The sequence below is a fragment of the Aotus nancymaae genome, unplaced genomic scaffold (genome assembly GCF_030222135.1).
Source record: "Aotus nancymaae isolate 86718 unplaced genomic scaffold, 86718_ANA_hifiasm-v0.15.2.pri h1tg000049l, whole genome shotgun sequence".
NCBI lineage: Eukaryota > Metazoa > Chordata > Mammalia > Primates > Aotidae > Aotus > Aotus nancymaae.
Window position 1 is genome coordinate 25,147,573 of NW_026988463.1, and position 288,358 is coordinate 25,435,930.

At 47.7% G+C, this 288,358-nt stretch overlaps 3 protein-coding genes, 1 long non-coding RNA gene and 1 pseudogene across 11 annotated transcripts; 3 read left to right on the plus strand and 2 right to left on the minus strand.

Annotated features, from left to right (window-relative positions):
* Positions 1 to 25,802: 25,802 nt before the first annotated feature.
* LOC105725535 (putative elongation factor 1-alpha-like 3) lies at positions 25,803 to 79,691 on the minus strand (annotated as a pseudogene).
* Positions 79,692 to 90,305: 10,614 nt separating this feature from the next.
* On the plus strand, positions 90,306 to 109,903 carry KDM8 (lysine demethylase 8). 4 transcript variants are annotated; one of them, XM_064362589.1, is made up of 8 exons: positions 90,306 to 90,436; positions 97,551 to 98,079; positions 101,666 to 101,832; positions 102,946 to 103,078; positions 103,898 to 103,942; positions 107,004 to 107,153; positions 108,408 to 108,500; positions 108,581 to 109,903. In XM_064362589.1, the coding sequence occupies exons 2-8, from the start codon at positions 97,582 to 97,584 to the stop codon at positions 108,743 to 108,745; spliced, it is 1,251 nt and encodes a 416-aa protein (XP_064218659.1). In that variant the 5' UTR covers positions 90,306 to 90,436; positions 97,551 to 97,581; the 3' UTR covers positions 108,746 to 109,903. The 4 variants fall into 4 exon arrangements, with proteins under 4 accessions (XP_064218659.1, XP_064218662.1, XP_064218661.1 ...); XM_064362591.1 differs by lacking the exon at positions 90,306 to 90,436 and adding an exon at positions 91,759 to 91,877; XM_064362590.1 differs by lacking the exon at positions 90,306 to 90,436 and adding an exon at positions 95,793 to 95,830.
* Positions 109,904 to 113,899: 3,996 nt separating this feature from the next.
* NSMCE1 (NSE1 homolog, SMC5-SMC6 complex component) lies at positions 113,900 to 155,779 on the minus strand. Its single transcript, XM_012464621.2, has 8 exons — positions 155,706 to 155,779; positions 144,993 to 145,139; positions 122,409 to 122,530; positions 121,310 to 121,387; positions 120,123 to 120,269; positions 115,627 to 115,743; positions 114,609 to 114,729; positions 113,900 to 114,135 (listed from the first exon to the last, which is right to left on the minus strand). The coding sequence occupies exons 2-8, from the start codon at positions 145,126 to 145,128 to the stop codon at positions 114,056 to 114,058; spliced, it is 801 nt and encodes a 266-aa protein (XP_012320044.2). The 5' UTR covers positions 145,129 to 145,139; positions 155,706 to 155,779; the 3' UTR covers positions 113,900 to 114,055.
* Positions 155,780 to 169,075: 13,296 nt separating this feature from the next.
* LOC135269044 (uncharacterized) lies at positions 169,076 to 176,696 on the plus strand. The gene is made up of 3 exons (XR_010337379.1): positions 169,076 to 170,070; positions 175,556 to 175,658; positions 176,673 to 176,696. It is a non-coding gene; the product is annotated as an uncharacterized LOC135269044 (long non-coding RNA).
* A 30,749-nt stretch (positions 176,697 to 207,445) lies between these two features.
* Positions 207,446 to 257,969, plus strand: IL4R (interleukin 4 receptor). Of its 5 annotated transcripts, none has more exons than XM_064362594.1 (10): positions 207,446 to 207,518; positions 232,451 to 232,538; positions 234,392 to 234,530; positions 236,808 to 236,959; positions 239,837 to 239,988; positions 246,320 to 246,476; positions 249,715 to 249,814; positions 252,396 to 252,474; positions 253,884 to 253,933; positions 255,411 to 257,969. In XM_064362594.1, exons 2-10 carry the CDS (start codon positions 232,451 to 232,453, stop codon positions 256,984 to 256,986), a joined length of 2,493 nt encoding a protein of 830 aa, XP_064218664.1. In that variant the 5' UTR covers positions 207,446 to 207,518; the 3' UTR covers positions 256,987 to 257,969. The 5 variants fall into 5 exon arrangements, with proteins under 5 accessions (XP_064218664.1, XP_012320041.2, XP_064218663.1 ...); XM_012464618.3 differs by lacking the exon at positions 207,446 to 207,518 and adding an exon at positions 214,330 to 214,348; XM_064362593.1 differs by lacking the exon at positions 207,446 to 207,518 and adding an exon at positions 229,680 to 229,700.
* The last annotated feature ends 30,389 nt before the right edge of the window (positions 257,970 to 288,358 follow it).

Here is a 288,358-nt window from a genome sequence, read left to right on the forward strand (position 1 = left end):
TGTAACTTAAAACCTTCCAAAAAAGAAGTTTCCAGGCCCAGATGGTTTCACTGAGGAATTCTATCAAATGTTTAAAGAAAATACATTTGAAATTACAATGAATTATATATAATCTCTTGTAGAAAATAGAAGAGAAAGGTACTTCTCAATTCATTTTCTAAGCTAATATTCCACTGATACCAATATCAGACAAAGACAGTACAACAAAAGGAAACTACAGATCAATACCCCTCATAGATATGAGGGCAAACATCTTATTTAATAAAATATTAGCAAATAGAATTTAGCAATATATTTTTAAAAATACACTTTGAGCTAGTATAGTTTATTCCAAGTATGCAAGGCTGACTCAGCATTGGCAAATCAATCAATGAAATCTACCATATTAACAGGCTAACAATGAAAAATCACACAGGCATATCAACTGATAGAGAAAAAGCATCTTGCAAAATCCAACATTCATTCATGTTTTTTAAAAAAATCTCATAGAACTAGAAGTAGAGAGGAATTTCTTCAATTTGATAAAGAGCATGTACAAAAAACCTACAATTGCTGTTATACTTAATGGTACAAGACCAAATACTGTCTCCCTATGATTGGGTAAAAAGTCAAGGATGTCTGCTCTCACCTCTCTTATTCAACAGAGTACTGAAATGTATGGTAAGTGCAATTAAGCAAGAAAAGAAAAGAAAAGGTGTACAGATCAGAAAGAAAGAAATAAAACAGTCCCTATTGCAGGTGACATTATTTTGATTACATATAGAAAATCCCAAGGAATCTCCAAAAGCAAAGAAAGTCCTAGAATAAGTAAGTTCAGCAAGTTTGCAGGATACAAGATAAATATACAAAAACTCTTTCACATTTCTGCATTTAATGAACACGTGGACATTGAAATTAAAAATATGATATCATTTACAATTGCCTTTCTTTCAAAAAATGAAATACTTAGGGATAAATCTAACAAAACACGTATAGGACTTTTATACTGAAAACCATAAATCCCCTACCTCACTCTAGTGCTGGCTCTTGCATGAACTGCCCAAGGATCTGTTTAAGATCTCATTATTTGGGCAAACTGACCATTAGACAGATGAGTGATTTTTGATGAATTGCTCTTGATAATTTGGCTGTGGATGAGTTGACCTTAACTCCCAGTTGCTCAGAGGTAGGAGGGAAGAGGCTGGGGTGTAAGTTAGAGCTAAACATGACCCAGGCCTCAAAAGTCATTTTAAGGAATCTGGTCACTCTCCTCAGGGCAATGGGCATACATCATTTTGCTAGGGCTGCCACAACCAAGTACTGCAGGCTGGGAAGTTTCAGCAACAAACATTTATTTTCTCATAGTCTGGAGGCTGAAGTCCAAGATCAAGGTGCCAGCAGGGTTAGTTTCTCTTGAGGCCTCTCTCCCTGGCTTGTAGATGGCTGCCTTCTCCCTGTGCCCTCACGTGGTCTTCCCTCTGCTTATGTCTGTCCTAAATCTCTTCTTCTTGTAAGGACACAAGTCATAGTGGATGAGGGCCCACCACTAATGACCTCATTTAACTTTAATCACCTCCATAAAGGTCATTCCTCCAAATACAGTCACATTCCAAGGTACTGGACGTTAGGACTTCAATATATGAATTGGAGGCAGGGGTAGAGGCGGTTCAAGTTTGTGTTGTTTGCTGTCCTCTGGCTTTGCTATGGAAACTGGTGGAAGGTAAAAGAGGAGGCAGGGAGACCAGTTAGGAGGCTGCCACTATCTCCCAGATAAGAAGGCAGGGGTCCACATTGAGGCAGAGGCATCGCAGGTGGAGAAAAATCTATAAATTCAGGGGTGTCCTAGCCAGGGCTCCCCTAAAAGCAAGCCACAGACAAGGACTTGGATGCATATAGCTCATTTGGGAGGTGACCTCAGGAAGCACAAGTGGAGATGTAGGGAAAGTGTGTCAGGGAAGGGAGATGAACCAATAAAGGGCGTGCCATGGAGCACGTTATTTCTGTGGGTCCCTGGAGCTCAGTCCCACTGAGGATCATCTAAGCAACCAAACAGAACTGCCCACTGGAGGACAGGGAGCCTGAGGAATTTGCCACCAACTCCCATCCCCCACTGGCTGAAGGGAGTCCCCAGGGGTGTGAGACCCTACACACATCTGAGTTGGTTGTGCACACAGCTAAATGACCTTGGAGATTTAAAAGCAGCACTGTCTAATGGAACTTTCTGTGATGATAAAAATGTTTTGTGTTGTTCCATATGATCGCCACTAGCCACATGCTGCTACTCAGCACTTGGAATGTGGCCACTGCCACTGGGGAACTGAATTTTTCATTTCCTTCTCATTTTAATTTGTTCTAATTTACATAGTCATATGTGGTAGTGGCCACCATATTGCAAAACACAGCTTTGGAGGAAGCAAAGCAGAGACCTCTCTGTGCACGTTTGAAATAGAGTGCTAGCAGGGATGGGGAATTGTTCACCATAGCCGTGCTAACTCTGGAGGGCCAAGGGGCTGGGGGGGTGGTAGACTGGCATGAAGAGAGGGAGAGTCAACATGACTTGGTGTTTCACTGGATATAGGGGTGAAAGTCTGCAGGTGAGGTGTCTTAGTCTGTTTTGTGCTGCTATAACAAAAATAACTGGGACTGGGCAATTTATAAAGGACAGGAAGTTTTCTTCTCACAGTTCCGGAGGCTGGAAAGTCCAAGATCACAGCACCAGCAGATCTGGTGTCTGGTGAGGGCCGCTCTCTGCTTCCAAGATGGCGCCTTGATACTGCATCCTCCAGAAGAGAGGAATGCTGTGTCCTTAGATGGTAAAAGATGAGAGTGTAAAAGACACAAGCTCCCTCCACCAAGCCCTTTTATAAGGGCACCTAAGCCCATTCAAGTGGGCTCCACCCTCATGATTCCATCACCTCCTAAAGGCCCCACTTCTTAACACTGTTACATTCACAATTTAACATGAGTTTCAACATGAGTTTTGGAGGAGAATAAACATTCAAACCATACCGTGGGGTGTGCTAGGAATGAGATGGCCACAGGTTATGCAGGCAAAATCTCCAGGGCTGGGCTAGCCAGCACCAGGGAGCACACTTTGGGCCCTGATGCCTGCTGTGAGAGACGGTCCAGAGAAGCGACAAATGGACCCCTAACTGATCTTCCTGCAAGACCGAGCCTCCCTTCCAAACGGCAGAACAGCCGACTGTGTAGGAGGAGAGCTTAAGGGCAGAAATATTAGTACATTTGAGGTCTCTCATTGGTATTTCATAGTGCTTTAAAACCAAACATAATTAAAAGCAGCATTCTTTTAGAAAAGCAAAACAAGGTCCCCACCTAAAGAAAGCAATTCAGATAGAACCATGTTGACGACAGACTTGGCAGCACCCTGGAAGTGCCTACGTGCTGACACATTGCAATTTTTTCGATCGTTAGACATATTCTGTTGTTATTCAATCTGACTCCTTTGAAACTGTTGCCAATAACCCAATAAAACAGTTAGCTAAATATATTAATGGCACATTGCTGTGTATTTGGCTCAAATTAGGTTTACAGGAAATGTATTTCCCAGACCACAAGGCCTCCAAATGTAGAAACTGCTGTGGCTTGGCTATCCTTGCTGTAGCCATTGACCCCAGCCATCCCTAAAAAAAGAAACCTCCAGCTAAACCGAGATCCAGAGCTACAGCAAGGAGTTGGGGATCTTCCTCAGTTTTCCCAAGAGAAATAATGGGTGTTAGTGTCTGCTAAGGCTGCCCTAACAAAATTTATTTTCTTTTTTTTATTCCAAGACAGGGTCTCACTCTGTCACCCAAGCTGGAGTGCAATGGTGCAATCTCGGCTCACTGCCACCTCCGCCTCCCAGGTTCAAGTGATTGTTCTGCCTCAGCCTCCTGAGTAGCTGGGATTACAGGCATTTGCCACCATGCCCAGCTAATTTTTGTATTTTTACTAGAGGCAGGGTTTCACCGTGTTGCCCAGGTCGGTCTTGAACTTCTGACCTGAAGTGATCCACCCACCTCGGCCTCCCAAAATGCTGGGATTATAGGTACCACTGTGCCCGAACAACAGAAATCTATTTTCTTACAGTTGTGGAGACTGGAAGTCCCAGGTCAAAGTGCCAGAACATTAGGTTTCCGGTGAGGGCTCGCTCCCTGACTTGCAGACAGCCACCTTCTTGCTCTGTCCTCACTTGGCCTTTCCTCTGTGTGTGTGAGGAGAGAGAGAGAGCTCTTTAGTGTCCCCTCCTCTTCTTACATGAGCACCAGTCCTATCAGATTAAGAACCCACCCTTATGAACTCATTTAAGTTTAATTATCTCCTTAAAGACCCTGTCTCCGGCTGGGCACGGTGGCTCCCATCTGGATAAGGACTCTCACTTGTTCACTTTAGAGAGTCCCTGAGCACCTACTAGGACCTCACTTGCAGGTGCTAAGTTCTCTGCTAAGAAGAGTCTTGGCCAGGCCTGCTGGCTCACACCTGTAATCCCAGCACTTTGGGAGGCTGAGGCGGGCCAATCACGAGGTAAAGAGATCGAGACCATCCTGGCCAACATGGTGAAACCCCCTGTCTACTAAAAACACAACTATTAGCTGGTGTAGTGGCACGTGCCTGTAGTCTCAGCTACTCAGGAGGTTCAGGCAGGAGAATCACTTGAACCCAGGAGGCGGAGGTTGCAGTGAGCCGGGATCACGCTATTGCACTCCAGCCTGATGACAGAGAGACACACACGAAAAAAGAAAGAAAGAAAAGCCCTATCTCCAAAGACCTTGACATGGGGAGTTAGGACTTCAGCGTATGAACTGGGAGTGGAGGAAGACAATTCAGTCCATAACAGGATGATTGAAGACAAATGGTTTAGAGACGCCGCTGACTGGAACAATCAAGTGACCAAAAGGGGCCTTGGTCACCTCTGCTGAGAAGGATACACCCCTCCGGGACTGGATAGTATGGTGGCCAGGAGCATCTCATGCTCATACAACGAATGCTTACCAAGCACCTAGTCTATACCTGACTTTGAGCCAGGTGCCACAGCTACCATGGTGAACAAGAGGTGCTGCCTGCTCCTGGAGTCTGGCGCATCTAGGAGAAGGTGCAGGACACCATGAGGATGTATCAGAGCATGCCCAGTCCTGACTTGGAGAGCCCTAGAAGACTTCTCCAAGGAAGCAACATTTAAGCTGATGATGGATTTTCCAGGTGAAGGAAGTAGAAATGGGAGTGAAGGAGCGTTCCGGCAGTGAGGACAAAAATTTCTGCAAAGCCCTTGAATTAAAGAGAGTGTGGCCCAGAAAGTTCAATGTGTCTGAGAAAAGCCCCCTGCAACCCCGGAGCTCCCACCCCCATAGACCAGCTGCTACACGTTGCTAAGATTGCCATGGCCCAAAGGGTTGGGCTTCATTTTCTAAAATTCTCTCTGGGCCTGGAAGGCTAAGACAACTTAATGAACAGTGTCCTCTCATATCAGGGAGGCATAGGGAATCTCACCAGGCAAAACCTTGCTAGTCTGAACCTGAAGAAGTGGCTTCTTTTATTTATTTTATTCTATTGTTTTGGGGGGCGGACAGGGTCTCTCTCTGTTGCTCAGACTGGAGTGCAGTAGTGTAATTATGGCTCACTGCAGTCCCAAATTCATGGGCTCAAGCCCTCTGCATAGCTGGGACTACAGGCGCTCACCACCATGCTCAGTTAACTTTTTTGGTAGAGATGGAGGTCTTGCTATGTTGCCCAGGTTGGTCTGAAACTCCTTGCTTCAGGTGATCCTCCTGCCTTGGCCTCCCAAAGCACTGGGATCACAGGCGTGAGCCACGCACCTGGCTAGGGAGTCGGCTTCTTAAACCCCATAGAGACTCCTGAATTACCCGCCGCGAGACACCAAATATGGTCAGGTGATTGATTTTTACAAAGCCAGTTAAGAGGCAGCACTTTTGACCTAACCACAGCTTCAGGCAGCATCCCAGATGTCCAAGACACATTGGCAAGGCAGGAAGTCCCCGTAGGGTAGTGAGAAAAGACTGGACACTGGAGCAAGAAGGAGTGAGACGGGCCTCAGTTCTTCCTCTTCTGGCAGTGGGCCCCTGGAAGAGTTGCCTGCCTCTCTGAGCCTCAGTTTTCCCTCTACAAAATGGAAATTCATTCCACAGATATGTATGGGCTGCCTACTGTGTGCTGGGCCGGGTGTAGGTCGGCAGGTGGTAAACCCAATACACGTGGCCATTGCCCTCGGATTACTTTCAGTCTAGCAAGGGAAACAGACAACCCTCAACAGATAATAATGAATGTGACCTGGACCATAAAGGAAGTGCTGCCAGGGACGGTGGCTCACGCCTGTAATCTCAGCACTTTGGGAGGCCGAAGCGGGTGGATCATTTGAGGTCAGGAGTTAGAGACCAGCCTGGCCAATATGGTGAAACCTCATCTCTACTAAAAATAAAAAAAAAATTAGCCGGATGTGGTGGCACGCACCTATAATCCCAGCTACTCGGGAGACTGAGGCACAAGAATCACTTGAACCTGGGAGGTAGAGGTTGCAGTGAGCTAAGATTGCACCACTGCACTCCAGACTGGGTGATAGGGTGAGACGGACTCAAAAAAGAAAGAAAAGAAAAGAAGGGAAGGGGAGGGGAGGGGAGAGAAGGGAAGGGGGAGGGAGGGAAAGAGAGGAAGGAAGGAAGGAAGAAAGGGAGGGAGGAAGGAAGGAAGGAAGGAAAGGAGGGAGGGAGGAAGAAAGAAAAAGGAGTAATCAAAGTAATACTTGTTAGTAGTATTAGTCATTGGAGTAACAATATTAGCAGCAGTGGTCACAGGAGTAGGAGTATCAGGAACTTCTGTTACTACGGACCGTCTTGGCAGGACAGGGGTGCCATGTTGCAGTGAAGGGAGGAGTGTGGGATTTGGAATCAAATAGAGTCACTCTTCAATCCTGGCCCAGCTGCCTACATTGTTCTGCAAAACAATAAAAACACATTTTCCTCAGCCTCAGTTTCCTCTTTTATATGACAGGGGAAGTGACATGTATCTCACACGGCTGCTGTGAGGATTGGGGAGGCGTCTGTATGGGCACTCTGACAGAGTGACACCACAGTACACGGTGGTTGTTGAGATCACAAGCATGCCACCTCAGCTAACTGAGCTCCAAGCACTGGACCCTTAACCACCTCCTTTGGGGAAAGGCTAAGGAGGCCATATGCACACGTGGGGCCAGGGCTTGGCTTCTGCTCACCAGGCAGTCAGTACTTCCCTGGGTTAACATACCCCAATTTGCTGCTCACTCTGACATCTCCAGCCCAGGAAATAGTATTCCTAGCAAGCGACTGAATTGAATTAAACTGGGCAAAAGTTCTCCATTGAAATTCCAGTGGGCAGAGAAAACATTTTCAACACATGTAACTGTCAAAAAAAATCATACCAATCAACAAGAAAAAGCAAAACAACCCAATGGGGAAATAGACCAAGTGTATAACCAGGCAACCCACACCCAACAAAGACCAAGGGTCAGCTAACATACCAAAAAAAACATGGGAATAGACATTAAAACAGTGACAAGACTTTTCAGACCTATCAACTGGACAAACAGCACAGATTGAAAATATCTGGGGTTGGCGAGTGCCTGAGGAAATGGGGACTTCCATGTACTGGTGTCTTTTTATTTGTTTAAGGTTTTACTCTGTTAGCCAGGCTGGCGTGCGGTGGAGTGCAGCTTCGACCTCCAGGACTCAAGTGATCCACCCACCTCATCCTCCCAAGTAACTGGGACAAGCCGGGGAGGGGGGGGTGTCTCACTATGTTGCCCAGGCTGCTCTTGAACTCCTGGACTCAAGCAATGCTCCTGCAAAGTGCTAAGATTGCAGGCGTAAGCCACTGCACCCAGCCTTACTTTCATGTACCGTTAACATAAAAATGGTAGATGTGGGAGGGCAGTTTGACAGTGTCTGTTAAAATCTGAAATGCAGCCAGGTGTGGTGAGGACTAGGGAGGTGACTGTATGGCGACTCAGACAGAGTGAGACCACAGTGCATGATGGTTATTGAGATGACAGGCGTGCCACCCCAGCCAGCTGAGCTCCAAGCACCTGACACTTAACTTCTTTTTTTTTTTTTGAGAGGGAGTCTCGCTCTATCGCCAGTCTGGAGTGCAGTGGCGCAATCTCGGCTCACTGCAACCTCCGCCTCCCGGGTTCAAGCAATTCTCCTGCCTCAGCCTCCCAAGTAGCTAGAATTACAGGCACACACCACCATGCCCAGCTAATTTTTGTATTTTTAGTAGAGATGGGGTTTCACCATTTTGGCCAGGCTGGTCTCGAACTACTGACCTTGTGATCTGCCCACCTCAGCCTCCCAAAGAGATGAGATTACAGACGTGAGCCACCACGTCTTCCTTAGAAAGGCTAAGGAAGGTGTATGCACACGTGTGGCCAGGGCTTGCAGCTTCCACAAGCTTCCACTCATGGCATTAAGCCTGGCCATTTCTGACAATGCCAGTCACTGGGTGAAGACTGGCGTTCAAGTTCAGGCCATCTAGAATCCCCAGGGTGATGAGTACGTGGTTCTTCCACAGGTTCATTTTATCATTCATTTCGTTACCTGTTCATCTTTCAGGTGCGCACCTCCTCTACCTGGCTCTGTCCTGAACACAGAATGAATGAGCGCCATCCTGTCACAGCCCAGCGGGGCAAGCAGCTGTGAACATACCCAGAACCATATGACATGGGAAGTGCTAGGGAGAATAGATACAGGTGGACATTTTCAGAAGCAAGTACCGGGACTCAGTCGCACAAGCACTGCCTCATATGGAAACATGATCGAGAATGAAGGGGCTCCGAGGGAAGGGGTGTGGCCAGGGATGTGGCAATTACAGACAAGGGCAGGGCTAGAAAACCGGATATGGCCAGGGAAGGGAATGCAATCAACAGGAACACCATCAGGGCATTAGGTTCAGGAATATTCAGTCTCCCCTCCTCTGGTCACATACCAGGATTGCATTTCCTTTTACGTTAGATGTGGCCATGTGATGTGTTCTAGCCATGATGTGTAAGTGGAAATGATATACGTCGCTTCTCATGGAAACTTATGATGTCTCCAGATGACAGAGGCTCTGTCCACCAGGATCCCTGAGTGAGGAAGAATTGAACCAAGCCCCCAACAGACCCAGGAGAGACATGAGGCACACCTGAGAATGAAAACTTGGTGATGATCAGCCACCAAGACTAAGATGAGGGGCTGTTTGTTACTGCGGCATCACGTGGTCTGGCCTGACCAATACGGTCAGGGATGGGGATGAGATTGGGGTGGCACTTGAGCAGGAAGAGGAAGTACTGAGACTCAACAGCTCCTTCCCCTCCTTTTTTCTTTTGAGACCGAGTCTTGCTCTGTCATCAGGCTGGAGTGCAGTGGTGCAATCTTGGCTCACTGCAACCTCCGCCTCCCAGGTTCAAGCAATTCTCCTGCCTCAGCCTCTCAAGTAGCTGGGACTACAGGCACATGCCACCACGCCTGGCTAAGTTTTTGAATTTTAGTAGAAATGGGGTTTCACCATGTTGGCCAGGATGCTCTCGATCTCCTGACCTCACGATCCGCCACCTTGGCCTCCCAAAGTGCTGGGAGTACAGGCATGAGCTGCCGCGCCCCGCCTCCCCTCTCCTTTCCACCCCTCCACCCCAAGCCTCACTCCTCAGATAGAGCTGCCGTCTCAGCCAGAGCCACATCCAGGCCCTTGACACTAAGGAAGACAGACAGGAAAAGACGCCAGCTGTCTTCATCTTCATTCCAGAAATTTCACTTGATTTCCCTGGAAGGGACCTGGGGAGCTCTCCCTCTCTTTCTCTTTATTACATTCTGAGGATTCCTCATTCCCTCTGTGGAGCCTGCGTTTACCCTGAACTCTATCAGCTCCACTGAGCAGCCATAAACCAGGAGCTGTCGGAAACAGAATCTGCACGGAAGAAAGTCAAAGCCAGGTTCTTGGGCACAGAAGGAGCCTCTGAGAATGGAGCCCCCACAATGATGCCAGTTCCCACCAGCAGGCTCTCCAGGGAGTCCAGACCCCCTGAGGCAGCTTGTGGCAGCAAACTCTGCCTCCCAGGATCTACACGGACTGTATTTCAGCAAATCTAAGATGCCATATTGATTGTAGGGTGCATCTTTATTACCACTAAGAAAGAAAAAACACTGCCAATTAAACCAAGACATGATGTTTTATTATTACTTAGAATTTTTATTTTATATGTATTGAAAGAACTCTCTTGGGCTTGTTTAGACATAGATTTTTTATCATATAGCCCTATTGTGCATATATGAAATGGGAAGTATCAGCAAAATAAATTGGTCGCTGTATCCTAAAACATCTTCGCATTCAGAGTTCAACTCTTGTGAGTCTCTTTTCAACTCAGAGGCATTGATGTTTGTGTTTTTCATACAATAGCATCTTCCAGGACAGCAAGAATATGAGCAATGCAACATTTCTTAAAAGACTGTTCTAACACCGTCCCCAAGGTTTTATTCCAAGCAGACATTCATTCATTCTTCAAGTTTCGATATTGGCCCTTTTTTTTTTTTGAGACAGAGTTTCGCTCTTGTTACCCAGGCTGGAGTGCAATGGCGCGATCTTGGCTCACCGCAACCTCCGCCTCCTGGGTTCAGGCAATTCTCCTGCCTCAGCCTCCTGAGTAGCTGGGATTACAGGCACGCGCCACCATGCCCAGCTAATTTTTTGTATTTTTAGTAGAGACGGGGTTTCACCATGTTGACCAGGATGGTCTCGATCTGTTGACCTCGTGATCCACCTGCCTGGCCCTTTTTTTTAAAAAAAAAAGAAAGAAAATCTTGCCAAAAGGTATGAGCGCAGAGACAACAATCACAATCAACAGGCCAACAACTGCTGTGAGGTGCCATTGATGATCAGATGAAAACGCAGCGGAAGAAAAAATGTGTGTCCTTGAATCTACGACCGCCTTCCTTGATTCTGTTTCCAGTCTGTGGTCAGAGAGATCTGAGTTCAAATCCCAGCCACACCACTTCCCAGCTGCAGGATGTATTAATCGAGGTAGGCTGGGATTTGCTGCAGTCTCTCAATCGCAGTGACTAAACAGGAGAAAAGTTCCTTTGACTTCACGCAAATCTGCTGCAGATGTGGCCACGTAGCAATGCGCGTGGAACCACGTGGAACTCATGATTCCAGGACCTCAACACAGCCAAAACCACCAGGGCAAGAGAGAGAGAGACTGGATAATTACAGAAAGGCTCTTCCTGCTTCAGCCCGGAAGTGGCACCCATCACTTCCACCTGCATTTCACTGGCTGGGCTAGCCACATGGCCCAGGGGGGCTGCAGGGGCTGGAAAAGGCTTAACTGCAGGGGGCTGGAAAATGTACTTTCCTGGATTCTCGGGAAGGAGGAAAGACCAAAATATTCATGCCAATGGTTAAATATACCATGGTAACCTTCAGCCTTCCCTGAGCCTTTGTTTCTTGCAAAAAGGAGAGTTATAAATTTATCTATTTCTGCTGGCCACAGTGGCTCATGCTGTAATCCCAGAGCTTTGGGAGGCTGAAGCAGAAGGATCACTTCAGGACAGAAGCTTGAGAACAGCCGGGGCAAATAGCAAGACCCCATCTCTACAAAAAAAAAATTTATAAAGGAGCCAGCTGTGGTGGTGCTCAACAGTAATCCCAGCTACTCTGGAGGCTGAGGCAAGAGGATGACTTGAGTCCAGGAGTTCGAGGCTGCAGTGAGCTATGATCGCACCACTGCATTCCGGCCTAGGCGACACAGCAAAGACCCTGTCTAAATAAATAAATAAAATGTTTAATGCCTATTTTATTAGCTGCCGTAAAGGCCAGCTTATGAGTTCATTCAACATGCTTTGCACTGTGCCTGGCCCAGGGTGCTACAGAGGGGTGCCTTCCAGGCATCTGTCTAGCACACCAGGCAGTCAGGCAGGGGACCAACATGTAGAGGAAGACCTGGGGTGTCAGTCTGCTTAGTGCATTGAGGCAGGAGCACCGCAGTTACCCTGGAGTCCCCAAGACTCCTAGAGGAGGGGCGGGGGGGTTGTGCCAGTGGACAAAGGGCACCGTCAAGTCCCCACTACCTCTGTTCACCCCCATGCCCCCATTCACCTGGCTCTAGTTGGCCTGAATCAAAAACAACCTTCCCAGCATCAGTTCTCCACTCTGGCTGCCTATTAAAATTTAAAAAAAGCCAGGCGCTGTGGCTCACACCTGTAATCCCAGCACTTTAGGTCAAGATGGGCGGATCACTTGAAGTCAGGAGTTGGAGACCAGCTTGGCCAACATGGTGAAACTCCATCTCTACAAAACTACAGAAATTAGCTGGGCATGGTAGCAGTCACCTGTAATCCCAGCTACTCAGGAGGCTGAGGTGGGAGAATCACTTGAACCTGGGAGGCAGAGGTTGCAGTGAGCTGAGATAGTGCCACTGCACTCCAGCATGGGTGACACAGAGAAACTCCGTCTCAAAAATAAAATAAAATAGGCCGGGTGTGGTGGCTTATGCCTGTAATCCCAGCACTTTGGGAAGCAGAGACGAGTGGATCATGAGGTCAGGAGATCGAGACCATCCTGGCTAACATGGTAAAAACCCGTCTCTACTAAAAATAATAGCCAGGTGTGGTGGCGGGCGCCTGTAGTCCCAGCTACTCGGGAGGCTGAGGCAGGAGAACCCGGGAGGCGGAGATTGCAGTGAGCCAAGATTGTGCCACTGCACTCCAGCCTGGGCAACAGAGCAAGACTCTGTCTCAAAACAAATAAATGATAAAAGTGTCTGGGACCCACCAGAATTTCTGAAGAGGCTCAGGTTACAGGTAGGTCTTAAAGGCTCCCTGGTGATTCTAAGTGGTGGCCAGATTAGAGAAGCAGGGGGTTGGATGTGCCCCTCCTGGCACAGCCCTGGGCTCTCACTGGTGCCAGGCCTGTGCAAGGCTCTTCTGTGGCTGTGGGGTTCAATGCTGCCTGCAGCATGTCCCGTCTGTGAGGCTGGCCAGGCGTCCTCCCCTCCCAGGGGCAGAAAAGCCCTGCAGGACAGGTAGCCACCTGCCCAGAGACACTGAAGTTAGTCTGATTGCAGAATCCAGAAGAAAGGAAGAGATGGAGGAAAGAGGGATGGAGGGAGGAGGGGAGGAAGAAGGGAGAGAGGAAAAGAAGAGGGAAAGAAGGGAGAGAGGGAGGGAGGAAAGGGGAAAAAGGAGAGTAAAACAGGGAAGGAGGGAGGAAGGAAGGGAGAGATGGCGGGAAGGAGGGAAAGAGGGAAGGAAGAAAGGAGGGAAGGGCAGAGGAAGGGAAGGAGGAAAAGGGAGGGAGGGTGAAAGGGAAGAAGGGAAGAAAGGAGGGCTGGAGGGAGGAAGGAAAGAGAGGAAGGAAGGGAAAGAGGGAACAGGAAGGAAGGAAGGAGAGGAAGTTGGAGGGATAGATGGATGACGGGTGGATGTCAGGAAGAATGGATGCTTGCTGGGTGGGCGGGTGAAAGAATAGGAGGGAGGAATGAATGAATGAAGAGCAGGGAGGGAAGAAAAGGAAGGAAAAGTAGAGGGGAGAGAAAGTGGTGCGTGGAGGTTGAAGAAATGAAGGCGGAAAGGATGCATGAATTAATGAATTAGGGATAGATGAAAGAGGTGAGGAGCAAAGAGCGCGGGCTGAAGCCTCCCGAGCTCTGGTCCCGGGGTCCCGCGAGCAGCCAAAAGGCGGGTCTGGGGCCAGAGGTCGGGATCGGCGCCGCCTCGGACCGGACGTGGCCTCCCCGGGGCCCTGCTGCCCCCCAGCGGCGATGCGCGGCACTGCAGAGGCGGCGGCGGGACGGGGCGCGGCCGCTCCCCCCCATCCCCCTCCGTCCCGTCCCCGCGTTCCCCGAGGAGCCGCCCCACCCGCCGCTCCCCGCTCCCGCCCCGCCGCGCCCGCTGCCAACTTTGTCCTCTGCAGCCCTGGAATCCGCTGGCGGGAAGAGAGAGAGAAGCGCCTCCCGGAGCTTTCTCCCAAAAAGGTTTTCTCTTCCCTCGTCCGTGAAAAAGGATAACGAGGTGGGGGAGGGGAAGGAAATGGTTTAAGTTAATTTAAATTATGTCTGCCGCGGGCAACTCTCCAAGAAAGGGCTTTCCTTTTTTTTTTTTTTTTTTTTTTTTTTAAGAGGCACGTTCGAAACACTCAGAGAAGCTCTTTGCTGCAGCCCAGCGGCCACGGAGAGGGCGTGGGAAGTGGAGAAGGAGCTGCTCCGAGAGGGTCCCAGGGAGCAGGGGGACCCAGGCATGGTGCTGGCCGTTGGGATCTCTGGGACCAGGCCTGGACCTTCGAAAGGGCGCGGGGGGCTGGCTCTTGGCTGCAGCTTTTCCTAGGCGGACTCCTCTAATCCACCTGGAGCCACGAGGTTGTACTATTTATCCCCACTTCGCAGATAGGAGCTGGGCCCAGAGAAATCAAGGGCGCACCGCTAGGAAGTGGCAATGCCCTGGTTTTAAGGCATCAAGACCCATCCTGAGTCCGCAGGCCTCGGGCTCCACCAGCCAGCTCAAAGTGGATGCTAGGATCTCTCTATCCTACAGGAAACGATGCTGGGAGCCCCCGAAGCTTGCTCAAAGCCACCTGCCTACCGTCTCCAGCCCACGCTTACATCCGGAAACTCCCACGTGCTCCAGGAGCTGACCTCAAACAGCTGCCAGAGCCGGGGGTGTGTGGGGAGCCAACCCTCAAAGTGGCCGGAGGCTGCAGTCCCTATCAGCATCCCTGATGACCTCAGCGGTGGGCAGGGAGCTCAGGGAGGGGGTCAGGGAGGCTCAGAGGCAGAGCCCACACAATCCCTGCCACCTGTCTCCTGCCCCTCCTCCATGTCAGAAGGGACAGTGCTGACTCGTGGGGCTTCATTTCACCCACTGCTACATTCAGTTAGTATTTATGGAGTATCTGCTCGATGTCAGGCGCTAGGTTAGACAGTGAGGAGATAGTGGTTTGTATGGTACTTAGTGCTGAAGACTGGCAATACGAAAGACAGCCAACAAATGCACAAGATGATTTGATATTAATAAGTACTGAGAAAGAAATAAAACAAGGTGATGCACTAAAAAGTGATGGGTTGGGGACCGGGCGCGGCGACTCACGCCTGGAATCCCAGCACTTTGGGAGGCCGAGGCAGGTGGATCTCTTGAGGTCAGGAGTTCGAGACGAGCCTGGCAGACATGGTGAAACCCCGTCTCTACTAAAAATACAAAAATTAGCCAGGTGTGGTGGCGCATGCCTGTAATCCCAGCTACTTGGGAGGCTGAGGCAGAAGAATCGCTTGAATCCGGGAGGCAGAGGTTGCAGTGAGCTGAGATCGTGCTACTGCACTTCAGCCTGCGTGATAGACGGAGACTCTGTCTCAAAAAAAAAAACAAGTGACGGGTTGGAGTACTTGAACCCATCTTTACAATTGCACGTATTACATGGTGGTGTATGTGCAGCGTGCCCTCATTTGTCTCCTGCACCAGATATGAAGCTTGAAGGCAGAGTCTGTCTTCCCACGCCTGCGCACCTCCTCCAGGACCTGGCCCTGCAGCAGCCCAGGGAAGGCAGCAGAGTTGATCTGGTGCTCCTGAGTTAACAGAGCCTGGAGATGGCTGAGAAGCCTCCCTCAAAGCATTTGAACTTGACACTGATTTCGGGAAGGGAGATCACAGTGATAGTCAAAGTACTCTAAGCCTTTGCTCTGCTCAGGCGTTTAGATCCCTTATCTCCATCAATCTCTGCAGCAGGCCTTTGATGTGGATACCATTGCTAACCCATCCTACAGATGTGGAAACCAAGGTCACAGCTCTATTAAAGGGGAACCAAGATCTGAACAGACAGCCTGGTTTCAGCACCCCCTGCCCTCTACAGTCTGCCGCCCAGTGGATGCCACACTCAGGGGAAAATGTTTTAGGGGAGAGAGAAGGACGGGGTCTGTTACCTTGAGCCTGTCACTTCCCCTCGCAGAGCCTCCATTTCCTCAGTCCTGCAAAACGATGGTGAAGCAGGGTGCCGACCTTGGCTGGATTGTTCATTTGGGGGATTGAATGAGACAATACAAGTAACTTGCCTGCCCAGCAAGAAACCTGGATCACCGAACCAAAGGATGAATAAATGAATGAATGAGTGAATGAATGAATGAATTTTATAAATGTTAGTCCCCTTCCTTATCCCTCAATTCTTTAATAGTGAGAAAAAGAAAAGTCTGCTAGGCTCCTGCTCTGCTCACATTCTTGGATGCCACAAGCGGCCATGTATTTCCTCCAGCTAGTCCCAAATCACATGTACATGTTAGTGATGAGCTTACATCCTGTCTCTAGAGCAGAGCTCATGGGGCAGTAAAGCTCCAGCTTCGGGCTGATGTCTAACGCCAGAGATCTCACCTGAGTCCTTCTGCACAGGGTTTCCTTTAATCAGACAGACCCAGGTCCAAATCCTCAACTGCCACCTACTTGCTGTGTGACGTCAGGCAGATGGCTTAACTCGTCTGATGCCTGAATCCTTCAGCTGTAAGGAGAACATCTGCCATAGAGGGTTCTCGTAAGGATTTCATCTAAGCCCCCTTTGCCTGTGAAGCGGTGAGGGTAAGCAAGTCCAGAGGGTAAAGGTTTCACACGCACTTGGCTGTGAGCTTCCTGAGCTTCAAGAGGGGCTGAGATTAAGCCATTCATGATTTTTCTTCCTTGTGCTTTTTTTTTTTTCTGAGTCAGAGTTTCATTCTTGTCACCCCAGTTGGAGTATAGTGGCACAATCTTAGCTCACTGCAACCTCCACCTCCAGGGGTTCAAGTGATTCTTCTCCCTCAGCCTCCCAAGTAGCTGGGATTACAGGCACTCACCACCACACCCAGCTAATTTTTGTATTTTTGGTAGAGACAGTTTCACCATGTTGGCCACACTGGTCTCGAACTCCTGACCTTAGGTGATCCACCTGCCTCAGCCTCCCAAAGTGCTGGAATTGCAGGAGTGATCCACCACACCCGGTACCTCATGCTTCTTTATCACGTAACCTGACTCCCCGGCACCCAATCCACACCACCTGCCAGTTTCACCTCAGATATCAAGACAAGGCCCTTCTTTCTTCTCCAGCCTCACTGCTTCCTCCAGGCCCGAGCTGCCATCACCACCGACCTGAACAGCTCAAGCAGCCTCCACGGCCATGCACCTCCCCATCCTCCAGACAGCAGCTTGAGAGGTCAACAAAATCCAGATCAGATCCCACCCCAACTTCGACCCAGCCACGGCTTCTCACCGACCTCAGAATAAAATGCACACCGCCCACTCTGTGCTGGAGTTTCCATTTGTCCTTGGGCTTCCTCTCCAGACTTCTGCACCTGGCCCGGTGCTCAGACCTGACCTGTGTCTGGAGGCTGAGTTGCAGAGGCCGCATCAACCTTTGCTCTCTGACCTCTGGCTTCTGATTGACTTTGACTAATAGGTGAAGCAGGAGATCAGCGGGTCCCCAGCTTCCTCTCTGCTTGGCCTTGGGTGACAGCAGCTGGGACCCTTGGGTGAGAGCTGCAGGCTGCCTCCTCCAGCCACAGCTCAGGCTGGATTCCCCCAACGGCGCCTTCCTGGCCCATCGGGACTGAAGGTGGTAACAAGTGCCCCGATGCTGCTGGTCCCAAAGTCCTTCGTCACCTCTTCAGTTTCTCTCAACCTGATCCACACCTCCATAAAGAGGGAGGCAGAGGCAAGAGGATCACCTGAGCCTGGGAGGTCGAGGCTGCAGTGAGCTGTGATCACACCACTGCACTCCAGCCTGGGCAACAGAGTAAGACCCTGTCTCAAAAAAACAGAAAGAGTCCTTTCATTCTTTCATTAAACTTTTACCAGTTTCCCCTACCCCTTGAGTATGCTGTCTGTATCCGGCCTGTACAGCAAATGAAAATAAGACCCTCATGCTCTCGCCCCTGCCTAGCTCCCAACCTCCTCTCACAACTCTCCCAGCTCTTGCTGTGCTCTGGCCATACCTGGCTCCTTTCTGTCCCTCAGATGCACCAAGCCTGTGGCCCCGTTGGTGCCACGTATTTTCTGTTCCATCTACCTTGGGACACCGTTCCCAGATCTTTATGCAGCTGGTCTCAGCCCAAACGTCACTCTTCATAGAAGCTTTCCCTGACCACCTGTCATACACACTCAGCCAGATCCTTCACTTGACGGATGCAAATCCAGAATTAACCTCTTCAGTTCTTCGTGGATGTGTTTTCTGTTTATACCTATAGCAACATTGGTTCTGGCCAAGCGTGGTGGCTCACAGCTGTAAACCCAGTGCTTTGGGAGGCTGAGGCAGGAGGATTGCTTCAGCCCAGGAGTCTGAAACCAGCCTGGGAAATACAGCAGGACCCCATCTCTACAAAAATTTAAAAGAAAAAAAAAATTTAGCCAGGCATGGTGATGTGTGCCTGTAGTCCCAGCTACTTGAGAGGTTGAGGTGGGAGGCTTGCTTGAGCCCGGGAGTTCGAGGCTGCAGTGAGCTATGATCTCACCATTGTATTCCCAGCCAGGCTAACAGATTGAGATCTTCTCTTAAAAAAAAAAAAAAGGAGTTAGTTCCACAAGGGCAGTCTTTTTTTTTCCACTGGTCTTTTTGTTCACTGCTGTAGTCCTGGCAGTAGTGAACATAAGGGGTCTTGGTAAATATTTGTGTAATTAATATGGGTGTTGTGTTCACTCTGGAGGGAACAAGGACGCTCACCCTGGAACCATTGAAGGCAGAGGGTCCCCTGGGGTGTCTTTTCCAGGTTATGATCAGCTCTTTCGTGCCTCACATCTCTCCACATCCCCTCTCAGAGTCCCCAGATCCTCTTACTTCAGTAACATTCCTAGCTGTGCTTCCTGAGAAGTAGCTGGGTGCTGATGAAAGCGCTTTGGCACAGGACTTAGACACACCTGGGTTTCAGTCCTGGCTCTGCTATGCCCATCGCCTCTCTGGGCCTTAGTTCCGCCCTCTATTAAAAAGGAAACCCAAATGGTACCTAGCATACAGGGGCATGGAAAGGAGCAATGAGACCCAGGCATGGAAGCCAGCCAGCACTGCCCTGCCCTGTGCCAGGGATTTGAAGAGCATCGAAGAGAATGGGATGCTGAGGGGTCCCTGAGAAAAGGGCCCTGGATCTTCCCCACCCAGGCTAAAGCCCCGTTAGGGGAGGTGGGTGGACCTGTGAAGGTGGAGGCAGTGCCTAGGCTGACACAGCTGGGAGGGGCTTCCAGAGCTCTCCGTGCACAAGCAGGTGTGGAGCAGTGTGGGAGTCCCAGGCATGTGAGAGCAGTATGGACGTGGCGAAGGATGCAGGTGGGTTCAGAAAAGCTCAGTAACAGGCCAGGCGCAGTGGCTCATGCCTGTAATCCCTGCAGTTTGGGAATCCAAGAAAGGTGGATCACCAGAGGTCAGGAGTTCATCATTTCCAAAGAATGTTTCATTGGTCTATGTGTCTGTTTTTATGCTAGAACCATACTGCTTTGATTACTACGGCTTTGTAATAGTTTGAAATCAGGGGATGTGATGTCTCCAGCTTTCTTCCATATTTTTGGCCAACAGATATACAAAAAGATGCTCAACGTCACTAATCATCAGAGAAATGCAAACAAAACTACAATGATATATCACCTCACACCTGTTAGGATGACTATTATATAAAAAAAGATAAGCGTTGGCAAGTGCTGGTCAGGGTGTAGAGAAAAAGAAATGCTTGTACACTGTTGGTGGAAATGTAAATTAGAATAGCCAAATACCATAAGATCCAGCCATCTAACTTCTGGGTACATATCTAAAGGCTGTGAAATCAGCATGTCGAAGGGATATCTGCACCTCATATTTGCTGCAGCTCTATTCACAGTAGCCAAGATATGGAAACGACCTAAGCGTCCGTAAGTAAATGAATGGAGAACGTTATTCAGCCGTAAAAAGGACGGAAATCCTGCCTTTTGCGACAACATGGAGGAACTTAGAGGAAATGATGGGAAGTGAAATACACTAGACACAGAAAGACAAATAATGTATGATCTCATTCATATGTGGAATATTAAAAAGTTGAATTCATAGAAGTAGACAGTAGAACAGTAGTTACCGGGGACAGGGGGAAAGTCGGTCAAAGGGCACAAACATTCGGTTATAACATGAACGAACTCTGGAGATCTGGTGTACAACATGGGTGATGATGGATGTGTTCACTAATCTGATTGTGGTCATCGTTGGACAATGTATATGTCTATCAAATCATCAGTCATGTATCTTAAATATATACAGTCTTTTGTTTTGTCAATTAGATACTAAACAAACAAACAAAAAAACTCCAATATATGCAACTGCCGAATTGGAGTTGGAATCGAATTTCACAGACTTCAGTAATTCACACTCCATCATCAATGTTTTTGTGCCATATTCTGGTACCACCTATACTACTATTCACTTAATAGTCTTCTTTAAAAAGAGTCAATCTTAAAAAATAAATTTATTTAAAAGGAAACTTTACTTTGCCACCCTACATGGAAAATTGGAATCATTTTCCATAAATAGGAGGTAATCATAAAAATGAATATGATGGGAACACACTGGTGTTTCGTAAGTTTAGTAGGATATTCTCTTTTCTCTTGAAGGCTCTGAATCTGAGGCCAGTGCTTTAGTTATTGATAAAAATTAGCAGCGTTAGGGTTTTAGGGATGTGTTAAAGACATATTATCACCAACTTCAGACTTTCTCATAATTATAAGGCTTTTGAGATAATTGATCTGGGAAGAATTTTCTCATTATGCAACTCAATGTTATCTAACACTCTATTTATTTTCACCAAAAATTATCTCATTTACCGTCTAAAATCGTGTGTCATTGTGGGCCTTCCTTCAGAGGCCCAGGAAGAAGTCTCAAGCCTTCTCGGGCTTGTTCAAGTCACAAGGAACACACACACCCAATGGAGGATTCCGGCAATGTGCCATGTGGTAGAAATGTCAGCCCACAACTCAGGTGCATGGGAAATATCAATAAACTTGTTTTTACTTTATGGAGTCGCCCTGAATTCTTTCCTGCTTGAGATCCAAGAACCCCCTCTTGGGTGTGGATCTGGATCCCTTTCCCGTAATGGTAGGATGTTTTGTTCCAGGAGGGACTGATGCAGAGCCTAGGCAGTTTCTCCTTCCCCCAGGATGTTGTATTTCCAGAATATTCTGCAGTTACTCTTGAAAACTACAAGCAAGAAAGCACGGAGAACTGGGTCTGTCTAAGACTACCCAGAGAACTGTCCTGCAGATAGTCCTGGACCTCAGAGCTTCCAAGGCAGCAGCCGTCTCGGCCCATCCGGGAGTTTGTCTTTGCTTCCTCTGTGCCCATCTTCAAGGAGCTGCATACCCCAACAGCTGGAATACCCCAACAGCTTTTCTGGAATGGTGAATGAGACTCCCATGAAAGGGAAGAAGGCTCCAGCGGGCAGTTAGTTATACCACGGAAAGAGAAAGCGTGTTGGAGCCAGACAGGCTGAATGTGCAATCCTGGCTCTGCCACTTCCTAGCTTTGTGGCCTCAGGTAATTTCAGTTCTTCTGTCTATAAAGTTGGGAGACTAAGGCCTTCCTGACAAGTGCAATTAGTACATAAAATAAGAACGGTTCATGGAATACTATGCAGCCATAAAAGGAATGAGATCATGTCCTTTGCAGAGATATGGATGAAGCTGGAAGCCATCATCCTCAGCAAACTAACACAGGAACAGAAACCCAAACACCGCATGTTCTCACTCATAAGTGGGAGTTGAACAACGCGAACACATGGACGCAGAGAGGGGAACATCACACACCAGGGCCTATCAGGGGGTTGGGGGCAAGGGGAGGGACAGCATTAGGACAAATATCTAATGCATGCAGGACTTAAAACCTAGATGACAGATTGATAGGTGCAGCAAACCACCATGGCACATGTATACCTGTGTAACAAACCTGCACATTCTGCACACGTACCCCAGAACTTAAAGTAAATTTTTCAAAATTTGTTTTTAATGAGAATGGCTCAAGATGTAACTGAAGCTTAATTCCTGTGTTCATCATGCCTTTAAACTTCATTCAGTAAGACGTATCTTCTGCCTTGGTTGGAAACTTCCCACAACCCCCGAGACTCTTCTGCCCTTGACTGCCCAATGACACCAGCACTAGAAACGTCAGTCCCATAAAAGCAGACATCTGTGTTTTGTTTGACAACGTAACCCAGCATCTAGAGGAGTGGTACGCAGTAAACATTTATTGAAAGATTAAAATAGAGTCTCAATTCAATAAATAGTGTGTCCAGACTAAAGTATGAATCCAACGCTGAACTCAACTTAGCCATCAATCTTGCAGTTTCCCCAGATCCACTCTGTGTCTGACTGGTAGCTAGCACTGGGAAGGTGGGTGTGACTGGCTTCTCTCTCTCCCTTCAATCTGTCTGCCGCAATTGGGAAACTAAGACCTCTCCCTTCTGGGGCTGGTACATGGGGAGAAAGGAGAGCAAAGTGATAGGAATTTCACTGACATGAACTCATGCTGTGCACTCTGGCTTTGTCTCCCTAGACCTGGCAGATGATGCATACTGATCCTCTCATGGAGGACGTGTTAGCACTTCGGAGTTTCCTGCTGGAGCCGTTCCATCTGAAATCTGGGTGCATCTCTATTACAAGTGGTCTTTCCTTGGCCCTATGCATTCACCTCCACATTCCAGAAGGCCCTACTGGATGGATCCCACAAGGATCCCACGTCAGCTCCCCCTCCCCTAGCTAGTCTACGGGAAAGAGCCATACATGCCTTGCCTTGACAATCTCTACGAGTGCAAACTGAACCCAACAGAGTTTTCCTGGTACCACTGGCTGCTTTGCGCTTTGCAAGGAGGGAAGTGACTCAAGCACCGGTGTTCCATGTCTCCCAACTGCATGTGCAGGAAACACATTTCAAGCTCATCTGGGAGAAAAGCCTCTAAGAGTTGATAGTGCTCACTGAATACCTATGTGCTCCTCTGTGTCTCAGTCTCTGTTGCATTTGGATAGAGGCCATGAAACAAGTTCTGGCCAGTGAAGTCAATGGTATGGTCGTGTGTCTCTTCTGGACAGAGGCGCTTAAGAGCCAGATGTTTCCATCCTCCATCTCTTCTCCCTTAAAGTCATTGAGTTCCAGACAGCAGCACTGTAAGAGGAGGAGGACAAGCTGAACTGCACCAGACTTCAACCTGAGCTTGAAATAAATTGCTATTGGATTAAGCTACTGAGATTTCTTGGTTTATTTGTTACTGCAGCAAAGCCTGCCCTATCCTGACTAATACATCGCATATCTTAAGGTTGTGCTTTGCACACCCATCCCCAGATTTGAGATAAAGAGAGCAAGTATCCTTTATTCCCTAAAGTATGGAGAGGTTAAGGCTTGCAAGTGTGCTTTCTGTACAAATCCCTTCTTTACAAATTATTATCCTCCTCTTCATTCTCAATTCTTTTATATTTCTGAAGCAAGTAAAAGGGTATTGAGAATGTGGAACATAAGTCTAACTATTTCATTTGAAAATCTGCATAGCCAGGTGCAGTGGCTCATGTCTGTAATCTCAGCACTTTGAGAGGCTGAGGAGGACAGACCACTTGAAGTCAGGAGTTCAAGACCAGCCTGGCCAACATGGTGAAACCTCATCTCTACTAAAAATACAAAAATTAGCCAGGTGTGGGGATGGGCGCCTGTAATCCCAGCTACTCAGGAGGCTGAGGCACGAGAATCGCTTGAGCCCAGGAGATGGAGGCTTCAGTGAGCTGAGATCATGCCACTGCACTCCAGCTTGGGTGACAGAAAAAGACTCCATCTCAAAAAAAAAAAAAAAAAAAAAAAAAACTGCATACAGTGATTTGGCACCTCACTCGAAATTTGCCTTCTATCTTATCTTCATGCCTAAGTGAAACTTCAGTTTTAACATCCTATTACATAAGACCCTTGTGCAAATAACAAGATTGAATAGGATTAATTACGATTCCATGCATTTAGTTGTGCTGGGCAAATATCATTCATTATTATATTTAATTCTCACAGCAACTCTCAGAGACAAGTCACTTTCGTTATGGTCCCCATTTCACAGATGAAGAAACTGAGGGTCAGAGAGGTAAATGACTTGCCCAAAGGTACATACTAGGAACCAGAAGAACAAGGGCTTCAACCCAAGTCAGGCTGATGCCAATACCCCTGCTGGTAAACATATGAACCTCCCTGCCATGAGCTTCTTCAGTAACAAAGTCAGGAGACTGAAGTTCCTTGTCATCACCTGTCTGCCTGCTGGTCAGCAGTGGTAGTGACAACACCAGTATTTGTACCCAGGTCCCTGTCACCAAAGCCGGTGACTATATGACCTCCATGTTTGTCAGGCATCCAGTAGGTACTAGGTACATAATAACACCAGCTCCTCCTTCCATCTGCAGGGAGTAACATAGTTAATTAACCTAATGACTTTCCTTTCAAGAGTCCTAATCTCTTTGGCAGATCCAGCAGATATATCCAAGGTTTCTTAAGAGTTACACCTCTCCGCACCCCACCTCATTCCCATGGCCATCCCTTAAGAAGTCCCCTCTGTTTCACCCCCCACTTCCCTTTGAAAGATCTATTCCTGTTCTCTCTCCTCCCAGACACTGTCCAACACCACTGTCCTCCCTGGGCAATCGCTCTAGATGTCTTATTTACGGCAAACTCATTTGTCCCTAACACAGATGTAAGATGTAATTCCCCAAGAATTCAAATGTAATTTAAAGCTATTTTCAAATATCTAATTCGCCTTTTATTTATTTAGGGGCAATATTTCAGCAGGAGCCTCCCACCAGTGCCAGCGTTTGTTTACAGCATCAGGCCCAGCATCGGCGGGAAACCACACGCCCCAGACGCAGACGCTACCGATTAAAAAAGTAATTACAACATTGAACACAGCCTTAAATAAAAGCAAAAATGCAGGAGACAAGAGGGGAAGCAAAAACATAAATTGGAAACAATGCCGTTTTTCCCAGACGTTTTGTAATATTTGCAGCCTGCCTGGTACTGGTGCCCTGCCCTGGCTGTGCCAGACACAAGCAAAGCATCCAGTGAGGAGGGGTGGGGTGGCTCTGCTCTGAAAAGAGGTGGAAAAAGTGCCTCATCATCAGAGATCATCTGTTTGCCTGTCTGTCTTTTGTTTAACATCTTGCTCTGCTGAGAACCCACTTATACTGATCCTCAGGTGATGAATTGTATACTGTATTATGGCAAATGACCAAAACCCAACACAACTCACACTGACTTAACTAGAAAATGAATATGTTCTGGTTCACAAAAGATCATCTGTAGTTCTAGCTTCAGGCACAGTTGGATCCAGGGGCACAACATTATGTAGAATTTCTCAGTCTCTATCACTTGGCTCTTCTTTTCACAAAGTTGACTTCATTTTCAATCAGGTTTTCTCTACCTGGTGGCTAAGATAGAATCCTAGCAGCTTTAAGCTTACATCCCATAAGCTTAGTGCTCCCCCAAAGAAAGGGAATGCTTCTTTTCCCACCATTCTAGCAAAAATATCAAGTCAGCCTTTCATTGGCCCACTTTGGGTCATGTGCTGATCTGTGAACCAATGGTTGTTGCCAGGGAGTTTCAGTCCTTTGATTGGTCAGGCCTGGGTTAGATTCCCACCTCTTAAGAACAGAGGTAGGTCCAGTCCCACCCAAACCGAGACTGAGAGTGAGGGAGAGATGATTCATGAAAAAAAAATTGAGGTTTCCATGAAAGCTGAAGGAGCAATGAGACACTAGGTGAGTAAACATAACTGTTAAATGTACTCAGTTCCTAATTGGTATCCATCTCTGTACTAAACATCACAAAAATAAGGTCCAGACTCTCAAGCATGTAAATAAACAATTATAAAATGATAAATTATCAGTTCCCTGATGCAGAGGACCCAGATTCCCCCTGAGGCATCAGATAAGCCTTTACTGAGCTGTAGGTCAGATGCCAAGAGTGGGGAACAATTTTCCACTGAAGAAGGAGAGTCAAAGCTTTGCAGACAAAGGAAACAGCAAATGCAAAGACTCCTGGATGTCAGAGAGTGTGTATAGTCCAGGAAGGACAAGAAGATACATTAGTCTTTGATATAGTTTGGCTGTGCCCCCACCCAAATCTCATCTTGAACTGTAGCTTCCATCATCCCATGTGTAGTGGGAGGGACTCAGTGCGAGGATATTGAATTGTGGGGGCTGGTTTTCCCGTGCTGTTCTCATGGTAGTGAATAAGTCTCACAAGATCCGGTGGTTTTATAAAGGGCAGTTCCCCTGCACATGCCCTCTTGCCTGCTGCCATGTAAGACATGCCTTTGCTCCTCCTTGTCTTCCGCCATGATTGTGAGGCTTCATCAGCCTTGTGGAAAGCCATGTGAGTCCATTAAACCACTTTTTCTTTATAAATTATACAGTCGCAGGTATTTCTTCATCACAGTATGAAAATGGATTGACACAGGCTGATGCAAGGAATAGGAAAGGGCCAGAGAAAAGGCAGAGCTGGAACATGCTAGAAAACAAATCTTGCCCTGAAGACTGGAGTCCAAAACTGTCATTAAAGTCTCCCTGAAAGCTTGCAGATTTACATTTAGGGATTTATAAGTGCTCAGCAAGAACTTATTAAAATTTTAGTGTGTTCACAAATACTAGCACATTCTGGATCATCACCCTGACAACCAGCATGGAATCCATCCAATGATTTGATTTGTGATCATTTTCGGGTCTAGTAATAATGTGTGGGGTTTTTTTCCTCATTAAACTTTGTTTTAACGAGTCTCAAAAGTCTGTGACAGATTTTTGGTCAAGTTGTTTCCATTTAAAAGTACTGATTTAAAAAACTAATAACTTAAAGCTGCCACATGAAAAAAAAATGTCCACAAAACATTCTCCTTTCCTTCTGAAGGTTTTACCACACATTGTTATCATTAACAAGTCTTTTACTATTACACTTAAATGGTCAATTGAAACAAACAGTTCTGAGACTGTTCTTCCGCCAATTAAGACCAGGGTAGCATGTATTAGGGATAATATTCATTTAGCCTTCTGAGCTTTCTGGGCAGATTGGGTGACCTTGCCAGCTCCAGCAGCCTTCTTGTCCACTGCCTTGATGACACCCATGGCACCTGTCTGTCTCATATCATGAACAACAAAGCGACCCAGAGGTGAACAGTCTGAGAAGCTCTTAATACACATGGGCTTTTCAGGAACCATATCAATGATGGCAGTATCACCAGACTTTAAGAATTTCGGGCCATCATCCAGCTTTTGACCAGAACAGCAATCAATCTTTTCATTCAGCTTAGCAAACTTGCATGCTGTGTCAGCCATGTGGCAATCCAGTATAGGGGTGTAGCCAGCACTGATTTGGCCTGGATGGTTTAGGATAATCACCTGAGCAGTGAAGCCAGTTGCTTTCATTGGTGGGTCGTTTTTGCTGTCACCAGCAATGTTGCTATGACAAACATCCTCCACAGACACATTCTTGACATTGAAGCCCACATTGTCCCCAGGAATAGCTTCACTCAAAGCTTCATGGTGCATTTAAACAGACCTTACTTCAGTTGTAACACTGACTGGAGCAAAGGTGACCACCATAACAGATTTGAGAACACCAATCTCCACTCGGCCAATGGAAATGGTACTAATACCACCAATTTTGTAGACATCCTGGAGAGGTAAACACACGGGCTTGTCAGTTGGACAAGTTGGTGATAGGATGCAGTCCAGAGCCTCAAGCAGTGGGTTCCACTGGCATTGCCATCCTTACGGGTGACTTTCCATCCCTTGAACCAAGGCACGTTAGTACCTTCTAGCATGTTGTCACCATTCCAACCAGAAATTGGCACAAATGCTACTGTGTGGGCTTGTAGCCTATTTATGTATTTATTTATTTATATATGTATTTGAGACAGGGTTTCACTCTTGTTCCCCAGGCTAGAGTGCAATGGCACAATCCCAGCTCACAGCAACCTCCACCTCCTGAGTTCAAGCAATTCACTTGCCTCAGCCTCCTGAGTAGCTGGGACTACAGGCGTGCACCACCACACCTAGCTAATATTTGTATTAGTAGAGATGGAGTTTCACCATGTTGACCAGACTGGTCTTGAACTCCTGACCTCAGAAAATCCACCTGCCTCAGCCTCCCAAAGTGCTGGGATTACAGGCATGAGCCACAGCCCCCAGCCCAATTTTCTTAATGCAAGCTCTGACTTCTTTAACGATTTCCTTGCATCTCTTCTGGCTGTTGGGTGGCTCAGTGGAATCCATTTTGTTAACAGCAACAATTAGTTGCTTCACACCCAGTGTGTAAGCCAGAGGGCATGCTCACGGGTCTGCCCATTCTTGGAGATACCAGCTTGAAATTCACTGACACCAGCAGCAACAATCAGGACAGCCCAGTCAGCCTGAGATTTCCCTGTAATCATGTTTTTGATGAAGTCTCTGTGTCCAGGGCCATAAATGATAGTCACGTAGCACTTGCTGGTCTCAAATTTCCACAGGGAGATATCAATGGTGATACCATATTCACACTCAGCTTTCAGTTTTTCCAAGACCCGGGCATACTTGAAGGAGCCCTTTCCCATCTCGGCAGCCTCCTTCTCAAATTTTTCAATGGTTCTTTCGTCAATGCCACTGCATTTGTAGATCAGATGGCCAGTAGAGATGGACTTGCCTGAATCTACGAGTCCAATGCTGACAATGTGGATATGAGTTTTTTCCTTTACCGTTTTAGCTTTTAGAAGTAGTTTTGACAATACCTGTGTTCTGTTGGCAGACCCACTGGAAAAAAAATGAAAAGAAGTAATGTTTTAATTGTCCTAGGATAAAGGGGAAAATGTGGGGGTAGACTTGACATATAAATGATGTGTTTGTGTCAGATAAAGACCAACTGAATGGCCTGCAATGCCAGTTATGTTCTAGAACCAAACTGAGGTTTACTCACCCAGAGCAGCAAATCCAGATACCCACCCAGAGGTGTCTGTAGTGCCAGAAAGAAAGGCATTTATTGTAGGGTGCCCAGCAAGGAGAATCAGGGTAGGTCATGCTTAAGACCCAAACTCCCTACAAGCCAAGGACCTGCAAGGTAAGGTTTTTTTTGTTGGTGGTGATGGTGGTTTTCTTTATAGACAGGGTCTTGCTCTGTCCTCTGTTGCTCAGCCTAAAGTGCAGTGGCATGATCATAGTTCACTGCAGCCTTGATTTCCTGGGCTCAAGTGATCCTCTAGCCTTAGCCTCCCAAGTAACTGGAACTAAAGGTGCCTGCCACCACACAGGGTAATTTTTTATTTTTAGTAGAGATGAAGTCTGCTATGTTGCCCAAGCTAGTTTTGAACTCCTGGGCTCAAGCAGTCCTCCCACCTTGGCCTCCCAAAGCTCTGGGATTAAAGGTATGAGCCACTAGACCTGGGGCAGGTAAGGGATTTTAAAGGCAGGGGTAAACTTCAGGAAAGCAGAAACTACAGGCAAAATCATAAATCAATGCACGGAGGTTACATGTTGGTTTAAGGTTAAAAGGGTGGGATATCTTGAAGTGGAGGCTTACAGGTCATAGGTAGTGTATTATAGCAACTGACACTGCTATAAAGATACTATATGAGATTGCGTAATTTATAAATAAAAGAGGTTTAATTGACTCACAGTTCTGAATGCCTGGGGAGGCCTCAGGAAACTTACAATCATGGCAGAAAGTCAAGGGGAAGTAGGCACCTTCTTCACAAGGCAGCAGGAGAGAGAGAGCAAGCAAAGGGGAGTGCCACGCTTTAAAATGACCAGTTCTCTTGAGAACTCACTCACTGTTATGAGAACAGCAGGGGGAAACTGCCCTCGTAAGCCAATCACCTCCCACCAGGTCCCTCCCTTAACACGTGGGGATTACAATTCAAGATGAGATTTGGATACAGAAGCAAACCATATCAGGTAGATTCAAAGATCTGATTTGCAATTGGTTAAGGACAAGAAGCTTTGTTTAAAATTTGAGGTCAGTAGAAAACTGGTAACTGGCTAGGGGGAGTGACTTCCGCCAAGCCCCGGCGGGAAGAAACTTAGAACAAAGGGCAACAGTTAGTTTAGTCTTCCATTTCCCCTTATCTGTGGTCTACATGTCAGCGGTTCTGGCCATTTGGTGGAGGGTCACCTGTAGGGATCTGAGCATCTGAAAGACAATTCAGGAAGCTGTGTTAAGATGTTATCTCTAGTTTCTATAAGGAAAACAGACATCTCTGGGAGTCTAACTTCCTTAGCTATTGTTTTAGGCTACTAGTACCTTCTCATTTAACAAGTTACTTATTTAGTTCTCGGGGCTAGCTAGGTGCCTGGAATATCCTTCTAAAGATAAAGAGTCTCAGAGACAAAAACAGTGGAACAATTGAGTTTTCATGCCACTCAAAGTAATAAAGGAATCAAAGCTCAAAATCACCTGGGCTAGAACAGCAGTTCGTTTTGAGTAAGTGGCAGTTCAGTTTCGGCAAAACAACATCATCTATCATATTAAATAAATCATGTTAATTTGAATTTTATCACTTTTAGTGTTTAGTTTCTAATTCGTTTAGCCTTGTTTATAAACTTCTTTTGTCACTGATACTAAAACATAATTTTCTTCCCATTTTGACTCTGAAATTGGGATGCATCTTAAAATCTACAGCCTCTTGCAATTCCAACTGACAGCACTTTTTCCCTTTTTAATGCTACATAAAATAATAATGCATCTTACAATGGATGGTGTTTCGGACTCAATGAAGCACAGTATGTGCAAAATGAGTTAATACCTAGCTTTGTTTGTAAGTCACATGAAAAATTCAAATGTTGAAGTCTGTATGGGGTCTATAGAATATTTTTCCTTGAAACACTTTACATACTACTGCAGTTGGAGTATCGCTGATGACAATGAGGCAATGAGATGAAGTTTTCATCACAGGAGTGAGATGGTCAGATTTCCATACGGGAAAGCTACTCTAGCACCACCCTGGAGAGAAAAAGAGAGACAAGGTTTGCGGTAGAGCAAGTGAAGGACTAAACTCAGGAAATATAAGGAAAGATGAGGACGTAACTTGAGGATCTATGCAGGAGGCAGCCTCAACAGGATTTAATGATTGATTAGATGTGTGAACGTAAGGCTGTGTGGAGAGGAGAAGGAAGGAGAAGGAGGATGCAGGGATGATGCTGGGTTTCTGGATGGAAAGGAGTAGCATCCTCAAGGTACAGAAAGGTAGTGAAGGTTGAGATGGTATGATTATGACCATAATAATGGTGATAGCGATACTGGTGATGAAGGCTGTGATGGGTGCTGATAATAATGTTGGTGATGATGGGCAGTCATGGTGGTGATGACAGTGATGGTGTCAGTGGTTACAGAGGTGATAATGGTGGCAGTGATGTGTGATGATGGTGGCGATAAAAATGGTGGTGATGTTGGGTGGTGATGGTGGTAATGATGATGGAGGTGACGAGAATGGTAATGAAAATTGCAGTGATAGTGGTGGTGATGGCAGTGGGTGGTGATGACAGTAATGATAAGGGAGGGAATGAGGGTCATGATAAAAATGGTGGTGATAGCGATGGTGATGGTAATGGGTGGTGATGATAGTGACGGTGGTAATAAAAATGGTGGTGGGTGGTGATGGTGGTGATGTTAGTGGTGGAGATGATGGAAATGGTGATGGTGGAGGTGACAGTGGTAGTGTTGATGATGTGGTGGTAATAAAACTGGCTTGCATTTTAATAAACGTAGTGGTGATGGTGACGGTGGTGGTGGTGGTGGTGGTGGTGATAAGGATGGTAATGATTGGTGGTAGTGGGAGTGGTCATGATGATTAATATAGCAGAATAATCATCATGGTATTTTAACCAGGAGGCCTAGAAGTAAAAGTACTCATACTGGAGACTGGTCTCTTCAGCTGCCCCACCTTGACCCCAAGCACCTACTGGAGAAATCCAACCTTCTTCGGGCCTCGTCCAAGAAACGACGATCACGCTTTTTCTTCCTATCACAACTGTAGGTATCACTCTCATTCCCTAATCACTCAATGGAAAATAAATTATAAGTGAATGCTGGAACCAACGAATTCCCCCCACAGCAGAGAATATCCATTATTTACCCATAAAAATATTTCAAGGATTAATAGCAAATAAACTGTGATTAATTAAATTTGCAAAAATTGTTTCCAATGCATGCAAATGAGGTGGTTCCTGCTGGGCGAGACTAAGGCGTTGCTCTCTCTCCTGCTGCTCGAGGAGACAGTTGCAAGGAAGTTACTCAACACATCTTCTGCTCCAGAGGCTTTGGAAAAGAGAACTACAGAGTCCATCTCAAACGTGGTTATGCTCTGAGCTTTTCCAGCTTCATCCTTCCACATCAGGTCTACCCAATTAAGGGAATAAGTGTGGAGGATGATCTTCCTATTTGGGGATTGATTCCCATGCAGGAGCAGTGAAGAGGCCAAAAGGTCGTGGAGCTTGAAGGAACTAGAAAGGAGGAAATCAGCTTTTAGTCCATTCTGACCACTGAGCCCAGGAAGGGGGTGAGACTAGCTCAAGGTTGCAACGCTTTCTCTATGCCCCTCTAAATTCTTACAGTGTTTTCATGACATCAGCAAGAACCAGGATCGCATACCCAGTGGAAGCTGGCCCAGAACTTGCAGCCAGAAGAAAAAGCCTTAGCCTAAGGAAGGTGGTGGGACCAAACTGGGTTCTAGCGACTTCCAGAATCTGAAGGATTTGTTCGTGGTCTCTGTCTTGTAAGTCTCCAAAGACACACCTGGCTGAATCTCTAGGCATTTGGTGCCAACAAAGGGTTCCTAAGGGTTTCCGTTGTCCAAGGACATATCCAGGTGCCCAGGGGCCACCCTGGTACAGACTCAGTGCTCAAAGAGGGCTGTTCTTCCTGCAGCCTCTCCAGGCTCAATCAGAGGAGGTTCCTTCTGTCACTTGCTCCAATGATACCTCTAGCCTTTCCTCTCTCCTGAACTCCATATACAACTGCCCACTGGGCTTTTCCACCTGGAGGTCCCCTGGGTACCTTGGGTTCAACTAACCTCAAAATCTGTCCATCCCCTTCTCCACTTCTCCTCTTGTGTTCCTACTTTGGCACCTCTATCCATATGTTACCCAAGGATCAGCCAGGAATATTCTGTTAAAACAATTTTTTTGGAGACAGGATCTTGCTCTATCGCCCAGGTTGGAGGACTGTTGCACATAATAGCTCACTGCAGCCTTGAACTCCTGGGCTCAGGCCATCCTCCTGCCTCAGCCTCCCAAGGAACTGGAACTACAGGCACATAGCACCATGTCCAGCTAATTTTTTGTTTTTTTAAAGACAGAGTCTCACTATGTTGTCCAGGCTGATTTTAAACTCCTGGCCTCAAGCAATCCTCCTGGCTTAGCCTCCCAAGGAACTGGGATAACAGGTATGAAGCACTGTGCCTGGTCAGTCAGGCCCTGACTGACTCACCCCTCTGCTTCTTTCCCCACATCTAGTCACCAGGTCCTATTGATTAGACCTCTTTTGCATCTCGAAACTCTGACCGCACCTTCCCTTTCCCACTGCTACCTGAGTTGAGCCAACATCCTCTCCAGAATGGATACCACAGTAGCTTCCTAACTGGTCTCTCTGCCTCCACCTTTGCCTTCCTCTTATTTATCCTTTATTTTATTTTTTTTAGACAGGGTCTCACTATGTTGCCCAGTCTAGTCTCAAACTCCTGGGCTCGAGTGATCTTCCCACCTCAGCTTCCCAAATGGTTGGGATCACAGGCATGAGCCACTGCACCCAGCTGTTATTTATCCTAGCCACCTCCAGGGTCATCTCATGTGATGGCTAATTTTATGTGCCAACATGAGTGGGGTAACAGATGCCTAGATAGCTGGTAAAACATGATTTCTGACTGTGTCTGTGAGGGTGTTTCTGGAAGAGAATAGCATTTGAATCAGTGGATGGAGTGAAGAAGACCCATCCTCCCTGAAGGGGGTGGGTATCACCCAATCCCTTGAAGACCCAGAGAAAACGAAAAGGAAAAGGAAGGGAATTTTCTCTCTCCCTCTCATTCCCTCTCTCTCTCCCCCTCTCTCACTCTCCCTCTCTCTCTCCCTCTCACTCCCTCTCTCTCACTTCTCTCTCTCTCTCTCAAGCCAGAGAAGGGTTGAAAAACCCAGCCTTCTCTTGCCTTTGACATCAGAGCTCCCACTTCCCCCAGGCATTTGGACTCTGGGACTCTTGGCTCTCAAGCCTTTGGCTTTGGATTGAATTACACCACTGGCTTTCCTGGTTCTCCAGCATGCAGACAGCAAACGATGGAGGACTTCTTAACCTCCACAATCATGAGTCAGTTCCCAAACTAAATCTCTTCTATCCCTAGGGATGTGCCATTGATTCTATTTGACTGAGGCAGCTCCCAAACACAGACTACGATCATTGCTTACGAGCTCTCCTGCTTTAAAGCCCCTGTTAAGTAAAGAAAACCTCAACTCCTCAGCCTGAGATCTGAGGGAATCTTGAGAGGCTGCCTGCCTCTCATCTTGTTCCACTCCCTCACTGTCTACACCCCATCCCTTATCCCAGCAGCCTCGCTCCATTTGCTGCATATGCTGCCCCCTTCCGAACTCCTCGGTGCACCAACCCTCCCTGACCCATCCAGCCACGCACTCCTGCTTCATAACCCATCCTTTTCCAGCTCTCCAGGCAGAGCCGCTTCCTGCTGTGCGTTCCCACAGCACTTACTGCCCCCTTCTTTGGCAGCCTCACCACGCCCACCATCCTCATGGTGAATGTGGCTTTCTTGCCCCTCTGGGCCGGGAGCAGGGCGATGTAGCTTGTGGAGTGGTGAGACTGCAGCCTGGGAGTTGCACTGATTGGGTTTTCCAGCCCTTCTCTGACTCTAATCAGAGGGCTGCTGGTTGGCTATTTTTATAGTTATTTGTGATCATATACTAAAGAGGGGTGGATTATTCATGAGTTTTTCCAGGAAAAGAATGAGCAATTCTCGAACGAAGGGTTCCTCCCCTTTTTAGACTATATAGGGTAACTTCTGGACATTGACACGGCATTTGTACACTGTCATGGCGCTGGAGGAAGTGTATTTTAGAAGTTAATTCGTTGTAATTAACCTACAATGAGCAGTGAGGATGACCAGAGGTCATTTTCATCACCATCTTGGTTTTGGTGCATTTTGGTGGGCTTCTTTACTGCGACCAATATTACTAGCAGGGCTTTTATGACCTGTATCTTGTGATACCAGTTCTGCGGACCCCCCATCTCATCCTGTGACTAAGAATCCCTAGCCCCCTGGGAACGCAGCCCAGAAGGTCTCAGCCTTAATTTACCCAGCCCCTACTCAATGGAGTTGCTCTGGTTCAAATGCCTTTGAGCCCTAAGCCCATGGGATTCCTCAACAAGGCCACTGGGACTTCAAGCAACATATCAGGCACTAAAGATCATGGCACCCAAAACCAGGACCCTCCGGAAACCAAGAAACCCATCTGGGATGGCATCCAGACAGCTACAAGGGTCTGTTCTTGGGGGTAATCTTTGATTAAGTTAAGATTGCAGAGACCTGACAATAACCACAGGGAGGCCTAGTAGTTAACAGCATTGGCAGAGACAAGGCACAGCCATGGCAAGAGAGCATTCAAATCTACTTTGTGTCTAAACATCTCACTCCCTGACTCCTCCACACAGAATGAGCCTGAAGAGTCCTAGACATGCACTGGCAGGTTCCTTTCGTCTTTCTGATGTGTAACCAGTCTCTTTGATTTCTTTCTTTTTTTTTTTTTTTTTTTTTTTTAGATGGAGTCCCACTCTGTCCCGCAGGCTGGAGTGCAATGGTGCGATCTTGGCTTACTGACTGCAACCTCCACCTCCAAGGTTCAAGCGATTCACCTGCCTCAGCCTCCTGAGTAGCTGGGATTACAGGTAAGTGCCACCACGCCTGGCTAATTTTTGTATTTTAGTAGAGACAGGGTTTCACCATGTTGGTCAAGTTGGTCTCGAACTCCTGACCTCATGATCCGCCTGCCTCGGCCTCCAAAATTGCTGGGATTTATAGGCATGAGCCACCACACCCAGTCCACCTGTTCCCATTTCTAGTCCCTGCTGTAACAAAGCGTATGTGAATATACCCCCAAACTCCCCTCCTCAAAGGAGATACACCATGAGAATTTGCACCATCTTGCTTTATCCCTTAATATTTATTGGACATTGTGCCATAACAGTAGGTGTAAATCTGTCTCATAATTGTCAACAGTTATGGATGCATCATAATTTAATGGGTCCCCTCCTGACAGGCTTTTAATAAGTTATTAAACGCCATGCCTCATCCTCACAGCAGCCTCTTGAGACACACATCTTATGCCTGTGGTACCATCTAAAATGATTAGAATAGAAATCCTGAATCCCGGCTGCAGGGTACAATCACCGAGGGGGCTGGTCTGCCCCGCAGAGGCCAAGGTTCAGTGACTGACTCTCCCCCCAGTCTCTGGCCCCAGCTGCCGTGTGTGCTGCTCAGACCTGTGTGAGGCACCACCAGGTCTGGCAGCGATTCATCCACCCGTTTTTATTTTGTATTAAAGTTGTTATTCCTGCCTGCTGCCGCTACCTCCAGGCTATTTCTCAGGACATTAACCTTTACAGCCCTCCTCTGCCACTGTTCCTTGGGGCTGAATTTTATTCCACTCAGGAGACCAGGGGACAGAGCCATGGCAGCCACAAAACTGGGCAGTTAACAGAAGAGCTGCCCATTCCAGCTGAGACTGGTGGCCTTCGGCTCAGTCCTCTGGATTGTGATTTGGACCCAGACACAAATGCAGAGAAAGACACAGAGAAGGGTGGAGAGAATGTAGACAGAGAAGAGAAAGAGACAAAGAGCTGTGCCCTCATGCCTAACTGTACAAAGATGGCTTGTAGGAATTTTCCATCAGGTAAACAAGTCAATATGAGTCATGTACTAAGACACTACTATCAGTGAAAACAGCTGAGATTATTAGTGCTCACTGAATGCCAAAGAAAACATAGACATCACCTCTGGTTCTCTCTGAAACCCTACAAAGAGGTACTATTATGAAGAAACTATGACCTAGTGAATCAAGTGCCTTTGCTTAAGTGTATCAGTCAGTATAGGTTAGGTTATGCTGCCGTAACAAACAATCCCAAAAATCTCATTAGAGTGAAATAACAGAGAGCCTAAGATTAGCTCTCACTCAAGCTAAATGTCCATCAGGGGTTGACAGTGACTCTGCTCCAGGCTACCTCCTCTAGTGGACATGATCGTCCACTTCTGAGATAACCCCTTACGGACAGAAGCACCAACACGGTCCCCAGTGATGAGCTGGTAAATGAATATTCTGTGAGAGTAGATAATGTATATGTGTGTGTGTATATACATAACTTGATTACAAATTTTACTGATAAAAGATATATAGCACACAGTTTACAAATAGTTATAAAATATACAACACTCTTTATTGGAAATTCCCCATAGCCAAATGATTCTCAGAGAAAGCTTTTGTTGATTTTTATTATACAACTCTTATATCCATAGCCCACCTAGAGTTGCAATTCAGCTATGACTCCATAATGTTTTTTTGCTATTCACAATGTAACAGCTACCAATATGACACTTTTCAGTTTAATTTGCTTTTGTTTCCATTGCTTTCTCAGGTCTATACAAGAACCCAAACAATTAATAGAGCCCTGATTTGTAGTGTTTGCCCATTTTGGTGGTATAAATGCTCCTGTGATGGCCAATGTCAAGCTTGAACAGTGAGGTCACTGCATGAAGAACTGGGAAAGAAGTGTGTGTTTGCACACTGTTATGTAATATTTCCATCTTACAATGCACATAAATACATTCAAGAACTTAGCTAGTAAAATGCAATAAAACAGGAAGTGGTGGGTTTGGGGTATTTCTTTCCTTTGTTTTTAACAGAATGCGTTTAGCTACAAATTTACATAATTTAATTTTTAATGACGGTCGAATTTAATAGCCAGCTTAGAAAATTCCTGCATGCCTCTGTTACTACATTTCCCCGGCTGCTGGAGTTCCCCCATGGCCCTCAGCTGTCAGCCCTCTGTAGGAATTACCCTCAGCTGAAGAGCTCCATCTCACCCAAGATCACTTCCCTTTCTTTCTTTCTTTCCTTCCTTCCTTTTTCTTTTTTTGAGATAGGGTCTTGCTCTATTGAGCTCCATCTCGCCCAAGATCACTTCCCTCCCTTCCTTCCCTCCCTCCCTTCTCTTCCTTTCTTTCTTTCTTTCTTTCTTTCTTTCAGATGGGGTCTTGCTCTGTTGCTTAGGCTGGAGCGCAGTGCCAAGATCGCAGCTCACTGCAGCCTCAACCTCCCAGGCTCAAGTGATCCTCCCACCTCAGCCTCTCCAGTAACTGGGACTACAGGTTTGCACCACCATGCCCAGCTAATTTTTTTATATTTTTTGTAGAGACGGGGTTTTGCCATGTTGCCCAGGCTGGTCTCAAACTCCTGGGCTCAAGCAATTCACCCATCTCAGCCTCCCAAAGTGTTGGAATGACTCCTCCCCTTCCACAGGGGTAGCTCACATCCAGCGAGCCACTGACATGGGGGTATAAAAGCCCAGATGATTGCTGCAACTTGGGACATCACTGAAGGACCACAAGCCTCAGGGCTTTGTGTGGAGCCCACTCCTGTCTTCCCAATGGTCCTTTCTTCCTCCCACACGAGTGCAGGTACTAAGAACATGGCCTGGTAAAGTTCACAAGTTAGTCTCCATCTACAGTGTGCTTCCTAAGGGGCCCCCCACGACCCCGCCAATCCGGGCTCCAGACTGATCAAGCAGCTCTGTCTGGAGCAGTTATCTGGTCATTACCAGAGAAGGAAAGAGATCCCTGAAGGGCCTCACTTCTGCTCCACCCTCGCTGGTCAGAGCTAGTCACATGATCCTACCCAACCATCCTTCCTAATTTTCTAGAAGTGAGAGAGCCAGTGATTTGTCCCTGTCCAAAACTCATGTTGAATTGTACTTCCCAGTGCTGGAGGTGGAGCCTGGTGGGAGGCATTTGAATCATGGGGGCAGATTGCTCATGGCTTGGTGCTGTATTCGTGATAGTGAGTTCTTATGACACCTGCTCATTTAAAAGTGTGTAGCACCCCTGCTTTTTGCTTCTGCTCTCATTGTGTGAAGCACCTGCTGCCCCTTTACCTCCTGCCATGAGTAAAAGCTCCCTGAGGCCTCCCTAGAAGCCAAGCAGATGTCAGCATTATGCCTCCTGTACTGCCACAGAACCATGCCTCCTGTACTGCCACAGAACCATAAGCCAAATAAACCTCTTCTTTATAAATTACCCAGCCTCAGGTATGTCTTTGTAGCAATATGAGCATGGACTAATACAGCCAGAATACTCAGCAGACAGCACTCACTCATGCTCACTGCTGCACAGTCACACAGCTGGCCAACAACAGCTCTGGGGTGAAATTCCAGGTCTCTCTAGCCACAAATCTATGCTCCTCTCCTTCCAGACCATTTAAGAATTGAGACTCTCACTTGGGCTGGGCACAGTGGCACGCACCTGTAATACCAGCTACTTGGGAGGCTGAGGCAGGAGGATAGCCTGAGCCAAGGGTTGGAGACTCCTCACCAGGTCTCGAGAATATGAAGATGAACAATGTTCATCTTCCAACAACACTAAAGCTAATATATAGACTTGTAAGTTCAGAAATCCACAAACTGATTGAATCTTAGTATCCTCAGGAGACCCCTGAAAGACCACTCATTAGTGTCAAAAAATACACTTCATTCTCCTGTCTCACACACACTGCAGACATCATTAATCAACTACAACACTTTCTCCTGATGAGCCTGGATGGGGCAAGCATCAGGAGTCACAGCTCCTGACAGACATTACCAATCGATCAGAGAAAGTGCATAATTTGAAAACTATTTGTCATTCAGAAACCTCCATTTTATATATGGGAAAATGGAGGCCATAAACCACATGGTAAGTCAGTTTGGCCACATAGCTGATGCTGGAGCAAAGATATACGTGCATGTAGGGCAAAAGGCAGTCTGCCTTAAACCCCCAGAGTGCTCACTGCTAGGAGGTGAAAAGCCAGCCTCAGCCCAGGAGTTCTCCCAAGTAATCCACCTTGATTAGTTGATAATCATATTCACAGCAAGAAACAACATCTGCCACATATAGGGCAACTTCCAGTGTTAAGTGCCTTAAAGGCACTTCTCATTTCTCCTCCTTAAACCATCCCACTGGGAGGCTGAGGCAGGAGGATCACTTGACCCCAGGAGTTTCAGACCAGCCTGGGCAACATGGCAAAGCTCCGTCTCTACAAAAAATACAAAAATTAGCCAGGTGTCGTGGTACATGCCTGTAGTTCCAGCTATTCGAGAGGCTGAGGCAGGAGGATCCCTAGAGCCCGGGAGGCAGAGGTTGCAGTTAGCCACGATCATGCCATTGCTTTCCAGCCTGGATGGCGGAGTGAGACCCCGTCTCAATGTCTCAAAAAAAAAAAAAAACCCCAAGGTGGTCAGTGCTATGTTATATGATGTCTGTCCATTTGAAAGACAGAAAACCAAGACTCAGGTAAAATAATTTGCCCAAAATCACACAGCCAGCGGTGATGATACTAGGTTTCATTGAATGAATGTTTATTATGTGCCAGATCCTGAACTAAGGGATGCTCTATCTCTTTTAATCCTCACAGCAGTCCTATGAATGGGGTGGTATCACTCTCATGCTACAGACAAGAAACTTAAGACCAGGGACAGTGGCTCATGCCTGTAATCCCAGCACTTTGAAAGGCCAAGGGGGAGGATAACTTGAGGCCAGGAGTTCCAGACCAGCCTGGGCAACACAGCAAGGTGCCTACCTCTACCAAAAATAAAAAATTAGCTGGGCATGGTGGCATATGCCTGTAGTCTCAGCTACTCAAGAGGCTGAGGTTAGAGATCACTTGAGCACAGGAGTTCAAGGCTGCAGTGAGCTATTATCACACCACTGCACTACAGCCTGGGTGATGGATGAGGTCCTATCTCAATAAAAAGAAAAAAGAAAGTTGAGACTCAGTGAGGATATATCCATCGGCCTAAGCTCAGTAAAGTGGGATTGGAATTCAGACAGCCCGACTCTACCATTGTTTTAGTGCAGGCTGCAATAACAAACACCATCGACTGGGCGATTCAACATTTAGTTCTCACACTTCTGAAGACTGAAAAGTTTCAGATCAAGGTTAGTGTCAGCTGTGTGGCCAAATCCAAAGCCATGTGCCTGCAGATTTGGTATCTGGTGAGGCCTCTCGTCCTGGTTTGCAGATGGCCACCTTCTTACTGACTCCTCACATGGCAGAGACACATCATCTTTCTTATGACTCTTCTTTTTTTTTTTTTTTTTTGAGATGCAGAGTCTCACTCTGTCACCCAGGCTGGAGTGCAGTGGCCCAATCTCGGCTCACTGCAAGCTCCACCTCCCAGATTCAAGCGATTCTCCTGCCTCAGCCTCCTGAGTAGCTGGGACTACAGGCACGCGTCACCATGCCTGGCTAATTTTTGTATTTCTAGTAGAGACAGGGTTTCACCATGCTGGCCTGGCTGGTCTCAAACTCCTGACCTTGTGGTCTGCCCACCTCAGTCTCCCAAAGTGCTGGGATGACAGGCATAGCCACCTCACACAGCCGTATGACTCTTTTTATAAGGTCACTAACCTCATTAATGAGGGCTCCATCTTCATGACCTAACTACCTCCCAAAGGCCCCACCTGCTAATCCCATCACTTTGGGGGTTAGGGCTTCAACATGTGAATGCGGGCAAGGGAGAACTAACATTCGACCCATAGCAACCATTCATGCTCACGACAGTGTCAGCCTGAAATAATCAAAAGAACCAAAAACCAGTTTAAAAGCGTTTATTCAAGCACAAAGCTGAGAATGGTCATTTGGGTAACACAGACTCCAAAGAACTAGGGTCAGTGATTCAAGATGAAAGGTTTAGGTCTTGCTTATACGGGCAGAAAACAAAGACATTTAGTAGGATTACAGCGTTTTCTATACCAGGCGGGTTTATGAGCTACAACCATTGTATTAGTTATAGTTTGTTTTCTTTTCTATCCAGCTTGTTTTCTTTTCCTTTCCAATTTAAGAGACTGTATTCGACAGTCCATCCTAGACAATGATAGTCGAAAGGTCTTTGTGTGATTCCAATCCCACTTTTGTGCACTTAGGTCAATGGACGCATCCTCACTAAGTTGCAAGTTTCTTTTTTCTTCTTACTGAGACAGGGTCCAACCCCATCACCCAGGCTGGAGTGCAGTGGTGCGATCATAGCTCACTGCAGCCTCAAACTCCCGTGCTCGAGCGATCCTCCCACCTCAACCTTTTGAGTAGCTAAGACTAGAGAAAGGGAAGCTTATCTATAGTGAAGATCAACAGTTAAGAGAGAAGGAGTCTTCTCTGGCGCCCTTTAGTCCTGTACAATACAATACAATACAACACTTACAATACAACACTTACAATTACTTCACGTCATCAAGCTGAAATCTAAGATGTAGGCAAGGGGAAAGACTAATCTAGTGCTCGCTTCGGCGGCACATATACTAAAATTGGAACGATACAGAGAAGATTAGCGAGATATTTTAATAATTTAAATAAATAAATAATAATAAAAGACTAATCTAACCAGAGAAACAAAGGTAACAGGTGCCCAGGTTACAGCTGCCTCTCATGTGGTTCAGGTCCTATAATCACATTCCCCTAAGGCTCAAAATGCTTTAAAGGTCCAACGGCTTACATTTGAATTACTTATTTTCACAACAGTAAATGGTAATAAACAGAGAAGTTGGGATTTGAACTCCCCGTTAGCCTGAAATCATCAATTACTAATCTCTACTACCCCTTCTGGCAAGTCCTGCTGCCCATCTCAGGGTGATGATAAGGAGAGACTTGGAACTGAACCCGGGACCCAGAGACCATGCAGATTTGCAGAGCAGGGCAAGGCAAGAGAGCATGGATTGCCCACCCCAAGCAAAAGGCAGACGAGGCAGCAGGAGGTTGCGGTCAGGGGATGGAGTGCTCTCACGGACCGGCCAGGATCTCATGCCTACCACAAGGATACACAGCCCCAAGGCCAAGTTCAATGCTTGGCACAGATCAGGCACTCACTGAACACTTGGCGATTGTTTCAGTTTATTCTTACCGCACAGTGAACCACCCAAAGCATAGTGGCTTAAAACAATCATCACTTTATTTAGCTCATGATTCAACAGGTTTGCTGGGCTAGCTCACTGGAGCTGATGTCTAAGGTGGCTCACTCACAATTCAGCAGGCTGGTTCCAGGGGGACACACCAGCTGGGCCAGCTCAACTGTGCTTCACAAGGCCTCTCGTCATCCAGCAGGCTATCCTGGGTTTCTTCACACGGAGGTCTCAGGGCAGCAAAAGAGGACCAGCCTCAATGTGCAGGCGCTTCTCCAGCCTCTGCCGGCGTTGCATTTACTAAGATCCCAGTGACTAAAGGTCATCACGTAATCAAGCTGAAATTTAAGATTTGGAGAACCGGACTTCACGTCTCAATGGGAAAAGTGCATTGCACACACAGGCATAGAAAGCATTTGTGCCATCTCCATTGCAAATTGTGGGAAGTAGGAAAAGTTCGTTTTTAAAGTTTTCTTTCTTCTTAACTTTGTTAAGCCCTATCCTACATAACTGTCAAACATGCCATGCTTACAGGCACGTAGTACATTCTATGTCCTTGTACTTTAACCAAAATATCTGTGCTGGACGTGCTCATGGGCATGTCTCAGCTCTCCATTACTTTTACCTGTTTAGAAAAGTTTTAAGTTGTTAGCCAATCGAGTTTTAGTTTAGATTGTGAGGTCTGGCTCCAGCCAATGGAGATCAGACACAGCAGTAAGGAAGACCCCAAATGTGTAAGGATTAAAGCTGTTTGTTTTCCTTTGTTCGCTGTACTCTCGTAGCATGATGGCTAACGAGGGTACCCTTCCTGCAGTCCAGGAAGTAAAAACTGCTTTGCTGAAAGATCCTTTGTCTTAGTGTTAATTTTTCTTTGCGGCATCGAGCACTATTTCCAACACAGTCTACCAAAGTGATGGAATAAATGAGTCGATGAATGAATACAAAGGCAGAAAGGGACTCACGAAAAGGGTCTGTGCAAGTTGAGCCCCTGAATTCCATCCAATCCAGAACCTCTTAGATTCATCTGTCTATGGCAGGAGGGGAGAATAGAGCAAAGCCTTGATGAGATTCAGTGGCCGGAAGGAGGACTGCAGGAGCTAGGAGCTAAGCAATGGTTCCACGTGCTCAGCTAAGCCTGGTTCTCTTGCAAACTCTCTCCCCCAGGGCCTGGCCCCAGCTAGGCGGGAGAGGTAACGTGTGTGGTCAGCTGGTCCCTCTGCCCCGGATCCATGCTGCCTGCCTCTTGTCCTAGCCCAACTGGGAGCATTACTTCAAATCCCCACTACACCTCATGTGACGCACAATGCTGAGAAGTGTAATTGCCGTAGTGATTACTTACAGCCATTACATTAAGTTTTAAAACGTTCTCTTCAAATTGAACAATGTTTTTTCAAAGTCAACAGCTGGTTCACAGCTTGAATGCAACCGTTAGGATAAATTAAATAAAAAGGGTAATAAAATCACTGTCTAAATTTAATTTCTGAAGAGTGCAGAGGCTCAAAAAAAAATAAGCATTTAAAAATGCCTTTAAAATAGAGCCAGAAAAGCAGAAGTTAATTCACTCCCTGATTGTGTCAGCTAATGGACACAATGGCACAATTAACCGCGTAATTGCAGTGGTATAGACAAAGCCCTGAGCTCATGGCCAGGTTCTGCTGTACAGGCCTCGGAGCATGGGAAGGACTTACCAGACAGGTGGCTCATATATGCAGATGTCCCTACAAACAGGCTCGGAAAAGAGCTTCCATCTCTAGAAGCAAAATAACAACAAAGACGACATCCACAGCCTCCATCTCAGCACATCCTCCCGAAGCCTGGAGCTACCTGGAGCCATCTCCCAGGCAGGAAGGCAGGACAGCAAGGGCTTCTTTGCACTTGCTTATACGCAGTTTGCAAATTTCAGCTACTGAATCCTTTTCACTTAAAGGCAACTTACTTTAGTGATCATCAGAAAAGATCCATCCAGCATTTCTCCCAGGCAACCCTACCTTCCAAGCTTAGAAGGACTAGAATCCCACGGCTGTCATTTATTTGCCATGTCACTCTGGACAAGTGATGGGCTCCTTTCTCTGCGCCTCAATTTCCTCTTCTGTAGAAAGGGAACTCGTTTGTTCTTTCATACATTCAGGATATATTCAATATATATGCACTGAGCATCTAACAAGGCCCTGGCACAGACAGCAGGGAGATAGCGGTGAAGACAGATCCCTGCTGGAAGGGGAGAAGGGGTGCAGATCCAAGTGAAAAAGACAAACAGTGACCAAGACCAGGAAGTACTGTGTGTAGAACAGGAAAAGATAACTAGCGCTTCGGGAAAATTAAGTAGGGAAAGAGAATAAGGAGGGAGGGAAGGAGTGTTGTAATTTTAAACAAGGTGTTTGGGGAAGCCTCACTGAGAAGGGGAGGCTGGAATAACGGCCTGAAGTAAGGAAGGGAGCCAGCCACGTGGCTATCTGGGTGAAGAGTTCAGGCAAAGGAAACTTGCAAAGGTCTTGAGCCAGGAGTGCCCCTAGAGTGGTCTAGGAATAGCAAGGAAGCCGGGGTGCCAGGAGCACAGAGACTAGGCCAGATGTGGTGGCTCACACCTGTAATCCCAGCACTTTAAGAGGTCAAGGCAGGCAGATTACTTGAAGTCAGGAGTTTGAGACATAGTGAAACTGGCCAACATAGTGAAACTCTGTCTCTACTAAAAATCCAAAAATTAGCCAGGCGTGGTGGCAAAGTGCCTGTAATCCCAGCTACTTGGGAGGCTGAGGCAGGAGAGTCGCTTGAACCCAGGAGGCAGTTGCAGTGAGCCAAGATTGTGCCACTGCACTCCGGCCTGGGAGACAAGAGCGAGACTCTATCAAAAAAAAAAAAAAAAAAGAAAGAAAAAAAATCCTCTGAAATCTGGGTGGAAGAGAAAGAAAAAGAAAAAGGAAAAAAAAAGAGGTCAGGGAGCTAACAGGAGAATAAGAAAATCTAATTAGAAAAGTTAATCATGCATCCACTCAACTAGTATTTACTGAGTGCTTAATCCATGTCAGAGAGTTGCCGTAAGGATCAAATCAGATAAAGCAGAAGCACAGGCATGTCCCAGCACACAGTAAGCGCTCAATAAATGCCACTATTAGAAGAGGACGCCCCTGCACTCTGGGCAGGTGGCAGCATAGACATTGCTCAGGAGAACCTGGATCCTGACTTTGCTTTCTTTCCCGGCGTGAGGATGCAGCCTCGTTGCTAGGGAACCTGGTTCCGAAACCATTAGGGGTCAGAGTGCTAGGGAAGTTCTTTGGCTGTCAGCTTCAAGCATGTAAGGTCTAGGCCACAGCAAGAGCTCTGCTGCTCTCTCAGCTCTGGAAGGGCCGTAGCTACAAGGAAAGGGACACAGAAAGCTGACAACCAGAGAGGGAGTCACAGGAGAGGTCATCGCAAATAAACAGACTTTGCTCCTGCTCTGGGGAACCAGCCTCGTGCAGCCTTGGCTAAAGAATGGGTAACTTCTAGCAGGGTGTGCATGCATGTGTGTATGTGTGCAGGCGTGTGTGCATGTGCGTATGTGTGTGTGCACGCTCGTGCCTGTGGGTACATGGTTTCCTTTATCCAAATCTGTACCCTACCTGCAATGCTACAATTAATTTACTCTGACGATCCTTGTTCCCACCCAGCCGGGGCACACGCACTACCCAGGTCGGCCACAAGGGGGCTCTCAGCGCTCCCCTTCCCCCTCCCTCCACGGGGAAGCGGGGCACACAAAGGGTTAAAAGCTCCACCTTAGAGGCAGGAGGATCGCCTGAGGCCAGGACTTTCAGAACAGCCTGTGTAACACAGCACGTTCCTATCTCTACCAAAAATTTTGAAAGTTAGCTGAGCAAACCGTTCAAACCACCTCTGATGGGCCAAAATTCGGTGACTGGCACAAGAGCCGGTTACAGTCTGTTTACACCTCCGCTTAGGTTACAGTGTGCGATATACAGAGAACCCTTTAGGCTAAATTTAATATATGTAAGGAGGCAGCTTTAGGCTAAACTTGATTTAACACACATGTATGCATGCACAGAAAAAGATCTGAAATGGGTGCTCAAAGGGGTTAACAGTGATCAACTCTGCACGGAAGGAAAGGAAGTTATGATTTTCTTAGTTATGCGTTATCCGTATTTTCTAATTGTTCTAAACATGTAAAGATAAAATTGTATTCTTAAAAATAAATAAGAACTCAAAACAACAAAAAGGAATTTAATAGAATATAATCAATACGCTGGGCGCAGTGGCTCACTCCTGTAATCCCAGCACTTTGGGAGGCCGAAGAGTGGATCACTTGAGACCAAGAGTTTGAGACTTGCCTGGGCAACATGGCGAAATCCCATCACTACAAAGAAAAAGAATAGAATCAATCACACACACACACACACACACACACACACACACACACACAGATTGTCAGGGAAGTGCTTCTCAATCTTTGTAGTGAACATTAACCCCTTGGTCGGATTCAGCAGTTCTGGCATGGGGCCTGGGAGTCTGCATTTCTGACAAGCTCCTGCATCTTGACACAGCTGCTCCAAGAACCCCACTCCTTATAGGGCTGGGGGCTTACTGTAATCTCTATCCTAGTGGATGTCACAATCCCCTTTCTCTTCCCTCTCACCGTCAGATATCAGTCACGCACTGAAGCATCATTTGTAACAAAAACAATATTTTGTTGTTGTTGTTTCGTTTTTTGTTTTTTGGGGGTTTTTTTGCTTTTTTTTTTTTGAGACTGAGTCTCACTGTAACCCAGGCTGGAGTGCAATGGCATGATCTTGGCTCACTGCAACCTCCACTTTCCAGGTTCAAGTGGTTCTTCTGCCTCAGCCTCCTGAGTAGCTGGGATTACAGGCATCCACTACCACCACCAGCTAGGTTTTTTTTTAGTTTTGGTTTTTGGGGTGTGTGTATGTGTGTGTGTTTAGTAGAGATGGGGTTTCACTGTGTTGGTCAGGTTGGTTTCAAACTCCTAACCTCAAGTATCTGCCCACCTTAGCCTCCCAAAGTGCTGGGATTATATGTGTAAGCCACCATGCCCAGTCATAAAATACAATATTTAAAGCAATTCAGGTATCCATGTATGGGAGACTGGTTACCTGAACCCTGGTATATCCACACAGTGGGTGGTGTGCAATAGATGTTTAACAACCAGCTGTCTGAGCAGGAGCCTGGGGTAGAGAATTTGCCCATTTCTGTTGTGCAAATGCTACCACCGTGGCCTATTTCAAGCCACCTATGTGAAATCAATTGGTTCACAAACTTGCTGAAGGTTTAACAACCAGTTCTTTGGAGCCAGCACACCCTCAGCCAGCTGGAGCCAGCACACCCCACTCTGCAGCCATAACAAATATAAATAATGATGAGGAAGCTGTCTCTGCACTGATATGGAAATATCTTCACAATACAGTGTGCTGTTCAGTGGGGGAAAAAAAGCAGATGTAAACCAAAATTAAATTCTAAGCCCCTCCGCCCAATCATCTGAATGGACCCCTTCTCTAGGCCATAGCATTCCAAAGCTAACCTGAAAAACTAGTTCACGCCATGACGGGAAGAGGGCACCAGACATCCCTCATCATATCCTCCTCCCTTTTGGAATTGCGGATAGACAGGCTCTTTAAGTCTGATAAAAAACATCTGTAATCTCTTCTCTCTGAAACCTGCTACCTGGAGGCTTCATCTGCATCACAAAGCACTGGTGTCCACGACCCCTTATCGTAACCCAGACATTCTTTCTATTGATAATAACTCTTCAACCAATTGCCAATCAGAAAGTCTTTGAATCTGTCTATGACCTGGAAGCTCCCACTTCCAGCTGTCTTATCTTTCTGGATCCAAGCAATGTACATCTTATGTGTATTGATTGATGTCTTACATCTCCTGAAAATGTACAAAACCAAGTTGTGGCCCAACACCTTAGGCATATGTTCTCAGGATCTCCTGAGGGCTGTGTCATGGCCCACTGGTCACTCATGTTTGGCTCAAAATCAATCTCTTTAAGTATTTTACACTTTGACTCTTTTTCTCAACACAGCCTATAGAAGAGTATGTAGCATTTGCTACCTGTTGTATAATTCACACACACACACACACACACACACACAGTTGCTTGTATTTGCACTAAAAAACACACTGGCCCAGCACTTTGGGAGGCCAAGGTGGGTGGATCACTTGAGGTCAGGAGTTCGAGACCAGCCTGGCCAACATGGTGAAACACCATCTCTACTAAACTACAAAATTAGCTGGGTGTAGTGGTGCATGCCTGTAATCCCAGCTACCTGAGAGGCTGAGGCAGGAAAATCACTTGAACCCGGGAGGCAGAGGTTGCAGTGAGCCAATGTGCCATTGCACTCCAGCCTGGGTGACAGAGCAAAACACTATCTCTAATAATAATAATAATAATAATAAACCACTGGAAGGCCAGGTGCAGTGGCTCATGCCTGAATCCTAGCACTTTGAGAGGCCAAAGTGGGTGGATCACCTGAGGTCAAGAGTTCAAGACAGACTGGCCAACATGGTGAAACTTCGTCTCTACTAAAAATACAAAAATTAGCCAGGCGTGGTGGCAGGCACCTGTAATCCCAGCTACTCGGAAAGCTGAGGCAGGAGAATCACTTGAACCCAGGAGGCAGAGGTTGCAGTGAGCACCATTACACTCAGGCCTGGACAACAGAGCAAAAACGCTCTCAAAAAAAAAAAAAAAACACTGGAAGAAGATTCAAAAAGTATTAAATGTGACCATCTATGAGCAGAAGGAGAACACAATGGACAGAGAGATGAAAGACATTAGTGCTTTTTGGAAATATCTTTTTCCGTTGTTTTGATTTTTGAGCTATGTAAATGTAGCATAGCATCTATTCCAAAAATTAAATTAGGAAAGAAAATATGAAAAATGCAATCCAGTGACCTTGACATTCTTATTGGAGCCACAGGCATGAACTGCTCTAGAATGCCTGAGGTGCAAGCCGTCCCATTTCTGGATCAATTCAGTCCTCCGTTAGTTAGTGTATTAGTCTGTTCTCATGCTATTGATAAAGACATACCCAAGACTGGGCAATTTATAAAGAAAAAGAGGTTTAATGGAATCAGTTTCACATGGCTAGGGAGGCCTTACAATCATGGCAGAAGGGAAAAGGCACTTTTTACATGGCGGCAGACAAGAGAGAATGAGAGCCAAGCAAAAAGGTTTTCCCCTTATAAAACCATCATATCTCATGAGACTTACTCACTACCACAAGAGCGGTATGGGGGAACCACCTCCATGATTCAATTATCTCCCACCGGTCCCTCCCACGACACATGGGAATTATGGGGGCTACAACTGAAGATGAGATTTGGGTGGGGACCCAGCCAAACTATATCAGTTTGTAGACAATAAGCTCAACAGTGGTCAATTCCCAGAGTCCTCTTCTCTCTGTGGATCTCACAAGCATCTCAGGATTTGGTTCAAATTAAAAAGGATTCAGTCTTCAGTTTGTGTGGTCAGCATCCTCACAGTCCCTCTTGAGGCCAAAGGGCACAGGGCCAAGAATAGCCATTATAACTTACTGCCTAAATTCAAGCCCTGGCTCTGCCATTCACTGGCTGAGTGACCTTGGGCAAGTCACTGAACTTCTCTGTGCTTCAGTTTCCTCATCTGTAAAATGGGGGTAATCACATAACAAGACCTATAAGTTAGTGTACTTAATACAGCGAGACTAGGGCCTGACACTTAGTGAGTAACTGAAAAATATTTGCTATGGATATTGTCACCATGATGCACAATGCCTCTCCCAAAAATCACCCTTTGGGATGGGTGACATATGCCCATCAAAGGTCCTCTCCACTGATGGCAAGCCTGTTTCAGACACCATGAACAATATTCCCAAGGCTTCAGGACCGAAAGTCCAGCTTGCACAGACTTTGCAGAGCCACTCCCACCTGAGACCTGACACCTTGAAGGGCTCTTTGCAAAAAAGCCCATCAATATCCCCACCACCTTTGCCTCTGCTTCCCAGACAAGCCAGCTAATTCCCCTGCACCTTGTAGCCTCAAACACCCAGTGTTCTTATCACCCACACTAAAGTCTCCTGAAGTGTTCATTAAACATGCAGAGTCCTGCCAGACACAGTGGCTCACACCTGTAATCCCAGCACTTTGGGAGGCTGAGGCGGGTGGATTACAAGATCAGGAGTTCGAGACCAGCCTGGCCAATATGGCGAAACCCTGTCTCTACTAAAAATACGAAAATTAGCTGAGTATGGTGGTGGGTGCCTGTAGTCCCAGCTGCTCAGGAGGCTGAGACAGGAGAATCACTTGAACCGGGAGGCAGAGGTTGCAGTGAGCTGAGATAGTGCCACTGCACTCCAGCCTGGGTGACAGAGCAAGACTCTGTCTAAAAAAAAAAAAAAAATCACAGTCCTGGGTCCGCCTCAAAATCTAGGGCCAGGACCCAGGAGTCTGTATTTCTAGCCAGTTCCTTGGGTTATTATTAAGCATGCTGGGATTTTAAAACCTCTGAGATTGGAGCAAGGTCCTAAGGAAATGAAAGGAAAGATTTCTTTCATTTCTTTCTGATAAACCAAAAGCAGTAAGGAAAAAAGTTGAGGTGGGGGAGACCAATTAATTTTCAATAACTCAGTTTCCTGGAATAACTTTGAATTAGTTTTTTAAATTGTTCCTGAACACGTATTAAGCTACTTTTAATATCAAATGATGACGATCAACCTCACCACTAATTGCAGCCCCCTCCAATAATCTGGGAGGCCAGTACTGGAGTTTGAACTTTTTAACCTTCAGAAACTTTCTTGTCCACTCAACCTTGTTGAGAACCCTGAAACGGTGCATCTCATTTTATGCAAATTTGCATTGTGTGACTTACATATCAGGCAATTTAAAAATATTAATAAAGACATGCCGTATGCTCCAATTTTGAAATAATGCATGTCTTGCTTTATACATTTATCCCTCTGGGAAATTTAGTCTTGAATAATGCATAGCTTCAGGAATGAATCCCTTGCATAAATCTGATAAAAGCTGATCTATTCAATGGAGAGAGCTGGAGGGACACCAGCTAACTGTGTCTTCCCCTCCCTCTGCTGCCCTAGAATCTCCTGCAGGAATCTCCGGCCTCAGTAAGACTCAGGCATTTTGTTTGTTTCTTTGTTTTAGAGACAGGGTTTCACTCTTGCCCAGGCTCTGGAGTACAGTGGTGGGATCATAGCTCACCGCATCCCTGAACTCCTGGACTCAAGTGATCCTCCTGCCTCAGCTTCCTGAGTAAATGGGACTATGGGCACACGTCATCACACCCAGCTAATTTTTTGTAGAGACGGTGTGTCGCTATATTGCCCAGGCTTGTCTTGAACTCCTGACCTCAAACAATCCTCCTGCCTCAGCCTCCCAAAGTGGTGAGATTATAGGTGTGAGCCACCATACCTGGCATTCATTTAGATTTTTTTTTTTTTTTTTTTTTTTTTTTGAGATGGAGTCTCACTCTGCTGCTCAGGCTGGAGTGCAGTGGCACGATCTGCCTCCCGGGTTCAAGTGATTCTCCAGCTAATTTCTCCAGCTAATTTTTGTATTTTTTGTAGAGACGGGGTTTTACTATGTTGACCAGGATGGTCTCGCTCTCTTGACCTCGTGATCCACCCACCTTGGTCTCCCAAAGTGCTGGGATTACAGGCGTGAGCCACCGCGCCCAGCAAAACCTAAAACTTTTCGAGTGCTGATGTGATGCTACACGTGGAAAATTCCAGACCTGACCTCATGTGACGGGTCACAGTCAAAACACAGTCTGAGCTTTGTTTCATGCAAAAATTAATTTAAAATACTGTATAAAATTACCTTCGGGCTATGTGTACAAGGTGTGTATGAAACATATATGAATTTCCTGTGTAGGCTTGGGTCCCAGCCCCGAGATATCTCATTATATATTTGCAAATATTCCAAAATCTGAAAAAATCTGAAATACTTTTGGCTCTAAGCATGTCAGATAAAGGCTATTCAACTTGTATATGGTTGTGTTGTTTGTCTGTTTGTTGCAGAGTTGGGGAGGAGAGTCAACTGGGTACTCAGCAAGTACCTTCCCAAGCTCCCTTGCAGGGAGGGGTGGTCATGTGACACAGACCTGGCCAATGAGATGCGAGCATTGCTCTCCTCTTCCAGTGTATTACCAGAAATGGCTTGCAGGGAGGGGTAGTCATGTGACACAGACCTGGCCAATGAGATGTGAGCATTGCTCTCTTCTTCCAGTGCATTACCAGAAATGGGATCACATTCACAGAGCTGTCCAGAGGGATGCTTTAAGGAGAGGAGATGGTATTCACTTAAGATCTGGGATTCCCAAACACCCTTCTGCTCAGCCAGTATATGGAGCAGTTGTTTAGCTTTGGAATCAGACTTCCTGGGTTCATCTCTGGCTGCTGCACAACTTACTGGTTGTGTAATCTCAACCTGAGTCTCAGTTTCCTCATCTTGAAATAGGAACAGTAATCATACTGGCTTCTCAGGTTGTTGGGGCGACTAGATCAGCATGTAAGCCCCATGAGGGCAGGAATCTGTTCATCTTACCATGACATACTCGCATTTTAGTGTGAGTAAACAGTAGATATCTAACAGATTTGTATAGAGAAAATGAATGTACAGGTCTCAGCAGTGACCAGTTCAAGAAATCTTATCTAACAAACTAAATGGGCTGGGCACAGTGGCTCACGCCTGTAATCTCAGCACTTTGGAAGGCCAGGGTGCACTGATCACCTGAGGTCAGGAGTTCAAGACCAGCCTGGCTAATATGGTGAAACCCTGTCTCTACCAAAAATACAAAAAAATTAGCTGGATGCAGTGGTGTGTGCATGTCCCAGCTACTCGGGAGGCTAAAGCAGGAGAATCCCTTGAACCCTGGAGGCGGGTGGAGGTTGCAGTGAGCCGAGATCACGTCACTCCATTCTAGCCTGGCAACAGAGTGAGACTCCATCTCAAAAAAAAAAAAGTTTTAGGTTCTGCAGCATTTTGGATCTCAACTTTTTGGATTAGGGGTGCTCACCCTGTGAGCTGGAAATATAATAAGGGGTTGGGCACAGTGGTTCACACCACTGTGAGTAATTCCAGCACTTTGGGAAGCCAAAGCAGGGGAATCACTTGAGCCCAGGAATTCAAGACCAGTGTGGGCAACAGAGAGACCTTATCTCTACAAAAAATAAAAAATTAGTTGAGTGCTGTGGCTAATGCCCATAATCACAGTATTTGGAGAGGCTAAAGCTAGAGGATCACTGAAACCCAGGAGATCGAGGCTGCAGTGAACCATGATCATGCCAGTGTACTCCAGCCTGGGCAACAGAACAAGACCCTGTCTCAAAAAATTGAAAGTAAATTAAAATTTAAAAATCAAAAATTACAAAAATAATATTGGAAGGGAGAAATGAATATTGGGTAGATAACTTCAAGTGTCTGCCACAGAAAGAACGCTGGAGGAGGAGTCTTGAAGAATGAATGGGAAGAAGTTGAACAAGGGTGTAGGAAAAGCCAAAGGGTTGGTACAGTTATAATTCCAGAAGTAGAAGGTGTGTGTTGACTCTGGAGACTCAGAGAAGAAAGTGGAGTGACTGAGAGCTGCAGGCAGACATCAGGACAGAAACCAAGGTTCCTGGGCACCTGCCAGGAGGAAACATCACCAGCCCCTCCCATTCCCAGCAGGCAGGGCCCCAGATAGGTAGGGTAAAACAGCCAGTGCTTCTCACTGCACATGCATGGAGTTTGCATATGTGAAACCGGCCCAATTTTACAACAAGCCAGATGCCCACAGAACTGAAGCTTAAGAAACTGACATTTGCATAATAACGTGTCTGGGCCAGGTGCGGTGGCTCATCCCTGTAATCCAGCACTTTGGGAGGCCAATGCAGATGGATCATCTGAAGTCAAGAGTTCGAGACCAGCCTGGCCAACATGGTGAAACCCTGTCTCTACCAAAAATACAAAATTTAGCCAGGCATGGTGGTGGGTGCCCGTAATCCCAGGTACTCGGGAAGCTGAGGCAGGAGAATCATTTGAACCTGGGAAACAGAGGTTGCAGTGAGCCAAGATTGTGCCATTGTACTCTAGCCTGGGCAACAAGACGGAAACACCATCTCAAAAAAAATTTTTTTAAAAAGAAAAAAAGATGTGCCTGCTGCCTGTTGACCAGCTTCTCTTCCTTCTCCCACCTGTTTTTCTTCCCCACTACATAAACCCCTAACTTTATTTGGGGGGAGGGATGGATTTGAGGTTTACTCCCTCTCTCCAGCTGACACTGCCTGTAATATGTAATATAACAAATATAAATATGATAAATGTAATAGTATAAACATTTAATATAATAAAGCCTTCTTCCATGGCAATACTTGTTGTCTCAGCGATTGGCTTTCTGTGCAGCGGACAATGGGACCTAGACTGAAACCCTAGTGTTGGGTAACATATGGACAAGCCACCACCACATTGATGTGTTGAACTCCCCATGGGTTAAGCCTCTTACTCAAAAGGACATGGATTTCTTCCTCAGAGTAGCATTATGTTTCACTTTGTTTCTACAAAACTGACCCAAAGGTTTTCTTGTTCTCACTTTGAATTCTGCATCTATTTAGAGTTCTGTACACTACTGTGGATAAAGCAAAATGCCAAGGTGCACTGGGATCCTGGTGTTTGAGGAGAGTGGAGCATCCCTGCTGCATGCCTGGGAAACGGCAGATGCTGAGTAAACGATCATCTCCCCTGGGGTGGGCTCCTGGGCCTACTTGCCTTGTTATCAGTAGTGACTCAGATTTACCTGCTTTTAAAAGAATATTTGGCATCAAGAGTCCTATTTTTCCATCAGGAGTATCAAAGCATACCTGCATGTACTCACAAATACATCTGAGCCCCCTAGGAGCAGCTGCTATCTCACCAGGTACCCCCCATCACCCCATACCTCCCAACATCACTGCTGTGTGATACTCTGCAGCAGGGAAGGGAAGTAGGGGAGGAAACCCTTTTTCTTTCTTTCTTTTTTAGAGACAGGGTCTTCCCACTGCAATTAAGGAATTCAATCAAGGAATCCTCCTGCCTCAGCCTCCCCAAGTAGTAAGGACTACAAGTGTGTGATGCCACATCTGACCAATTTTTTTTGTTTTTGGAGATAGGGTCTCACTGTGTTGCCTGGGCTGATCTTGAACTCCTGACCTTACATGATCCTCCCACCTCAGCCTCCTGAATAGCTGGGATTTGAGGTGTGAGCCACTGTGCCTGGTCAGATTCTTTTTTAATGTACTATGTCACATTGGCCTCATAACAAAGCCACTTGGGCCCCATGTGTTCCAGTATTGATGAAATAGCTCTGTGTTTACTTTCAACTCTCTCTGACCCTGGAATGAGACAGCATCCCACAGGGTGGAGCCACCAAAAACAGCTGAGTGGCCTCTTTGGCTTTAACAATAGAAATTTTCTTGATTATGGTAGACCTTTGGGGATATCTGCCCAGCTCAGGGCCAATTCTCCTTCCCTGGAAACTGCCAAAGGGAGGGACTTTATCAGGAATATTTGCACCATGTAATTCTACTCCCTGGACACAGTAATTAGACCAGGCATGGCCAACTGATCCAACCTGGGCCAACCAGATTTATTTCTCATAAGAATTTAGTGCTGGGGCCAAAATAAATGGGGCTAATTTCCATGATGGCTGAAACTTGTAGCCTTGGGTGCTGTGTAATATGGCCTCCATATGAACAGAAAATCAGAGAAAGTATATCTGTGTGGATGGACAGAGAGAAACAAAGATGAGATGTAGAAAAATCCAAAAAAAAAAAAAAAAGCTGGGCATGGTGGCACACACCTATAATCTCAGCTACTTAGGAGGCTGAGGCAGGAAAATTGCTTGAACCCAGGAGGCAGAGGTTGCAGTGAGCCGAGATCATGCCACTGCACTTCAGCCTGGCAACAGAGTGAGACTCCGTCTCAAAAAAAAAAAAAACGGGGCAAGTAACTTAGGGGAGGAGAACTCTGCAAAGGACCATGAGTTTGGGCTAAAAGCTGCCTAAGCCACAAAGCTAGGTGCCGTGCTGATTTCTCCCTGTCCCTCACCTAATACAGCTCCTAGATCCAGGAAGAAGGGGCTCCACACCTTGGAGGATGCTTCCCGGCTCCCCCGTGACCCCCATTCTAGCACAGAACCCAGAGGAGTCAGAGAAGTCCTAATGCAAACCTGGCCTTCCAGGTCACCGTGAAGAGGTACTTCTCAGGGCAGGAGAACAGAGTAGATTTCATGTAATAGTGTTGTTAGCTTGACATATAACTTGTTAATATTGCACACAGGGTATGTGAGCCTCCATTTACATACTGAGCCTCATCCTGCCAAGAGTGGGGTTGAGGTTGGCTCTTGGTCCCCCCAGGCACAAGGCAGCGACCCTGAAGCCAGACCACCTGGATCTGAATCTCAGCTCTGCCATCCCCTAGCTGTGGGCTCTCAAGTCATTTACTTAGCCCTTTTGTCTCAGTTTCCCCACGTTAAAATGAAGATAATAATAGTTCAGCAGAAACCCTACAAGCCAGAAAAGAGTGGGGACCAATATTTAACATCCTTAAAGAAAAGAACTTTCAACCCAGAATTTCCTATCCAGCCAAACTAAGCTTTATGAGCGAAGGAAAAATTAAATCCTTTGCGAACAAACAAGCACTTAGAGAGTTCACCACCACCAGGCCTGCTTTACAAGAGCTTCTGAAAGAAGCACTATACATATAAAGGAACAACCAATATCAGCCTTTCCAAAAATATATCAAAAAGCAAAGAACATTAATACAGTGAAAAATTTACATCAACTAATGGGCAAAACAGCCAGCTAGCATCAAACGCCAGTATTAAAGTTATATATATTTTAATTGAATAAAAAGCCAAAACCCATCGGTATGCTGCATCCAGACCCATCTTACATGCAGCGATACACAAAGACTCAAAGAGAAGGAGGAAGATTTACCAACCAGAGAGTAAAAATAAACAAATAAACAAAAAGCAGGAGATGCAATTCTCGCCTCTGATAAAGTAGACTTTAAAGCAACAAAGATCAAAAGAGGCAAAGAAGGACATTGCATAATGGTAAAAGGATCAATGTAACAAGAATAGCTAAAGATTCTATAGATCAACGAGATAGAAAATTAACAAGGATATTCAGGATTTGAACTCAGACCCGGAACAAGTAAACTTAATAAACATTTATAGAACTCTCCACTTCAAATACACAAAACATACATTACCACCTCACACCTATTCCAAAAGTGACTATATAATTGGAAGTAAATCACTCCTCAGTAATCGCATAGCATTTCATAGGTTTAAATGAAATATTGGTTGGCTGTTTGTTTGTTATCTTCTTCCCTTATTCCTTCCTGACTACATCATTAAGTATAATTATCAGTATAAAAGAGGTTTTCAATACCCATTATTAAATTGCATTCCAGCCTGGGCAAGAAAGCAATACTCCCATTCTCTCTCCCTCTTTCTTTTCCTTTTTCCTCCTCCCCATTCTCCCTCTTTCTTTCTCTTCCTTTTTCCTCCTCCCCATTCTCTCTCTTTCTTTCTCTTCCTTTTTCCTCCTCCCCATTCTCTCTCTTTCTTTCTCTTCCTTTTTCCTCCTCCCCATTCTCTCTCTTTCTTTCTCTTCCTTTTTCCTCCTCCCCATTCTCTCTCTCTAAAAAAAAAAAAAAAAAAAAAAAGAGTAGTCTTTTCCTCCTTCTCATTAGTACATAAATTGTGGTGTAAAGGTCTTGGCCAAAATGGATCCCCACAGTGTTACACTCTACACCTCCCCCTTCCAAGAGCATTAGTAATCAGTGCTTACTGTTGTCAATCTGATTTTCAACAGTTTGCATTTGTCATGAGGGTTGGCAGTAATGGCCGTGGATTTGGCTTTACTGGAGGGGGATTAGTTGTGGAGTCCTGATAAGATAAGTAAGCAACGATGAGGAAGGGGCCCCAGCTGGGGAAGAACAATGAACAATTGCTCTGAGAAACAGCTAATGACAACTCATGGGTACAATGACCTCATTCCATGGGCACAACGACAGGTAGCCCCCTCCAGCACGACCCTATAGAACTTCCCTCCAGCCTCTGCCTCTTTGCAGACAGCCCCTTCTCTGCTGGGCTGCCTGATGCTTTCCTGCAACACATTGAAAAAAAAAAAAAAAAAAAAAAAAAAAATAATAGTTCTAACCTCATAGGGTTGTGGTGGGGATTTAACTGAGTTAAAATCTGGAAAGCCACCTCGCACAGTGGCTCGTGCCTGTAATCGCAGCACTTTGGAGGCCAAGGCCAGCGAATCATTTGAGCTTAGGAGTTAGAGACCAGCCTGGGCAACATGGCGAGACCCCTGTCTCTATAAAATACTTAAAAATTAGCCAGGTGGTGGCGCACCCTGTAGTCCCAGCTACTCAGGAGGCTGAGGATGGAGGATTGCTTGAGCCCAGGAGTTTCTTCAATCTGGCAGACAAAGCAAGATCCTGTCCTCAAAAGATAACAATAACAATTTGAAAAGCACTTAGAATTGTGCCTGTCATGCAGTAAATGTCGTGTTAAATAAATAAATCGCCCCCTGCCCATCCCACTGGGAGACCCCAGCCTCTCCTGTGATCTGGAGGGCAACACCTAGGGAGTCACCAACGTCATCAGCTTGTGGCGTTTCTTCTCTAAAAGTTACAGCCCCGAGGTGTCAGTTACTGTCTCTTGCTGGTCCTGCAAAGCCACCTGTTCAAATGCCAACTGCCACATGTCACCTTAACTGGCAGGAAGCTGATCCACCTGGTAATAGCCCAGAAATTATGATGCTTTGCTGTTCTACATGAAAGTACAGGCTGGGGCTATTTGTAAGCTTTGGCACTTGCCACTCTCAGCAGAGCAGATGGTAGAGATAAAAATCCAGGGCCAGGCAGGCTGATAAAGAGCTGGCCTTCACGACACAGGATGCGGTTGAAATACATGAGATCTTTCCTGCTGCAGATGGATCCACCTGCCTGACCGCGCCCGGCTGAGGAGGGGCGTGATGGATGGAGCGGATTATCTCTTTCTGTCTCACTCAGCTTCTAGTGAATGGAAAGGGAGGGGCAGGAGGTGACCCAGGAAGGGGCTCAAGGTCAACCTCAGCCTCAGTCCAACCCTAAAATCCTCCCCCAGATTCCAGACCCTGGACCCCTTCACTCCTCAAGTAAGGAGGAGATAGTAATTCGTCCATTCTGGTTGAATGTCAATATCATAGATCAGGTGGTTCTCAAGCCAGGCTACCTGTTAAAATGACCTGGGAGATTGTGATGAAATGCATGTGTTCTGACCTTTCTTCATGAAAGTGAATCAGACCCTCTTAGGTGGGGACCTGACGTTGGTCATTTTTTAAATCTCACCAGGTGATTCAAATGCTCAGTCATGGGTGAAAACCTTGGACGCAGATTTTAATTCTGATTAAACTTTCACTATCACATGCCTGCTGTGGCCAGGCTGTGGTGTTTTATTTCATCCTCATAGACAACCTGACTAGATGGGTCTTATCATCTTGGTATTACTATAAACCAAGGCTCAGAGAGAAGCGATTCACCCAAGTGCATGGCAGATGCACCTGACAGCCATAACTTAGATTGGGCAATACCCTGAGAATCCTCTCTGGTCTAAGAAGAATGTGTGTTCAGAGTTCCACGCTAAGGATTCCAGGAGTGGGAGTGCTTAGAATTGTGCCTGTCATGTAGTAAATGTTCTGTTCCTTATCTATGAGGAACATCTGAATCCCAGCCTGTACCAGGAAAACACATGCCATTTGGGGGATGGAGGCTCTTTGTTTTGGGTTAAAGGAAGGTCGTCAAGAGGAGGTGGTTAGGGGTGCTAGCGTGCTAAGTGAAATGCTAAATTGCTAAGTGGAAACTCTATATAATCTGCAGGCTTTTTACAAATGGCAGTGATTCTCCTGTCCAGCCCGCCACCACCAGACTGCCCTCTATGTAAGTCCCTTCAATAAACCCTGCATCTTGTTCATTGGCTCTGGGTCTGTTCTTTGGCCTCTTTTTACTATTTATTTATTTATTTATTTATTTTGAGGCGGAGTCTCACTCTGTCACCCAGACTGGAGTGCAGTGGCGTGATCTCAGCTCACTGCAACCTCTGCCTCCCGGGTTCAAGCGATTTTCCTGCCTCAGCCTTCTGAGGAGCTGCGATGACAGTCGTCTGCCACCACACCTGGCTACTTTTTGTATTTTTAGTAGAGACAGGGTTTCACCATGTTGGCCAGGCTGGTCTTGAACTCCCGACCTCAAGTAACCTGCCTGCCTCAGCCTCCCAGCAAGCTAGGATAGCAGGTGGAAGCCATCACACCCAGCCCCTTGGCCTCTTAAACATGGTCCCATCCCTACAGAAATCAATAAAAGTCTGGCACGACACCAAGGTCACACAGCCAAAAGTGGCAGCAACAGTCTTAAAACTCTACCCTCGACATCCACTGTCACCTCTAACATAGCTTCCCATGCCTGGGTCATGGGAGCCTGATTGACAATGTTCACCTTACTGTTCTCAGGTTTTTCCATTCTGCTTCTCCCCCTTCTTCTATGGAAGTCCAGGAAACACTGTGCTGAGGAGTTAGGAAGCCTGGGATTGAATGCCAGTTCCACAGCTTAGCAACTATGTTAACAACATCTCCTTCTGGGGTTTAAATGGCATCAATGCATGCAAAGAGCCTAGGCGGAGGCCACCAGGTGGTCAGCAAATCTCATTCCCAGTTTCCCCCAGGGACCTAGATACACTACACATCTCCCAGCCTTCCTTGCAGTTAGGCGTGATCATGTGACCGAGTTATGGCCAGTGGAAGTGAGCAGAAGTGACGCCATCACTTCCAGACCCCGCCCATTAGAGCTTCCCATGTGAGCTCCCTCCCTTCCAGACCCTGCTGGTTGGATGGAGTAGATCCACTTTCCTCTTCTGTAAAATGGCATGATGAGGATCATGCACACAGTGAGGAGAGGACAAGTGAATCACATGAAGCACTGCGCTGCACTGTGAACAAGGTAAAAGGGAAAGCTACTATTATTCTCTCCACCTGAGAGGAGGCAAGGCTGGACATGCTCTCCTCCCATCCCCCCACCATCCCTCCTCCTCAGATACAGGACCTCTGCAGGCCAGGGATGTGCTTGTGAATGGGCTTGGCTTCAGGGGAAAGACAGATGGCCGAGGGCAGTGGTTGGGAGCTCAGGCAGCCAGACCCACATCCAAACCCCAGCTCTGCCCCTCAGGGCTGGTTGATCCTGGGCAAATTAACCTGTTTGGCCTTTTCTTTTTCTTCTTAAAAAGAGAGGGATGGGTTCGGTGGCTCACACCTGTAATTCCAATACTTTAGAAAGCTGAGGTGGGCAGACCATGCAGTCAGGAGATCAAGACCATCCTGGCCAACAGGGAGAAACTCCATCTCTACTAAAAATACAAAAATTAGCTGGGCATGGCAGCACGTGCCTGTAATCCCAGCTACTCGGGAGACTGAAGAGGAGAATTCCTTGAACCCGGAAGGCAGAGGTTGCAGTGAGCCAAGATCGCACCACTGCACTCCAGCCTGGTGACAAAGCTAGACTCCTCAAAAAAAAAGAGAGAGAGAGAGATGATAGACCAGATGTGGTGGCTCATACCTGTAATCCCAGTGCTTTGGGAGGCCAAGGTGGGAGGATCACTTGAGGCCAGGAATTTGAAGCCAGCCATAGCGAGACTCCATCTGTACAAAAAAAATTAAAACTTAGCTGGGCATGGTGGCACATGTAATCACAGCTGCCCAGGAGGCTAAGGCAAGAGGATTCCTTGAGCCCTGGAGGTTGAGGCTGCAGCTGCAGTAGACTGGCTGGCCAGGTGAGGTGGCTCACGCCTATAATTCCAGGACTTTAGAAGGTGGAGGCCGGCAGATCACTGAGGCCAGGAGATCGAGACCAGCCTGGCCAACATGGTGAAACCCTGTCTCTACTAAAAATACAAAAATTAGCAGGGCGTCATGGCGCATGCCTGTAGTCCCAGCTACTCGGAAGGCTGAGGCAGGAGAATGAACCCAGGAGACGGAGATCGTGCCACTGCACTCCAGCCTGGACAACAGAGTGAGATCCTTTCCTTAAAAAGAAAGAAAGAGAGAGATGCTAGACTCTACATAATAAGACTGTGACAACTGATGAAGGTAATTCTCTAAATCGGTGTTTCTCAAAGCGTGGTCTCCTGACATGCAGTATCAGCCTCACCTGGTAACTTGCTAGAAATGCAAACTCTTGGGCCCCACTCCAGACCTGCTGAATCAGAAACTCTGGGGCTGGGCCCAGCAATCTGTGTGTTAACAGGCCTTTCAGATAATGCTGACGCACACTTAAGTCTGAGAATATAAAGGGCTGACATGAAGGGCTTACCACTGTGCTTGTGCTGTGCATGTGACAAGCCCTCCTAAAAATTGTGTCTTTTGTCTTTGGAAGGGATAAGCTCGACCCCAAAGACTAAGTAAAATATGACAGCATCTTTGCATTTCATCCACAAATTTGAGTTGTTCAGAAATAAATCACTTCTTAAAAATCTTCAGTGACTCACTGAATCTCCAACTCATATCCTCCACGTGGCTGCACTGGCATAAAAGTAAACTTCAGTCCTTCTTGAATTTGCCACGCCTTTCTGAGGCTGGGCCTTGGTTCCTAGGTTTCACACCGTGCTGAGATGGAGAGGGGTCTGGGTCCTCCATCCACTTGGGTGACCACTAAGCTCTCCATCCTTGCTGTCCACATGACCCCTTCCAAAGCAGAAGCCTCGGCTGCTCTCAGAGCTCGCTAGGGCCCCAGGTTCTTCACTGAAGCTGCCTTGGGCACCATCTTCCAGAGCCAGAGACTCAGATGCCCAAAGGGACCAGGTTCATCAAGGAAACAAAGTGGACTGGCTGGCAGGGCGCAGTGGTTCACACCTGTAACCCCAGCACTTTGGAAGGCCAAGGCAGGCAGATCATGTGAGGCCAGGAGTTCAAGACAAGCCTGACCAATATGGTGAAACCCTGTCTCTACTAAAAATACAAAAATTATCTGGGCATGGTGGTGTGAGCCTGTAGTCCCAGCTACTCTGGAGACTGAGGCAGGAGAATGAACCTGGGAGGTGGAGGCTGCAGTGAGCTGAGATCATGCCACTGAACTCCAGCCTGGGCAACAGAGTGAGACCCTGTCTTAAAAACAAACAAACAAAGTGGACTGGCTGTGACCCAGCAGCAAGAGGTGGGGTGGGGATACGGCATATTTGTGCCAGGCTCCCAGGCACGCCTCTTTAAACACAGGCCTAGCACTACCAGATCTCTTTATTCAGACAAACTGCAAATCTAAATCTGAACTTTCAAGAGAAATTTTAAATAGGCAATCTTTTATTTTTGATATTGTTGTTTTGGTTTTCTGAGACAGGGTCTTTCTCTGTTGCCCAGGCTGGAGTGCATGCAGCGGCATAATCATAGCTCACTGGGCCCAAGTGATTCTCCTGCCTCAGCCTCCTAAGTAGCTGGGACTACAGATGAGCGCCACCACACCTGGCTAATTTTTTTTTATTTTTGTAGAGACGGGGTCTTGCTATGCTGTCCTGGCTGGTCTCAAACTCCGGACCTCAAGTGATCCTCCCACCTCAGCCTCCCAAAGTGGTGGGATTACAGGTGTGAGCCACCACGCCCAGCCTCAATCTTTTAAATTTTGGAAATCCATCAGAAAAAAATAAAACACTGCATGGGCCAAACCAAACAGCTGTGAACAGGATTCAGTTCAAGAGGGGATGACTTATGGTTTCTGGGCTTGGAGGCAGCCTCTCCTCCAGGGTCCTGCTTCCTCCCCAGGGAGGCACCAGGAAGTACAGCCCCAAGACCCACAGCCCAGGATGCCACTACTCCCCCTCCCTCCTCTCTCTCCCCCAGCCACAGGAAGTCTCTCTGCAGCTGGGGAGAGGAATTCTGCTCTCCCCACTGTGGCTCCAAGACCCTTGGTGGTATCTCTAATCCCCTGCAACCCCTTAGTTCTAATGAGAACTCTCCTAAGTTCTAAAAGAGAAGAAAAGCCAGAAAGATGTATAGGCTATTTGTTGTTCCCCTTCTGCGATATCCTTCCCCTGAGGCAACAGCTGCCTGCTTTGATGAGAAGGAAAAAGGAGAACGAGAGGAAAGAGAAACAACAGAAAAAAAATGAAGTAATATATCAAAGCATCATGATGCTTTGTGCACAGAAGCAGATGGGAGGAGGGAAGGGAGGGGGACAGAGCAGAGGGGAGTTAGGTCACGGGACACAAATGGGATTCAGGCCATTCCTCCAAGTCCTGGGGTTCTCTGTAGAGGTGGGAAGATGGAGGGAGGACTGGGTTAGATGGGGTGGTCAGGAAGCGACATTTGAGTTGGAACCTGAAGGATAAAGGAGCCAGTCATGCAACCAACAGGGAGAAGGCCTGTTCCTCTGCTTCCTTCCCAAGCAGATGCTCTCTGCCGCTCTCAGAGCTCACCTGGGATCCCAGACTCTGTTCCAGGAACAGAAAGTGCAAAGACCCCAAGGCATTTTCAAAGACAGCAAGGAGGCCGAGGACAAGACAAGAGAGACGGCAGAGGAGGCAGGGCGGGCAGCCAGTCATGGTAGGGGGTTTGGGTTTTGATGTAAGTGCCATTTGGAGGGTGGTGAGCCTGCAAATGGCATGAACTGATTATTTCATAGTTTCATGAGATCACGCTGGCTGCAGTGTGGAGAGCAACCTGTAGGGGGCGCGAGAGTGGCAGCTGGGACCCAGTTAGGCGCTGTGGGAGTTGTCTGGGCGGGAGGTGGCATGGGGTTCAGACCCTGTTACTAAAGCAGGAACTGGACCCTAGTGCTCAGTTGCAAGGCGTATTTTGGAGATGCTGCTGGTTGGACCCGCTGATGTGGGGGATGGGGGAAAAAAAGGATTCAGCAACGAGTCCTTGTTTCTTGCCTTGAATGTTGTTCAGTATCAATTTGTGTCATTCAGTCATCTCTTTATTCAGCAAATATTTATTGAATGCCCACTGCGTGCAAGGCATTGGGCTGGATCCTGGGGAGCTACAGAGATCAGGAATATAGGGTTGATGGCCCCAGAGAGCAACCCCTCAGTGACCTTGGCTTTCTCTCTGTGACCCCTGAGTTGCAAATAGGGAAAGTCAAAAGGGGCGATGTGTTCCCCCAAATGAAAAATCCTGCATTGATTCAGCAAACATTTACTGAGCATCTACTATGTGCCCAGGACAGTTCAGGAATAAACAAGACAGACAAGGCCCCTGCCATCATGAAGCTCCTATGGAACAGACAGAAAATAAACATCTCAAACATGTATGTGTTTTGTTAGAAGGGTGGTAAGTGTTAGAGAGAAAAAGAAAACAAGAGAGGCAGTGTTAGGGTTTGAAGGTATGTGCTCCTCCAAACTTCCTATGTGGACACCTAATCCCCACGGGAATGGCATTGGAAGGTAGGGTCTGGGGGAGGGGATGACATCAGGAGGCCTCCACTCTTGTGCATGGGATCACAGTAGTGAGTGCCCCCTATCTACGGTTTCAGCTCTCTGTGGTCAACCACCATCCTAAAATATTAAATGGAAAATTCCAGAAATAAATACTCACAGAATTACAGTATATTATTGTAACTTTTCTATTTTATTCTTGTTAATCTTTTACTATGCCTAATTTATAAATTAAACATCATAGGTATGTATGTATAGGGAAAAAATGTAGTGTTTATAGGGTTCAGTGCTATCCGTGGTTTTAGGTATCCACTGGGGGTCTTGGAACGTAGCCCCCTAGGATAAGGGGGGGGCTACTGTAATACCCTCATAAAAGAGCCTTCAGAGAGTTACCTGGCTCTCCCATCTCTCCTCCTATGTGAGGACAGGGCATTCGTCCCCTTTTATCTCCTTCCACCAAGTGAAGACATAGTAAGGAGGCACCATCTAGAATCAGAGTGAGCTTTCACCAGGCACTGAATCTGCCAGCGCCTTGATCTTGGACTTCCCAGCCCCCAGAACTATGAGATATAAACTTCTATTATTTATAAATTGCCCAGCCAGGGGTATGTTGCTACAGCAGCACAAACGGACTGAGACCAGAGGGAAGAGGGTTGGAGAGGGAGTTTATAAGAAATAGTTCTAAGAAGTGACATTTGAACACGGATTTGAAAGAGGTGAGAAAGTGAGCCCCATGGAGATGGAGGATGGATGAGGAGAGCAGAGCCTGAGGGACCCCCAGGAGGGGGAGCATCTGGCATGTTACAGGAGTAGCTGGAGGTAGAGCTGCTGGTGCACATGTGGAGAGGCAGCAGAGAGCAGGGATAGAGGGTAGAGGAATAACAGAGTCCACATTGGTAGGGCCACCATGGTAAACCATGGTGAGCACTCTGGATTTCAACCTGAGTGACACGAAGACTCATCAGAGGGTCCAGCTCACCGAGATCCACTACTCTGCGCTACTCCACTGCCCTCCACCCCATCTACCAAGCCCCTCGAGTCCCAGGGAGGGCCAGACACAGCCCCTGACTCTCATGAGCTTCTCCGGCTCACTCAGCTCATCTGGTGTCTCTCTGGGGCTGCAGCTGGCAGCGCATGTGATTTATCGGTCCCTCCCCGAGCTTGTGTATTTGGGGGCATCTGTTCCATTTTTACTGCTTTTGGCCGGGGCTTTGGTGCTCCTTCACAGATCAAATCACTGCCTCCCTTCCCTGCTAATCCCAACAGCTGGTTACCGCTCACCGATTCCCCCGCTCTAATTGTCAGGGGAAGAATTATAAATAAATGTGTACAAGCAAACAGATGCTGTCATTTAAAAAAATCGATCCATCTAGCAAAAATGTCCCACTTAGGACTGAAGTGGCATACTGCAGAGCATGTGTCTTGGTGGCATTTTAATGCAATCAGAAAAAACAATGGCGGAGCTCACTAATAATAGATTCCAAAAGAGAAAATGGACAAGGACAGAGGGAGAGAAGAAGAAGGGCAGATACACTGTGTGGCTCCGATGGCCAGGACTCCAGGACATAGAAGACAGGCAAGGCTCCCTCTGTGTCCCCCACCTGCTTCTCACTTTTCTCCCTTATTCAGCCTTCCCTGCCTCTGCAACCCATTTATGACATCAAATCAGACTCATTTGTTATCTTTTTTGTGAGTCTCAGAGGCAGGTGGCCAAGTTTTTGCCCGCCTTGTGGTTTCTAGAAACCTAAATCCAGAGTGAAGTCCTTCCTGTCCTCCTCGCTGTCCTAGGCACCCAGCTCCCAGCCTCGCTTGTGGTCAGAAACGTACCGAGAGAAAAATGGAATGGGAACAGAACTGATCATTGCCTGGCCTGTCACATAATAACCTCCCTCATGAGATCTGCCATTAGCTTTCCTCAATCATGGGCTGAAGGAAAAGGACTTGGAGACCTCTGCAGGGATTGAACCCTCAGATGGAAAAAGTGTGGGGCCCTGAATGACTGCATGGAGCAGAGACTCCTTTTCATCATGTCAGGATACGATGGGAGGGAGAAATCAATGTAATATGTCAGGCCACTGAAATTTGGGGATAGCATGTTACTGTAGGGGCTCTACTCTAACTAATACACAATGAGTTCCAAAATTTGTTCATTCATTCTTTATTCATTCACTGAGCACCTAATACAAATAGCAGACACCACAACAATCTGGGGAAAGGAATAATGTGAGCCCATTTTTCGGATGGAGAAACTAAGGCTCAGAAAGGTTAGGTAACCTGCTGAGATTCACGCTGCTGATACTAATAACAACAACTGCCACGTACTGAGCACTTACTATATGCCAAATACTGTGCTAAATGCTTCATATACACTATCTTCATTAATCCTCATAAAAATGTATTGTTATCCCTATTTTACAGGTGAGGAAACTGAGGCTTAGAGAGATTAATCCAGTTGCTCAAGAGACTGGGTTAGGGAGGGAGAAGGAGAGGAAAGGCAAGAGAAGAAGGGCAGAAAGAGGGCAGAAAGAAAAGGGGAACACAGGAGAGAAGGAAGGAATAAATAAAAGGCAGTAGAAGTCAAAAGAGAAAGCTAATACCGCCTGTTCTTCCAATCCCAAGAAGGGGTCTCTAATAATAATCTAATCAAATTGCATCTTAAAAATGCCAGTGTGTTTCAAATCAGGCCAGCCTTAGAAAACTGGGGAACTACATAGAGATACACACACACACATACACACACATACACACACACACACACACACTCCATAAAGGTTAAAACCATTACATCAAAATAAAACATATGGCCACCAAATCTGCATTTATTACATCTAATTGGAAGAGACACAGTCAAGTACATGAATATTTTAGCAGTTTCCCACATGCAAATCACCATGCCAGGATCCAATTACTCGGTAATCGGCACATGCCCAGCTTTTGGTGAGCTGGACTAGAATGACACTCTATGCTTTCCTTGCTGGCTGCAGCGTCGGGGTGGCCTCTCATTCTGAGTCACTTATCATCTGCTTCTGCCTTTAAATAGCACCCTATGAACAGAAAGACCTGAAAAACCTCCTTCTCACCGGGTCATACCTGGATTAGTGTTTGGGGAATATATGGACAAAGGCAAGCTATTTGGTTCTAAAATCAAACACAAAATTCAGATCTTTTTGTTGTTGTTTTGAGATAGAGTCTCACTCTGTGGCCCAGGCTGGAGTGCAGTGGCACAATCACAGACCACTGCAACCTCCATCTCCCAGGTTCAAGCAATTCTCCTGCCTCAGCCGCCTGAAAAGCTGAAAATACAGGTGCACGCCACCACACCCAGCTAATTTTTGTATTTTTAGTCGAGACGGGGTTTCACCATATTGGCCAGGATGGTCTCCATCTCTTGACCTCATGATCCACCTACCTCAGCCTCCCAAAGTGCTGGGATTACAGGCGTGAGCCACCTCGGCCAGTCTCAGATCTTTCAATGTAATCTCTGACCTAATCAACGTTAATGTAAAGATTTTAATGACTGTTGTTTAAGCCACAAAATATACAGTGAACAAATGGGAATTAATAAAGATTTGTTTTCTGGCCAATTTCCATAAAGGCCAGAGTTCCCATGCAGAGAGCAAGATGAGAATACAGGAGCAGTGTTTTCCAAAAACATTGGTCACCTGGTCCTCGGTTGATCATTTGAGTTTTTGCCCCCAGGATTCTTACCATGTCTGAGTATCACCACGCAAATTATGCACCTGATATTTTTCTTTGAACCAATTTCCTTTATATTTATTTTTGGTAAATTTTGCATTATTACGTAACTACGAATTCAGTATCACTTGCCCTGTTTAGAAGGCATATTAGTAGCCAGGCACGGTGGTTCATACTTGTAATCCCAACACTTTGGGAGGCCGAGGCGGGCAGATTGCTTGAGGTCAGGAGTTTGAGACCAGCCTTGCCAACATGGCAAACCACCATCTCTACAAAAAGTACAAAAATTAGCCAGGTGTGGTGGCTCATGCCTATAGTCCCAGAAACATAGAGGCTAAGATGGGAGGATCGCTTGAGCCCAGGAGGCAGAGGTTGCAGTGAGCTGAAATCTCACCACTGCACTCCAGCCTGGATGACAGAGTGAGGTGGCTCATAACTAAAATCCCAATATCTGGGAAGGCCACAGTGAGAAGGCTGCTTGAAGCCAGGAGTTCGAGCATGCAGCAAGCTACAGATCACCACTTCGCTCCACCCTGGGCAACAGAGCAAGATCCTGACTCTACAGAAAAAATTAAAAATTAGCAGGGCATGGGGGTGCATGGCTATAGTCCCACCTACTTGTGAATCTGAGGCAGGAGGATTGCTTGAGTCCAGGAGTTCAAGGCTGCAGCAAGCTGTAATCAAGCCATGCATTCCAGCCTGGACAACAGAGTGAGACCCCAACTCTAAAAAATGAAATAAAGAATGATCCTGAGAGTTCAAAGGTTTAACATACCAAATGTTGTGCATCCAACATGGGCTGACAGAAGGCTCTGCTTCACTCAGAGACTTGGGTAGAGGGAGACATATTAGTCCACTCTCACACCGCTATAAAGAAACCCCAGAGACTGGGTAATTTATATGAAAAGAGGTTTGTTGGCTCATGGTTCCACAGGCTATACAGGAAGCATGACAGCTTCTGGGGAGGCCCCAGGAAACTTTCAATCATGGTGGAAAGTGAAGGGGAAACAGGCATGTCATTTTTTTCTTTTTTTATTTTATGACAGTTTCACTCTGTCCCAGGCTGGAGTACAATGGCCCAATCTTGGCTCACTGCAACCTCTGCCTCCTGAGTTCAAGCAATTCTCTCACCTCAGCCTCCTGAGCAGCTGGGATTACAGGCGTGCACTACCAGCCTGGCTAATTTTTGTAGTAGAGATGGGGTTTCACCATGTTGGCCAGGCTAGTCTCAAACTCCTGACATCAAGTGATTCACCCGCCTCAGCCTCTCAAAGTACTGGGATTACAAGCATGAGCCACCATGCCCAGACTGGAAACAGGCATGTCTTACATAGCCAGAGCAGGAGGAAGAGGCAGGGGGAGGTGCTGCACCCTTTAAACAATCAGATCTCATGAGAACTTTATCATAAGAACAGCACAGAGTGGGGAAATCCACCCCCATGATCCAATCACCTCCCACCAGGCCCCACCTCCAGCACTGCGGATTACAACTCGACATGAGATTTGGGCAGGGACACATATCCAAGCCATCAGGAGGCAATGCCCTCTTGGAACACCTGGCCTCCTTGGTCACTGAACAGGAGATGACAAAGCTGGAGGGCCACTCACTGGCGTTTAAATCTTCTACCCAGAGCCCGTGAGCCAAGAATAGTTGTCACATGGTCCTGCCTAACTCCCAGGGGACTGGGAGATGTGAGGGTACACATGCATCCTGGGAAGTGGCAAACATCTCTGCCGCAGAGTGTAACTGCAAAAGCACATAAAGCCACAGGATTAAATTCCACCTAGGATGCTGTGCTGTAAGACTGCTCTGAGCCAAATGATTAAAAAAGAAATTAGCAAGAGTTATAAACATTCGTAGCACCAAGCTGAGACCTTCTCCTTCACTCCAGCAAAGGGATTAGGAGAGAACTGAAAAAGAAATTACTTTCACCATGTGACTCAATGTTATTTAATGTATGTCCCTGTATCAACTAAAATCACCTGCGGGAAAAACTAAGCCATGGAACGAAAGTCTCTGAGACAAAACAGGAACCAGACAGGGATGAAAGATGTGTTACATAAAGCGAGAATTCTTGGGTGAACAACACCATCACTGGTGTGACACGGTATTATCCAAAGATGACGACACCAAACTATCCCATCTCACAAACTCTTAACAATGTCACAATGACAGGCCTCCTTCAAGAGGCAAGGAGCGGTCTGCGTCCTCTCCCCTTGATTCTGAGTGGGCCTGAGATATGGCAGAAGAGAACCCCATGACTTCCAAGGTAGTGTTTTAAAAGGTCATACACCCCAGGAGTAATGAACACACCTCACACCCAGATCTTGGCTTCTAATACCATTCTCCAATAAATAAACGAGGCTTCTTGAAAAAAATGGCTGATTCGAGCACTGGGGCAGGAAATATACATGATGAGCCTGGAGCACATTGTAGCATCAGGAAGGAAGCAAACACACACACGCACACACACATACCACAGGTGCCAGCATCAAGGAGCTTCCAATGGCCAAAGCTAGAACAATTCAAACAACAAAATTAAAAGTCTTGGCTGGGCATGGTGGCCCACACCTGTAATCCCAGCACTTTGGGAGGCCAAGGCAAGCAGATCACTTGAGGTCAGGAGTTCGAGACCAGCCCGGCCAACATGGTGAAACCCCATCTCTACTAAAAAACATCAAAATTAGCCAGGCATGATGGTGCATGCCTGTAATCCCAGCTACTTGGGAGGCTGACACAAGAATCACTTGAACTTAGGAGGCAGAGGTGACAATGAGCTGAGATCACCTCGCTACACACCAGCCTGGGCAACAGAGTGACACACTATCTGAAAACAAAAAAAGTAGTCTTGGATTATAACCCAGCGTGTAAAATAAATAACAATGAGTCAATACTGGCATTAATAAATGATTACATAAATAAATACATGGAAAAGAGAATAGAGAAATCTTCCATGCTGAATAATTCCAAATAATTTTTTAGATACCCATCCTCCACCCCGAGGACACTGAAATTAACATCAGTCAGATGCAGTGGCACACACCTGTAACCTCAGCACATGGGGAGGCTGAGGCAGGAGGAACACTGGAGCCCAGGAGTTGGGAGATCAGCCTGGACAACATAGTGAGATCCTGTCTCTACTAAAAAAAATAAAAAAATTATGGTAGCTAAATGATGAGAACACATGGATACACTGAGGGAAATAACACACACTGGAGCTTGTGGGAGGGTGGAAAGGGTAGGAGGGAGAGGATCAGAAAAAATAACTAGTAAGTACTAAGCTTAATACCTGGGTGATGAAATAATCTATACGACAAATCCCCATGACACATGTTTACCTATACAGCAAACCTGCATATGCTGTATGTACATGTACTCCTGAACTTAAGAGTTAAAAAGAATTTAATTCAAAATAAAATAATTTTTAAGAGACTACCATAACAGGGGTAAGTCATGTTGATAGGCTGATAGTATGTACCCTTCTTTTTTTTTGAGATGGAGTCTTGCTCTGTTGCCCAGGCCGGAGTGCAGTGGTGTGTTCTTGGCTCACTGCAACCTTTGCCTCCCAACTTCAAGTGATTCTCCTGCCTCAGCCTCCTGAGTAGCTGGGATTACAGGTGTAAGCCACCATGTCTGGCTAATTTTTTGTATTTTTAGTAAAGACGGGGTTTTGCCATGTTGGCCAGGCTGGTCTTGAACTCCTGACCTCAACTGATCCACTCTCCTTGGCCTCTCAAAGTGCTGGGATTACAGGCAAGAGCCAGTGTACCCAGCCAGATAGTATGTACCCTTGATATAATGTGATGAGAAGGGTACTTCACTCCAAAACCCACAACCCCAGCCTAACCATTAGGAGAACATCAGAAAAACCCAGCTGAGGGACATGCTACAAAATACCTGCCTAGTGCTCAAGACTGTCAAGGTCATGAAAACCAAGGAAAGTCTGAGAAACTATCACCACCAAGAGAAGCCTGAGACATGACCACCGAGGTAACGTGGTGTTCTAGATGGGATTCCGGAGGAGAAAAAGGACATGAGATAAAAACTAAGGAAGTCTGAAGAAAGTATGAGCTTTAGGGCCGGGCGGAGTGGCTCATGCCTGTAATCCCAGCACTTTGGGAGGCCGAGGCGGGCGGATCACGAGGTCAAGAGATCGAGATCATCCTGGCCAACACGGTGAAATCCCGTCTCTGCTAAAAATACAAAAAAATTAGCTGGGCGTGGTGGCACGCGCCTGTGGTCCCAGCTACTCAGGAGGCTGAGGTAGAAGAATCGCTTGAACCCAGGAGGCAGAGGTTGCAGTGAGCCGAGATTGTGCCACTGCACTCCAGCCTGGTGACAGAGCAAGACTCTGTCTCAAAAAAAAAAAAAAAAAAAGGATCAGTATGGGTTCATTAATGGTGCAAGATGCCCTATACTATGTAAGACAGTAATCATAAGGAAAACTGGGTGCAGGACCATATGGAAAATTTCTCTACTAGCTTTGCAATTTTTCCATCAATCTAAATGTATTCTAAAATTAATTTTTTAATTTAAAAAATGTCATACAGCCTCTACCTGGTACCCTCGTTCTTGGGGCACGCACCTTGGGCACCCTGAACTGACCTGTGGAAGTCCAGCTCCCCGAAGCCGTCCTGTGGAACAGACCATGCAGAGAGAACATATTAGAAACAGAGCTACCCAGCTGGGCGTGGTGGCTCACATCGGTAATCTCAACACTTTGGGAGGCTGAGGTGGGAGGATCGCTTGAGCTCAGGAGGTCACGGCTGCAGTAAGCCTTGTTCACACCACTGCACGCCATCCTGGGCAACAGAGTGAGACCCTGTTTCAAAAAGAAAAGAAACAAACACACAAGGGCCCCCTTCTGTTCCAGCCCCCAGATGTTTGAGTCTTCCCAGCCCAGGTGTCAGACACGCATGTGAGGGGCCTTTCAGATAACTTCAGCCCCTGGGCTTCCAGCTCCCCAGCTGACACCAAGTGGAACACAGTCAAGCCATCTCCACCAATCCCTGCTCACATTATAGATTATTGCTCAAAATAAATGTTGTTTTAAGCCACCAAATTTTGTGGTGGTTTGTGACTCAGCATTAGATAAATGGGCGACTGGTCTGCAAAACCAACTTTGGTGGCTGATGTGTCTTCCGTACTGACTTTCACTAGGCGCTGGGCACTGGACACACAGAGATTCATAGGACAGGGTCCCTACCCCTGAAGAACGCACATTCAAGTAGAAGAAATCAAGTGCCATGAGAGTGATGGCAAACAATGACAATACTGGATTAAAAGGATCAATACAGTACTTCAGAGGCAGAAATGAGTGGATGGCTCTAGGGGATCCTGGGGATACTGATGGTAGTGGCGGCCCGTTTGGAGCAGCCGCTGTGAAGACGCTGGCTGCAGTAGGGGAGATGCAGCCAGGACTGCATGCACCACGGAGCTAGTGGGAGCCAGGAACAGGGAGGAGCTTTGTCCCATTCTGAGCTGCTGGGTTGGGAGCCCCGTGCTCTTCCGGCACAGCTACAGCCACCCAGCCATGGCTCCAGACAAGGGCACATCCCTGAGCTCTCAGGGGCCGGGAAAGACCACCGCCCCTGCAATGACAGGCTCAGAAGTGCCTGCTCCCACTGTCTGGCTTCTCCCTGCTCCCAGCACTCCAATTTCAGAGCAAAGTTGTGGCCGAGCCTGGGCACTGTCACAACCCAGCCAGGTGTGCAAACACTCGAGGACATGCTAGCTTCTTGCCATCTCGGCCCCCTCCAGACTTTGGTCACTGACAAACATGGGAGGGAGGCCAAGTGGGAGCTGAGGGCAGCCCGTCACAGGCCTGCAGGCACCCCTTGTTATAAACAGCCTGGGCACCATGGATGACATGTATTAAACAGAGAGCAGCAGGAGGCAGACAGGCTCCTAGGTGGAAAGGGGTAGGCCCCCAGGAAGCCCCACCTTCAAGCCGTGGACAAGCCAGCCTGAAGCCTGGGGGCTGGGCTGTCAGTTCCAGGTGGAGTCTGTGGCCCAGAGTGAGAACCTACGGTGTTTTTTCTGGGCCCATCCATGGCCACCCATGGACCAGTCAGCACACACTTCCTCCCTTCTGAAGCACATAAAAATCCCGGTCTCAGTCAGACTTGCAGAGATGTCAGGACAACTCGCCTGCAGATAGGAGCTACCCACTTCAGGTCTCCTGAGAGCTGTACTGTTGCTCAATAGAGCACCTCGTCACCTTGCTAATCCTCCAGTTGTCCACGTACCTCATTCTTCCTGGACATAGGACAAGAACTCAGGACCCACCAAATGGCAGGACTGAAAGAGCTGTAACACAAACAGGGCTGAAACATGCCCCCATGCTCACCATATTGTGGGAGACAAGAAGGAGAGAAGAGCTGTGGCCCTTCAGGGAGCCCAGACCCAGGAGCTCCCCAAGCCAGGGCTATCACACCCTCTTTGGGGCTCTGTGGTTTCTGATATCTCCAACGTCTTGGGCACTACTGAGTTTCCCCTTGTCTAGATGCAGGTGCCCATAGTGGAAACCACTTGCAATGCATCAGATCCAGCTGTAGGCTTGCACAGAGCCAGTGCCTGTGCCAGCTCCTGGAGCTGCCCAACCTGCCCCAGCAGCTGGTGTGCCTAGCTGTGCCCAGTGGCTGGACCCCATACTCACTTGTTCACGCTCTGAACAAGTGGCCAGTGGCCGCTCTGTGTCTGGCTCACCCTTGGCAGATGTGGGGTCTGGGCAAGGAGCACTAGCCCAGTGCAGCCTGCCAGGCTGAGTCAGCAGAACAAGCCCAGTGGGCCTGAGCAAAACTTGGGCAAAGGTGCTGCCAGCCACAGAGGTTTCTGGCTAGAAAAGCAATACCCAAAGAATCTTGTGACAATATGAGAATAGAGGAGAGAGAATAAGCACTTACTGAGCACCTCCTATGTTACACTGTTCTTTGTTTTTTTTCCCAGACAGGATCTCATTTTGTCACCCAAGCTGGAGTGTGGTAGCACCATCATAGCTCACTGCAGCCTCACACTAATGGGCTCAAGTGATCACTTCCATCTCAACCTCCTGAGTGGCTGGAACTACAGGTGCAAACCACTGTGCTTGGCTAATTTTTAAAATTTTTGTAGAGATGGAGTCTCACTATTTTGTCAAGGCTGGTCTCAAATTCCTGAGCTCAGGCATTCCTGCCTTGCCCTCCCAAAGTGCTGGAGCTATAGGCATAACCCACTATGCCCGGCCCATGCTGTTCTAAATGTGTTCAAACATTTATGTGAATTAATCCTTCCAATTAACCCCATGATGTCATTATTATAACTTATTACAGAGATGAGGAAACTGAGGCACAGAGAAGTAAAGAGATTACTCAGGGCCTGCCAAGTGGCAGAGATGGGATTTGAAAGGTGTGCTCTAAGCAGAACACACCTTTCCCATCTATAAAGTGAGAGTATCAGACAAGATGTACTCTGCGGCCCTTCCTGCCTTCAAGGCTTGTGTTCAGGACATCTGTGGGTTTTGCCCACTTCACATCTGTTCTCCTGCTCCTGGTAACACCACCTCAATTTTTGTGAGTGATACTGCCCAACTTCCACTCTTACTTAAGGAAGGACACGTACTTGGCCTCGGCCAGTCACAGCGTCACAACCACCATGCACAGGGATTGGCTTGGGTACCTGCATGTGACATGCCAAGCAGTGGCAGTCTTCTCAGGGACTTTTGCTAGAACTCTTGGGAAAGAGCCACTCTGTTTCCTCTGGAGTTGCTAAGCAAACATAAGGCTGCCAGGGGCCACCATAAAAAAAGAGTCTTCCTGGGAATAAAGTCAGTTCAGAGGAAAGGAGAGGCCACGAGATGAAGCAAGAGTGGCCAAGATGTGACAACAACCTTGGCACCTAGATTCAGCCGTGCTCGAAGCCAGAACAATCCTGAGATTTTCTGTCATTTGATCCAATCTATGTCTACTTTCTTGCTTAGAATAACGTGAGCTGGATTTCTGTAACTTAAAACCCAATGATGTCTAACACAATTCAATGATGATGGTATGTACCAGGGTTTATGTTTTTGTTTGTATACTCCCTAGTCATGGTCATCTCCCAGAAGGCCTAAAGAGCTCCTGTTGATCTTTGTGGCTTCACTCCACCCGCAGCAGTCTCTACCAGTGCCTGGCACACAGGAGGGATTGGGAAAATATTTGTGGAATTGCACTGATAGGTATCACTGATCCCTTTAACCCCAGCTTCTCTGGTTCCATTGCTAGACGTAAGCCCTCTGAAGACCTGAGGAGACTTAGCATTGATCTGATTCCTACAGAACATGAGGCCCTAAGTAATCAGCAGTCTAAGAAATCTACAGTGTTATCAACCAGCCAGGCCCAGTCACAGGGCATGGACATGACATCATGGCAATGCAATGGTTAAGAGCACAGTCCTTTTTTTTTTTTGAGACAGAATCTCACTCTGTCACCCAGGCTGGGGTGCAATGGCACAATCTTGGCTCGCTGCAACCTCTGTCTCCTGGCTTCAGGCAATTCTGCTGCCTCACCCTCCCAAGTAGCTAGAATTGCAGGTGCGCAACCAGCTAATTTTTGTATTTTTAGTAGAGATGGGGTTTCGCCATGTTGGCCAGGGTGGTCTCGAACTCCTGACCTCAGGTGATCCACCCACCTTGGTCTCCCAAAGTGTGAGCACAGGCTTTTAAATCAGACATATTGGCCGGATGTGATGGCTCACGCCAGTAATCCCAACAGTTCAGGAGGCCAAGGCAGGAGGATCACTTGAGCCCAGGAGTTTAAGATGAGTTGGGCAACATAGTGAGACCCCTATCTCTACTAAAAACAAAAAGTGAGCCAGGCAGGCTGGCATGTGCACGTGGTCCCAGCTACTCTGGAGGTTGTGGCAGGAGGATTACTTGAGCCCGGGAGTTCAAGGCTGCAATGAGCCTTGATCATTCATGCCACTGCATTCCAGCTTCAAGTGAAAAAGTGAGATCCTGTCTCAAAAAAAAAAAAAAAAAAATCCAGGTGCAGTGGCTCACATCTGTAATTCCAGCACTCTGGGAGACCAAGGTGGGTGGATCACTTGAGGCCAGGAGTGATCCACTGACTGACTAACCCAGTGAAACCTCATCTCTACTAAAAATTCTCTACTAAGACCAGCCTGACTAACATGGTGAAATCCCATCTCTACTGAAAATATAAAAATTAGCCAGGTATGGTGGTGGGTGCCTGTCATCCCAGCTACTTAGGAGGCTGAGGCAGGAGAATCGCTTGAACCCCCCAGGCAAGAAGTGGCCAAGATCATGCCATGGCACTCCAGCCTGGGTGACAGAGCAAGACTCCGTCTAAAAAATAAAGCGGGGCGGGGAGAGAAGAAAAGAAATCAGACATAGCTGGGGCCATATCTTTTCCCACATCTTATCAACAGTGTGACCTTGGGCAGGTTACTTACTGCCTGGGCTTCAGTGTCCTCCTCTTTGAAATGGAGCTATTATTACCAGTGTCTCCAGTGCCCTGCAAAGATAAAATGAGACGTTGCATTAATACATAAAGCACCCAACTCATGGTAAACACTCAAGAAATGGTGACTCTTTCTAGTGTTAAGAACAATCAGAGTCAATCATAATGATGATGATAATTATCAAGGTCCCTTCACTCCTTGTGGAAAATCAGCCAAGTTATCTGTCCCATGATCAGGACCTCTCCTTGTGGACACGGGCTAGGACAGGACGTATCACTCCACTCTTCCCTCTGCTGCAGCCTCCACGGGATGAACACAACAGGTGGGATGCAGCTCCCAGAAACCTCCTGCATGGGGTCAGCAGGACAAAGAGGCAGCTGGGTGGCACCCAATGTCTTTCCAGTAGTGTCCAACGTGGAGGGCACGAGAATGCTCTAGAATGCTGAGGACCAGGCACAGTGGCTCATACCTACAATCCAAGCACCTGGGAGGCCAAGGTGGGAGGATCACCTGAACCAAGGGGTTAGAAACTGCAGTGAGCTACGATTGCACCACTGCACTCCAGTCTGGGTGACAGAGAAAGACCCTATCTCTAAAAAGATTTAAAAATACAATATTGAGGAGCAGAGGCCAGACTGTTCCCTCTTGCTTTACGTTGCTACAGAAGAATACCTAAGACTGGGTGTGGAGGCCAAAGCAACTCCATCTTGGATGCTAATCTACCAGGAAGGTCTCTAAGATTTCCAGTTTATCTATTGTTCCTCATGTAAGAGCAGGTACTTACTGTAAATCCTGCCCTTGGGTCATATAACCCTGATGTTCATCATACTTCAGTTGTCCTGCACATCCCTTCTGAACCACCTCTTCCCTAAGGTAATAAGCCCTGGGTCTAGGGGGTAGCCACGTGGGGATCCACCATCTTGACCTGCTACTGCCCAAGATACAGACATGGCTTCTGTTTGTAAGTCCCTATTAAATGTTTCTTTCTAAGAAACTGGATTTGTCAGCCTATTCTTTAGGCCTCTCAGTTTCCTCACACTTTAGGGTAGGTTTGCATAGATCTATCTACTACCAACATCGGGTAATTCATAAGGAAAAGAGGTTTCATTAGCTCATGGTTCTGCAGGCTGGGAAGTTCAAGGGCATGGCCCTGGATTCTGGTGGGGGCTTTCAGGCTGCATCACAACACAGAAGAGAAGGTCAAAGGGGAAGGAGATACATGGAAAAGGGAGAAAACATGAAGAGTATTTTTGCTTTAAAACAATCCACTCTTGCAAGAACTAATCCATTCCCAAGAGAACTAATCTAGTCTTGCCAGAGCAAGAACTCACCACCATGAGAACAGTACCAAGCCATTCATGAGGGATCTGCCCCATAATCCAAATACCTCGCATTAGGCCCCCTCCCAACACGGCCACACTGGGGATCAAATTTCATGACGAGCTCTGGAGACAAACAACATCCAAACAGTAGCACTCCTCAAGACAGCCCAGAGCTTTAAGCTTCCTCCCTATATTAGTCTGTTCTCATGCTGCTAATAAAGATATACCCAAGACTGGGTAATTTACAAAGGAAAGAGGTTTAATTGTCTCACATGGCTAGGGAGGCCTCAGGATCACGGCTGAAGTCCCGCATGGCTGGGGAGGCCCCACAATCCTGGCTGAAGGCGAATGAGGAGCAAAGTTCCATCTTACATGGCGGCAGGCAAAAGAGCTTGTGCGGGAGAATTCCCATTAATAAAACCATCAGATCTCGTGAGACTTCTTTACCACCATGAGAACAGTATGGGGAAAAGCACTGCCATGATTCAATGATCTCCACCTGGCCGCACCCTTGATGTGGAAATTATTACTGAGATTTGGAGATGGGGACCCAGCCAAACCATATCACTCCCCTAACCTCATCCTTTCCTGCTCCAGTCATTTCCAAGTTTTTAGAAGAATGCTGGTGGGCAACAGAGAGACAAAAAGCTATGGAATAGGCCTGGAGGCTGCCAGACCTGGGTCTGCTGCTTACTGACTACGGGGCAGTTTGCAGGGGTGTCCAGCAAGCCTATCTGCATCCAGCAATTTCCCTGGCCTCCTGCCATGTGCCTGCTCTCAAGCCATCTTCCCCTTTGCAACACTTGCCATATTCTGCCAACCCCTAATATTATTTCTTACTCCTCCTTATCCATTCTCAGGGGCATTTTTTCACATTTTGACATCTGAAATTGGAATGCACCTTGCAGACAATGTTGTCATGTCATCCCTATAGACTAGGTGGCCATGGTAACACAGTTGTCATGACCTGAACACAGGCAAACTCAGTTGAAATTCCTCACGGAATGACTGGACAACAGCTACCCCTCAACACCCCCTTGGTATGGAAGAAAGTGCTTCCCAGTCACCCCTTGTACCACCAGCAGGAGCACCCAGACTTTGGGGAGTTTGCTCTAAATCACTGCCACAGTTTACCCTGCCTCCGCCCCAGCAGACCAGCTATTTTCTCTGCCTGAAGCAACCTCCTCTCCACAGCGAGGTATCTGAATTACCCCCTTTCCAGTTATTTGTTGCTGTGCTGTCTTAAAACTTAACAGGATACAATAACTGTTACACCATGCTTGCAGACTTATGAGAGCTGGAAAATGGCACAGAGGAGACAGCTTGTCTCTGCTCTATGATGTCTAGGGCTCAGCTGGGAAGACGCACATGGCTCAGGGCTGGAACCTTCCAAAGGTTCATTCATGCAAGTGCCGGCTCCTGGGCTGGGAAGACTCCTTACGTGGGAGCGCCAGGCACCTGAGTGCTCCAGCAAACAAAACAGAAGCCACACTGCTGTCTATGACCCAGCCTCAGAAGTCCCATAATGTCACCTCTGCCGTACACCACTCCAGCCTGCCACTCAAAGGGAGGAGTGTCAAAGCATCTGTGGTCATTTTTTTAAACTGCCACACCCTTCACCTTTGATCTGAACCTGTGACATGTGCCTGTGGTTCTCCATATGTCATCTAACATGACACACTCCTCATAATTATTGCTATTTATTATTTCTGTTTGTTTTTTTTTTTAGAGTCAGGGTCTTGCTCTGTTGCCCCAGCTGGAGTGCAGTGGCAGGATCATAGCTCACTGCTCACTGTAGCCTCCCTTGAATTCCTGAGCTCAAGCAATCCTCCCACCTCAGACTCCCAAGTAGCTAGGACTACAGGCATGTGCCACCATGTCCAGCTAATTTTTTTACTGTTTGGTTTTTGTTTGTTTGTTTGAGAAGGAGTCTCACTTACTCTGTTTCCCAGGCTGAAGTGCAGTGGCACAATCTCAGCTCACTGCAACCTCTGCCTCCCAGGTTCAAGCAATTCTCTCATCTCAGCCTCCTGAGTAGCTTGGATTGTAAGTACCTGCCACCACGCCTGGGTAATTTTTTTTTTTTTTAGACAGAATTTCGCTCTTGCTGCCCAGGCTGGAGTGCAATGGCACGATCTTGGCTCACCACAACCTCTTCCTCCTGTGTTCAAGAGATTCTCCTGCCTCGGCCTCCCAAGTAGCTGAGATTACAGACATGCACCCCTATGCCCAGCTAATTTTGTATTTTTAGTAGAGACAAGGTTTCTCCATGTTGGCCAGGCTGGTCTAGAACTCCCGACCTCAGGTGATCCGCCCACTTCAGCCTCCCAAAGTGCTGGTATTACAGGAGTGAGCCACCACACCTGGCCCTCTATGCTCTTTCTTTAAATGCCCAGCACACCTGCTCTTCCCTGTGCCTGGAACTCTCTTCCCACACATGGCCCCACATGACTTACTCCCTCACCTCCTTCAGGTTGCAGCTCAGGTGTCATCTTATCAGAGAGTGTCTGGGCATTCCATGGAAACCAGTAGCCCCCACTCCACATGCATATGGCACCACTGTCCTCCCTCCCCTGATTGAGTCATAATATATATAACAATGCATATAATTTTCTAATTTCCTGTTTCCCACCACTAGAATGCAGACAGGGATTTGCCTGTGTGTTCACTGCAAAAATCGCACCAAAACTTGACATCATCCTTCACCCATACCCAAGCCTTTTGAAATGTGACTTAAAGCCTCTCCTATCAAGTAATAGATTCTCGGTCAGTGCAGTGACTCATTCCTGTAATCCCAGCACTTTGGGAGGCTGAGGCAGGAGGACCACTTGAAGCCAGGAGTTCGAGACCAGACAGTGAGACACCCCCACCCCCACCGGACTTCTATCAAAAATTAAAGTTAAAAACTAGCCAGGCATGGTGGTGTACATCTGTAGTCTCTGCTACTCAGAAGACTGGGCTGGGAGGATCACTTGAGCCCAGGACATTGAGGCTGCAGTGAGCTATGATCACACCAATCACACAACTATCCTCCAGCCTGGGCGACAGAATGAGACCGTGACTCTAAAAAAAAAAGAAAAGAAAAAAGATAGTGAATTCTCATTCCTTACCTTTGGAATCTGACTAGTTTTGTGACTTTGGTCAATGGAATGCCACTGGATTCAGCCCACTGAAGTGATTTCTGCTGTTTATGGGTTAAGAGGCTTGCAGCTCCTTGTCCCCCTCTTGGAATCCACTTCCTGTTAACAAGCCCAGGCTAGCCTGCTGGCTGGTAGCTGACTACTAGTCTAGCGGTCTCATTGTCCTAGCCAACAACTAGCTGATGCCGGACATTGGAATGAGGCTACCCTCACATGAGCAAGCCCCACCAAGATCAGCAGAGCCTGACCCAGATAAGCAAACTTCCCAGCAGATCCACAGACTTTTGTTTTAAACTGTTGAATTCTGGAATGGTTTTCTACATAGCATTATTTGTGGTAACAGACAACAGATACAAGCACTCAGCCCAATGCCTGGTATGAAATATATGCTCAATAAATATTTACAGCACAAATGATTCAATAAATGAGAAAAAGAAACATGCACCTTATAGGTCATTTTTTTTGGTCATTTTTTTTTTTTTTTTTTTGAGACAAGGTCTGACACTTGCCCAGGCTGGAATGCAGTATAGTGGTGTGATCATGGCTCCCTATGGCTGCAACCTCCCAGGCTCAAGCAATTCTCCCACCTCAGCCACCTAAGAAGCTGGAACTAAAGGCATGCACTGCCACACCTGGCTACTTTCTGTGATTTTTAGTAGAGACAAGGTCTCGCTATGTTGCCCAGGCTGGTCTAGAACTCCTGAGCTCAAATGATCCTCTGCCTCAGCCTCCCAAAATGCTGGGATTGCAAGCATGAGCCACCACTCCTAGCATTTCAAGCACATCAAGCACCATGCTTGACAAATATTTGTTGAATTAATGAGTAGAGAGTGAGTGACAGGTCCTATTTTGGGGGTGGGGGTGGGCAAGCAAGATCTTTTGTCAATTTAAGGACCTAAAAGAATGTCTCCTGGGGTGCTCTGGGGGAAGGCAGTAGTTTTGTAGTGTTTAGTCTATAAAGGAGCTAATGTTTGAGGCTGTCTTGACCAGGAGCTTTGGCCTGGCTGTGGCCTGGATCGTGGCTCCACGTGAGGACACAGAAAAGTGCTGATGGAAAAGGGTCTTACAACAGTAGCCAGAGGACCCAGCCCCAGCCATGAAGCTCTGGGCCTGACCTTTAGGTCAGCTTTATGCAGTTTCTAGAACCCTCTTTCATTCTTAGCTTTACTTCTCCAGGCATCGGCTACATTTCCAAAAATGTGAGTGCCATCTCCCTCTGAGTTTTCTGGAAAGCCAGTGAAAATGCAAAACCCTCGCCAGCCTGCTGGCTGGTAGCTGGACCTGACTTAAGAACTATTGAATCAAAAGAATTCAGAAGCAGTACCCAAGAACGTGTATTTTAAGAATTTCCACACCACCCACAGGGGTCCTTGGACACAGAACCAGAAGGGTGACCTGTGTCATTGCCAGCTGGTGAGTAGGGGGTTGGAATAAATTAATTCTGGGACAGACAAGAGAACAGAGTGTGTAGCTTGAGACATTTAACCACCTTATCTAACCATCACTACCTCCTTGGGAGGTCGGTTATCATACTGTGAAAGGAATAAATCTCAAGAATCCCAAATCACTAAGCCAAAGGGGAAAAGTCAAGCTGGGAACTACTTAGGGCCAACCTGCCTCCTATTCTACTCCTTGAAAAGATGACTAGTAAGATAAAAAAGCTACATACCTCCCTCACAATTTGTCCACAAGAGATTTCCTTGTGGACTAAGGACAGACAGAACTCAAAGTCACCCTTCTGCTCACTGAGATAAATGCGTATCTGGTCCTTTAAAATGGCTAATCAGAAACTCAAAAGAATGAACCATTTTTCGCTTATCCATCATCCATGACCTGGAAGCCCCCTCCTGCTTCAAGTTATCCCACCTTTCCAGACCAAACCAATGTACATCTCACACATATTGATTAATGTCTCATGTCTCCCTAAAATGCATAAAACTAAGCTGTGCCCCAATCACCTTAGGCACATGGCATTAGGACCTCCTGATGCTGTGTCACAGGTGCATCAAGTTTAGCAAAATAAACTTCCTAAATTGACTGAGACCTGTCTCAGATATTTAGGGTTCACCATACCTATTTCATGGACGTGATACAGAAGTTAAGAAATCACTTAGGCAAATAGCCTTTTACCCTTGTAAAAGGCTTTTCTTTTTAATGAAAAGCAGCCCCAAATCATTTTCTAACGAAAAGTAGTCTGTAAAGTTAAGCTGCAAACAGACAAGCAAGCTGGGAGATTACATGAATGCTGGCAGGAACTAAAGACTAGACATTTTCAAGATGGCAGCTCCATCTTCCCTTCTCTGCCAGCCACGTATAAGGAGCAAACAAGATGGCGCTGATCAACTGGAAAGTCCATTTGCATAATAAGATTAAGGCAAGGTGACAAGCCTTCTGTGTGCACTATGTAAACGTCATACCTGATCAAACCAATCTATGAGCCCTATGTAAATCAGACACTGCCTCCTCAAATTGGACTATAAAATTCACGCATTTGCTGCCAGCCAGTCTTTTCCACTCGGAGACCCCTTCCTCTAAAGAGGAAGCTGTTTCTCTTTCTCTCCTCTTCTACCTATTAAACCTCCGCTCCTAAATTCCTCATGTGTGTCCATGTCCTAAATCTTCTTGGCTACAACAGTGAACCACAGGGCATGTATCCCAGACAACATAACCACTTCAGAGGTGGACATTGAGGCTCAGACAGAAAGTATCCTGGTCTGCCTGACTTTATGTCGGGAGCTTTTTGCTTGTACCCCAGGGAAACCCACTCAACAAAACACCTCGTATTTTTTTTTTTATTTTGTAAGTTTGCATATATTTATTATCCTTCATTGAGCACTTAGATAACAATTAAGTTTTTTAATGTTTTATGTTTAATAACTGATCCCTCTTCAACTCTTGAAAAAAAAAACTTCACATGTGAATAAAAGGATACACATCAAACACATTAGAATGATTACCTATTGGAGAAGGACATGGAAGATAAAAAGGTCTAGAGAATTAAAACCAGAAATGACCTTGCATAGATCAATGATTATGATGTACCCTGATCAAAGGATGATTCCTTTAACTCTCTACAAAGGTTTTTGAAAGTTGTCAGCAATTGTCATTTGGGGAAGAGACTAGGATATCCAAATCTCTCAACACCTCATATTTTGTTCTCAGTCTTCACACAAGGTCATTTTAGGCTAGCTAGCTCCCTGCTGAAGGTCACATGCTGAAATGAAATTGAAAGCAAAGAATCACTAAATGAGCAGCCCTCCACCTGGAAAATCCAGGTGGCATCAGTGGAAGAGCCAAGACGTGGGAGGTTTTCATGTCTATTTTTAAGCAATTGAACTAAATTAAATGTCTCTTTCACAGCCAGGCTAAATGTTGTTTGCAAGTCTGGAGCTTTGTTTGTATGTATATATTTTAAATAAATTTGATAATTAAGTCACAAATGTTCTCAGCACACTTGGATATATTTAAATCACAGGCTTCTGATCAAATGGAGAAAAGTCACAAATATGGGCCTAAATGATGCCTTTTTTGTTCAGTGCCTTTTGCAGCATTCAAATGGGTCTGTCAGTTTAATGGCCAATTCTAAGGCTGCTGGGAATGACAGGAGGTGGGGGGATAAAACCCCGTGGTGAAAACTGCAGTTCTTTTAAGAAAACATTTCATCTGCGCCTGTAATTCATTTCAACAAGCCAGTTTTGAAAACACAAACAAGCTGGTAAAAGGGGTGTTTGTCTCTGCCTGACTGGCAGCACTCTATACCCACCATTAACAGCCAGAACCCAGTTCCTGATCATTGTAGCTTCTGGAAGCAAGGGGTACCAGGGTCAAATCTCCTTTGGCCCTTGCTGTGGTGCTTGTGTGGGTAACTTGGAGATTCTAGTGCCTGCCCTACTATAGTCTCTGTAGAGTAACTGCCCATCCACTGTCAAAACAGCTTCAGACCTAGTAAAGAGTGGCTTTTGTTTGAAAGGATTAATGCAAGGGGCAGGAGGGTCTATTATAATAGGGGGAGGGAGACCATTGTAAAAGAGAGCACACTATGACCACAAGGGCTAGGCCAAAAAGAGCTTTTCTTTTATAGGAAGGAGAAAACAAGGCTAGAAAGAACACGGAAGTGGGGTGAAAGGGTGAAATGATGGGTTAGTAGATCAGAGAATATATGAACCCGAGGCCAGCCTATTCTGAGGAGGGGCTGTCTGCTGGCTCAGGTCCAGGGTGAGCCAAAGTTCAGGTGCCTGGAGGAAGGAGAGCATCTTAACCAAAGTGGTTAACAAGCATTTCATAACGATTGATTAGTGGGACAAGCAGTTCAGGTAATCACTTATAAGACAAAGAATGAGAACTTGGAGGGTCTGTGTCTTGTTTACCTGCTCTCACAGGTAAACAACAGGGGGGTGTCCTGGAGTCTTATTTAAGTTTTACAGGGGAGGGCCGATTCTTTGCAGTTAACTTTTTTCCAGAACACAAAAGGGTGACAGCAATTCCTGTTATCTTTACTCTTTCCCAGGGGTACAAGACTCAGGGAAAATTCAACATTATCACTACTCAAGGTGAGGAAGGAGACCCAAGCATCTAAGATCACCTCCCCCTTGACTTCCACACTACATTCCAATAGAAGAAAAGGCTGACCAACTGGTGCCTCCTAAATCCCCTTCCTATAGATAGCAGGCATAGCATGGGGGAATCTCTCCGGAAGGCACTGTTTTTACTTAAACAAGATCAAACCCCCACTCCACTCCTCCTCCATCAACCAAGACCCTTTCACACGTAATTTCTAAAACTGTAAACCCAAGACCCTTTCATATGTAATTTCTAAAACTGTAAACCCAAGACCCTTTCACATGTAATTTCTAAGGCTGTAAACCCAAGACCCTTTCACGTATATCTAGAGTTGTAAGCCTATATAAAGGCAGAGCTTCCCTTTGTTAGAGGAGCTTGGCTGTTAGACAAATGTGTCGCCTTGCTCCCAGCTGAAATAAATCACCTCTTCCCTCCTAGTTCGGTGTCCGAAAGGTCTGTTTCTCGTGGCCGGTCCTGCTTCAAAGGGAAGTAACCTAGTGTAGCATATAACCATGAGGATTCTGGACCTGTGGCTGCTGGGTTCAAACACCAGCATCGCAGTGAGCTTGGTGGGTTAGGAGAGCTTTCTGTGCCCTGATATGGTTTGGCTATGTTGCCACCCAAATCTCATCTTGAATTGTAGCTCCCATAATCCCTACGTGTTGTGGAAGGGCCCAGTGGGAGATAATTGAATGATGGAGGAGGTTTCCCCCATACTGTTCTCTTGGTAGTGAGTAAGATTCATGAGATCTGATGGTTTTGTAAGGGGTTTCCCTTTTCACTTGGTTCTCATTCTCTCGTCTGCTGCCATGTAAGATGTGCCTTTTGCCTTCCAGCATGATTGATTGTGAGGCCTCCCCAGCCATGTGGAACTGTGAATCCATTAAACCTCTTCTTCTTTGTAAATTATTCATTCTTGGGTATGTCTTTATCAGCAGTGTGAAAGCAGACTAATACACTCCCTAAAATGGGGACGGGGATGATCATGATCAATACAACAGCTACAATTTTGATATTTTTAAAGCACTTTAGCACAGTACCTAGAATCCGCTAATCTATGAACTTATCTTGAGCAAGCCTGTTTCCTACTCAGACCCCAAGCCCAGTATGAGCATAACTTTCCACACCTCTGTGCAATGCTGCAAAAGCCCTGCACACTTGGAGCCCATAGGAGAGTGTGCTCAAAAGATAAAAGTCTCAGTGTCCTCACACCACTCAGCATCAAAGCAAAGGTGGCAGAAGTGTGTGCCCTGGCCACTTCCTTCTTACTCGAACCGACTGTGCATGCAGCACTAGCTCGTGGGTCAACTGTGGATCTGACTTTCCAAAAGTACAAGTATGTGGCCACTTTAATCACTGAACCTCACTTTACCTCTCTGTAAAACAGGGAGAACTAATAATCCTAGCTGCAGGAATTAAATGGTGAATGAGAAACAGCCTTGTACGAAGTTGGTATCTGCGCAGAGGAAAAAGCGGGTGTCACTGGGGGAAGGACCCGGAGGGAACACCCCAGCCTTTCTCTGGCTTCACCCGCTGACCTTCTAAACGGGATGGGGCGGGGCCACAGCATCGATTACTCGGCGCTCCTCCAGGCTCTCCGTCGGATCAGACGAGCAGCGAGCGATCAATACTCCTGTGCTAGCCTCTGACTCCTCCGAGGAGACAGACGAGTGATCGGACCAAACGCAACGCGTCGTCGCCAGCCCAAAGACGACTCAACACCGTCGCAGCTGAAGAGAGGTTAGTTTGAGCAACTCGAGAGTGCAGTCAGCTCCGGCTCCTCACAAGTGGAGAGGCCGGGTTCGGAGACATGGACCGCATGGGCGTCTTGTGAAGCGCCAAACCCGGCCTCGCGCATGCGCCTTGGAAGGCCCTGAGGCTGGCGGAGTCGGCGCATGCGCTCTGAGAATGCAGTTTAGCTCTTAGCTCGCCTGCCCTGTCAGAGGGAAAGGCTCCGCGCCTGCGTAGTGCTCATCTTATGGTGGATTTGCGCATGCGTGAGGGCAGGCCCATGCGGCAGGCTGCTGTGCGCTTGCGCGGTTCTTGGCGTCTCGTCAGTGCAGCCCTACTGCGCTTGCGCAGGTGTTTCTGCCGTGCTGAGTGTGTCTTGGGCGGCAAGGTCGGCTGGAAATGATTGAGCCGTCAGGTACCGAATATGAGCCACGAGAAATGTAGCCCCGGGGAAGGCGCTGAGGAGGGAATGGGGTCTGAGGCCTCGGGGCGCAAGGCTACTGCGAGATACCTGGGACCCTCTGGGGCCTGGGCGTGTGGCTGCTGGAAGAAGGAAAGGTGCTTATAGCTCGGAAAGACTTAACGCTGGGCATCGGTGCGTTTCCCAGTCACTGAGAATCGCGGTGCTCGGGAGGACTCGGGAGCAAGCCCCGGATCGGGAGGTGCTCAGGTGTTGGGACCACATGGACGACCCAAACACAAGACTGTGAGCCCCCTAGAGAGCCAAAGGGACCCTTGTGCCATGAATAAAGCTTTCTGGAAAATGTTCCAAACTTCTCTGGGAAGTTTTACGAAGCTCTTGTTTTTGAATAAGTTTTGTAGAATACTGCCATAATAACATTTAAGAGAGAACTGGACTGCCTGTTCCCAGAAAGCCAGTTGTAGGCCTATCTGTCCTGGAAGCCCCCTTTGGAGGCTTTCTCATGACCAGCATGGTGCTTGCAGAGTGCCCACTCTGAGACCCTCTGCAAATCACAGTGAGGTTCTCGGAGAGGCCATTCCACCCAGCCACCTTAAATACTCTGGGAGGTGCTTTAGAGGAGCTGATGTTTAAAAATAATTTAAGGCGGGCCGGGCGCGGTGGCTCACGCCTGTAATCCCAGCACTTTGGGAGGCCAAAGCGAGTGGATCACAAGATCAAGAGATCGAGACCATTCTGGTCAACATGGTGAAACCCCGTCTCTACTAAAAATACAAAAAATTAGCTGGGCATGGTGGCGCATGTCTGTAATCCCAGCTACTCAGGAGGCTGAGGCAGGAGAATTGCCTGAACCCAGGAGGCGGAGGTTGCAGTGAGCCGAGATCCGCCATTGCACTCCAGCCTGGGTAACAAGAGTGAAACTCCGTCTCAAAAAAAAGAAAAAAGAAAAAAATCATTTAAGGCTGGGCACGGTGGCTCACACCTGTAATCCCAGCACTTTGGGAGACCAAAGCAGGCGGATCACTTCAGGTCAGTAGTTCACAGGACCAGCCTGGCAACGTGGGACAACCCCGTCTCCACTAAAAATACAAGTATTAGCCGAGTGTGGTGGTGGGTGCCTGTAACCCCAGTTACTCGGGCGGCTGGGGCAGGAGAATTGCTTGAACCTGGAAAGCGGAGGTTGCAGTGAGCCAGGGCAGGGCGACTGTACTCCAGCCTGGGCAACAGAGTGAGACTCCGTCTCAAAAATAATAATAAAAATAATTTGAGAGAATCCTGGGATGACAGGGCAGTAGCTTCCAAGAGGGATTATCCCATAACCTAGCAGGAACCGACCCACTTTGCCAGTTTGTATAGTGAATTCTATCTGGATGGTGAATTTATAAAGTCCAAGCCTGAGTGTATTCAGGCTATTTTATATAGGCTATACTTTTTGTTTATACAGGCTCCTTTTTGTTTAATACGACCAACAAGAAGCCTTTTATAAGATTCATCTTAGGCTTATTTGTAAATCCAGAAGAAAAACCACTCTGAGAGGTTAGCTCATAATAGCCTATTTTCTGACCTTCTTTGCAAGATCATTTCATACACCAACAGACAAGACTTTATGTAAGGAGCATTTAGGGGCTGAATCAAGTTCACTCAAAAGCTGTTTTATGCAGCCTGTATTTGATCTTCCCCCTGAAAGCTGTTCCAGCTTATGACGCCAGTTCACAAAGCCAGGACATAAGACTCAGGCTGTTTCTATACCTGACAACCCCCTTCCCACCCCCTGCAAAAAAGCCTTCTCTGGGCCAGACACGGTGGCTCACGCCTGTAATCTGAGCACTTTGGGAGACCGAGGCAGGTGGATCACCTGAGGTCAGGAGTTCAAGACCAGCCTGGCCAACATGGTGAAACCCCATCTCTCCTAAAAATAGAAAAATTAGCCAGGCATGGTGGCAGGCACCTGTAATCCCAGCTACTCGGGAGGCTGAGGCAGGAGAATTGCTTGAGCTCAGGAGGCAGAGGTTGCAGTGAGCTGGGATCACGCCATTGCACTCCAGCCTGGGTGACAGAGCGAGACTCTGTCTCAAAAAAAATAACCTTCTCTGACCAACAAGAGGTTTTTTAAGGCCAATACTTGTTGAGCTCTGGGAAACTGACTTGTAAAGTGAAGATAAGAGGCCACTCAGGCTTTTTTGTATGGCCCACACTTGGGCTATGGTAGATGTCAGTTTGCCTGGAATAACACCAGGTTTACTGGTGCAGGCATAAATATTAATAGCGTCTGGGTTTGGATGACCTACGTATACCTGACCACTAGAAGGCTATCCATACAACTCCCAATAAACCCTCTTATGTGGCACTCGAAGGCCAGTATGTGGTACCACTCTCAAAGACTGCTTCACACATCTTTTTTTTTCTTGCAAGGAACTGGCAAGTCAGACATTTTATTCCTGACTCCCATTTGTTTAATATAAGCCTTTTTGTGCATGTGCTTTTCTTTCAAGGGGGACAGAGTGTTGCTCTGTCACCCACGCTGGAGTGCAGTGACACGATCTCAGCTCACTGCAACCTCTGCCTCCCTGGTTCAAGTGATTCTACTGCCTCAGCCTCCCGAGTAGCTAGGATTACAGGCATGCACCACCATGCCTGGCTAATTTTTGTATTTTTAGTAGAGATTGAGTTTCACCATGTTGGCCAGGCTGAACTTGAACTTCTGACCTCAGGTGATCCAACCCTCCTCGACCTCCCAAAGTGCTGGGATTACAGGCCTGAGCCATTGCACCTGGCCTTAATATAAGCCTTTATAAACAGCAATTTGGTGAGGAGTTCTGAGAAGTCAATCAATAAAGTCAGGCCATAAGGCTACTCCAGCTGATCCTTTACTCTGGAAAACTGCTTGATACAACCATCAGGAAGCCTTTTTCTCACACCAATATGTGGGAAATGCCAGAAGGCTGATGAGCCTGGACCTGAGGCCATTCAAAAAGCCAGTGTCTTGTGGTCTGCACTTGACCTTCCCAGGAGGGCCATCTCAAATGGTTGGTGGTGCGAAGGCTGCTTCTCACAGCCCATGAGGCCAGCGACCGTGGAAGATTGTTTCATATAGCCAACAAGAGAGTGAGTGTTTCCCCAGCCAGATGAAGATTCCTTCTCCTATAATGCCATTTTGCGTGGCTAACAGGAGCCAATGTGAGACTGCTCCCTGGGGGATAGATGGACACAGCAAATAACACTTTCCTGGCACTACGAAGAAACCACAGTTTGATTTGTAAAACTAAGACAAAATCTGACTTCACCTGGTCCTCAGACAAGCCCCCATCTAGAGGGAGGCCAGTTTTTAAAAAACAAGTCACAAGGGCCGGATACAGTGGCTCACACCTGTAATCCCAGCACTTTGGGAGGCCAAGGTGGGTGGATCACTTGAGGTCAGGAGTTCAAGACCAGCCTGGCAAACCTGGCAAAACCCTATCTCTACTACAATTAGAAAAAATTAGCCAGGCATGGTGGCACATGTGCCTGTAGTCCCAGCTACTCAGAGGCTGACACAGGAGAATCGCTTGAACCTGGGAGGCAGAGATTGCAGTAAGCCAAGATCGCATCACTGCACCCTGGCCTCGGTGACAGAGCAAGACTCCGTCTCAAAAAACCACTTTGGAAGACTGTTTCCTGTACCAGGATGTGGCTTTTGATATGGCAACTACATAAAAGCCCAAATCATGAGAGGTTTGGGGAAGCCTGTGCAACCAGGCCAGAAGACTGATACGGCCAGAATGCCACTTCACCATGCTGCCAACATAAGGCCTTGTAGGAGGCTATAGTTTTATTTTATTTTTTGAAACAGGGTCTCACTCTGTCACCCAGACAGGCGTACAGAGGCACAAACATGGCTCACTTGCAGCCTTAAACTCCTGAGCTCAAGCAAGCCTACTGCTTCAGCCTCTGGAGTAGCTGGGGCTACAGGTGTGTGCCATCACAGCCAGCTAGTTATTTTTTTAATTTTTTTAGAGACAGGGTCTTAACATGTCGCCCAGGCTGGTCTCACACTCTTGGGCTCAAGCAGTCCTCCTGTTTCAGACTCCTGAGTAGCTGGGATTGTAGGTGCCCAGCTAGAGAACAGTGTATAACATCAATTGAGGCCTTTGGGGAGGCCATTTCAAGTGGCTTGAGAATTGCCATTTCAAGGCAATCTGAAAAGCCATTTTGAAAACAAACTTACACAGCCATCCTGAAGCCTCCATCTCTGGAATACCATATATTGTCAACATAAGTATCTCTGAAGACCTTTTTATAACACCATTCATTGAAGAACTCTGCATTAAAGAATAATAATAAGGCTATTTCATGTGGCCAAGAAGAGATTGTTTTGTACAGCCAACTCGCAGTATTAGGAGGCCATCTTTCCCAGAAGGCTGTGTCCATCAGCCTTCAACCTGAGGTCTCCAAGGCCAATTTGCAAAGTAGCAGGTAGGCTGCCTTAGGAGGCAGTTTATGAAGACCAAACGTGAGGCCACCCTGGGAGGCCAGGTGACAAAGCAGCACACGGGGCCACTGGGGGAACCTGGCTACAAAGCCCCACACGTGAGGCCACCTTGAGAAGCTGGCTTTGTAAGGCTGATGGGCCAGGGCTGTTTTCTGAGGTCACCCTGGAGCACCAATTTACAAAGCCCGTAATCTGCATTTCAGGGAACGAGTTTAGAACCCATTTGAAACCCTCTGGGAGGCCGCGTTCTAAGGCCATCAAGAGACAAGTTCACAAAGCTGCTGCATAGGGCCCCAGTCTCCATGTACCAAGAGCACATCACTGCACTCCAGCCTGGGTGATAGAGCAAGACTCCATCTCAAAAAAGCACTTTGGAAGACTGTTTCATAGTAAGGCAATAAATGTCTCCTGGGAGGCCTTTTAACTGGCCTTTATGAGAAGCCAGGATATGAGGCTCCTGAAGTCTGTGGGATGCTCAAGATGAGACTTCTCCATGTTGCTCTATAAGATTCATGTAAGACATGCAGCGGATGAGCCAGGAGGTCACCCAGGGAGGCCAGGGATGGTTCCATGTGGTGTCTTGTGCTGGCCTAGTGGAGAAGTCCATGCTGGAACTTGGACTGTGAAACTCTCTAAGAAGGTTGTGAATGAGGCCAGCACAAGCGACCTGTGAGCCTTCTAGGAGGCTAGAGAGAGAACCCATCCGGGCAGGCTGGGGCGCTCTAGTCCTACCACACCCTGAGCTTACTGGAAAGCATGCTCATTGTGAACCAAGGACTGAGCTCAGCCCTGTGGTTACAAAGTCCAGAGAGCTCACCCTTGAGAGCAGTGAGTGTTCTGGGTAGACCTGCTACTTACTGTGTAGTTTGGACAAATTGCTTAACCTCTGAAATCTCAGTTTATTCATCTGTAAAACTCCCATTATAGGACTGCAAGGGACGTGTTCATATATGTCAAGCTTGCAGGGTTGCCATGCCACATAGGAGAGGGTGCTGAGATCAGCCGGAATTTAAGCCCTGCTTCTGTACAAATCATTGACCTTGCTTAGGGCAAGTCACTTTTTTTTTTTTTTTTTTTGAGATGGAGTCTGGCTCTGTCTCCCAGGATGGAGTGCAATGGCACAATCTTGGCTCACTGCAGCCTCCACCTCCTGGGTTCACACAATTCTCCTGACTCAGCCTCTCAAGTAGCTGGGATTACAGATATGTACCACCACGCCCAGCTCATTTTTGTATGTTTAGTAGAGACAGGGTTTCACCATGTTAATCAGGCTGGTCTCGAACTCCTGACCTCAAGTGATGCACCACCTCAGCCTCCCAAAATGCTGGGATTACTGGTGGCATAAGCCACCACACCTGGCCTTTTTTTTTTCTTCTTCTTTCTTTTCTCAATTTAAGACAGGATCTTGCTCTGTCACCCAAGCTGGTGGCATGATCTCGGCTTATTGCAACCTTTGCCTCCAGGCTTAAGTGATTCCCCCCACCTTCAGCTTCTCAAGTAGCTGGGACTACAGGCATGTACCGCCATGCCCAGCTAATTTTTTGTATTTTTTGTAGAAACGGGGTCTTGCCTTGTTGGCCAGGCTGGTCTTGAACACCTGAGCTCAAGCGATCCACCTGCCTTGGCCTCCCAAAGTGCTGGGATTACAGGTGTGAGCCACCATGCCGGCCTCCTCGAATACTTTTCGAAGTCCTGCACTCCTGAGTGCCTGCCATGAGGCAGACTCTGCGTTTAGGCTCTGGGGAAGCATAGGGGAATGTCTGTGTTCTTGCCCTGGAGGAGCCGGCAGTGCAGTGCTGGATAGACAACATGTAAGCAGGTGTATTTCATACATTGTCACAGGTGCTATAAAGAGAAGCTCAAGGGCTGCAGGAACACAGAACACTGTTAGAGAATCTTGGCAGGCCTCGCAGAGGGATATTTAAGATGGGCCTTAAAGGTTGGGTAGGAGTTTGCCAGGCAGTGGAGGGGTATGGGAGGCAGTGCAGACAAGGACAATATACACGTTCCTTTCTGAACACACGTTTGTCCAGTGCTCGCTGAGTACCAGGCGTTGTAACAGGCCCTGAAGATACAGCGGTGACCCCAGACAGAAGGGGTCACCCTTCCAGAGGTGCCCAGCAGAGAAGACCGCTGTTGAAAAATCCTCCCAGATGAGATGCAGGAAGCTGCAGGAATGCACCGGGGACAGGTCTGTCCTGGTGTCTAACTCTTGTTTCTTTCCGCCTCCCCAGGCACGGGACTGACTGAGCTGGCAGTGGCCCAATGGCTGGAGACACCCACTGCCCCGCAGAGCCCCTGGCCGGAGAAGGCACTCTTTGGGAGGCCCTCAGGGCACTCCTGCCACACACTAAAGAAGACCTGAAGCTGGACCTCGGGGAGAAAGTGGAGAGGAGCGTGGTGACACTGCTGCAGCGAGCCACTGAGCTCTTCTACAAGGGCAGGAGGGCCGAGTGTCTGCAGACCAGCGAGGTGATCCTGGACTACTCCTGGGAGAAGCTCAACACGGGCACGTGGCGGGACGTAGACAAAGACTGGCGCCAGGTGTACGCCATGGGCTGCCTCCTGAAAGTCCTGTGTCTGTGCCAGGCACCTGGGGACGCCACCACTGTGGCCGCAGCCCTGCGGGTCTGTGACATGGGCCTGTTGATGGGGGCGGCCATCCTGGGGGACATCCTCCTTAAAGTCGCTGCCATCCTCCAGGCACACCTCCCTGGAAAAAGGCCTGCCCAGGGCTCCACCCCGGAGCAGCCCTGCACAAAGGTATGTGGGGGAGATTGTCCCCAAGCACACCAGCCATCCAGCAACCCTGCTGTTCTAGAAATTCCGAGTCATCTCTCCCCTGGGGTGGGGCCTCATGGCTTGCAACCTCTCTGACAGAAAATAGCATCTCCATTGATTTTGAATTCCTGTGTGTTTTTTGAGGTATGCTCCCGCTCTATCGCCCCAGCTGGAGTGCAGTAGTGCAATCTTGGCTCACTGCAGCGTCCACTTCCTGGGGTCAAGCAATCCTTCTGCCTCAGCCCCCTTAGTAGCTGGAACTATGGATGTGTGGCAACACACCCAGCTATTTTTTTTAGTTTTATTTTTTATTTCTATTCATTCTTTTTTTGAGACAGAGTCTCGCTCTGTCGCCCAGGCGGGAGTGCAATGACACGGTGTTGGTCACTGTAACCTCTGTCCCCCAGGTTCATCATGATTCTCCTGCCTCAGAATCTGCGTACCTGGGATTACAGACGCCTGCCACCATGCCTGGCCAATTTTTGCTTTGTCAATAGAGACAGAGTTTCACCATGTTGGCTAGGCTGGTCTCAAACTCCTGACCTTGTGATCTACCCGCCTCAGTCCCCCAAAGTGCTGGGATTACAGGCGTGAGCCACCACACCCAGCCTAGTTTTTATTTTTTGTAAAGATGGGGTCTCATTATGTTTCCCAGGCTAATCTGGAACTCCTGGCCTAAAGGGATCCTCCTGCCGTGGCCTCCCACAGCAGTGCGATTACAGGTGTGAGCCACCATGCTCAGCCCCCATTGATTTTGAAAATGGGACAGCTCCATTCATTTTCTCAAAATAAAGAAAACTTCTTTTTCCTTTTTTTTGCAAAAGCAGTGCCCTTTCAGCAGAGAGGCAGCAGGGAGGCTGCATGGTTCCTGAGAGAAACAGCTTAAATAGATTGTGTGGGTGAGAGCTGCAGCCAGCAGCGGCCCATTTCTTTCAGCTTTTTCCTGATGGTCTTGCTGAAGCACCCAGGCAAGGTGATACCTCTGGCCGCTCCCATCTCTCTGCTCCCAGGTTTGAATGAGATACTACAACTAGCTGACATCTGTTTTGGGGATCGATCTCACCTACCCCTTGAGTCTATGCCTGTTCCAAAGACCACCCCCAGGAACAGAACATGGTTTACTCTTCAGGTCCTGGTGCCGACATACAAGTCTCACTTACAGCAACCCCAAGCAAGTCACTTAACCTCCTTCGAGCCTCGGTTTCCTTGTCTGTAGAGTGGCAGAGTACCGACCCACAGAAAGAAATGACTAAGACTGTACTAGACACTCGGTAGTGGAATTATGGGATGTTTTTGACATTTCTCTAAATGCTTTGCTATGTTTTCAGAATTTCCTACAATGCACATTCTTATTCTTATTATTGAGATGAGAGTCTCACTGTGTCACCCAGGCTGGAGTGCAATGGCACAATCTGAGCTCACTGCAACCTCTGCCTCCCAGGTTCAAGTGATTCTCCTGCCTCAGTCTCCCGAGTAGCTGGGATTATAGGTGCCTACCACTACACCCGGATGATTTTTGTGTTTTTAATAGAGACGGAGTTTTCACCATTTGGCCAGGCTGGTCTCGAGCTCCTGACCTCAGGTGATCTGCCCGCCTCAGCCTTTCAAAGTGCTGGGATTACAGTTGTGGGCCACCACGCCCAGCCACGTATTATTTTTATCTAAGAAAAATGCAAATGATTGTCACTAAACACACGTGCATGTAACCAAAATAAAACAAAATCCAATAAAGGGAGAAGAAAAACTTTCAACAAATATGTCAGACAATGAATATCTCTGTTATGTAAGGAACCGTACAAATCAATAAGGAAAAAATCTGGAGCCCCAGGAGGTAGAAGTCCAGAAGCCTGAACAGACTGTTCACAAAATGGAAATAGATCTGTTAAACAAATGTGCAGGAAAATATTCAACCTCACCTATGGTTAAAAAAATAAAAGAGAGATATGCAAATAGCAAAACAGCATGTCCTCTTTGGGTATTAAGTTAGCAAACAAGGCTTCATATGACACCCAGTGTTGCCAAGGGCACCATGGGGCCAAGGGCATGGTGTGTGGATTACCCTTTTATTTTATTTCATGTTTTACCTACATGGTCTTGCTCAGTCACCCAAGCTAGAGTGCAGTGGCATAATCATAGCTCACTGCAGGCCGGGCATGGTGGCTCACGCCTATAATCCCTGCACTTTGGGAGGCCGAGGCCGGCAGATCACCTGAGGTCAGGAGTTCAAGACCAGTCTGGCCAATATGGTGAAATCCCATGTCTACTAAATGTACAAAAACTAGCCAGACATTCTGGCACACACCTGTAATCCCAGCTACTCTGGAGGCTGAGTCGGAAGAATTGCTTGAACCCAGGAGGCGGAGGTTGTAGTAAGCCGAGATCGCACCACTGCACTCCAGCCTGGGCGACACAGCAAGACTCTGTCTCAAAAAAAAAAAAAAAAATAGCTTACTGCAGCCTCGACCTCCCAGGCTCAGGTGATTTCTCCCACCTCAGCTTCCCGAGTGGCTGAGACTACAGGTTTGCACCACCAAGCCCAGCTTTTTAAATTTTTTCTGGAGATGGAGGTTTCTCTATGTTGGCCAGGCTGGTCTCAAACTCCCGGGCTCAAGCAGTCCTCCCACCTTGGCCTCCCAAAGTGCTGGGATGACAGGCATGAGCCACCGTGCCCAGCCATTTCCCAGCAGTTTCACAGCTGTGGACACTAGACACTGAGGCCTCAAACAGCAAGTAATGCCTCAGGTCACCCAGTTGGGAGATAGTTAAGTAATGATGGTGCAGCCACTCCTAAAAAATTGCAAGGACTGGGTGGCCATGTGGAAACTGCTTTTGATAAATGATTGGACAGGAGAGGCAGGGCTGCTGCTTCATTGTGGCTGTTACTCCCAGCGGGTCAGAAATTGTGTGTGTGTGTGTGTGTGTGTATGTGCATGTGTGCGTGTGTATGTGCATGTGTGCGTGTGTATGTGTGTGCATGTGTATGTGTCTATGTGCATGTGTGTATGTGTATATGTGTATGTGTATATGTGCGTGTGTGTGCATGTGTGTGTAATGTGCATGTGTGTGTATGTGTGTGTGCATGTGTGTGATGTGCATGTGTGTGCATGTATGTGTGTGTGCATGTATGTGCATGTGTATGCATATGTGCGTGTATCTGTGTGCATGTGTGTATGTGTGTGGTGTATGTGTGTGCATGTGTGTGTATGTGTGTGTGTGTGTGTATGTGCATGTGTGTAAGATGGGAAAAGAATATGCAGGAATGAAAAGACCTTAAGTTGATGAAGTTGGGGGATGGTAAGTTTTCCTTTATTGCAGAATTTCTGTGAAAGCAGTGTATTATATTACTTTTATAATGAAACAAACATTTTTAATGAAACAGGTAAAAAAACCACCTTGATCTCATGAGAAGCAAATAGCAGTAGTAGCAGTAATAACATACTTTGTCTATTGTTGTTATTGGGACTCGACAGCTAAGCTCTCCTACCCCTGACACAGGTTCCTGGTGGAATGCCTCAAATGTTGACTTCCTGAGGCAGCTGTTATTTTGTTCTGTTTTGATTTTAAACAGAAAGCAAGGACGGACCGTGGTTCGATTCCAGATGTGAAGTTAGAAAAAACAGTCCCCCGGCTGCACTGCCCATCCCTCCAGCATTTCAGGGAGCAGTTTTTGGTTCCAGAGAGGCCCGTGATCCTGAGAGGCGTGGCTGACCACTGGCCGTGCATGAAGAAGTGGAGGTGGGTGCCGCTGAGGGACGTGAGGTCCCTCTTCCCATTTTCATGTCCCCCACGGCTCCCTGAATTCCTCCCCCAACCATCCCCAGGGAAATGCCGCCTTGCAGATGCTTCACTAGCAGCCCTTGACTGATTGCCAAGGGGTTAAAAAAGAATGAAAAGTAAGGTGCTCTGAATTTATGCCACAGGGTACGGGATTCTTATCTTCTACCACTTGCTCGCCCTAAGCGGGTTTTTAATAATTCCCTAAGTGGCAGTGTCTGTTATGCAATTTTGCAGGATCCTAGCAATTTCAGACCATCTCAGGGCCCTGAAGCTAAGCGTAGAAATAGCCCAAGAGACAGCCTCTCTGTCTCTGAGGGGTTCCATGGTCTCCTGTGTTGATTTCTAGTCCTTTCTCTGATTCACGAAGGGGCGATCAGATCAGGCAGCTGGAGCATGGCTGTCATGCCGTGGCTCTGCATGAGTTTGGAAATAGGGAGGCATCTCTCAAGGAAGGTAGATGGAGTCAGCCTGTTTTGTGGTTTAGCGGAGGGAATGCTACCCGCTGAGACACGTGGAGGAATTCTCACTGCAGGAGCCCTCCTCACAGCAAGCCTTCGTGAAGCATTTTGCTGTGTATACCTGGTGCTAGGACAGCTGCTGTCATCACCCCCATTCTGTAAATGGAGATCAAGGACTCACAGAGGTTCAGTAACCTGCTGCAGATCCCCTGGTCTAACTGATGAGGCCTGGAATTAGTCAGGCTAGAGTGCAGAGCTCAATGGACGTCACTTCACCACTCCCCGCGCTGCCACTATTTGTTCAAAGGTTTCTCAGCTTAGTGACAAAATGAGCAAAGAAAGAAGGGAGGAGGCCGTTGGCAAGCAGGGAACTAGAGCAGCCCAGCCAGCCAGACTTACCGGCCCTATCTGCAACTGTGTATGAGCTGTATAGCTTGAGTCGGGAACCCCGCCTCTCCATGCCCGTTTCCTCGTCAGTGAAGAAGGGGATGACAGTCCCCGTCTTTGCACGTGAGGTTTTCAAAGGATGGAAGGGAACCATATATAAAGCACACTTAGTACTATACCCAACAGATATTAGCAGTGATGACGCCAAAGCGTATCTTTCTGCTAGTTTGGAGTATATCCAGGAGATCGCTGGCTGCCGAACCGTCCCGGTGGAAGTTGGTTCCAGGTACACAGACGAGGAATGGTCCCAGACACTCATGACGGTCAATGAGTTCATCAGCAAGTACATCGTGAATGAGGTACGTCATGGGGACTGCTTTCCCCTAATACTTGCAAGGGAGAGAGCGTAGTACATTTAGGCAAATAGCCCTTCATGCATCGCAGTGGGAGGTTTTAGAGGAGTCAGTCTGTGAGTCTGTGGTCACGGGATGACTGCGTCTAGCAGACATGAGGAATTTGTTTCAGGCCTTTTTTAGGATAGGGGAGTATAATTCAGTGGGTTTTAGTCTGTTCCAAAAGTTGGACCTCAAAGTCAAGAGTATGTATTTAAAGTTTTAATAGTGGCCAAGCATGGTGGCTCACACCTGTAATCCTAGCACTTTGGGAGGCTGAGGCAAGCAGATCACTTGAGGCCAGGAGTTCAAGACCAGCCTGGCCAACATGGTGAAACCCTGTCTCTACTAAAAATACAAAAATTAGCCGGGCGTGGTCACGTGTGTCTGTAATCCCAGCTACTAGGGAAGCTGAGGCAGGAGAATCGTGGAGATGGGAGGGGAGGGAAAGGGGCAGAAGGGGAAGGGAGGAAAGGTTCTCCCGAAAGTTAAATCACTTATACTTTCATGAGCAATTAACACAAGCGTCCACTCGGTGTTGCCATTTTATGAAAATGTTTGCCAATCAGATGGATGAGATCAGTGCTTTACGAAGGGCGTTCCCAGTGCTGGAGAGGTTTTTTGAAGCTGCTCCAGGGCCTCTGAGGGTTGGAGAGGACCACTCAGGATGGAGTGGAAGGGTGGCGGGGGCTGGGGCCAGCTGGACAGCAGCAGCAGCAGCAGGAAGGCATCTGTGATGACTAACTGGGCTTTCTGTGTCGCCTCTGGTTTTCCCCGGTGGATTAGCTGAGGGACGTCGGGTACCTTGCTCAGCACCAGCTCTTTGACCAGGTAAGTCCAAGACCATGCTCCTCTGTCCTTCACCATCTCCCCTTTCCTCCCCTCCTGGGCTCAGTGCGGCCAGAACAGTGGACGTGAGGAGGAGGGAGGCAGCAGGTGAGGCTGGGAAGTTGGCAGGACCTGGCTGACGAGGAGCCATTTTCTTAAAGTGATGGGAAACACTGGGGGGTCGCCAGTGCTCCGAGGATCACAGGGGCCACTGTTCGGAGATGAAGGGAGCAGCTGTCAGAGCAGGAGGCTGGCTGGGCTGTTGCTGTGGTCCAAGGAGAGGTGATGCCAGCAGGCGGAGCAGTTCAAGATAGGTGTGAACCACCAGGCCCTGGACGTGGGCAGATGTGTGGGGGTAGGAGGGAAGATCAGGGGAGACACCCAGATTCAGGACCCCAAAACACTAAATAGATGGGGCTGGAGTGCCCAGGAGGGACCTGGCTGGTGTGGTGTCTGCCAGGAGTGCCCAGGGAGGCAGCACTTGGCAGGATTCAAGAACAGGACCAGGCGCGTTCCCTGAACGTGGAAAACTCGAGTCAGTCGGAGTCAGGGCCACAGTCAAGGCTGCCTCTGCAGCCATTGCAGGGTGCCCTGGGTTGCTACCCAGCTGCTGCATCTACTGCCGAGGCCAGGGCTGCCTGACTCTCTGTCTTGATGGGGGAGGCAGGGCCAATAGGGGCTGTGCCAGGACCTTTCATGCCAACATTAAAGGAGGCTGGCAGTTTCTCTTCCCCAGGCCTCTCTCTTAGGACTTATGCATCCTGCCTCCTGTCCATGTCACTTGCTAAGTGAAGGAAAGGGGGATTGATCAGGTCCCTACTGTGTGATCACAAGACACGCCTTTCCCCTGACCCCAGTCATCCTGGGGTGTGGCCTCACTGTGGGCCAGGGACCCTGGAAGCCACAGTTAACCTTGGCTCCCTGTCCCGGAGCAGCTGAAATGGCCTTAGAGTGAGTGTGTTTTCAGTCTGAGATCCTGGCTTTGTCTAAAGGGGCCAAGGCCGTGTGCAGTGGTTCACACCTGTAGTCCCAGCGCTTTGGGAGGCCAAGCAGGACCTCCTGTTTCATATTTCCTAGGACGGGAGGAGGTATATTTAGGAATAGAAGGCCAACTTCACAGTGACTTTCGAGATGAAGCAGGATTTTAAAGATGCTTCAGGCAATGGAGCGCCGCCTGGGTGTTTAGTTTGAGTCCTGGAGGTGAATGTCCACCGTGCTGTGGAGAGGACCTTGGAGAAGTCCCAGCATTCCGTGCCCAGGTGCTGTCATGCAACGTGGCAAGGACGGTGTTCTAGGACCTTCTCTACCTCCAGGACGCTCAGGGACTCCTAGATTCTTGTCCAAGAACCTGTTATTGACTTTTCTCCCAGAGACCCCATGTTGTAGAAGATTCTGGCCATCAGTTTAAGCCCACCTCAATTATCAGTCACATCCCAGTGGCACGGATTCCCTTGGGGGCCTCTGCATCCTTGGCCAGTGATTCTGATGACATGATCTGGTCAGCCAGTCACCTTTCAGAAATCCTGATGATGTCATCAGGGACCAATCAGAGTTTCTGCTTAGATTCCACAGGGCCAGGTCTGGTCGCAGCAGTGGCGGGTATTACCTTCGGGAGGAGCCCCCCACATCCCTGGGAGGGACCTCAGCTTGTGAACTTGTACTTCATCCCTAAGCAGCAGGTACAGCTGTGTTTCTGCACAGCTGATTTGAGACAGTTTCTTAAAGGACTGAACAGCAGTGTCTGGGACCAAGCTCCCTGCGGGAAGGACATTCCAGCTTTTCCTGGTACACACGGGTTTCTGAGCCAGCCGCCTGAAGTTACCGTCACTGCTCCCAAAGGAATGGTAGTGTCCACCTGCAGATGCCTGCAGGCTGGAAGCAGTGACTCTAAAAAGACCTGTGTCCCCTTGGCAACCCTGTTTTCATGCCTTTCAAGCTTGAAAAACGCTGCTGGGTCCAACCAGGGTCCTGTGAAGAACCCTGAGGTTCTTGGTGGCCTGGGGGGTGTGGGCTGGTGGCCTGCTCTGGTGGGTTCAACCCCAGAGGTAACTGAGGTGCCTACTAAGGGTCTGGACAGGAAGTGGCCTTACAGTGAGTGTGTTTTCACTCTGAGACCCTGGCTTTGTCTAAAGGAGGCCAGGGCCATGTGCAGTGACTCATACCTGCAGTCCCAGCACTTTGGGAGGCCAAGCAGGACCAGCCTAGACAACATAGCAAGACCCCATCTCTACAAAAATAAAATTAGCTAGGCACGGTGGCATGCTCCTGTGGTCCCAGCTACTCAGGAGGCTGAGGCAGGAGGATCACTTAAGCCCTGCAGTTCGAGGCTGCAGTGAGCCGTGATTGCATCACTGCACTCCAGACTGGGTGACAGAGCAAGACTGTGAAAAAATAATTATAATACATAAATAAAGGAGGCCTGGCCACCGCAGCCCTCCCCCACCATGAATATCCAGATCGCCTGATGTGTGGCATACAGCTCTGTTGGAGGCCGTGGGAAGCCACCTCTTCCTTACTGCTTCATACAAATCTCAGAGCACAGACCACATGCTGCCTTTCTGCACAGCCCATGCCTGCCTTTCTCATCAGTTGGTTTCTCTGCCTAGCCGGTTTCTGCCAGGTAGGGCAACAAATCCTCTGTGCCTACGCTGGCTTTGAAAACTAGCAAGGCAAGGGCCGGGTGTGGAGACTCATGCCTGTCATTCCAGCACTTTGAGAAGGCGAGGCAGGTGGATCACTCAAATCTAGTTCAAGACCAGCCTGGGCAACCTGGCGAAACCTTGTCTCTACAAAAATTAAAAACAAATTATCCAAGCGTGGTACATGCCTATAGTCCCAGTTACTGGGGAGGCTGAGGTGGGAGGATCACTTGAGCCCAGGAGGCAGAGGCTACAGTGAGCTGAGATCACACCACTGCAGTCCAACCTGAGAAACAGAGCCAGACCCTGTCTCAAACACACACACACGATGGATATAGTTGTGTGTCTCTGACTCTTAGTTGGCTTCTGGGCTACTGTGTCCCTGGGCTGATCCCCGCCTCTCACGTCTGCTTTGCTACCCACAGATCCCAGAGCTCAAGCAGGACATCAGCATCCCCGACTACTGCAGCCTGGGCAATGGGGAGGAAGAGGAGATCACCATTAATGCCTGGTTTGGTCCCCAGGGAACCGTCTCCCCGCTCCATCAGGATCCCCAGCATAACTTCCTAGTCCAGGTGGGAGCTGCCGCAGGAACAGTAGCCCTCCTGTCTCCTGGCTCAGTCACCAGGCCGGCCACATTCCCTGCCTTTAAACACCATGCTCTTAAAAAGAAACAAGAAGCACTGAAGGGGACGAGAACAAAAATATAAAACAAACCCAGAAACGGTCCCAGGCCTGGGGAGGCCTCTGCAGTCAGCTGCTTCCAGAAGCGGCTGCTCCTGCCTGTGCTCACCCCAAGATCCCTCGCAGGGAGCCCTTGGGAGAGGGGGCGGGTGAGCGCTGGCACAGCTGCCCAGGTGCCCCTCCCTCGCCCTCCCCCGCCTGCCACCCATCTGATCCAGACCAGCTTCCAAATAGGAGAGAGCAGGTTAGGGGAGGAGTTTTCCTGAGACCCAGGCAGAGGAGCAGATGGGTTTGCTGAAAAGGGAGGCGCCTCTGTCTACTGCTGTAAGACCACCTTGGTTTTCACAGGCAGAGAGAGGTTTAGTAAAGGAGAACATTGTTCTAGCCCAGCAGACCAGTCCAGTGAGGCGGTCCAGGAAGGGGCTAAGAGCTGAGCTTCAGGAGCCAGCCTGCCAGGCGCAGACTCCAGCCCTGCCACCCCTTAGCTGTGTAAGCTTGGGCAGCTCATTTAACCCCTCTGTGCCTCAGTTTACAAAATGGGAGTGAAGATAAAGCACCTCAGAGAGGATTAAACCAGTTAACACACATAAAGTACTTAAGCAGTGCCTGGCACAGACAAGTGCCTAATAACTGTGGGCTCCAAAAATGAAGTTACTATTCATAATGGATTTGGAGGAAAAACATACTTTTAGGCGGAATTTGGTGCTTCATACCTATAATCTCAGCACTTTGGGAGGCCTAGTCAGGAGGACCCCTTGAGGCCAGGAGTTTGACCAGCCCGGGTAACAGTGAAACCCCATCTCTACCAAAAATAAAAATACAAAACTCAGCTAGGTGTCGTGGGGCACACCTGTAGTCCCAACTACTGGGGAGGCTGGGGCGGGAGGATCTCTGGAGGCCGGGAGGTCGAGGCTGCAGTGAGCCCTGATCGCACCACTGCACTCTAGCCTGGATGACCGAATGAGACCCTGTATCTAAAAATAAAAAAGAAAGAAAAACATACACAGGGAACTGTAAGCATGTATGTGGTGGGAAGGGCAGACTGGGCATTGGGAGCAGCGTGTGGAAGGGCACAGAGGCCAGGACGGGCGGGGGGCAGCAGCGGAGTGAGGCCGCCAGCTGACTCTCGGGGTCTCTCTTCCCAGGTGATGGGGAGGAAGTACATCCGGCTGTATTCCCCGCAGGAGTCAGGGGCTCTGTACCCTCATGACACACACCTTCTCCATAACACGAGCCAGGTGGGCACTGGGGGTCTGGGGTGATGTGGCAGGTTCTCCCCACTGCCCCTGGAGAGGATGACGTCCTTTCCTTTCTTCAGGTAGACGTGGAGAATCCCGACCTGGAGAAGTTCCCCAAGTTTGCCAAGGCTCCATTCGAGTCCTGCATCCTGTCTCCTGGAGAGGTCCTGTTCATCCCGGTGAAACACTGGCACTACGTGCGAGCTCTGGATCTGAGCTTCTCGGTCAGCTTCTGGTGGTCATAGCCAGGAGAGGAGCTGAAAGGTCCTGACGTGCAGACAGCATTCATCTGTTCACAGATTTCCTGCTCTGTGGCCCCCCTGCTGCTACAGAGACAAGCAGGACTGAACCTGTGCCCTGAGGAGCCTTCACTGCCCAGTGGCAGCCCTGAGGGGTCAAGCTCCAGCGCGGGACAGGCACAGAGCAGGGGCTGCCCAGAGAGGGGCACACTCCAGCCCGGGGGTGCATGGCAGAGGAAGGTGGGGAGAGCCCAGAAGGACATTGCAGGCAGGCAGCCTACACAGGGGTTCCAGCATCAGAAAGCCTAACGCGCTTGGGAAACAGGCGGGTTACACAGGCAGGGTGAAATGTGGGCTCTGAGGTGGCTAAGGCAGGAGGATCGCTTAAGCCTTCCAAGTTGAGGCTGCAGTGAGCCGTGATTGCACCACAGCACTCCAGACTGGGTGACAGAGCAACACTGTCTTTGAAAAAAAATTATAATAAATAAATAAGGAGGCTGCTTGACTCAAACCCAGCCCCACTGTGTACCTGCTGTGTGACTCGGCCTGGATCCCTCACTTCACTGTGCCCGCATGGAAAAGACGGCAAGGCTAGCCCTCACTGCAAGGGCCGAGGAGGCGGTGCCGAGCCCCTGCTGCTACACAAACCTCAGCCGCTGTCGCTGATCCCAACTAATCTGATGCTTCTGCCCTTCCTTCCCATAACCGAGCCTGCTGGACGCCACAGCCTGCAGACTGGAGAGAGAGCCAGGAGCTGCCCCGGTCACAGCGGAGAGTCCGTAAAGGACTGCTCAGGAGCCCGGACCCCTGCTGGGCGGCGGGAGATTTCTGTCGTCCTCATGGCTTAAGGATAACCTACCTGCCTGCAGAGAAGTGCAGAGGTCTTCTGACTGGATGACTTTTCCCTCCCCGCACTCACCCAGGATCAGGCTCCCAAGTGGAGAAACCAGACCATCAGCAGCCCCTAGAAGCCTTCCTCCCCTCCGCTCCAGTTGCCATCCCCCTCAAACTGGGGGAGAGTTTCAGGCCAGGGGGAGATCCCAGGCTCCATGCTTTCTGTAAATGTGTCGTTTGTGTACACGCAGGTTTATGTTTTGGCCGTTAAGACTTTCCCCAGCCCTCCGTTTTGTTTTGTTTTTTAAACTAAATAGAGATGGGATCTCACTATGTTGCCCAGGCTGGTCTTGAACTCCTGGGCTTAAGCAATCCTTCTGCCTTGGCCTCCCAAAGTCCTGGGGTTACAGGTGTGAGCCACCATGCCAGCCCTGGCTGCTTTCTCCCTTCCAAGATAGGCCTGGGGAAAAGAGCCCCGAGGGCTCAGCTGCTATCCTGCCAGCACCTTGACCCACGGGCTCATCTGTTTGTCTTTCAGCCCAAAATCAAGAAGCCCCAGGAGAGATTCTGGTTGGGGGGTGGGGGGAAGGGGCGTGTGTAGCTACCCTGGGGTAACTAGAAGGGGGATGGGGAGGTGGTGGCAGGCAGCTGGAACTCCAGCTCCTGATGCCCTCCGTACCCAGGCCAAGGAGTTTGACCTTCATCCTGTAGGTCCTGGGGTTCTTGACCTTTGGGCAGACACCAGCAGAATCTGCGTTCTTGAAAGCTGGCTGTTGGCAGCGAGAGGCCGTGGCTCTTACTCATCCTGGGAGTGGGCTGTTGAGGGGCCATGGGCGCGGCAGAGCATGACAAACACGAGCTATCTGGAAGCGAGTTCATTTGCTCCGTGTGTAGCTGCTTGCAAGGACATTGTTGATTCCCTGCCATTGTTAATCATTTCCTAATCTTTCATAGGAAGAATTTATACCAGATGTCAACATCCCTGAAAGTAGCGAGGCATAAAACAGGGATGCCCCCATGCCTAGGTTTGCCATTAGTGAGGAGCGGTGGCTGCCCAGCCAGAGGGCCCTGACTATCGGCCCACGTGTATAACTCGCACCCCTTCCCCAGCTGAAGGACAGGCAGGCTGTGGCCCCAGCTCCCAGTGCCCCTGCCTCTCCTGCTGGCAGGCCCCATGGTCCATCTGTAGTGCAGCGTGACAAAAAGCTGGGCACGGGAGGCCATGTTCATTAACGTGGTATCCAGGCCAGGAGGCCTCAAGCAAATGTCCCTTGTCAGATGGGAGGAACGGGAAGGGAACATGGTCCTGCCCTGTCCCCTTCCTGGTGAGGTTCCAGTGTTCCTAGGAATCCCAACCCGAGGATGGCTTCTGAAGCCAGCTTGGAACCCAAGCACCAAACAGTCACAGACCAAAGAGAGTCACATATGCGAGCCCCCACCCAAGATGTGGCCACAGCTGTCAGGACACTGAGACTGCTACCATGGACACAGGACACAGCTAGCATGCCTGTCACTGACCAGATGAGGCCCCTGGCCTCGTGGTGTTCTAATGCCATGGCGGGTGGTCCAATAACAACATAGGAATAAAATGAGACAGTGTCATGCCGTGATAAGTGCCATGAAGGCAACAGAGCAGGGCGACGGGGTGGAAAATGGCAGCCAGGGATGGATTGGTGAGGCCAGGGTTTTGTGATGGTTGACATTAGAAGAGCAAGGGCTTGACCAGGAATTCAGAACTGGCTATGAGACTTGAGGCCCAGCTCCCACCACCAGGTCCAGCAGCCCTGAGACAGGAAAGCCCCAGCCTGGGGACAGGGGAGGGAGGAGCCAGGACGGCTGGAGCAGAGGGAGGGGAAGGTAGGAAGGAGGGCATTGGGGCCACGGGGTCTGGGGACCAGCAGAGGAATGCACTGGGGGGACTCAGCCATGGAGGGATGGGTCTGCAGCTGCTGTACAGACAAGGGCCTAGAAGGGGACCCTGGGAACCAGGCCAGTCCATAATTCCTGAGTGACAAGGTCAGGGGCACCAGCAGGGATGCATGGCAGTGGAAGAGAAGGCAGGCAGGGTAGTGAAGGCCTTGAATACCAGGCCAGCGCCTGGAACCACTCATGAGGGTTTTGGGTGAGTGACAGTGTGTGTTGTGGGACGTTCACGTCGATGTCCTCATGGAGGGGCTGGAGGCAGGAGAGACAAGCAGCAGGAGGGCCAGTGTCGCCAGTGGCCAAGTGCCCAGAGGCTTCCTGGGTCCCCAACCAGGACTCAGTCGAGCTCAAAGAACAAACGACCAGAAGCACCGGACAACTGGGACAGCAGGCAGCCAGAGCTGCCCCGACCCCTCCCAAAGGCGGTATTTGCTGGTTGGCTTTTCGCCTCCTGGCCTCCACTCTTCCAGAACGGCATGCTGATTGCATTCTGGAGAATGACCTCTGCCTCAGGGAGCGTGGTCCTGGAAGGTCTGAACGTCAGCTGCTCCCTGGACCGACCAGCATCTTGAGGGTGTGTCGGGAGGAGCGCAGACAGGCTGGGGCCAACGCCCCGCTGTGACAGAATTGTCTTGACGTCCACCACCCTGGATTCCAAGGTCTGCCTTTTCTAGACTGGTCCTGCCTTCCTGTCATTTCTCCAAGCCACCTCATACGCTTCCAAGAAACTCTTGTGGTGAGGCCGGCTGGGGCTGGCACTGACTGGACGCACTGGGCTTACCAATGGGCATGTCTCTGCCCACTGACGAAGGGCTGGGCTGGGTCCCCGGCTGCCTCTCTGATGGGAAGGTGGGCTTGGGGGCTCAGGAGTCCAGACCCGGTTCTGGGAGGTCAGCCTCCCACCAGCAGGGGCCATTCGTTCACGGAGCCCCGGATGCCGGCTCCACCCTGGGTTTATGGAGGTGAACGAGGTGGGATGTTCCTGCCTGCAGCGGAGGAGGCCAGCCACCAATTCACTGTCCAGTTCAATCCCTGCTGCCTCTGAGGCTATTGACACAATCACATCTTCAATTTGCTTTGGGAAAGGCCCCTGCTCTCTCAGCCACATGGCCTGGGAGGGACAGCCCCACCTCTCTCTGGAGTGGGTCTGATTTTCTAATGCTAGCTGATCATCCCATCTGCACCTCGCAGGTGTCCATGTGGGAGCTATGGGCCATGAGGGTGCTTGCAAGGGCGTGGGAGCCACTAAGTGAGAGCCATCCTCTTCCTCCTGATAACTAGGGTATGATATGTGAGGCCCAGAAGCATGGCAGCTATTTTGCCACCATAAGGAAAGCAGCTGGATTTCCGGGAAACCGCCGCGTAGGCGCCAAGCATGTGGCCAGCCCAGTGAAAGCACAGCAGACACAGAAATATGGCTGCGTGCTGACCTCGTTGGAACCCCTAGACCAAGCCTCTCCTCAGGACCCCTGTGTTCAGTCTTTCCTTGTTTCAGCCAGTCTGAGTTGGCTTTTCTGTCATGACTGAAGCATCCTGACCGACACTGGGGTTCAAGAGAGGCATGAAGATGGGGACTTCACAAATGTGAGGATGGAGGAAGTGCAGGGAGCGAGGGGCTGGCCAGTGCCAAAGGGTGAGCGGGTGCCAGCCAGGAAACAAACCTGGATACCAGAGGGGTGGGCACACAGGCCCAGGGAGCTCTGCAGAGGCTCTGGAGCTGGCGAAGGAAGCACTGCACCCTGAGCAGTGGGTAGGGGCAGGTGGTGACAGATGGGCAGGGGCCTCACCAGGGGTCACAGCCTGCTGCCACAGTGGGGTCATCCAGGGGTCTTTCGCAGAGAGCACGGAGGCAGGGTGTGGGTCGGGGCTGGCGCTCAGCCTGAGGCAGCAGCGGTGGGGCCGGAGGGCTGCTGGCAGCTGAGCTGGACAGGATCTGGTGACAGTGGGATGCAGAAGGGTCAGAGAGAGGAAGCATGGAGGCCGGCTCCCAGTCCCGGCTGGGGCAGCTGGATGGCAGGGCTGCCGGGCACCAACGGGGAGCGGAGAGCCCAGGGAGAGAGAGCACGTGTCCTGCTCAGACGCCCGGCCTCAGCCCATTCAGGCCAGTGGCACCTTGGGCTGGGGGAGTCCAGACTGTGGGGAACTGAGGAAGCCAAGGCTCACACGTCCAGGCTCGGACCAACCCAGTCCTGCTGGGACGGCTGGCCACAGCTGGGACTGGAGGCAAGGCCGCCCTAAGCAACGACAGTGAGCTCCCCTGGGCCAGCACTGGGGGTTCCGGTGGCTTCACCTGCTGGAGCCCAAACCCAGGGGGGTCTGAGTGACGATCGAACTCCAGGAAAGAAGGCAAGGCCACGACATGGAGCCTCACACACAGGCTCGAGACCACAAGAGGGGCTGAGCAACTTTGCAGGATGGTTTATTCCAAAGCTGCGGACAGGGGAAGTTAAGAAGAAAGAGGTGACTCGTGTGGAACCTGCAACACAGATTCCTCTCTTCCAAGAAGGGCTGTGACGTTCGGGCCCCCCAGGCAGCCAGCCCCTCAGCAGGGCATCACGGCTAATGCCGCCTGGACCGCAGGGACTTTTTATTCGATTTCGAGATACCAGGCTCCCTCTCCTTCTCAGGGTCGAAGACTTCTGTAGACAGAAAAGGCAGGAAAGACACAGTGAACGGAGGGGCTGGCGGCACAGGGGCACCAGCTTGAGTCAGCAGCGACGTCTCTTGTGCCAAGGACTCTGTCCTAAGCCTATACCATTCCCACTGCTAACCCTCCCCAGCCCGGGAGAAAGGCAGAGTGAGCCCCAGTCCACAGAGGAACTGAGGGAGCTGTGGACATGCCTTCATGCCCCCTAAGAGGGCCACCAGAGAGAGCCTTGTCTACGCAAGCGCTCCTGTGCATAGGAATTTCTACTGGGTTCTAGAAAGCCCTCTGGAATGGTGTAGGCAGCTCCGCCTTCACTTCTGCAGTGGCTGCTTCTAGGATTCAGGCTGCTAACACGGACCCCCACACACCGTGGTGCCCTTCAGGGGCCATCTCCAAGGGCTTCCCCAGTGCCAGGCCTGTGTCCTGCTGACCCGTCCCTCCCACGAGCGCCTCTGGCCCAGGCACCTGGGATCTCATGGGGCCAGTAGTCGTTGCAGTGGGGGCAGCGCGGTTCGGCATTCGACCGGAAGTACTTGGCCACGCAGGGTAAGTGCATCCTGATCCCACAGGTCTCGCAGCTTTGACCCTGAAACAAGAAAGGCCAGCGACTGTGGAGCTCGTGCACACCTCCGTGTTCCGCAGAGCTCCGGGGAAGCCGCAAGGAGAAGGTCAGCAGGCAGCAGGCATCGTGTTATCTTCCGGGCCCCAGATTAATTAATACTGAAAATAATCCCAACGCCTTAGTGCAGTGGAGTCTTTGGTTTGTTTGCTTGTTTGTTGCAGTTGGTTTTCCTAAACAATTCTGTATACAGGAACGCAGAGACAGAAGCCAAGGGCTCGCCAGCTCCTGCACTCAGATCCGATCCTACAGGAGGCGTGTGGACAGCCACAGCTTTTCAGAAGGTTATTTGTTAACATGGATCAAAAGCTTTAAAAAAAAAAAAAAAGGTGCACTTTGTCCCACAAACTCCACCCCAGGAAATAATCACCAGGTGCCCAAGGATACAGGTGTACAAGGGCTATGACAGCAACTGCAAGTACAAAATACAACTGCGGAACGACAGAAACTGAAAGGACACATCAACGTCCACGCTGGTTCAGTGGCTGCAAAGCCCTGCAAAACATCGGCATGAAACAGACTACTCAGGAAAGCAGCATCAATACAGATGCTCACCACACAACTGCCAAGACAATGCAGCTCGCACAGAAGACTCAGAAGAGCCTTCCTGAGAAGAATAAAATAAGCGAGAGCCCATGGACTCCAACAGCAGAGCCAGGAGGAGGGGAGGCAGCGCGTCCCTGCGAGCCGCAGTGGGGAGGTGGCCTCTGACACGTCCTGGGAGATGGTCTTGGCCAGATCTCCTAGGAGGAAGCCTGGGAGTGAGGGAGGGCTGGGCTCAGAGCCAGGATGCCGGAAAGTATGTGTGCAGACCCGGGGAGCTGATGGCCTGCGGTGAGCTCCCGCTCCCTGCCCCATAGGTACCTGGATGAGGAGGCTGTGGCAGATATTGCAGATCTTCGCTGCGTCTGGGTACATCTCCCGGATGTACTGCTCCATCTCCAGGATGGCCCGGCCATGCAGGGTGAACTCCCCTTCCTTCTGCAGGGACACATGGGAGGCAGCCACCCTCAGCCAGGCCCTTTCCTCACTCACCAACCTCTGTTCCCTCTGCCATCCCACAGCCCAGAGCCCAGGAAGACGCAAGGGTCGAGGCAGCTTTTCCCCAACTCCAGCCAACGGGCATCAGCCACATCCCCCTGGCAGAGCCTCAGCAAGGGAAACTGTGGCAAAGACCCAAAAGGCACAGAGACGAGGTTCCCCTACACCCGCCTTTTCTCAGCACCTGCTGTGCCTTCACACCCGACTGCTCCATCCCATCTGCACAGCAGCCACGGGCAAGGCAGCCACAGCCCTCCTGCAGGTGAGGACACTGAGGCCCTGGGGTCAGTCTCCCCAGGGTGTGAGCCCGAGCACCCACCGCTTCCATCAGCCACCCACCCCACTCCCAGAGAGCAGCATCCCCAGTGCCTCGCAGCACTTCTGTCTCCAGCTGCAGCAGGGACACTCAGAGATCACTTCCGGCCACATCACTTTACAGATGGAGCTGGAAGGAGTCTGGAGAGGGCAGACGGGCCCCATCACACCGTGGGCAGTGGAGCCTCCAGTGGAAGCAGGCCACCCATCATGCATCCTGAAAACCCTGGGAGAGCAAGGAAGTGCATGAGCAATGCAGCTCCGCAGGTTGACCCTACCGCCAGGTCACAGGAGAGAGACAGCACGGAGGAAGGCCCAAGGGAGGCAAATGACATGGGACCCAGGACACGGACCTATGCAGGCTGATTCCAGCTTCTCCACAGTCAGCTCATGCATTGGACGTCAACCACGCTAGGAGATGGCGTCACTGACGCCTGCGAGTCACCTGAGTGCTCAACTGCCTTTTCTGTTATTTTCTAATTTTTACAAGCAAGAGCTGTCACTCCCGTTCCTGACAGGTAGAGCCCCCCCCCCACCCCGTTCCTGCCTCCATCCCCACAGTGCAGCGTGGAGGGGGTGTGCTGGCGTAACCTGGGCTCGCAGTGCGTTCACTCTGGTACACCGGTGGAGGGGCCAGGTGAGCACAGGAAGGGAGACAGGGCAGAGGTTGGAGTGTGCATTGCAGGAGCAGTGGAGGGAGGCCTGGGCACCAGGCACATGTGCCCTGCGCCGTGGCAGTTGCTAGTGCACAGGGGCTTTCTGCCCTTCGAGTGTTGTGGGCATGGGAGGATGTGACCAGCCCCCAGGCCGTCCTCGGTCCTATGGCTGTTACCTTCCCCAAAGCTCCCAGATCCATCACGGCACCCCATCTCCCCGGCCACCGCCCTCTTCCACCCTCCCCTGCTCCTGCTGCTGTCTGAGCCCACTCTCCTCCAGCAACGTGCTCGCTACAAAACAAGCCTGGCCCTGTCACTCTCACCTCACCGCCACCCCCCAGGGCTTCTCACCACCCTTAGGTCCAAGAGCCAAGTCCCTGATGCGCATATCCCCCGGGCTCCCCTCATCCACTAGCCCCAGCAATCTCTGTGCTCCAGTGGCCCTGGCCTTAGCTTCCTGAGCATACCGGCCCCTCTGGCCACAGGGTGGTTGCAGGCTGATGATCCTCCCACCCCAGGCTCCAGGCAACTCCACACAGCCTTCAGCTCGAGTGTCACTTCCTCAGCAGCTGTCGGCCGGTTCCTCTGGGACAGCTGTCATAAAGCCGCGTTTCCTTTCCGTCTGTACCTGGACTGCAGTGGGATGACTGTCTCACCGATCTCGGGCTCTCCCTCCAGACATGGCCCCTTGAGAGCGGCCACCAGCTCTCGTTTCGCTCACTCCTGTGTCCACAGCACCTGCTGTGGGGCCCAGCACTTGGCAGGCCCGCGATAAACACCCACGGGAAGATGATATAGACCTCACACTGATCCCAGAGGAATGCCTGATGCTAATGCACATGTTCAAGTTCAGCCTGAGCATGAGACGCATTTTTTTTAGTTATTTTATTTTTGAGACAGAGTTTCGCTCTTGTCGCCCAGGCTGGAGTACAATGGCACCATCTCGGCTCACTGCAACCTCCGCCTCCAGGGTTCAAGCAATTCTTCTGCCTCAGCCACCTGAGTAGCTGGGATTACAGGTGCCCGCTACCGCTCGGCTAATTTTTTTTGCATTTTTAGTATAGATGGAGTTTCACTGACCTGTGCGCGATGGTTGTGCTGTGTGCTAGGCACGTGTGCTCTTGTGCAAAGCTGGGTGCAAAGTGTTGTGATTAGGGATGTTGGGGCACTCGGCTTTAGGGGCTTGGGACAACAGGGGACTTCGGTGGACTTCTTTATGCATCTCTATGTTCTAATCCTCCTGTCACGAGCAGGTATGTTTCTTGTAACACTGTGAGTTTTAACTCGGTTCCTCTGGAACCTCATCTACCTGTCTGGTCGTCCATTCAGCAAGCATTTACTGAGTGCCTGAGGTGCCAGCACTACATTCTGCAATGGAGATCAGCTTTGAAGAGGTTTAACCCCTGCCCTTAAAAACTTGGCCCATGGCCAGGCATGGCGGCTCACACCTGTAATCCCAGCACTTTGGGAGGCCGAGGCGGGAGGATCACCTGAGGTCAGGAGTTCGAGACCAGCCTGGCCAACATGGCAATACCCCATCTCTACTAAAAATACAAAATTAGCAGGGCGTGGTGGCGCATGCCTGTAATCCCAGCTACTCAGGAGGCTGAGACAGGAGAATCACTTGAACCCAGGAGGTGGAGGGGGCGGTGAGCTGAGATCATGCCACTGCACTGTAGCCTCGGCAACAACAGCAAGACTCTGTCTCAAAAAAAGAAGGAAAAAAAAAGAAGCTGGCCTAAAAAGGGGCTGCGCCACAAGCGAGAATGGTCATTTATAACCTAAGCAGACAGAATATTCGCTACTGCCAAATACAGCCTGGAGGGGAAGAAAAACAGTGACACAGCCATTGATGGGGAGCTGCAGTCCCCACACCGGCGCCTGAACTCGGCCCTGCCACTCTCAGGGTGTCCAACGTCAATGGCATCCAGACCCCTGAGCTGTCAGCTAAAATCAAAGCTAGTGGCGCCACTGCCAGGCAGCAGGCAGCCTCAGAGACATGACCCCCTGTGACCTCTCCACCTCTTTCTTCCCATCAGGTACCCTAGGAACTGAAATCGGGTCAGGTTCCTGGGACAGACCCACCCTACATAGAAATTAGTAACTCAGAACCCAAACTTCCCCAGCAAGCACCTAGGAGGGCACAGCTGTGGTCAACTGGGCAAACACTGAGCTGCTGAAAACAGGGCCACCTTTTGTGGAAAAAGAACTGAAACATTTGATCTGCTGCATTCAGACATGACTTACAGGAATGTACCCAGCAGATCCTGCACTCACCAGAGCTCCCAGCCCTGCCCTCGACCCCGTGACCTCTGCCCTCACCCCCTGTCACCTCTCCACCTCTTTCTACCCATCAGGTACCCCGGGAACTGAATTTGGGTCAGGTTCCTGGGACAGGCCCACCCTCCACAGAAATCAGTAACTCAGAACCCAAACTTCCCCAACCCAGAGGTGAGCCTTCCTGAAACGGAAGCAGAGAATCGCCACAGCCACAAGCGGCAGCCTCTGGCCAAGAGTCTGACCACCAAGTGAGGAAGCAGGGCCCAACATCAGGACGTCCTCAACACACACGGGCACGGGCACGAGCACCTAGGCGGGCACAGCTGTGGTCAACTCCGCAAACCCTGAGCTCTTGAAAACAGGGCTGCCTCTTGTGGAAAAACAACGGAAACACTGGTTCTGCTGCATTCAGGAGGACTAGACACGGGGTGGGGCAGCATCCAGAAACTGGAGCCGCAGTGGGGGCCTGTCCCAAATGTCACAGCCCCTCTCCTGAAGCTTGTCTGTGCCTCCTCTGAGCACAGGCCCTGAGGAACTCGCTGCTGACAATGACACCAGTGGTGGTGTCGGCAATTCTTCTGCCGCCTCCCCCGCGAGCCAGGCAGCCCAGGAGAAGCACGTTACTGTGTGGTCCCATTCCTGCTCCTTACACACCCAGCCTCGAGGGGGAAATGACGACGCCCTCTTACAGGGACATGAGGTCACCTGGCTCAGGGATCAGACCCAGGTTAGACATGAGAGCCATGCTCTCAGCCCGGGAACCGCACTGCCTCTCAGTGTGTGGACCAGAGGCCTGAGCCTGGGGCCCAAATCCCCGGATGCAGCGCCTGGCTCTGCCACTTCTGGCCGTGGCGTCTTGAACACATCATGTGAGTGAACGGGGAGTGGGAGGCAGGAGGGGTGGGGCCCAAGTCCTCCCCACGGGGTCACTGCTGGAATGCATGAAAGCAGATAAGGGATCTGAGAAGGCCAGGCTCGACAGACGTCGGTTGGCTACAAATATGATTTTGGAGAAATACTGTTACTTGAAAAAGTGAGCCTGGCTGGGAAAAGCATGAGACACAGTACCTCAATCAGCCACTTGTTTTGGACAAACTTCTGCAGCACCTGCTCCGCTTCCTTCTTCTTCATCTTCTTGCCTTTAAGCTGATCAACCAGGTTCAAAATGTTTGTGGAAGATGCAAAGCCACTTTCTGAGTCGATGATCAGTTCCAGCTGGAGGAAAGAGCAGGTGCCATGCTCATCTATTAAACTGGCCAAAACAGCTTTTAAATGGTAACACTAAGTCTGGCAGGGACACAGTAAAACCACTCAGATCACAGGCAGAACTGTACACTGGCATGGCCTTCCAGGAAAATGATTTAATTAATATGCATGACAGCCAGGACTGGGTTCTGTTCTTTTGGCTCACATTTGAGAGGTCACTCCCATAACATCATCCCAAATAAATCATCTTAATGTCCCCGAATCAAAAAGGGTCGCCTTGCCTCATGGCTGGCCTCAGAGGCAGAGAGAGAGAGACACAGCAGGCGGGAACCACTGGGGAAGACGGGTTCCTACACAAACAGGTATGTGCTCAGCTCAGCACCTGCTCCTCAACCTTGTCGGCTAATAGTCCCCCAGTAGATGATCTAAAAGGAATGATTCCAGCACGTGGTTCTCAGAGATTTGGATTTGACAGATCGCAAGTGGGGCTGAAATGTCTAAATTATTTTTCACCTCTGCAGTTATCATCATTGCATCTAGGCCTGAGAACCACTCTTAGCCAGGTGTTTGACCCGAGGGCTGAGCAAATAGCACTGAAGCCTGGTAGAGCAGTGCCTCTCAAATGTGCACATGCAGACGATTCAGCGAGCACCTGGCAAAAATGCAGATTCAGACTCGGCAGTCTTAGAATGGGGACTGGGACCTGGCCTTTCTAACAAGTGCCCAGGCGATGCTGCTGGCACTTGGAGCAGCCAGGCAGGAGCCCCTGTCACCACCCATGAGGCCCTGCTCTTGCACATCCAGGTGGGGCTCACACCTGGCCCAGCACTTCCTTCCCAGACAGCCATGGTGGACCCTCGGTTATCACCTGGCAGCTGTGAATTCCAGATGGGTACACAGTGACATCTCCCTGCAAAGTCCTTTCTCAGCAACGGTGGCCCATGTACCCCCAGTGATACTTGAAGATTCCAGTTGCCACTTCTAACGATGGAGACACAACTTTCCCGTAAGAAGCCCAGCCAAAGGGCCATGGGGATTACTGTACTCACAGCCTTTCTAAATAGATCCAGCTCATTCTCTGCAAAATCCATAGCCATTTTGGAAACTGAAGTTGTAGCAAGATTCACCTAAGAAATAAGTCAGCGTGACCATCAGGCTGTGCCCTTCGTGTGTCGGTTAACGCGTCGCAGTCTCGCTCGCTCTCTCCCTCCCTCTCTCCTGTCCCTTCCTCGGTCTCTGGCCAGTCACTGAGCTCCTGTATCCAGGCGCTGCGGGCCGCAGGGATGGGTCTGTAACCAGGCGTATATTACAGACTTTATTCTTGAGCTCAGTCGACATGCTGGACTCTCAGAAGTTTTAGAACTCCAAAGGGTACACAGTATTTTCCAAACTCAGATCAGTTTGGGAGATTTGTCTGCATGTTAATGGAACTTCAAATGCAAAAGACACTGAGAAGTCCAGTAGCAAAGAAATCTGCTCTGCCGTGTCTGACCAGCATTCCCACAGTTCACTGACTGTGTAATGTTTTTTCCAGGGAATTGAGTTTGGGAATACCTGGACTGGAGTGCTCCTTTCGGAGTATAGCCTGGCTGGGAGGAGCCAGATGTCCTCTACCAGTCCGAGGTGACTCCTAGCCAGGGATGGGGCATGCCAGCTTCCATGTATCTCACTCCTGTATTTCACCCTGGTCCCTACCTGCGAGAGTAAATCTGAAAACCACTGAAGGCCCCAAGTGGGTGGCAATCCTTGATGCTCCTACACTTTCTTTAAAACCATTTTCTCCCTTTATTCCTAATATTCCATACATTTGGAGTGACTTCTTTGCATAGAACTGTCCAAAAGCAAAATAAAACCAAAGCAAACACAGGCTGCCATGTCGGGCAGAGGCTCCGTGTGGGCAGTGACACGAGCACTGAGGTCCCAGATTCGAGTTCTGGTCAACCCGACCCTGAAAACCAAAAGATACCACAGGCCTCGGAGGCCTGCTGTGCACACAGGAAGGCAGGCTGGGTCGGGGGCCAGCCTGGTCTCAGTTTCTTTGTCCACCTCACTTCACTCAGCCCTATCTAGGTAGGGAACATTTTACAAACGGGGACATGCGTTCCAGTTCCTCACAAATGCCACTAGAGGGCTCTGCCGGGCACTCACCAGCGCATAAATGGGTCTCCCGTCATCTTCTGTGACTCCTCTCTTTATCTCAATATACAAGGACTCCAAGACACTGTTAATGTTGTTGATGAAGTCCTCCAACTTATCTACGGTGGCATTGCCTGGAAATAAACAGACCAGAAAAAGGGGGGTGGGGGATGGCTTGCTTGAATCATTCCATCCCATCTCAACACAGGGGACATCAACGCCAGACATGGGAGGAGGCTGCAGCCTCTTGGGTGAATGCCAGTGCCACATGGCTTCTTTCTTCCTGGAGTACTCAGAAGACAAGCAGACAACAGATGGAGGGCATCGTGAGGCAGGAGGGCCGGGGAGATGCTATCTGTGACCACGGAGGCTGCTGCAGGCTTCCTGTCTGTGCTCGCTGCCTCCTGGTGAGAGTCCAATCAGCACCTTCAGTGTATCACTGGACGACGCGCTCAGAGCCTGCACTGAGCTCCCGCCAAACGCACATCCCATCCCATCTCAGCCCTCTACCTGTCCCCAGTGCTCCGTGAGAGGCCTCTGTCCCTGCATGTCCCCACACGTCTTAGGTGGAGCTTTATTCCTTTCTCTCTTTATTCGACGTCCACTTATGCTCAATTACATGCCCGGCATATGCTGGCTCCTGGGCTGGACAGTAAGAATAACAAGTGGGGTGAGACAGGCAGCTTGCAGCAAGCCCTCAGCATGGAGAGGCCCTGTCCCCGATACCTTTCATCATCATGAATCTACCCTCCAGTAGCCCTCTGGAGAAGAGGCTTAGACGCAGAGAGGTGCACTGACTCGCCCAGAGTCACACCACAAGGCCCGGGCTTTGATCTCTGTCACCCACCTCCCCTGGCCCTGCCAGCAGGACGCTCACAGCCCAGGGGCCGTCATCCAGGTCCATCAGACTGAGGAGGGGGAACCCACAGTATTGCAGAGGGCTCCGCTGAATGGACACCAATCAGCCAGGGAAGGAAGGAAGGCAGGGAGGCTGTGGTGGCAGGGGAGCCAGACCACACAGGGCCTGTGGCCGGTGACAGCAGGACCTTTCTTCTGCGGCACCAGGAAGCCTCTGAGCACGGAACAGTGGAAGGGCATGGCCAGCTTTGTGTCCCTTTTATGCTGTGAAACTTTTTTTTTTTTTTGAGACAGTGTCTCGCTCTTGCCCAGGCTGGAGTGCAGTGGCATAATCTCGGCTCACTACAACCTCCACCTCCAGGGTTCAAGCCTCAGCCTCCTGAGGAGATGAGATTATAGGCGCCTGCCACCATGCCCGACAGGGTTTTACCATGTTGGCCAGGCTGATCTCAAACTCCTGACCTCAAGTGATCCACCTTCTCTGGCTTCCCAAATTGCTGGGATTACAGGCATGGGCCACCTCACCCAGCTTGCGCTGCAAAACTTTTTAAAGCAAGAGTATATATTGCTGTTTTCACTGCGTTTATATATTAAAATAATTTCAAAAGATTCAAGCCTTAGAAAATAATTCTTAAAAAAAAAACTGCAGGAAAAAACAGACAATATGATACATTTACATGTGAAACAAAAGTAGAACCCATGAAACAGTCCCATAGGAAAAGGCCTAGCAGTTTACCCACGGGACTGATGCCCAAGGCAATTGCCAGGAAGCGACTAAACAAGGGGTCCTCATAGGGCACATGCGCTGTGTCTGTGTTTGATTTCTTACCGACAGAGGTATATCTAAGTGACCTGTATAACTCAAGATTCATAAAGTTTAAAAAAAAACAAAAGATCACGCTGGTGAAAACGGAGGACGTGGCCGTGTGAAAAAGTCAAGGACATCAGACGGTGGGAGCGTGGAAAAGCTGAGAACAAAGCCCAGCGGGGAGCTAATCTTCCATTTCAGTAAAGTTTTTAAAAGGCAGTTTAAATGAAAATTAAGTCCGAATAAGTGGGTGGAACTGGACGTGGTGAAATCGTAACATATGCCAATGACATCTGGCCTCGGCAGCTGGGGAGCAGGCATCAGGAGGGAGGCATGGCCTGATTTTCTGCCTCCATGCCTCTGTTCACCAGTCCCTCCTTTCTGAAAAGCCCTCCCTCCGGGGCTGCAGCTGGCTCGGATGGCCTGTTTTTCCAGGAAACGTTCTCTTCTGCCCCGGATGCTGTCCTCCTCTTCCACACCACGCAAGGCAGCTCTTTGCCAGTGTGGGAGCAGAGCTCTTCTGTACCTGCCTGTGCCAGTGACTTGGCCAGACACTTTTCCACCCCAGAGCAGTCAAGGCTGGGCAGCTCAGGCGCAAGGGGACCAGACATCAAAAAGCCTCGCTCTGTGCAGAGTGAGTAACAGGAACCCTGTCCACCCAGTGTGACACCGGGACAAGTCTCACCTCCCTCTGAAAGTGACAACTCACAGTTTCCACTAACGAGGCCCCTCCTGGGTGTCACCAAGAACAGTGTGCCCTGTGGGCAGATGAGGCATTCTGATCTACTGGACTTTCCAGACACCCCGTTGAGGGAAGGGAGCCAGCTGCCCTCTCTGCCTTTCCCCTCTCCGCATCGCCTCTGGTTTGGCATCCGGCCTCACTTTTCTGAAACCATGAGTGTTTTGCTGCATTTTCATCTGACCAGCCACTTCCTCCTACTGTACTCGCTCAATGCAGATCCCAGCCTCGACTTGGGTGCTCCCGTTCTCTCTGCTATCGCCCTTCCTCACGCTTCCTGCATCAGGGTCACGTCCACGCTCTCCATTGCTACCCTGGAACTGTTTCTCACAAAGGCCCCCTGCCATTGCAGCTCCTCTTAATCATGACCCGAGAATAAACTTCTCTTACGCTCAACACCCCCGAACCCCTCAACTGACTCCTTTGGGCAGCAACAGAGGCGGCGCGGTGGCATGGGGCCGGCAGCAGAGGCGTGGGCTCCCACCATCCTGCCCTCCTGCTGTGGGGCCCTGCGTGAGCCTCTCCCCCATTTCTCATCTCTAAAGGCCACACGTTGTCTTGCCTCCAGCCTCACACATGTCCAGAACCTTCTCCCTCCCGCCTCTCTACCACCTCCTCTGGCTGCCACTCCAGCCTCCCAATCCTCTGGCAGCCTCTCGTACAGGCCTTCCCTGACCAGATTAGCTGCGGTTCCCAGCTCGGTCCTCCCATGGCTCCAGCACTCCCTTCCACGTCACACAGCGCTCCGGTTACTGTATCCGGCTGCCCCGAGACACGAGTCAGCTGGTGACACCTGCCAGCCTAGCAGCCATTTCCCTCCCTAACAAGACCTTTGCCTTTTTCCTTTCTTTTTTTAAATTGTCTTTCTCCTACATTTGCCGTTTTGGTGAGAGGATAATTCCAGGTACGATATTCAGGAAACCAGAAAGCAGAAAGCTCAAGGGACCAGAGATGAAGGCAGCCAGGAGTGGAAGGAGGACCCATATCAGCCAACCGGACACTCTCCCAATCTGAGCAAGGGACAAAAGGAAGCTTGGAGGTGGCTCCAGCCCAGCAGCTACAGAGGGCCAGCTGCTCTGGCCATGTGGTGGTGCCATGCTTCCTGCCCATCCCTGACTGGGCACCCGACCACCAATATGTCCTATGTGCCCCTCCCCTGACAGCATTCCGACATATTCCTTTATTTTTTTTTTTTTTGAGATGGAGTGTCACAGTGTCACTCCATCGCCCAGGCTGGAGTGCAGTGGGGTGATCTCAGCTTGCTGCAACCTCCACCTCCCAGGTTCAAGCGATCCTCCCACCTCAGCCTCCTGAGTCACTGGGATTACAGGCATTTTACCATCACATCTGGCTAATTTTTTGTATTTTTAGTACAGATGAGATTTCACTATGTTGGCCAGGCTGGTCTCAAACTCCTGACCTCAAATGATCCGCCCACCTCAGCCTCCCAATGTCTTGGGATTACAGGCATGAACCACCACACCTGGCCCCGACACATTCCTTTCTCAGTTGACCAGAACTGGGGTCTCTTGCTTGCTCCCAAGATCCTTAAAATGCCCAGTAAGCATCGGGGTCGCACCACCTCGGCGCTTCCCAGGCTCAGGTCTTCAGGACAACTAATATCCAGCTCTGCCCTGCTCTCTCCCCGGATCCTGCAGCCCTGATGGAGAAGATAGTTTGCCAATCTGTAGGGATACACTGGGCTAAAGGCATGTGTGAGCATCCTTTTGACCTCAATATTCTACGAGCCCATGGTCATGATAAAGGGTGTCGAATGAAGTCCGGATCATGGGATTCTGAGACAACCGCTTCCAGTCTTAGAAATACCACTTTGAGGATTTAGGAGTTAATTAACAACACCATTCCTTTCTTCAGAATCCAGAACCAACTGAAGAAAAAGACGCATCCTTCACTAAATAACAAAATATCAGGTTTTTTGCAGGTAGAGCTGGATCTGAGGCTGGTTCTCTGAACACCACCAACCCGCAGTCAGTGATATGGGAGGCCCAGCTATGAAGACAGAGGAACGAGGCCCGGCCCTAGCATAGATGTCTCTTCTAGAGAGAAAGAGATACCCTAGCCAGGACAACTAGCGCTACGTTTGAATCAAGAAAGCTGAACCTCTAAACACAGTGCCACCTGTGTTTTTTCTACTTGGAAGAGGCAGGGTGTGTCTGGAATTCTTAGGGCTGTAGTAAAGTAGCTTGTGTTAGGCTAAAATCAAGGGGCCTGCAAATGTGTGGATTTAATTCACCTTATTATGTGCCAGCGCTATGTATTCACATGGTTCATTTCATCGTGACAATAAAGTAACTCCGTAAGGTACATCGTTAATGTCGTCTGTATATGCAGGAGGCTTGGAGAGGTTAACAACTTGCTCATAGTTTCCATAACTTGGAAACGGACCCCAGGCTTGCCCAACCCCAGATCCTGAGCTCCCACACACTAAGCCACACGGTTCTGCAGAGCAAGCCTGAGGATCTCCTATACCAGACCCCACCGTCATCTCAACTACACCCTCCTGTACCTGCCCTGTGCTTTAGAGTCGCCAAGAGAGACTGGGCCAACAGGGAAGGATGGAAGGCATCTGGGCAGCACCTGAGTAAGACACTGGAGGTGGTGCCCAAGGAGGAGCTGCACTCACGGAGACACAACTGCCCCGCCCCACCATGCCCCACCCAGCCCAGCTCCGCCCAGCCCCACCCCTCCCCGCCCAGCCCAGCCCAGCCCAGCATCCATCATCCCCTCAGCCCAGCCCTGAGCACTGGGCCAGGTCCAGGGTAGGTGGGCAGCACAGAGCAGCAGGAACAGCTAAGGAAAGGCAAAGACCCTAGAGCGGACAGAGCCACTCTTCCTTTAGCAGGAAATGCCTGTCAGTGGTGGCAATTGAAAATGGGCCTCCAGGCAATTGACAAGCACTGAACAAAACAGGACACTTCTCCCCTAAGGAGGAGGGGCTGGCTCAAGTCATCTTGAGAGATTATTTTTTCGGACTAATTCCGAATACATTTTCTCCTTTTCTTTTACAATTAAATTTTCAGGCCAAGTGTAGCTTACATCTGTAATCCCAATGCTTTGGAAGGCCAAGACAGGAGGATCGCTTGAGGTCAGGAGTTCAAGACCAACAGATCAAGACCTCATCTCTAAAAAACCTTTAAAAATTAGCCAGGAGGGACTCCATGTTTGGGCCCCCTTCCACAAACACCCGCTTCATGGAAGCCGTCTTTCTCGCTCCTGGATTTTCCCTCTGGAGTCCTCTTCCACGAACACTCTCTCATGGAAGCCTGTCTTCCCCTCCTAAACTCTATCTCCTTCTCTATTCCCTTCCACTCAGTGTGGAAGCTGCTTTCCTCTCCTGAATTCCATCTTTCTGGATTCTCTAACTCAGTGTGAGAGTTAGCTGTTTCCTTCTCTCTCCTTCTCCTGTTTCTCTCTCTCTCTCTAAATAAACCACTTTCTACAAACAAAAAAAAACTTAGCCAGGCATGGTGGTGTGTGCCTTTAGTCCCAGCTACTTGGGAGGCTACGGCAGGAGGGAGCTTGAGCCCAGGAGTTGAGATTGCAGTGAGCTATGATCGCATCACTGCATTCCAGACCGGGCGACAGAGCCAGACCATCTCTCAAAACGTTAAACAAATCATTAAATTAAATTGGAATGTAACTTTACCAAGGACCCTCTTCTTGCTCTATCAGGGTCCCCACTTCCCAGAGGCTACTGGAACTGAGGATTCACTGTTTACTGCTGGGAAGTCTACCGCCCTGACCTCTGACCAACAAATAGTTTTGTTCTAAACTAGGCACTAAAAATATAAAATGTTATTTTTAGGCAGAGCAAATAACAGCAAAAAAATAAGACTCCACGGGCCCAAGCCCCTGTGGGCTGACTGGCCCTGTGACACAGCCCTCCCAACAGCACAGCGCTGAGGACAAGGAAGGGCAGGTCCTGGATGAGATGGGGGTGCTGGGGCGGAGCTGGCCCGAGAGAGCAGATCCTGGGCTGGGAGGAAGGAAGGGCTGGCGGGCAGGACATGGGGCTGGGAAGGTATGCGAGGAGCCATGGGATTTCACCTCTCAGCCTGGAGCTCTCATCTTTCCTGCAACCGCCTGGGGAAAAAGATCCTCTGGACCTTCAGGCACACCAATGCAAAGATGAGAACTGCCGCGGACACTTCCGAGCATGGCCAGTGACCAGTGCTGGTAAGAGCAGGGCGGAAGGAGAGTGGCTGGTCTGGGGTAAACCACCTGGAGACAAACCAGCCTTCTCCATCGGTGCATCAGCTTACTCATTACAGGCTGCGGCACCACTCCTCACCTCTCAGCAGACCCTCGGCGACCACCGCAGAGCAGAGCCAGAAAGGATCACTGCTTCTCTTTCTCAGAGGTCAGAGAGGTGAAGGACATACCAAGACGGGACAGGAAGGGACAAAGTCCAGACCAGAAACCACATGTCTGGCCATTAGTTGGATGTAACCACAAAAGGACTTGGGCATTCATTAAAAAAAAAAAAAAAAAAAAAAAAAATCTTCCATATATACACAATGATGTTGAGAATACTTCAAAATAACGTGGAGTAAGCAGATATAAATACAAAGAAAACAAGATCAGCCCCGCGTGCATCATCTGAACTGGGCGATACCACACAGGGCTTCACTGTACCAGTCTCTCACTTTCTGTTTGACTTTTTCCATAATAAAGTATTTTAAAATACCTCAGCACTCAACAATCATATAACTTGGCTCCTTGACCCTCAGGAATCTGAATTTAAAAAGAGAAAAATGAGTGTCACGTGACAAGGTGGATTAGCTCAGGGCTCCAATGGCAGAGAAGGAATAGGATTTTAATAACATATGATTTCAAAACCTATTGTTGTGAGATCTGTACACAAAGTTCCTTTCTTCTTCTTAAACTTGAGAAGCGCATTACAATCAGAAGTGTATTACAATTAGAAAGTCTGCTCTTTAGCCTCACTCAAATGACAGAGCATAAAACATATTTTATGGTGCTGGGCACAGTTCCTGCATGTCAGCTGTACTTATGGTACTAAAACCTATGACACCACTGCAAGAGTGGTGATGGGGACATCCATTCACTGTCCCTATCTATGCAGTATAACCATCTATAGGAACTTCCCTGGCCAGAGGTCTATCAATCAGGACTCCCACTGGCAATAAAGCCCACTGGTTTATCACGGTGAAGTTCTAGATCATAATGGAAATCGTCATGAGAAACATACACTACTATATATTTTGCTCCGGATGCTATTCATACACATTTCATCTTAATCAGGCCCACTGAAAACAGGTGGTCCATCTATCCTTGAGACGAGTGGCAGCTCTGATACCTTCTGTGGCACCTGGCCCCTACTCCCACCCACGCAGGAGCCCTCACAGAGCTGATATGGGGACTCTGCAGAGGATGGGAGAGGAGGCTTCCTGGCCACTCCAGCCTGAAACCAGAGCAGCTCTTCCTGATCTCTGCTGGGTAAGCTTCCTCCTGTCCAGATTGCACTGAGCGAAGTGAAAACGGGCAAATCCGATGCCTACAGAGGCAGGCAGGAAGCACAGATGCAGACAGCTGTGGGCAGAGTGGGGAGCTGGCGACAGGTATTCTACCAAAGAAGGTGACGCTGCTCTGCTCCAGCTGAGTGCCTGAGCTTTGGGTGTTTACATGAAATCTCCTGGTGGTGGTTCTTTGTTTAACCTGGTAATTCTTAAAAATTAGAAACACTGTAGTGCAAACGAACCATGCCTCTAAGTTAGATAACACTGACATTTCTCCCAACTCCGATGTGGACGGGAAACCCGCTGTCAGAAGACACAGTGACTAACAGGCCACTCTGTTCCCTGGCCCACCAGATAAGCAGCTACTGCTTCTTACACAGGCTGGACTGTGAGCAGCTCAAAGGAATGGACCCTGTTACACTCATTCTTCTGAGCATGCGGTCAATGGCCAGACCACGTATAAAAGCAAAACTCCAACCCAAAATCTACAGCAACCTGCCTAGAAAGCCAGCTCACCACCTCGAAGTGAGACCTGTCGGAAGCCAGGTCAGTACCCCAGCAACCAGTCCAGAAGCCGAAACTAACCCGCAATCATGGCCCAAAAGGACCAGGGTGGGATCAGTAACTGATACTACCCTAAATGATTTTATTTTACATTTTAGAGACGGGGTCTCGCTCTGTCATCAAGGCTGGAGTGCAGTGGCGCAATCATAGCTCACTACAGCCTTGAACTCCTGGGCTCAAGCAATCCCCCCAGCTCAGTCTCCCCAGTAGCTTGGACTACAAGCACGAGCCACTATGCTCAGCTAACTTTGTTTTTTCTAGAGACCCTGAGGTCTCGCAGTGTTGCCCAGGCTGGTCTCAAACTCCTGACCTCAAGTGATCCACCCATCTCAGCCTCCCAAGGAGTTGGGACTACAGGCGTGTGCCATCATGCTCAGCAGCTTCCCTACTTTTTATCCGTTTCTAAGGGACAACAAACCAGAGAAGGCCGCATATGTACTTCTAACCAATCACACAGGACGCCCCGCTTCTGGTTAGCTGTCTCCAGCTTGCCCCAGCCAGCAGCCTCCACTCGGGGCACACCTGAAGCCTCCCCACTCCTCTGCCTACCTGGAGTCTCTGCCAAACCCAAGTGGAGGCTGCCTCCCTTGCTGGAGCAAGCTCTGAATAAGCAGCCACTGCCTGCTCTCCATTTATGTTCACACTGTCTCCGTGAAGTACTCAATTTGGTGGCCATTCTGGGGTTAAGCAGGTGCGAAGAGGTGGCTGGCATGAAGGTGCCCAACCCGAGTCGTCTCTTGACAGGCATGCCCCGGCAACCTTCCCTTTCCCCACTCACTACAGCCCAAAGCAGACAACAGCCTCCAACATTCTCCCCATATCCCCTCTAGCCTTCTCCTTCTGTCTGTCCTTCACATGCAGCTGACTGGAGCCAGGCCCCAGCACCCAGCCTGGACGCTGCCTGGAGCTCCACCCCCGACCTATATTCCCACCACCTTCTGTCCCCCGCTCCACCCTCTGCCACCCTACACCAAGCTCCTTCCCATCTCAGCCCCTTCACTCTTGCTGCCTTCCCTTGGAAAGCATCGCCCGCAGATCTCTGAAGGCTGCCCCTCATCACCCAGGCATTGCCACATATGGGAGCTCCGCAGAAAGGACTGAGCAGAGGCCCTGGCTGACGCCACACCCCTAGGCCTGCTCTACTGAGGGACTCAATGCTTCTTCCTTCCAGCACTTAGCACCCCACACTACCACACTGCCTGCCTCTGAGTTGCTGTCTTTCTCTTTCTAAGCAGAATGTCAGCTCCCTGAAGCACCCCAACATTCAGCTGACAGTCTAGATGTATCCGTCAACCAACAGAGGAAAATGTGCTGTACCGGTGGTGACCATGCTTTCTGGATTTTCTAGGAAAACCCCAACAACAGAATTCAGTCCTATGGTCTACACAATAATTTCCATCATGCTATCACACCAGCACCATGGGTCTGCTGATAGTCCCCCCCACTGCCCACCCCCAGCAACTGTGCTTAGATGGCAAGTTAAGGGGCAGAAAAGGAAGGAAGAGGCAGTGGCGAGCATGAAGTGAACGTGTGCCCCAAGCACTCTGTGCCAGGCACTGAACATGTATTCTCTTGCTTAACCCTCACAACTCTTTCATGAGATGAATGTGATGTCCCTTGTAACACAGAAAGCTGAGACTCAGAAAAGTAAAAGAACTTTCCCAAGACCCTGGAAGAAACAGGACTTGAACTCATGCCCTTGAAAAACGGCTTCCAGCCAGCAGAGTCTGTCCTAATCACACTGACCTCATTCCCAGTTCTCCCACGCACCAGCACATAACCTGTGGGATCCAGTTCAAAATACATTCCCAAACAAATGATGTACGTGCTTAGGGGAGCGTGGCGCACAGAAATCCTGGCTCAGCAACTCTATGCTGGCCTGAAAGGGCCAGAATCCCATGCTGCAGGCATGAGGAACAGGCAGGACTTGGACACATCTAGGCCAGTAAGAGCCAGAGACAGAAAAACAACATCAGCTTCCTTGTGGTTACAGAGCTTCTTGAACCCAAAGATTCTGGTCTAAGCACTAAACAACTGCCGGCTGTCAATTCTGTATGTTGAGAAATTCATCGAGTCACACGTTAGATGTTACTTTTCACGCTAATTTCTTGCCACTTTTCAGTTACGATCCCAGACTTTATCTGCCCTGATTAACCGAAAGGCAGACCAGCTGTGACAGCGGTAAGCTGATTAACTGCTCATCGTGGCCAAAGGGGAGAACTTACAATGAAATCACTAAGAACAGAGGGAAAGTTTACTGGGAGCCAGTTTTTTATTATGATGGAGTCTTTCTTGGGAAGAGAAGGTGCTTACAAATAGGATTACAGACAGGATGGAATACTAAACCAAAATGTCAACTTCTCTGTGCCTGACGATGTACAGGAGGCCTGCGTTAGACGACGAAGCAGATACAGGCGTGCAAATCAGCATGCTGGGAAGAAACCTGGGATGAAGGCAGATAAGAGCGTTGACAAAAATGGAAAATCTTTATCAAAACCCAATGTGCCTAGGATACTCGACTCACTCATCTAGTTCTGACACATGTATTTCAGCTACCTGGTTTTTGCCCAAACATCACATTATTTACTCTGCTCACTGAAATAATTCTAAATCTAAATTTTTAAATCTAAAACTGTAGACATTTTTACCTAACTTGTTCTTAAAACAAATAGATATTTTTAAATCTCACTAAAAACATAAAACATAATAATATAGCATAATTAATTCTAGAATGTTAGTGCTGGAGAGTATAGAACTGTATCTCATGGCAATCTGGCACCCATAAAATAAGAACAAATTTAGGGAAGTATTTTAAACCTAACAGGTAAAAATGGGATTATTTTTTGAAACAGGGTCTTGCTCTGTGGCCCAGCTGGAGTACACTGGCACGATCTTGGCACACTGCAACCTCTGCCTCCTGGGCTCAAGCGATCCTCCCACCTCAGCCTCTGAGTAGCTGTGGCTACAAGCTCATGCCACCAGGCCCGACTAATTTTTTTATGTTATGTAGATACAATGTTTTGCCACGTTGCCCAAGTTGGTCTCAAACTCCTGAACTTGAGTGATCTGCCTGCCTTGGCCTCCTAAACTGCTGGGAATACAGGCATGAGCCACTGTACAGGCCAAGAAGGAGATATTTACCTTGTCTCTAAGTACCTCCCAGAAATACACGTATTAATCACACAGAAAAAGAGTAACTGTACGCAGGAGAAACCTGGCTGACCCCATCCACACCAAACCCCACCTGGTGGGATGCAGAGAGAACACAATGCCACTTCTATATTATATCTGCAAAAATAAAAGGCATAACCTAGATCTGATCAGGAGGAGTTCCAGACAAATCTAAGCTGAGGAACATTCTGTAACTAGCAAATGTGGCTACTGACCACTTAAAATGGGGCCAGTCTAAACTAAGGTCTGCTATAAGTGTAAAATACACGTTGGATTTCAAAGAAGTATTTCCGTCACCCCCAATATGGTTTGGCTGTGTCCCCACCCAAATCTCGTCTTGAGCTGTAGTTCTCATAATCCCCACAGGTCGTGGGAGGTAACTGAATCATGGGGCAGTTACCCTCATGCTGTTGTCATGATAGTGAGTTCTCAAGAGATCTGATGGTTATAAGGGGCTTTTCCCCTTTTGCTCAGGACTTCTCCTTCCTGCCTGTCACCATGCGAAGAAAGATGTGTTCGCTTTCCCTTCCACCATGATTGTAAGTTTCCTGAGGCCTCCCAGTCATGCTGAACTGTGAGTCAATTAAATTTCTTTCCTTTATAAATTACCCAGTCTTGGGTATGTCTTCATTAGCAGCATGATAATGGACTAATACACCCCCCAAGTTTCCTTGTGCCTCTTTGTAATACCTCTCACCCATTCATCATCCTGTCCCTCCTCTACGCCATCCCCAGCCAACCACTGAACCATCCTGTCGTGACAGGTACACATTGTCTAGAATTTCACATAAATGACTTCATACTCTTTCGCCTAGCTTCTTATACGCTGCAAAAATCATTCTGAGATTCATTCACATTCTAGCATATAGCAATAGCTCACTTACTTTTGTTGCTGAGTAGTATGGATTTATCACAGTTTGTTCATCTGTTCACCTGCTAATGGACAATTAAGTGTTCACAATTTGGGGCCATTACAAATAAAGATACTCCATCTCCGCACAAGCCTTTGTGTGGGCATATATCTTCACATCTCTTGAGTGAATGGCTAAGAGGAATGGCTCAACCATAGGAAACTGCCACACTGTTTTCCTAAATGGCTGTCCCATTTTACATTCCCAACAGTAGTATATGAGAGTTCCAGTTCTCCACGTTCTCACCCGTACTTGCTTTGCACAGTCTTTTTCATTTTAGCCATATTCTAATACACATGCAGTAGCAGCTCACTGTGGTTTTAGTTTGCATTTTTTTAAATGTCTAATGATGTTGAGCATCTTTTCATGTGCTCATTTGCCATCTGTACAACTGAACTGCAGCATTCAAATCTTTTGCATATTTCTTACTGGGTTGTATGTTTTTTCTTTTTTCTTTTTCTTTTTTTTTTTTGAGACAGAGTCTAGCTCTGTCGCCAGGTGCCAGGCTGGAGTGCAGTGGCGCGATCTCGGCTCACTGCAACCTCCACCTGCCAGGTTCAAGCAATTCTCCTGCCTCAGCCTCCTGAGTAGCTGGGACTATAGGCATGCGCCACCACATCCAGCTAATTTTTGTATTTTTAGTAGAGACGGGGGGTTTCACCATATTGGCCAGGATGGTCTCGATCTCTTTACCTCGTGATCTGCCCGCCTCGGCCTCCCAAAGTGCTGGGATTACAGGCATGAGCCACTGCGCCTGGCCTCTTTTTTCTGTTTTTGAGACAGGATCTCCCTCTGCCACCCAGGGTGGAGTGCAGTGGCATAATCTCAGCTCACTCCAACCTCTACCTCCCAGACTCAAGCAACCCTCCCACATTAGCCTCCCAAGTAGCTGAAACTACAGGCGCACGCCACCAGACTTGGCTAATTTTTGTATTTTTTTAATAGAGATGGGATTTTGACATGTTGCTCAAGCTGGTCTCAAACTCCTGAGCTCAAGCAATCCACCTGCTTCAGCCTCTGAGAGTGCTAGGATTACAGGTGTGAGCCACCACACCCAGCAGGGTTATATGAACATGCTATGAACAAGCCACCCCAGGAACATGCCATGTCTTTCCATTTATTTAAATCTCCTTTGATTTCTCTCGACAATGTTTCGTAGTTTTCCACGTACCGGTCTAACACATTTTTGTCAAATCTATTCCTAAGCATTTCTTATTTTTAATGTTATTCATAAATGGTGCTACTTTTACATTTCAATTTCCAAGTATCCATTGCCAGCATATAGAAAAACAATTGATATTTGGATATCAATTGGACAACTTTACTAAACTCACTTACTAGTTCTAGAAGATTTTTTGTAGATTCCATCAGATTTTCTACACAGACAATCATGTAGTCTGTGAACTGACAGTTTGACTGGATCGTCCTTTCCAATCCAGCTTCCTTTTGTTTCTTTTTCTTGCCTGAGTACACTAGCTAGAACCAAAGTGCTGAGAACAGATATCCTCGTCCTGCTCCTGAAATTATGGGAAAAGGATTCAGTCTTTCACCATTAAGAGTGATGTCAGCTGTAGGTTTTACAGAGATCCCCTGTATCAGGTTAAGGAAGTTCCCTTTTTTTCTCACTTTGCTGAGGGTTTTTTTTAAAAATCAGGAATAGCTGTTGGATTTTTTTTTTTTTTAACTCTGTGTAGAGGGCTGGGCACAGTGGCTCATGTCTATAATCCCAGCACTTTGGAAGGCAGAAGTGGGCAGATCACTTGAGGCCAGGAGTCCGAGACCAGTCTGGCCAACATGGTGAAACCCCACTCTACTAAAAATACAAAACCTTGTCAGGCGTGGTGGCATGTGCCTGTAATCCCAGCTACTCGGGAGGCTGAGGCAGGAGAATCGCTTAAACCCAGGAGGCGGAGGTTATAATGAGGTGAGATCACGCCACTGCACTCCAGCCTGGGAAACAGAGCAAGACTCTGTTTCAAAATAATAATAATAAAAAAATAAAATAAATACAATTTATTTAATTTTAATTATTTTTTAAAAATAAAACTCTGTAGAGTTCAGACTCCTCACTTGTGCTCTAAGCCTATCTACCCTGCTCCTTAGGATCCCTTAGCTTCCTACCACATCACGCCAGGGCAGACATGAGATTTTGTCAAATGCTTTTTTCTGTACCTATTGAGATAAACACAAAAAAATTTTTCTAGCATAATATGGTGAATTACACTGATTTATTTTCAAATATTAATACTAAATCAACCCTGCAAAATCAGGATAAACTCTACTTGATTATGTTGTATCATCCTTTTAAAACACTGTTAGATTAGATTTGTCAAAACTGAGTTTAGAATGTTAGCACCTGTGTTCATGAGGGGTCTTGTTTGGGGTTTTCTTTCCTTGCAATGTCTTTGTCTGGTTTTGGTATCAGAATAATGCAGGTCTCAGAGAAGTCACTGTAACATATTCTCTTCAATTGTACAGAAGAGTTTGGGTAGAAATGGTGTTAGTCAAACATATGAAAAAATGCTCATCATCTCTGGTCATTACAGAAATGCAAATCAAAACTACATTAAGATATCATCTCATGCCAGTTAGAACGGCGATCATTAAAAAATCTGGAGACAACAGATGCTGGAGAGGATGTGGAGAAATAGGAACACTTTTACACTGTTGGTGGGAGTGTAAATTAGCTCAACCATTGTGGAAGACAGTGTGGCGATTCCTCAGGACCTAGAAATAGAAATTCCATTTGACCCAGCAATCCCATTACTGGGTATATATCCAAAGGATTATAAATCATTCTACTATAAGGACACATGTACACGAATGTTCATTGCAGCACAGTTTACAGTAGCAAAGACCTGGACCAACCCAAATGCCCATCGATGATAGACTGGACAGAGAAAATGTGGCACATATACACCATGGAATATTATGCAGCCATCAAAAACGATGAGTTCGTGTCCTTTGTAGGGACATGGATGAACCTGGAAACCATCATTCCCAGCAAACTGACACAAGAACAGAAAATCAAACACCACATGTTCTCACTCATAGGCGAGTGTTGAACAATGAGAACACATGGCCACAGGGAGGGGAGCATACACACTGGGGTCTGTTGGGGGGAAATAGGGGATGGACAGCGGGGGGTGGGGAGGTGGGGAGAGATAGCATGGGGAGAAATGCCAGATACAGGTGAAGGGGAGAAAGGCAGCAAATCACACTGCCATGTGTGTACCTATGCAACAATTTTGCATGTTCTCCACATGTACCCCAAAAATCTAAAATACAATTTAAAAAAAAAGTTAAAAAAAAAAATTTACATTGTTAAAAAAAAAAAAAAAAAGGAAGGTAAAGCTGAGTGGCTCCCAGGTGTCCCAGGAAAACAGCCCATCCCGGGTGTTTGGTCTCCCATGTTGCCAATAGCTGAACTGAGCTCTCAGAAGCTCCTGGGAGAAAGTGGTAGCTCAGGGGCAGGAATGATGGAAAGAAAGAAAAAAAAAATGGTGCTAGTTCTCCCTTAAATGTTTGGGCCAGGCACTGTTTTCTCTAATCCTCCCACCAGTTCTCCCCCTGGCCTTCAGAAGTTCCCTTGCTCATCAGTTCTCAGCAGGATCCTTGAGTGGAGGGGCACTTTGAAAACCTCAAATTTTCTCTCTGTGCACCTCTCGTCCACCTTGTACCCCACTGTAAGTACTCTGCCCTGCAGCCTCTAGCTGCCTTCGTCTCCCTGAACTCTCATCTCCACCTCCCCAAGGCAGGGAGTCTGCCTAGTTCTGCCTGGGTTTCCCCTGTGCCATGGCCTAGAAACTTTCTAAAGGCACTGAGCTGGGGGAGCTGTACTGCAAACTCCCACTATCGCCTGTGGCAGAAGAAAGTTACTTGGTCTTTCCTCCAAGTTCCTGGCATAGAACTTCTGAAACCCTTAGAATTCCCTGAGTCACATGGGTGACAGAAGCATCTTTTGTTCTAATGAGGCTACTCTTGGCAGGCCCCTAGGAGGGGGCTGGTTGCCAGAATGACCAAGCCTCAATCTGAAGCATGGAACTCTCAGCCCCACTTCCCAGTCTTCGAGGAGAAGAGAGGGACTAGAGATGGAAGCTCTAGCCAATGGCCAGTGAGTGATCAATCATGCCTGTGTAAAGAAACCTCCATAGAAACCCCCGAAAGGCCAGGCGCAAACCATTGCGCCTGTAATCCCAGCACTTTGGGAGGCTGAGGCAGGTGTATCACCTGAGGTCAGGAGTTCGAGACCAGCCTGGCCAACATGGTGAAACCCCATCTCTACTAAAAATACAAAAATTAGCTGGGTGTGCTGGCGGGTGCCTATAATCCCAGCTACTCAGGAGGCTGAGGAAGGAAAATTGCTTGAACCCAGGAGGCAGAGGTTGCAGTGAGCCGAGATCACACCATTGCACTCCAGCCTGGGCAACAAGAGCGAAACTCCATCTGGAAAAAAAAGAAAACCCAGAACAACAGAATTTGGAGAGCTTCAGGTTATTAAACACACGGAGGTGCTGAGATGGTGGTTCACCTAGAGAGGGCACGGAAACTCCGTGCCACCCCACCTCCCACACCTGGCCCTATGCATCTCTCCTATGTGGTTGTTCCTGAGTTGCAGCCTTTATAAAAAAAACCACATAAGTAAAAATGTAAGTAAAGTGTTTTCCTGAGTTCTGCGAATCATTCTAGAAAATTATCAAACCTGAAGAGGGAGTTATGGGAACCCCTGATATACAGCCATTGGTCTGAAGTACAGGTAGCCTGGGACTTGTAACTGGCTTGGGTCAGTCCTGTGACAATGAGCCTTCGAGCCTGTGGGATCTGACGCTAACTCCAGGCAGATAGTGTCAGAATTAAACTGAATTGTGGAATGCCCAGTTGTTATCTAGAGAATTAGAGAAGCAGTGTTAAAAAAGATACCACATCAAGTGCCAAGAGAAAAAGAAACCATCATTGCCTGCCTCTCGAAAGATTACTGTCCTACACTGACTCACGTCCAGTGTTTCATACTTTGCTGATTTTTTAACTATTTTAGGCAAGAAGGTGTATTGAGCCCTGTTGCTCCATACTGGCCAAAAGTGGAAAACTTCAAATACAAGCTTTCTCCCAAGTTTGAAGTTTCAAAACTTCAAACATCACGCCCGAGGCCTCCTGTGTCTACCACTATCAAGGCAGCCTATATTGGAATCATCTGACTCCACGTCTGTATGATTCATGAGAGCCAAGGTAAAATAAAACTTTAATCTCTGAGTCACTGGTCCCTAGCACAGAGGCCTGGCTCTCTTGAGAGTCGAGGGAAGCTTTGCTGGTTGAATGAATGTACGTGTGGAGGTAAGCCCTGGGTCAAAAATCCAAGGTCCTCTAAGAACACAGGTCCCCAGCGCCGTTCTGAAAGGCTCGACCCAAAGCCTGCACTGAACCTGAGAACCAAATCTAAACTCTTCACTAGCCAGGAGAATTGGGGACTTTGTTTCCCCTTCACGACAATAAGAACAGAACCCAAACCAAAGCCCAGAATAAGAAGCGCTTTGATAAACTGGACAAATGCTCTGGGAAATGGCAATTCGAAGAACTTGCAGTTTCAATCACTCCCTTGTTTCATAATTTTCTTAGAATCTAAATATTTTTCTAGTTGGTACAAGGGGACTTTCCTGGCCATCTCTTCAAAATATAGGAAATTAATAATATTCGGTCTTGCGAGTATCCACTTAAGTTTAGATCATTTCTGTCATTTCTTGTTTCAAAATCTCCCTAATAAAAAGAATGCAGAGTAACAAGTTTTTTCTTATTTTTTTTTTTCATGAGGATAGGAGAAAACAAATTAGCTCTACCCTATTCACCCTGGCTATAACCATATCTAGGTGCAAAGAAATGGTACACGGTGTGAAGAATAAATCAATTCCTAGACACATTCTACAGGACTTTCCTAAGTTAGATCATAACAATTTTAAAGGTCAAATAAAGGCAAAAACACTTTCAGTCTTAGTACCAAGCCATCATGTGGCTCCTTGCAGTGAGCTGTGAAACTTCCCCACCAACATTAAAACTTACAGTCAGGACTCACAGGAGAAAAAAAGAGAAAAGGACTAAATTGTCAGGTAGAGAAGAGATTAAGGATTAACAAAAGCATTCTTTTTTTTTTTGAGTTGGAGGCTCACCGTGTTGCCCAGACTGGAGTGCAATGGTGCAATCTCTGCTCACTGCAACCTTCACCTCTCCTGCTCAAGCAATCCCCGTGCCTCAGCTTCCCGAGTAGCCAGGACCATAGGTGCGTGCCCCAACATCTGGCTAATTTTTTTGTATTTTTGGTAGAGACTGGGTTTCACCATGTTGCTAAGGCTGAAGACAAGGGTTCTTATATCCATCTCTGGAGGATATTGAGGGGTGGGTTTAAAGTCCTACCATGCTTTTTTTTTTTCTGAGACACAGTCTTGCTCTGTTGCCCAGGCTGAAGTGCATTGGCATGACCTTGGCTCATTGCAATCTCCACCTCCCGGGCTCAAGTGATTCTCCTGCCTCAGTCTCCTGGTAGTTGGAACTACAGGCTTCCATCACCACGCCCAGCTAATTTCTGTATTTTAAGTAGAGACGGGGTTTCACTATGTTGACCAGGCTAGTCTTGATCTCTTGACCTCAGGTGATCCACCCTCTCAGCCTCCCACAGTGCTGGGATTACAGGCATGAGCCACCACACCAAGCCACTACCATGCTTTTTTTTTTTTTTTTTTGGCAATTTTATTTATTTATTTATTTATTTATTTATTTATTTACTGTGTATTTGGGCTCTGGGGTACATGTGCACATCCTGCATCCTGCAGGATTGTTGCATAGGTACATACATGTCATGATGGTTTGCTATGTCCATCCCCACCCCCGCACCCGCAGTCGCCTACATCAGGCGTTTCTCCCAGTGTTATCCCTCCCCATCCTCACCACACACCCCTCCCCACTGTCCCTCCCCTCCCCCCCACACCTAGCCCTGTAAGAGTTGTTCCCTTCTCTGTGTCCATGTGTTCTCATTGTTCATCACCCGCCTATGAGTGAGAACATGCGGTATTTGGTTTTCTGTTCTTGTGTCAGCCTGCTGAGAATGATGGTTTCTAGGTTCATCTACGTCTCTACAAAGGACATGAACTTATCGTATTTTACGGCTGCATAGTATTCCATGGTGTATATATGCCACATTTTTTTTTGGTCTAATCTATCATCGATGGGCATTTGGGCTGGTTCCAGGTCTCTGCTATCATAAACAGCGCAGCAATGAACATACGTGTGCATGTGTCTTTATGACAGAACGATTTATAAATTGTTCTACCATGCTTTTTAAAGAGCAAGAGAAACTAGCTTAACAGCTATAACAACCCCTTTCAATGCAAGAGTCTCTCACCAAAGATCCCCTCTGCCAGTGCAAGTGCGCCACATTTACTTTCACCGCGGGATGGTTCTCAAGCCTAGCACTATCTCACTCTCGGCTTCAAATACTTCAAGAGGTCTACACTGTCCACGGAAGTGGAAGTAGAAACCATTACTATGGTGTACAGAGTTCTTCAGTCTGTAAACCTACACCCAAAAAGAATGTATTCTCTTCCCACACATCATACATTCTTGTCTAGGGATTCCTAGGGTAGGTTATTAGTAGGTCAATTAGGTTTGGATATACAGAATTAAACACAGTTCAACAGGCTAACTTGCTCCTGGGCATTATCGAGCTCCCAGAATTCCCCATGGAACGCCTCCATGGTCCACTGCTGCGGAGAACGCATTTTAGGGGATGCAACTCTCCAGACACCGCAAACTGCTTCTTCTCTAATGCGCCACCCTCCTTCATTCTTCCTTCTTTGCACATCCTGAAAGAATATCTGTTTCTGTTCTGTCTCCTTCTCACTCTCATTCACTGCTCACCTCTCTGGGATCACGCTGTGAACTCTACACGCTGCAGAAACTGCAGTGCTCTGAATGTTGGCATCTACCTTTTCTCGTGTCCCTTCACATTTGGAAAAGTACAACGTGATGTTCATTACTTATGAATGCATTTGTATTTGCATAAAAGTGGGCGGGAAGAAGACGTAATGCACTCGTGAGCTGCTTGCCTCAGGGGACAGGAGGAACACCTTTTCTGGTGTCCCTTCGCCCTCTCCCAGCTCACTGCAAGGAGCTATAGGATGCTGAGGACTAAGAATGAACGTGACTTTGACTTTTTTGTGTCCCCTCACCTGTGTACTTGGTCCCTGTGTACCTGTACACACCCTTTCTCACACCTCTTGGCTTGGCTCACTTCTATGTCAGGTTTTTTGTTCTTCTTTTGAAAATTAAAAACACAGAGAGGGGGCAAAAATGCAGAATCAAAAGCAAATACCTGAAATCCCATTCATCAGAGGTGACAACCATTAGACTATGCTAATGATGTCATGTGGTTAGGCTAATAATGTCACATTGGCTTCAAGGCTTTTCTTTTTAATAAAGGGACATAACAGGATAAAAAGGAAGGGTCCTGTATTTCTGCTGACAGCCCACTCCCACTCTGCCTCTTCCCCACAGAGCCAAGCACGTCACCAGTGTCCTGCATCTTCTTCTGGTCTGCTTTTATGCCTTTACACGCAAATGCATTCACAAGCAATGAAAATCATCTTGTACTTCACAAAAAACAACACAATCACATCATACAATAAGCATACTCATCACCTTTCTTTTTGAATGCGTAAAATCTAATCAGTAAGATCCACCCACCCGTGTTGGCACACAATTCAACAATATCTGCCAGTGCTGATTAAACTGATCTATCAACACTGATCCTATGGCTTCTTCCACTATCTCCAGTTACTGAGAACTCAGCACCAGGTCTTGTCTCCAAGGGCTTCTTATTCGCCCCTCCCAGTGGCCCCCTGAGATGTTTTAAATACCTCCAGTTGACACAGGGCAGGGACACACTCTCCAGGTCTGGCCCAGTCTAAGCCTGTGCCCTTAAATGCTGTGCTAAGCTGCCCCATTTTTTTGTTTGTTTTGTGATTTTTTTCTTTTTTTTAATAAAAAAATAGAGGGTCTCGCTATGTTGCCCAGGCTGGTCCCAAACTCCTGGCCTCAAGCAATCCTCTCACCTCGATTCCCAAAGTGTGGGGATGACAGGCATGAGCCACCACATCTGGCCAAGCTGCCCTGTGTCCATCAATAGCCCACTAAGCACTGTCCCTGCGCCAGATGTCTTGTACGTATGATGTCTCTCAATTCCCTGAACCATGCACTTACTTAAGTGTTAAGTACAGTTACTATCCCCACTTTAGAGATAAGGAAACTGAGGCTGGGGCAGGTGCTGGAGGCTTGGTGTGAACCACAACTATACAGCTTCAGACTCCAAGTTTTTATCCATGGGGCTAAATGTCAGGTTTCTTGGAAAAAAAATCAAAGTGGAAGACGAAATTAGAAAGATGGGCCAGTGTGGCCAGGCACGGTGGCTGTAATCCCAGAATTTTTGGAGGCCAAGGCGGGAGGATCACCTGAGGTTGGGAGTTCAAGACCAGCCTGACCAACATGGAGAAACCCCGTCTCTATTGAAAAATACAAAATTAGCCGGGCATGGTGGTGCATGCTTATAATCCCAGTTACTCAGGAGGCTGAGGCAGGAGAATCACTTGAGCCCAGGAGGCAGAGGTTGCAGTGAGCCAAGATGGCACTATTGAACTCCAGCCTGGGCAACAAAGCAAAACTCCATCTCAAAAAAACAAAAATTAGCTGGGCATGGTGATGCACACCTGTAATCACAGCTATTCGGGAGGCTGAGACTGGAGAATCACTTGAACCCAGGAGGTGGAAGTTGCCGTGAGGCAAGATCGCACCACTGCACAGCAGCCTGGGCAACAAGAGCAAAACTCTGCCTCAAAAAAAAAAAAAAAAAAGAGATGGGCCAGTGTAAGATTGTGAAGAGGCTTAGAGGCTTGAATGCTCAGGCCAGGAGTACTGGTTAACACATTACATGGTATTGTACCTAAATCCCTGGTCCCTAATCAACACAGAACCAGAGCACCCTGGGAACAGGGAAACGGTACTCACGGTCATGGACCTTGTAGCAGTGCTTCTGCATGCGCTTCACATCCCGCTCCTCTAGCACGCCATGCGTCATCAGCAACTGGAGGAAGCGCCGGTGGACATCAGTCATGACGCCCGTTCTCCTTGCACTGCCCTGCATGTGGGAACGAGCTGAAAAGGAAGTTAATGACACTAGCACATCACAAGCAATGTCCTAGGTCTTGTACTAATTTACACAGACAAATATAAATTTGCTATCATTTTTAAAATCCATTCTTCATGCTGACTACTATAAAGGTGAGAAGACGAACACGAATCACAGCAAATTAGGACTGGGCAGTGGTAAGAGGTGTACATTCTGGAACCAGAATGCGGGGGTTCAGGGCCTGGCTTTTGCACTTACTAGGTGTGTGAAATTGAGCAACTTAAGTCTCCACGTGCTTCGGTTTCTGATCTATAAAGTGAGAATAATGACAGAAACATCCTCTGCAGAATTGCTACGAAGGTTAGATGGGTTAATACATGTAATAGCCTGGTAACATAGTAAGCACTAAATAAGTGTAAGCTACTTTTACTATTAGGCAATTCTGGGTCTAACCCTTGGCTTTTACCAGATCTATGGCCTTGGAGAAATTTAGCAGAGGCCCCGTTTTCTCACCATAAAATTATAATAAAGTTTATTACTGAGAGAACTGCGAGTAAACACTTAATAAATGTTAGTTTCCTCCTCTCCCCAAACCACTAATAAAACAACTATCATGGTAGGACTTCAGGCTGTTTTTTAAATCTCCTGCTCACTAATAAAATGGAATCTTTCTACAAACCACAGAGATCACAGCTAATAAAAGTATTCCGCAAGCCCTGATCAAAACACCGGCTACTGCGATGGAACACGCAGTGCAGGGCTAAGAATGTGGATTTGGAGCTAAACAGGAAGCACTGAGACCAGAAAGTCCCAGACCTGCCTGATCCGAAGAATGTCCTAATATGCATATTAACAATACAGATTCCCAAACCCTTTCCTGGATGTTCTGACCGCAGTGGGTCCTGGAATTCTGAGGTGTTTACATTCATTTTAGGTGATGTCATAATCTGACAAGAAGTTCACTGTTGCCTTGGGCAGATACTGCACGCAAACATTTTTAGCTAATATGCTCAGCCTCCCTAAGGCCCAGTCTTTTCATCTCTAAAACAGGGAAACCAGTAGCTATCTCAAAGACATAGAGGAAGCCTAAAGGAGTCCCAACTACCAAAGGCTTGCCAAGCACCTGGCACATAAAGGACAAGCAAGACGGCTAATTACTGTTCTTTTGCTCTTTTTTTTTTTTTTTTTGAGATGAAGTCTCGCTCTGCTGCCCAGGCTGGAGTGCAATGGCATGATCTCGGCTCACTGTAACCTCTGCCTCGTATGTTCCAGTAATTCTCTTGCCTCAGCCTCCCGAGTAGCTGGGACTACAGGCATCTGCCACTGTGCCTAACTAATTTTCATATTTTTAATAGAAACGGGGTTTCACCATGTTGGCCAGGCTGGTCTCGAACTCCTGACCTCAGGCAATCCACCGGCCTCGGCCTCCCCAAGTGCTGGGATTACAGGCATGAGCCACCACGCCCAGCCAGTGCTGTTCTTTAACTGCATCCTCAACTGGACCTCAGGGCTGGGAAGATGCACCATCTTATAACCAGTTCCTCCAACTGCCTGCTAGAAAGACATCCTCCATCTCACCAAATCTGCACCTCAACAAAACCTACGTTAGACTCATCCCGTCCTTCCATCTCCTCAGCCCTTTTCCTCTCCCAAGTCCTTCTCTTTACAAATGATCTGATGTGGACGGTACAGTCCACACAATCATACCACACACCTGAGCATCAAACTCTGGTCCTCCTCTCCTTAAACCTCAAATCCAGCCAGTCATCAACTCTATTTCCTATCACTAGGGCCACGCCATGTCAATGTACTTAGCACCCCCATATTTGCCAGTGGTTGTTCTTTCTGGGCACAAGGATATAATGTGCCAGGCTAAAAAAATTGACTTATGGCCAGGTGGGGTGGCTCATGCCTGTAATCCCAGCACTCTGGGAGGCTGAGGCCGGCAGATCACCTGAGGTCAAGAGTTCAAAACCAGCCTGACCAATATGGTGAAACCCTGTCTCTATTAAAACTACAAAAATTAGCCAGGCATGGTGGCAGGTGCCTGTAGTCCCAGCTACTCGGGAGGCTGAGATAGGAGAATTGCTTGAACTTGGGAGGTGGAGGTTACAGTGAGCCAAGATCATGCCACTACACTCCAGCCTGGGCGACAAAGCAAGACTCTATCTTCAAAAAAAAAAAAAAAGTACTTCTATCCTGCAAACAAAGGATCTCGCTACAAATTAAGGGTCCTTAAGCAGGAAGACGGTGTTACCTAGCTGTGTTTTAGGAAGATTATATCCTTTGGCATCTCGGAGGTATAGAGGAAAGAAACAGGAGGCAAAGAGTCCAGAAAGCAGTCTAGTGAAGGGATCCTACAAAAGGGGACGAGGGCATCACCGAGGCTCAGCAGTAGGGACAAATGATATGAATCATGGCCATCGTGATCCTATCAAATCTCAAGCAGAATAAACTCTAAAATATCTACCTAGGTGCATCCTAGTAAAAGTAGACAATACCATAGATTAAAAGCAATCAAAGAAAAAGTCAGATGACTTCTAAAGAGCAATAATTCCACTGACAGCTGACGTCACAATGGCCACTATGGAAGTCGGTCACAGCGGAAAAATACCTCCTATGCTGGCAGGGGGTGTCTCAACAGAGAATTCTCTATCCAGCTAAAGACTGAGAGTAAGACAAAAACATTTCTAAACAATGAAAAACTGAAAGAGCAAGTGACCAGGAGATGCTCCCTAAAGGAAATTCCGAAACATGTAGTTCAGGAAGAAAGAAAGTGAGGCACGTTGGGAGGTCTAAAATGCAGGGCAGAATAAAGAGCAAAAAACTTTGGTAAATATGTGGTTAAATCCAAGTCAACTGTATAAAGCAGTAAAAATCTGAAGAAATGCTTCTATCTTTTTAAAAAAAAGTTTTTAATACAATAGCAAAAAGAATGAGGTTTTTTAAAAATTAAAATACACAAAAATAATAACATAAATGAGAGGTGAGCAATCGCTAGGATTAATGTTCTAATAGCCTTGTGATAACTAGGAGTAGAATCTGGACATCAATAAATTTTACACTTGGCTGGGCGCACTGGCTCACATCTGTAATCCCAGCACTTTGGGAGGCCGAGGTGGGCAGATCACGAGGTCAAGAGATTGAGACCATGGTGAAACCCCGTCTCTACTAAAAAAATACAAAAATTAGCTGGGCGTGGTGACACGCCTGTGGTCCCAGCTACTTGGGAGTCTGAGGCAGGTGAATTGCTTGAATCTGGGAGGCAGAGGTTGCAGTGAGCCGAGATCACGCCACCGCAGTCTAGCCTGGCGCCTGGCAACAGAGCAAGACTCTGTCTCAAAAAAATAAAAATAAAAAATAAATAAATAAATTTTACACTCGCATTTTACAATTTCTAGAGTAACAACTTTTAAAAAAACAAACAGTGCATATAATTTCCAAATAGTAAAGGGGAATAATGTAATGAGAAAAAAAATAATCACTTACTCCTAAAGTTGGCAACAAAGGAAAGGAAAAACAAAAAACCAGGATAGGAAAAACAAGCACAAAACAACAAAATAAGTCAGGAGAAATAATCCAACTGGATTAGTAATAACAATGAATGAAAACAGACTAAATGTGCCAGTTTAAAGACAAGGACTGTTAGGCCAGATTTAAAACCATGTCAAATTAATAATGAATAAAATCTACCTCTATATTTTAAGAGTTCTGTATAGGCTGGGCACACTGAGCCCAGGAGTTCAAGATCAGCTTGAGCAACATGGCAAAACCCCATCTCTACAAAAAAATACAAAAATTCGCTGGGCATAGTGGCATACCTCTGTAGTCTCAGCTACTTAAGAGGCTGAGGTGGGAGGATTGCTTGAGCCCAGGAGGTCAAGACTGCAGTGAACTGCGATCACACCATTGCACTCCAGGCTGGGCAACAGAGTGAGACCTTGTCTCAAAAAAAAAAAAAAGTTTGCAGGGGCTGAGCATGGTGGCTCACACCTGTAATCCCAACACTTTGGGAGGCCAAGGCAGGCAGATCACTTGAGGTCAGGAGTTCAAGAAACCCCGTCTCTACTGAAAATACAAAAATTAGCTGGGTGTGGTGGCGTACGCCTGTAATCCCAGCTACTCAGGAGGCTGAGGCAGGAGAATCACTTGAACCTGGGAGGTAGAGGCTGCAGTGAGCCGAGATCATGCCACTGCACTCCAGCCTGGGGCAACAGAGTGAGACTCCATTTCAAAAAAAAAAAAAAAAAAAAAATTCACATGGAACCAAAAAAGAGCCTGAATAGTCAAAGCAATCCTAAGCAAAAAGAACAAAGGCATCACGCTACCCAACTTCAAACTATATTACGGGCCTAAACAACATGGTACTGGTACAAAAACAGGCACACAGACCAATGGAACAGAATAGAGAGTCCAAAAATAAGGACACACATCTATGACCACCTGATCCTTGACAAAGCTGACAAAAACAAGCATTGGGAAAAGACTGCCTATTCAGTAAATGGTGCTGGGATAAGTGGTTAGTCATATGTGAAGACAGAGGCTGCACCCTTTCCTTATGGCACATACAAAAATCAACTCAAGATGGATTAAAGACTTAAATGCAAGACCTAAAACCTATAAAATCCCTGCAAGACAACCTTGGCAATACCATTCTGAACATAGCAACGGGCAAAGATTTCACAACAAAGACACCAAAAACGATCACAATGAAAGCAGAAATTGACAAATAGGATCTAATTAAACTTAAGAACTCTGCACAGCAGAAATTACCAATAAAGTAAACAGACAACCTACAGAATGGGAGAAAATATTTGCAAACTATGCATCTGACAAAGATCTAAATATCCAGCATCCATAAGGAACTTAAATTTCCAAGAGAAAAACAACCCCATTAAAAACTGGGCAAAGGACACTTTTCAAAAGAAGACATACACGCAGCCAATAAGCATATGAAAAAAAAAAAAAGCTTAGTATCACCGATCATTAGAGAAATGCAAATCGAAACCACAATGAGATACCATCTCACATCAGTCAGAATGGTGATTACCAAAATGTCAAAAACTAACAGATGCTGGCAAGGTTGCAGAGAAAAGGGAACCCTTATAAACTGTTGGTAGGAGTGTAAATTAGTTAAACCATTGTGGAAAGCAATGTGGTGACTCCTCGAAGAGCTAAAAACAGAACCACCATTTGGCCCAGCATCCCCATTACTGGGTATATACCAGAGAAATACAAACATTCTCCCATGAAGACACATGCACGGGAATGTTCATTGCAGCACTATTCACAATAGCAGACGTGGAATTAACCTAAATGCCCATCAATGACAGACTACTGGATAAAGAAAATGTGGCACATATACACCGTGGAATACTATGCAGTCATAAAAAAGAATGAGATAATGTCTTTGGCGGGAACATGGATGAAACTGAAGACTACCCTCTGTAAGCTAACACAGGAACAGAAAACCAAATACCACATGTTCTCACTTATAAGTGGAAGTTAAATGATGAAAACTTATGAACACAAAGAAGGAAACGACACTGTGGTCTACTTGAGGGTGGAGGGTGGGAGGAAGAAGAAGAGCAGAAAATATAACTACTGCATACTGGGCTTAATTCCTGGGTGATGAAATGAGCTGTACAACAAACTCCATGACATGAGTTTGCCTTCCTAATAAACCTTCACATGTACTGTCAAACCTAAAATAAAAGTTTTTTTTTAAAAAAGCACATGATCATCTTAATAAATGCAGAATATACAACTGATAAAATTCAACACATATTTACACCAAAAACAAATTTGGAATTGAAGAAAACATCTTTTATCTACTAAGTGACATCTATAAAAAAAAAAAAACCTGCAGAAACATCATACAGAAAAATGAAATGCTGACAGTAATCACTTTAAAAACCAAACTGATCCAATTGAACCAAAGCAATTGCAATCAAAATCCCAACAGGCTTTGTGTATGTGTGTATGTGATTTAACAAGATGATTCTAAAAATTTACATAGAAAACACAAAGGCAAAACAGCAAAGACATTCTGGGAGAAGATAAAGGCAGGAGGACTTGTCCTACCAGCTATAAAGACTTCTCATATTGGCTAGGGGTGGTAGTGTGTGCCTGTAATCCCAACACTTTGGGAGGCTGAGGTGGGCAGATCACTTGAGTCCAAGAGTGCAACACCAGCCTGGGCAATATGGTGAGACCCCGTCTCTACTAAAAATAAAAATTAAAAAAAAAATCGCTGGGCAGGATGGTGCCTGCCGGTAGTCCCAGCTACTCGTGATATTGAGGAGGGAGGACTGCTTCAGCTCGAGATGTCAGGGCTACAGTGAGTCATGATTGCACCACTGCACTCTAGCCAGGGTGACAGACTGAGATCCTGCCTAAAAACAAAACACTTCTTATAAAGCTAGAGTAATGAAGCTATGGTAATGATACAGAGACAGACAAATAAGACCAATCAGTGGAACAGAAGAGAGAACTCAGAATCAGAAAGGTATACGTATATAGATACTTGATGGTGGATTAAAGCAATCTTTACAATAAAAGGTGCCAGGAAAACTTGTTATCTGTATGTGAAAAAAATGAATAAAAGTTGATTCTTACCTCACACTATACACAAAAATTAATTCTGAAGGGATAAGGTCATAATAAAGAAAAATAAAACTTTTAGACAATATAGAGAATACATGTATCAACTGAAGGTAGGGAAAGCTTTCTTTAAGAGATACAGGAAGTACAGTCATAAAGGAATATACTGATAAATTTGAACTGTGTTAAAATTAAGAACCTCTATTTACCAAAAATGCCAGAAAGGTGGAGGTTAGGGGGTACAAACTGGAGGGTATTTGAAACAGACATAAGCTACACAATACAAAAGATTCATATTCAGAATGTATAAGGAATTCCTACAAATCAGGATGGAAAATACAACTGTAAAAGAAAAATGGGCAACAGAAATTTACAAAAAGAGGATGCATAAATGATGAATAAATACGAAAAAAAAGATGCTCGATGCTATCAGACAAATGATTATTAAAACCACAGTGAAGCAATGTCTTAGCCACCACCAGACAGACAAAAATTTTAAAAGAATGGCTGAGGCTGAAATTTTCCTCTGCTGCTAGAAGAGTACAAATTCTTTTTTTTTTTTTTTTTTTTGAGACACAGTATTGCCCAGGCTGGAATGAAGTGACACAGTGTTGCGGGAGGAGATCCCAGTCCACTACCCTCTGCGGCCCCTCTCTGAGCCTCAGTTTCCCCATCAGGAAAGGGGAAATCCCAAGCCCCGCCCCCGTCCCAGAGTTTCACAGCCCACAGGGACTGACCCCAGGGCTGGACATCACTGTCTGCCTCGCCCACCCCAGCTTCCGTCCTCCCCTCCCCTTCCTCGAAGTCCCTCTTCTTTCCCCTCTAGCCCCTCGCGCCCCACGTCACCCACCAGGGCGCCCAAGCGCAGCCCCAGACTGTGCTAGCTACAATTGCAATGTGGACCCTTCTTCCTTTGGGGTGGGGCGAACTCGAACTGCAGCCTTAACCTTGAGGGGTCAATCGATTCTCCCACCTCAGCCCCCCAGTAGCTGTGACTAAAGGCACACACCACCACGCCCAGCTAAATTTTGTATTTTTGGAGGTCTCACCATGTTGCCTCAACTCCTAAACTCAAGCTCCTAAACTACTCCTAAACTCAAGCTATCCACCCACCTCAGCCTCCCAAAAATCCTGGGATTACAGGTGTGAACCACCACGCCCGGCTGGGTATAAATTCTTGTAACCATTTCAGATGAACAGTTGATATTACTAGCAAATTTGCATGTCCCCAGAAATCTACTATTTATTAGGTATATGCCGTACAGAAACTTCCACATTTGCCCTAGGAAATATATTTTTACAGAAGCACCATGTAATAACAAGTCTGGCAACAATATAAATGCCTACCAACTGAAGAACTACACTAAAACAATATCATCACCCTAGAAAATTCCAATCAGCAGTGAAGATAAAGCTCCCCTTGTCAACACACATGCTTCTCCGAAAGATAATGTTATATGCAGCAAGCAAGTCACTCACCCAAAATATATTTTAGGATCCTATTATATAAAAACAAAAATTCAGCAAAAGCATATATTATATTCATTAGAGATGAATACATACATCGTAAAAGCCACAAAGCAAAACAATACTCAGGGCAGTGATTATCTTTGAGGACGGAAGAAAGGATTCAGTGAGGGGTCTGGGGATATGAAAATGTCTATTTCTTAACTTGGTGGCAGGTACATGAGTGTTCATTCTTTGTTCTTCAAACTTACACTTCCACACAATTGTATAGGTATGTTACATACAATGTTTTTAAATGTGAGAGGCTGGGCATGGTGATTCACACCTGTAATCTCAATACTTTAGGAGATCAAGGCAGGAGGATCACTTGAGGCCAGGAGTTTAAGACCAGCCTGGGCAACATGGCAAGATCCACTCGCTACAAAAAGAAAATTAATGTGAATACATTAAATAACAGCTAAAATAAACGTAAATGAGAATGAGTACAGTATAGGATAACGCTATAATTTAGTGGAAAAGAGGCGGGAAAGTAGGAGAAGAAAGAAAAGCATAAGCTTGTTTATGCATGTAATGTCCCTTGTCTCTATGAGAAGAGACTGTGGGGAAAGTGGTGGGATTAGCCATAGACATGTATTAGCTACCTAAGTCAATGTATTTCACACAAAAACTAGCCGGGCGTGGTGGCGCATGCCTGTAATCCCAGCTACTCAGGAGGCTGAGGCAGAAGAATCACTTAAATCCAGGAGCTAGAGGTTGCAGTGAGCCACTGCACTCCAGCTTGGGTGACAGAGCGGGACTCCATCTAAAAAAATATATACATATATATGTACATATATGTATATATTTTTATTAAGTTTATTGACTTTAAATATACATCAGTAAATTTTTAAATGCTAAAAATTTATGATAAAAGAATACTGAAACATCAAAGAAGCCAGAGGCTCAGCAGCATGATTTCAATGTATTTTCCCAGATAAACAGATTAAAAAAAAAAAAAGTGTATGCCTTTTTATCCAAGAACAAAAGCTCCCTAAATTCAACGTTTAGAAATGAATTTTTTTTCAAGCCCAGAAAACTGGGGCTCATAAAATAACGGTACAATGTGGACAGCAAAAGAAAAAAAGGGGAAAAAAATGAGAGAAAAATTGGTTTTAATCTCATGTGTAACCTAGGTTGGCAGGTTTTGTTTTTGTTTTAGACAATTTAAAGCAGAATTATCTCTCTGTAACCTGCAAACAAATCCTAGCGTTTTAGCTGTGAGTTTCAAGAATTCAGACATACAGATAAACTAATTTTAAAAAACTTTTCTTATTCTAAGGCTTTTGAAGTATTATATAAATCTTTAAAATTCCTATCACCCACATTTTAAGAAATACATCTATTACTTTTAAATTTATCTATTTAATAAAGAAATTTACTTATTTAAATTTCATAATTTTAAAACAAATGTTTGTGGAATAAGTAAATTTCAGTCATACAATTCTTGCAGGTGCTAACCGTTCTAGTGCTTCACCTGTTCGACCTCATTTAACCCTAACCAGAACAGCCTTATGAGCAAAGGATCACTAACACCATCTTACAGACGAGGAAACTGAGGCAAAGGGGGCACAAGGTGACACACAAGAGTTGGTGGCAGAGATAGACGTGACCATACAAAAGTGCGGTTCCTGTTCTCAAAACACTCTCAATCCAGCGAGAGCGAGATGGGTAAGTGAACAGAACAACTACGATCCAGATGCCCCTCATCTGCAATCTTCAAATCTAAAAAGGTCTGAATACTAATGGATGATGAGATGCAGGGGGGAAAAAAAAGTCTGAATACCAAAACTTGTTTCTTAAGTTGGAAAACTTGACCTGACTTAAGGGGAGGCTATCTATGGTTATTTATCCCAACAGTGTAAAGATATGCATATCTTTGGTTGTGGAAAGAGTCGTGTATTTGATTACAAACCGCTGCTCCAGCCCCTGCTGAGGGTGAAACCGAACATAGAACGTGTGCACCATCTTTCCAAACTCCCAGAAATCCTTGCTTCTAAACGCATCTGGCCTCGGGGCTTTAACACAAGGGGCTGTGGACTTGTACGAAGTAAGACACTCCGTACACAAAACAGAGGGGAGCATGGAGGGCGGCGGGACGAACAGAGGGGATGGTGGGCAAAGGCCGTGTTTTCCATAGATGTAATCACAGTTTGAATCAAATTTTATATTTTGCTTCTTCACCTATTACTATGAAAAGTATCTTTACCTGTTAAATCGTACTTAATTACGATTAAAAATATTTTTCACTTAATTTTTCACTTAATAGTACGATTTTTAGATGCCTGCTTGTGTGCTGCGGACGGAGATTCCCCATCAGCAAAGGGAGAAACCCCGAGACCCCGTCCCCGAGTTTCACAGCCCACAGGGGCCGACGCCGGGGCCGGACCGCACTGCCTGTCTCGCCCACCCCATCTTCCGTCCTCCCCTCGCCTTCCTCTAAGTCCCTCTTTCCCCTCTAGCCCTTCGCGCACCGCATTACCCACCAAGGCGCCCAAGCGCAGCCCGAACTGCGCTAGCGGGTACGGCTGCCAGGCGGACTCGTCTTCCTTTGGGGCGGGGCGAACGCGAACGCGGCGCTCCCATTGGTGAACTGCAGCTGATTCTCCCGCCCATAGGGTGACGCACTGCCGGTTCTCCTCTAGCGCCATTGCCCTGCTGTTTCCGCCTAGGGGGATAGATCCCAAATTACGCAGATTCCCGCGCGGTTCTTGATCCTTAATAATGGAAAGGGCTTCCACTTGTCGTCCTCCGCTTCTTGCACCTCAATGACTGCCCCGACCAAAGAGGAAGAACCTTCGTACAGCCCGTGCTTCCCATAATGGCTACGATTCCGCCGGCACAATGTAGTGCCCTGCACGGGCCTCAGTTTCCCCATCTGTGAAACTGACAGTGTGGCCTCGACGTCAAAACTGTGGACTCTGGGCCGGGTGCGGTGGCTCACGCCTGTTTCCCAGCACTTTGGGAGGCCAAGGCGGGATGATCGCTTGAGGTCAGTAGTTCGAGACCATCCTGGCCAACATGGTGAAACCCTGTCTCTACTAAAAATTCACCGGGCGTAGTGGTGTGTGCCTGTAATCCCAGCTACTCAGGAGGCTGACGCAGTAGAATCGCTTGAACCTGAGAGGCAGAGGTTGTAGTGAGCCAGATCCAGCCACAGCACTCCAGCCTCGGTGACAGAGCAAGACTTCTATTGAAAAAAAAAAAAGGTGGACTCTGGTCATATAGCCTGAGCTGGAATCCTGGCTCTGCCACTTACTAGTTGCAGGGGCTTGGGCAAGTCACTGAGCCACTAAGCCTATTTCCTTTTCCATTAAATGGGGATATTAGTCCTTGCAAAACACTGTTGGTGAGATTTGCAAGAGATAACAATACCTGTATCAGGTGCTTAGCATAGCCATTGAAAAGTGTCACACGGAGTGCTGATTAAATGTTACTATTTTACCTAGGGATTGTTGTGAGAAAGTAAGTGAAATTACTCATGGAAGTGAATGGACTGCTTTGAATCTTCAAGACATTAATTTTCCAAACGTTTGTATTGTATCCCTCGTCTGAGAGCTAGGGATGCAGCCTAGCAAGGGAGACAGGTAACTAATATAGAACAGTAGTACCTACAGGTGTCTGTCTCTGAGAGGGTAGCTCAAATCCGGACTTGGTCACTTACCACAACTGTGATCTTGGACAGCCTCTTAACCTCTCTGGACTTCAGTTTCATCTGCTGAGTGGGAAAGCAGTAGTGTGTGGTGATTAAAAGCTTGAGCTGTCCGGGCACGGTGGCTCACACCCGTAATCCCAGCACTTTGGGAGCCCAAGGCAGGCAGATCACGAGGTTGAGAATTTGAGATCAGCCTGACCAACATGGTGAAACCCCATCTCTACCAAAAATACAAAAATCAGCCAGGTGTAGTGGCGCATGCCTGTAATCCCAGCTACTCAGGAGGCTGAGGCAGGAGAATTGCTTGAACCCGGGAGGCAGAGGTTGCAGTGAGCTGAGATATGCCACTGCACTCCAGCCTGGGCAATAGAGCGAGACTCCATCTCAAACAAAAAAATAAAATGAAATAAAGCTTGAGCTTTGGAGCTGAATGGTCAACATGGAATCCTGGGCCTTAAACTCAGTAGCTCTGAGTCACAAGACAAAGTACAGTCAGCCCTCCATGTCTACCGGTTCCCCAGCTACAGAATGAACCAACTGTAGATGGATAATATTTGTGAGGGAAAACAATAAAAAACATTGTATTTTATACAAATTTAATTTTATACATAGTTAACAATATTTCTCTTGTTCAACAATAAAAATAATACAAATTCTGAAAGCAATACAGCATAGCAACTACTTACATAGCATTTACATTCTATTAGGTACTATAAGTAATTTAAATATGATTTTCAATATACTGGAGGATTTGCATAGGTTATATGCAAATATTCTGCCATTTTATGAGCACCCAATGGGTTCTCCTTGCCTGCTGCCTAGACAGAACCAATTTGTCAAGACAGAGGAATTGCAATAGAGAAAGAGTTTAATTCACACAGAGCTGGCTGTACAGGAGACCATGGTTTTATTATTACTCAAACCAGTCTCCCCGGAAATGCAGGGTTTTTGAGGATAACTTGGTGGGTAGGGGGCTGGGGATTAGGGAGTGTGGATTGGTTGGATCACAGATGAAAGGAGTCAAAGCTGTCCGCTTGCACTGAGTCAGTTCCTGGGTTAGGGCCATAAGACCAGATGAGCCAGATTACAGGGCTGGGTGGCATCAGCTGGTGCATCAGAACACAGGGTCTGCAAAATATCTCAAGCACTGATTTTAGGTTTTACAACAGTGATGTTATTCCCAGAAGCAGTTTGTGGAGAGTCAGAATCTTGCAGCCTCCAACTTGTCTCTACTAAAAATACAAAAATTAGCTCGGCATGGTGGCACACGCCTGTAGTCCCAGCTACTCGGGAGGCTGAGGCAGGAGAATCGCTTGAAACTGAGAGGCAGAGGTTGCAGTGAGCTGAGATGGTGCCACTGCACTCCAGCCTGGCAACAGAGCGAGACTCTGTCTCAAAAAAAAAAAAGAAAAAGAGAAAGAAATCCCCACTGTATCTGAATCTAGCTGCTCTGGAAAAGTGGGGAAGTCTGGCAGCAGTGGGCCCGCCTTCTCCCATGGCAGCACTTGCTCAGAGCTTGGGAGAGGTCATCCCCTTTCATGAAGCATAAAAGAGGATGCAATAAAAGAATAGAAAACACTGGGAACACCAGCATTTCAAGATCAAAGGGTCAAGAAAAAAAGATAGAAAAGAAAGATTCAGGACTGAGGAGGTTGGTCTTTCACTTGAAGACCACAGAAGTGATGGAAGACCAGGAAGAAATGAGAGAAGGTTTATATTTTAGAAAAAGAACTTGGGTATATCTGTTTTTTACAAACATGCTTGGAACATTTACAGAAATTGACTACTGGGCCACAAAGGAAGTTTCAAGAAATTCTCAAGAATCTATAGATGACATGCATGAACCACATGCTGTGAAAGTGGTATGAGAGGCACCTAGGAAGAGAGGCTTTTGAGAAGGAGGGTGTGGTCAGAATCATCAACACTCTGGAGAGGTCAAGAAAGATGCGCCACCGATTTAGAATTTCATGACCAACAAAGACCATCTTAATAGAGAGGAGAGGAAGCCAGACTGAACTTCAAGAGTGAAGAACGGAAGCTGAGGAAGTGGTGAGGGAATGCTGACTGCTCTTTTGGGAAGTGCGGCTTGGGAAGGGAAGACTTGAAGACTCAGGAGCAGAGATAATAATCCATAAAATAAAAACAGACAGCCGGGTGCGATGGCTCTCACCTGTAATCCCAGCACTTTGGGAGGCCATGGCAGGTGGATCACTTGAGGTCAGGAGTTTGAGACCAGCCTGACCAACATGGTGAGATCCCATCTCTACTAAAAATACAAAAAAATTAGCTGGGCATGGTTTTGCACACCTGTAGTCCCAGCTACTCAGGATGCTGAGGCAGGAGAATTGCTTGAATCCAGGAGGCAGAGGTTGCAGTGAGCTGAGACTATGCCACTGCACGCCAGCCTGGGCAACAGAGTGAGACTTTGTCTTAAAAAAAAAAAAAGAAAGAAAGAAAAAGAAAACAAATGGAGAGACAAAAAGGGATAGGGTCAGAGGTGGATGGAGACAGGATTACTGTTAACCTAGAGATGAAAGAGACACTTCTGAAACAGAGGGAAAGGAGAGGAAAGTGGCTAAACGCTCACTCCTGATGTTTTCTGTTTTCTCCATAAAGTAGCAAACAGCATCATTCTGCTGAATAAAAAAGCTGAAGAGGGCTTGGCACGGTGGCTCACACCTGTATTGCCAGCATTTCAGGAAGCTGAGGTAGGAGGATTGCTTGGGGTCAGGAGTTCGAGACCAGGCTGGGCAACATGGCAAGACCTCGTCTCTACAAAAAAATTTAAAAATTAGCCAAGTGTGGTGGCATGTGCCTGTAGTCCCAGCTCCTTGGGAAGCTGAGGTGGGAGGACAGCTTGAGCCTGGGAGGTCGAGCCCAGGAGGTTGAGGCTGCAGTTGAGGTTAAGTTTGAGGGATGGTGCCACTGCATGCCAACCTATTCCAAAAAAAAAGGTCAGGAGGTGCTAAGGAGATGCTAAGGGATTTAAGGGGAACAAGTCAAAATATTTGGAAGAGATGCTGATGACAATGCAGAGATGAGCTTCTAGCTGAGGTTGAAACCCAGAAATGTGTAGAGATGACAATCTGATCCCTCCCTCAACGCCCCCATCCCCATCCTGGGGGCTTCACAGCAGAAGCTCAGCCTGGATCCATACTGAAGTGGGCTGGGGATAAGCAACTGATTCATAGAAGGCAGAGTGACTGGATAATGCCACTTTCAACTGATCCACTATGGATCTGGCAACAATTAAAATTAAAATGGAAGCAGCTCAGCAATCAGAGGCCTCTGTGAGGTGAATCTGGTTCAGCAGGAGCAAGTAGTGAGTAAGGATCGGAGTTCACCACGCAGAGTGGTCCTCTACCAGGTGGCAGTCCTGCCTCAGTATGTCTCAGAGGATGGCCCATTCCCTACCGGGCTCCGTGAGTATTTCTTAGAACGTTTGAAGTGCCAGACTTTGGATTCTCTGTTCCTGGACAGCTCTGATAGTTCAAATTTTTCTTCGCAAATCTGACCCCACAATGCATGAGAGCTATGAGTACATCAATTTGCTGAACACAAGGCAGATGGCCAAGGCCTTGGCTAGAGAGGCAGCTTCGGGAAATAATGTGCTGAGGGTGTTGGTCTTTTCACCAGAAGACCACAGAAGCTTATGAAAAGTAAGCGATGCGATCGAGCTTGTATTTTAGGAAAAAAAAAAAACCAAAACTTTGGTATATCTATTCTTTACAGAAATTGGCTGTGTACTCGGCCAAAAAGGAAGCTTCAATGAATTCCAAAGAATCTATAGACCACATTCATGAACCACAATGCGGTAAAATTAAACATCAACAACAGAATGAGAGCCAAAAAGGTGTAGATACAATACACCTTAAATTAGTAACTGCAGTTGCTTCTGGGGAAGGGGCCAGGAAGTCAGAATGAACTTTTTTTTTTAACCAAGTACATCTATTACTTATAAATTTTCAAAAATTAAAAATTGGCTGGGTGCAGTGACTCACGACTGTAATCCTTGCACTTGGGGAGGCCAAGGCAGGTGGATTACCTGAGGTCAGGAGTTTGAGACCACCCTGACCAACATGATGAAACCCAATCCCTACTAAAAATACAAAAAATTAGCTGGGCATGGTGGCAGGCACCTGTAAATCCCAGCTACTTAGGAGGCTGAGGCAGGAGAATCGCTTCAACCCCAGAGGCGGAGGTTGCAGTAAGCTGAGATCATGCCATTGCACCCTAGCCTGGGTGACAAGAGCAAAACTCCGTCTCAAAAAAATTAAAATTAAAAATTATAAGCATACATTTGAGTTTTATTTCTTAAGTCAGGAGTTAAGTACAGGACCACATACACAGGCATTATATTTTTTAGACCTTTTTATGCATTGAAATATTTTATCATACATTTTTAAAAGAAAAAGAACACATGTTTAGACACTAAAAACATTCAGATTAAGAAAAAAACTAATATGGAAATTTTTAAATATTTGGAAATAAATGGCAATGAAAACCTGACATAACAAAACATGTGGGATCCAACTATATAATTAGCCAGGCGCAGTAGCTCACGCTTGTAATCCTAGCACTTTGAGGGGCTGAGGTGGGCAAATCACCTGAGGTCAGGAGTTTGAGACCAGCCTGGCCAACATGGCAAAACCCCATCTCAGCTAAAAATACAAAAATTAGCCAGGCATGGTGGTGGGGGCCTGTAATCCCAGCTACTTGGGAGGCTGAGGCAGAAGAACCGCTTGAACCCGGGAGGCAGAGGCTGCAGTGAGCTGAGATGGCACCACTGCACTCTAGCCTGGGCGACAGAGCAAGACTTCATCTCAATAATAATAATAATAATAATAATGAGGGACTAATAGCTTTAAGTATACTTCTTACAAAGTAAGAAAAAATGTAAAGGAGCAAATTGTTAAAAGGTAGAAAATAACCCACACAAACCCAAAGAAAGCAGAAGGAAGGAAATAAGAATGAAAAAGCAGAAATGAGTAAAACAAAGAACAAAAGAAAATGAAGTTGATTATAGAAACCAAAAGCTGGTGTTCTGTTAACGACTAATAAAATAGAAAAACCTCATGTAAGAATGATCAAGAGAATGGTCCAAACAATATGATAAATGGCAAACAGTACATACCAGATAGCGTAAAAACTTTAGAAAGCACAGAAGTATACTACGAACTTTATGCCAATACATTTGAAAAATTAGAAAAGGTAATTTTTAACACAAATACAAATTACAAAACTTGGCGCAAGAGGAAAAGTATTAGGTTGGTGCAAAAGTAATTGCGATTTTAGCCTTTAGGAGTAATTATCACTAATGAAATTAAACTGGAAGTACAGAATCTGCTTCACCTCCTAAAATGTCCAGAACAGGAAAGTCTTACTGGCATGATCAGCACACAGAAAAAGACTATATTATGCAAAATTCACTGGAATATGAACAAGATTGAGAATGCTATTCAACACATTTTATGAGACTAGTCTAATTTCAGTACCAAAAAGAGAACAGCAAAATTAAAGAAACTGTCAGGTTCATCTATATCACAAATATGTATCAAAAAAGAATTCGGTCTACCAGTGTATCGAAAGCACATCTCTTCCAAAGAAGAAAATTCACATGGCTAAAAACTATGTGGGGGCCAGATGCAGTGGCTCAGGCCTCTAATCCCAGGACATTGGGAGGCCGAGGCGGGTGGATCACTTGAGGTCAGGAGTTCGAGACAAGGCTGGCCAACATGGTGAAACCCTATCTCTACTAAAAATACGAAAATTAGCCAGGCCTGTAGTCCTGGTGCCTGTAATCCCAACCACTTGGGAGGCTGAGGTCAGAGAATCACTTGAACCCAGGAGGCAGAGGTTGCATTGAGCCAAGATCATGCCACTGCACTCCAGCCTGGGTGATGGAGCTAGACTCTGTATTAAAAAAAAATATATATATATATAGATAGATAGATAGATAGATATTATAGATATCTATATATTGAGAGAGATATAAAATACATATATTTATAAAATATATAAAATATATATTTATATGTACATATATATGGAAAGATGTTTAACCTCACTATTAGTTGGAAATAAAAGCAAGAAAAAGAAACCAACTTTTCCCCTATAAGAATGACAAAGTGTGGCCAAGGGTAAAGAGAACCCAGCATTCTTGTATGTATATGGTGGGGCTGTAAATGTTATATATAGCCCCTCTGGAGAGGTATTTGGTGTTACTGAAATTGAAAAAGCTTAGCTAGCAATTCCACTTCTAGGAATTTAACTGAAGAAAATCTCCCTTGTGTGCTTGAGATTTGCTGCAACAATATGGTGGGAAAAAAAATGAAATTTCCTAACGAGCCATTACTAAGGAAATCAGAAAGCAAAATAGTCATGTACCGTGGAGGTCATATAACATGAAAAGGAATGAATTAACTCACAAGTGTCTACATGAATGAATCCTGAAAGCATAGAGTGGGAAAGAAGCGAGGTATGAAGATGATACAACAGGATCACTATTTAGGCAAAGTTGGAGCCAAGCAAAATGGCAATATTACAATTTGTCAATAGATAAGTATATGCATATAAAATTATTTTCTATTTAAGGATTGAAAAGATTGTTATAAAACTCAAACTAGAGGGCCTCTAGGAAGGGGAAAAGAAGATTGGGATGTGAGAAAAGAGTAAAGAAATCTTGAGGTTTATTTGAAATATTCTAATTTTATTTGTAGTTATTAATTTTATTTTGAGATGAAGTCCTGCTCTGTTGCCCAGGCTGAAGTACCGTGGTGCAATCTCAGCTCACTGCAACCTCTGCCTCCTGGGTTCAAGAGATTCTCCTGCCTCAGCCTCCAAGAAGCTGGGACTATAAGTGCATGCCACCTCACCCAGCTAATTGTATTTTTAGTAGAGATGGGGTTTCATCATGTTGGCCAGGCTGGTTTTGAACTCCAGACTTCAAGTAATCCGCCCAACTCTGCCTCTCAAAGTGGTTGGGATTGTAGGCATGAACCACCGCTCCCGGCCTGGAATATTCTAATTTTTAACTAAAATAGTAAAACTATGTATTCGTATAGCAATGAATTTAAGGATTGAAAAGATTTGAAAATTGAATTTTTCAAATATTGGCTTTAAAAAGGGGATAAAGTCAAATATGCCAAAATGTTAACAGTGCTTAATGTTGGATGGTGGAAAAACGGACAACTGTCCTTTTTTTTTTTTTCACTTTTACTTTTCTGTATTTAAAAACAAATTTCTAACAGGAAGAGTGAAAATATGGAAAAAGAATTAAAAGCATATTTTTGAAAAGTACATGGCAGTGAATGGAGAGGGAGACAGACTAGAGGCCCGGTTTTCCACAGCCCAGGCCAAGCCCTCTTCACAATCGTCTTCATCAGTATCTGTTTACTACATCTTTATACATATATAAAGCCCAGCAGTGTGATAAATACATAATTTTTGAATTCATGAAATGTTACGTTTAAGCTGGATGCAGTGGCTCATGCCTGTAATCCCAACACTTTGGGAGCCTGAGGCAGTAGATCATGTGAGGTCAGGAGTTTGAGACCAGCCTGGCCAACATGGTGAAACCCCGTCTCTACTAAAAATATAAAACAAAATTAGCCAGGCATGGCAGCATGCGCCTATAATCTCAGCTACTTGGGAGGCTGAGGCAGGAGAATCAGTTGAACCCAGGAGCCAGAGGTTGCAGTGAGCTGAGATCATGCCACTGCACTCCAGCCTGGGCGACAGAGTAAGATTCTGCCTCAAAAAAGGAAAAAACCCAGAAATTTTAAGTTTGATCTAGTAAAGGTGATATGTACAAGTTGGTAGGGGAAAAAAAGGAAAATGATTGCCCTGTACTGATGGCTCTTAAAAGGAATAGTGACAATCCCCAAAGGTCAACTTTAAAAATGATTACTGGCCAGGCTGGCTCACACCTGTAATCCCAGCACTTTGGGAGGCCAAGGCGGGTGGATCACGAGGTCAGGAGTTCAAGACCAGCCTGACCAACATGGCGCAACCCTGTCTCTACTTAAAGTACAAAAATTAGCTGGGCGTGGTGGCATATGTCTGTAATCCCAGCTACTCAGGAGACTGAGGCAGGAGAATCGCTTGAACCAGGGAGGCAGAGGTTGCAGTGAGCTGAGATAGCCTGGGCGACAGAGTGAGACTCCGTCTCAAAAAAAAAAATTACTAAAATTAAAGGCAGCATAAAAGCAGAAAGCTCAGATGCTAGAATGAGAAATACGTTCATTGTCAGAGGCAGTGCAGACAGTTCAGTCTCTCCACAGGGCAATTTCGCTGTACTCATGACGAGCTCAGCCACGTCTGTGTTCTTTGACGCACTTCTGGGAATCTATCTGGGGGAAATAATCAGAGATGCTCACAAAAGTTAAGGTACAAGAAAGTGCGTGAGAGACTTAATTATATTAGGGGTAGATGGAAACAGCTTAAATATCTCCAATGTTGTAAAAGAATGATTGGAGTAAGTAACAATTCTGTGGAATCTTATTTAGCCTAAAAACCGTATTTTCAAAAATTATGTGATGTTGGAAAAAATAATTCAGGATATATTAAGAGATACAACTGAAAGAACACACACCAGAATATTAACAGTGCATATAAACTTTTTATTATTTTCTTACATTTTCCAACTTTTCTCCAAAAATATAATCATAAGAGATACTATTTTTCAAAATAACTGAGTCTATTTGATCATAAAGATTTTAGATATAAGGAAATAGAGAATATATATAATAGTCCACATACATATGATTGGGATATAGTTATAGCCATATTTACCGGCATCTTCTGAGAATTGTTATATATAAGGTTTTTAAAACATTATTATTATTATTATCATTTTTTGAGACAGGGACTTGCTCTGTCACCCAGGCTAGAGCACAGTGGCACGATCAAGGCTCACTGCAGCCTCAGCCTCTCAGACTCAAACAATCTTCCCGCCTCACCCTCCCAAGCAGCTGGGACCACAGGCATGAGCCACCATGCCTGGCTTTTTTTTTTTTTAAATTTTATTTTTAGTAGAAGTGGGATTTTGCTATGTTACCTAGGCTGGTCTCAAACTCCTCGGTTCAAGCAGTCCTCCTGCCTTGGCCTTCCAAAGTGCTGGGATTAGAGGTGTGAGCCACCACACCTGGCCCAGAATTGTTTCATATAACTAGAATATCCCTTCATGTACCAACATTTTTTTAAAGATTCTTTTTCTATTTTCTATATTAATTAATATATCTCTCTGCCATCTGGAACACACGATGACCTTTCTTGATGAGTACAAGGTATCTTTGAGGGCCGGTACAGTGGCTCATGTCTGTAATCCCAGCACTTTGGGAAGCCTAGGTGGGCAGATTGTTTGAGGTCAGGAGTTCGAGACCAGCCTGGCCAACATGGCAAACCCTGTCTCTACTAAAAATACAAAAATTAGCCAGGCGTGGTGGCACGTGCCTGTAATCTCACCTACTTAGGAGGCTGAGGCAAGAGAATCACTTGAACCCGGGAGGCAGAGGTTGCAGTAAGCCGAGATGGCACCACTGCACTCCAGCCTGGCAACAGAGTGAGACTCTCTCAAAAAAATTTTTTTTTTAATTAAATAAATTATATACACCTTGAGGACAGTTACTACTCTAGGACTTTGTCTTTACAAGAAATACCCCAAGACAGTGGTGGATTTTTAGTTCTAGGGTCAGCTTTTCATGTTATTTCCATCTCTTCCCCTCTGTCAGGCTACCAGAAGTCCTAATCACTTATAATCCCTTCTTCTAATGTCCTCTAACCAGAGCAAACACATAGCCAGTTTTGTTAGAAAAGTGGCCAAGGCCGGACACAGTGGCTCACGCCTGTAATCCCAGCATTTTGGGAGGCCAAGGTGGGTGGGTCACCTGAGGTCTGGAGTTCAAGACCAGCCTGGGCAACATGGGGAAACCCCATCCCTACTGAAAATACAAAAAATTAGTGGGATGTGGTGGTGGGCGCCTGTAATCCCAGCTACTTGGGAGGCTGAGGAGGAGAATCTCTTGAACCCAGGGGGCGGAGGTTGCAGTGAGCCAAGATCTCGCCATTGCACTCCAGCCTGGGGAACAAGAGCAAAACTCAGTCTCAAAAAAAAGAAAGAAAGAAAAAGAAAAGAAAAGAAATAAAACTAAGTGTCAGTAAAGCACAGAAGTTTTAGTGTATAGAACTTACTACACTTGTTCTCATTTTTCAGATCTGTTTCACCTGTGTCTGTGTTCTTGATTCTTTTTCTAAAAAAGATAGCGAAGCTACCAGAGAAGTGATTTCCAGATAAGATACAAGGTAACAGTGATTTCCTAACTGACATATTTTTTTTGAGACAAAGTTTCACTCTTGTTGCCCAGGCTGGAGTGCAATGGCACAATCTTATCTCACCACAACTTCTGCCTCCCAGGTTCAAGCAATTCTCCTGCCTCAGCCTCCCAAGTAGCTGGGATTACAGGCATGAGCCACCACGCCCGGCTAATTTTGTATTTTTAGTAGAGACAAGGTTTCTCCAAGATGGTCAGGCTGGTCTTGAACTCCCGACCTCAGGTGATCCTCCTGCCTTGGCCTCCCAAAGTGTTGGGATTACAGGTGTGAACATTCAATCACTGTGTTTCTTTTTAAATGGACAAAGTGGAGAGTTTCCTCTTCTCTGTGGTTCTTCTTTATTAGTCTACCAGCTTCTTTGAGTCCCCCTTTTTTTGATTTGGAAATTCTTTATTCCTTTGGGAGCAGTAAACAACTAGTTCTAAATTGCTGCCGCTGCTTTTGTTTTCAATACGATTTAGACACCGGGATTAGGGGTGCAGTGTGGTTGGAGGATGAAAAAGCAAAAACCCTACGTAGAGTGTCTATTGCAAATAAAGAGCTTGGTGAATATTGTTGCTGTTCTGATGTTTCCAGAGTATTTTACTCTTTGCCATTTTATAAGATTTTTTGAAGTTATGACCATAATTTGATTGAAACACATAGATATTATATATATGTGCCACCCCACCATCATAAAAATCGAGGTACAATCATATTTTTAAATCTCTTTTAATTAAAACTCAAGATCGGGCACGGTGGCTAATGTCTGTAATCCCAGCACTTTGGGAGGCCGAGGTGGGCGGATCACCTGAGGTCAGGAGTTTGAGACCAGCCTGGCCAACATGGCAAAACCACGCCTCTACTAAAAATGCAAAATTAATTGGGCATGGTGGCACATGCCTGTAATCCCAGACACTCAGGAGCCTAAGGCAGGAGAATCACTTGAACCCAGGAGGCGGAGGTTGCAGTGAGCCAAGATTGCCCCACTGCACTCCAGCCTGGGCAACAGAGCAAGACTCCATCTGAAATAAAAAAAAGCAACAACAACAAAAAACCTCCCTTGAAAACGGATTAGAAAACCACAGTTGAAAAGGGAGTAACTAGTTGACTCACCTCATTTTTCATTTTCAGCCAGGCATAGTGGCTCATGTCTATAATCCCAGCACTTTGGGAGGCTGGGGTGGGAGGCTCACATGGGTCCAGGAGTTTAAGACCAGCCTGGGCAACATAGCGAGACCCCATCCCTACAGAAAATGTAAGTTAGCTGGGTATGGTGGTAGTATACACTGCTGAATACATATAAGGCCCTTGATACTATTTGATAGGATGAATGAAAACATTGGTTTAACAAATGAATTCAATTCTTGTAGTCCCAGCTACTGGGAGGCTAAGGTGGGAGGATCGGTTGAGTCCAGGAGTTCAAGGCTACAGTGAGCTATGATCACACCACTGCACTCCAGCATGGGTGACAAAGAGAGACCCCATCTCTTAAAAACAAACCAAAAATTTTGTTTTCATTCAGTTTTTGCATTCATCCTCACAGATCTTCTCAAGAGGCTTGTAAGTGTCCAGCAGTGTGGTAAGGTGCAAAGATGAATCCCCATAGTCAGGAGACTAAGGTCAGGTTGATCTCAGCTGGTAAGAAAAAGTAAGACACATGTATATCAGTAAGTGTAATCAACAAAGAAACTGCTGGCCGGGCGCAATGGCTCACCCCGTAAGCCCAGCACTTTGAGAGACTGAGGCAGGAGGTTCACTTGAGCCCAGGAGTTTGACATAAGCCTGGGCAACATGGCAAAATCCTGTCTCTACTAAAAATACCAAAATTAGCCAGGTGTGGTGGCACATGCCTGTGGTCCCAGCTACTGGGGAAGCTGAGGTAGGAGGATTGCTTGAGTCCACTGCACAGTTCAAGGCTGCAGTGAGTCATAGACAGAGCCACTACACAGCCAGGGTGACAGAGTGAGACTCTGTTGAAAAAAGAGAAAGAGAAAGAAAGAAAGAAAAGAAGGAAGGAAGGAAAGAAGGGAAGGAGGGAAGGAAAGGGAGAGAGAGAGGGAGGGAGAGAGGAAGGGGAAGGAAAGAAAGAAAAGAAAGGAAAAAAAGAAGGAAATTGCTAAATGCTGTTTATCATTTAGCTGGTTTAGATACAAGAAACTGATGTGATAATTTAAGCAAAAAAAAGGGTTTATTGGAAGAGTAGGAAGGGTACTGGTGTATATTATTCAGGACAGGCTAGGTCATGCTGCTATAACAAACATTCCCCAAATTATAATTTCTAGGTCATGCAACCTATCCCATGTGGGTCAGCAAGAGGCTCTGCCCTCCACTCACTCAGACTAATGGAGGTTCCACCACCTGGTGGCTGCACCCCTGAAACATGAAGCCTCATTGGTGTGATCGTGGTAAGGGAAGAAAGAGACTGGGGGTTTGCACAGGGGGGTTTTACTGCCTCAGCCTGAAAATGACATGTGTCCTTTCTACTCTAGGATCACTGGTCAGAACTAGTCACAGGGTCTTCTCTAACTGCCAGAATGCTGGGAAATGAAAGGGAACAATGGAATCCTTGGCAAACATTACTATCTCTGCTCCAAGGCAGCTCGTAGATGCAAGTGAAAACGCTGGAACATCATATCTGGGACTGAATGTGGACCAGAGAACTTGGGAGACCTTGCCAGCAGCAGCTGATGGAGGTCTGGTCAGGCCGTCACCATTTTCAGCTGTCTGTCACTCCATCAGGATTTGTATTGGAGAAAAAGTGAGAGGAGAGAGAGAGAGAGAGAGAGAGAGAGAGAGAGAAGACGCAACTGATTGGCTCAGGCAGGAAGGTTCTATGTCCAGACACAAGTTAGTGGACAACAGGACAACAGTAGCACTAAAAGGTGGGGGGATAATTCATCTAAACAAAAGTAGGGTGCTGTTACAATAAGAAAGGGAGGGTGGGTGCATAGTGAGCAAAAGCACACACTTGCTGCAGAGCTGGGCCAAGTACCCACTCTTCAGAGTTGACATCATCTGGAAGGTTTATAGAAGTGGGGGCTTTCCGGATGAGCCTTGGAGGATGGGATAACTGATGCAGAGGAAAGGTAATGCAGGCTGAGAGGCCTGTGTAAGCAAAGTAAATTTATACTCTGGTGCAGTCATTTGCAAGAAAGAGAAGGCTGGCTGGGCACAGCGGCTCACACCTGTATTCCTAGCACTGTGGGAGGCTGAGGCCAGAGGATCCCTTGAGCCCAGGAGTTTGATTCCAGTCTGGGCAACACAGGGAGATCCCATATCTACAAAAAATGTAAAAATTAGCTAGGCATGGTGGTGCATGCCTATACTACCAGCTACTCGGGAGGCTGAGGTGGGAGGCTTGCCTGGGCCTGGGGAGGTTGAGGCTGCAGCGAGCCATGATTTTGCCACCATACTCCAGCCTGGGTGACAGAGTGAGACCCTGTCTCAAAAAAAAAAATAAATGATAAGGCTATTGAGATTGAACAGGAGACACGATTTGCAGTTACATTTTCACCCCCAACTTACCCAGCTTATCTTTGCTTCCCGTGGTGTTAACTCAGGGGACAGAGGTGGGTAGAGGCTGGTTGGAGTGGCTCAAACTATATCATGAGACTGAGGTCTTGGTTCTCTGTGTTGTCTGAGAATCTCAGTTCTCCACATGGCCTCTCCTTGTGGTCAGCTTACATTTCCTCAAAACATGGCGGTCTCAGGGCAGCTGGGTTTCTTGTGCGGCGGCTCAGGGCTCCTGAGAGGGTAAAATCAGAATCTGTTTCTTCTTCTTCAGGCTTAGACTCAGAATAGCACAGCATCTTTTTTTTTAAGTTCTGTGAGTTAACATATTTCAGAGGACCAGTACAGATTCAGAGTGGAGGGGGCTGCAGAAAAACGTGAACACTTCGAGGTGTGTTCATTTGGGGACATCTTCGGAGACCAGCTACGGTGTGTGGTGTAACTGCCCTGAACTCCCAGGCTCCTACCCCCAGCTCCAGCATAAGGAAGGTAAGAAGTGACTGCCAGCATACATGGGTCATGTTGGAGGAAAAAGTCTGGAGCTAGGCTTTACAGGTGTTCACTGCCACAGATGAAAATGATGGTGCCTGGGAGGAGGCAGAGCAGGAGGTCTTTCTCTTCATGGGCCTCTTCCCAGATTTCCCCTGTACATCTTGGCTGGAACTGAATCACATCAGCACCTCTTGCTGCAATGAAGCCTGGGCAAATCAGAATCTGTGAAAGGGAAGTGGGATTGTTATTTCTGGTTTAAGTCAACCATGATTCATTCAGGTGTGTGTGGGCCATCATGGCCTGAATTAATCGGGAGGGAAGAAGTGCAATGACACTCTTAGGTGATCCATGGTGGGAGGTCGGTACAAACCTACCCCAGAGGCCGAGGAAGCTGAGAGGCTGACCCACCCAGTTCCTCACAGACAAATTTGTTGTTGCTGTCGTTGTTGTTTTTGGAGACAGGGGCTTACTCTGTCACCCAGGCTAGAGTGAAGTGGTATGATCATAGCTCACTACAGCTTTAACCTCCTGGGCTCAAGCAGTCCTCCCACCTCAGCCTCCCAAGTAGCTGGGACTACATATCATACACCACCACACCTGGCTAATTTTTAGAAAGATGTTTTGTAGAGACAGGGTCTCCCTATGTTACTCATGCCAGCCTCAAAGCCCTGGGTTCAAGTGATCCTCCTACCATGGTCCCCCAAAGAGTTGGGATTATAGGCTTGAGCCATGGTTTCTGGCCTAGGAAGAAGCATTTAATTGGGGAACTTGTGAACAGAAGCCATGTATCCAGTGGCCGAGAAACAGTGGATCCCTGTGCGGCTACCTCCCAGATCCCAACACCAGGGTTTATACACTGTGGGGAAATTGCCTAAGGTCAGGATGTATGGTTAGTATGTGTTTACAATAACATCAAGCTTGTTTTGACTGAAGAGTGGGCTTTACAGTAAGTAAAAATCTTAGAGGCATTCCTGGAACTGGGGCGAATCAGAAGTCAACATGGCAGATCAGCATCCAATATGGAGTTGCTTTCACCTCACAGTAGGTGACATACGGAGGCTGCCACAAGCAACCAAAAAACAGGGAAAGCAGCTGGGAGGATGTGGCTTTACTTCAGGTGAGAGGAGGGTGGGGGCTGGAGCAGGGCAGAAGCATCGAGGAGTGGGAGATAAAGCAGATGTGTAAATGAGCACAGAAGTGGAGGGCACAGCATGGAATACTATGCAGCCATGAAAAAGAATGAAATCACGTCCTTTGCAGCCACATGGATGCAGCTGGAGACTATTATCCTCAGTGAATTAACACAGGAACAGAAAACCAAATACTGCATGTTCTCGCTTATAAGTGGGAGCTAAACATTGGTACACATGGTCATAAACATGGGAACAAAAGGCATGAGGGACTACTAGAGGGTGGAGGGTAGGAGGGGTGAGAGTTGATAAACTTCCCATTGGGAACTATGCTCAATACCTGGGCGATAGGGTCATTTGTACCCCAAACCTCAGCGACACACTATTTACCCATGTGATAAGCCTGCATAGGTACCCCCGAACCTAAGAGCTGGAAAATAAAGAAGCAGAGTGCACAGCCCATGGCTGCTTGTGACTGTGTTTTACAAGCGAGAATGGGAAAGAGAGACAGACAGACAGACAGACAGACAGGGAAGTCAACAGTGACTACAGCATTTCTAGCTTGCTTAACTGGATGGTGACACCATTCATTGCGGCTGAGAGCACAGAAGGAGAAGTTAGCTCAGCGAGAGACAGTGACTGTCCTAGGCGTTCTGAGGGGAAGAGATGTGAGAGAACGCCCTCAAGGTGTGGGTCATGAAACACTGGGGCAGGGGGCCAGGTGTGGGGGCTCACGCCTGTAATCCCAGCACTTTGGGAGGCTAAGGTGGGCAGATCACCTGAGGTCAGGAGTTCAAGACCAGCCTGGCCAACATGGCGAAAACCCGTCTCTACTAAAAATACAAAAATCAGCTCGGAGTGGTGGCAGGTGCCTGTAATCCCAGCTACTTGGGAGGCTGAGGCATGGGAATCACTTGAGCCCGGGAGGTGGAGGTTTCAGTGAGCCAAGGTCGCACCACTGCACTTCGGCTTGGATGACAGAGTGACAGCCTGTCTCCAAAATAAATAAATAAACAAAAGAAACACTAGGGCATGGGAGAAAGGACAGGGCTAGATATAGAGATTTTAAATGACCAACGCAGAGCTGTAGTCAGCACCATGCTATGGGCTGGGCACAGCGGCTCATGCCTGTAATCCCGGCACATTGGGAGGCCAAAGTGGGAGGATTGCTTGAGCCCAGGAATTCAAGAATAACCTGGGCAACATAGGGAGACCACGTCACTACAAAACAAAATAAAACCAAAAAACTCACCATGCTATGGAATTATGTCTCTGCTTGTACCAGGTCTGGAAGAACACACACCCAATGCTCACAGGGGTTCTGTCTGGGCAATCAGATTGGGCAGGACCAGAATAGATCCAGGGGAATTATTCACTGACTAGTGCACTTATGTATCGTGGAAGCTTTGATGGTGGTCATGTACCCAAGAAGGGAAAAAAGTAGTTTATAAATGAACAGAACCAGAAGGAGAATGCTAGAGGAAAAAGGAGAGGACCTGAATGATTCCATTTAGAGGGCAGGATGAGAAGTGAGAGAAAGTGATTAGCAAGGTCAGAAGAAACCGGGAGGGTGGGTATTGAATCTTGGAAATCAACAAAAGGGAGCATTTCATGGAGAATGAACAGCTGCAGAGAGAAGAAGATTGCATGAGAACTGGGAAAAGGCAGGCTTTGTGTTTGGTGACACTGTCATAGTTGACCCTAGAAAGCGTGGTTTGAGTAGAGTGGCCGAAAAGAGAAGGACACCGGAAGAGGAGAATCAGTACTAGAGATGAACCATGGTCACATGTAAAGAAATGTGAATGGAGAGAGAGCACACATTGGGGCCGAGAAATGATATTTCTTGGCTCCAGGAGAGTAATCACAACCTTAACATGTATTTTTTTTATTTTTTGAAACAGAGTCTCACTCTGGCACCCAGGCTAGAGTGCAGTCGTGCCATCTCGGCTCACCGCAACCTCCGCCTTCCAGGTTCAAGTGATTTTTGTGCCTCAGCCTCCTGAGTAGTTGGAACTAGGGGCCCACCACCACGCCTGGCTAATTCTTGTACTTTTAGTAGAGATGGGGGTTTCACCATGCTGGCCAGGCTGGTCTCGAACTTCTGACCTCAAATGATCTGCCCAGCTTCAGCCTCCCAAAAAAGTGTTGGGATTACAGGTGTGAGCCATTGCACTCAGCCTTAATATGTGTGTTAACACCACTCCTCATGTCTAGCTTGTTTTTAACCTGCAAACCAAGAAGTAAGCGTGACATGAACCTGTACAAGGTGCATATCAGTGATTCCCGCAACATCCTGCATCATGATGGGACCGGTAGTTGATGTGGTAAAAATATGTTGTGCATTTGTCTTTCCCACGAAATTTTTTCTAGCCACAAAATTAACCAGAAATAAGAGAAGCATAACCCCATCCCCCCTTCTCTCAGCAACACAGAGAGACAGTGTCTCCAACACAAGAGAATGAATACCCTGGCAAAAACTAAGTTAAAAATACTGATGAAACTGGGTTAGATGATACGCCATGGTTCCTCTGCCAGCCCACAGCGGATTGAAACCATGTTACAGTTTGACGATGCAGTGTCCCAGAGCAAATGAACAAGGCTGTGCCGGCAGAAATAAAACCTGGGGATTTGGGGGTCATTCGCTTGCGAGTGATTCCTCTCTCCCTGTCTTCTTTCTCTTCCTTTTGTGCTGTTTTTTCATGTACTCACTTTTCCACAGATCGACTGCAGAACTGCCCATGAGGCCAAGCACCTATTAGTAGGCCAAGAAGCATCACCCATCCGTGACCTAAGTTGGCAGCCAGCTATTGTTCTCATCTGAGACTGGGTGGGAGAGTTGGGGACTGGGGAGTGGAGGGGCACTCACCAAAAGGCCACTTACCTGGGCCTCGGGAGTTGAGGATTTCCATCGGGACCGGCTACTTTCTTCCGGCAGTTACCCATTGTAAATTTCCAAATACTTTCAGCTGCTAATCCCAGTGTGCCCAATTAAAAATGGCTTTCCTAATAAAGACATTTCAGATCGAATTTAGCAAAGTGTTCCAACGTAGGAGTTTCCAGGGCTGGGGCAGAAACTCAATGATCTTATAAAGGCCCCTGCTCTGACATCTTCAGCATGTTGGCTTTTACCCTTGGCTCTGACCTCACGGTCGAAAGATGGCTGCCACAGCTCCTAGGATCTCCTCCCTCTGAGACAATGTCCAAAAATCTCTTTGTATCTCTCTCTTTTTATCAGAGAGGAAAATGTTTCCCAGAAGCCTCCTGCACACTTTCATTCAAGCGCCATTGCCCAAGATTGGGTCACCCACAGGTGCTCCAGCTGTAAGGAGACTGGGGAGGTAAGTATCTTGCAATTTTAGTCTCTATAGTGGAAAACAGGAGCTGGAGTATTACTTGGTAGGCAACCAGACATCCACTACAAGTAACAGTGATGGTGATGAAAAGTAATAATGACAGCCAGCATGAATTGTGCTATGAATACAGTTAGACATTGTCTAAAGGGTTAACATGCATTGGCTTAATTCATCTCAAAAATACTACTAACAAGATCCGTGTTATTGCAATCCTCACTTTATAGGCAAGGAAACAGGCTCAGAGAGGCTATAAAAACGTGCCTCCACCCCAACTCAACAGGCTCAGAGAGGCTATAAAAACGTGCCTCCACCCCAACTCCAGCAAAAAAAAAAAAAATCTGCCCCCAGGCCCCCAGTTAGAAAGCCGTCGCTTGGCCTTTTGGAGACCAAGCTCAGTGAGACCTTCCTTGGCCTCAAAAGACTCACAGCTCAGAGGAAGGCCCAGGGGGTAAAATAAATCACTGCCACATCATGAGTGAGGTAAGTGCTAATCTAGGAGTCATAGGATATCAGCAAGCAAGTGTCTGGCCACAGCATCCCTCACTCCCTCTCCTGGGCCAGCCAGGCCAAACTTGAGTTTCCAGTGAAACCTCCCAGGGAGGACAAGAACAGAAGAAGGTGCTTGAGGGGCATGAGCAAAAGCTGAGGCCTCAGTTGGGGAAGCATCCCCTAAACTAGGAAGATGGTTTTGGAGTGTGTGACAATGCTGTGTTGCCTCAAAGTGCCCAGAGAGGCACCAGAACTCTGGCAGGAGTGACTGCATGATGCTATAAGGGAGGTTGCACTCCACGGTGTGAAACCCCCCAGCCACTGCCAGGCTCTTGTGCCCAAGCTGGGAAGGAGCAGCAAGGGCCCCCACCTTCCACGACCAGATGGAACTGAAAAATACTACACCATGGCGGCTTTTGCAGATAGAGACAGAGGGCCCTCTCCAAGTGTCTGTGCTGCCCAGGACACCCCCATCCCCTACCCTGTGTTTTACCCTCTGTTTCTCCGTAGGCACAGAGAGAATCCAGACAACCATTAAGAGCAATTTATTATCCTCTGGTGCTTGAGGGTTTGGCATCAGACTTAATTGTATTTGAAACAACAAATTCCTATGGTGTGTCGTATATCCAGAGAGAAAGCCAGTCTGAATCTGGAGCTGTTTGTGCAGATTGGTGGGAATGCAGACAAAGAAAACATTGTGTCTGTCATAGGAGAAGGAATCCAAGAAGGCTCCTATACACTTTAATGCCCAGATGAGGGGCAGTGTCAGCAGGGTACTGAAGGATGAATAGGAGTTCACCAGGTGGACAAAAGAGGAAAAAGGTCTACGCAAGGCAAAGAAGTATGAAAGACATTCCAGAGCTGTGAGCATTCTGATACTGAGCACAGAAGCCTTTAGATAAGACAGATAGAAGAGACCCAGAGGTTTTATCCTGTGCTCCAACACTTTGGGTAGGGAAGACCACCTCTTAAAAAAGGCTGAAATGGGTCTGAATGAGAGTTGTCCAAACATGCACTTTTATTTTATTTATTTATTTAATGAAGTCTCTTTCTGTCACTGTAGGAAGTAAGAAAGTTCCTCTTCAAAGTTTCATAAGTGTTAGAAATAATAGTTTGCTGTAAAAACTTCCTTCAAAGCCTTCTTGCTTTTTGCTAATAACTCTTTGTTAAGCCCTATCCTATGTAGCTGTTAAACATGCTTACAGGCACGTAGTACATTCTGTGTCCTTGTACTTTAACCAAGATATCTGTGCTGGACGTGCTCATAGGCATGTCCCGGCCCTCCATTGCTTTTACCTGTTTAGAAGAGTTTTAAGTTGTTAGCCAATCAGGTTTTAGTTTAGATTGTGAGGTCTGGCTCCAGCCAACGGAGATCAGACACAGCATTAAGGATGACCCCAAATATGTAAAGGATAAACATGTCTGTTTTTCCTTTGTACATTGTACTCTCGTGGCAAGATGGCTGGTGAAAGTAGCCTTCCTGCAGGAAGTAAAAATTGCTTTTCTGAAGGATTCTTTGTCTCAGTGCTGATTTTTATCTGTAGCACCAAGCATCTGCTTCCAACAGTCACCCAGGCTAGAGTGCAGTGGTGCGATCTCAGCTCACTGCACCTCCACCTCCTGGGTTCCAGCCATTCTCTTGCCTCAGCCCCCTAAGTAGCTGGGACTACAGGCATGGGTCACTACTCCCAGCCAATTTGTATTTTTAGTAGAGACAGGGTTTCACCATGTTGGCCAGGCTGGTCTTGAATTCCTGACCTCAAGTGATCCCTCCACCTTGGCCTCCCAAAGTGCTGAGATTACAGTCATGAGCCACCGTGCAAGGCTGAACTTGCACTTTTAAGTACCAGGACATTTTCCTATTCATGAACCCATTTATAAGTTGAAATTACCTGTAACTCCAATATATAAATCGGCTGTAATAGGGATGGATACATTTTTCTCCAGACCACAATTGTTATGGATGCAGGAAACACCTTCCAATTTTACTAATACATGAAGTTGAGCCTAGGGCTGTGTCCCCAGAGACAAGGCTGGTGAGAAAGTTGATCTCTGTCATTACAGGGAACCCTCCCTACCCAGAGAGTCGACTGGAAATCCAGGGTCTGGCCTAGTCCTAACTGTTGAGGCGGGGGCGCCCTGTGATTTTCATCCACACTAGTGACTTCCAGAAAGTTGACTGTCCTCTGCCATCTCCCCAGACTGACTTCTTCTTGTGGGACTTGTGATTCTTCTTCTTTTTTTTTTTTTTTCGAGATGGAGTCTTGCTCTACTGCCCAGGCTAGAGTGCAGCAGTGCGATCATATTAAATAGCTCACTGACGCTTCTAGCTCCTAGACTCAAGGGATCCTCCTGCCTCTGCCTCCTGAGTAGCTGGGATACCGGCATGGACCACCATGCCCAGTGACTTGTTTGTTTTCTTGTAATTGAATTTTGAAAGTTGTTTATAAATTCTGGATAGAAGGCTTGTATTCAGTAGATAATTTGCAAATATCTTCTCAGTCTGCAGCCTCTTTGTTTTATTTTCTTTTTTTTTTTTTCTTTTTTTTTTTTTTTTTTTAATTGCATTTTAGGTTTTGGGGTACATGTGAAAAACATGCAAGGTTGTTGCTTAGGTGCATACGTGGCAGTGTGATTTGCTGCCTTCCTCCCCTTCACCCATATCTGGCATTTCTCCCCATGCTATCCCTCCCCAATTCCCCACCCCCCCGCTGTCCCCCCCACTCCCCCACAACAGACCCCCATGTATAGTGCTCCCCTCCCTGTGTCCATGTGTTCTCCTTGTTCAACACCCGCCTATGAGTGAGAACATGTGGTGTTTGATTTTGTGTTCTTGTGTCAGTTTGCTGAGAATGATGGTTTCCAGGTTCATCCATGTCCCTACAAAGGACGCGAACTCCTCGTTTTTAATGGCTGCATAATATTCCATGGTGTATATGTGCCACATTTTTCCTGTCCAGTCTATCATCGATGGGCATTTGGGTTGGTTCCAGGTCTTTGCTATTGTAAACTGTGCTGCTATGAACATTCGTGTGCATGTGTCCTTATAGTAGAACGATTTATAATCCTTTGGATATATGCCCAGTAATGGGATTGCTGGGTCAAATGGAATTTCTATTTCTAGGTCCTTGAGGAATCGCCACACTGTTTTCCACAATGGTTGAACTAATTTACACTCCCACCAACAGTGTAAAAGTGTTCCTATTTCTCCACATCCTCTCCAGCATCTGTTGTCTCCAGATTTTTTAATGATTGCCATTCTAACTGGTGTGAGATGGTATCTCAATGTAGTTTTGATTTGCATTTCTCTAATGGCCAGTGATGATGAGCATTTTTTCATATGCTTGTTGGCCTCATGTATGTCTTCTTTTGTAAAGTATCTGTTCATGTCCTTCGCCCACTTTTGAATGGGCTTGTTTGTTTTTTTCTTGTAAATCTTTTTTAGCTCGTTGTAAATTCTGGATATCAGCCCTTTGTCAGATGGGTAGGCTGCAAAAATTTTTTCCCATTCTGTTGGTTGCCGATTCACTCTATTGACTGTTTCTTTTGCTGTGCAGAAGCTGTGGAGTTTGATTAGGTCCCATTTGTCAATTTTGGCTTTTGTTGCCAATGCTTTTGGTGTTTTGGTCATAAAGTCCTTGCCTACGCCTATGTCCTGAATGGTTTTGCCTAGGTTTCCTTCTAGTGTTTTTATGGTGTTAGGTCTTATGTTTAAGTCTTTAATCCATCTGGAGTCAATTTTAGTGTAAGGTGTCAGGAAGGGGTCCAGTTTCTGCTTTCTGCATATGGCTAGCAAGTTTTCCCAACACCACTTATTGAACAGGGAATCCTTTCCCCATTGCTTGTTTTTATCAGGTTTGTCAAAGATCAGGTGGTTGTAGATATGTTGTTTTGCCTCCGACGCCTCTGTTCTGTTCCATTGGTCTATATCTCTGTTTTGGTACCAGTACCATGCTGTTTTGATTACTGTAGCCTTGTAGTAGAGTTTGATGTCTGGTAGTGTGATGCCTCCTGCTTTGTTCTTTTTGCTTAGAATTGACTTGGCTATGCGGGCTCTCTTTTGGTTCCATATGAAGTTTAAGGTGGTTTTTTCCATTTCTGTGAAGAAGGTCATTGGTAGCTTGATGGGGATAGCATTGAATCTGTATATTACTTTGGGCAGTATGGCCATTTTCACGATATTAATTCTTCCTAACCATGAACATGGAATGTTTCTCCATCTGTTTGTGTCCTCTCTTATTTCGTTGAGCAGTGATTTGTAGTTCTCCTTGAAGAGGTCCTTTACATTCCTTGTTAGTTGTATTCCTAGGTATTTTATTCTCTTTGCAGCAATTGTGAATGGCAGTTCGTTCTTGATTTGGCTCTCTTTAAGTCTGTTATTGGTGTATAGGAACGCTTGTGATTTTTGCACATTGATTTTGTATCCTGAGACTTTGCTGAAGTTGCTTATCAGTTTCAGGAGCTTTTGGGCTGAGATGATAGGGTCTTCCAGATATACAATCATGTCGTCTGCAAATAGAGACAATTTGACTTCCTCCTTTCCTAATTGAATACCCTTTATTTCTTTTTCTTGCCTGATTGCTCTGGCTAGAACTTCCAGTACTATATTGAATAGGAGTGGTGAGAGAGGGCATCCTTGTCTAGTGCCAGATTTCAAAGGGAATGCTTCCAGTTTTTGCCCGTTCAGTATGATATTGGCTGTCGGTTTGTCGTAAATAGCTTTTATTATTTTGAGATACGTTCCATCGATACCTAGTTTATTGAGGGTTTTTAGCATAAAGGGCTGTTGAATTTTGTCGAAGGCCTTCTCTGCATCAATTGAGATAATCATGTGGTTTTTGTCTTTGGTTCTGTTTATGTGGTGAATTACATTTATAGACTTGCGTATATTGAACCAGCCTTGCATCCCCGGGATGAATCCTACTTGATCATGGTGGATAAGCTTTTTGATGTGCTGTTGTAATCGGTTTGCCATTATTTTATTGAAGATTTTTGCATCTATGTTCATCATGGATATTGGCCTGTAGTTTTCTTTTCTTGTTGAGTCTCTGCCAGGTTTTGGTATTAGGATGATGTTGGTCTCATAAAATGATTTGGGAAGGATTCCCTCTTTTTGGATTATTTGGAATAGTTTCAGTATGAATGGTATCAGTTCCTCTTTGTATGTCTGGTAGAATTCGGCTGTGAACCCATCTGGACCTGGGCTTTTTTTGGGTGGTAGGCTCTTAATTCCTGCCTCGACTTCAGACCTTGTTATTGGTCTATTCAGGGTTTCGACTTCTTCCTGGTTTAGGCTTGGGAGGAGGCAGCTGTCCAGGAATTTATCCATTTCCTCCAGGTTTTCTAATTTATGTGCATAGAGTTGTTTGTAATAATCTCTGATGATGGTTTGAATTTCTGTGGAATCTGTGGTGATATCCCCTTTGTCATTTTTTATTGCATCTATTTGATTATTCTCTCTTTTCTTTTTTATTAGTCTGGCTAGTGGTCTGTCTATTTTGTTGATCTTTTCAAAAAACCAGCTCCTGGATTTATTGATTTTTTGAAGGGTTTTTCGTGTCTCTATCTCCTTCAATTCTGCTTTGATCTTAGTTATTTCTTGTCTTCTGCTAGGTTTTGAGTTTTTTTGATCTTGCTCCTCTAGCTCTTTCAATTTTGACGATAGGGTGTCAATTTTAGATCTCTCCTTTCTTCTCATATGGGCACTTATTGCTATATATTTTCCTCTAGAGACTGCTTTAAATGTGTCCCAGAGATTCTGGTATGTGGTGTCTTCATTCTCGTTGGTTTCGAAGAACGTCTTTATTTCTGCCTTCATTTCATTGTTTATCCAGTCAACATTCAGGAGAAAGTTGTTCATTTTCCATGAGGCTGTGCGGTTCTGGGTTGGTTTCTGAATTCTGAGTTCTAACTTGATTGCACTGTGGTCTGAGAGACTGTTTGTTATGGTTTCCGTTCTTTTGCATTTGCTGAGGAGTGATTTACTTCCAATTATGTGGTCAATTTTAGAGTAGGTGTGATGTGGTGCTGAGAAGAATGTATATTCTGTGGATTTGGGGTGGAGAGTTCTGTAAATGTCTATTAGGTTTGCTTGTTCTAGGTCTGAGTTCAAGTCCTGGATATCCTTGTTAATTTTCTGTCTCGTTGATCTGTCTAATATTGACAATGGTGTGTTGAAGTCTCCCACTATTATTGTGTGGGAGTCTAAGTCTCTTTGTAAGTCTTTAAGAACTTGCCTTATGTATCTGGGTGCTCCTGTATTAGGTGCATATATATTTAGGATCGTTAGCTCTTCTTGCTGCATTGATCCTTTTACCATTATGTAATGTCCTTCTTTGTCTCTTTTGATCTTTGTTGCTTTAAAGTCTATTTTATCAGAGATGAGAATTGCAACTCCTGCTTTTTTTTGCTCTCCATTTGCTTGGTAAATCTTCCTCCATCCCTTTATTTTGAGCCTTTGTGTATCCTTGCATGCGAGATGGGTTTCCTGGATACAGCACACTGATGGGTTTTGGCTTTTTATCCAATTTGCCAGTCTGTGTCTTTTGATTGGGGCATTTAGTCCGTTTACATTTAGGGTTAATATTGTTATGTGTGAATTCAATCCTGTCATTTTGGTGCTAGGTGGCTGTTTTGCCCTTTGGTTGATGCAGATTCTTCATTGTGTTGATGCTCTTTACCTTTTCGTGTGTTTTTGGAGTGGCTGGTACTGGTTGTTCTTTTCTATGTGTAGTGCCTCCTTCAGGAGCTCTTGTAGAGCTGGTCTGGTGGTGATGAACTCTCTGAGTTCTTGCTTGTTCACAAAGGATTTTATTTTTCCTTCACTTATGAAGCTTAGTTTGGCTGGATACAAAATTCTGGGTTGAAAGTTCTTTTCCTTAAGGATGTTGAATATCGGCCCCCACTCTCTTCTGGCCTGTAGGGTTTCTGCTGAGAGATCTGCAGTGAGTCTGATGGGCTTCCCTTTGTGGGTAACCCGACCTTTCTCTCTGGCTGCCCTTAGTATTTTCTCCTTCATTTCAACCCTGGTGAATCTGATGATTATGTGTCTTGGGGTTGCTCTTCTAGAGGAGTATCTTTGTGGTGTTCTCTGTATTTCCTGGACTTGAATCTCGGCCTGCCTTGTTAGGTTGGGGAAGTTTTCCTGGATAATATCCTGAAGAGTATTTTCCAGCTTGGATGCATTCTCTTCATCACATTCAGGTACACCTATCAAACGTAGATTAGGTCTTTTCACATAGTCCCATATTTCTTGTTGACTTTGTTCATTCCTTTTTACCCTGTTTTCTCTAATCTTGCCTTCTCGTTTTATTTCATTGAGTTGATCTTCGACCTCTGATATCCTTTCTTCTGCTTGGTCAATTCGGCTGTTGAAACTTGTGCAGGCTTCACGAAGTTCTCGTGTTGTGTTTTTCAACTCCATCAATTCGCTCATATTCCTCTCTAAGTTGTCCATTCTTGTTAGCATTTCGTCAAGTCTTTTTTCAAGGTTCTTAGTTTCTTTGCATTGGGTTAGAACATGTTCTTTTAGCTCACGGAAGTTTCTTATTATCCACTTTCTGAAAGCTGATTCTGTCATTTCATCACACTCATTCTCCGTCCAGTCTTGTTCCCTTGCTGGTGAGGAGTTGTGATCCCTTGTAGGAGGAGAAGTGTTCTGGTTTTGGGTGTTTTCATCCTTTTTGCGCTGGTTTCTTCCCATCTTTGTGGATTTATCCACCTGTTGACTTTGTAGTTGTTGTCTTTCTGATTTTGGTAATTTTAAGTCTGCTGTGGCAGAACTCATAAACCCCCTGCTCTTCCCCCCAGGTGTTCTGTCCCAGGGAGTTACGGTTTTATGATGTTCCTCTGTGCGGTTGCTGTTTTCCCTGCCCACAAGGTGGCAGCCTAGTCACACTCAGGTTGCAGAGGCTTCGCTAAGCTGCTGTGGGCTCCACCCAGCTTCCGTGTGAACTTCTGGGTGTAGTTAGAACTGCTTCCGATATGTTGGCCCGCCCCTGTAGTGACGGAGTCTCTGTAGTGGCGGATTGCCTTGGTAGAGAACAGCAGGGTGCCTATGGAGAACGCCCCTCCTCCACAGAGCTGGACCGTCCCGGTTTCAGTTGTGTTTCAGGTCTTCTTGCTGGGTAAGAGGGGACACCGTCTCATCTGATCTGCCTCCGGAGCCGCTGCGTTGGCTAAAGCCGCGGCTCTGAGATTCGTGGCGCTGGCCTGGCTCCCCGTTTCAGCTCCCCTTGCTGGCTTATAGGGGACTCAGACTCTCTCACTTTGTACAGTGAGCCGTTGCCTCAGGGTGCCGGCCCAGTGGCTGCGCCGTTCAAGCCAGCAGCGCCAGCAGCGCTGGCGACCCGTGTGGCTTCTCTGCGTGTGAATCTCCTGGTCTGTGGGCAGTTAAAATCAGTCTGGAAATACGGCGTCCACTCACCCTCTGTGCTTTCTCTCGGAGCTGCATTCCCGAGTTCCTCCTAAGCGGCCATCTTGGATCTCCTCCCTCTGTTTTATTTTCTTAATGGTGTCATTTGAAGATCAGAAGCGTTATATTTTGATGAAGAGTAATTTGCCAATTTTGTTCTTTTATGAATCTTGCTTTTGGTAGCATACATACGTAAATGTTTTTATTTATTATATGTATTTATTTTGAGACAGAGACTCACTCTGTCGCTGAGGCTGGAGTGCAGTGGTGCTATCACAGCTCACTGCAGCCTCGACTTCCCAGGCTCAATCAATCCTCCTACCTCAGGCTTCCGAGTAGCTGGGACCACAGGCACGTGCCACCATACCCACCTAATTTTTTGTATTTTTTGAAGAGACAGGGTTTCCCTTTGTTGCCCAGGCTGGTCTCCAACTCCTGGGCTCAAGAGATCTACTAGGCTCGGCCTCCCAAAATGTTGGGCTTACAGGCATAAGCCACCTCACCTGGCCTACATTAACATTTTTAAACACCTTGATTAAGATACAATTCATGAACTGTATGATTCATCCATGTAAAGTGTACAATTCAATGGCTTTCTTGTTGAAATGCCTGTGCTGGAATTCACACTTCAGCATGCATGTCACCAACTAGCATTCACCTTTTGTCCATATTTTTTTTTCTGCTCTTTTTTGCTGAGACTTGAGTGCAGTGGCGTGATCTCAGCTCACTGCAACCTCTGCCTCCCGGGTTCAAGCGATTCTCCTGTCTCAGCCTCCCAAGTAGCTGGGATTACAGGCACCCGCCACCACGCCCAGCTAATTTTTGTATTGTTAGTAGAGATGGTGTTTCACCATGTTGGCCAGGCTGGTCTTTAACTCCTGACCTCAGGTGATCCGCCCGCTTTGACCTCCCAAAGTGCTGGGATACCAGGCATGAGCCACCACGCCCAGCCTGTTCATAATTTTTTAAATGTAAAATTTACATATAATGAAATTCACAGATCTGAAATGTATCATTTAATGAGTTTTCAGAAAATTCGTTCATCTGTGCAATGCAAACCTCTGTCAAAATATAGAACCATCGACATATAGAGCACGCCCTGTGCACGTGACAATACACCCAGCAAATTTATTCCTTTGCACTTGATTCCGTGTATTAACAGATTTGTGCCGATATCACCACAGTCAGTTTTAGAGCATTTTCATGCTCCCAGGGAGAAACCCTGGACACCTTAACCATCAGTGTCTCACCCTCCCGTTCCCACCTTCCAAGCCCTGGCAACCGCTCGGCGACTTTCTGTCTCTCTAGATTTGCCTCTCGTGTGGACATTTCATACGAATAGAATCGTACCATTGGCGACCCTTCCTGTCTGGCTTCTTTCACTTAGCATCATGTTTTCAAGGTTCATTCACATCACAGATGCATGAGTATTTCATTTCTCTTCATTACCAAATAGTGTCCCTTGTATAGATTTATCACATTTTATGTATCCATTATCAGTTGATGAACACTTGGGTCAAACAAATCATTGTGTGGATATGTTTTCACTTCTCTCGGTCATACACCCAGGAATGGAATTGCTGGGTCTGTGGTGACTGTACGTTTAAGCATTTGAGGAACTGCCAGGCTGTTTTCCAAAGTGGTGACACCACCTTGCATTTCTACCATCTTTATATGAGATTTCCAGTCTCTCAGCATCCTCACCCACAGTTGTTATTATCTGATGATAGCCATTTTAGTGCGTGTAAAGTAGCATCTCATTGTGGTTTTGATTTGCTTTTCAAAACCTGATGATGTTGAGCTCCTTTTAAAATTTGAGACAGGGTCACTGTGTTACCCAGGCTGGAGTATAATGGCACGACCACAGCTCACTGCAGCCTTGACGCCCTGGGCTCAAGCGATTCTCCTGAGTCTGTCTCCCGAGTAGCTGGGACTACAAGTGCACACCACCACACCCGGTCGTTTTTATTTTTTATAGAGATGGGGATCTTACTATGTTGCCCAGGCTGGTCTCAAACTCCTGGGCTCAAGCGATCCTCCTGCCTTGGCCTCCTAAAATGCTGGGACTACAGGCATGAGCCACTGCACTCAGCCTGAGCATCTTTTACTTCCTTTTTGGTCACTTGTATTTCATCTTCGGAGCACTGTCTATCCAAGTCCTTTGCTCATTTAAAAACTGGATAGTTGGCCAGGTGTGGTGTTCACACCTATAATCCCAGCACTTTGGGAGACCCAGGCGGGCGGACCTGGAGGTCAGGAGATGGAGACCATCCTGACCTACATGGTGAAACCCCGTCTCTACTAAAATCAAAAAATAAAATTAGTCAAGTGTGGGGACGCACGCCTGTAGTCCCAGTTACTCGGGAGGCTGAGGCAGGAGAATCACTGGAACCCAGGAGGCGGGGGTTCCAGTGAGCTGAGATCATGCCACTGCACTCCAGCCTGGTGACAGAGTGAGACTCCATCTCAAAAAAAAAAAAAAAATGGATAGTTGTATTGCTATTAAGTTGCAATTGTTGTATATTCTAGATACAGTTCCCTTATCAGATATATGACTTGCAAAAAATTTTCTTCCATTCTGTGGATTTTCTTTTCACTTTCTTGATGGTGTCCTTTAAAGCATGAAAGCTTTGAAATTTGATGGTGTCTAGTTTATCTGTTTTTGGTTTCATTGCTTCTACTTTTGTGTCATAGCTAAGAAATTACCACCTAAATTAATGTCAAGGAGATTTAAATCTGTGGTTTCTTAGGGCTTTATAGATTAGCTCTTACATACAGGTTTTTGATCCACTTTGAGTCAAAAAAAATTTTTTTGAGATGGAGTTTCACTCTTGTCACCCAGACTGGCGTGCAATAGTGCAATCTCGGCTCAGTGCAACTTCCGCCTCCTGGTTTCGAGCAATTCTCCTGCCTCAGCTTCCTGAGTAGCTGAAACTACAGGCGTGCACCACCACACCTGGCTAAATTTTGTATTTTTAGTAGAGATGAGGTTTCACCATGTTGGCTAGGTTGATCTCAAACTCCTGACCTCAGGTGATCCACTGGTCTCAGCCTCCCAAAGTGCTGGGATTACAGGCATAAGCCACTGTGCCCAGCCGAGTCAATTTTTGTATATGGTATGGTGTGAGGTAAGGATACAACTTGATTATTCCTCTTCTTTTTTTTTTTTTTTTTTTTTTTTTTTTTTTGAGACAAGGTCTCTCACTCTGTTGTCCAGGCTAGAGTGCACTGATGGAATCAGAGCTCACTCCAGCCTCAACCTTTCCAGGCACACGTGATCCTCCTGCCTCAGCCTCCCAAGTAGCTGGCACTACAGCCACACACCACCATGCCAGGCTAATTTTTGTATTTTTTGTAGAGATGGGGTTTTGCCATGTTGCCCAGCTGGTCTCAAACTCCTGGGCTCAAGTGGCCTACCTGCCTCTTCCTCCCCAAGTGCTGGGATTACAGGAGGAAGCCACGGCACCCAGAAACTTCAATCTTTTGTGTGTGGATATCAGGTTGCCCCTTTATCATTTACTGACAAGACTAGTTTTTCCTCATTGGATTGTCTTGACATAGATTAACATTTTGTTATATCTACCATATCACATATCTGTCAGTCTTTCCATTCCTCTGTTCATCTACCAATCTATCTTATTTTTTGAAAATAAGATAAAACATTTGAAAAAGTTACCCAGTTTCCCTTACATTTGAAAAAGTAAGCTGTAGACACTAGAATACTTCCTTCTAACACATCAACGTGCATATCACCAGCTAGAGTTCAACATTTGTCCATGTTTTTAATGTAAAATTCACATATAATGAAATTCACAGATCTTAAGTGTACCATTTGATGAGTTTTGACAAAATGCATTCACCTGTACAATGCAAATCTCTATCAAAATATAGAACAGCACCACCACCCAAGAAAGTTCCCTCATGCGCACTTATTTTTATGTATTTATTTTTGACAAAGGCATGTGCACGTGTCACTACCACCCTAATGAAGACATAGAACATTTCCATCTCCTAAGAACGTTTTCTTTCACATCTTTGCAGTCAACCTTGCCTCACCCACCTCATTTCTACCACTATAGATTAGTTTTACCGGTTATAGAATTTCATACAAATGAAATCATATGATGTGTACTAATTTGTGACTGCTGATTTCACTTCTCATCAGCATTTTGAAAACAACATAGAGCAGAATAGAAAATAGCAAGATAAATAGCTGCTTGCAGGTTGAAGTACTGCTTTGTAGATCTTTGTTTCAGATAGATAGAAGATAGATGTGTGTGTGTGTGTGTGTGTGTGTGTGTGTGTAAGAGAGAGACAGAGAGAGAGAGACAGAGAGAGAGGCAGAGAGAGAGACAGAGAGAGAGAGAAAGGCAGAGAGAGACAAAGAGACAGATTGAGAGAGAGAGAGAGGCCAGGCATGGTGGCTCATGCCTGTAATCCTAGAACTTTGGGAGGCCAAGGCAAGCAGATCGTTGAGCTCAGGCGTTCAGCCTGGGCAACATGGTGAAACCCCCATCTTTACAAAATATACCAAAAAAATTAGCTGGGCATGGTGGTGCCCCTCTGTAGTCCCAGCTACTGTGGGGGCTGAGGCAGGAGGATTGCTTAAACCTGGGAGGTTGAGGCTGCAGTGAGCCAAGATGGCGGCACTGCACTCCAGTCTGGGCAACAAAGTGAGACCCTGTCTTCAATAAATAAATAAATAGAGAGAGAGAGAGAGAGAGAGAGAGAGAGAGAGATTGTGTACTGGACCAAAAGAGAAAATGCATTTCTTACCATGGGTTATAATAAAAAAGGCTTAAAAGCTATTGATCCAAAAGTTCTAGGTCAGAACCCTGTCTTGTCACCCCCACCCTCATCAGCTGCCTTGATCCCATTTCAGTTACCACAGTACTTGCTCTTTCCTTTAGGCCTGCACCAATGCCATCCCTTCACCACTGCCTGCTCAACCATCAGGCGCCTGCTTGGTTTACCCTTCCTCTAGAAAACCTCCTCTGTTCTCAAATTTCCCCCTCAGACCTAGTACCAAGTTGAATCCTAATTATTTGGTCTCTCTTTCCTCCAGCAACACGGACTGTATTTCGTCCACCTTTGCAGTCCCTAGCTCCTGGGATGTGATGACACATAACAGGCATCAATAAATATTCACTGAATGAATGAATGAATCCCAGGGCTCCGGGTGACAGGGTTTGAAATAAACCAGCCTGATTATTTTCCAAGTCTCCCTCCTACTTATTTTATTGTCATATACACCTTTGACTGCTTAACCATCACGTTCTATAACCTCCTTCAATTGCCCTGAGACCTTATTAGTCTTTCCCTTTTTCCTCTCTCCACCCCCAACGTTAGTGCTTTCATCATGGCTACTTCCTGTAAGGTTTGTTCTTGGGTTCTTGCCGAGTTTAAAAAGGAAGAAACTGAGGCCAACACAAGAAGATCCAATATGAAGGAATTTATTCAGGCTCCCGGGCGAGGTTCTGCAGTCTGACAGGAGGGGCCAGAGAAGTCGCACAGACTCCTCCCAGACGTGGGGTTTTATAGGGAGTGGGAGAGCTCGATTGGTTGTGGGAGAGCAGGACTACTATTGGGTAAGGTTACAAGCCTTTGTTTGCATACAGGACTTGGCTGCTATTGGTTAGAATTACTCGGCTGCTATTGGCTAGAAAGACTTGGCTGCTTATTGGCTAGAATCACAAGACCCCGCTTGCATACTGGGTTCTTTAAGGGAAAGCCAGGCTGTGCGAGAAAGGGAGAAGGGAACATGCCCGAGCTTGTCTGAGCTTTCAGGGAAAAAAGGGGGTGGGGGTGTGCGTCCGAGCTCCCGGCGAGGCAACCGGCCTTACACTTCCTCCCAGCTACACTGTCACAAACAAAGGGAGTTTGTCATCATGAGGTGACATAATATCCTAATATGAATGACTTTGTCCCAGAACCCTCCCCCATCTTGCCAAAGGGACATTAATTCTGTGACTGTGGATATGAGAGGAGGGGTGTGTGTGTGTGTGTGTAGCAGGATACGTTTTTATCATTAAAGGATATTTTTTAACTTGCAGATTCTATGTTAGCCGTTCTGAGGTCCTGTATCTTCTTTTTGCAGAGGGTCACATTTGTTGACAACCAATACATCTTGCTGAAATAAATTTCTAATAAAACAGCTCTCTCACCAAAAAGCAAATGTGTTTTAGGGACAAATGGCAGGGCAAGTGAAGAAGAGAGGCTAAAGGGTTAGAACATTTCCACCTCGTAAGAAAGCTTTCTTTTACTTCTTTGCAGTTGACCTTGCCCCTCCCATCTCATTTCTACCACTGTAGATTGGTTTTGTTTGTTTCAATGACATGAATTGAATGAAGCAACTCCATTTCTCAGTATTTTTCCTAAGGAGATAAACAAGTGCACAAAGATAAATGTTCATGAGGTATGTTCATCACAGTGCTGTTTAAAATAAGAAAAAATAGGAAACAGCTGGGTGAGGTGGCTCACACCTGTAATCCCAGCACTTTGTGAGGCCAAGGTAGGTGGATCACTTGAAGTCAGGAGTTCGAGACCAGCCTGGCCAACATGGTGAAACCCCCTCTTTACTAAAAATAAAAAAATTAGCTGAGCGTGGTGGTAGGCACCTGTAATCCCAGCTACCTGGGAGGCTGAGGCAGGAGAATTGCTTGAATCCAGGAGGCAGATGTTACAATAAGCCTAGATTTCCCCACTGCACTCCAGCCTGGTCGACAGAGTGAGACTCCATCTCAAAAAAAAAAAAAAAAAAGTAGGAAACAACCTAAATCTCTGTCAATAAGGGGTTGGTTAAATGCCCACAGTAGAGTTGTATGCCGCCAGTAAATGAGTTTATTATCTATGATTGAGTGGGCAGACGTTTTCTCTAAAGGGTCAGAGAGTAAATGTTAGGCTTTGTGGGCCTCGTGGTCTCTGCCCTTTCACGGTATTGCTCGGGCAACCGTATGTAGATGATTTGTACATGAATGGGTGTGGTTGTGTTCCAATGAAATGCTATATATACTTGATTTTTTTTTATAACCACTTAAAAATGCAGAATCCACCCTTCCTTTGTGGTCTGTACAAAAACAAGCAGTGGGCCAGATTTGGCCCAAGGGATACGGTTTGCTGAACCCTGATCTATATTCGTGGACATGGAAAGATGACCAACTGTTGGGATTTCACTCAACACCACTTAACTTGCATGGGGTGAGCCCGTTGATATAAGTGGGGTGTGTATATGTGCATGTGCATGTATGTGCATATGGAGAGATGTTCATCAGGACGTAACCAGTGGTTACTACTGAGATTTCAGATCATATTCACATAATTAAGAAGAAAAAATAAAGGAGGAGTCTTGCTGTGTTGCCCAGGCTGGTTTCAAACTCTGGGCCTCAACTGATCTTCCCTTCTCAGCCTCCTAAAGTGCTGGGATGACAGGCATGAGCCACCATGCCCAGCCTTCACTCAATTTTGCATCCTTTTCTGTGTGGCTTCAACTTTTTAATTGAGTATTATATCAATCAATTATCCAGCTAATATAATGCAGCCAGAGTGCTCATCAGGATGCAGTAGTAAGCGTTTCTTGCTTGCACTGCAGCGGTTGGCTGGGCTCCTGCGTAGGTTGGCTGCTGGTTGATCTAGACGGGTCTCAGCTGAGATCACTGAGAAGCCTCACTCCACGTGTCTCTTATCCTCCTATGGGTTAGCCCTGCCTGCAGACTTTCTGTGGCCATGGCAAACATGCAGATAGGTCTGATCATAGCTAATTTCAGTCCCATCACATCTATTGGCCAACACAAGTCACATGGCTGAGCTCAACGTGAGAGGACACTTGTAAGTTACATGGCAAGAAGCATGGACCTGCGAGCAGTAACGAACGGGAACGTCAGGGCAATCTGTCACAAACATGGTTTATCTTCATAGTCAGCAAAGGCAGTAAAGCTGGTTTTAAGCAGAATGGCTCCTAGGGCTCTAGCCCTGCATCCTGTGGGTGGTACAGGTGATTGACACCGTGGAAGGACTGTCTATCTCAGCAGCTCCAGAAAAATATCAGAATCTCATTAGCTCCTATCAGGTTGCGTGGCCATCTCTGACCCAATCAATAAGGCCAAGCACTGCAGCGTTCTGATTGTCCACTCGTGAAAACCACCGGCCCACTTTTGCAGCCAGAGATGGAGTCAATTCTACCTGGATTTTTTGGACTGAGTGTTAGGGAGTGGTGGTCCACTGGAGGCGTATCCAGGATGTTACAGAGGTGGCTGGCTCGGATTAGATCTCCCCGGAAGTTGACCCTGAGATGCAGATTGGAGTGCCAGTAGTGTCCTTGTGATATGATCCCAGAAGGCACCAGTAAGTGGGAGGGAGAAATGAATAGGGAGGCAAGAAAGTCAACAAAGGGAGTAGTAACGAGCAGATTAATGCTGGGGAAAACTGCGTCCTCTGGGAGACTGTGTTGAAAAACCCTCAGAGAGGCCGGGCACAGTGGCTCGTGTCTATAATCCCAGCACTTTGGGAGGCCAAGGCTGATGGATCACCTGAGGTCAGGAGTTCAAGACCAGCCTGGCCCATGTGGTGAAACCCCAACTCTACTAAAAATACAAAATATTAGCCAGGTATGGAGGGGGGCTCCTGTAGTCCCAGTTACTCAGGAGGCCGAGTCAGGAGAATCGCTTGAACCTGGGAGGCAGAGGTTGCTGTAAGCTGAGATCACGCCACTGCACTCCAGCTAGATGAGACTGTCTCAAAAAAAAAGAAAAACTCTCAGAGGCATCACCCATGCATTTCTGCAAGGTGAGGAAACTGGGTTCTATCCACCAATTCCAGTTCATCGTTGGCTGAAGCTTGCTCCTGTGGGCATCCATGTTCTGGCCCTCCTTGCCCACCAAGCAGGCCAAGCAGGCTCCCGTGGACAGGGAATGGCCTTGGGCAGAGACTCGCAGGTGCTTACAGCAAGAAGCTGGGAATGGTAAGTGCCAGTGAGATATGGGTGGGATATTGACAGCATCTACTGAAGTGGAAAGAACAGGTCAGCGCTGACCAACTGTTATCACATAGTGGCTCATTTTGGTCTGGGTCCTGCGCTCAAGACAAGGACGCCCATAGCTGCAGCATCTGGATGGAAATCCCAAAGAGGAAGGATAGCAGAGTGGTCGAGGGCACAGGCTATGAAGTAGGGGAGACATGGGCTGGGGTCTGCTCTTGCCACATGCTAGCTGTGAGACCTTGAATAAGTTACTTAACCTCTCTGAGCTTCAATTTCCCCGCCTGTAAAATGGGAATATACAGTGTTGTTTGAAGATTAGACAAGGCAGTTGATTACATGACACGGGGCACATGGAAAGTTTCTTGAAAGTTACAGAGCTGGCTCCAGTCTAGAGGAAGGACATTTCCCAAGAGGTGTATCTGAATGTCTGGAGACAAGACCGACGAAGACTCAGATCCCAGTAGGGTGAGTTGAACACTGAAGACATGGGTGACGCTAAGGGGCCAGCAAAGGATGTCGCCAAGGGTGAGCAGCACTGATCTTGGCCAGAGGCTGTGAGAGGGCTCAGGGGTAATGTCTGGAGCCAGGAGGCCATACCGTTTAGGAAATGCACTTTATCAATCCAGAGTATGTGTTGGTTTGTCCTTTGTTCAAAGAATCTGGTGCTATATCATCATCCTCTACTTGCAAGACAGCCAGAGGCAGGAGTGGGGGATACTCTGTTGAAAGCTTTGCCCCAGTGCATTCCTGCTCCCATCCACTAGAGGCTAAACCAGTACAAAGATTCCCCCGCTGGCTGGCACAGTGGCCACGTATTCCCAGCACCTGGGGAGGCCAAGGCTGGTGGAGCACTTGAGGTCAGGAGTTCAAGACCAGCCTGGCCAACATGGCAAAACCCAGTCTCTACCAAAAACAAAAAATTAGCCAGGCATGGTGGCAGGCACCTGCAGTCCCAGCTACTTGGGAGGCTGAGGCACGAGAGTTGCTTGAACCCAGGAGGCAGAAGTTGCAGTGAGCCGAGATTGTGCCACTGCACTCCATCCTGGGCAACAAAGTGAGACCCTGTCTCAAAAAAAAAAAAAAAAAAGATTCCCCTGCCACAGGTTGAGCACCCACTTCAGGACTTCAAGAGTTAACATGAAAAATTTGGGTGTAGTGGCTCATGCCTGTAATCCCAGCACTTTGGGAGGCAGAGGCAGAAGGATCACTTAAGCCCAGGAGTTTGAGACCAGCCTGGGTAACATAGTGAGACCTTGTTTCTAATTTTTTATAGGAAGAAAATTCAACAAACTGGCACGAGGAAATGATTAAAATGTCCAGGGTAGAAGGCTTCAGGCCCAGCTGGATCCAGGAACTCAAATAGGGACACTGCAGCCTTGTTTTATTTTCTCCATCTCCATCTCTTGACTGCGTTCTCTACCTTTTCATTTGTTTAAAAAAGGCCCTCTCCTGGTGGTTGTAAGATGGCACCCAATCATAACTAAATTAAAATCCCATGCCTTCCACATTAAATTCAGTGCAAAATGGTGTAAGTGCTCTTGCCCCAGAAATCCCACAAAAAGTCTCAAGATTCACCCTGATCAGACTACCTTGGGGCATTTAAGTAACATGCTTACCTCTAACCAAGCTCTGTGGCACTGTGTCCACAGAAACGGGGGTACTGGTTGACTTACGTCTGGGTCACAGGCTGCAATCCTAGGGCATGAAGCCCTATCTCAGCATATGAATGGAGAGGGGTGGTTGGAAGCTAGACCCCCAGGGGCAAAGCAGGGTTTTGCCTGGCAACAAGTGGACCAATCTACATGAGAGACAAGCTACCCAGATCCACTACAAACAATCTCTGCAGCTTCAGTCAACTGGATGAAGAAGAACACTGCTAGCTGACAGGATGTCATGCTGCAAACAGGTGAGGTTGCTCTCAGACCATAGAAAATCTTCTAGAAAAGCATCCGATCTGGAGCCCCATTGTGCCAAGAGCTAGTCCCTTACCTGTCTGGGGCTTTAGCTCCTCCTCTACCACTTCCTGGGGAGTCATGGGTGACTCACTAAACCTCTCTAGGTCCTAGCCACATTGATAATTTTATTGTCTATCCAACCATCCATCCATCCATCCATCCATCCATTCGTTCATTCATTCACTAAACATTTATAAACATTTAAGTGTGCCATGCCCTCTGTAGATTCTGAGGATAAAGACAGTTGTTCACAGCTGTATCACAGTATCTGGCACAGTGCCTGGCATATAATAAGTGTTCAATAAACACTGATTCAAGGAATAAATGAACAAGATAAAGTCACTGCACTCGAAGAGCTCACTGTCTAATAGAGAAAACAGACACTTAGAATTGCAAGTGTATTGCAGCACCTATCCAACGTGCTTTGGGCAAACAGAGGAGGAGCCTGTCTGGAAGGCTCATGAAGGCTCCACTCAGGAAGTCACAGGCCTTCAAGGAGAGGGGGATTTCAGCAGGCTGAGGAAAGGAGGCAGCACACAGCCAGCCCAGGGAACAGTGTCAACAATGGCACAGAACTGGAGGAGAAGACATTAATATTGTTATATATATATTTTTTTGAGACAGAGTCTCACTCTGTCTCCTGGGCTGGAGTGCAGTGGCACGATCTCAGCTCACAACAACCTCTGCCTCCCAGGTTCAACCTCAGCCTCCCAAGTAGCTGGGATTACAGTGCCCACCACCCCGCCTGACTAATTTTTTGCATTTTTAGTAGAGATGGGGTTTCACCATGTTGACCAGGCTGGTCTCGAACTCCTGACCTTGGGATTCACCCACCTCGGCCTCCCAAAGTGCTGGGATTACAGGGATGAGCCACTGCGCCTGGCTGAAATTAATATTATTAATCACTTACCATGGACCAGACATTTTATATTTGCCTTACATTCTTGGAAAGGATTAGAGTTTATCCACCATAAAATCTTGGCATGCCTAGACTCTTTCTGCCTCTTGCTCTCCCCTCCTCTGGGTCTCCGCTCTCACTTAAGTTATTGTGACACTCCCCACCCCCCAAACCCACCAGTCAATAGTTGTGTCTCCCTCCAGTTCACCATCCATACAGCTGCCAGAGGGATTGTTTCAAAATCCAAGATTGAGCCTCTCAATCCTCGGTTTGGAATCCTTCAATGGCTCCACATCCCCCGAAAGTTGTGTTTAAGACCTTTTGTAATATGACCCTGAATTGCAATGCATGCCCCACCCCTGGCACTCCCTAAGGTATACTTGTACACCTCCAAACCTTGCTCATGCTGCCCTTTCTGCCTTGGGTGCCCATCTCCCCTTCTACCTCCAATCTGGGGGCTATTTTTACTCTCCAGAGGACATTTGGCAATATCTGCAGACATTTTAGTTGTCACAACTATGGGTATGCTTCTGCAGTCTTCTGGGTAGAGATTTAAAACTCTGCTAAACATCCTACAATGCACAGAAAGTCCCCATCGCAAAGAATTGTCTGGCTTGAAATGTCAGTAGTGCTGAGGTTGAGAAATCCTGCTTTGACTTTTCAGGAATGGGGGGCTACAGAAGGATTCTCAACAGAGAGTGAGAGATTTAGCTTTGGGAACCCTGGCATCTAAGTCTGCAGTGGCAAGAGGAAGGCAGGACTGGAGACCAGTGTAAGTCATGACCTTTCTTCCTCTTTTCTTCCTCTCCCTCCTGGAAATCAGTGAGGTAAGCTAGCAAGAGTCTATTGCTCTTCAGCCAGAAACACTAAGCTCTGTGGGCACTCCTCCCAGATGGCAAATGAAGTCTATCGCAACAGGCAAAGTGCGTATGTCATATCTGTTAGGTTCCCGGGAGAGGTTTGTTTCTCCTGAGAAAGTGTGCTCACTCACACTCACCAGATATGGGATCGTGAGAGATCCATCTGTGCCTGTTTTCTTGTCTGTGAAACGAAACTAATAATAGTAGCTACTTCTTAGAGTTTTGTGAGAATTAATTAATATATTACAAGAGCCTACAGCAGGGCCTGGTACGTAGTAAGTGCTGTTATATGTGTTAGCTCTTAACATCATCACATCTTCCTCCCCACTATCACCATGATCATCATATCACCACCATCACCACCATCATCAACATCACCACGACCAGCATCATTATCATCAACATCATCATAACTGCCACCACTACCATTATCACCACCATCATCACCATCATCACCACCACAGTTACCATCATCAACATCATGAGCACCCCACCACCATCGTCATCACCATCAGCATCACTACTGTCATTATCAACACCACCACTATCACCATCACCATCATCACTATCACTCACATCATCAGCATCATCATCACCATCACCAACACTACTGTCATTATCAACGCCACCACCATCACCATCACCATCATCACTATCACCACCACCATCATCATCATCATCACCATCACCAACACTACTGTCATTATCAACGCCACCACCATCACCATCACCATCATCACTATCACCATCACCATCATCATCACCATCACCATCACTACTATCATTATCAACACCACCACCACCATCAACATCATCACTATCACCACCACCATCATCATCACCATCATTTTATTTTAGAGAAAGCTTGTTTGTTGAACCTGCCTAGCCAGAGTTAAGAGGGATGTCATTCTTCTTCCCAAGGATGAATGTTCCCCATGCCTGACTGGATGTCATTCTTCCCCAAGGGTGGAAGCAGGGAATTAACCCTCAGCCTCTTTGACACAATCTCCCAGCTATATCCACAGAGCTTGACTCAGGTTGTTGGGAAACCCCTGTGTCTTCACCCACCAAAACCAGTTGAGCCATGCTTCCCAGATGACTCCAACTCTCAAAATAATCCCATTGGGTCTAATCTGTTAAACAGCAAAATAACAAAACACTCAGTAATAGGAACATAAACAGAGGTTAAATTTTCTCCAATTACATGGAGTCTGGAGGTTGACCACAGCTGGTGTGGTTCAGCTGCTCAAAGATGTCAGAGGCCAGGCGCAGTGGCTCACACCTGTAATCCCAGCACTTCGAGAGGCCAAGGCAGGTGGATCACTTGAGGTCAGGAGTTCGAGACCAGCCTGGCCAACATGGTGAAACCCCTCACTCCACTAAAAATACAAAAATTAGCCAGGCGTGGTAGTGGACACCTGTAATTCCAGATACTTGGGAGGCTGAGGCAGGAGAATCACTTGAACCCAGGAGGTGGCGGTTGCAGTGAGCTGAGATTCTGCCACTGCACTCCAGCACGGGTGACAGAGCAAGACTCCATCTCAAAACAATAAAAATATATATATACCAGGGCTTTGGTGTCTAGAAAATTCTTTGCCTTACAAGAATTCCAGATATTAGCTCTTGCTGGGGTTGGTTCAGTTGTTCACAGATGTCAGGGCTCCCATGCTGCAGCTGTCTTGGCCTTCTCTCATGGCGGCAAGATGTTTCACAGCCAGAAGACCCCTTCAATCAGGAAAGCCAGCCTTTCCCCAGAAGCATTTCCCTACACACAGAGGCTTCCATTTGGGTTTCCTCGATAGAACTGGACCACTTAGCCACCACTGCCGCAAGGAGGCTGAGAAAGATGAAATAGAATTGTCACGATTAGGCCTGGCACGGCGGCTCACACTTGTAATCCCAGCACTTTGGGAGGCCGAAGCACATGGATCACAAGGTTAGCAGTTCGAGACCAGCCTGACTAACATGATGAAACCCTGTCTCTACTGAAAATACAAAAATTCACTGGGCATGGTGGTGGGCGCCTGTAATCCCAGTTACTCAGGAGGCTGAGGCAGGAGAATCGCTTGAACCTGGGAGGCAGAGGTTGCAGTGAGCCAAGATCATGCAATTGGACTCCAGCCTGGGCGACAGAGCAAGACTCCATCAGAGAAAAGAGAAAAAAAGAAGGAAAGAAAAAGAATTGTCATGATTGGCCACAATGAATCTTGATCTATTGCCTGAGGTAGGACACATTGCTGACCACAAACAAAATCTGAGTTCTGTTGACAAAGAAGACTGTATGAGGTGAGTATTGTGGGTATCATAGAAGTTCAAGATACTATGGCTGCATAATAAACTATCCCAAAACGTAGTGGCATTTATTTTGCACATGAATCTGCAATCCAGCAGCGTTCAGTGGGGACAAGGTTCAATGAGTTCATCCCTGCTCTACTTGGTTTAAAGTTACCCAGTTTAAACTCTTAGTTTAAAATTACTTGGTTACTCAGATTAAAACAACAGCAACATTTACTTTGCTCATGATTTTGCAATTTGGTCAGATTTCAATTAGCTCAGCTGCGATGACTCGATGTCAGCTGGGAGGACTCCAGAACTGGGAGCTGGAGTCATGTGAAGGCTCACTTGCTCACATCACTGGACTTGGGATGGGAAGTCCCAAACAGATGAGAGTCCATGGGCTTCTCTCTATGTCTTTTCTCCAGCATGGTTGCTTCAGGGTACTTCGGATTTCTCACATATTAACTCAGGGATCTCAAGATGTGAGGAAAGAGAGAGAAGAGATTCAGATGGAAGCTGTAACTCCTTTCTTTAACCCAGCCTTGGAAGTCCTGGCATCATTTCCACCATATCCTATTCATTAGAAGAGAGTCACTGAGGTTCTGCTATCATGTAGGGGTGGGAAATTAGTCTCCCATCTTTCTGTGGGAGAAGCATTAGAGAGCTGGAAGTAAGTGAATTGTAAAGTACTGTGTTGGATGGAGAATGAAGGGGAAGTCTGGAATATGCTTTGAAATACCCACCCTCTCCAGGTCCTGAAATATATATCTCTATTCTTTTTGAAGAATCAGAATGAGTTATGCTCAGAAAAGGCAATACTTCTTGTTATTTTATATTTATTTTTATTTATTTATTTAATGAGACAAGGCCTTGCTCTGTCACCCAGGCTGGAGTGCAGTGGTGCAATCATAGCTCACTGCAGCCTCCACGTCCTAGACTCAAGTGATTCTTTTGCCTCAACCTCCCGAGTAGCTATAACTACAGGTGGGTGCCACCATGCCCAACTAATTTTTAAAATTTTTTGTAGAGACAGGGTCTTGCTATGTTGCCCAGGCTGGTCTTGAACTCCTGAACTCAAGTTATCCTCCCACCTCCGCCTCCCAAAGTGCTGGGATTATAGCATAAGCCACTGTACCTGGCTTATTTCCTTATTTTAGATGCAGAGACGCCCTGCTGTAGTTACTTAATTGCCCACATCCCATCAGCTGCGCCTTTCCGTTTTTGCCATCTGGAAATGCTGGGAAAATAATCACTTCTATTCTATCAGCCCTAAGTCAATGACCAAGCCATTGATGCCCACTCTCACCACTCCTATTCAACATTATACCAGAAGTCCAACCTAATGTGATAAGACAAAGAAAGAAAGAAAAGTTACACAGATTGGGAAGGAAGAAACTAAACTGTCTTTGTTTGCAGATGACATTATTGTCTATGTAGAAAATCCTAAAGAGTTAACAAAAAACCCTCTTGGAACTAATAAGTGTGTGTAGCAAGGTTGCAGGATCCAAGGTTAACCTACAAAGGTCAACTGCTTGCCTACATACCAGCAACAAAAAAGTGGCATTTAAAATTATAAACACAATGCCATTTATTTTAGCATCAAAAAAAGAAAAAATGAACAAGTATAAATCGAATAAACATATACTGGATCTTTATAAGGAAAACTGCAAAATTCTGATGAATGAAACCAAAGATCTGAATAATGGAGAGATAGTCCATGTTCATGGAGAGTTCTTCCCAACTTGATCTTATGGATTCATGACAATCCCAATAAGAATCCTAGTGAATTATTTTGTGAGTATTGACAAACCGATTCTAAAATTCAAACAGAAAGGTAAAAAGCCTGCAATAGCCAATACAATACTGAAGAACAACAACCAAGTTGAAGGACTGATATTACCTGACTTTAAAACTATAAAATAAAGCTACAGTAATCAAGACAGTATGGTACTGATGAAAGAACAAAGACATCAGTGGAACAGAATACAGACCCCCAAAATATACCCACACAAATATAGTCAACTGGTCTGTGACAAACAGGCAAAGGCAATTCAGTGGAAAAAGGATAGTCTTTTCAACAAACGGTGCTGAAACAACCGAATGTCTATGTGCAAAATAATAATAGTAATAAATTTAGACAAAGACCTTACACCTTTCACAAAAAATAACTCAACATAAATCATAGACCTAAATTTAAAATACAAAACTGTAAAACTTCTAGAAGATATCGTAGCATAAAATCTTGGATCCCAGTGACTCTGGGTTTGGCAATGAGTTTTTAGAAACAACACTGAAAGGATAATCCAAGAATGAAAAAAAATTGGTGGCATGGACTTTATGAAAATTGAAAACGGTATTAAATTTGAAAATCTTTGCAAAACACAAAGCTGATAAAGGACCTGAATCCAAAATACACAAATAATTTTAAAACTTGACAATAAGAAAACAAGTAACCCAACTAAAAAATGGGCACAAAATATCAGCAGACAATGAATAGGATATACAGATGGCAAAAAGCATATGAAAATATGCTCAATATCATATGTCATTAGGAAATTGCAAATTTCCCAATTTGCAAACATATTGACATATGCCTCATATGTCACTAGGAAATAGCAAACATCAATGAGATACCACTACACACCTACTAGAGTGGCTAAAATCCTCAAACTGACAATATCAAAAGCTGACAAGAATACAGAGCAACGGAAACTCTCACTTGTTGCTGATAGTAAGGCAAAATGGTACAGTCACCTTGGAAGACCAGTTGGCAGTTTCTTGCACCACTAAACATACTTTAACCATATGATCTAGACATTGTGCTCCTCGGTATTTCCCCAATTGTGTTGCAAACTTATGTCTACCCCAAAGCTGGAAGCAACCAAGATGCCTTTCTTTCTTTTTTTTTTTTTTTTGAGATGAAGTTTCGCTCTTGTTACCCAGGCTGGAGTGCAATGGTGCGATCTCGGCTCACCGCAACCTCCGCCTCCTGGGTTCAGGCAATTCTCCTGCCTCGGCCTCCTGAATAGCTGGAATTACAGGCACGCGCCACCATGCACAGCTAATTTTTTGTATTTTTAGTAGAGACAGAGTTTCACCATGTTGACCAGGATGGTCTCGATCTCTTGACCTCGTGATCCACCCGCCTTGGCCTCCCAAAGTGCTGGGATTACAGGCGTGAGCCACCGCGCCCGGCCCAAGATGTCTTTCAATAGGTAGAATAAACTGTGGTGCACGCATACAACAGGGCGCTATTCATCCACAAAAAGAAATGAGGTGTCAAGCCAGAAAAAGATATAGAGGAACCTGAAAAGCATATTGCTAAGTGAAAGAAGTCAGTTTTAAGGGACTGCATACTTTCTGATTTCAATTACATGACATTCTGAAAAAGGCAAAACTATGGAGACAGTAAAAAAAAATCAGTGGTTTCCAGGATCCAGGATGAACAGGTAGAGAATTAGGGATTTTTAGGGAAGTGAAACTATCCTTTATTTTTTTCTTTATTCTTCTTTTAATTTTTTTTAGAGATAGGGTTTTATTCTGTTACCCAGGCTGGAGTGCAGTGGCATGATCATAATTCATTGCAGCCTTGAACTCCTGGGCTCAAGGGATCCTCCTGCCTCAGCCTCTGGGTAGCTGGGACTACAGGTGCACCACCATGCCTGGCCCGTTTTCTTTGTTTTTATTTTTTGGTAGAGACTGGGTCTTGCTATGTTGCCCAGGCTGGGAAACTCCTCTTTATGTTGCTACATGTGTAGATTCATGACATTATACATTGTTAAGACCCAGAACTTGGCTGGGCGCAGTGGCTCACGCCTGTAATCCCAACACTTTGTGGGGCTGAGGCAGGCTGATCACTTGAGGTCAGGAGTTCAAGACCAGTTTGACCAATATGGGGAAACCTCGTCTCTACTAAAAACACAAAAATTAGCCAGGCATGGTGGCGTGTGTCTGTAGTCCCAGCTACTTGGAAGACTGAGGCGCAAGAATCACTTGAACCTGGGAGGCGGAGGTTTCAGTGAGCCAAGATCATGCCACTTGCTCTGGGAGACAGAGCAAGACTCTGTCTCAAAAAAAAAAAAAAAAAGAAAGAAAAAGACTCAGCACTGTGCAACAGAGGCTAGGCGCAGTGGCTCACGCCTGTAATCCTAGCACTTTAGGAGGCTGAGATGGGAGGATAGCTTGAGTTTAGGAGTTTGAGACCAGCTTGGGCAATGTAGCAGGACTGTCTCTACAATAAGGAAAAAAAAATGAGCCTGGTGTGGTGGCCTGTGCTTGTAGCCCCAGCTACTCTGGAGGCCGAAGCAGAAGGATTCCTTGAACCCAGGAGTTCCAGGCTGCAGTGGGCTATGATCCCGCCACTGTACTCCAGCCTGGGCAACAGAGTGAGACCTTGTTTCCAAACAAACAAACAAACCCAAAACAAAACCCTCTGAAACAGTGAAACAATGTACGCTATGGACTTCAGTTTATACTAATGTATCAGTATTATAATGAAGGCACTACACACTAATGCAAGATGTTGATAAAGGGAAATTGTGCAGTGGGGGGAGTGTGTGGGAACTCTGTACTATCTGCTCAATATTTCTATAAATCAACAAAGTTCTAAAAAATAAAGTCTATTAATTTTAAACATTGAAAGGCTTCAAAACAAGTAAGCGTGTTAGGATGTAATGAGGATTGAGCTTATACTGAGGCAAGACTTGGGCACCCCTAAATGGGGGAACAGAGTTTTATCTCAGTGCCTCTGGACCCGCTCCCGGGCCTCACAGAGCAGTCACAGACAGTCTGGGAATCTAGGGCAGGAACTTGAACAGTGGGACTGTGTGCAAGAAGACAAACTTCCCATTAATTATCTCTCTTGGACCCAAGAACAATGCCCTGTTTTCTTTAACTTTGTAATTTGACATAATTTCCTATTCACAGGAAAGCTGGGAGAAAAGTACAAAGAATTCCCAAAGTCTCTTACCCCAGATTTCCTGTCTTGGTCCTGACCACATTGGTGCTCTCTTTGCCTGTCTTCTCGATGCCACGTTCATCTTCATTTCACCACCGAGCAACAGACCAAAGCAGTCGCCTTCAACTTTGCTTCTTTCTCATCTTCATCCTGATAAGAACAGCAATTGACATTTTGAACGCCTAATCCACTCCAGGCATTGTTCTGGGCACTGCGATAAGTACCTTGCCATTTCACCATCTCATAGCCCTATGAGGTGGTTCTATTATTACCTCCATTTTACAGATGGGGAAACTGAGGCACAGGGAGGATTATCTACTTTGCCCAAAGTCACATCGCCAATTAGTAGCAGAGTTGGCACGCCAACGCGGGTGGTCTACAATCAAGCCCAGTTTGGGAGGCCAGGAGGAGATACAGCCCAAGCCACACATTCCCAAAGGACTTCAAAGATAGAGTCTTGCTGTCATCTCCCGATGAGAAGGGGCACAAACTCAGAGACACGAAGACAGGACAAGGGCAGCTTGCAGGGTTGAACTGCATGGGATGAAATAACCATGTGGGTGCGCGGATGTGTGAATGATGAGTGTGAGGGAGTATGAGTGTGGACGGGAGTGGTAGTCACACCTTATCTGGAGAATTCCTATTCTTCCTAAAACCCAAGCTTCCGGGAAACCCTTCCTGTGGCCCTCTCTCCCCAGTCCTCTCTGTGTCTGCCTGGGCTGCCCCCAGTATGGGGTTTATTACAATCAATTGCTTATGTCTGTTCACTTGTCAGTGCCCCAACTAGATCTTCAGGGCTAGAAAGCAGGGACTGGGTCTATTTCTCACTCTCCTCAGCCCCCAGATCACGACTTGACATATGGAGGCATCCACAAACAGATGCTGAAGGATGGGAGTTTTTCCACACTCCCATGCCACCTCCAGGTATTTGCTCATGCTGTCCCTTCCACCTGTATGTTTTTCTGCATTGATCCTTGATCCGGGCACTGGTCAGAGGTCACCTCCTCCAGGAAGCCATCCCTGACCCCGGGGAACGAAATCCTCTATACCGCCACTTATAGGGGATTGGTGGCTGTCTTGCTCACTTGGTTCCCACCCCAGGGCCTTTGCACTAGCTCTTCCCTCTCCCTACATGAATCTTCCCCCATAGCCTCTTCAGAGTCTGAGCTCAAATGTCCCCTCCTCAGCCGCTTCCAGACCACCTGCCCCACTGGCCTAAGAAGTCCTTCCTTTCTTCTTGGGGCCTCCTGACCTGAAATACTTTGTTGAGTGTTTTCCTCCCATCATCTGACTGTATTCGGGCTCTTATGGCGTCCCGTGGTTAATGGTCTATGGGGCCTGGGTTCGAATCCCAGCTCCCCCTGCTTACCTGCTGAGTGATTTTTAAGTTTCTTTCTTTCTTTATTTCTTTTTTTTTTTTTTTTAGGTTTACATGAGGCCATGAGAGTTGGGCCCTCATGATGCAATTAGTATCTTTATAAGAAGAGAAAGGGAGACCAGAAATCTTTTTCTCTTTTTGCTGAGAACAGCAAGAAAGAAGCTGTCTGCAAGCCAGAAAGAGAGCCCTCATTAAGGTACCTTGATCTTGGACTTACCAGCCTCCAGAACTGTGAGAAATAAATGTTTGTTGTTTAAGCCACTGTCTATTGTATTTTGTTATAGCGGTCTCAGCAGACAAGCAAAGAGTCAGGAAACTTCTCATTTTTTTTTTTTTTTTTTTTTTTTTTTTAGTCCTCCTGTCACCCCACACTCCAATAGACATGTGAGACTGCACTGGGATCTGTGAAGAAAGGGAGAAGCATCTCCCTACTGCTCCACTCTACTTTTTTTTTTTTTTTTTCTTGAAAGAAAGAAAGAAAAAAAATGAAGAAGAGGAAGAAAAAGGAAGAGAAAGAGAGAGAGAGAGTGGAAGTATTGCTTTCTTGCCCAGGCTAGAATGCAGTTTAGTAATGGGTATTGAAAACCTCTTTTATACCAATAATTATACTTGATGTAGACAGGAAGGAATAAGGGAAGAAAATAACAAACAAGCAGCCAACCAATATTTCATTTAAACCTATGAAATGCTATGCGATTACTGAGGAGTGATTTACTTCCAATTATGTAGTCACTTTTGGAATAGGTGTGAGGTGGTAATGTATGTTTCTTTCCTTTCTTTTTTTTTTTAATTTTATAAATGTTAATTTTTGTAGATACAGGGTCTTGCTAAGAGGGTTGCCCAGGCCGGTCTTGAACTCCGGGGTTCAAGCGATCTTCCCCCATCGGCCTCCCAAAGTGCTGGGATTACAGGCATGAGCCACGTTGCCCAACTCATTTTGAATTTCTTAAGGACCCTGTGCCTCAGTTTCCCCATCTGTAAAACCGGTGACAGTAACAGTCTCTTATAGGGTAGTTGCCAGGATTAAATGAGTTAACATTTGCAGTGCCTTCGCCCAGGGCCTGACAGATTGTACTAGTTATCGACTGAAGGGCTGTTTTACTATCCAAATGTAGCTGGAGTAGGCGCTGGGTAAATATTTATTGAATGTGCAAACACTGGCACTTGGAAGCTGGGCTGTTAGGAAGCGGAGGAGGATTCCAGTCGCTCAGCCCTCCCACCCCAAACTCAACTGCCCCCGGCGCAGGGGAGGCGGCGGAGCCGGGCAGGAGAGGCCTGGTCGGGCGTGGGCGTTTTATTCCGAGACCAAAGGGACCCACTGCAGAGTTCTTCGCTGGGCGCGACCCCGGGCTGCGGCGTGGGAGGAAGCTGGAGTCACCCCTAGGAAGGGACAGCGGCTCAGACTGTCCGGCGGCGGCAGCGACAGCGACAGTGGCGTGAGGTGTCTAGGACCGGGGCGGGGCGCGCCGGGCGGGGCGGTGCATGCAAATCTGCCGGGCGCCGGGGCGGGGCGCAGGAAGCCGGGGCGGGCCGGGTCCCCGCGCCTAGGAAAGCCCCGCGCGGCGCGGGCCAGGGCAGGGCCGCCCAGGGGTCCCCCACTTCCCGCTCGGGCTCCCTGGCGGCGAATGGAGCAGGGGTGCGCAGGTAGGACCCGGGGCCCGCGCGCAGATCGGGGTGCGGGGGGATCGCCCGGGGACGCCGGCTGAGGGCGTCCGGGAAGGGTTCGGCCGCCGGTGGGGACCCGGGCAGCGGGTACCGGGGGACAGCCCCGACCCCGCGCGGGGCCCGAGCCCACGACTCTCGGTGCGCGCGGAGCAGCGCCCGGTTCTGTCCTTGCCGCCTAAGGGCAGCGGAGGCCGGGGGTACGCGGACACAGCGCGCCCCAAAGCCGGCGTCGGCCCCGAGACCTCCGCCGGGACGGCCTGCGGAGGTGGGGGGCTTGGGGTTAGGCTGATCGGGGAACACGCAGCCCCTCTTCTCTGGGCAGCAGCCCCCCGCCCCGCGCTCAGGAAGTCAGTGAGGACTTCGGAGAGAGAACGGGTGGGGAAAGTTCTGAGAACTGTAAGTTTGGGTACTAGGTCAATGAATCCAGGGAAACAAGGCCCTTTGGACTTTCGGTCTCCGCCTCCGAGTATCAGATGGATCCAATAATAGCGATGATTGACTGGGACTTGTTTTACTGAAAGGATGGCGAGTGAAGCCTCCCACCAACCTCTCTGTGGCCGGTGCTGTGCGTATTGGCCATTGTACAGATAAGGTCACCGAGGCCCCGGCCGCGTTAATAACTTGCCCCAAGGTGCCGCCCACCTGGCAATCTGTGGGGCAGCAGGATTGGAGCCCAGGCAATCCCACGCCAGAGCCAGCTGCTCTCCATCTCTCAATCACGTTTGTGGAGCCACCCCAATAACTGGAATCTCTGGGGAATTTGCTTAAAATGCAGATTCCCAGGTCGTTGCCCTGAGATTCAGATTCAGTAAACCGAGGAATCTGATCTTTATTTTTAAAATTTTATTTTATAGAGATGGGATCTCACTATGTTTCCCAGGCTGATCTCGACCTCCTGGCCTCAAATGATCCTCCCACCTTGGCCTCCCAAAGTGCTGGGATTACAGGTGTGAGCCACCGAGCCCTGAGTTTTTTAAAAAAACAAAATCTAGATTTCTTAAACTAAGCAAGGTAGGGCACCGCTAGTTTGCCTGCTTCTTAGGGTTCAGGGGATGTCCCCAGGCCAGCGCTAATCCTGCTCCAGTTTCGGTCTCTGTCCTTCCCCAGCCAGCCCTCTGGGAAGCTTGACCCACTGCACCTCCCTGCCCTGGGTGGCCTTCGAGGAGCTCAAGGCATTTGCTGGGACCTCAGTGCCTTTATTAAAATCCTTAAGTCCAGTGGGGAAACAGGCTCAGGTGTGTGTTTGGCCAGGGCGTCCCGCACGTGAGAGCATTTCAAGGCCCTGCAGGAGTTTCTCAGAACTCAGCTAGCCCAGCCCATGAATGGGAGGTGACCCACTCAGCCATTCATTCACTCACTAGCACTCATTCAGCTCCTGCGTGGCCCTGGGTGGTGTTCCGGGCACTGGTGCTTGCCTCAAGGAGCACCCCCTCTGCAGGAAGACAGTGTTGGGGCTGCGAGGTGTGGATGCACCAGAGGCTGCAGGATCATAAGCCAGAGGGGATCAGCTCTTCACAGGGGACCCTGAGCCAGCCTTGTAAGTGGAGGAGGGGAGTCTCGCAGGTGGAGGATGGGAAGTAAAGGCGGGCACAGAGTGGGCAGAGGCTGGGAGGTGTGAAAGGGCACCACGTACGGATCCTAGGGAATGAAGAGAAGCCAGAGACCCATGGAAAGGTGGGACGGGCTGCATTGAGGAAGGCCTTGAATGCCGTGCCAAAAAGCTTAGGCCAGCTTGGCCTGATTTGTAGAAGCAACAGTGCGGATTCCTGGGCCCTACCCTGGGCCTCTGGATCTGAATCTGGAGGGTGGCGCCGGGGAGGCAGCAGGAAGGAAAACCTGCAGTCAGTCACCCAAGTTACAACACATCCAGTTACCGGCAGGTCTGAGATAACCTAAGGATTTCTAAATGCTGGGAAGTGACTCAGTGACTGATACGTTTAATACAGTACAATCCCAGGGTTGCAAACAGCCCAGGGCAGGGGTGGGGGTTGCCGTGCCTTGAGATGTTCACAGTCTTCTAATGCTCCCAGTTCAAAAAGGAGCTGAAATGAAGTGTCAAAGAATTGCGAAGAGGCTGAGCGCAGTGACTCACACCTGTAATCCCAGCACTTTGGGAAACCGAAGCGAGAGAATTGCTTGAGCCCAGGAGTTTGAGACCAACCTGAGTAACATAGTGAGAGCCTGTTCCTACCAAAAAAAAAAAAAAAAAAATTTAAAAACTTAGCTGGGCGTGGTGGCAGGTGCCTCTGGCCCCAGCTACTTGGGAGGGTGAGGTGGGAGGATGGCTTGAACCCAGGAGGTCAAGGCTGCAGTGAACTATGATCATGCCACTGCACTCCAGCCTGGGTGACAGAGTGAGACCCCGTCTCAAAATAAACAGATAAGTACATAAATATATGAGAAGAGAGGACCTTTTATCTTTCTGAGGCATGCACCTCCCTCCTCTCCCTGACCTCTTCCACCCCATCTGGAAGGATGGAGGAGAGCATTTGGGATTAAATGCCACCCCCTCTTGACAGCCCTCGCTGGCACCTGGGAGTGAGGCCAGGACGGAATCTCCTTAGGTACTGCGCTTCCTTGCGTTTGTAAAAGCGAGCTTTCGTGAGGGTTAAGGACGTGTTTTATAAGCTACTTCACACAATGTCCAACACCCAGTAGGTCCACAGTCAATGTAAATGTCTGTTGTTATCTCTCAAGACGTATAGCTTGGGAGTGACAGTCTGGGCTCGAGCCAGATCACCCAGTGCAAACACTGGCTTTGCTACTTACTCGGTAACTGACTTCCCAGAGCCTCAGTTTCTGCATTTGTGAGATTATAGTGACTATGCCATTGTAGTGATGACTAATAAGTTAATATATGTCAAGCATACAAAACAGTACCTGGTATGTAGTAAAAACTATGTATTTGTTAAATGAATACTTTTTTTTTTTTTTAGAGCCATGGTCTCTCTCTTTATTGCCCAGGCTGGAGTGCAGTGGCACAATCATAGCTCACTGTAGCCTCCAATTCCTGGGTTCAAGCAATCCTTCCACCTCAGCCTCCTGAGTAGCTGGGACTGCAAGTGTGAGCCACCATGCCTGGCTAATTGTTTTTATTTTTTTGGAGACAGGATCTTGCTATGTTGCCTAGGCTAGTCTTGAACTGTTGGCCTCAAGCAATCCTCTTGCCTCAGCCTCCTAAAGGGTTGGGTTTCTAAATGCGAGCAAAGGTGCCTGGCCTAAATGAATAAATCTTTATTGTTGGCCGGGTGCAGTGGCTCACACCTGTAATCCCAGCACTTTGGGAGGCCGAGGCTGGCGGATCATGAGGTTAAGAGATCGAGACCATCCTGGCCAACGTGGTGAAACCCCGTCTCTACTAAAAAATACAAAACTTAGCTGGGCGTGGTGGCGCGTGCCTGTAATCCCACCTACTCAGGAGGCTGAGGCAGGAGAATTGCTTGAACCCAGAAGGCGGAGATTGCAGTGAGCCGAGATTGTGCCACCGCACTCCAGCCTGGCGACAGAGCAAGACTCTGTCTCAAAAAAAAAAAAAAAAAATTATTGTTGCCTCCTTGGAGTCTTACTGGTTGGGATTGAGTTCACCCATTTTGCAGATGAGAACCGAGACCCAGAGATGAATGCAACAGCCTTGCCTCAGGCCCATACTGAAGGACACACTCCATCCTTCTTTCCTGCTTGGACCAGTTCGCTGGGGTGATCAAGGACATTTCTGAGTATTCTTCCTGGCTGGCACAGAGGAGACATGCCCGGCCACATTTAGCCAGACTTCCCATGGCTGGGCTAGAAGAGAGGACAGGAGCTTGCCGGGAGGTTGCACAGACTTGCCCTTGGTGAATGTGGGTCAGAGCGCCCCAGCAGAGGCTTGAGGTCCTACAGAGGCTGGGGGATCCAATGTCAGACCTGGTGCATCCCCACTGTTTTGTGACAGCCAGCAAATTGCTCTGCTTTTCTGAGCCTGAGGCAGAGAGAAGGGCCTAAGCTTGAAGAGGGGGTCCCAGGTTTGAATCGGAGCTGGCTACTTCCCAGCTTCCTAATCTGGAGGAAGCTGTTTACCTTCTCTGAGCCTCCCTTTGTTTGTCATGGGTATTTGCAGGGAGAGTGTCCATGAGATCGTTTTTGTAGATATTTTGCTCTTGGAAGGGGCTTAGTGATTGCTGTTTCTCTCCGCATTTTGGATCGAGTCCCTTCTGCATATCCAGCACCTGGCTTCCTCCTGCCTTTCTGCCTCAGGAATTTATTGAGCACGTATATGTGCCAGAGCTTCGGACCAAGTCCTTGTTCTCCTGGGGTTTAGACTCTAGTTGAGCAGACAGAGAATGTACGACCAATACCTGTGTACAGATCAGCCGCTTTATGTTATTCTGAAATCCACAATCTCTGAAAACCGGAAGTTTTTCGTAACTCATTTGGAAGCTAAACACGAGGTTTTTTTGAGTCTTCTTTCTCTTGGTGTGATGCTCAGATGTCTTGCTGCAGAGATATTAATGCAATTGATCACTGGGTGCTGTTTCCACCCTGCATGGTAGTCACATCAGAGGGTATTTTATTTATACAAGATGACCTTTCTACAGCCTGAGTCATTCTGAATTCTGAACTCTGTCTGGCCCCCGGGGTTTTGCAGGAGAGAACATGGACCTGCAATATCCTATCAGCTGGAGACTGCGCTAGGAAGGAAAGCAAAGCTGGGTGCAGGTGGAATCAGGGAGGGTTTCTTGAGGAGGTGACATTTGAGAGGGATGAGGGATACGGGTCTGAGGAAGAGAGGGCCGGGTGGAGGGACTCACAGAGGATGGAAGACTCCACTTCCTGGCCGGCCTGTGCTTACCCCGCATTCTGCATGCACAGTTCTGTCTAAATGCGTCCGTTCTCGCCTTTCCAAGAAGTGCTGATGTGTCTGAGGTTTCAGGTCTGGCTCTGACTGACTCATTCTCTCTTTAGGGGCCCCCGCAGGCCTCCTCACCTTCTCTCGGTTGCTTAACACATCTGAGGTCTGCGCTAAAGCCAGCCTGGGTGCTGCCACCTCTCAGCTGAGGATGGTCTCCAGCTGGGCTTGCATCTGGAAATGGAGGAAGTGGGTCCAGCGGGGGCTGTGTGCTGGGTCTTAGAGCCTGTAGCCTGCTGAGCAAAGCTGAATGCCAGCCGGAGGTTAGGCACTTAACCCTTGCTTAGCCAATGTGCCAGGGGCTGGGGACATGGGAGTGAGTGACCCAAAACTGAGGGTCCTCATGGAGCTGAAAGCCTTCTAGGGTTGGCAACTTTGAAGAGGTGGCTTTTGAGCTGAGACCTGATGTATCAAGGCATGTGGACCTCTGGGCAGTGGGAACAGAGAGTGCAAAGGCTCAGAGGCGCGAATAAGCTTGGTGTGTTTGACCCACAGCAAGGAAGCTGGTGTGGTTGGATGGAACCTAGTAAGACAGAGGTATAGGAACAGAGGCCAGGGAGGGAGCCGGGGCCAGATACCTGCATTGTCACATTTAACTTGTGTAATAACCCTACCAGATAGGAGCTACTCTCATGCAAATGTTGCAGATGAAGTAATAGAGGCACAGAGAGGTTCAGTGACTTGGCCAGGGTCACACAGCCTGAAGGTGGCAGAGCAGGGCTGTGAACCTAGAAGATCCAGAGTCCTCAGTCTTCACCATGGTGTTTAAACACGATGAAAACTATGCCGGAGTGCTGAAGACATGCCTGCCATTTAGATTGATCTACCTTTTTTTTTTTTTTGGAGACAGAGTCTCACTCTGTCTCCCAGGCAGGAGTGCAGTGGTGAAATCTCGGCTCACTGCACCCTCTGCCTCCCAAGTTCAAGCAATTCTCTGCCTTTGCCTCCCGAGAAGCTGGGATTACAGGCGCCACCACCACGCCCAGCTAATTATTGTATTTTTAGTAGAGACGAGGTTTCACCATCTTGGCCAAGTTGGTCTTGAACTCCCGACCTTATGATCCACCTGCCTCGGCCTCCCAAAGTGCTGGGATGACAGGCGTGAGCCACCACTCCCAGCCTCAATCTACTTTTTTACATGGTTGGTGTACTCCCTGCCATCTACCTGCCCAGCGACACCGTGAATGTGGGCAGCCCAGGATTGCTTCCTCCAAGCCCCATTTTACAGACAATCCAATCATTTTACATGTTATTTTATGAATGAGCACCTTCCTCAGTGTCTCAGACCAGGGGTCCCCACAGAGCAGGGCCACATAGCAGGAGGTGAGTGGTGGGTGAGTGAGTGAAGCTTCATCTGTATTTACAGCTGCTCCCCGTGGCTCACGTTACCACCCAAGCTCGGCCTCCTGTCAGATCTCATAGGCAATAGATGACTCTCACAGGAGCTTGAAACCTTTTGTGAACTGCACATGTGAAGAATCTGGGTTGTGCGCTTTTTTAAAATTATTATTATTATTTTAATAAGACGGAGTTTTGCTCTTGTCACCCGGACCGGAGTGCAATGGCACGATCTTGGCTCACCGCAATCTCTGCCTCTCGGGTTCAAGTGATTTTCCTGCCTCAGCCTAGTAGTTCGATTACAGGCCTGTGCCATCACACCTGGCAAATTTTTGCATTTTTAGTAGAGATGGGGTTTCACCATGTTGGCCAGGCCGATGTCAAACTCCTGACGTCAGGTAATCCACCTGCCTCAGCCTCCCAAAGTGCTGGGATTACAGGCATGAGCCACTGCACCCGGCCCTAGATGCATGCTTCTTATGAGAATCTAATGGCTGATGATCTGTCACTGTCTCCCATCACCCCTAAATGGGACCATCTACTTGCAGGAAAACAAGCTCAGGGCTCCTGCTGATTCTACATTATGGTGAGTTGTATAATTATTTCATTATATATTAAAATATAATAATAGAAATAAAATGCATAATAAATGTCATGAGCTTGAATCATACCAAAACCCCAGCCCCAACCACGGCCTGTGGCAGTGGAGGCAGGAATCCACGTCAGGCTCTGTGCTGGGTGCAGGCCTGGAGGTGAGTGGGTGTCCTGTTCATTTCCTGGAGGAGGAACCTGAGACTCAGGCTAGAGACTTACCCGGGTGACACGGCTCCTAAGTGGCAGAGTCCAGCTTCAAACCCAGGGCTGCGGACCCACAAGCCTGTGCGTTTACCATGGTTCTGAGCTGTCCAGCCCAAGACGGGAGTTTAAAGGGACTACATTTCTTGGTTGGAAATCAGCGAGCATAGTCACCCAGAGCCATTGTTGAAGAACCCAGGAGAGGCCTTATGTTTTCCTGAAACGGCCAGGGAAGTATTCTGCATTTTCAAAAGAGAAGACTGAATTCTAGGGAGGAGAGACGCCAGATCTCCGGGCCAGGCAGCTCTTCAAGCCCTCAGAGCCACAGCCCAGACCCATGGTCTTGGCCATAGTATATTTCTTCCAGAAGCCACATTTCCACAGGTAGGCAGCTCTAACTGGGAGAAAATCTTCCTGAGATTTAGCCAAATTAGCTTTCTTTCTTTCTTTTCTTTCTTTCTTTTTTTGAGATAGAGTCTCAATCTGCTGCCCAGGCTGGAGTGCAGTGGCGTGATCTCGGCTCACTGCAACCTCCGCCTCCCGGGTTCAAGTGATTCTCCTGCCTCAGTCTCCCAAATCGCTGGGATTTCAGGTGCCTGCCACCACGCCCAGCTAATTTTTGTAATTTTAGTAGAGATGGGGGTTTCTCCATGTTGGCCAGGCTGGTCTCAAACTCCTGACCTCAGGTGCTCCGCCCACCTCAGCCTCCCACGGTGCTGGGATTACAGGCGTGAGCCACCTTGTGCAGCCCAAATTAGCTTTCTAGAAGCTTCCACTTTCTAGGTCTGTTTCTGCCCCTTTGAGGTAGTGACCATCTTCCTCCAAATCCAGATATTTCTCTTATTCAGACTACACACTGTAGTTATTTCAGGCATTCTCCCAGATTTAGGAAATTATAAGTTTGACCTGGCTTTGGACATGATTCAGTTGATTGGAGTCCCACAAAAAGCCTGTTTGGTCAAAGAGGAGAGAGACTATCACCTCCTTGGATCTGAAGCTTATACTTCTGTTGATGCAACCTGGAATCATACTGTGTAGCAGCCATATCCCATTTGAAGTGCATATTGGGCTTATCAGTTAAAATCTCCGTGTCTCTCCTCTATCCGAGTTACTGTCAATTAAGTTTCTTCTATTCTGAGAGTCCTTGACTGAGGCTAAGAGTTTCCAGTTTTTCTTGCTCTCTAATAATATACTTCGAGCTAAAAGGCTATGATTTTTTCTTCGACTACTGCTTTGGTTTCATTCCACAACTTGTTATGCAATGTTATTCCCTGCCCAGTTCATAATTTCCCTTTTGGTTTCTATTTTAAGAGTGATTTAATTATGTCCTTTTTAAATTTTTGAGACAGAATGGAATTTTTGAAGTTTTCTTTTATTGTTGGTTTCTAAATATGGTCATTAAGGCTGTTGTGATCAATATATGTGGTTTCTATAATTTCAGTGGTGGAGAATTTGTTGAGATCTTTGTAGGATTTTTCTGGTCATTGTTTTCCTCTTGTGTTTGAAAAGGATATATGTTATCTGTTGGTTATAAGGTTCTAGAAATGAATCTATTAGATCAGGCTGCTGTGATATTATCTATATTTGTTATGTTATTATGTGTTTTTTTCTGCCTGATTCACCTCCCACTAGAATAGAGGATTTGTTAATTTCTCCTTTTGAGTCTATCAATTGCTTGCTTTATTTTTGAAGCTGTGCTGGTGCATAGCCATATGAATAGAATAAGGGTTCAGGATTTTTATAACTTTTGGTGAATGGTCCTATTTTTTTTGAGATAGGGTCTCACTCCGTGCCCAGGCTGGGGTGCAGTGGTGCGATCACAGCTCACCGCAGCCTCAACCTCCCCAGACACAGGTGATCCTCCCACCTCAGCTTCCTGAGTAACTGAGACTACAGATGTGCACCACCACACCCAGCTAATTTTTGAATTTTTTTTGTAGAGACGGGGTTTCGCTATGTTCCCCAGGCCAATCTCAAATTCCTAGGTTCAAGCAATCTGCCCACCTCAGCCTCCCAAAGTGCTGGGATTACAGGCGTGAGCCACCACAGCTGGCTGAACTGCTCCTTTTTATCAGTATAAAAGAGCCAACTTCCAGCCTGGGCAACATAGTGAGACCCCACCTCTACCAAAAAATAAAAATTAGCTGGCTGTGGTGGTTTGCACCTGTAGTTCCAGCTACTTGGGAGGCCTAGGTGGGAGAATCACTTGAGCCCAGGAGTTCAAGGCTGTAGTGAGCTATGATTGCACCACTGCACTCCAGTCTAGGTGACAGAGCAAGACTCTTCTCAAAAAAAAAACAAAAACAAAAAAGCTATCCACTTTCTCTCTTCTAATACTCACTCAAGACATCCTTGTCATGGATTTTGTGTTATGTGAGTACTCCTGTACTAATGAGCCAGAGGAGTTAAACACAGCAGCAGCAGCAAACCTTGCATTGACGTCTCTGCTCTGTAGCTAGAATCTTGGGCAAATCATTTTCTTGGTTTGGGCTTCAATTTCCTCATTCATAAAATGAGAATACGCCTGTCCTGCCTTCCCCTCTGGGTTTTTTTTTTTTTCAGTTGGGGAGTTATAGGCACAGGATGGGGGCATGGCAGGCCAGGGTGGTCTTGAGAAATGTCCCATTTGGACAGGAAATGCCTGTTCTCACCGAGGTCAGTGGGGGTGGAACCCTAGCCAGGGCCATGCCCTCCTCTATGTAGCGCTTCCCTTCCCCCATTCTGTATTATTTAAAGGGACCACACTCTTCCCTTCTCAGTACTATTCTTGTATCCATCCCAGCAACTCGGGAGGCTGAGGTAGGAGGATCGCTTGAGCCTAGGAGGTCACAGCTGTAGTGAGCTATGATGGTGCCACTGCACTCCAGCCTGGGCAACAGAACAAGATTTTCCGTCTAAAAAAAAAAAAAAAGAAAAGAAAAGAAAAGAAAAAGTCAGGATAACACACATAAAAATATACATTCTAATTTCTTTTGAAAAATCAAAAGACCTAGCAACATAAAAGCCTTCATTTTCATGTGGCAAAAAAGTAGCTGTCCTTTATCACAGGGGGGTATTTTCCACTTGCTCGCTCGCTACTCCTTGAGGTCACGTGACTCTGTCCCTGTAGGTATCTGCGTTTACTCCAGAAGACGTGGCTCTGTGGCCACAAGAGAGGTGGCTGTGGGCCGTGGGCCAGAGGCAGAGAGGTAGAGGGTTGGTGGCCTCTGGAGAGGCCTGGGGACCGAGGTTTTCATCGGGCGTGGATTAAGGGGCCCTTGGGATCCCACCTACCCTGAGGGTTAGATTCCGAGATCTTCGCTGTCCACCCAACAGCCTAGATGGCAGCCTCTGCCCTTCCCCCTTCCTTCTTGTTCCTGTGTGTTTTCTTTTCTTTTTTTTTTTTTTTTTTGAGATGGAATCTTGCTCAGTTGCCCAGGCTGGAGTTCAGTGGCGCAGTCTCGGCTCACCGCAGCCTCTGCCCTTCCCCCTTCCTTCTTGTTCCTGTGTGTTTTCTTTTCTTTTTTTTTTTTTTTTTTTGAGATGGAATCTTGCTCAGTTGCCCAGGCTGGAGTGCAGTGGCGCAGTCTCGGCTCACCGCAGCCTCTGCCTCCCGGGTTCAAGTGATTCTCCTGCCTCAGCCTCTTGTCTGCATTCTTTGCCTTTTTATCACAGCGTACCTGCAGACACACGTACAGACAAGAGTAAAGCTTTATGACCTAACAAGACCTAATCGAGCAGCAGTGCGTGACGCCTCCCAGAAGCTTTCCTCCTGTTACCGCCAGGTCACAGCCCTGTCCTCCAAGGCCACCGTGCTGACTGCCAACTCCAAGATCAGATTATCTCATTTATCTAAACAGAGCCAGGCAGTATTGCTGTTTTGAGCCCGGCTTCCTTCGCTCAGCTTGTGTCTGTGACATCCTGTGTGCGCTGTCGTGGCAGCTGTCATTTGCTCAAGGTCTCAAAGAATTTTCTTGGTGCTCAGAGATGAGCCTTTGCCACCCACTCCACCAACACCGTCCCAGGTCTCTCTCACCTAGCCATGGCCTCTTCACCTCCTTGCAACTACCTATGAAGGAAGTGATCATATTCTCATTTCACAGATAAGGAGACTGAGGGTCTGAGTAGACCCCAGCCTGCCATGGTCTCCCACCCAGTCAGGGTGGAGCCTGCACTTAGGCCCAGAGTTATACTTCTGTGTCTTAGATGCTCCAGGGTCCCTGCCCACACAGGTGGCCCTCATGTCTGTGTGTCCCCACCCATCCAGGAATGGTAGGGGGTGAGACAACAGGAAGAGCTCCATGGGGAGCCCCCACCCACCGCCTGCCACATGCCAGTCTGCAGGTGGAAAATGAACAGGAAGCTCTTGTCTGTGCCCATGTGTTGTCCCGGCTTTGGGTATACCCAGGGGGCAAAGTCCCGGTCATTGTCGAGACAAGTTTGCTGCCACTGGGGGCCAAGCAAATGGTGACAAAGGCCAAATTCCTGCCTGGTTACTTCCTGCTCTGTCACCTCGGGCAATTTCTGAACCCCCTTCAGCCTCATTCCCGGCTCTGTGCCTGCAGGGAGAATGTCTGACTGTTATCTTCCACACTGAGCTTTCCAGGAAAAGCAGAAAGAGTGGTGTATAAAAAACAAGTTTATGACTGCTTCTGTGGCGGGCACTGTGCTGCGGACGCCAGAGCCAAAGGCCTGGGTTCAAATCCCAGCCCGGTCACTAGCTGTGCATCTTCAGGCAGGTTTCTGACCCTCTCTGGGCCTTGGCTTCTCCATCTCTGCAATGGAGATGATATTAATTGCATCTACAGTGCTCCTTGGATCGGGGTCATGGTTAAGTGAGTGAGTGAGGCTCAAGGGCTTCTTTTTTTGAGAGATACGGTCTCACTCTGTCACTCAGGCTGGAGTACAGATGCATGATCACAGTTTACTGCAGCCTTGACTTCCTGGGCTCAAAGCATCCTCCTGCCTCATACCCCTTAGTAGCTGGGACTACTTAGTAGCTAAGTGCTTAGTACTACTAAGTAGCTAAGTACTAAGTACTACTTAGTAGCTAAGTACATCATGCCTGGCTAATTTTTTGTATATTTAGTAGAGATGGGGTCTCGCCATGTTACCCAGGCTGGTCTTGAACTCCTGGACCCAAGCGATCAACTTGCCTCGGCCTCTCAAATTGCTGGGATTACAGGCATGAGCCCCGCGCCCAGCCTTCAAGTGCTTTTTTGTTATTGAGACTGGTACAAACAACGCTGAGGCTGGTGAGCAATGTTGCGCCCAGTAGGGGAGGGGTGAAACCACGGGCAGAAGGGCCCAGGGCATGGTCTCTCATGGCCAAAGGAAGTGGGGACACACGGGCAGTCGCAGTGACCTCTGCAGACCTCAGGAAGGAGGCCAGCTGGGAGCCATGGCTGTCACTAAGACAGTCAGAATCTAATCAGCACCCTGGCGCCAGAGGCCATCATCCGCTGCTCAGGACAGTGAGTGATCACTGGTAACCAGCTCTCCGGAGGTCAGCCCCAAGATGGCTGAGATCTGTGCCTGCCTTAGGACATTTAAGGGGACTCCGAGCTGGGATTTGCCAGCGTTTGTCCAGCAGGGAGAGGAGGAAAAGCGGGGATGATGGCCCAGGGCTCCCTGCACACGGCCAGGGGATTCATCTGGTCATTCTTCATTCAGTGAATATTCATGGAGCGCCTGCTGTGTGCCAGGCACTGTGCTAGGCTCTGGGGAGGTGGCTGTGAGCAGGATGGACACTGGCCTTGTGTGAGCTGGGCTTGCAGTGGGGATATGACCACCAAACCTATAACGCCTGAGTATGCGATATGCCGCAAACAGTGCAGAGAAATAAAGCAAGATAACAGGTCATAGAGAGACGGAGGCCAGGTTGGCTGCTGCTCCTGAGTGGGTGGCTTCTGGACACGATTCCTCAGGCTCTGTCTCCTCCCTTGGGCCTCTGGAATCTTCTGAAGACAGGCCTGGTTTCCAGGATCCTGGATGGAGTTGCCTGTTGACTGCGTGGACTCAGTGTATCCACGGCATGCAGGAGCGCGTGGTCCTCCCGAGCAAATCTGCTTCTCTTCTGGGCTCTCCGTCAAGGGAAGGGTCCTTGGGGTCCTCCCCGCTGCCCCAGCCCAAGGCCACTTTCCCTCTGTCCCTGCTCTCCCCGCCAAGCACCACCGAGTCCCTGCTGCCTCCAGATCCCAAACAGGCTCAAACCTGCCCCTCTTCAGCAGCTCTCATCTCAGCCCACTGCTCTCCTGCTTAACATCCTTCCCTGGCTCCCCAGTGCCCTGGAGGCAGAGTTTGAATCTACCGCCATGGCCTAGCAAATGGTGTTTCGCCAACCTCCCAGTGGCCATCCCAGCCACTCCTTCTCCCCTTTGCTCCAGCCAAGGGCCCCGCTTGTAGGGTGGGAAGTGGGTCGTGCCCTCCCTCCTGCCTGCTATTCACTCAGTCTTCCCTCATCCCCTCCCTCACCCTGCCCTCTTGTAAGATCCTTCAGAATCTGCCAGGCACAGTGGCTCACGCCTGTAATCCCAGCACTTTGGGAGGCTGAGGCAGGCAGATCACCTGAGGTCAGGAGTTTGAGACCAGCCCGACCTACATGGTGAAACCCTGTCTCTACTAAAAATACAAAAAAAAAAAAACAAAAAACTAGCTGGGTGTGGTGGCGGCGGCCTATAGTCCCGGCTACTCAGGAGGCTGAGGCAAGAGAATCGTCTGAACCCGGGAGACAGAGGTTGCAGTGCACTGAGAGAGATCATGCCATTGCACTCCAGCCTGGGCCACAGAGTGAGACTTTGTCTCAAAAAAAAAAAAAAAAAGAACCTTCAGAATCTGTAAAATGGGTTTAATAGCTGTACTTATCTCATAGGAGGTCTTAAAGCACCTAGGCCAGTGTCTGGCACCAAGGAAACACTGTATACATGTTAAAATAAGAATAAAATAAAATACACATCATGTATTGAGCGCCTGCTGTATGCAGGATGCCGGGCCCACCCCTGGAGAACTCTTATGCATCCCCCCTAAAGAAACCTGACCCTCTAGGACCAGGGGCATCTTCCCCAGGGGCCTGCTAGTAGCCTCCTCTGCTAATCTGAAGAAGCGCTGGTGCTCGCCCATCAGACTTGTCACACGGGCACCCTCCACCTTTACCAAGTTCGCCATCTTGGTAAAGGATAATGGCTCCTCTCCCTTCACCAAGTCCGCCATCTTGGTAAAGGCCAGTGGCTCCTCCCCATTTACCAAGTCCACCATCTTGGTAAAGGTCAATGGCTCCTCCCCATTTTCCAAGTCCACCATCTTTGGTAAAGGTCAATGGCTCCTCCCCATTTACCAAGTCTGCCATCTTGGTAAAGGCCAATGGCTCCTCCCCCTTTATCAAGTCCGCCATCTTTGGTAAAGGCCAATGGCTCCTCCCTGTTTACCAAGTCCACCATCTTTGGTAAAGACCAATGGCTCCTCCCCCTTTACCAAGTCCGCCATCTTTGGTAAAGGCCAATGGCTCCTCCCTGTTTACCAAGTCCACCATCTTTGGTAAAGACCAATGGCTCCTCCCCATTTACCAAGTCTGCCATCTTGGTAAATGTCAATGGCTCCTCCCCCTTTACCAAGTCTGCCATCTTGTAAAGGCCAATGGCTCTGGAATCATTCTTGACTCCTATTAGCCCTCTTGTTCTCTCTCCCACCCCATAGCATCCATCCTGTGAGCAAATCCTGTGGGCTCTACCTTCAGCATAGATCTAGAATTCAGCCCCTTCTCAATCTACCCTTCCCCACAGCCTGGCATGAGCCCTGGCACCTCTCTCTGGGGCCAGTGTGGTAGCCTCCTCACTGGTCCCCACTTCTACCTGTGACCCCACCACCTAGCCAAGCCAAGAGAGGTCTTTTTTAAAGTCTCATTATGTTACTTCTTTGCTCAAAATGCTCCAGTAACTTCTTGCCTTGCTCAAATATTTGTTAAAAGAAGAAAGGAATGAATGAATGAATTCATGAATGGCTTGTTCCCATCTGTAATTTACAGCCAGCACATAGGAAGTGCTCAGAAAACACCCACAGCAAGAATAAATGAGGAAATGGTTGGACAAGGCAGCTCATGCCTGTAGCACGTTGGGAGGCTGAGGCAGCAGGATTGCTTGAGGCCAGGAGTTTGAGGCTGCAGTGAGCTATGATCATACCAACAGCACTCCAGCCTGGGCCACAGAGAGAGATCCCATCTCTACAAAAATTTAAAAATCAGCTGGGCTTGGTGGTGTGTGCCTGTAGTCCCAGCTACTTGGGTGGCTAAAGCAGGAGGATCACTTGAGCCCAGGAGTTCAAGGCTGCAGTGAGCCATGATTGTGCTACTGCATTTTAGCCTGGGACACAGAGTGAGATCCTGTCTCTAAAACAAAAGAGAGAAAGAGAATACATGAGATACTTGAGCAAGTGGGTGACGACGGGTGAGCCACAGCAGGCCCACAGGGAGGCTGGTGGGTGCTGCTGGTGGAGGGTGTTGATTTGTGTTCCTGGTGGCTGCAGAGCCAGTCTGTCGCCTCCCCTCCCTCCCACTGGCTGGGCTTAGGACAGAGTCAACCAGAAAAACCCCAGGCCATTCTGGGGCCCTGGCCTGGCCTGCCTCACCGTCCCGGTATGGCCGCTGATGTGGCTGCCAGTTCTGGAAACCCCAGTTCTGGGAAGATTGCTGTCCCAGGAAGAAGGGCATGCCTAGCTTCCTGCCAGCCCAGCCCAGCTGTCCCAGAGGCCAGAGGAAGCTCCGGGCCGGTTTCTTGTAAGTAGCATGACTGACTGATTGCACCACAGGAGCTGAGGTTTCAGGCCGATTTCTATCGTGGAGTTTCAGGGGTCAGTGGTTCTCCAAAGGCCACCCCGCCACCTTGCGAAGCCCCTGCGGTGCCTGGCTTCCTCTCCACGTGCCGCCTGACACAGGGCTGCTGCCTGACATGAGACTGCTGGCATCCTGTCTGCAGAACCAGCCTCTCCTCCAAGCTGGGTTTTCTGCCAGGAGGGAAGAAGACCAGCAGGCCTGTACCTCCCCTCGCGGGTTCCGCAAAAGCCCTGCTGGGTCGCTTCCAGGCTGCTGCTGGCTTCTGACATTTCGAGACTCACCACTTAATCTCCCCTCAGTTTTTTAAAAAAGTGAGTTAAGTGTGTTTTCCTGCTGGTAGGCGCGTTTTCCCAGGCCATGGCTTCTGCTCACTTCCTGGCTGCCTGGGGCCTTCAATGACTTTGCTGCTTCCTAACTCTGTGACCTGGGTCTTGTCACTTGCTCTCTCTGGGGCTCAGGCCAATGGGTCTCAGGCCAATGGGGCTCCCCGGACAATGTTCCAGGGTTTTGGGGACTGCACTTCAAGGGTCAGCAAGTGCAGTCGTTAAATGCATGGTTTCTGGAGTGACAGTGCCTAGGTTATGGCTCTGTGACAACCAGCCAGTGCTCTAACCTTTCTGTGCCTCAGTCTTCCCATCTGTAAAATGGGAATGTTAATGGCACCTACCTCAGAGGCTCCTTGGGAGAACCCAATTGATTAAGATATTGCAAGTACTTAGAACAGTGCCAGGCAAAGTAAGTACTGCATATACGGTTACTATGGACAAAACCTTGAGACCTGGTTCATGTTTTAAAATGATTATTAAATTTATTATTGCTGAATTTTTTTTTTTTTTTGAGACAGAGTCTTGCTCTGTCACCCAGGCTGGGGTGCAGTGGTGCGATCTTGGCTCACTGCAACCTCCACCTCCCGGGTTCAAGCGATTCTCCTGCCTCAGCCTCCTGAGTAGCTGGGATTACAGGCACCACCATCATGCCTGGCTAATTTTTGTATTTTTGTAGAGACAGGGTTTCTCCATGTTTTCCATGCTGGTCTTGAACTCCTGACCTCAGGTGATCCACCCACCTCGGCTTCCCAAAGTGCTGGGATTACAGGCATGAGCCACTGCTTCTGGCCTCCTATTGCTGAATTTTAACCATTCATTCATTTAATATGTGTTTATATAACACATACTCTGCATGCATCAGGCACTGTTGTAGGCGCTGGGATAAAGCAGTGAGGAGGGCAGACGTAACACTCTGCTCTCACGGTCTCATAGTGGTCTCACAGAGGGAGGCAGACAATCCATTTATAGACAAATACATTGTTTAAATTTGAGGTTACCTGTTAGACTCCCAGCTTCACCAACTAACAGTATATTGAGAGCGCCTATTACACATCTGGCCATGGAATATGTCTTTTGTGAACCATTTATATTCTTTGCTTGTTTTTCTTTTTCTTTTCTCTTTTGTTTTTTGAGATGGAGTTTTGTTTTTGTCGCCCAGGCTGGAGTGTAATGGAGTGATCTTGGCTCACCGCAACCTCCGCCTTCCGGGTTTAAGCGCTTCTCTTGCCTCAGCCTCTCAAGTAGCTGGGATTACAGGCGTGCACCACCACTCCCAGCTAATTTTGAATTTTTAGTAGAGATGGGGTTTCTCCGTGTTTGTCAGGCTGGTCTCGAACTCCAGATCTCAGGTGATCCGCCTGCCTAGGCCTCGCAAAGTACTGGGATTACAGGGATGAGCCACCACACCCAGCCTATTTTTTTTTTAAAGGGTGTTTGTCGTATTGATTTGTAAGAACTCTTCATATATTAAGGCCCTTAACCATTCATAATGTAGATGGCTACCCTTTTCTAGTCTTTTGCTTGCTGATACAGTTTGAATGTTGTCTTCACTAAATCTCTTGTTGAAATGTGATCCCCAGTGTTGGAGGTGGGTCCTGGTGGGAGACGTCGGGTCATAGGGACTGATCCCTTATGGCTTGGTGCCGTCCTTGCCAGAGTGAACGAGTTCCCACAAGATGTGGGTGTTTTAAAGTGTGCGGCACCTCCCTCCCCTCTCTTGCTCTGGCTGTCACCATGTACACCTGCCCCCTTTTGCCACCCGTGAATAAAATCTCCCTGAGGCCTCCCCAGAAGCCAAGTAGATACAGTGCTATGCTTCCTGTACAGCCTGCAGAGCTGTAAGCCAATCAAACCTCTTTGTAAATTGCTCTGGCTCAGATATTTCTTTATAGCAATGCAAAAATGGACTAACACACTTGCGTTCTTTTTCTTATGGTGTATTTTGATCTAGGCCAGATACAGTGGCTCACGCCCATAATCCCCACACTTGGGGAGGCGGAGGGGGATCAGTCACTTGAAGTCAGGAGTTTGAGACCAGCCTCGCCAACATGGGGAAACCCCATCTCTACTAAAAACACAAAAAATTAGCTGGATGTGATGGCACCCTACTGTAATCCCAGCTACTTGAGAGGCTGAGGCACATGAATTGCTTGAACCTGGGAGGCGGAGGGTGCTGTGAGCTGAGATCACACCACTGCACTCCAGCCTGGGTAACAGAGCGAAACTCCATCTGAAAAAAATAATCTAGGGAAATTGAAAACATTTTTGCAATCAAAGCTATCTTTGCTATCTGAATCTTGAAATAAAATAAACATTCGCACTTGTAACCTCACTAATCTGATTAGGGGTGATGATAAGTACTATGACAGAAATAAACAGGGTACTGTGACAAGTTACAGGGAGGGCCCGCATTAGATGGGGGGGTCAGAGAAGGCTTCTGAAGTGTTTCTGGGGCTCAGGCTTGAAGACAGAAGAGGCTGGGAGTGTATCCCAGGGCTCAGAGGCCGATGGAGCCTTGCAGAAGAGGGAGAGGGGATAGGAGGGGAATGTTAGAGGGGTAAGCAGGAGCTAGATTGTCAGGGGGCTTGGTTCTTTTCTTTATTTTCTTAAATTAAACTTTTTATTTTCAGATAATTAAAGATTCACACACAGTTGTAAAAAATCATGAAGAGGCTGGGTGTGGTGGCTTGTGCCTGTAATCCCAGCACTTTAGGGGGCTGAGATGGGTGGATCACTTGAGGTCTGGAGTTCGAGACCAGCCTGGCCAACATGATAAAACCCTGTCTCGACTAAAAATACAAAAATTAGCCAGGTGTGGTGGCACGTGCCTATAGTCTCAGCTACTGGGGAGGCTGAGACAGGAGAATCACTTGATCCTGGGAGGTGGAGATCACACCACTGCACTCCAGCCTGGGCAATAAAGTGAGACTCTGTCTAGAGAGAGAGAGAGAGAGAGAGAGAGAGAGAGTCAGTCCCCCAAGGGCAAGATTGTACAAATTTGTAATACAGTATCACAGCCAGGATATTGACATTGATACAATCTACCTACCTTGTTCAGATTTCCTGATTTACTTGTACACATTTGTGTTTGCATGTGCGTGTGGTTTAGAGCTAGGCCTTTTTATCATGGCATAGGTTTGTCATTCATCTCTACAGCAGAATTCAGCACAGTTCCATTATCACAAGGATGGCTTAAGTTCTCCATTTATAGCCACATCAGCTCCCTTCCTGACCCACCCCCTTAGCCCCTGGCAACCACTAGTGTGTTTTCCATTTCCATAGTACGAGAGTTCAAGTATGTTATATAAATGGAGTCACGGGGTATGTTCTCTGGGAACTGGCTTTCTTCACTCCAGGGCCTGGATTTTATCCTGAGTGGGAGATGCTTCTCTTTGATGAGCTGTGAACCCACTGGGGATCTGTGGCCCCAGGTGAAGAAGCTCTTTAGGGGCCGGGGGGCATTGGATGTGTGAGCTGGCGTTGGCCTCATTTCTGATTTTAAAATGGCTCTGGCTGTGGTGTGGAGAAGAGGCAGGGTGAGCCTCGTCTACAGCGACTGCTCACTGGCCACGTGCCCCCAGAGTCCTCTCAGCCCCAGAATGGGCTTTTGAAAAATTCACCACTCTCCTACTCAGAGACCCTCAAAAGCTGCCCACTGCTTAGAGGACTGGCCTTTGACCAGAGGTCCTCACTTGGGCTTCAGGGACTCTGTGAACCCATAAAATGGAATGCAGAATTAAGTGTGTGCACATTGCCACAAATAGGATTTGGGATTTGCTTCAGATCCTCAGATAGGTCACTGACCCTTGAAACACAAGGGAATTTGACTTCTGGACAGATAGTGGTTAAGAACCAAGGCTCTGGAGCCCGAGTGCTGGATTTAAGACCCATGACTGTCACAGCTGTGCAACCTCAGACAAATCACTCACCCTTTCCGTGCCTTGGTTTCCTCATCTGAAAATGGATAAAGTACTATGACCTATTTCGTAGAGTATTAAATGCATTCATATCTGTAAAAGATTTAAAAGAAAACTTGGCATGTGGTAAACTGTTTGTTAAGTGAATGGTGAGGCTGCCCAGTACAGGAGGGCAGAGCTTTCTTGGTAAAGACTTCGTAGGCCTTCCAGCATTCTCAGGCCTTCTCTGAGTTGGTGGTTGTCATACATTACAGCAGTATTCCTTCCAAAGGGATGCCCAGCTGTGGCTGCACACTGCAGTCAGATCCAGTTGACTGACAGCACTGTTCATTTCGACTATGTCCTTCCTGACTTTTGCCAGTTGGATCTGTCGGTTACAAAAAGAGAGGTGCTGAAGTCCCCAACTTCCAGTATTACCCAATAGTAGTATTATTCAGAATAATTGCAGATTTCTCTATTTCTGGTTGCTGCGCTCGGTTGTGGCCTTACATATTTTGACCCTCTGTTGTTAGTTGCGTACACATTAAGGACTGTTAGTTACGTCTTCTTGGAGAATTAACCCCTGAATCATTATGTAGTGCCACTTTTTTTTTCATTTAAAAATTTTATTTTTTATTTTTTGAGACAGTGTATGGTGTATGCTCTGTTGCCCAGGCTGGAGTGCAGTGGCACAAACACAGCCCACTGCAGCCTTAACCTCCTGGGCTCAAGCGATCCTCCCACCTCAGCCTTCCCAGTAGCTGGGGCTATAGGAATGTGCCACCTCTAATAGCCTTTATTTAATTTACAGTAGTATTAGTTCATTCTCACGCTGCTCTAGGGACATGGCCGAGACTGGGTAATTTATAAAGGAAAGAGGTTAGACTCACAGTTCTTCAGGGCTGGGGAGGCCTCAGGAAACTTATAATCGTGGCGGAAAGGGAAGCAAAACACGCCCTTGTTCACATGGCGACAGGAAGGAAAAGGTCAAGAAAAGGGAGGAAAAACCCCTTATAAAACCATCAGATCTCATGAGAACTCACTCTCTATCACGAGAACAGCATGGGGAAACTGCCCCCATAATCTGACCACCTCCCATGAGGTCCCTCCCCCAATGCATGGGGATTACAATTCTGATTGATTACAATTCAAGATGAGATTTGGGTAGGGATACAGAGCCAGACTGTATCACATTATTATTAATTTGTGCCTTCTGTCTTAATTTTTTTGATTTGCCTAGGTAGAGATTTATCAATTTCGTTGATATTTTCAAAGAATCGTCTTTTGATTCCATTGATTTTTCTTGATTGATTTTTCTATTTTTAATTTCATTGATGTATGCTCTCATTTTGTATTTTTTTCTTTTGATTGTTTTAGACATATATTGCTCTTCTGTTTCTAGTATTCTAGATGGAAACAGATTATTGATTTTAGAACTTTCTTTGTAAGATATGCATTCAATAATATAAATTTCTCTCTAAGCACTGCCTTTGCTACATCTCACGGATTTTGATGGGCTGTATTTTCATTTTCATTTAGTTAAAAATATTTTTAATTTCTCTTGTGATTTCTTCTTTGATTCATATGTTATTCAGAAGTGTGTTTTTAAATCTCTAAATATTTGGGAATGTTTTGGCTTTCTTTCTGCTACTGATTTCTAATTTGAATTCATTGTGGCCTAAAAGCATACTTTGTATGATTTGTAATGTTTTAAAGCTCTTAAAGTTGTTTTATGTCCCAGATTGTGGTCTGTCTTGGTGATCATTCCACATGAACTTGAGAAGAATGTGTATTCTGCTGTTATGAGATGTAACATCCTATAAATGGATACCTCTGTTAATATGACCTCAGGTGACCCCTTTTTTTTTTTTAAGTTGCTGCTTCACCATTGGCTTTTGGAGATTTCGCAGATAATAAAATCCCCAGGACTTTTCTGCCGCTCAGGCAGACTTCCTTATCCTACACCTGTGGAACTGTTGCTTGAAATTGACAAGCAGGATAGCTAGCTCTTCCCAGCTAATTTTATTTCACTTTATTGGGTTCAGCCTGCTGTTTTAGGTGATGAGGTTGAAGGAACTGGTATACTGGAATCCACGGTGGGCTCAGAAGCAAAAAAACGTGGGTTCTGATTCTAGCTCTGCCCTTTACCCAGCTGTGGGACCTGGTGTATGGGTTATTCGACCTCTCTAGCCTCAGTTTCCTTAACTAGAAAGTTGCCTTGCAAGATTCTTGTGTGGATTCGATAAGGTAATACTTCTAAAGCACTTGGCAAAGTGTCAAGTACAAGGTAGGTGCTGGGCAAGCAGGGATTCTGTTTACACAAAGCCTTGGGTCCATGTGAGGAGGCTGGTTCCATTGGCTCTGCTTAACCAAGACCTGAGAGTGAGTGCTCCATCCGTGGAGGAGTACAGGCTGGCAACACGTCAGAGGTGGGGTGTTCCCAGGACATCCTTGTCCAGGTTGGCAGGTGAGCTTGGCAGGTGACCCCGGAAGCCGCTTCCAACTCCAGCACTTCAGGAATCTCTTGATTTAGAATGGGAACTTGCAATCACTTCCTCCTGCCACGTGCTTGATCGTGATAACCTGGGACTTATCTTTTTAATTCTTTTACTCACCTGTATCTTTGTTCTTTTTCCCTCTGATGTGCAGGGAGGCCTCTTCTCCCACTGCCTCTGTGATTTCCCCTGAAATGTAGCACCCACGCATCCCGGAGAAGCTGGCTCTGGCACGTGTGTGTGTGTGTGTGTGTGTCTGTCTGTCTGTCTGTCTGTGTGCACACACGTGGGTATTCATAAGTCTAGGTCTGCCTTCCACAACAGATTAAGGATCTCAATCCTGACGCCATGCTGTGATGTTTTAGTGAATCCTGACTGGGTTACTCGATTCCCCCATTTTCCTTTGGAGGACTTTACCATGGAAGTCTTCTGCTGTGTGACCTTGGACAGGCGTCTCGGCCTCTCTGTTCCTCTTTATTCAAATTTGAGGCTAAAGTGACACCTTTATCATCTCTGCCACAGGATACTGTGGGCATCTGTGTAGTTGTGAGAGTGAAAGTTACTAGGACTTGTGGAGGAAATCAGTGTTGGGAACCCACTACCGCACTCCCACCCCTCCTTTTTGTAGCTCTGCCGTAACTCTCAGCAAGGAAGATGAGTTCGGGCTTTGAGCAGACACCAGGCCTCCCCTAGGGGGAGTTTTGCATCCTCATGCTGAGCTGGTCAGGGGCCCCACGTCATGTCCAAAATGAATTTAATCAATGAACAGTGATGGTGCCAGGCGCCGTTGTAGGTACTGAGGACTCAGCAGTCAATGAGACAGACCCTGGCTGTCAGGATGACAGACCATTTAAAAAGGGACAGCTGTTCCACACTGGCTGTCCTTTGCAACCCGGCACTCCATGAGGAGTGTCAGCCAGTTCCTGCGTAGACCAGCCCTCACTTTACATTCATCTGGACGTTTCCAAATGATTTATGCATCCTTGGCAGGAACCCAGGAGAAGATGCCGTGTTCTTCTCAGGCGTTGTTTCAGGGAGGTGACGATGGCGATTTGTCCCATTGCTGTTGGTTAGTTAGATCACTTGGTTAAGGTGGTGACTGCCACGTTTCTGTATTGTGACATTCATAGATACGTATTTGCACTCACTAGTTAAGATAGAAGTTTTGCAGGGAGTTACTTTGAGGCTGTTTTTAGAGCTTTCTTTTCTTCCCTATTTATTTATTCATTAGAGATGAAGTCTGGCTCTGTTGCCCAGGCTGGAGTGTGGTGGTGCGATCAGAGCTCACTGCAGCCTCCAACTCCTGGACTCAAGCCATCCTCCTGCCTCAGCCTCCCAAGGAGCTGGGACTACAGGCACATATCACTGCACCCCGCCTCCCCCATTTACTGATCTATGTCAGTACAGACTCCTGGACTTTAACTCCAAGGGCTACAAGTGGGGACCGTAATATTTACTTTGATGCTCAGACTGTGTCCATTTTGTCCAGGTCAAGCTAGCCGCTGAGCACTTCCTCACTGGTACCTATCTGATACTTTTCCTTCTGGAATCAGCCATTTCTCTAAGGAGCTCTGGTTCCTTTCAGTGCAGAATAGTATTTAGAAGCCAAGACCTGGTCACTAGGATGGCACGATAATCAATTGCGATGAATGATCTTGGATTGGATTCTGGGTGTATAAGGAGCATTACTGAAGCAATTGGCGAAACGTAAGTAGGGGCTGTGCGTGAGACAGCGGTGATGCGTCCACGTTGATTTCCTGATTTTGATGGTTGTGTTGTGGTTATGCAGGGAAGGTCCTTGTTTTTCTGGCATGCACACTGAAGTATTGGGGTACTTTATTCATTATGGAGATACATGAGTGTGTGTATGTGTCTCATACACAGATGTTCATTATTGATGAGGTTATGTCCCTATAAACTCATCTTAAGTTAAAAATATTATTAAGTCAGAAATGCATTTCATACTCCTAACCTACTGTACATCATAGCTTAACCTAGCTTGGAACACTTACATTAGCCTACAGCATTTTGAGAAGCTGAGGGGGTGGATCACAAGGTCAGAAGTTCGAGACGAGCCTGGCTAACATGACGAAACCCCATCTCTACTAAACATACAAAAATTAGCCAGGCCTGTAATCCCAGCTACTAGGGAGGCTGAGAGGCAGGAGAATTGCTTGAACCCAGGAAGTGGAGGTTGGAGTGAGCTGAGATTGTACCACTGCACTTCAGCCTAGGAAACAGAGCGAGACTCCATCTTGGGGGTGGGAGGGTGTGGGGAGGACAGGAAAGGGCAGGGGCGGGGATGCCTGTTAAGTAAGGTGAGCTCTGCTGGAAGCACAGGTTGGCATTAACCAGTTTGTTCTCTCTCTGCAGATGCCTCGCCATCTCCCAATGGGGTGGCTTTGCTCTGGGCTCCTGTTCCCTGTGAGCTGCCTGGTTCTGCTGCAGGTGGCAGGCTCTGGTAAGTCACCACCTCTCAACCATTCATTCATTGGCTATTAATGGCATGGCATGCCAGGATCCTGCAATACATCAACTGGCGTTATGGAGACTACACTGCAGTGGGAGGGGACAGCCAGTGACAGGTGGCCCTGATTATCAGTAAATTCTAAAGCTTTTTAGAAAGTGATGGGGGCTGGGTGCAGTGGCTCACGCCTGTAATCCCAGCACTTTGGGAGGCCAAGGTGAGAGGATCACTTGAGCCCAGGAGTTCGAGGTCAGCCTGGGCAACACAGGGAGAACTTGTCTCTACAAATAATAAAAAATATTAGCCAGGTGTGGAGGTGTATGCCTGTAGTCCCAGCTACTCAGGAGGCTGAGGTGAGAGGATTCCTTGAACTCTGGAGGTCAAGACTGCAGTGAACCGTGATCATGCCACTGCACTCCAGCCTGGGTGAGAGAGTGAGACCCTGTCTTAAAAAAAAAAAGAGAAGGTGATGTGGAAAGAACACAGAACAGCATAAGGGGTTGTCGGGAAGCTGGGTGGAGTGGGGACGTTGCAGTTTAAAGTAGGGCAGCAGGGAAGGCCTCACTGAGCTGACTTGGAGGAAGTGGGAACTGTGCACATATCTGGGGAAGGCTTATTTTTAGCAGAGGCCATGCACTGAGCCTGGCTGGAGGGTTGGGGGCAGGAGGGGACGTGGTGGAGGAGAGTGAGCAGGAGGGGGCAGGGAAGGTCAGCGAAGTGACAGGGTGGCTGGTTCAAAAAGGACCTTGAAATATTTAAGCAGAGGAGTCACAGAATCCATTCTGTTCAAAAGGACCCCTCAGGCTGCCGCGTGGAGAAGGGACAAGGGTGGAAGCCAGGAGATCTGGAGGGAGGTCTGGAGTTGGGGAGATGAGAGGCTCTGGATCCCTCTGGAAGGCAGATTTGAGGACAGATTGGAATTGGGGTGAGAGAAAGAGAAGTGGCCAGGATGACGCCAAGATTTCTGACCCAAGCTATTGGGAAGGACACGGTCGTCATTTCTGAAGTGCAGAAGGATGCCAGAAGAGAAGGCATTTTGGGGAGGGGCAGGAATCAGGAGCTAGTTCTGGACATGAGGTAAGCTTGGGATATTTATTTGCGATCTAAGACAGCTCCTGCACCAGCTTATGCCACTGGATGTCGGCTGAGATGGGCCTGGCACTGCGCACGCACGGGAGCATGGAGGCGCCTGGGGGTGGGGGGCTGGGTGGTCTCACACTCGGGTGATTTAGCAAAACCAGTGTACATCCTGCCGATTCCAGCCCCACCACGGCCACTGGCAAGCTAGGAGGGTGCGGAAAGGAGAAGGACTCCGGTGTTTCCCCCCACTCACGCATCTCTTCTCTCCCATTGGCCAAACCCAACCAGAAACCAAAGGCCAAGGGTACCCGGATGATGAAGACTGTGGGTGTCAGCCTCCTAAGCACAGAGAGGGCAGAGAGGGGTGGGGACTAAGCGGGGCGCAGATAGTGGGGAAATGCCACTTCTCCATTGGCCCACTCGAGGGCAGAGGCTTGGTGTGATGGAATGGCACTCCTCAGACTGCTGCGTATTATCCCTTTCATTTGGCCAAGGGCAGGTGGTCAAGTTTGTGTAAGATAACGGTGCACGGGTTCATTCCTCTCTAATGGCCCCTGCCCCCGTGGGTATTTCTTCCGCTTCCACAGTCATCCCGACACTAGCTGGGCAGCACCAGCAGCCCTGGTCCTGGCCCCAGCTCTGCGGGCGCTGGCTCTCAACTGCGCCTGCGCTGTGGTTTTGTGCCGGTCCCGTTGGTCCTGTTTGGGTGCAAGTCCCTCTCATGCATTGGGTTCCTGGGCACTCAGCGTGCGCCTGTGTCTCCCCAGGGAGCATGAAAGTCCTGCAGGAGCCCACCTGCGTCTCCGACTACATCAGCATCTCTACCTGCGAGTGGAAGATGGGCGGTCCCACCAATTGCAGCGCAGAGCTCCGCCTGTTCTACCAGCTGGTTTTTCTGATTTCCGAGTAAGCCTGCACTGGAGCTGGAGGTTTGGGGAGGCTTTGCCCAAAGGGTTCGCCCCAAGAGTGAGCCGGGTCCAGGTGGTGTGGTGGAGGGCAGCGTGCCGAGTATGGTTTGCTGTCTTGTTTTGGGTATGGTGTTGGGGGTAGGGGATACCGTCTCCGGGGACATGTATAAGATACAGGGAGCACGTGGCAGGAGCGTTGATCCGTGTGGCACATGGGTATGGCTGGAATATTGGACTAGACCAGCAGTTCTCACACTTTTTGGACCCAGGACTCTTTTTCACACTTAAAAACAAGTGAGGACCCAAAGGGCTTTGGTCTAGGTAACGTATCGTTCTATATTTACCTAATTAGAACTTAAAATGGAGAAATTTTGTAAATTTTTTTTTTTTTTTTTTTGAGACGGAGTCCTGCTCTGTCGCCCAGGCTGGAGTGCAGTGGCACAATCTCAGCTCACTGCAACCTCCGACTCCCAAGTTGAAGCAATTTTCTAGCCTCAGTGACCTGAGTATCTGGAATTACAGGCTACCACAACACCCGGCTAATTTTTTTGTTTTTTTGTTTAGTAGAGATGGGGTTTCTCCATGTTGGCCAAGCTGGTCTCAAATTCCTGACCTCAGGTGATCTGCCCACCTCGGTGTCCCAAAGTGCTGGGATTACAGGCGTGAGCCACCGAGTCCAGCTGAAATTTTGTAATTTTTAAAAAATTGAAACAATTTTAATTTTTTAATATAGAGAGATGGAGGTCTTGCTGTGTTGCCCAGGCTGGTCTCAAACTCCTGGGCTCAAGTGATCCTCCTGCCTCAGCCTCCCAAAGTGCTGAGATTACAGGTATGAGCCACTGCACCTGGCTATTATTATCATTTTGAGACAGAGTTTCACTCTTGTTGCCCAGGGTGGAGTGCAATGGCACAGTCTTGGCTCACTGCAACCTCCACCTCCCGGGTTCAAGTAATTCTCCTGTCTCAGCCTCCCTAGTAGCTGGGATTACTGGTACCCACCACCATGCCCAGCTAATTTTTTGTATTTTTAGTAGAGACCAGTTTTCACCATGTTGGTTAATCTGGTCTCAAACTCTTGACCTCAAGTGACCTGCCTGCCTCGGCCTTGCAAATCCCAAAGTGCTGGGATTACAGGTGTGAGCCATGGCACCTGGCCTCCTCCTTTATATTAATTGAAATAATTCAGAAATGGAAAGTCAAATACTGCATGTTCTCATTTACAAGTAAGAGTTAAATAATGTGTACACATGGACTTCATTCCATGTACGATGGAATAGTAGACATTGGAGACTGGGAGGGTGGGAGAGGGTGAGGGAGAGAAATGACTTCATGGGTGCAGTGGACACCATTCAGGTGATGGACCCACTAAAACCCAGACTTCACTGCTATGCAGCACATCCATTGAGAACAGATCTGGGGGTTGCCATCAAAATCACACTTGCAAGACCAGGCGCTGAGGTGTCTCAAGCCTGTAATCCCAGCACTTTGGGAGGCTGAGGTGGGCAGATCACCTGAGGTCAGGGGTTCGAGACCAGCCTGGCCAACATGGTGAAACCCTGTCTCTACTAAAAATACAAAAATTAATTGGGTGTGGTTGTGGGTGCCTGTAATCACAGCTACTAGGGAGGCTGAGGCAGGAGAATCGCTTGAGCCTGGGAGGCGGAGGTTGCAGTGAGCTGAGATCGTGGCACTGCACTCCAGCCTGGGTGACAGAGAGAGACTCCGTCTCATTAAAAAAAAAAAAAATGCACTTGTATCCCCTAAATATATGCAAATAACCAAATAAATAAATAAATCGTATGGCCATTGAAGTCCAAAATATTGACTATCTGGCCTGTTACAGAAAAAGTTTGTAGATCCGTGGCTGTTAAGGTGGAACAGTGGAATTATCCTATGATGGCCACGGCACGCTGCCATCTACTGTACACTGGCATCAACTGTGTGATGCAGAGTTTATGTTGTTCTAAATTAATTAGTGCCACCCATTCTTCCCTTTCATGGGCTTTCAGGGACAAGCTAAGTCCCACGACCAGGGCCAGCAGCTAGGGAGGCTGGCATGAGGGGCATCCATGGTGTATGTCGTAGGAAACTGAGGCCAGCAAGAGAGGCAACCCTGGTCGGTGTCCCCAGCACACGCTGGCTGCTCCCAAGCCCCCAGATCTGTCATCACATCAGTGATCGGGAAGTGGATACAGTATGATGCGGTTTCTTGAGGCACAACTGGGGCACAGACAGCCTACAGGTGACCAGCATAACCTGGCCCCCGTGTCTGCAGAGCCTACACGTGTGTCCCCGAGAACAACGGCGGTGCGGGGTGCGTGTGCCACCTGTTCATGGAGGACGTGGTCGGAGCGGACAACTACACGCTGGACCTGTGGGCTGGGCAGCAGCTGCTGTGGAAAGGCTCCTTCAAGCCCAGCGAGCACGGTGAGGGGGCGGAGTGCAGCCAGGGTGGGAGGGTTCCCACAGCAGGCTGGGCTGGGGGTGGGGTGGGCAGGGGGAGGTGGGGTCAAAACAGCAGCCGGAGGAAGCTGCCTGTATTTTCCCAAATCTGATGGGATTCTTGCCCCTGCCTGGGCCTCAGTCCTCCCATCTTTGAAATGGAGATGGACATAGTAGACCACCAAGCCCCCTTCAGCTCAGCTGTTTCCACCTCTGAACTTAAGTGCCCAGGAAGGCATATTGAGATGAGGCGTGCTTGCTGGAAGGCATGCCTCCTGCAGATTGAAAAATAACCTGGGGGGCCGGGCGCAGTGGCTCACGCCTGTAATCCCAGCACTTTGGGAGGCCAAGGCAGGCAGATCCCCTGAGGTCAGGAGTTTGAGACCAGCCTGGCCAACAGGGCAAAACCCCCGTGTCTACTAAAAATACAAAAAAATTAGCCAGGTGTGGTGGTACATGCCTGTAATTCCAGCTACTTGGGAGGCTGAGGCAGGAGAATCACTTGAACCCAGGCCAGGTGGCGGAGGTTACAGTGAGCCAAGATCACGCCATTGCACTCCAGAATGGGCAATAAAGTGAGACTCCCTCTCAAAAAGAGAGAGAGAGAGAAAGGCAGAGAGAGACAGAGAGAGAAAGAGAGAGAGAGAGAAACAAAGGAAGGAGAGAAGGAAGGAAGGAGGGAGGGAGGGAGAAAGAACGGAGGGTGGGAGAAGGAAAGAAAAAGAGAAAGGGAGGGAGGGAGAAAGAAGGAAAAAAGGAAAGGAGGAGAGAAAAGAAAAAAAGAAAGAGAGAAAAAGAAGGAAGGAAGAACTGGGAACGGTCCTTCCATTCTGTGTCCACTGGTCAGCGGCTGCTGCTTCAGACGGTCTTGACCATGGAAGGCTGACCTTGTCCTGGTACCTGGAGTCCCTGCAGGAATTCCCCTGTGAGCTTGCTGGGGTTTGGAAACAGGAGTTTAAAACATCGCTCATTGTTGTGTGACCTTGGGCAAGCCATGTTTCCTCTCTATGCCCGTTTCCAGAGAGAGTTATTATCCCCACTTTGCAGTCGAATGAACTGTAGTTCTGAGAAGGCAAGTAACCTGCCTCAGGTCACACAGCTCCTCAGCAGCAGAGGGCAGTACTCAAGGCCAGGGCCCTGCAGGGCTCAGGTTTACCGCTCCATCCAGTGTTCCTAAGGGTCCGCTCAGGGCTGGTGGCTGGGAGGTTATTTAAACTGACCCATGAATGAACTTTAAGATAATTTTTACATTTTAATATTATTTTTATTTTTACGTGTTTATTTTTGATTTTTTTGAGACCGTCTTGCACTGTCACCCAGGCTGGAGTGCAGTGGCGCGATCTCAGCTCACTGCAACCTCTGCCTCCTGGGTTCAAGCGATTCTCCTGCCTCAGCCTCACGAGTAGCTGGGATTACAGGCGCCCACCACCATGCCAGCTAATTTTGTGACGAGGTTTCACCATGTTGACCAGGCTGGTCTCAAACTCCTCACTTTGTGATTCACCCACCTTGGCCTCCCAAAGTGCTGGATTACAGGCGTGGAGCCATCACGCCCAGACTGTGTTTATTATTTTTAGAGAGACAGGGTCTCTGTCGCCCAGGCTGTAGTGCAGTGATGCGATCATAGCTCACTGCAGCTTCTAATTCCTGGGCTCAAGTGATCCTCCCGCCTCAACCTCCCGAGTAGCTAGAATTTACTAAAGGCATGCATCACCATACCTGGCTAACTTAAACAAAATTGTTTTGTGTGGAGATGAGAGTCACACTCTATTGCTCAGGCTGGTCACAAACTCCTGGTCTCAAGTGATCCTCCTGCCTTGGCCTCCTAAAGTGCTGGGGTTATAGAAATGAGTCTACATGCCCAGCCTACATTTGGGTTTTAATATAAATGAAATATATTTTAGTAGATTGATTTTAATGTATAGTATAATATGCATCACAGGAATAGAAACCTGAGGTCTCATGGATATAATTGCCTCAGAGGAGACCAAGTTTTAAAACAGATGAATCAAAATAAAGACAAATATTCTTTATTTTTCTGTAAATAATCGTACAGTACAGAGATATGTTCAAAGGTATGAAGGATGCAACCATAAAAGCTGAAGTTTGAGGCCAGGTGTGGTGGCTTATGCCTGTAATCTCAGCACTTTGGGAGCCCAAGGCAGGAGGATCACCTGAGGTCAGGAGTTCGAGACCAGCCTGACCAACATAGTGAAACCCCGTCTCTACTAAAAATACAAAAAATTAGTCTGGCCTGGTGGTGGGTGCCTGTAATCCCAGCTACTTGGGAAGCTGAGACAGGAGAGTCATTTTAACCCAGGAGGCGGAGGTTGCAGTGAGCCAAGATCATGCCACTGTACTCCAGCCTGGGCGACAGAGTGAGACTCTGTCTCAAAAAAAAAAAAAAAAAAAAAAGCTGCAGTTTGGGTTACTTTGGCTCAGGCATTTTGCCTTCACTGTAGAAAGGTGGTTAATAAAGACCAGGCGTGGTGGCTCATGCCTGGAATCCCAGCACTTTAGGAGCCCGAGGCGGGTGGATCACTTGAGCCTTGGGAGGCTGAAGCTGCAGTGAGCTGTGATCGTGCCACTGCACCCCAGTCTGGGCAACAGAGTGGGACCCTGTCTCAAAAAAACGAAGACATAAGAAATAAAGGGTAATTAATAAACACTAACGTGCTAAGTAGAATTTTAGCAACATTATCGTCTTCTGTTGCGGCTCTGTTGTGTGGTGCTCAGAAGTGTGCTACAGAGGTGTTGTCAGCCAAAAGTCGGGGTGGTGGCTGTGGTTTGCTGGCTGGGGCTGGGCCGGGTGACGGGGAGGTCACTGCACAGATCCTCAGACAGATGCTGCTTCTCTCGCAGTGAAACCCAGGGCTCCAGAAAACCTCACGGTTTACACCAATATCTCCGAGACTCTGCTGCTGACTTGGAGTAACCCGTATCCCCCTGACAATTACCTGTATGAGAAGCTCACCTATGCAGTCAACATTTGGAATGAAAACGACCTGGCAGATGTGAGTGGGCATGCTTTGCCGTTTCTCTGTGACCTCTGGGAAATGGGGTGGGTGACCGGCAGAGACCCAATCTCTGGAGCCAGGAGCCTGGGAGGCAAGACCTGGGGCTGGGTAGCAAAACCCAGGAGCTAGAGACCTGGCTTCTCCCCCGGCTCTGCCCAAGGCAAGTCTCATCACTTCCTGGTCCCCCCACCCCAGCGTGCAGAGAAGGGGAGTTATTTCTGCATGCTGCTGCTCATCTGTAAAGGTAGGGCCGTGGCCCACGTCTGTTTCCCAGTTTGGGGGACGCAGGCGATCATAGGTGGCACGTCGACAGCTGACTTGAGTAACCCTGGTCCCAAAGTGATAGAGTGACCCATGTTAGTTCCCTTTTGAGGCCCGCCCGTTAAGGAGGAAGTCTCTGTGGAGCTGTATCGTGTTCTAATTCCTCTTAATGAAGAGAGCGGAGGCCACACCGCAGGCTTAGAACTTGCCCGAGAAAGCAAGGTCAGTGTATTGCTTGGTCCCCATGGCAGTCGGGCCCGACATTCCCTTCACGGTAGTGGAGTTTTTGGTGGTGGTGTTTGTTTCGAGATGGAGTCTCACTCTGTCACCCAGGCTGGAACACAGTGGCGTGACCTCAGCCCACTATAACCTCTGCCTCCTGGGTTCAAGCGATTCTCCTGCCTCAGCCTCCTGAGTAGCCGGGACTACAGGCACCCGCCACCATGCCTGGATAATTTTTCTATTTTTAGCAGAGACGGGGTTTCACTGTGTTGGGCAGGCTGGTCTCAAACTCCTGACCTCAGGCGATCCACTTGCCTCGGCCTCCCAAAGTGCTGAGATTACAGGCGTGAGCCACTGCGCCCGGCCAGTGGAGTTCCTTCTTAAATACATGTGTTGACATCTTTAAAAAGGAAGAAAGGATTTACAGGAAACTATCAGTTCAGGAATGGCAGGGGCCATCCACAGTGGGTGGCTGAGCCCCCCTGTTTTTGCTGCTGGTATGCGGGAAGGTCATTTCCTGCCACCCATGGTTCCCCGCTGAATCCACCTTCCTCACATTCCCATTGGAGGGACAATCTCTGGACACATGGGGCCTGGGGTCCCATAGGGCTGCATCCCAATGCCTGCTCTCCTATTTGCCAGCTGTGTGATTTGGGGCATGTCCCTTTGTGCCTCAGTTTCCCCATCTGTAACACAGAGATGACAAGAGCATTCGCCCACAGGGCTGTGAGAGTACAAGGTGTGTGATACAGATGAGCTCCCCTGTTTGTCACACGTGTGTCCTAAATGCGATGTACCGTTTCTCCCAAGTGCCCCAGGCCACAGAGTTCCCCATCTACCTGCTGTCCCACACACAGGTCTATCATTTGCTCCTTGAGGTCTGTGAGAGCCTGCTCGCTGCATCCCAGAGGCCCAGGCTGGTCCTGTCTGGCCATCAGGGAACAGGCACCCGCCACCGTAAGCTCCCACGCTGGCGTCTGTCACTGCTTCCTCTCATTCTGACCAAGCCAGGGGTGGGTGTTCATTTACATTTCTCAGGTCTGGTTTCCCCTTTGGCACTGGGCCAGGTGTGGGGAAGGAGCAGGAATGGGGCAGTTGGCTCACAGAGGCTCAGAAAGCCGGGGGGATGAAGGAGTGGTGTGCACAGGTGCTAGAGAACGGGACATGTTTTGTTTGGTCATGAAATCTCTTTCCCATGCCCCAGGCCTGTGCAAGACCTACTGAGAGTCCCAGGGATGAGCTGGAGGGAGGAGAAGGTACCACCTATAGAGTCCAAAGAAATGTTATTTAATATTTGCAGATTTCTAGATCTGGGCTGGATCCAGCTTCTAGGAACCTGTCCGGTTCTCGGCCCTGCTTTATTCTGTACTGGCTCTAGGCAGGCTCTTCTGTGGTGTAGTGGCAAACATGCCCAGTAGTTATTCCAGGCCTACATCCCAAAGCCATCATGGGAAAAGGGTTTCTTTCTTGATGGTTCTAGTAGGCGTAGTGGGGCAGCTGCTCAGTGGCCTGGCTTGGATCCCATGCCAGCCTCTGAACCAATCACTGCTGTGGGTGCAGTGGAGGGCCTTGATTGTCTAGGGATTAGTCACATACCTGCCACTAGGGCTGCAGGTGGGCTCAGCGCCACCCACACCAGATGAACTGAAAATAAGGTAGAAGTGGCTTCCCCGGGGGAAACTGGGCAAAAAGAAGCAGGACTGCACTGACTAAAATGCCAGCCGGGTCTAAGACCTGGCACCAGATGCCAGTCATGGTATTGGATTGGTCAGCATGCCTGGGTTAGGGCTTATGGGCATGTTGGTGCTTAGGGATGCCTTGGAATCGCAGGTCTGAGGCAGAAGGATGAAGTCCAGCTTCTCTTGTGTGTGGGACAGTGGCTACTGAGATGCTCCATCTCTCCCTTCCCAAGGACAGAGCTGAACATAAAGAATTTAGTCATTGGCCAGAGCTGGCCACATGCTCCCCTCTGATCCCTGACAGGCCAGGCGTTGGGATTGGCACAATTGGCTTAGACCAAGGAGGGTTAGCCCTGGAGTTGCAGGCAGTGGAGTTCTGTCCGAATCAGGGGGTACCTAAACCTGACGGCACAGAAGCTGGGGGATGGGGGGTGTTCACCTGTCTTTGCCCCAGCACTGCAGACACCAGCTGTGTGCCTTCCTGTGTGCCCTTTGCAAAGCCATCAAGGCAGAGAGACTTGCCTAGCAAGTGGGATAAATTCCAGAAAGACACATTAGGAACTTACTACAGAATTGTTGGGGGCAGAGCTACTTATTCATTTCTAGGCAAGGTTCCACAGTGGAGGTGGAGTTTTGGCTTGGGCATTGAAGGATGTGTAGGAGTTTTCTAGATAGGAAAAGGAGGGAAGGGTAGACCAGGCAAAGGGAACTGCATGAGGAATGGTTTATAGGTCTGAAAATTCATGGGATGTTTGGGGACTGGGGGGACTTGGATGTGGGAATGTGTGCAGTGAAAAAGCACAAAAGTTCAGTTTGAGCCCTGAATGCCTTCCTCACAATAATGATTTCCATATTTTATATGCCTGCTATGTGCCAGGTGTAAGGTTTGTTCTTGCCGAGTTTAAAACAAAGAAACTGAGGCCAGCACAAGAAGATCCAATGCGAAGGGTTTATTCAGGCTCCCGGGTGAGGTCCTGTGGTCCAACAGGAGGTGCCAGAGAAGTCGCACAGACTCCTCTCAGACATGGGGTTTTATAGGGGGTGGAGGCGTTCGATTGGTTGTGGGAGAGCAGGGTGTGGGCAAAGCAGGACTACTATTGGGTAGGGTTACAAGCCTTTGTTTGCATACAGGACTCAGCTGCGATTGGTTAGAGTTACAAGACCTTGTTTGCATACTTGACTGCTATTGGCTAGAGTTATAAGACCTCGTTTGCATACTAGACTTGACTGCTATTGGCTAGAGTTACAAGACCTCGTTTGCATCTTGGCGGGGTTTTTAAGGGAAAGCTAGGCTGTGCGAGGGGGAGGGCATGTCCGATCTTTCAAAAAAAGTGGGGGGGGGGATATGCGTCCGTGCTCCTGGCGAGGCAACCGGCCTTACACCAGGCACATTGCCCAGGGTCACACAGCTGGAAATGGCAGGGCTGAGGTTTGTTTTGTTTTGTTTTGAGACAGAATCTCACTCTGTCACCCAGGCTGGAGTGCAGTGGCGTGATCATGGCTCACTGCATCCTCGACTTCCCAGGCTGAGGTGATTCTCCCACTTCTGCCTCCCGGATAGCTGAGACTACAGGCACAGGCCATCACGCCAGGCTAATTTTTTTTTTTGTATTTTTAGTAGCGACAGGGTCTCGCCATGTTGCCCAGGCTGGTCTGGATCCCCTGGCTTCAAGTGATCCTCCTGCTCGGCCTCCCAAGGTGCTGGGATTACAGGTGTGACCCACCGCGTCTGGCCCAGATCTGAGATTTGCACCCAGCATTTCAACTTCCAAGCCTGTGCTCTTTTTCCTCCCATGGACATTTCTTTCAGAGGTGGTCTCCCGAACACCTGGCCTTCTTGTTAAAAAAACAGACAAACCGCAAGTAGTTCCTTGGAAGCTCAGATTTCTGTTTTGTTTCTTAGTAAAACATTTCCCAGTTCCCAGCTCCCTTTGAAGGTGTAAGATTTCTTTGGTAACTTACATCTAGCTGTTGCTTCTTATTTACCCATGTTTAGAAAGAAAGATGAAAGGGAGTAAAAGTGTTCTCTCTCTTCCCCAATCTCCCCCCAGCTCACACCCCACCCTCAGCTCCTCTGTAATAGGAAAATCTCTGAAATCTCTGTGGTGGCCCTAGCAGTCTATTGGGACTTTGCTTATTTCTTGTGAAAAACCTCCCCTTGACTCACTTTGCACCAGATTTCCCCAAATGTGGTTCTAACCACAAGCAGAAATGGAGCTGCCAGGAACTGGGAAGACAGGAGAAGGAGGAGAGGGAGGTGCACAGCACTGGATCTCGCAGGGAGAGAAGTGACAGGATGAAGACTCGGGTCGCTTACTTGCCATTACAGTCAATCATGAATATAGCATTCATTTCATTTATCACGTTTTAAAGCTTTTTTTGGAGGGTAAAAGTAATAGTTACACAAAGTAAAAATACAAATGGTACAAAAGGACTTAGAACTGAAATACACTTCTCACCCGACTCCATCCTCCTGTTTTTCTTCCCAGAGACTGACCACTGCTACCTGTCTCTTGCCAGGAGGGAAAGGGAGGCAAGAGGGCATGTGCCACTTTTAGAGAGAGCTTATGTCTATACAAGCAAATGTGTGTGTTCATTCTTCGCTGTCTTAGTTTTCTGTTGTTGTGTGATAATGGTACCACCAACTTCACAGCTTTGAACAACACCCATTTATTATCTCGAAGTTTCTGTGGGTCAGAAATCTGGGCATAGCTTAGCTAGGTTCTCTGCTTTAGGGTCTGAGGAGGCTATAATCAAGGTGTGGGCTGGGGCTGCAGTTTCATCTGAATCTGAGGCTCAACTGGGGAAGGGTCACTTCCAAGCTCATATGATATTGGTGGCCTTCAGTTCCTGGCAGGCTATTGAACTGAGAGCCTCAGTTTCATGCTGGCTGTTGGTTGTAGTTAACCTTGAATTCCTTCCTGTGTGCCCTGTGCAAAGCCATCAAGGCAGAGAGACTTGCCTAGCAAGTAGGATATTACAGTCTTCTGTAATATAATCATATCTATGAAATCCCATATATATACCATCACCTTTGCCATATTCTACTGGTTAGAAATAAGCAACAGGTCCTGCCCACACTCAAGAAGACCAGATGACACAAAGATGTGATTCAAAGTCGGGAATCATGGGGCCATCTTAGGTTTGTCTGCAATGATCACTGTGCCATCACTTTTTTTTTGAGACAAAGTGTCACTCTGTTACCCAGGCTAGAGCGCAGTGGTGTGATCTTGGGTCACTGCAATCTCTGCCTCCTAGTTTCAAGTGATTCTTGTGCCTCACCCTCCCAAGTAGCTGGAATTACAGGTGCTCACCACCATGCCTGACTAATTTTTGTATTGTTTATAGAGACAGGTTTTCACCATGTTGGCCAGGCTGGTCTTAAACTCCTCACCTCAAGTGATCCACCTACCTTGGCCTCCCAAAGTGCTGGGATTACAGGCATGAGCCACCATACCCAGCCCCGTCTCTCTTTAAATAAATAGAAACAGAGAACAAATACTCATCTGCATCTTACCTTGTTTACTTAACAATAGATCTTGGAAGTCACTTCTCAGTGAAGGCTAGATTGGACTGAGCATTAGATTCTAGGCCAATGAATTTGGACTTGACCATGGAGACACTAGGGAGCCCATGAAGGTTAGAGAGAGATGCCTTCACCCTGCCAGTGCTTTGGAAAGATCACCCTGAACTTTTTGTATATTAAACCCTATTCAAAATACTTACCTATATCAACCCATATCCTTATCACTGCAACCCTGGGAGAAGGGAGGTAGGCACTTTTATTACCCTTACTTTGCAGATGAGGACATTGAGGTCCAGAAAGGGTTATGTCACTTACTTAGGGTCACACAGCCAGGAAGTGGTGGTAGGGACTCTTACCCTTGTTTACAGATGAGATTGAATTATCTCACAAAAACTCAGAAAGGTTAAACAGCTTGTATAGGTAACATAATATGGCAAATTAGTCCAGGAGCCTGACCCATGTTGCTCGAGCCTGGTCAGTTACGGAGGTGGCAAGCAATGGCCTAAACAGGACGAACAGCCAAATACCCTGGCTGATGGCTCTTAAACATTGGTGGGGTCAGCTAAGGACAGCAACCAGGGTGGGAACTGGTGCCCCTCACCCCCAGCTAGGGCACTAATGTCTCTCTTTTCTCTATCAGTCCAGAATCTATGACGTAACCTACCAAGAACCCACCCTCCGCATCGCAGCCAGCACCCTGAAATCTGGGGTTTCCTACAGGGCACGGGTGAGGGCCTGGGCTCAGAGCTATAACAGCACCTGGAGTGAGTGGAGCCCCAGCACCCAGTGGTATAACAGTGAGTATCAAGAGGCCTAAGCAATGCTAATCTCCACTCTCCATTCTTTCCCTGTGGCCAGACACTTCCTCTGGCTGAATCTCTGGGTTTTCATATCATAGGATGCCTCCACTGGCAAATAATGAAATTACCACCTGCCATGGTGTATCGGTCAGCTAGGCTGCAGTAACAAACAAGCCCACGATTTCCATGGCTTAACACTATAGGAATATATTTCTTGCTCATGTAACAAGCTAATGTGAATGTTGCTGGTTTGTGGGTGGTTTTCTTCCCTGTAGAAATTTGGGGAGTGAGGTTCTGTCCATCTTGTGGTGCCATCATTCTCCAGGACAAAGATTCTTAACTGTTTTTGTGTCCTGGTTCCCTTTGGCAGCCTGGTGAAGCCTAGGGACCCCATCTCAGAATATTTTTAAATACATAAAATCCCAGCCTGGGCAACACAGTGAGACCCCTATCTGTACAAAAAATTAGCCAGGCATGGTGGCATGCACCTGTGGTCCCAGGTACTTGGAAGGCTGAGGCGGGAGGATTGCTTGAGCCTAGGAGTTTGAGGCTGCAGTGACACATGATTATACCACTGTACTCCCACCTGGGTGACAGAGCAAGAGCCTGTCTCTAAAAATAAATAAATGCAATGAAATAAAGTAAATTACAAAGGAAACTAATTGTATTGAAATGCATTTATAAAATATTTTAAACACATTTTTAATCTGGGGATATATGTGCTTCCTTATTAAGATATATAAAAAGTTCTAGATCTCATAAATACTATAATTTCAAAGTAGATAACCATAAATAATACTTTATGATACTGAAACTGTGATGTGATATGAGAATAGCTGTGAGTTTTGCTGGGGACAGGATCACTGGTACTATCATTACTGGGGTCTCCTCCCTCCATTATTTTTTTAAATTTTTATTTTAATTTTATTTTTAAAATATTAAAATAAATAGAGACAGGGTCTCACTATGTTGCCCAGGCTGTTCTTGAACTCCTGGGCTCCAGTGATCCTCCCACCTTGGCCTCCCAAAGTGCTGGGATTACAGGTGGAAGCCAGTGTTCCCGGCCTCTCTCTCCATTCTTAATGGAAGGAGATGCTGAGTGTCAGAAGTTAGCGAAAATAAAGATGTAATTTCCAAGAAAAAAAATGATAAACATAAATGAAAAAAATAGAATAAGTGATGAAAAAACTAAGCCAAAAGATGAGGAATTCAGCAATAGAAAACATAAAAGAATTAAGAAAAAAAGGGGGATTAAAAAAAAACAAAAAGAAAAAGAGAAATGATTAAAAAATAAAAGATGTAATTTCCCTTCCAAGTTCTCAGACCCCTGAATTCTATCTGCAGCCATGTTGGTCTATAGATCCCAAGGGGACAATCCCTGCTATGCCCCCTTCATTGCCCGCGTCCAGCCAGCAGAAGAGGTGTGATGGTGTGGAGACCACACCTGCTTCTTGAAAGCAGGAAGCCTGGAAGTGGCCCGCATCACTTCCTCTCAAATTCTATTGGTGACAATGGTCACATGACTACATATTGCTACAAAGAAGTCTGGGAATTTCCTCACTTGTAACCTACATTCCAGAAATAACCCTTTTCAGTGCTGTATCCCACAGGTCTTTTGCCATAGAAATATTGATAATCTCATGTAAAATGAAGTCTTACAAATGGACCTACTGGGGTTTGTACAGCAGCCAAATGATATCTCTCCCCTGTCTTCCCTTCTGCCATCCTTCATACGGTTTCATTTTATCCTTAGACTTGCCACCCATGGCCTCAGGTTGACCGTTGCCCACTCCCTCACTAAAGCAGGAAGGAAGCAAAAGGCTGCCACCAGAGAATGTACCTTATGCATGTCTCCTTTTTATCAGGAAGCAAACATCTTTCTAGAAGCTTCCCTAGCAAAATTCCCCTTACTTCTCATTGGCCAGGACTGTTACATGGTCTCTTCTCATTGCAAGGAAGACTGGGAGCTCAAATGCCTGGAAAGGAGAACAGGATAATCGTGATTGGCCCAAGCCTCAGGGTGGGCGTGGCCCCCTGGCAAGGGAGAGAGGAAAAAGATGTGGGATAAAGAAGACTGCTTCAATTTCCCCAGCTGTTTAATGGGAGGAGTAAGGGCTGTTGTGAAAACTCAATGAAAGAAGATTCTTTAACATGGTGGGTGTAGTGGTGGCTGGCAGTACCCAGACCCAGCCACCACACAGCCCTCTCAGCATTGCTCATCCTGCACTGTGGATATCAGTTGAGCCACATGTCCCCCGCCCTGGACTGTGAGCTCCATAGGCAGCGTCTACTCCATGGCTGTATCTCCAGGGCGTATCCCTGGGATAATTTTGTTGAATTGATTCTCATCTGCCGTTGACCTGGGGAAGGGAAATAGCTTGTATAAAACAAATACGATGTGTGGGACCCTCATTAATTATTTCAGCAAATAGTTACTGAATTTCTCCCACATGGCTAGCCCTGTACTAGATACTGGGGAATCAGCGATAAACAAAGCAGATAGTAATCCCCACTCTTGTGGAGCTGTCATTCTGGAGGGGAGAAACAAAAGCAAACGCATAAAGAAAGAAAGAAATCACATGTATCCAGATGACAGTGAGAGCTGGGAAGAAAATAAAAGCAGAGGAAAGGGATGGAGCGATGGGAGGGGCAGTGGTAGGGAGGGTGTGGGGAAACCTTTTTGGAGAACGTGACAATGAAAGTGAACAAGGAGGAGGAGTCGACCATGTTGAGATGATGGCAGCAAACAGTATGGACAGACCGCTCTGTTCTGAGTGCATTATCCATTGATTAGATCATGTAATCCTTGCAACAGACCTTCAAGATAAGTTCTGTCATTAACCCCATTGTACAGATGAGTAGGCTGAGGCACAGAGAAGGTAAGGGACTTGTCCTGCATCACACAGCAAGGACAGAGTCAGGCTTCGAGTCCAGGGTGACCAGCTCCTAAGTTGGTACCTTTGACTTCTGTGCTTCTGGAAAGAAAGAGCAGCAAGTTCAAGATCTGGAGGTGGCACTGAGCTTTGGAGGTGCAGAGGACAACAAGGCTGCTGGTGTGACAGGGACTCAGTGTGCAAGAGGGAGAGTGGGAGGAGATGGGGTGGAGGGGTGGTCGGCAGCCAGATCGTGAAGGGTCTCGGAGGAGTGTCCTGACCCTGTGTCTCCAGTCCTGGGAAGTAGAGCCCAGGCTGTACCATGGCAGACCCCAGCTCATGGCTTCCCCTCCCACTTCCAGCCTACAAGGAGCCCTTCGAGAAGCACCTCCTGCTGGGCGTCAGTGTCTCCTGCGTTGTCATCCTGGCCATCTGCCTATTGTGCTATGTCGGCATCATCAAGTGAGTCCTGGGTTCAATGCCGCCGAGCAGTCCCTCTGGAGTACAGGGTGGCAGGGACTTGCCCCTCCGATCTGCCCCTTTGCAGTCCTCTCATTCAATAATACATATTTATTGAGCAGCTACTATGCACCTTGAGAGTAAAGCTGAGACCAAGATTGACAAAGACCCCACATTTCCAAAACTGGCATCCTAGTGGGGAGACAGAAAATGCATATCAACCACCAACAGATGGTTTTCCATAGTGATCCATGCTCTGAATGCACTAGACCAGGGTGGAGGCCAGAGATCTTCTGGGGTGCTCTTTGCAAGGGGGGCCAGGATAAGCTTCTCCAAGGAGGGAAAATCCGAGGGGGACCCTGACTGGGGAGAATGAGCTGGCCAGGGACAAGCAAGATGGAGTCACCCCACGTCCTCTAGACCCCGGGTGCCTGGGCTCTAGACCAGGCAATTGGGGACATGTGGTAGGAGCCAGAGGAATTTGTGACGATTGCCCTGATGGAGTCAGGAGACCTTGGTTTGAATCCTAGCCTTGGAGCTTGCTAGCTGGTGGCTGACCAGTTGCTGAAACCCCTGAGCCCAGGGTTCCTGCTTTGCAGATTGAGAGTGATGGTGAGAATGTATTTCATCAGTCAGAAGAGGTTGAATCACAGGAAAGGCTGAGGAAGGAGACAAGTGGCTAGTGTCTGGGAGGTGGTAGAAGGAGCCTTGTTTCCAGAGAGCTCTTGCCAGCCCTTGGAATCATGGTGTCTCAGAGCCTCAGTCTTCCATCTCTGAAATGGGACTAGCAAGCTTGACCTCGCCAAGTTGGGATTAGAGGTGACTGGGGATTATTAACATGACTGATGACAGTGCCCGCTCTTGGCCTGGCACACACGAGGTAGACAGGGAATGCAAGTTCCCCCTCCGTATTTTGTCACTGATGCCTCCAAGTAACCCTAGGCTCATCTCCTTGCTCTGAGCCTCAGTTTCCCCATCACCTACACCTCTTCCCACTCCCCATCACCCTGTCCCAGCATGCCAGCCTCTTTGCTATTCAGGCTGGAGTGCAGTGGCACGGTTACGGCTCACTCAACCTCCAATTCCTGGGCTCAAGTGATCCTCCCATTTCAAATTCCTGAGTAGCTGGGACAGCAGGCACGTGCCACCACGTCTGGCTAATTTTCTTATGTTTTATTTTATGGTTTTTTTGAGATGGAGTCTTGCTCTGTCACTCAGGCTGGAGTGCAGTGGAGCGATCTCGGCTCACTGCAACCTCTGACTCCCATGTTCAAGTGATTCTCCTGAGTAGCTGGGATTACAGGCGTTTGCCACCACACCCAGCTAATCTTTGTATCTTTAATAGAGACGAGGTTTTACCATGCTGGTCAGGCTGGTCTTAAACTCCTGACCTTAAGTGATCCACCCACCTCGGCCTCCTAAAGTGCTGGGATTACAGGCACGAGTCACTGCGCCCGGCCAATTTTCTAATGTTTTGTAGAGACAGGCTGTCACTTATGTAGCCCAGGCTGATCTTGAACTTCTACCCCTTTATCTTTATTTATGGTACTTATTCCCATGAATAAATGATGTCATATAAGCATTGTTTTTTTTTTTGAGATGGAGTCTCACTCTGTCACCAGTCTGGACTGCAGTGGCATAATCTCGGTTTATTATCATCTCTACCTCCTGGGTTTCGAATGATTCTCCTGCCTCAGCCTCCCAAGTAGCTGGGATTACAGGCACCCGCCACCACACCTGGCTAAGTTTTGTATTTTTAGTAGATACAGGGTTTCACCATGTTGGCCAGGCTGGTCTTGAACTTCTGACCTCAGGTGATCCTCCTGTCTCGGCCTCCCAAAGTGCTGGGGGTACAGACAGAAGCCACCATGCCAAGCCTCATCTAAGCATTTCTGTCTCCATTTATCATCCATCTGCCCCTCTTGAAGGTCAGTTTCACCAAGGCAGGCGTCTTTGTCTTGACCGTTGTGGCCTCAGGGCCTGGCACAGTGAGTCGAACATAGAAGGTGCTCAATAAATTCGTGTTGACTGACAACGTGGGCAGAGGCTAATTCAGAAGCCATCTGAGGACCTTACCTCCCAGTGATGATGCACCATGGCCCCAAGCAGGTCAGGAAGATAGAAGGCGTGCGTTCTTAGGTCCCCCAGCTTCCCAGGCCATCCCAGGCCACTCCCTGGCCATTTGCCCTCAGCTGCTCTGGAAAAGGGATTCTTGAGGGGAACCCAGAATCTTCTCTGCAGTTTGAGTCTTTCCTAATCCCCTGGGGTCTCATTCTCACTGAAGACACATATGGTCTCAACAGGATCCCTGCTCTGGGTAACAGAATGTGGAGTGTGAACCTGGCTCTGTCACCTACCAGCTGTCACGCTGCCTCCTTGCGCCTCACTCTCCTCATCTGTAGAATAGGGTCAGCAATAGAATCCATGTCACCAGGTTAGTGAGGAGTCAGTGGTTTGACCTCCAGAAACTAACCAGCCTGGTCTCTGACACTAAATAAGTATTGGCGACAACGACCATTTTTATGGGAGGAGCGTTCATCTGTCAGTAGTTCAGAGATCAATGCCTTTTCCTTTTGTTTTTCAGGATTAAGAAAGAATGGTGGGACCGGATTCCCAACCCAGCTCGCAGCCCCCTCGTGGCTATAGTAATCCAGGATCCTCAGGTAGGAGAGGGCGTGGATGGGGATGTGTGGGACTGCGTGCATGAAGAAGTGTGGTTCCGAACACCTGGGCTGTTAAGGACATTCATTGGCTTCTGGAGTGGCAAAGGGGCAGTCAGGAGGGTAGCAGGGGAGACTGAGGCAGCAGCCGAATGAGGTCATGAGGAGACCAGAGGCTTTCCCACCCCTTCCCTTGGCAAAGGGATCTTCTGGGGTTGATCTCCTGTTTCTTTCCCTCCTCTTGAGAGTGACCCTTAGGCCAACATCTGTGTCATTCCCTGTCTAGAGGCCAGAAGGAGAGGGTGACAGGCTTTCTGTGTCTTCCTCTTAAGCATGGGAAACTGCCCATGAAGCACCAGCAATCCCCGCTGTGTTCTCATTGGCCTGAAGTGCATCCCACCCCGAGCCAGGGGCGGAGTCAGCTTCCCCAAGGCAGTGGTCCTGTGGATGAGTGGGTGGGATTTACCTGAGCAGGATTAGGGTTCTCTAGGAAGGAGAAAGGTGGGGATACAGGTGCTGTCTAGAAGAGAAGGTCTGAGGGTCCTTGCTTCTCCAGGGACTCTGTAGCAGGCTCTGGAATCCAGTGGTGTTGGCTTTGAATCCTGACTCTGCCACTCACCTGCAGTGTGGACTTGAGCAAGTTGCTTACTTCTCTGAGCCTTAGTTTCCTCTTGTGGGTTATAACAGTGTTTACCTGGTAGGGCAGGTATTGGAATTTATGGAGACAATACATATAAAGTGTGTATTCCAGCCTCTTGCAAATGCTAAGTGCCATTTATGTATCGGTTAGTGTTTGCTGTGTAACAAATGACCCAAAAATGTAGAGGGTTACAATAACAACTTTATTTAGCTCATGCTTCCGCAGGCTGACATTTGGGGCTGGGCTCAGCAGTGAGGGTGACAGGGGAGGCTGGGCTGGGCAGATCTGGACTGAGCTGACCTGTCCCCGTGGCCTTTCTCTGGGTCTGACAGTTGGCTGACTTTTACCTGGGACAGTGTGGCTGCCTGAGTCATGTGCCTCCCACCCTCCAGTAGGCCGACCCAGGCTTGTTCACAGAGTGGCTCAGTTCTCAAGGCTGGGAAGTCCCAAGGCTTCTTGAGGTCTAGGTGCAGAACTGGTATGATGTCACTTCCATCACATTCTGTGGGCCCAAGCAAGCCCCAGAGCCAGGTTAGATTCAAGGGATGGGAGGAGATTCAGAGCACTCCTCTGTGGCCACTTTTGCCATCGACCACAGTCCCTGTGAATAGTAGGACAGTGTCATTAATTCCCAGGAAACCGAGGCTCAAAAAGCATAAGTGACCTGTTGGACTTCCGACCTGTGTGATGTCCAGGCTTGAACCACATTGCCGCACTCCAGGCCGGGCTGCAAGGCCACTCCGCTGTTTCACTGGCTGCTTCTGTATTTTAGGTGTCACAGTGGGAGAAGCGATCCCGAGGCCAGGAACCAGCCAAGTGCCCGTATGTATCTGAACTTAGGTCACAGCCGGCATGCATTGGGAAGGTGATAGAATTGGAGCAGCAAGCCCCTAGCTCCATGTCTGCCTTCTCTTCCCTGGCATTCGGTCATTGTCCCTATGACATTAGGCTTCAAGCGACGGCAGGAGGAGGGGTGTTCTGGAAACCTGCACTGCTGGCCAAGCCCCCTGAGTTTTACTGGCATGTCAGGTGCATGGCGAAGCCCCTCGGGAGTGCTGTTACAGTTTACAACCAGGGCAGCCGTGCCAGTTGTTAAAATATTGACTTAATTGTATACTTGGGCAAAGAGCCACTATCCTGAGCACTCCCCGCTTTTTAAAAAAATATACAGGATCTCACTGTGTCCCAGTGGTGTGATCATAGCTCACTGAAGCTTCAGTCTCCTGGGCTCAAGTGATCCTCCCACCTGAGCCTCCCGAGTAGCTGATACTACAGACGTGTATTACCACACCTGGCTATTTTAAAAGGTTTTTGCCTGTAATCTCAGCTACTCAGGAGGCTGAGGCATGAAAATCGCTTGAACCCGGGAGGCGGAGATTGCAATGAGTGGAGATCATGCCACTGCACTCCAGCCTGGGCGACAGAGTAAGACTCTGTTTCAAACAAATAGATAAATAAGTAAAATAAAATAAGTTTTTGTAAAGACAGGCTCTCGCCGTGTGGCTCAGACTTATCCTGATCCCTTGAGTGTGGCGCCGCCGCTGTGGCCACCTTAGCTCCTTCCCCAGGGCCTGCAGGACCCCCCCACTCTCCAGAAACTAAAGAAGGTCCAGGACCCTGCTTCAGCCCTAGGACCTGCATCTTTTTTTTTTTTTTTTTTTTTTGGACACAGGGTCTTGCTCTGCCCCTCAGGCTGGAGTGCAGTGAGTGATTCACTGCACTCAATTACTTGAGCCTGAGACTCCTGGGCTCAAGTGATTCTCTGGCCTCAGCCTCCTGAGTAGCTGGAACTAAAGTCATACACCAGCATGCCCTGCTAATTTTTAATTTTTTTTTATTTTTATAGAGATATTGAGACAGCCTAGACTCTGTTACCCAGGCTGGTCTACAAACTCCTGAGCTCAGGTGATCCTCCCGCCTCAACTTCCCAAAGTGCTGGGATTACAGGCGTGAGCCACCTCACCCGGCTTCCATAGCCATTCTTCTTGGTCATGGCTTGGCATATGGTGTTGCTTTTAATTATCATCATCTGCAAAGACTTCTTCTTATTCAACAGATCTGAGCTTGTATTTGGTACCAGACCATGTGCTAGGCTCCAGAAATCCTAAAGACACAGGCCTTACCCTCCAGGATTTCCCATTCTAGCAATATAAACTGATGAATCATTGATTATAAAGTTAGAAGGCATGTCTACAGTAGACCGCCATCACAACATGGTGATTTCAGGCTGGGCTTTGAAGAATGAATAGGAGTTTTTCAAGTGTCAAAACTGAACCCTGACCAAACTTTGCTTTTGCAGACACTGGAAGACTTGTCTTACCAAGCTCTTGCCCTGTTTTCTGGAGCACAGCATGAAAAGGGATGAGGATCCCCTCAAGGCTGCCAAAGATAGGCCTTTCCAGGGCTCTGGAAAATCAGCATGGTGCCCTGTGGAGATCAGCAAGACAGTCCTCTGGCCGGAGAGCATCAGCGTGGTGCGGTGCGTGGAGTTGTTTGAGGCCCCGGTGGAGTGTGAGGAGGAGGAGGTAGAGGAAGATAAAGGGAGCTTCTGTGCATCACCAGAGAGCAGCAGGGATGGCTTCCAGGAAGGCAGGGAGGCCATTGTGGCCCGGCTCACAGAGAGCCTGTTCCTGGACCTGCTCGGAGGTGAGAATGGGGACTTTTGCCAGCAGGACATGGGGGAGTCGTGCCTCCTTCCACCTTCAGGAAGCACGAGTGCTCACATGCCCTGGGATGAGTTCCCAAGTGCAGGGCCCAAGGAGGTGCCTCCCTGGGGTGAGGAGCAGCCTCTGCCCCTGGAGCCAAGTCCTCCAGGCAGCCTGACCCGGAGCCCAGACAACCCGACTTGCACAGAGACGCCCCTTGTCATCGCAGACAACCCCGCTTACCGCAGCTTCGACAACTCCCTGAGCCAGTCCCCATGTCCCGGAGAGCTGGGTCCAGACCCACTGCTGGCCAGACACCTGGAGGAAGTGGACCCCGAGATGCCTGGTGCCCCACAGCCCTCTGAGCCAACCAGTGTGTCCCCTCCTGAACCAGAAACCTGGGAGCAAATCCTCCGCCGGAATGTCCTCCAGCATGGGGCGGCTGCAGCCCCCGCCTCGGCCCCCACCAGTGGCTATCGGGAGTTTGCACACGCGGTGGAGCAGGGTGGCATCCTGGCCAGTGCGGTGGGGGGCTTGGGTCCCCCGGGAGAGGCTGCATACAAGGCCTTCTCGAGCCTGCTTCCCAGCAATGCCATGTCCCCAGGGACATATGGATTTGGGGCCAACAGTGGGGAGGAGGGGTATAAGCCTTTCCAAGATCTCATTCCTGGCTGCCCCGAGGACCCTGCCCCAGTCCCTGTCCCCCTGTTCACCTTTGGACTGGACAGGGAGCCACCTCGCAGTCCACAGAGCTCACATCTCCCAAGCAGCTCCCCAGAGCAACTGGGTCTGGAGCCAGGGGTAAAAAGAGAGGACACGTGGAAGCCCCCACTCCTCCCAGAGCAGGCCACAGACCCCCTTGGGGACAGCCTGGGCAGTGGCATCGTCTACTCAGCCCTCACCTGCCACCTGTGCGGCCACCTGAAGCAGTGTCATGGCCAGGAGGATGGTGGCCAGGCCCCTGTCGTGGCCAGCCCCTGCTGTGGCTGCTGCTGTGAAGATAGGTCGTCACCCCCTACAACCCCCCTGAGGGCCCCAGAGCCCTCTCCAGGTGAGGTTCCACTGGAGGCCAGCCTCTGTCCGGCCTTCCCGGCACCCTTGGACATCTCAGAGAAGAGTAAATCCCCATTGTCCTTCCATCCTGCCCCTGGCAGTGCTCAGAGCTCAATCCAGATCCCCAAAATCATGAACTTTGTCTCCGGGGAACCCACATGCATGAGGGTCTCCTAGATGTGTAGCCTCTTGTTTCTGAGGTCTGCAGATGAGGACTGGGGCTTATCCATGCCTGGGAAATGCCTCCTCCTGGGAGGCAGCCAGCCTGGCAGATTTCTAAAAGACTCGAAGAACCGTGGTATGAAGGTGTTAGGTCCCACTGACGTTGGCCTAACAGTGGGCTGCAGAGACTGGACCCCTCCCTGTGGCATTGGGCTGGGCTTGCCACATCCCATGAGAGTAGAGGGCACTGGGGAAACTGAGGCCCTTGGGCACCTTGACTTGTGAACGAGTCGTTGGCCATTCCATCCACAGCTTCTGCAGCAGAGTGTCCCGTCCCTGTTGTACCCGCCCAAGGCAAGTTTTGTCCACCAAATCACCATGGCCCATGTCTCTCACCTGCCTCCATCTCACTGAACTAGAAGCTGAGCTTAGAAACTAACAAAGCCATCAAGGGAATGACTTGGGCGGCCTTGGGAAATCAACGAGAAATTGAAGTTCAGGGAGGTGGTCATTGCCTAGAGGTGCTCATTCATTCAACAGAGCTTCCTCGGGTTGATGCTGGAGGCAGAATCCCGGCTGTCAAAGGATTCTCCCTCAGTGAAGGAGAGCAACAGAGGACATGAAAAATAGCTGTGACTAAAGCAGGGACAGTCTGCTGCCAAACACCCATGCATAGTTGTATGTCTCCTCTTAATCATGGGACCCCCAGAATAAACTCGCCCAGCTACCTTCTAGGCCAGACGCAAAGGACACGGTTGCTGGCAGCCACAGAGAAACCACGGACCCAGCCCGGGCAATCCAGACAGCAGACATAAGGCAGCGGCGACCCTGCACGTTGGCCCAGACGTCAGGTGCTGGGAAAGGCGGGGACCATGGGTTGAGTAATGTTTGTCTGTGTTTTGAAAATACATAGTCTTATACTTGTTATCTGTGTTTGCTGAGGAGAGTGGAACAGAAGGGGTGGAGTTTTGTATAAATAAAGTTTCTTTGTCTCTTTATTTTTTAATGTATTGACCAAACACACTGCTAGGCACTGCTATGAGTGCTGTGTCTCTATTAACTCCTGGAATTCACCCATCAAGAGGAACCAGAGCTCAAGAGGTTAAGGAACTTGCCATCTGTGTTTGGATTCCGCAGACAAGGATTCAAATAGTTGATTGAGGAAGTGATCCCAGGAAACCCTGCTAAGGGGGTGGGAAAGTGAGGCAGGGAAAGGCACGAACCAACAAGGTATTACCCGAAAGGGATCTTGGTCCAGACCCCAAGAGAGCATTCTTGGATCTCATGCAAGAAAGAATTCACGGCAAGTCCATAGAGCCAGTGAAAGCAAGTTCGTTAGGAAAGTAAAGGAATAAAGGATGGCTTCTCCATAGACAGAGCAGCCCCGAGGGCCGCTGGTTGCTATTTTCATGCTTATTTCTTGATGATGCTAAACAAGGGGTGGATTATTCATGCCTCCCTTTTTTGGACCATATAGGTAACTTCCTGACATTCCCATGGCATTTGTAAGTTGTCATGGTGCCAGTGGGTGTAGCAGTGAGAACGATCAGAGGTCACTCTTACCGCCATCATGGTTTTGGTGGGTTAAAGCCGGCTTCTTTACTGCAACCTGTTTTATCAGCAAGGTCTTTGTGACCTGTATCTGTAATGACCTCCTAGCTCATTCTGTGACTAAGAATGCCTTAACTTCCTGGGAATGCGGTCCAGTAGGTCTTAGCCTCATTTTACCCAGCCCGTCTTCGAGATGGAGTTGCTCCGGTTTAAACAAACAACTGACAAAAGGATGAGTTATCCAACAGATTACCAGTGTGGGTAACTGACGCTTACCTGCTGGGGATCTCTGAAAGACCATGCATGGCACATGCCCGGAGTTATCCCTGCAAAGGGGAGGGAGCTGGGGTATTTGCCCACCCGCTCCAATCTATCATTGGTTGAAAGCTGCTTCCAGGAGCCTTAATTCTTCAGCACTTCCAGCTACTCCAGGAAAAAATTAATTCTTCAACTGAGATTTGGAGGTGTTGAGAGACTCTGGTACACCAAGGAGACATGGACTGGACACTAACAATGGCTGACACACTTTGTCAAGGTCTCACAGCTAGTTAGCGACAGGCCTATAGTGGAATCCAGATGGTATCTCCATCACCTGGGCTCTCTGTAGTGATCTGCACTTCACATCCCAGGCAGGCAGAGTGATGGCGTGGGCCTCAGACGGACAGGCTGGACCCTAAAGCTTCAATGTCTGTATCACTTTGCATCTCAGTAGCTGCCCTGACTTCACACTTAAGAGGCTTGGCCATTTGAGATTCCTTCCTGCTCTCAGAGCCTTCATAATACGCTGGAAATGATGGGGAGCTCTGTGTCTCACATGCAGCCTGACGTTTGTTAGAAACACCTCCTTGTGCCAGGCATGGTGCCTCATGGTTGTAATACCAGCACTTTGGAAGGCCGAGGTGGGTGGATCACTTGAGGTCAGGAGTTAAGACCAGCCTGGCCAACATGCTGAAACCCTGTCTTTACCAAAAAATACAAAAATTAGCCGGGTGTGGTGGCAGGCGCCTGTAGTCCCAGCTACTTGGGAGGCTGAGATGGGAGAATTGCTTGAACCTGGGAGGCAGAGGTTGCAGTGAGCCGAGATCGTGCCATTGCACTTCAGTTTGGACGACAGAATGAGACCCTGTGTTGGAAATAGATGCTTGGTGCTGCAAAGAAAAATTAGCACTGAGACAAAGGATTTTTCAGCAATGCAGTTTTTGCTTCCTGGACCGCAGGAAGGGTACTCTCACTACCCATCATGCCATGAGAGTACAATGAACAAAGGAAAACACACAAATTTATCCCTTACACATTTGGGGTCGTCCTTACTGCTGTGTCTGATCTCCATTGGCTGGAGCCAGACCTCACAATCTAAATTAAAACCTGATTGGCTAATAACTTAAAACTTTTCTAAACAGGTAAAAGCAATTGAGAGCTGGGTGCCTGTGAGCACGTCCAGCACAGATATCTTGGTTAAAGTACAAAGACATAGAAAGTACTACGTGCCTGTAAGCATGGCATGTCTGACAGCTACATAGGATAGGGCTTAACAAAGTTATTAGCACACTTATTCTTTAACAAGAAAGGAAACTTTAAAAAGGAACTTTTCTACTTCCATACCCTGTCTCAAAAAAGAAAAAAGAAACACCTCCTTGTTCTAAGCCCCCATCTATCCCTTTAGCTGCCCAAATCACGCAGTTTACAGATGGAGAAACAGTCTTAGAGAGGAAAAGGGATTTGCCCAAAGTCGCACAGAGAATGGCAGAGCCTGAACTAGCCTTCCAGACTTCTTGTCTCCAAAAACTCTTTATAATAAAATATAATAATTTTAAATAAAAATAGGTATCTATTTAGGGCCGGGCAAGATGCTAAGTGCCGTCCACTGTGTCATTTACATCTCCAAACAGCTCCAGTCGGCAGGCTCACTGATTATCCCAGTTTTACAGATAAGGAAACAGGTCCAGAGAGGCTGAGGATTGGCTTAGAGCCACACAGCTAGGAAATCCCGGAGCCAGGATTTGAAACCAGGTCTGACCTAAGAGCTCCCGGCTACCATGATATGCTAACTCATGTCATCCTGGCGCCTACGCAGATGTTGGCTCGAATCCACTTTGCCTGAGCATTGTCTCAGAAAAATCTAATTTAAAAATGAGGCAGCAAATAGAAAATATATTCGAGTGCTAGAATGCAGTTGAACTGGGAGCTCAACACAGAATAGAGGCTGGACCCATGGTTCCCTCCTCAGGATCTTAGGCAAAGGAAATCCAGGTTGTTGGCCTCAGCTTCTATTACTGAACTGGCTGGGCTTTGGGCAGCTGGAATGGAAGGCTGCACAGAGACACCTCCCATCTGGCCTTAAACCCACCCTGACAGGCTCAGGGAAGCTGGAGAAAGGCCAGCCACTCTTCCTACAGGGAAGGAGGAAGCAGAGAAGCCGCACATACTCCCAGTATTTACTAAGCCCGCTGCTGTGGGCCAGGCACTGTGCAGGGTGCTGGGGCCACACCTGTAAGGATAGAAGTGAGGTCTCTTCCCTTCCATCGGTGGAGACAAAGGCATTAAATAGACAGAAGGAAAAGTTGCAAACACTGATGGGTGCTATGAAGGGGGCAAGTGGGGCGTGATGTTTGAGTTGCACCCCCAGTCTGGGGGAAGAGCAATTAGGACAAGGGTAGAGCGAGTGTAGAGGCCCCAAGGCACCAGGATTTTGGCACAATCACAGTCCAGAAAGATTGGAGACAGCAAAGTTAGCCAAGGGCTGTGGTGGGATGTAAGGTCAGCCAGAGGGAGGAAGTCGTATTTTGGCTTAAATGCACATTAGCTCCACCCACTGAGAAACCTGGTCCAATAGAAACCAGTCTTTTGTCAATCTCCTCAACCCCGAAACGTAACCCACCCATAATCAGGAGCCAAGGACAGGAAGTGGAGGTCCTGGAAGTGTTCCTCCAACAGGGCTCCCTTCCACCTTGCAGAAGTGCAGGATTCAGGTTCCTCTTGACAACAGCGACTGTGGTGGATGAAATGCTCACTGCTGGTGTTCTCACTCTGGAGCTCAGTGACTCTCACTAGGAACGAGGTGACTCACACCAGGGAGTTGCTGGCTGCCAGGGAGTTTCTGTGACAAAGGACTTTTTAAAAAACCTCCGGAAAATGTGGCCCTTGGCCTCCCATGCACTAGTCTCTGAATTAATCAAGGAACCCAAGGGCCTGTGGGGTGCGAAAACCCAGACTACTTCTCTGTGTCCCCTTTAGCCTGCTTGTGCCTTAATTTTCTCATTTGTAAAACAGAAATGATAATAAAATCTGCATTGTAGTGGCCAGGCATGGTGCCTCATGCCTGTAATCCCAGCACTTTGGGAGGCTGAGATGGGCGGATCACTTGAGGTCAGGAGTTCAAGACCAACTTGGCCAACATGGCGAAACCCCGTCTCTACTGAAAATATAAAAATTAGCTTGGTGTGTGGTAGACGCCTATAATCCCAGCTACTCAGGAGGCCAAGGCAGAAAAATAGCTTGAGCCTGGGAGGCGGAGGTTGCACTGAGCCATGATGGCACCACTGCACTCCAGCCTGGGTGACAGAGCAAGATCCTGCCTCAAAAAAAAAAAAAAAAAAAAGTCCGCATCATAGGGTTGTCCTGAAGATATCTTCCATTAGCGTCATCTTCTTCATCTTGAGTTTACTCTGACCTGACTGGGGCGCAGGAGGCAAGAGTGAGAAGGTACAAACAGCTTAGATATCGAGACCAGCCGGCCCTGGTCATTGTTCTGGGCTTCCTCCAAGGCCCCCAGCATGGTCTCTAATGATTCCTGCCGCCTTTGGTTAATCTGGACATAAGAGCTCGCCAGCCTGCGCCCTCCCACAGCCCGGCTGTACTCTCGGGCTATGCCTGCTCTTCCGGGGCACGTTCTGGCTGCAGGCCTGGAGATTCACTCCTTTATTCAAGTATTTATTGAGCAACTTCTTCCTGAAAGGCAGTTGTTAAAGCAAAAAAAAAAAAAAAAAAATTCAGATATGAGCACGGACCAAAGTTTTATTTTAAATTTGTCAGAAGGGAATCAGAAGAGAAAGAACATTGCTTCAAAGAACAATCTTAGGAAGTAGTTTTATAGTCAGACAAATGAATGTCTAGAATCCAACAGAATTTTGTGCTCTGATGGAAACATTTCAGGCTGTTTACTAAAGTAGCCCCAGCCCTTGAAATGTAGCTTGTGCGACTAAAGAACTGGTTTTAAAATTTTACTTAATTGCAGTTAATCAGCATTTACATCTTAAATGTTAGTAGCGGTATTAATTAATTAAATAACATTTAAATTATTATTTATTTGTATGTATTATTATTTATTTAAATGTTATGATCACGTAAATTTTATTCAAACGTACCTCTGTGCAGGGGAGAGGGAAAAGAGAAGAGAGGAATAGACTGCATCAAAAGTTTGCCCCCAGAGCTACAGAGGGGTGGGGGAACCTGGTGGATCAGGTGGGCCCAACTCAGGCTGGCCCCCGCCCTGCAGGAAGTAGGCAGGGTCCTGGGCCCAACGAGATGTCAGCTGCAGGAGTTTCCCAGCAGCCCCCGCAGGGCTGGACCAGAGGGCAGGAGGGGATGCCCCTGGGTAGCAGCGCCAGAGGGAACTGAGAGTGGCCTGGGCCCTTGTGGAGTGCTTCCAGAGATGTTGATTTGGAGGTACCCCCTCAACTCTGCCTTTACACAATTTGTGGGGGATGAGGGGATGAGGAAAGAGGGAGGAAGACGGCAGTGAGTGTGTCTGCGTTCATTTCTTTTTCTTTTTCTTTTACAAAAAGCAGCTTATTGTATTTTTCTGATTACTGTATCAGCACGTGCAGATCTTTTCCTATTCAGAGAAAGCCTGAAGGTAGAAAGAGGAAAGTGAAGAAAAACCACCGGAAATCCCATCCCCCGCCCCTGCATCTGGCACTGTGTGGGCGATCTCAAAATGAATGCTTGTTTTTGAAGGTGTCGTATCTCGGTGAACATCCGGTTGAACCACCTTTCTGACTTTATTTTTCCCACGGAAGTTATTAATTAAAAAACAAAAAGCAAAACACCAAAAAAAAAAAAAAAAAACCCAGCAAGGGTTGAACTCCCACTGCGAGGGAGGTCTGACGTCACTGGATCCTCCCGGCGGCCAATGAGGGTACGTGGGACTTGCCCACGATGTGCGGTTGCTGTGTAGCGTAGCCGGGCTTCGAACTGGCCTGCTAACTGCCCTGTGTATACCATGGGTTCATCCTCTTCTTCCCTGGTTCTAGCTCAGAACGGAGACTCAGAGGAACACAGGCTCTGCTCTCACCCTACCTGGTTAGGTCCTGCCAATTGCCAATTCCAAGCTGTGTGATGGTGGGAAAAGTGTTCGCCCACTCTGGGCCTAAATTTCCTCCTCGGTAAAAGGCGCAGTGGTGGGGTGAGCAGCAGATGACGCGGTGGGTGGAGGCCAGGTGACACCCGGCTGCCCTTGAGCTTAACTTGCCTGTGGTGATGGCAGGACCATGTCAGTTCTTCCACCAAATCCCACCTGTTTCCACCACACTTGTTGACAAGTCAGAGGCACCGGCCTGGGTGGAAGGGGTGTGAAGAGGAGGTCGGCTCACTGGTCCCTGCTGCCCCCTGGTGACCACACCAGCACCAGCACCTGCTCCATCCCAGCAGCTCCAGGTCCTGCCCAGAAAACTTGACCTGAGAGACCCCCCCCCACCTGATCCCACCTCTCTTCCATCTCTGCATTTTCCAGCAACTCCCTCAGCACCAGACAAAGGAGCCTAATGCCCATTAGACATGCTGTGTGGCTCCAGGCCAGCACGTAACCTCTCTGTGTTTGATTCACCATCTGTAAAATGTGAATCATTACAGTACCTGCCTCACGTAGCTGTTGTGAGAATTAAATATGTTAGTACCTGTGAGGCCGTTAGAACTATGCCTGTGGCTGGGCGCAGTGGCTCACGTCTGTAATCCCAGCACTTTGGGAGGCCGAGGCAGGTGGATCGTCTGAGGTCAGGAGTTCGAGACCAGCCTGGCCAATATGGTGAAACCTTGTCTCTACTAAAAATACAAAAATTAGGTGGGCTTGTGGGAAGGCTCCTGTAATCCCGGCTACTGGGGAGGCTGAGGCAGGAGAATTGCCTGAACCCAGGAGGTGGAGGTTACAGATTGGAGACTGTGCCACTGCACTCTAGCCTGGGTAACGGGGCAAGACTCTGTCTCAAAAAAGAACTATGGCTGCAAATAGTTAACGCCTTAAAAATGTTTGCTAAGGTTTTCTTCTTCTTCTTCTTTTTTTTTTTTGAATAGTGTCTTTCTCTGTCACTCAGGCTGGAGTGCAGTGTCTTGATCCCAGCTCACTGCAGCCTTGAACTCCTGGGGTCATGTGATTCTCCCACCTCAGCCTCTCAAGTAGCTGTGACTACAGGCGCACATACCAACCAAGCCTAGCTATTTTTTTTTTTTTTTTTTTTTTTGTAGAGACAGGGTCTCACTAAGTTGCCTAAGCTGGTCCCAAACTCCTAGGGTTCAAGTGATCCATCCACCCTGGCCTCCCAAAGCGCTGGGCTTACAGACGTGAGCCACTGTGCCTGGCCTGCTAACATTATCCTTAATATTGGCTGAATAGGTCTGTGGATTTTGTGGGAGGTGAGCGTATAAAACATAATTAGACAAAATAATGACATTCTAAATTTAATTTGACTTTATTGCAAAAAGGGCAGAATGGACCAACAGTAATCCAGGACAAAAAGTTGTCCCAACCCCATCATTCCACCCACTTATATTCGTATTTGTTCATGCCACTTCTATACGTTGTTTACACTCAGAGTCAGTGTTTGCACATTTGGAGTTTTATATCATTCATTTCTCACTATACATATACATACACATATACATACACATATACATATACATACATATATACATACACACATACATACACATATACATATACATATACATACACACATGCACACATATACATACACACATACATACACATATACACATACACATACATACACACATACACATACATACACATATACATATACATACACACATACATACACATATACATACACACATACATACACATATACATATACATACACATACACATATACATATACCTACACATATACCTACACATATACATACACACATACATGCACATATACATGTACATATACATACACATATATATATACATACACATATACATACACACATACATACACATATACATATACACATACATACACACATACACACATACATACACACATACATACACATACACACATACATACACACATACATACACATACACATATACATACACATACATACACATACACATACATATATATACACATATACATACACATACACATATACATACACATACACATATACATACACATACACATATACATACACATACATATACATACACATACACGTATACATATACATATATATCCACATACATATATACATACACATACGCATACGCATATGCATACACATACACATACACATACACATACACATACACATACACATATACATATACATATACATATACATATACATATACATATATATATCCCTGACATTTTTCTCTTTTTCCCTTATGCTCGTCCATACCCAGATGTATAGGACCTTGCCCAGACTCAACTTCTCTCTTCCCCATGGACCCGAGTTGCCGAGCTTCCAACAGGTCTTTACAGCGAAGGAGAATGAGACAGAAGCAGAGATGCCGAGAGAAAGACAGACAGGGAAGACTAAGCTGATGGATTCCAACTCCATGATGATACCTGACTCCAATCACAGAATGCCCCCTGACCCAGCCGCAGACTGACTTCTGATCCTGGCCACAGTCCACCTCCTGTCCTCCGCCACAGAATGGCTCTGACTCAAGCCAGGAGCTGAGTCTTGATCCATGTTACTGACTTACTTATCATCCTGGTTGCAGGCTCACCCCAGCCACATGCTGACCCCGAAGCTCACCACAGATGAATCTCTGACCCCAGCCATAGACTGACCTCTGATTCTGACCCACCTTAGCGCGATCCCACCCAGGAACCAATGTTTCCTGGGAGAGGCTCTTGGCCACCTGCTGCTCTGCCCTGGGCACACCAGGCCCTACTCATCCTCCCACTTCCACTTGCACCACCATCCACGATTTCCTGATTTCTAGCAGCAAATTTAGCTTGAGCTGGTCGACATAGCTAGGCTGTCTGATCTTCCCCTACTGCAGGACCACAGAGCAAGCCAGCAGTTCTCCTTCCTCATCAGAAGGCCCCTGTGCCACCTTCCTTTCTGCTTTGGATGGTGCTTTGGCAGCCACCTTGCGATCATGAGGAGATAAGCCTGGATGTGAAAGGAGGGGTTCTGAATATAGCAGAGTGGAAGAAGAAAAGGGCCTGCCTGGATCTTTGATTACATCACCAAGTGATCAAACCAACCTTAAATTCTTAAATAAACTGTCAGTGTGCTTTTCTTTATACCACTGCGAGGTTTCTTTTGCAGTCATAAAGCAACCTTAAAGATTGTAGTAGGTGGAATAATGAAACTCCCAAGATGTCCATGTCCCAATCCCTGGAACCTGTGAACATGTAACATTACATGGCAAGAGGGGATAAAGGTTGCAGAGGGAATCAAGGTTGCTAACCAGCTGACCCTGAGACATAGAGGGAAATTACCCTAAATTATCCAGACAGGACTAATATAATCCCAAGGGTCTTCATAAATGAGAGACGCAGGATAAGTGAAGTTAGAGAGAGATTCCAAGATATTATGCTGCTGCCTTTGAAGATGGCGGAAAGGCCCACGAGCCAAGGAATGCAGGTGACCACTTGAAACTGGAAAAGTCAAGGAACAGACTTCCCTAGCACTCCCGGAATGAACACAGCCTTGTTGCCACCTTGATTCTGAGCGCAGTGAGACTGGTTTCAGACTTCTGACTTCTGGAATTGCAAGATCATAAAGTTCAGTTTTTGGCCACTAAACTTGTGGAAATTTGTCACAGAAACAATGGGAAATGAAGCACAGGTGCATTCATGAATTCGACTTTAGGCTCTGGAGTCTTCCTCAAGCCCCTTCCCCTTTCCCCATCCTCTCCTTTGTTATTGGCACTCGATCTTCACTTCCAGAGGTTCCTGCCAAACTCCTGCCCATTCCCTATCGGCATCCACCCTCTCTTGTTAGAGTGTACGTAGGGCAGGCTGGCTCCACCGCTGCGCACCAGACAGCAGCCCATGGCCCGGTGCTCAGAGGACCCCTACTCTTCGATGTTATGCTCTGAAGTCCCCATTTTGAAATTCTTGGCCGGGCACGGTGGCTCATGCCTGTAATCCCAGCACTTTGGGAGGCCAAGGTGGGTGGATCACTTGAAGTCAAGAGTTCGAGACCAGCCTGGCCAATATGGTGAAACTCGGTTTCTACTAAAAATACAAAAATTAGCCAGGCATAATGGGGCATGCCTGTAATCCCAGCTACCTGGGAGGATGAGGCAGGAGAATCGCTTGAACTTGGGAGGCAGAGGTTGCAGTGAGTTGAGATTACACTCCAGCCTGGGGAACAAGAGTAAAACTCTGCCAGAAAGAAAGAAGGAAAAGAAAGAAAAAGAAAGAGAAAGAAGGAAGGAAAGAAAGAAAGAAAGAGAGAGAAGCAAGGAAAGAAGAAGAAAGAAAGAGAAAGAAAGAAAGAAAAGAAGGAAGGAAGGAAAGAAAAAAATTCTTTAAAAAAATGTATCTCTGAGGTTGTGTTTTGTAGGGGGAGGTTCAGTGGGATGAAGGAGCACACATTGAGGGCTTGGAGCCTCGGCTCACACATGGTCCCACCTCCTGCCTGCTTCCCTGGGACACCGGCCACCTGACTGCTTCCCTGGGACAGGCTCCTGGCCACCTGCTGCTCTGTCCCCAGCACACCAGGCCCTAGTTATCCTCTCTCTTCCACCACCATCCATGACCACTGATGCCTTCTGCCCCTGGAGGAGGCCTGGACACAGGTGCAAAGGATGGTCAAGGTCAGTAGCTCACCTCATGGGACCTTGGGGTGGAGCATGCTGGCAGCCATTCCTACCCCAGGGGTATCTTCTGGGCAGCCAGAGGCCACAACTCGGCCCATTTCTAATCCAGGAGCCAAGAGTCATCATCTTGAATTCTCAGCCCTTTTGTTTCGTTTTCATTTTGAGACATAGTCTCACTCTGTCGCCCAGGCTAGAGTGCAGTGACTCAATCTCGGCTCACCACAACCTCTCCCTCCTGGGTTCAAGCGATTCTCCTGTCTCAGCCTCCCGAGTAGTTGGGATTACAGGCGTGAGCCACCACACTCAGCTAATGCTTGTATTTTTAGTAGAGATGGGGTTTGGCCGTGTTAGCCAGTCTGGTCTCAAACCCTTGGACTCAAGTGATCTGCTCGCCTCAGCCTCCCAAAGTGCTGGGACTACAAGCGTGAGCCACTGTACCAGGCCAAATTCTCAGCTTTTTTTGAATAAGAAGACCTGCTTTTTTTTTTTTTTTTTTTGAAACAAAGTTTCACTCTTGTTGCCCAGGCTGGAGCGATCTCGGCTCACCCAACCTCCACCTCCTCGGTTCAAGCAATTCTCCTGCCTCAGCCTCCCGAATAGCTGGGATTACAGGCATGCACCACCATTCCTGGCTAATTTTGTATTTTTAGTAGAGATGGGGTTTCTCCATGTTGGTCAGGCTGGTCTCGAACTCCCGACCTCAGATGATCTGCCTGCCTTGGCCTCTCAAAGTGCTGGGATTACAGATATGAGCCACCGCGCCCGGCGAAGACCTGCATTTTTATTTTACACAGTGCCCTTCCAATGACGTAGCCGTTTCTGATGTGAGGTCCTTCCCTGTCTCCCGGGCTGAGCTGTTTTCTCCCTCTAGACCCTAAAACACCAACACTCCCTGTCTTCAACTGCCTCCCTCTGCTGGCTTTTCCCCCTCACCACGCACATCTACTCAAGTCCTCCCATCTTCAAACAGCCCAAGCTTCCCTCCGCCCCGGCTCCTACTTCTCTCTGTCTCTCTCCTCCTCTCCCTCAGCCTCGGTGCTCGTGCTCAAGAGCTGTCTCCTCTCTTGGGCTCCACTTCCTCCCTCTGCACCTACTCCTCAGCGCTCTCTGTGCAGAATCTGCCCGACTCTGCTACGAAACTACTTTCACTGAAGCCAGCTCCATCACCCAAGCCAAGTCTCAGTTTCAATCCATGCTGCTCTGTGGCACTAGCCCCTCCCTCGCTCCCGAAACTCCGTCCCTCTTGATTCTCTGCTCCTGTCCAGTCTCTTTTTCTTTCTCTTTTCTTTTGAGACGGAGTCCTGTGTGGCCCAAGCTGGAGTGCAGTGGCGCAATCTAGGCTCACTGAAACTTCTGCCTCCTGGGTTCAAGTGATTTTCCTGCCTCAGCCTCCCGAGTAGGTGGGATTGCAGGCGCCCGCCACCATGCCCGGCTCATTTTTTTGTATTTTTAGTAGAGATGGGGTTTCACCATGTTGGCCATGCTGGTCTTGAACTCCTGACCTCATGATCTGCCTGCCTCTGCCTCCCAAAGTGCTGGGATTACAGGCATGAGCTACCACACCCAGCCTCAGTCCCTTTTTCCAAGGTCTTCTCCTCTGCCCTCTTTTGCACATTACGGGTCTGCAGGGCCCATCTTGGGCCCTCCCCCTGTCCTCTCCTCTTTTCATGCAGTTAATCTGGACTGGAGTTGAATGGGGCAGGAACTGTGTAGCCCACAGCCCCACACAGTGCTTGGCACAGAGTGTGCTCAGTAAACATTTACTAAATACATGCATGAATGAATGAATGGTATCTTCTAAATCTATCTCCCCAACGGAGATCTCTTGCCTGAACTCCAGTCACACATTCAGCTGCAATTGGGTATGCCTCAATTCCATATTTCCCACCCAAACGTTTCACATGTCCTAGCTAGTAGCCATTCCTATCTCATGAAACACATGTTATATTATTAAGTCTTTTATTTCTTATTTCTCACCAGGTCTCCCACATCTCCCCCATAGAAAGTAGACTCCATGGAAGGGGGGGCAGAGATTTCAGTTTGGTTGCTCATTACTTTATCCCAGGGCCTAGAACACTGTCTGGCACAAAGTAGGTGCTCAATAAATACTTCTTGGCTGAGCACGGTGCTCATGCCTGACATTCCAGCACTTTGAGGGGCCAAAGCAGGTGGACTGTTTGCACCCAGGAGTTTGAGATTAGCCCAGCCAACATGGCGAAACCCTATCTCTACAAAAAATACAAAAACTAGCTGAGCATGGTGGTGTATACTTGTAGTCCCAGCTACTGGGGAGGCTAAGGTGGGAGGATCGCTTGAGCCGAGGAGGTCAAGGTTGCAGTGAGCCATGATCACACCACTGCACTCCAGCCTGGACCGCAGAGATCCTGTCTCTAAATAAATGCATAAAAATAAGCAAATAAATAAATATTTCTTGAACAAATGAATGTATCTCCACAGAGACATCCCCACATCTCAGTTTCAGTATATCCAAACGAGCTCTTTATCATCCCTGTCATACCTCCTCCTTCTGGTTCCTGGTGTTGATTGCTAAAACAAGAGAGCGGGTGCCCTCAATTTCCTCCCTCCTTCCTCCCTGCAGAGCTTCCGGTGCTGGGACCCTGCTCCCCAGCTCTTCTGTTCAGCCTCCCTGTGGTACTTCCTGGGTCTATGCCAGTAGCATCTTTCTCAAACTCTCCCCTGCACCAGGACCAGGACCACCTTTGTGACTGTGTCCCTTCCCTGTTCCCTGAGGTCCCTAAGATGATTTTAGGTGGCATGTGGGCATGGTGAACAGAGAAAACAATGCCTTTTTCAGTTCTCTTTCTCTTTGCCTGATCAGCCTCCCACAGGCTGCAGCGTCTAGCTGGAAGTTAATAACTCGGTTTTGGTTTCATTGGGCTTGTTTTCACACTTCCCTTCTATTTATGGTAAAGGATCCTAATTGTTCATGTGTGATGGTGACAGTGTTTCATTTGACAATAAAGTTATTTAAACAAAACGAGAAAGCCAATATGAAGAAGATGTAATGATGGAGAAGAAAGGTAAATATGGCAGAAATCACTTGTGTGCATAGGGATGAGAGTTTGGAGAACACTGGCGTTCAGGCCCCTGTACAAACCTCTTTGCAAGCTGGCCCTAGTTTCTTCACTTCTCATGTCTTAGACACGGGACCTGACCCCTCTATCTGACCACCCCTAGACACCACGACCAGCCATGGCTCCCAGCCCACATCATGCAATTTCAACCTCCAAGCCTTTATCCATGCCTTTCCCTCTGGTGGGCATGCCCTTCCCTACCGCTCTTCTGGAGGAACCCTGTCATCCTGCCTGCCCTGTATCTACTCTTCATCTTCTGACATCACTACCTAAAGGTCCTTGCTGGGACAGCGTCTTCTCACTCAGTTCAGTCAGCTTCCAGAGAACTGATCTAACTCCTAGCTTTCCAATAGGGCACATGACTCAGGCTTGGCCAATCAGAGCACTCCTTTCCCAATCTAAAGATTGGTTCAGGGACAGGTATACCATTAAAACTGACCAATGAGAGCTTTTCCTGGTAGCATCATTGGAACCATTAGGAAAAGATGCTTTTTTCCCTCTGGGCTTTGTAAGCTGGTAGGTGATAAACCTTGGCTTCTGAGAGCCCTCCTTTTCTTTGGCCATCATTGAGGCTTCCTCAGCTTGCTTGAGAATGAGACTAAAGCCTATACATAAGAAAGCAGATCCTAGAGGTAGAGTCTTCCAACCTGAAGAAATTATTTGAGAATCTCGATCCATCCATCCCTGAAACTATATTCCTAAACTGCTTATTTATTTTTTATTTTTAAAACATATTATTATTATTTTAGACACAAGGTCTTGCTCTGTTGCCCAGGCTGGAGTGCAGTGGCATGATGATGGCTCACTGCAACCTCAAACTCCTGGGCTTAAGCAATCCTCCTTCCTCAGCCTCCTGAGTAGCTGGGACTACAGGCACAAGTGACCACGCCTGGCTAATATTCGTATTTTTTGTAGAAACAGTGTCTTGCTATGTTGCCCAGGCTGATTTCAAACTCCTAGTCTCAAGCGATTCTCCTGCCTCAGTCTCCCAAAGGTCTGGGGTTACAGGTGTGAGCCACCATGTCCTGCCTAAACTTTCTTTTTAAACAGCCATTTCTGTCACTTACAACCAGAAAGCTCCTTGTTGTTGAAACATACGCTTATTTTATTTATTTTTTATTTTTATTTTTGAAAAGATGTTTTGCTGTTATTGCCCAGGATGGAGTGCAGTGGTGCCATCTCGGTTCACTGCAACCTCTGCCTCCCAGGTTCAAGCAATTCTCCTGCCTCAGCTTCCTGAGTAGCTGGGATTACAGGTGCCCGTCACCATGCCCTGCTAATTTTCGTATTTTTTAGTAGAGACAGGGTATCGCCATGCTGCCCAGGCTGGTCTCAAACTCCGGACCTCAGGTGATCCACCCACTTTGGCCTCCTAAAGTGTTGAGATTACAGGTGTGAGCCACAGTGCTTGGCCATAAGCTTATTTTTTATTGAGACAAAATTTATATGACATAAAATTCACTATTTCAACCACTTAAAAATATGTAACTCCGTGGGTTTTAGTGTATTCACAATGTTGTAGTACACACATCACCACTATGTAATTCCAGGACATTCCCACCATTACCTGTTCTCTAAAAAAAAACCCCAAACCCTTACCCATATCTGTCAGTTCTAATTGCCCTTCTCTGCTTCCCTGGCAACCACCGTAAAACATCATCTTCTAGGCTGGGCATGGTGGCTCACGCCTGTAATCCTAGCACTTTGGGAGGCCAAGGTGGGCAGATCACGAAGTCAGGAGTTCAAGACCAGTCTGGCCAACATAGTGAAACCCATCTTTACTAAAAATACAAAAAATTAGCCAGATGCGGTGGCGGGTGCCTGTAATCCCAGCTACTCAGGAGGCTGAGGCAGGAGAATCACGTGAACCCGGGAGGCGGAGGTTGCAGTGAGCTGAGACCACGCCATTGCACTCCAACCCCGGCAACAGTGCAAGACTCTGTCTCAAAAAAAAAAAAAAAAAAAAATCATCTTCTCGGGTCCAGTGGTAGCAGGCCTTTCCCTGTGAATCCTCCCCTCAGTGAGGAGCAGAATTGTTCCTTCGTCCCCAGGCCTGTTTCATCATTTACCATAATCACCTGTTTTATTTTTATATGAAATCATGGAATATTTCAAACATACAGAAAACCACATCTCTTGTATGTCTCCTACCATGCTTCTTGATGACAGGGACGCAGATTCATTACTTCTTCTGTGCCCCGATCCTCAGCCCAGAGTCTGGCCCAGAGGAAGTGTTCAGCAGAAAAACAAAACAGAACCATGGGCAGAGGCTCACTGCAAACATCCCAGTCCTAGGCCAGACCAAGACATAAAGATTCTGAAAATCACCATCAGCTGGCTGACCCACAGCCTCGGTCAACGGGTCCACGACGGACAATACTCTTGTTTTTGTGTGTGAAGGGCTGGCAGGGAGCAGGGGAGGGACTGAACCCATCACTTCCCACACTTTGACATTTCATTAAACCCAGAACTAAATTTACAGTTGTTTGCCGTATCTGGGTACCCCCTAAAATTTCCCCAAGCCACACCTACTTCAGAGGCTTCAAGGTAGCGTCGTGGGGAGGAAGGGTAGACCAGTGATCTTGGGTATACTGACTTATCAATAACTTCCATCTGTCTCAGTTGTCCCATCTGTTCAGTGGAGCTAATATTAAACACCCCATTGGATCATCTGAGGACTCAATGAGTGGATACTTGTAAAGCACTTAGGATGGTGCCGGTTCATGTATGAAATCTGCTAAACAGGATGCTTCTGCTGGGGGACCCAGCGGTGCATGAGATTGCTAAGCTGTTGCATGTGCTGTTTCCTCTGCTTGCAAATAACTCTTTTCTACCCCTCCCTTGCTGCTTTACTCCCTTCCATTTCAGCTTAGATACTACCTCCTCCAGCTCCCCAGGCACGTGGTCAGTGCCTCTCTTCTGGGCTCCCTCACACCAATACTTCCCCACCAGCACAGGCAGCAACCGTCTCAGCACCTTCGGGTGCCCAGTAGCTGGTCCAGGGTAAGTGCTGAGTGAATGAAAGAACAGATCAGCATATGCATCAAAAGATGAGCAAGAGGTTTGGTCTTATCCCTGGCGCTTCCGACTGAGACTCTTTACTCTGTTCCAGGCACCAAAGCTCTGGCTCGGTCTTCCTTGTGTCTGTGGGAAGAAACTGTGTGGAGTCCAGCTTGCACCAGCTCCCAAGAGCCACCTGTGATCATTTTTGCCTCTGTGGCCCCTGCCATCACTTGGGTAGCTTGAAATTGGCCACAGTGAGAATATCCATGCCATGCAAAGCAGCAAACACCACATATTGGGTTTTTGGGGTTTTGTTTTGTTTTGCTGGCTTACCAGCACACCACTGGTTATGATTTTAGGGGCCGTAGAAAAATGGTTGTTTTGTCTCACCAGGGCACACTCCCTCGATGCCAGGCTTTGGGCGAGCAGTTCCCTCTTCCTGGCCACTGTGTCCCTCGCTGGTCCATCACAGCTCCCTCGTGGCCCGTAAGCTTTTGTAGAACAAGGCCCGTCCTTGTTTATCCCCCTCTCTCCCTGGCGTGTGAGCAGCAGCTGTCTGTAAATGCTTGTTGATTGACTGACGGACGGTTCTTGGTAAATATTTTTGTGAGAATTTGACCTTTCCCCCATGTGAATGCGGGGAAACCACGGCAGCCTGAACTTTCAGTAAAGCAGAGCCTCTTTGAGGAAGGGAGTCTTTGCAGAAACTCACCACAGCTGCCTGGAAGCCGAGTCATTGCAGCCCATCCTCCGCCTGCGTGTGCAGCCTCCTGGAAGATCCAAATGTCTCTGTCTCACAGCTCCCTAAGGTGCAAGATGAGGGTAGGGGAGGAGGTTGGTGACTTAGGGGCAGGGGCTCTTGATGGGGTGGGAGGCCCTGAGGGGGCTGGGGAGCACAGGCACATGGAGAGGTACACACATGTCTGCAAATTGCATGTGCATTTTGTCCCACAGACCTTGACCTCATGTCAGGGAGCTGCTGGGGGCTAGAGATCCTTGGGCCACAAAGAGGCTGAAAATAATGCTGATCCCTGTCCCCCGCGCTCCATCCACTCCTGTCAAGGGTGCCCAGGTTGTGCCATGTGGCTTCTGCAGAGAGGGAGGTTTATATTCGTATGTGTGCGTGTAAGCATGGCGGCTGTGGTGTTTATGGACCCCTAATGCATGAGGCAGATTCAGCTCTGCAACTTATGCATAATAAGCACTCCATAACTGGAAGCATTCTTTTTTTTTTTTTTTTTTTAAGACGGAGTCTAACTCTGCCACCCAGGCTTGAGTGCAGTGGCGCAATCTCAGCTCACTGTAACCTCCTCTCCCTCCCAGGCTCAGACGATTCTCCTGCCTCAATCTCTTAAGCAGTTGAGATTACAGGCATGCGCCCCCATGGCCAGCTAACTTTTATATTTTTAGTAGAGACAGGGTTTTACCGCGTTGGCCAAGCTGGTCTTGAACTCCTGACCTCAAGTGATCTGCTCACCTTGCCCTCCCAAAGTGCTGGGATTACAGGCATGAGCCACTGTGCCCGGCCGATAACTGGGAGCTCTCTATCTGATTTGGTCAATGTACATGCATGCCTCCACCTCCCCTGGATTACACACTCTGAGAGAGTAGAGACTGGGTTTTCTTCACTCTTATATTCTCAGCAACCAGCGCCGTGCTTGGTACATAGTAGGTGCTCGATAAATGTTTATATGCAAGCGTGCACACATATACATGCCTGTCCTTACATGACAACGTGTGTGTGTACTTGCGCAAGTGTGAACTTGTGAATGGGAGTTCTGCATGCTTTTCTTTTCTTTCTTTTTTTTTTTTTGAGACGGAGTTTTGCTCCTGTTACCCAGGCTGGAGTGCAATGGCGCGATCTTGGCTCACCACAACCTCCGCCTCCTGGGTTCAGGCAATTCTCCTGCCTCAGCCTCCCAAGTAGCTGGGATTACAGGCACGCGCCACCATGCCCAGCTAATTTTTTTGTATTTTTAGTAGAGACGGGGTTTCACCATGTTGACCAGGATGGTCTCGATCTCTTGACCTCGTAATCCACCCTCCCCGGCCTTCCAAAGTGCTGGGATTACAGGCGTGAGCCACCGCGCCGGGCTCCGCATGCTTTTCACGCAGGCATGTTAATGGACTCGCATGCCTGTGTGTAAATGTACGTGAGTGAGTGGGGTGAATTCTCGCTGCCTCGGTACCATGTGTGATGAATCTCATGCTACAGAGGAACCTATGTCTTTGTGTTTGGCTTATATGGGCCCATGAGTGCAAGAACAAGAGTGGGATTTGATGTGCCGATTTGCCCATATATATATGTGAGATATGTTCATATGTACACAAGGGGACTTGTATGGGCATTTGTGAAAAAGATGGCAGTGTAGTGGTTAACAGCTCAGGCTCTGCAGCCAAACTGTCCAGGTTTGAATTCCAGGTTCCAGTCTTCTTATCTGTGTGACCATGAACAAGTTACTTAAATTCCGCGTGCCTCGGTTTCCCCATCTGTGATATGGGCTAGTAAGAATGCCTGCCTCCTTGGGCAGGGTGATATGGGGGTGATATAGTTTGGTTGGGGGTGTCCTCACCCAAATCTCATCTTGTAGCTCCCATAATTCCCACGTGTTGTGGGAGGGGCCGAGTGGGAGGTCATTGAATCTTGGGGGCGGGACTTTCCCGTACTGTTCTCATGATAGCAAATAAGTCTCACAACATCTGATGGCTTTAAAAATGGGAGTTTCCCTGCACAAGCTCTCTCTTTGCCTGCGCCATTTACATAAGACGTGACTTGCTCCTCCTTGCTCCGGCCGTGATTCTGAGGTGTCCCCAGCCATGTGGAACTGTAAGTCCAATTAAACCTCTTTCTTTTGTAAATGGCCCAGTCTCAGATATGTCTTTATCAGTAGTGTGAAAACAGACTAATACAGGAATACAGGGAGACAGCAGAAGGTAGACACTATGACTAGCTCATATCACAGACGGACCGATATCAGGATTATTTTTAGCCCCACTTGTGGCCCAAGGACCCCAGATCTCCAGCAGCCACACAGACTTGGAGTTGTTTGGTGGGATAAATAAGGTACTAGCACCTGGCACCCAGTAAGCACTCAACACCTGCTGCTGCCGTTTTCATTTGTGTGTGTGCACACCTGTGTCCTCCAGCATATCCCCATGCCAGCCCTGGAGAGACAAAGACAGTCCCTGATGGGTACCGAGATTAGCATGTGGGTTCAAGAAAATAACCACGTCATGGCCTGAGATGACTGGAGGATGGGGAAGGGGTTTCTACGCCAAGCATCACTGCCTCTTCTCCTTGGGGGACCTCACTGCCCACTCATCAAAGAGAATGTAGTCACCTGACTCCATCCCCCCCACCTGGAAAGGCCAGACTTTTCCAGGCCAGCTCACTGTCTGGGGGAGGCAGAAATGAGAGAATGGGTGGGGAGCTCTCTCCAAGGTAGAGGGTGGTCCCAGCACGTGCACAGTGAATCCATTTGGAGGTGGTTCTAGGTGTGCCCATCAGAGGCCTGTTGGGCTGAGTTCTTTCACAAATCCCAGTAAAACTGAAAGAGCCAGGTGCCTTTGAGGGGCTAAAAAGAGCTGCAGGCTGGGCGCGGTAGCTCACGCCTGTAATCCCAGCACTTTGGGAGGCCAAGGCGAGTGGATCACGAGGTCAGGAGATTGAGACCGTCCTGGCTAACACGGTGAAACCCCATCTCTACCAGAAATAGAAAAAATTAGCCGGGCATGGTGGTAAGCGCCTGTATTCCCAGCTACTTGGGAGGCTGAGGCTGGAGAATCGCTTGAACCCAGGAGGCAGAGGTTGCAGCGAGCTGAGATTGCACCACTGCACTCCAGCCTGGGTCACAAAGCAAGACTTTATCTCCAAAAAAAAAAAAAAGAGAGACAGAGAGAGAGAGCTGCAATACTCAGGAAGGAAATATAGTGCTTCCAAAGGCAGCCAAGGAGATTGGCACCCCAAGAGTGATTAAGGAGAATGCCCCAGGCCCTTTGAGGCAGTGTCATTCAGAGCATTCATTTAGCCACTGGATTCACTCAAATCATATTTCTTGAGTCCCAGCACTGCCCCAGTCCCCGGGGGATAGACGACTGGCCCCTGCCTGCATGTGATTGGGGTCAAGCGCATAAGCAACAGCAATGCAGGGTGTTTATAACATGACTCGGGAAGCTTGAGCTTGGAGAAGGGACAACTGACCCACATTTGGGCAATCAGGGAAAGCTTCCTGGAGGAGATGACATCTAAGTTAAAATCTGAAGGACAGGAACTAGTTTTTCAGGAGATGGCAGTGGAAAAAATGCACCAAGTGGAGGACACGGCCCATGCAAAAGCCCAGAGGAAACAGCCCAGCCCGGCTGGAGCACATCACGCGAGACGGGAGGGTTAAGTGAGAGGCAAATTCAGCCGGAGGGAAAGGCAGGGCTGTGCGAGCCACACATGAGATGTGAGACTGAAGGGGCCTTGCCATTTGTAGGCCAGCCCATCTCGGGGGGCAGGGGCGATTCTCTTTCCTGGGGTGAATCCTAAGTGGGGCTGAACAGGCCTGAGTTTTTAGTGAGCACCTACTATGTGCTAGGCATTGCCCTAGAGGGACTGAGGGTTCTGCAGTGAACAGAACAGAGTCCTTGGTCTCATGAAGTGACATCTAGTGAGCCAAAAGATGTGCAGGTGAGCCCACGGTATGACGTCAGAGAGCTTGCGTGCCGTGCAGAGCAGGCAGGCAGGGATTGGCCAGGGGACCTTAGTGGGTGGAGAGCTGCTTAGGAGGTGCCGGGAAAGACCTCACCGAGGAGGTGTGAATACAGGCTTGAGTGAACGAAGGGAACGAGCCACACGGATGTCCAGAGGAACAGGGAGAAAGAGACTGCTCTAGGAGGAGGAAGCAGCCTGTGCAAAGGCCCTGGGAAGGGAATGGCGTGATGGGGGTGCAGCCAGGAGGCCAGAGAGCCTGCATCAGCGGAGAACCGGGGGAGAGGAAACATGCAGATTCGGAGGCGACCAGCCACAGCAGGCCTGACCGGCCACACACAGGACTTAGGGTTCATTCCACTCGCCATGGGAAGGCTTTGGACGTGGAAGTGACAGATCAGATGACTGTCTCAAAATGATCGCTCTGGCTGTAGTTAGAAGGGGATATTTTTGGTAGGGGAGGCCCTAATTTTCCAAAGCTCGGTGGTGACCGCGACTGTGGATTCTGGGCATATTTTGAAAGTGGAACCAACAGGAATTCCCAATGGGTGGAATTGGGGTGGCGAGAGAATGCAAGGAGGCAAGGATGATCACGCCACTGTCACTGTGGGGACCCTGCTCCACACGCAGTTCACCCCTTTAGCCTTGCCCCAGGTGCAGGAGGAATGATTCCCACCTAATTCTGCTGTTTGTGGCAACCCTGCTCTTCCAGGCACAGCATCCTCCTAATTATCCTGGGGGGGTGGAGGTCAGTATTCTCACTCCAATTGACAGGTGGGGGTGAAGAGGCTCAAAGAGAGGAAGGGCCTTGTCTAAGGTCATGCAGCCCCAGAGGCTGAGGTTGGCACTGCTGACATCTTCTGCAGGACTCTGGATCCTGTGCTCCTCCCCCTACAACATGAAATCAGAGGTTCTCAACCTGGGGGCAATTTTGCCCACCAGGGGACACCGTGGGTGGTCACAAATGGGGGAAAAGTGCTCCTGGCATCTAGTGGGAAGAGGCCAGGGATGCGGGTCACCATCCCACCATGCACAGGATGCCCCCACCATAAATGATCTAGCCCAAATGTCAACAGTGCCAAGGCGGAGAAACCCTGCCAAACATTCTACTGAAGGGCTGGAAATGCTATAGCTCCGCAGCCTCCCCCCAGCCCTCCAGGGTCTTCTCGGGCACCACTCAACAGGTCTGGGCGCCCCTCCCAGAAAGGGAAGCCAGCTTGTGCCAAGGCTGCAGTGGGCAGCCAGCAGCTGTGGTGGCAGTTTCCCCAGAGACAGAGGCCGGTTCCTGGAAAATTACACTTGGCATCCTCTGTGGCTTCTCTTCTCTTCTCCTTTCCAATCAGACCCAGGCATGTGGGCCACATTCCCCCATCTGCAGACGGTCTCCAAGGGCTCCACAAGTCCCCAGCCCAGCTGGATGGAGACCAAGGGTAGCTTGCACGCATCACTCCCCTCCTGAGAGCCTCCCATGGCTCTGGCCATCGACGGGGTAGCGTTCTGCTCCCGCTGCTCTGCGGGGAAGCTCCTCCAGGCTCTGGCACTGCGTTCACCGCCAGGCTATGGCCTCACCACTTCCTCCTTGTTCTGGTGGCCCCCTCTGCCCTCTCCACCCACACTGGGGCCCTCATCATTCCCTGAACAGGCGGAGCAGTCACACACTCACGCCTCTGGCTTACCGGAGAACCGACTACAGGCTTGGTTGGTCCTCTGCTGTGCTTCCTCTTTCAGCCAATTCTGATCTTTATAATTTTCCTTCTCTTTCTTCTGGGTTTATTTCACTGTCATTTTCTAACTGCTCGAGAGAGACGTTTGGAACATTAATTTTTAGCTTTTCTTCTTTGCTAATTTATGAATGTTAAGGCTACAAATTTCCCTCTAAGTATTGTTTTAGCTGCAACCCACAAGTTTGCATGTGTTTTTTTTTAACCATTCAGTTCAAAATATTTTCTAATTTTCCTTAATTGTCTCTTGGGTGATTTAGAAGTGTATTTCTTGGTTTCCTGTCCACATATTTGGAATGTTTTGAAATGCACTCTCCTATCTTTTCAACATGCTGAACTGTTCTTCATCCTTCTGAGGCCAAAACAAATGACTCCTCCTCCATGCAGCCTTCCCTGATACTCCCTCCACACCATGGCCAGCATCATTAGGAATTGGTCCTGTCTGCTGTCTTTGCACTTTGTACTGACCACCATTATAGCACTTTCAGGCACACAATAATGTATCTGTCAAGATTTTTTTCAGTTTCAAGTGAAAGAAACTTACTTAATCCAAACTGGCTGAAGGCAAGAGGAAACTTACTGTCTTATTTAACTAGAGTGTCTTGGCTTTCAGGCATAGCTGGATCCAGGGATCCTGATTCCTGATGGCCCAGTTCATCTTGAGCCACTTCTTCCATGTCAACCCCATCCTGAGGCAACTTCTCCCATTGTGGCCACAGAGACATACAGCAGCTCCAGGAACACGTTCTCTCCACTCCAAGTGTGGAGTCTGCCCCGATGTTTCCCTCTAGAGTCTTGTGGGATTTCTTTGACTCTGACTGGATCTGTTAATGTGGCCTAGGGAATATAGTGGATTGGCTTAGGCTAGGGTCATGTGCTCCCCCAGGGAAAGGAACTGAGAATGCAGGGGGAATGATATCAGAAAAAAATCAGGATACAATGACCAGGAGAAGAGTAAATCAGGGCTAGCAAACAAAGCAAAATGAAAACAAAGGCAATATACTACTGCTGTTAGTAATAATCATACTAGTTTAGCAGCAGCAACGACTCTAATTACCTCTTTTTTTTGAGACAGAGTTTTGCTCTCATCACCCAGGCTGGAGCGCAGTGGTGTGATTTCAGCTCACTGCAACCTCCGCCTCCCTGGTTCAAGCGATTCTCCTGCCTCAGCCTCCCTAGTAGCTGGGATTACAGGAGTGCGCCACCAGACTCAGCTGATTTTTGTATTTTTAGTAGAGATTGGGTTTCACCATGTTGATCAGGCTGGTCTCAAACTCCTGATCTTAGGTGATCTGCCCACCTTGACCTCCCTAAGTGCTGGGATTACAGGCATGAGCCACTGTGCCTGGCCAAGAATTACTTCTTACACTTAGCACATGCCACTCACCCAAGTGCTTTACTTTTAGACCTGTGTTTCAGCCTTCCGGTTGAATTTAAGACCTTTGACAATGAAAAGAAGATCTGTTTTGTTAACTGTGAAAATTTCGGAGGCGGCAGGGGAGGGAAGAGATGGGCAATTCCTCCTCTACCCTAAGAATTCCAATCAGCTCACTGAACCACACCCCCACCCCTGACCTTGGAGGCTGGCGCTCAGCCCCAGAGTCCCCTAAGAGAAAGCTTGCCAAGGTGCCCGATCAGTTCAGTGGGCTGCTGTATCTCTGTCTTAGCCGCTCGGGATGCTATAACAAAATGGCCAGGTGGTTTGCACAACAGATGTTTATTTCTCACAGTTCCAGAGGCTGGAAAGTCCATGATCAACTAGTTGGTCCAGGAATAACATGAGGAATCAGAATGCTAAGGAAATTCCTTCATCCATTTGTGCCTGTCTCTGGTAGGCACAGTTTCAGTGCACCACCTGAATTCTCCGTGCAGCATCTGAAAACTTTGGTGAACTCCTATCTGTCTCCCCAGCTCTGCAGTCAGAAAGGAACGCCAGCTGATTCCATGTCTGATGAAGGCTCTCTTCCTGGATGGCAGACAGCCGCCTTCTTGGTCTGAGGGAGCTTGAGGACAAGCTCCCTGGTGTCTCTTCTTATAAGGGCACTAACACTATCGGATCGGGGCCCCACCCTTTTGAGCTCATTTCACCTTAATTGCTTCCTTTTAGAGGCTCATCTCCAAATACAGCCACATTGTGGGTTAAGGCTTCAGCATATGAATTTGGCAGGGGTTGGTGGGGGGCACATTCAGTCCATAATTATTTCCTTCCAGAATAAGCCCTCCAACATCTTTCTAAGAATGAGAGACACATGGACACTCAGCATGAAAGGAGACTTCATGGCCCTTGGTTCAATTACACACTCAGTCAATCCAACCATACCCCCACAGCGAGAGATTGCTTACATACCACCAGGGACAGGGAGCTCACTGTCTTCTCCAATTCATCAACTCTGACTGCACTGGTCTGGACCTAAAGGTCAGCTCTCATGACCTCCACCCTGAGTCTTCTCTCTCGAAACACTTCTGCTCTCTCATGATGTTTTTATGGTCTCCACACTGGCCACTCTACCTTTTTGGTTGCCTCTTCTGAATATACATAATGTTCTTAAAAACGAAGGCCCAAACTGGACATAGACTGTAGGTGTGGCCAGTGCAGTGAGGCTAGCCTCCCTTGTTCTGGACACCATACCTCTATTAATGCAACCCCGGGGTGCTTCAGGTTTCTTTTGGCTGTGACACACTCTTGACTTTGGGAAAATCTCCCAAGCATTTTCCATGTCACATGTCGCTTCTTTGGTTCTAAACTTCATATACATGTAATTGAATATCTGGCTTGAAATAAAGGACATTTCACGCTTTGGGAAAACCATGGCTCACATCTCTATGGATTTTTGATGCCTTCCCTACTCTGCACCATTTTCCCAACACACTGATGTTTTGTGACCTCCTTTTTTTTTCTTTTCAAAATGGAAATAGCTTTGTTATTTTTCCCAGATTCCAGAAGTTATCATTTTAAAAATCAGATAATATAGAATAATATAAAAAATTAAAAATTAAAAATTAAAATTCCCATCACCCAGAAATGGCCCTATTAACCCTTGGGGCTAGACTGCCCAGGTTCAAATCCTGACCCCATCACTTACTGGCTCTGTGCCTGTGGACTGGTCGCTCAGTCTCCTGTATCTGTCTTCTTATGTCTAAAATGGGGATATTAAAATGTAGTTTGGGGCTGGGCACAGTAGCTCACACCTATAATCCCAACACTTTAGGAGGCTGAGGCAGGAGGACCGCTTGATCCCAGGAGTTTGAGACCAGCCCTGGCAATATAGTGAGACTTCATCTCTACAAAAAAAAATTTTTTAACTTAACCAGGTGTGGTGGTGCATACCTGTGGTCCCAGCTACTCGGGAGGGTGAAGACGTAGAATGGCTTGAGTCGGGGAGGTTGAGGCTGCAGCAATCACGCCATGATCACCCACTGCACTCCAGCTTGGGGGGCAGAGTAAGACCCTGTCTCAAAAAATACAAAATTAAAATAAAAGGTGGTTTTGATAGCTTAGCGCAGGTGGCAAGTCCCTTACAAATGTAAACAAGTTTGTATTTTGGTTATTCATAATTGTGTTGGTTACAATTCTGTTTCTCTGGAGAACCCTGACTAATACAGATACATCCGTTTTAGTCAGCTCAGGCTGCCATAGCAAAATACCATCAACTCTGTGGCTTTGGCAAGAGTTTGTTTTCCCACACTTCGGGAGGCTGGAAGTCTAAGATCAAGGTGATTTGATGGTTGTTTTCTGACCAACCTTTCTAGCTTGCAGACAGCCACCTTCTTGCCATGTTCTCAAATGGCATAGCTACAGAGTATTCTGTTTCACAGCTGTTTTAGAAATTATTCATCCAATCCTCTCTCCATGATTCATTTCGGCCTGGTCAGTGCTTTATACACATAGCATACCTAGCTACACCTAGCATAACTTCCTTCACCAGTTTGGGTACACAGATAAGCCCTTTCCTCTTTCCGATAATCACCCAAGCCCCTTGCGTGGTTAGAAGTTCCACCTTCTCATAGAGACCAACCACAGTGGCTTAAACACTTGAGAGAGGATTCCTTTCTGGAATGAGAATTCTGGAGACAAGTGATTGGTGACATTTGTTCATGACCCATGATATCAGGGCTAAGTTCTCTGTGATTCTTCTGGTCTTTTTCTTTAGTTCCAAATGGCTGCTTGAGCTCCAGCCATCACATCTACACTTTAGGCAGCAGAAAAAAGGAGGAAGGGGAAGAGTGGAAGGACCACAGGGTGCTTCCAGAAGCTCCATGTGAAACCCCCATCACTAGCTGCAAGGGAAGCTGGCAAGTGGTCTGTTACCTGGGTCTGTTGCTATCCAGAATTACACCATGTTTCTGATATGAGAAAGAAGGACAAGATGGAAGCTGGGATGCAGCGAATTGTCCCTATCGTGTTCCCTGTAGCAGATGCTGAAGCCTTACCCTTAACCCCTCAGCTGTATACATCAAAACATTTTTACTGCAAACACCTGCAACTCTGCTTAAGGGTTCATTTTTGGCAGCAGGTGCACACAATTAGCAAGCTGGCAGTGTCAGAGAGTCATGCCCCTGGAAGCAGCCCTCAACGAGCATCAAATGAAATCCTGGAAAAGAAATATCCCAGATTTCTTGTTTCTCTTTTGGGGCAAGTTGGAGACATGTACTATGCTGTGTTTCAGAGGTACCCAGTGGGAGTCAACTCCAGTTGCCAACAGCAGCGACCTGCTCCTTAAAGCACCCTTTGCCAGCTTTCTCCCCTTCCCTGCCTCATTTCCCCATTGCCCTAGAAGTGTTTCCTAGGATTATTTCCCAAATCTATGATGTATTCTTAAATCCTTGTCTTAGAATTTGCTTCTGGAGGAACCCAACCAAGACACAACTCATGTACCAAATAGCAATTGATGCGATCAATGGCTAGGGTGGTCTGATCAGCCCACTAGAAACCGTAATTTTGGAAAGAAATTTACAAAATTCTTCATCTTATCATCTGCTTAAATGATACCCCTCTTAGTCCAGAACTTAATACAAACCAAGATGAGCCTTTAGGGCAGGATAAACATATTCTCTCTATGTTACTAATAACTGAGGGTACTATTTATTGTTTTTTTCTTTATATTCATCCATTGCTCTTAAAATAAACCTGCTGTCTCAGGGTAAGTGAGTGAAAAGGGGGTTCCCAGTTTCAGCCACATGCTGTGCACACTCCAGCCCTCTAGATATCTCCTTCCTTTGTGGTTTGCTCCCCATGAAACATCCCCTGTTCTTTCTTGGCTGTGGCCTCAGCAGACCATCTGGTCCATTAGAGGAACCCCACAGTGATGGACCTCAGAAAGGAATGCATCAGCTAATACCACTGAACTTATACTTAAAATCGGACAAGATGGTACATTGTATTAGTCTGCTTTCATGCTGCTTACAAGGACATACTCAAGACTGGGTAATTTATAAAGAAGAAGAGGTTTAATGGACTCAGTGTCATGTAGCTGGGGAGGCCTCACAATCATGGTGAAAGGCAGAAGGTGAAGGGCACGTCTTACATGGTGGCAGACAAGAGACGATGAGAGCCAAGGGAAAGGGATTTCTCCTTATAAAACCATGAAATCTCATGAGACTTATTCACTCTCACCAGAACAGCATAGGGAAAACCACCCCATGATTCAATTATCTCCCATCAGGTCCCTCCCACGACACATGGGAACTATGGGATCTACATTCCAAGATGAGATTTGGGTGGTGACACAGCCAGACCATGTCATGCATGTCATGTGATGTGTATTTTATTACAATAAAAATTAATTTTTAAAAATGGTTAAGGAAGGGATTGTCTGAGAAGAATTTTCAAAGATCTAAATAAATGGAGAGAGTGCCTATGTCCAGGATTGAAAGTCTCCGTGTTTTTAAGGTGGCAGATTCCTCAAATTGATCTATTGATTCAAGACAATCCTTGTCAAAATCTCAGTAGGAGTTTTTGCAGAAATTAACAAGCTGAAACTTATATGGCATTTAATGTTTATAATGGGAATGCAAAAAAACTCAAAATTGCCGAAACAATTCTGAAAAAGCAGAACAAATTTGGAAGACTTCCACTTCCTGATTTCATAACTTAATATAAAGCTACAGTAATCAAGACAGTATGGTGCTAGTAAATGGATAGACATATAAAGCAATGTATCAGAATAGAGGGTCCAGAAATAAACCCACATATTTATAGCCAATTAATTATCAAAACAGGTGCCAAGGCAATTCAATGGGGAAAGGACAATCTTTTCTAAAGATTGTGCTGAAATAATTGAATATTTACATGAGAAAAGATAAATTTAGATCATTACCTCACATCATTCACAAAATTACCTCAAAATCATAATTTTAAAGAGGTAAGGCTGGGCTTGGTGGTTCACTTTGGGGGGCCAAGGTGGGTGGATCACTTGAGCCCAGGAGTTCAAGACCAGCTTGAGCAACATGGAGAAACGCCATCTTTACCTAAAATACAAAAATTAGCCTGGCGTGGTGGTGTGCACTTGTAGTCCCAGCTACTCAGGAGGCTGAGGTATGAGAATCACTTGAACACAGGAGGTAGAAGTTGCAGTGACCCGAGATTGCAGTGAGCCACTGGACTCCAGCCTGGGCAACAGAGCAAAACCCTCCCTCAATCAATCAATCAATGCAGGAGCTAAAACAAGTAACTTTTAGAAGAAATTGTGAGAGGAGATTTTTGCTACCTTGGTTTAGGTGAAGATTTATTAGATATGGTACCAAAAGTGCAATCCACACACACAAAAAAATTGACAAGTTAGGCTTCAATAAAATTTAAAAGGATTATGCTTCAAAAAAGCACCATTGAGTATATTATTTAAAAATGGCAGAGTAGCCGGGCGCGGTGGCTCACGCCTGTAATACCAGCACTTTGGGAGGCCGAGGCGGGTGGATCACGAGGTTAAGAGATCGAGACCATCCTGGTCAACATGGTGAAACCCCGTCTCTACTAAAAATACAAAAAATTAGCTGGGCATGGTGGCGTGTGCGTGTAATCCCAGCTACTCAGGAGGCTGAGGCAGGAGAATTGCCTGAACCCGGGAGGCGGAGGTTGCGGTGAGCCGAGATGGCACCATTGCACTCCAGCCTGGGTAACAAGAGCAAAACTTCGTCTCAAAAAAAAAAAAAAAAAAATGGCAGAGTAAGGAACCCCAAGGATCAGTTTTTCCACTAAAGCAAACATTAAGCTGGAAGAAACTGTCGGAACAAACTTTTCTGGGACTTTGAATCTAATCAGAACCCTTCAGCAACCAGAAAAGGCTGCTAATTCTTGGTAAGAAAGAAT

Coding starts and splice junctions, on each gene's coding strand:
- KDM8 (XM_064362589.1), top strand. CDS start 97,582: ATGGCTGGAGACACCCACTGCCCCGCAGAGCCCCTGGCCGGAGAAGGC. Junction 98,080..101,665: donor CGGAGCAGCCCTGCACAAAG/GTATGTGGGGGA, acceptor GATTTTAAACAG/AAAGCAAGGACGGACCGTGG. Junction 103,943..107,003: donor AGCACCAGCTCTTTGACCAG/GTAAGTCCAAGA, acceptor TGCTACCCACAG/ATCCCAGAGCTCAAGCAGGA.
- NSMCE1 (XM_012464621.2), bottom strand. CDS start 145,128: ATGCAGGGCAGTGCAAGGAGAACGGGCGTCATGACTGATGTCCACCGG. Junction 115,744..120,122: donor AAAACAAGTGGCTGATTGAG/GTACTGTGTCTC, acceptor GTGTCCCTGCAG/AAGGAAGGGGAGTTCACCCT. Junction 114,730..115,626: donor GCCACAGCCTCCTCATCCAG/GTACCTATGGGG, acceptor TTCTTGTTTCAG/GGTCAAAGCTGCGAGACCTG.
- IL4R (XM_012464618.3), top strand. Junction 236,960..239,836: donor CTTCAAGCCCAGCGAGCACG/GTGAGGGGGCGG, acceptor CTTCTCTCGCAG/TGAAACCCAGGGCTCCAGAA. Junction 253,934..255,410: donor CAGGAACCAGCCAAGTGCCC/GTATGTATCTGA, acceptor TTGCTTTTGCAG/ACACTGGAAGACTTGTCTTA.